This window comes from Columba livia, chromosome 1 (assembly GCF_036013475.1).
Source record: "Columba livia isolate bColLiv1 breed racing homer chromosome 1, bColLiv1.pat.W.v2, whole genome shotgun sequence".
NCBI lineage: Eukaryota > Metazoa > Chordata > Aves > Columbiformes > Columbidae > Columba > Columba livia.
Window position 1 is genome coordinate 97,637,834 of NC_088602.1, and position 285,999 is coordinate 97,923,832.

Below are 285,999 nucleotides of genomic sequence, written 5' to 3' on the forward strand. Positions count from 1 at the left end.
TCACCAACATCTTAACAAAAAAATTTGTTTTATTGCAGCACAATTAAGGTGCATTATGTTCACTTTATGTTTTATTTTGATATTTACATTTTAGACTTATCTATTATTGTTATTATTGATAATAATAATAGAGATATGTCAAAATGATATCAAGCTCCAGTGAAGCATTTTTGTAAGTCTGAAGTGAACCACTGATTTTAAACTATCTCAGTCTCTCACAAAATCAAGGATTACAGATTTCAGAGCCTTGGACTTTCCCATGAGGTGGATCTCAGGTGGGAAATCATCTGTGTGCTGGAAAGCTTTTAAATACATGCTTAATTCTATGTCCAGGAGAGGGAGAGTTGGAGCATCTAGTTAAGTGCTGCGATTATTTGAAGGCTCAAACAGGTGTGTAAAATGAATTGTGAAGGAAGCTCAGCTCCTGAGAAAAGTGGGACAGATCCATTTCAAGCTGCTGTGCAGCTGCCTGGGGTCCCTGTACATCTACTGGGAGAGGAGAAGACAGTTCATCAGGTTGAAACCTCTGTGAGAGAGTGAGATGAATTGTGCCCAGGAGGTTCCCAACTGTTTTCTAAATTTCACACAAAAAAGCCCATGCAGGAGGGAAATCTGCCAGGTAGTACATCACCTATGTATAAAAATAGGTCTTAGGAAATTTTACAGGCACATAATTTCAGATGGCATGTTTCCTTTCATTGGTACCATTTGAAGATACTGCCTTTGCAGTCACAAACACATGAAATCAATCCAGCATTCGCTGTTTTCAAGAGATCTGGTTGTAGAAGTGCATTTAAGGAGATCTATCCTCTGTCTTTCTGTGAATAGCTTTTTAGTGTGTCACCAATTACTGAAAATAAAATACAAGGTGTATTCTTCAGAGTTTCAGTATAACTACCAATGAGCTGCTTCTTTTGATTTTGTACCTACCTTATTGTCCTCAATCTATTATATTAAGGATGACACTGGAGTTGGAGATGGCTAGAAGAATAGCCATGTCTATGTCCCCTTCCCTCTCCATTGGGCTGGTGAGCACATATAGAAATCCTGGAGTACAGTTGCTTGCAGGCTTGTGACTCTCTCCTTTTTAGGCTAAACCAGCAGATTTTACTCTCCCTCTTTCTCCAGGTTGCTGTGGGAGTGTAACTGATGCGTCTCATTAGAGTCTGAGATTGTGTGAGTAATCCTATTGTTTCTGTCGTTCTGTGTAAAGCGTGTATAATCACCCTGCTTCCTCATGATGGTATGAGTAACCTCATTTTATGACAGGCTTTTTCCATGTTCCCTATCTTTTGCTCTTTAACTTGTGATTCTACTTCTGCAACTTTGGATTGATTCAGGTGAGGGAGGAGGCTGGCATGTGGGAAGAAGGAGGGATGCAAAGGCAGAACAAAAGCACTTTTCGTTTCCTCACCTGTAACCCTTAAGGTTCACTTTGACTGGGATCAGAGATCAGACGATAAACTGGAGGAAACTACACAGACAAAGTTCATGTGGCGCAGACCACGTTGCTGCAGAAACCAAAGTCTCAGTGCTGCTGCAGTGGGAGAGTTCAGGATTGTCTTCTGCTGCGTCCCTGGGCTGCACAGGCCTCAGAGGAGCCCAGGCAAGAGAATTTGCACCCTTTTTCCTGGGCAAGTCTGACATGACTCTTCTTTGGAGACTAAGAGGGTGCAAGGAACTTATGCACGGGCCTTGCAGACGATAGACTCTGGCAGGATGCCTGTGGGAGCACAAAGGGAGAGAAGAAAGAGCCCCGCACCTGGCAGTCACTCCTCCTGCAGGGAGGTGAGAAACACTCTTCATTCCCTGCTGCCTCCGGCTGATTCTCCCTAGGCTGGGGGTGGCACGGGAGGTGACCTGAACTACTGTCATGCAGCTTGATCTTTCCTGCTTCATGTGAGAGCACAGGAGAAGGCAGAGCAGCAGTGGTGTTTCTTAGAGCTCCTTCCGAATGCGACCACAGCAGCACCCACCTTGCAGGATGTGAGTGCTGGGGGGTTGGCAGGGTGCCCGGTCCTGTTCCTGGCAGGTGGAAGCAGTTGCTTGGTGAAAATGTCACCATCCTAGGGGCCCGACCTGTGTTAGCTCTGCCAGTGCTGCCCCTGTTGCTGGAGCCAAACCACCGAGATGGGAAACCTGGGGCCAAGAAATCAAGTGTAGGCAACGTCTTTAGTTTGTTTACGCTGAGTTTGCTACCTATAATAGATGAATCACAGGGTAATAAGTTACCCTCTTAAGAGGGTATACAAATCCAGCCACTGGGTGAGCATTATTGCTGTTTCCTGGCTAATTCTGGTTTCAGTAGTGATAATCCATCTGCCTGAGTCCTTTCCTTGTCCTCAGCTACTGAGCAAAACTGCTCTGCTCAGTCCAACATCTTCCATCATTTGTCATACAGATGTTTTTCTTTTGAAGTTCTTTTCAGGTGTCAGTGAAGGAGGGTCTGAAAAACAAAAACTTGGACTGGCTTGGGGCACAAGGATAGCATAGATCTTTACTATTGCCTAGAAGTTACCGGAAAGCAGTGAACATGTATTTAACTTCATTATTTGAGATGATACATTTGTTTTCCTCTTGCTGCATATGTCCTTTTCTTACAGCTACTCAGTATTCAGTAATGCCAGCACATCCAGCACATTGTACTGCTTTTCTCAGTGTGTTCCTTTGTTCAGGTCCCACAGTCAGAGAAACACTCATATTGGGTTCTATAGTCACATGTATTTTGTAATATCCCCCTGCCAGTTGTTTCCACCAGTATTGCATCTGTCTCTGCTGCAGCATTTTGCCGCAGGAGATGGGCAAGGTTGTTCAGAACATTTCCCAAATGCTCAATAAGGCTTTTTCTTTCTGCAATTTAAGGTTTGTTGTATTTCCTGGGGATGAGACAGTTTATGGTTTCTCGGAAGTGCAGGAGAAGCAGGCACACACAAGTCTAAGGGAGAAAGGAGGTTAAACATCAGCCACTGGATTGATGGATTGGTTTACTTTACTTCCTTCATAATAAGTGGACATAAAATCTTACATCTTGCACTTTGACTTTTTGGCAACATCAAATACAGACCAACACAGAAACAACAGGAACATATACCAAGAGTCAGTCCCATAAAATAAACATTTTTACCTTGCTGCCACAAAACCCTAATCCCCATATTGTTAAAATATTTATTTATCTTCTTTTGGCCATACAAGCTCAGCCCACTTGATAAATGGTCCATTTCTTTTTAGTGTCTACTGTCTCTCTGGTAACATTTTTATTTGCAGGATGAGAGGGGAGGAAGTCCACTGGTGACTTTACTGCTGCTAATCATTTTATGCAAAAATTTCCTCAGATGGTGTAGTGATGGCTATCTGGGCATCTTTTCTTCTGTAGTATCCAGCATGGAAGGGTCTTGATCCTTGTTACCTGTACAGTAGATACTGATCATTAGCAACATATCAGTACTTAGTTGATCTTAAATGAATGTTGTTGCCGCTGGCTGGACAACAGCGTAAATGGCAGGAAAAGCATACCCTGGGCAAGTATTGATTGCTGTTTCAAGATACTGCCAGAAATGAGATCCACAGTAACTACACTAAAACATTACAGTATAAGCTGGTGAGACACCATGTTCTGAAATGTTTTCAACCTTGTCAAGAACATTATTGATCATTTATAGCCAAGGGGACTTGATTTCCTAAGTGTTCTCTTTACAGTTTCTGGCTTGCCCACAAGCACGCTAAACTGAGTATGCTTTGCCTAGAAAACTGAGTGGTCTCTGGTCTGCCTTGCCCTTGAACTGAAACCACCTTCTGAGAGTTTTCCTCAGCCCTGACATTGTCAGCAGAGAACGGAGCTGTGTTGGAACCTGAGGGGAATATTAGATCATGGAAATTAACTAAGTGGAAGGAGTTAATCTAATTCCTTCATTCCTAGATTGGTATTTAAAGTCGTAACAAATTAGGAGGACTATCTAGTGCAGGAAAACAAAACAAAAAACAAACAAACAAAAACCCCAAACCAAACCAAAACCAAACAACCAACCAAACTATACCCAAAACAAAGCCCTAGGAAAAAAAGGAGTAGTTCCTGATTCATGATGTCTTTGCTCTACGTTCTGATGTGTCCCTACTGATGTGATTTGAATATACACCATGTATTTTTCAGAACGTGCTCTCCACTGTCTTACATGGAGCTGTGGGTTACTGATGCCACTGGAATGTGTTAGAAAATAGTTTTTAAATTCCTCATAAAAAGGATTGTGCTGGATATGGTCATGGGCTGATGAGATGATCCAGAAGAGGTGCTGATGATCTGTGATTTTGCTATTTTGGGAACATATATCCTAGGAGCAGCGTTGATTGAAAGAGCTGTAAAAAACAGAGCTATTATTTTAATTGTTAATGAAAGATGATATAAGACATTCATTGCAAACTGAGGCTTGTGAACACATTGGTCATGTAACAGTTCTCATGCACTGGCACTGGCTGCAGCATTAGAGCATCCCTGAGTCTGAGGATGGATTGGGGCAGGTCCCCAGCTGCCCTCAGACAAATGGAGGAATGGATGGATGCCAGACCTCTCTACGTTTTCTCTATAGGTTTTATGTGGCCCAGCAGAGTGTTCCAGAAAGAGCAGGTCCTTCACCACTCATGTAGTAAATGCTAATGGGCTTGTTGCTGAAATTTTTAGGTTTTCTGTGTGCAGTTGTAAGTATCCCATTTATCTAACAGCTGTTCTATTGTTCTTTATGACCGCTGACTTGAATGAGTTACCAGGAGCTGTTTTCAGAAGGGGCTCTTTGCCGCTTGTGGCTGTTTTTATCTGTGCTCTTGTGTCCCTCAAAAAGAGCTGGGCTTTAAAAAGGTGGGACTCAGCACAATTGTGCCATGTAATTTTTTATTCTTTCTTGTTGAGAGCCTAGGGCATTACCTGAACACAATTATGAAATGGGGCCCTACTGTGGTTAGCCCTGTACACATATAAGCTGAAGGGTAGTCCTCTTAGAAATGGAACAGTACAATCAGAAATACCAGCTAGACACAACAAAATGAATGCGGAAAAACAAGATAATATTGTAGTCATCAGCAAATCAGTTAGTTTGCAACTGTCACAACTGAAAGCACGGCATTTCTAGTTCGCAAAAGGCTCCTTAAAAAACAAACATAGACTTTCAGTGTATTTATGAGTCAATCAGAAAAAAAAAAAAAAAAGTTTTGAAGTTGTGAACCAACTGAAAAATTATTGCAGAATGACTGAAATAGAGTACTAGCAAACCTGGACTTGCATTTCATGATCCCTGCTGCTGAAGAACAGGTCTTTCTCTGTGGCTGGTGGTTGTGCTCCCAGTCTTGTCCTTCCCTGACAGCACATTTCTGCAGACTAATTCATGGTGGGACTGAGAATGTGCTGAACCTCAGCTCCCTCTGCTCCCATGGGAAAGCACGTGGCCAGCCAAAGAGACCTCATTAAAATAAATGTTTCAGAAATTTCCAAGATCTGTACCGCAGAGCTTGAGCTCAGTTAGATTAAGAGCTTCAGGACCTTCAGTTTGGCTCCATGGATGACCATCTCCAAGCAGCACATCTTGAAAGCACTGAGGAGGTTCCTTGGATCATGTGAGCACAGGAATCCCTGAAGAAGTGCCAAGAGTCCGGTTGGGGTCCATGGGAACCATGTCTTCAGTCACCCAAAGTTCACTGAGTATACACTATCTGGGCGTTCAATTAATCTCCCAGTGTTGATGAAGTTTTCCTCTAGGAAAACCCTGATGATCTCTATTCATAACATGCAAGTGTCTAACCCCTGTCAGGTATCTGACAGACCTTTTGCCTGAAAAATGCGTTTGATTTTTGGGAGGCTTTGAAAGAGCAGTACTGATCCTGCTTTCTATATTTTCATGAGAGCTCCATTAAGACTTAAGGGCCACCTTTGATGAGAGAGGTATGGTGACTGAGGGAGAATTATATTGTTGGGTCGAGAAGAGGGGTTGATGTGAGCATCAGCAGCTATAGGCCACAGACATTATGAGAAGCCTTTTCAAGATCCTGCCATTCACTAAAGATCTGTGACCTGCTACACAGATTGTGGAATTTGTTCTTTTTCTCTTAGCTTGGAAGGAAATAATTATGGGTCTGACTATTAATGTCAGCTCAGAGGTTTCTATTAACTACCATGGTCTTTGAGTCCACTCATATTTGAAATGTTTCATTATCTCTGTGCAAGAAGGTGGTAGCTGTCCAGGAGTGATTGTATTGTCTCTCTTGTCACTGTTTTCCTTTGCCAAACTCCAACAAAGAAAAAGGTTTTAATGCCCAAGTCAGCAATGAGGGGGGAAAAAATCATTAAAAAAAAATCAATTTCTTCTGCTATTTATGGCAAAACCTAATGAGTGACACCTGAGCAGTCAAGATGTCACACTTTTCCCAATCTTGACTATATGCTTCAGAAGACTGAGTTTAACCTGGTGCTCACAAGCACACGTATTGTCTGCTTATTTTCTGAAGCTGTATTTTGGTTTGTTGCCTCTGTGTTCCAGCTGCAAAAGCCTTAGAAATAGAATATTCTTCCTCATTAGCATGAGTTCACATGTTTGTTTGGGAATTTTTTCAGTCATATCTGGGAGTTAATCCCCCAGACTCCCATATTAGGTCTATGTACCAGCACACCAGTTCCTCATGAACAATTTGAAGCAACATAGAACTGCTCCAACATTCAGCCGGGGATGTTGGAAAATGAAGATGTAATTTAGCAGCTCTTCCTGAGGTGCCACATTTCTTTTTTGAAATAGGAATAAAAGCTTTGCTATCACTCAACAAAGGATGGGCTGGTGCCTGCCCTGCTGAGGACAGCTTCTGAGACACAGCAGGTCAGTGGTTTCTAGGCCAAGGGAAGGCTGAAGCAGAGAGACAGCCCCCACTGGTCCACATAGATATCTCCAAGCAGAGCACTACTAATTATTTTCCAAGTAACAAGCTGAACCAGGCATGCAACAAATTTTGTATGGTCAGCTACGTAGCCTCATAATGAGTATTTAACCTTGGGGAAAAAAGCACGCAAGAAGGTGATGTGTGTGTGTTGGGAGGGGAGGTAATTTTTTGTATGCCAAGAAATACGGTGTTTGGAAATTACTTTGATCTACATGTTTTTTTAGAGTTAGAGGAAGGATGCATGTTGTTTGGGTGAAGGAAAGTCTGCAATTTTGGGGTGCTGTTCTGAAAATTTTAAAATGATATTATTAGTGCAGGGATTCTCTAACTGCCTACCCACAAGACTTAAGCATACTTTTTGTCCTACTTAGCCATGTATAGGTTTTCAAGCGGAATGGCTGCTTTCAGGAGCCTGGTGACACCAAGATTCTAGGCTGGCTATCCTTTTCAGTTCATACATGTGGAGCATTTCAGTCAAGGACTATACTGTGAAAACAATAACATTTTAAAATTAGATTCATCACTAAGAGCATATAATTTGTGTTATGACAAAAAATGGTTTCAGATAAAATTTAGCAAGTGGCATCTGTGTCATTGCCAGCTGCAACTTCATCTTGTCTGTGTCTTGGTTGGGGACTTCCCTTTCAATTGCTGCTGTCTTTGAAATAGCTGGGACTCAGCTCCAGATATCTTAACCTTCTGTCTTCTGCTTACTTTAATGCTGCCCAGTTCTTCTGGATTCCCTACTCTCCTTATTAATTGGACACTGAAAAGATAACAAAATATTTCAAAAGACTGCCATGTCTGTGGAATCCAGCATACTGAATATTTTGCCTGGAATGTCAAGTAAGATTAATTATTCTGATAATAGCAGGTTTGATCCATTCATCACATACAGTAAAAAGACACTGTTTACATTTGGACTGAGTTTTTCTGGGCCTTGAGAGGCACAAATTGCAGACCCGGCATTTAGAGGGCATTTGTGCCTTTAAAAGAGAACATTTCCCTATTACCTTCTCCTGCTTCTTGGGCCAAATTCTTGCTGCAGGGCTGGCTGTTACCATGGAGGTAGGAGGCAGCCCTGTGGAGGGTTGTGTAGGTATGAATATTTGGCAGAGCACTTGAATTTTAGGTAGATGGTATAATTAATCCATCATTCAACACAGACACACGCACAAAGTTTTGTGGTGGCGTTTTGGGGTTTTTTTGGTGTTTTTTTTTTCTCTGATTGCCTTAGTTCCTGCTTTCCTACAGTGAGGTTGTCAAGATCTGTTGCATGACGATTGAAAGCTAATTTGAGGTCAGAAAGTGAGTCAAAATCAATTCTTGATTTTTGTCACCTGTGAGCTACAGCCAAAGGGTCTGATTTGGGAAGAGGGTGAGTGGCCGCACTGGTGTGCTGCCCTCACTGGTGGTTCCAGCTGTCAGCACCTTCTGGACCAGCTCCTAAATTTCTGTGCTTCCTCTGAACTGATGAAACTCAGGGGCAGGATCCTTTCAGCTTAAACCCCTCATGTTTCAGAATTTCTTCTATTTTGATACAGGGAAAGGAAAAGAAATTTGATCTCTGGAGTGCAGCCTCATTAAAAGAAGGTGGGTAACCGGCTGGCTATGCAACCAGCTCATCTTGGCTCCTGCATTTGTAACCAAAACACCTCAACTTTCCGGATGTCTCTAAATAGATTGCTTTCAGTGAGAGCAGTACACAGACATTATAAAACCTGCAATTACTTTTACTGTATGTCCATAAAATATAGATCTGTTAAAGTCTGGGTGCAGAATACACCGGCATCCTACACTTCCGACCAGCACAGATGAGAGTCTATTATGGATGATGAAAACAAGGTACTAGAAAATCCATTAGAGCTATTTGTTGCCACTTGGAATGATAGTCCCTGTAACCACATTAAATCAAAGCATCTCTGGGACTTCATTACAAATTTCTTATATCAATACTGTACACTGATGTAAATAATAGCGTAACAAAATCAAGGAGGAGAAATTACATTGCATTGTATGATTTAGGGATTTGTGATCGATTATTTAGCATTTATATCAGAGAAGCACTTAATGTTTTCCATTGAGGAGGGAGGGTGTAGTGCTAGGTACCGTGTACACATTGAGTGAAAGAAAATCACTGTTCCAGAGTGCTTCGACCATCCAAATTGCATTAAGGACATATGAGTGTAAAATGAGAGAGTAAAAGCGATTAAACTCCTCTCTAGATACCGTCACCCTGGGATTGAAACTATACTCATATCCAGCAAGAGAGTGGAAAGAAGCGTCTGCTTTTGAACTCTAGGAAACAGCAAAAAAAGAGGCCAACAGAAACCTGCGGTCACTGTGTGTAACGCGGCACACAGCTCTTTCCCCTTACTCTTCAAAGCCCCCCCTTTTCTCACATGCCATCTACAAACAGAAACAAGACTGGCTGGTATCTCTTCTGGAAATAACGAGGCTGGCCAAGAGTGGCTCACGAAGAGAAGCAAGAACAGCCTGTTTTTGTGGTAATGAATGGAACAAGATTGTCGTCGTGGTTTAGACAAGGGTCTGGAGGGAAAACTAGCCTTGTTCTTCCTGATCCGTCAGGAGGTTTGTATTTGAGTTTGCAGGCTGTATGAGCTCAAAACATAAAAAGGAGATATGAATCAAACATGCCAGTAAAGTTCAGTGAAAGTAATATGAACCCAAAACAATGATTTTTTTTCCCCCACAGCTCTGTTTGCAGTATGCAATTATCATGAGCTGGTTGGCAGTCCTGCAATAATTAGGCACAACAGCATGAGTTAGGAATGTATCATCAATCTTAGCTTACAATTTCATTGCTTTTGTTGGTTTATGCTAACCTCATCATACTTAAATAGTGGTATGCATCTTTTGGAAAAATGCTCAAGATTAAAAAGCCCACCTGAAAATAAACTATAGTGGATCTCTCCATTTCTAGGTTAAATAGGTAATTTGCATTTTAGAAATCTAAGATTCATACAACACTTGTTGACATAGATGAGCAGTTATATCTGTGTTATAAGTCATTGATTTCAAAACAATTTTAAACAATAAATCTGAACCCCAAACTTATAAAATGTTACATTTGCAGGGAGTGTCTGTGTGGGTGCAGTTCAGATAATGAGGGCAGAGACTGTAAGTACCTAAAGAATGTTAAAATCCAGGTTTCACTCAAGGTGGCTTTGCAAATCTCAGCCTGTTTATTCAAAGTATTCACCTCCACATGTTTGTCCCTGTGAAACAGATGTGTCAGGGAAACAGGTTCCAGTCCTGAAGGCTGCTATTGCTATAATGAAGACAGATTTTCAAGAGTTTTCATTCAGGATGCATGTGGTGGAGAATGGAGTGACACTCTGGTCTTCTGTGGACCTTGAATGGCAGAGCACAGTTTGTCTCTGTCTCCCTTAGAGCAAAAGCCCTGGAGCCCTTCCCCAGGCTCTGGGCAGCTGGATTTGATGCATCCCAGCACTCCTCCCTGGGCAGGACCCAAGTCTTAGTAAAAGCAGCAACGCTTGTTCCTGACCCTGATCCACAGTCGTGCTGTCAGCCACGTGAGCTGGTTGGCCCCAAGACAACCTGCAGCAGCTGATCCTCTACTCTTCTTTGGGGCTGAAAGTCTGGATTTGTTGTACCATCTTCATCCTTTAAAAGGAGGAGCCTCATAACAAACAAAAAGAAGGAGCCTCCTAACAAACAAAAAGAAGGAGCCTCCTAACAAACAGAGGCTTAGGGGCAGTTGCTCTTCCTTTTTTGATCCTTAATCAGTCCAGTCATGGAGAAGAGCTAAATAGAGTCTGTGCACATTGCTGGCATATATGTGGAAAGTGGGGAACCCTACAAGTACGTGTTAGAGCAGTATTGCCCCTTTTTCTCTTCCGCTTCACCATGGAGTTGTACAGGAATTGTGGATTTATCAATTATTTACCAGAAAGCTACAGATTAGATAAACACACAGCCTCCTTGGTCCCACTAGCCTGTGACTAGGGGCTCTCTGAACTGCTTGTCTGCACGCCATGTAACAGAGATGAAAGGCAGGAAAGCTTCCTATCCTCGCACTGTTGGTGTGATACAACCGATGTCCGTGTCTGTAGTGTCCCTGAGAAGAAAACTTTTGAGGTTTAGCTGAAACTCCTGAGAACATCCTTGAACATGACTTCTGAACACATCAAAGTTACAGCTTTTACATGTATACATGTTCCCGTATACATATGTATGTATATATAAAAATAATTTTTAAAAAAAGTCCCCTTCAACTTTCATTCCTGGAAAGGAGAATATTTTCATTAGGTTTAACAGGAAAGTAGAATCAAGTCCCAGTTCAGGAAAGCACTTCAATCTGAGCTTCGAGGAGGTGACTTGTCCCAGAGACTTCAATTAGGAATGTCAGCAAAAGCTTTGCTGACTAAGAACTTCCATAGCTCAGCTAGTGTGGAGGGCAGCATCCAAGCTGGATGCGATAGGATGTTGACCTCTCTTGAGAACCCCATACAGCAGCCAACCATCTGCAAAACATGCAGAGTAATCATAATAATTCACTTGGCAGCCTCTTTCAGAGAGGAAAGGGAAAAGAAAGAGTAGAAAAATAAAAAGAAATTAATCTTAGATAGTGTTAAAATACTCCCGTGATTATTGCCTTCTCATTTTTTTTTAGTTTGGGGCTATATATTAGAACATTTCTACTCTTAACACCAAATGTTGTAACAAGGTCCTCAGGGCTAATGAGTGGTAAGAGGGGAAAAAGAAAACCTGTTGTGCTAGTTTGGTTTTCTACCCCATCAACAAAGGTAAATCTCAGTCCTTAAGAGGAAGCATGTTTTAGGGGTAGTTAGCATTATTTACTCGTTGCCACAAATAGCTTTCATATCTCATTGTAGGGATAGCCAACCTCCCTGACTCCATGAGCAACATACCAAAATCTTCATATGCCCGACAACCTGTTGTCCCAGAATTTATATGAATCCTCTAACTGGGGAAGGTAAAAATATTAGCGTAAGGTCATGTCTGTCTTCTTTCCAGTTAGCTTTACTAAAGGTTTTTGGTTGGTTTCTATGGAGAAAAAGGAAGGGAAAGCAGGTTCTCTTTTTTTTTTTTTTTCTCTTTCCTTTCTTAAGCACTGATAATGTGTTTTGCACAGATACTTCTATACCTGATGCACTGAACTCTTCCACTCCTCTGGAAGCATTTGGTAATGGTAGTCATAGTTTTGCTGAATGGTTGCCTCTGGTTAGTGACTTCTGAGTAACAAGCAGCATGATCAGGCCAGAATTGTTTTACGTGGAAGATCTGTTTACACAGGAGAGGTCGGAAGGTGGTGGTGGAGTCCACATACACTGCTGAGCCTGTGTGAGTCCACAAAGCTGACTTTAAAGTAAAGGCATGCTTTAGCAGTTTCAGTTCTGAAATATATGGCATCTACAAATGCAGGAAGGGAAAATAAAATTACAATATTTTTCACATACCACCCCTTAAACACTTTGTGAGCCCCCTAGTGGTACTCAATGCCTGGAAGCCTCTAGGAGCCAGCTGCAGCCAGGTAGCCCTTTTGTCCATCGTGTCAGTACCAAGACTGTTCTTCAGGGTTCAGCGTGCACACCTCCTTGTTTCACATTACTATTAAAATCACAGAGATGAGAAGCTTATTTATGCCTACCCGTGATAAAACATCTTTCAGAAGGTAAGGAGGAACTTGCTGAAACATCTTTCCCTCTTTAGTCCTCCCTGTGCAAGTTTAGTTCATCTGCCAGAAGTGCCTGCTCCTCGGTGGGTGTCCTGGAGCTTTCCAGCTCCCACCTCGCAGCAGCCATCACATTCCTGTGGCATCATTCCAACCTGTAGGTGCACATGCTGTGCTTCTGCAGAGGTGACATTATAACGAGCCTCTGCTTTGCCATCTCTGTGGGGTGGAAGCCGTGCCTGCCTGCCTGGTGTATGGTGCTGCTGGTGGCCAGTTTGTTAGGCAGGGCCATGCGAGGGCTCTGGTCTGACAAAAGTCATAGAATCATAGAGTGTCCCAAGTTGGAAGGGACCCACAAGGATCACTGAGTCCAACTCCTGTCCCTGCAGTCCAACTCTTGTCCCTGCCAAGGTGTGTGGCTCCTATATCCCAGGCAGCTGTGGTGGACAACTAGGGCACCATCATGCCTACCATGACAGCTACAGGTCTGGTTTTTGGCATCCCATGCTGTCTGGGGTTTGCCAAAGCAGTGTGGTAAGTATACAGCGCTGCAAGCAAGAATTCACCAGAGGAGAATAATTTGGCTGGAAAAACCTAAACTCATTTCTAAAAGAGCTCAGCTATGGGATTTCTGTCCACTGAAAAGCATCACTCCGCTTTTATTCTAAATACAGTTCGGAGTGCTCCTTTATTTTTCAGAATTGACTCAGAAAGACTACAGGAGGTCACCAATTAGTGAAATAAACCTCTAATCCTCCGTGCAGTGCCTGCTATAGGACTGCTGTTTAACAGCCTTCTTGCTAATCAATTCTCTTCAGTCAGCTAAATGCCATAGATGCTATGTAAATAAATGCAAGTTTAAGAGTTTTTTCAGTGAGCAGCTACAGCTATGTTCCTTCTACTCCACCATAAAATCAGCATGCATGTTAACAGAGATCTACTCCACCTTGTACAAATGACTTTTCTTGTTCATTTAATTGCTACAGCTTGAGAAAAACAGAAGAGGGGAATAGCAATAAACTGCCTGTTCTTGAGCAACGTTTTAAAAATCTGATACCTCAATGGAAACCCAGGCATAGAACAAAGATAGATATTTTAGATTCCACAGTTCAGGTTGTTATTTTACTTCCACACTTTATAGCTTCTTTACTACAACCCAGTATCCTTTAACATAGAGATGAATGTATTATCTCAAAGAGAAGAAGACAACATCAGGATGATGAAATTACTTGCTCTGAATTAACCAGTGAAACTTGAAATAAAGCACAGGTCTTGTGTGCTTATGGCACTGAGCAGCCATTATAAACAAAGTAAATAAGATGATGATGTATCCTGCAGGTTTCACTGAGTTGTTCACATAACATTCTCTGTCTTCATGCTGATCTTGAATAAATAAAACATTTTGTTTGAATGTCTATCATTTAAGAATGATCCAAAGTCCCACTGTCTTGCCTGTGTAGGGAAATGTAACCTTTTCTCTTTTTCTTTTTTTTCTTTTTTTTTTTTCTTTTCAGTGTGGGTTTTGTTTATAATTTCTGATGACGTTATGTGATGCATATCATGGGTGACTTCAAACACTCATTTTTTTTACAGATAAATTACATTAATTATACAAATTCTTTCTGTATAATGGACACATTAATCTAGTAATGTCATATACATTAATAGTAACTAATTTCCACATATATTATCAATATTTTAGCATGTAGAACATGTGATAAGCTTTTCACTGATTAAAATAGTGAGACAGCTGAGGTAAACTATACTGACAAACCATATGCATCTGAAGTAGAACTGTTGAAACCTAAGAATTTCATGAAGTAGAAACAAACATACCACGTTTTTTACTCTCCAAATGATACCAATTTAGGGGCCGCTGCTCATTTCCTCCTATGCACACATACACAGAAAATTTTCAGCATTTTATTAAGTATAGAGAATTTAACCTATTGACATACCGCACATGCAAAGCAATCCTGAAATCTTTCCCAGGCAGTAAAATGATTTCAGAATATGTTTATAACAGGCAAGATTGCTTAAAGAGGAATCTTTCTGAATCCAGTAACAGAAAAAGGTGGTAGCTGTCCCTGCAAATTCAGCCTGGTGCGAACTGAGGGACAGAAGACCGATTATGCAAAAAAATATAATTGAACAGAACTCAGTGAATCCTGGTGAAATTCCATGACAGCAAAATATAACAATTTACTTGGAGAATATTAAGAAATTTGTTTTGTTTTGTTTTTAAAGTTCATTTCAATTTTATTTTTAGTATGAGAATCTCAGAAATTTGAGCTTGGGTTTTCGTAACTTATCAACATGCTATTCATTTAGAAAAACATTGGGGTTTTTTCCCTACCTTGCATTGGACTGAAAAAATACATTATTAATACAAACCAGCTTTATAATATGTAGCATAATTTCCTGCCAACAGTGTCTACTGTTACTAGGGCTAGTGGTTTGTCACAATAAATCATACAAGTTGTCATGGGGAAAGTGCAAGGCAAGCATCATGAGTGCATGGTAAATAACATGGATCGTTTTATCTGAATACAGAACAATTTTGTTAACTATTTATCTTTAATTCAGTGGCAGCAATAGCACAGGACTATTATTGCTCCCTCTCAGTTTCTGCTGCCCTGCCTGTGCAGAGGGAATGGAGCATGTAGTCTGATGGGGTTGTGGGCTCCTGCCTGTCGTCCATAGACTCCTGAGCTCACAGATGACTTCTGTGGGGGCTGCCAGGAGGCGAGCCAGGTGGGCAAGCCCGTGCTCAGTGGAGTGGAGCTCATCCCACCCGCCTTCAGCCCTCTGCTGGAAAACTGTAGGGATCTTTGATGAGACAAGCTGAAAATCATTGCTATGATAGATTTTTCACAAAGGCTGCCCTGTCCCTGTAGAAAGTAATGTCTCTGGTCTCTCTCTCTCTCTCTGATCACAGCTGAGATGTAGGCATCCTCAGTCACTCACCCACAGAAGTCCATCTCCTTCCACTGATTAGAGGATCAGCCCTGGTGGATGAACTTCCAGGAGATAAAATTTGCCTCTGTGAATATTGGCTCCTGTTAAGCTCAACTCTATCCAAACCAGAGGCATCACAGAACCATCAGGGATGCCTTTACATTAAAAGCAGTTCTGTCAAGCCACCGCCCACCTTCCACTGACAAGGCAGGTCCTACTCCCTCTCTCCTGCCCCCTTTCCCCAGCTGCAGGTGCCCTCCTCCCTCCTCACATTGGCTGTGGCAGTTGTGTGGCCTCAGGGTGAGTCGGCTCAGTTGACAGGTTGACATATCTAGCAGTAAACTGTTCTTTAACTTGCATATTTATTTATGTACAGGGTTAGATTTCCACTGGGTCAATTCTCTGAATTGATTTCCCTCAGGGTTATCTGATTGCTAGAGTCATCCCAAGGGGAATGGGTTGGGAGACTGTGGCTTGGGGGAGGAGGGAAGATGAGGAGGGGGACCTCCTCCCTCTTTCTTGGCAGGACTCCGTGAGATCTGAAGTCATAACTAGAAGATGAAGCTCGATGGCAGGTTAAGCCATTGGGGCTGCCCTGCCTTCTTCCTGGCTACTGCTATTCACTCCTGCCGTGTCCTCATCCCAGCTCTGGGGCTCAGCTGCAGGGGCAGTGAGCCAGCTGCAGGAGCTGACTTTGCAGAAAGCCCAATGCTTCCCTGCAGTCTTTGTTTTCAGCTGCATTGGCAGAACTGCATTTCCCTACTTGCTGCATATACAGGCAAGAGCCCACCCACCCTGTTGGCAGGGAGCAAGCAGGGTAGGAACATGGGACCCTGGCAGATGGATAGGATGCAGATTGGCTTGAGCTACTTTGGAAGTGCCTCTGTGATATCCAGAGGAAACCATGAGCTCTAGCTGTGAGACTGCATCCTTGAGAGTCCCCCTGGAAGCTTTCACTGTGTCTCTCTTCCCATATCATTCTCCTCTTAGGAAACAAAAGTCATCTTATGGCAAGAGCTGTGAATTGATTTTTAAATACATGAAGCCAGCTGAAAACAAAATGTATGTGACAGCTATCACTAAACTGCAGCTTTAACAGTGATGGCAGCCTAGATGTCGAAACAGTGCTGAAAAAGTCAGATGCACTGCTGCGGCAGCTGTCAAAACCTGACATGATGGCAGGTATCCTTCCTCTGTGTACACACATGCATCCCAGAAGCCAGAACTGTCTTTCTGCATCTGGCTTATAAAAGCTTACTTCTTATGCTACAGATATCAGTTCAGTTTTGTTTTCTTCTGTATGATGAACAAATGTGATCATTCTGTTTTGGTAAGCCACAGCTGTGAGATACCTCTGACAGGGAATCTGCAAAACCAAATTCCCCGGCCTGATGAATATTCTCAAAACTAAGCAAATTCAGACTTCTGTACACGGAAGATTGCACAGGCTTTCACAAGATGTAAGGGACTGTCAAAAGAGAACAGCAAATTCAGTTAAAAACAAAAATCACCTATGAGAACAGCTGTAACAGTAACTAAAAGTACCTAAAAAGAACAGAGGGCAACTATGTCTTCCTGAGATACAAAGCATTAGCTGTTACAGGCCTGTTTTATCACTGTATTATACCGGTTTTATGCTGGTGTAAAAACAGAATGATAGAGCTGTGCTGAATATCACTAAGTATGCATCCCTTTGGTTCTGTAATACACTCTCACAGGCATTAAAACAGCTAATAATTGAGCAAATAAAAGAAAAACCTACTAAAAATGAAATGGTAAAAATGTCATGTGCACAGAAAGACAATCATTATGCTCTTTGATCAATGCAGTTTTACTGTAATGATCCAGCCTGAGGAACAACAGAAATTTATTGAAAATCTAATTTTTAGTAAGAAAAAGACCTCTTGCAAAGTAGCATTAAAATGTCTTTGATAAGTAACTAAACCAGGCTGAAAGTTTCTTAAATACCCTGAAGTTACTTGATCACCTTACCATGTTATTTAATGCTTGCAGCTCTTCAAACCTTGATCTGTTTTTAATGAGTTTGTTGTACAGTACTTTATTGGTTTAGGACACCCTTAGATTCACAGTAACTTACTCACAGAATAACATTCCGTTTAAGAGAAACAAATGTGTGACCCTCTCTGTAACAGAAGCACATTCTAAGTGGACATTAAGCCACATGTTGAAAAATGTATATGCTCCTCAAGGCATATGTTTCATGTTGTGAGAATTCATATTTCTTTAAAATTACACATGAGGCTCTCTCAAGTGCAAAAGGTGTTAGGAAGCACACTTGGAAATACTGTGAAGTTCTGGAAATGCCAAGAAATCCAATTTCTAAACATGTTTATTTGAACAAAATATGTCAATATGCAGAGTGATTGCTGGGCAAGAGCAATGCAGGAAAAGAACTTGCAAAAAGGGGGCCAGCATGGCTGGGATTAGCATATTGTGAGAAAAGTACACCTTGCATGGTAGCAGGACATTCAAATAATGCAGTAACAAATGGCTCCATTTAATTACATTTATGATCGGTTACTTTTAGCTATTTAAAATATCACAAATGTATTGCTTATGTGATTGTTTCAAATAAATACTTGGTTGCATTCAGTCAGTAATAATCAGCAGCAATGTTACTTTTACAGTAAATGTACATGAAGTTTATGAGTAACTACACAGTGGGACACAAAGTTATCTATTTGGCATTTCCAAGTTTTATGAGTTTCCTCCAGAAGAAACTTCTGAGAAGCCTGTTTACCCATGTAGATATCTATATACACTCATTTACTGTAAGTGAAAGCAGGTTTGTGTCATCTGTTACATTTATTTTGATTGACTATAGATTGTTCGCCCTTTGATTGCTGCTAATGTTCTGTTGAGCCATTTGTTTTCCTGCAGAGTTAATGGTACTAAAGGAAAAGGTATTGCCTTCTTTTTAGGCTAAATTAATTTTTAAAGTGTTTTTATTTAAAGGGGAAAAAACCCCAGACAAACTGATTGCCCGTTCTCTCACCTGTGTACTTTAGGAATGTGCACAAACACCTGGAAAATGAGGCTTATTACAGATTCAGGGAGAATAATTTTGTGAGGTGCCCTCCATTAAATTATTGGCAACAGATCACTTGTCCCTCAGGACACACAACACTTGCATTTCTACTTGGAAAATCTAGAAGGAAGCTGGTCTAAATTTATCTACTATTTATCCTGAAAAGTTTTAATAAAGGCTTAATTATGAAGGGGTTTCCAAGTAATGAATTGTGGCTGGTGAAGGTATCCCAGCACAGGGAAAATAATTGTTCTGCTGCATATTTCAGAATCTTGGAGATTAGGAATGTGGCCGGTGGAATTTATGAAAAGAAGTGTAAATAAATACATCAAGATGTGATCATTCAGATATTGTTTCTCATAATTGCTCTTTCTCCTCCTTTTGCCTTATTCTCCGCAGTTGCACAAACCTGACTAAGTTTTGCAAAAGTGGGGTGGGCTGATAGCTGGCACAGGGACCCAGGGGCTGGCTGCTGGCTCACCCAAAATCAGGACGGGCTGGTCCCACTGCGATGCACTCAAAGGGTTCCAGCCTTCCTTAAGAACCCTTCAAATATACCTTCTCAAGAGAAAGAAAAAAGATGAAGGCTTGGGGTTTTCGTTGTCAGTGTTAACCAAAGAAAGATACTGTACCTGCTGCAGGTGAGGGCTTTGCCACCTTGCAGACCTGCTCTGGCGGTGATCGTCCTTCCTTTGCTTTCTGTAGAGGACCTTGTTGATAATAGACTTTTCTCCACCTGAAAAATTGAAGCAGTTTTGCTATTTGTCTTTCCCACTGGAGTTTTTCAATGGCAGGTGTGCTACAGCAGCCTGGGAGAGCTTGAAGAGTCCACTGTTCTCACACCAGAGAGACAGAGGAAGGTGCGTGGGCTTGAAAAGCCTTTCAAGAGACTCTTGAACTTGAACTTGGTTGCCTTTGTGCCTGTTTTGAGTGAAAGCGAAGAGCTGATCAGTCCTAATGAAAATGACATTGCAGCAAAGAGAACTTAAATCCTAAGCATGTTTTGCTTCAAGACAATGCAGACTTCCCCATTTGGTCACTGGTCTGTCTTTCTATTTCAGTGCTACTGTAGGAATGTAAATTAAGACTAACAAGGAAAAATATGGCTGCTCTTCCTAAGTAGATGCTTAGTTATGGCCATCAGGGGTAAATTTTAATTATGATTGAGGGAATTGAATACTAACGTTTTTTTCTTTTGTTTCAGACTGTAATTATCTTGTTTTATACCTTTATGGTCAGTGCTTGTTTTCACAGATAGATTTTGTGCAGTTCCTTATACCACATTTAAAAATAATCTGAAATGACTAGCACCATGATTAAGACTGAAACTGGGAACAGCTCTTCCTAATAACTGGAGATATGATGAGCAATTGTAATTTATTTTGGCTTTTTATGTCTCCATGAGTTTTACAAAAAGCAAACAAACAAAACAGGTCAACAATCCTGTACTTCTGTTTTGCCAAACTTGTGCCATCCACTCCTGGACTCTGTGAGCTGTGTCCACCCTATGGGAAAACTGTGGGCTGAGCACATCTGTCTATCAGGTGTTGCTGCATCCCTCCAGAGCACAACATGGACATGAACTGCACTGCATCTCATCCACCTTGCCACTCCTCCCTCTGTGCCACATCCTCAAGCAGTGTCCAGACACAAGAAAAACACCTACACGTATATGGGAATAAAGTGATGCCTTTCCTTCAAGTGGGGCCAAGTTCTTTCTTTTATTCCTCTTTTCCTCACATAAGGAGAAAAGCTTGCAAGGTAAATGAATGCAGCTTTTAAAACAAGCCATTTAAAGCAAGGCTGAGAGGTGCAAACAAGCTGAACTGACTTCCACAGAAACAAAAGGGAAGAGAGATCTGTCCAAGGGGAAAAGCAGCCCTGTGTTTCTGCTCAGCAGCTCACAAGGATGTGATGACTGAGCTGGCAAAATCAGAGGACCCAGTGGATGGGAACCCGCACTGCTAAGCGTGTTGTGGGGCTACAAGAAGGCATCACAGAGATGCTTCATCCCAAATCCTCCTCCCAAAGCATGTCTGCTGAGAAAGGGTCCATTGGAACCTGTCTCATTGCAAGATACTGTGGAAGTACTTTAAGCAATTAAAAAATTTTGTCAGTTTTTTTCAAGGCTAAGCATTTGGATTTGGGGGGAGTTGCAAGCTTGCTTTTTTAGATGTAATTGTGTAAAAAACAGATGTTTCACATTTCAACCAGTTATTGTGAACCTTGAGGTCTTGTGCTGCACTCAGACACATCTTAATGCTTAGAGGTTTGGGACCATCTGGTAGACCATCCATACGCTGTCACACTGTCCTTTCAGTAATTACTCAGACATAAAAAAACCCCTCACTTTCATGATTTTTCTTTTAATTTAGTTGACATTAGTACTAGCATACAAATAAAACTCATAAATTTATTAGATATATGAATGTATCAGTAATACCAGTGTTGAATGACTAAGTAAGATAAGAATGTTTTTTTTCTCCTCCCCTGCATTTCCATGGAATAAGAAACTGGTAATATGCCTGAAAACCCTCTTTTAAAATGTTGTTTCACAATCACTGACTAGAAAGATGAGAACATTTCCTGAAATGTTGTGGTTTGAATAAAGTCACAGTAAAGATCAAATGGAAAAGTTGCACTGTGTACCAGGTGAGATATATGAGTCTTTCAACCACTAAATTTGCTCTTTTGTCATTTTGAATATTTACTGGCAAAATAACAAAATTAAGATATCTCTACTTATTTTTTTATGCACATATCTGTATTTATATACGTAGACATATATAGTAAGTACCAAGATTTTGTTTTTTTCCCATGCAACTGCAAAAACGAAGTTACTTCAGAAAATTAAGCAGTAGTAAAATGTTGTTCTTGAAAGACAAGAAAGCATGAATAAATATTAGATTTAGAACAACAAAAGTTCACCTGGAAAATCGTGCCACTACGGCAAGTGCTAACTATTGTTCCTTACTGAAGTGTGGCTGGATAGTCACCTACAGCTATGGCACTGTGGTAGATGTCTTTGAATACTATTGATGTCTGCATGCTAATGGCTGTGTGCTTTTCTTAAAATTGTTAACTGAAATATATAGGAAAGTAAATTCAATAAAACAAAATGAATAACAAGAGTGCCAGTCCAAATAGTGCATTGAAAGCCATAGAACTACAATGTGTTGTCTGGCTTATAGTGTATCTGAAGTTCATCTGAAAGTTGGAAGGGGCTGCAGGAAGTCATCTAATACACCTAAGAGATAACAATGCAAATCAGTTTTCGTGGCAGTTAAGGTATGTGTGGTGAAAACAGAGGTAGATGCATGTTCAGATTAATGAGTTACACTAGGTATGATAGGTGCTGAAATACCAAGAATTGATTGCCAAATTTGTTGCTATTCACATTCTGGGCAAATGTTTGGGAATATGAGAAAAGTCATTAACATCCGTTCTCTAAACGCATACCAGTGTAATGATTAGCAAAACATCTGAAAACATACTATGCAGCTCTCTGCAGAACTGGCTGCTGACATGACCCAATAATTTTGTCTCACATTTTGTCTTAACATTTTGTCCTATTTTGTCTTTTGCCTCCTGGTCTCCTAGCATGACATTTTTTGTCCTAACCTGTGATGTTGGAGACTAAAATGAAATATATGACGAAGCCTTCATTTCTCTGGGTTTGTAGGAATATTGACTTGCTGAGAGTTAATCACACATCACGTAGGCATTTTGAATGGTCATTTTAACCCTGCAGCACTGTGGCATGTACCAAAGAAAACTGCAAAGATCAATGTTATTCACAATGTTTGTTTATGGCAAAAACCTATGCTTATAATTTATCCTAGCTCACTTCTGAAATCTGGTGTTGTCATGTAAAGCCAAACAGAGATGTTGTTATGATGATGATTATTAGCGTTATTATTGACGTTGTTTATAAATGAAAGCCTGTTTAGGAGAACAGTTACATGAATGCTTTAGTCCTATGGAACAGAAAGGACTGCTGAGCTACCCCTGTTTGTTTAAATGTTATTCTAAATAGAGATGAACCTGAACATACGTTTAAGTGCTTCACTGAACTGAAGCCTACTAGAGATATGGAAAGTCTCATTTTCTTCATGGGATGAACCTTTGTTCATTCTAGCTAGACCATGCAGGCATAAATCATGCTGAACAGCCAAAGAAGTATCTCCCTACATAAATTCCTGGATTGCTTAAACTTAACACCTAATTACAGAGCTGGTGAACCTAGATACACCGAAGGCGGTTTGAAAGGCTGCCTGAAACATCATGGGTTGAGACGCCTTTGTTGGGAGCATTGTGCTGTGATGTGTAATGTGGGTAGATTCCTGTGGGATGTTGACAGTTTATGGGACATGCACGTAGGAGGAACTGGGTTATGAAGACCAGGATTTTAGGGGTTTTTTCTCCCTTTCATTGTACTGTTGTGGGCTTGGGGATTTTTGGGGGGTTTGGTTTTTTTTGTTCACTTTTTAAGGTAGGGGGAAGGAAGAGTTTCTGGCTTTGGAAAGATTTGGTGAATGCACGCATGCAGCATGTCATGAGTCACTTTTTTCTGAAGTTTTGATACTATACCAGTCCTTCTATCCCAAAAGGATGCTGGTCGATGGTCTTGAAAGCTCTAATGTTCCTTTTTTGCTCATGGCATTTATATGGAGTGATAATCACTTGATAAGCCATGGATTTATGTAATAAATTAATTAGCTCTGCAGTGTTTCGTCTACTCTCTGCCTGCCAGTCTGTCTCTACTGGGACTTGTTCAGTTTTTTTCCAAACAGTTACAAACAACTCTGAGTATTATCACTTCCTTTTAAATCATTTGTCGGGAAAATGTTTTCTCCTCTCCACACTAGAAGTGGATTTTCTTCTCGCCAAGAAAATTCTGACCCAAGGTGTGGGGCTGGCACTATTTGAATCTGCATCAGCAGTGGGTTCTCCACGTGTAAACATGCAGAGTTTAAATTTCACTGGCTTACAGCAGTGAAAGGATAGGGCCAAAAGCTTTGCCATTGGAAAAGGGCAAATCTTACCTTCATGAACATCTTCTGACTCTTGCATCTGGTATCAACAGGGCATGAGATATCACATTTGAAGGAGCAAAGCCATTAGTTATAGAAAAACTATTTTCATGCCACCCTTCCTCTTGTACTTTCTTTTTCCTCTGCTGACTGCTGGAATTGGCACATGATACCAGACCAGAATCTGTTTAGTCCAAAGATGGTGTCTATAACTTATTGAAAAATATTCCTTAAACTTAATGAATTTGCATATTCTAATTTTCTTTACAAGTGTTCAGTCCATTTTAATCCTGCTAGAACAAAGAGTTCCAGAGAGTAATTTTGCATTTATGCTGTGTGAAAAAAATGCACTCTTTTATGACTCCTTATCAGGTAATGTTTCTACTTCTTGCATAAGAGAAATGTTGAATAGGGACACAGGATATTTCATGTGTATTAGTCTCATCATATGGCAACCTCTAATATATTCCATATTCCTTCCTATTTTGTCTTTAAATGGGCCTAATCCTTTTTATCTTTTAATATTGAAAATTCTTCATTCCTCTACTTATTTTAATTTTTTTTTTAATCTGAAAGCCCTCTGTTATTTTATTATCTCCTATAAAACACTGACCAAAACTGAATGCAGTATCCCAGTTGGCAGTGTATTATTCATTTACCTACCACATTATGCTGTTTGTAATGTCTTTTCCACCCTGTTTCTTATGCCTCATGATACATCATTTGCCCTTTTTTTTCGTTTTGCACAGACAACATACACTACAGAAGCTTGCCTGCAGAGATGTTGTCAGGAGTGATCCAGACCTTTTTCAAAGTGTCACAGTTTGTAAGTCAATAAAGTGTCTGTGACTCACCGAACACTTCTGCTAGTGATTGCTGCTTTTTATTTATCAGTATGTACTGGGCTGCCATTCTCCTGGCCTTGTTAGAGTCCTCTCCATGTTTTTCCTCAACTTTGGCTAATACTTTATATAAAGATGTGTGTCTGTGTTCTGCAGATGCTCCCACATAAACATACAGGCCTGTCTTGGGTTCATTGCCATCAACAGCCCTGCTAGAAGACGTGGGACATCCCACCTCTGTTTCTGCCAGGCCATCTATGTTGTTTGTCCTTACTTTGCATTTCACGCCTCCATGCTGTGCCCCAGTTGTGAGCACAGAGCTGTTACCGGAGCTCATGCAGGCATATCTGAGCTGCCTTTGAACTTGTTAGCTCAGGTGAAGCTGGCAGCAATGGGTAGTGTGGGAGGCAGCAAGCCCTCCTGGTTTGCACGGCCTCCCTGAGGTAGCTGTGATGATCTCGGTGCTGATACACATACCCTTCTGCAGTTCGGGAACTACGCTAGCAAAAAATTACTTGCGTGAAGTGCCTCAGCTTTCAGCTGCACATCAGAGAGCAACTTGTTCATAGCCTTCGTAACTCAGCCACGAGGAGGGTTTCACCAGCACACCAGGCTGTCCTGTGTATTAAACTACCTTTCTGGAAAAAGAGAAGAAAGAAAAAAAAATAAAAGAAGGGGGGAAAAAAGGGCACTTTTTGACAGTTCTAGTGCATTGTATCTACTGAGATAACTCCACCAGTTTCAGTTTTTTATAGGTCTCCACCTAACAAAACTAAGCAGTTGCTTAGTATTAAGTGGGATTTTTCCTATGCTCAAATGCAAATGCGTACTCCTATGCTGTACTCAGAGGAAAAATGTCTGTTGAAGTACTTTGCTGAAGAAATAGGGTACTTCATGGGATCTAAGCCTTTACACTTGAATTTATAAAAAGCTCCTTTTGTAGCATGCAGAGCAGGTACATGTTCCATGGTCCTGTGCTATGAAGGCTGCTTACTGATAGCTGAAAATGTTGGTTGCACTATCTCTGTAAACTCAGACCAAAAGAACATTCAGATTAAGCATTAATTTGAGCAAGATTAAGAGGAAGGGAGAGAACATGTGCCCAGTTACTCACCAGAGGTACACACGTATGCACAAAGTAAATCCCCAACCTGTTATAGTAATGCACTTAGTTACTGGAAATGCAATATTAGCTTACTTTCATGAGCAAGGATGAAAGAACTTTTTTAACCTTTGTACAGCATTTTCCACCCACACAGACAAGTGACATCAGATGCTTCGTATAGGTAAAAAACAAGTCAGCATTTGGGAGACTCCCGAACAAGAGACAGAGATACCTCCCTACCATTAAGATTGTTCACTTAGCTAGCTACATGCTTAGGCTGGGTCACTTGAAACTTCTTGTTAGTTATTTCTGAATCCTAATTACTTCAATGCAGAAAGAGAACCCTTCAGCCCTGTGCACAAAGCACTGGACGAAAACACTTGCTAGAAGTTATTTTATGTTTGCATATGCAGTACAAAGTAAGGCTTTTGCATTGAAATTGGAGAATATCTTACCAATATGCTGCTGATAGAATTATTTGCGCTGAACAGGGATTTTCACAAGGTCAGTCATTAGCTGACCTTTGAGTAAGAGCATAAAGCCTTGGAACAGGAGTTTAAATGATCCTCACTGACACAGCCAGGTGAGACACAGGCTGGAAGTGTCTAACTCTGTGCAACTCCTGGGTGGATTTTGGACCACTTCGGTGTCACCTAAAAATACTGCAGGATTTCTGAAGTTCAAGGTATCTAATCTTTGCAGACCATCTCCACACTAATATTTCAAAACAGGTTGGGGCTTAGTTCCTGCGTGTCCCAGCATACGACAAGGAAGGATTTGGTTTTAATTGACATTTTTGACCTATGTGAACACACTTATTCCTCTTTCCTCCCTCCTTCTTACCCCTGCGCCCCCCCCCCCCAAAGTGTTTGAGAAATAAACTTTGAAGTCCTGGGAGAAGTAGCATGTCTTTGTGAAGGGAGAAGGCGGGGGTGGCGAAGGTGGCGGAAGGAGTTCAGTTTGTCAACATGACAGCCAGGAAACAAGTTATTTATAACGCTTGTGGTGGAGAGGGGGCCAGCCCACATGTTTTTAAAAAGAGTTTAACTAATCGCGTGGTGCAGCTATAATAATTCTGTTATTTGTAAATACATTTCACTTGCAGTCTTGGTGGACAGAGGGGGACTGAGAAGAGGGCCGTAACAGGTCTGGCTCAACACATCTACTTCAGGTTGCTGCCCCCATGCCGCTGCCCAGCTCCCTCTGGGCTTCAGCGATGCTCCTGAAAAGGACTTTGCTGTCCCTAGAGAAAGCACGAGAGGAGGCACACAGGAACCGACGCTTTCTCAGAATTCAAAAATCTCTTATTTAGAACACAGCTCTGATGATGCACAGCCTAAATTTTGAACGAGTTCTTAAACCACAGAATATCTCCTTTTCAGCTGTGTTTCATGACTTTATCAAAGAGGAAGTTAACTGTGAGAGGCATATGACCATGAGACTATACTTGGCTGGACTGGCATCAAAAGGAGTGAATTTTGGACATGCAAAGATTTTTAAAATCACTGTTTCAGTACAGTCACATTTAGATTTTATTTTTTTCTTCAGTGTAGGGCATATAGTGAGTTATTCTTGTGGACTGAACAATACTCTAAGTCCCATGATGTATGCATGACGCAGACTTGACACTGCTGCTACATTCCTTCAGTTCAACAGCCATGTGAAAGCTGCATTATCCTGAGCTAAAAAAGGTCAAAAAATAGCTTTATCTTGTGAAAGCCTGTAATTCAATACTTGACCATGCAAACTTAAATCACATGTGTGTGCATCAATATGTATGCATACATGTATGGATGCACATGAACACATGAACCGATATAGATACACACCAGTATTGTGTTAGTCAATATAGCTATATTTTAGTTCCATTTTCTTATAGAAAAAAAATAAACAAGTCATTTTTTCTTCCTTGAAGAACAGTTAAAGACCTAAACACATGGCATAGCAGATTAAATCTTGAGGAATATGCAAGCATGTGTACCTTATTTTTATACTTGGGAAAGTCAATAGAAAATAATATTTTAATGATTAAAAATATATTAAAATCTATACTGAGGTCTAGCTTGTTGAAGAAAAGTCAGGAAGAGAAGTCACAAGAGGTATTGCTGCAGCAACTTCCCTGACTTACATTAGTTTAGTGGTTAGAAGACTAAAATTACTTAAGGGCATGACCCACCCTTCTTGCTCCAAGAGTTCTCCTGCTGGGATCCTGCTGATCTCTGGCAGCGCAGTAGTTGTAGGTCCAGGGCGGGAAATGCTGAGTAGTGTGGGGTAAAATTTCTGGCTGAAATTCCAGCCCTATTGAGGTTGGCAGGTGTTTTACAACAGGCTGCAATGGAGATTTCTCTTTCTCCAGAAGAGAATCTAGGAACCAGAATTAATACCCAGATACAGAACTGTGGAAGTTTTATACTTTTTAGTATCAAGGACCTGCTCCTGGTCCAGAAGATCACAGGATGAACCAGGAAAGGAAATGACGGAATAGTATGCAGTGGCTATATTACTGATTTCCTTGTGTTCCAGAATGGTAGGACATTAGGATCAGTGGCAATTTAAGTGTATCTTGCTGGCAAGATTTACCAGAGCTTTCCTACACCTGAGATAGAAAGAATACATTTGACAACTTTTGCTCTCATTAGAACAAAAGAAAGCAAAGCAAACCAGAAGACATCCAAGAGAAAACTTGGAAAGCTACATTTTGAAAGCAAAAACTTCTAAAAGGAACAAACATTTGGAAAAGGTCTTTTAGAATACAAACGCTTATGTACCCTAAAATGCAGGACACACTGTGCTCTTCCAGTACTGCATAAAATGATGGAAATTACTGCACCCTTAGCATCATTGTGAGGTGTCTTAGTTCATAGGTAGCAGAACATGACACTGGTATGGCACTAACACAAGCACTTACTTAAAAGTTACAATTCATATCCAGTCTGTAAAGTCTCACAAATAGGAAAAGATTAAATGGAATTCTCATTAGATTAATGTGTATATGAAAATAGATATTCTAGCCAGCAACTCTGTTTCACTTCTCAGGCCAATTAGACAGAACAGAAATCTATTTAGGGATGCATGGACAGAGAAATTATATCTCCATTTTAGTAATAATAAGGGATTTCACAAACTTTGGTTTCTTTTTTATTGTATTTATTTATATTCCTGGATAGAGACAATGAATCAGCAAAAGCTGCCCTGGCCCTACAAAATATAAAGACCAGCTCTAGTAAATTGTGCTGGTGTCTGAGCTCATCATTCCTCATGGGACAGTTTATTAATCAGATCATAGTGTAGCTCTTCCCAGTGGATCACAAATAATGTTTTCTCTGGGAAGTGCAGGAGGTTTCTACATCTTAACACTCTCCCACATTTATATCAGTCTAATCTCCATGCTGTGTCCTTGTGTTAGCTAAAATAAGTGATAGCAAGCAACATCTTCTGGGTCTCCCAACTGTGATATTGGGCTGATATTTTCTTCAGGAATAAATCAGGCAATCAAATGCCAGCACTTCCCTCCAGTGCAGTGGCAATAACACATCTTTATACTCTCGATGTTGGATTGTAATTTCTTGGGATTTTACCTGTGTTTTGAACCATGATCAACAAATGATAAACTGCTATAATCTGCAGATACTATCAATCTAACATGTTAGAATACCTATGGATAATTATTTTAATTGATTGCAAACTATTTTACAGGACTTATTTTCTCTAAATTTATTTTTTCAGTGATACATAATGACCTTAAGCTGGGAAAAATGTTTAAACTGACAAGTGAACTAATTGAGACAAATGTCCTAAAACCATGGTCTCTTTTCTAGGAGAGGAAATGCTATAGTAAGACTGGCAGTGGGTTAAACTTCGGAAGATTTGCAGAACTTATTTATACTGAAAGCCCATGATATCTTTAACAGCATTAGTCAGTCCATTGCAAGCTAGTATGTTCTGATTCTCTGTACCTTTCATGGACTTTTAGTAGAACTGGATCAAAGATTCTAGTGAGAGCAGTTTCAGTATCAGTGATCCATACAAGAAGCTGTGTGCTAGCATTGATCAGGCTGTGATGCAAGTGTTGTGAAATTGGAATATTTGTTTCGAAAAGGTACAGAACCTGAAGCTGGAAAGTCCCAGCTACTTTTTTGGTTAAAAAACTATTTCTAGCACTAAAGCACTAACTTTTTTTTTTTTTTTCCTGTACAAAACATGGGCTTGACTTATTAACGGAAAATTATAATTAGCCTCAAATTCATATTTTCTCATTTAGATATTTGTAGGGCAGAGGTGGCATTTAATCAGGAAAGGAAGCGAAAAGAGATTTCATTCTCAACCTACCAAGCTGTAGTGTTGCCCGGCTGCCCTGCAGAAATCTCTCATGTCTCCCATGCACCAGGCAGCAGCAAATGAGCCCATTAAGTAGTTCTTCCTGCTCGGATGACCAGCTGGATAACAGTTAATCTTGACATTTTAAACAGAACCGACAATTTGACAATAATTTATATAGCTGTGGGAGAGTTCATTATGTCAGGGGACTGCATCTACAATGCACAATGGAAATGAATCTAGGAAGGATTTTAATAAAGAGGAGCTATGCTGTGTGAAGGGACAACATGGAGGATCAAATGGAGTGGGGGGCATGAAGACTGCCTTTGTACAAATATGAACATATGAAAAGAGATTGTGGATGGAATGGAATTTCACCAGAGAAGGGGACTCCCCATGTGCAGGCACTATGGACTAAGCTACTCTATCAGACTTGGATTTTGCCATCAGAACTGGATTTTGCCAAAGTGCAGCACAGTGTGAGGAAGTTTCAGGCTGAGCTGTTGTACAGAGAAGCAACTCAGGAGGCCAACTTAACTAAGAGTATTAGACACCTAGAAAGAGCACACATTATAGTTTTGGTGGGTTTTTGTGGTTTTGTTTGTTTGGGGTTTTTTTTGTTGGTTGGTTGGTTGTTTTGGTTTTGTTTGCCTTTGGGTTTTTTGTGTGTTGGTTTTTGTTGTTCTTGTTTTGTTTTGGGGTTTTTGTGGTTGACGGGGTATTTGTTTGTTGCTGTTTTGTTTGTTTTGTGTTTGGTTGGTTTTTGGTGTTTTGTTTTGTTTTGTTTTTTTTTCATTAAATGACTCCTAGAAGGTAAATTGTCTGTTCAAGATAATCTCTCAACATAGATTTCAACCGTGCTGTGCTGGCATCCTCAGAAAGTCCTTGCCTAGGTGTTGGTTGATTGTTACTATTAAAAAGGTGGGTACCCAGTGATGGGCTGCAGGACACAGGTTAAAGCTGTAACTCAAAACCATATAGCAATGTATATTAGGCTATTGAGCAAGCTATACAGTACCCTGGTGTTGCGTGACTGAGCCTAAGGAGAGATGTATGCAAACTAAACATGCAGGTAGAGTCCTTAGAAGGCAAAGAGCACATTAAACCACATCAAGGTATCTGTGAGCTACTTCTAAAAGGTTAAAAAACAGCTTGCTTAAAGAGAGGTGACAATGATAAGAGAGACAGATAATGTAATTGGATAAAAATAATTTTACTTCCAGAATGCTCTTTTGAACTGCTCACTATAACTTCACAGAAAGTTATTTGCAATTTCAGGCTGCATTTAGCAAAGTTGCAATTGAAACAAAAAAAAGGAGAGCAGATATAATCCCATATGTCTACTAAGTAAATAGTACTAGCTGGCAAGAGGAAAATATGACTGGGCCAGCAGTGTTACTAGCTTTTGATCTTTTGGAAAAACTTAAAATGAATAAAATCAGAGGGAGGGTGTGAAAGGTGTCTGACAGTGTGTTACTGAATGAGGGAGCGGGTGGGTTTTGGTAGCTTTTGTTTTTAAATTGTATTAATAAAATCGTTGCAAGCATGATTCACGTGGCATCAATCTCCTTCCTGAGCTAAAAGGAAGAAGGAGAGCCAGTCCCACCTGCAGCTTGTCGTCTCCCATTGCAGCTGTCAGGTTTGGTAGGACACAGGGTTGCAGTCCCATGCGAGACACTGAAGATGAGACTCTTGGAGGCATCACAACAGCCTGGATTCAAAACAGGAGGTAAGATTCAGCATCCCACTGTACCAGAGCTGTGCTTGCAACAGGCATCTCTTAAAGAGCATGGGCCTCCCCAAACTGAAATGGATCCCAGGTGATGGCAGGGACGTGCTCCTGGTGAGTGGCCCTTCAGGGCACCATTGAGACCTGCCATGGTCTCAATGGCAGAGACCTCTCTACCCCAGATGTTGTTCTCCCAAAGCAGGCAGATCAGATGGTCATGGTCCCCTGTGGCTCCTCAGAAACAATCTCCCCATTTCAGATCAGACAGGACTATGCTTTAATTAGATACAGTAGTATTGTTTGAAAAACCCTGCAACATATTGGCCATGGCTGATGTTAAGAGAAACTAGAGAATTAGGAGACAGGATCTCACATAAGGCTTTTTTTTATTGCTTCCTATGCAACCCAGTGCCTTCAGAAAGTAGCTGTGCTGTTTGTTTATTATTATTAGCTTTTTTTAGATTCACTGCATCCTACCTGAGAGTGCCCCCTTTTTCCATTTCTGGTTTGACACCATTATTTGTACAGAAGTACAATATACTGTAGAAATTATTATAAAGTAAATTATTACAGGATAAATTATTAACATTTCTTATATATTATTTTAATAAATAATAACCCATTGTTAAAAAAATATTAAAGTTGAATACTTTTGTAGCTGACTGTAGGGGTAGCAAGCAATTTTAGCAGCCATGAAATGTTTACATTTGTGATATCTATAGGAAAACTAAGGATTTTTTTAAATACAAAATAAGCAATACCTTGATTCAGATAGTTTTGAGGTGAAGATCTGCAGCAGTTCCAGCAACTGGTTGACACGGCATCTACCCACCACAGCAGATGAAACAATTTCTTTTTATAAACGTAAAAAAGCTATAGAGATGTATGATATTTGTTTGTTGTGCAATTAAATAGCTAATGTTGACGTTTCAATTATCATCATTAGCCTTCAACCTGAACACCCTACTGAGATGAATGGGATCAGCCTACAATCACACAGAGAGCCCTTGCCTTAGGGTGTCTGAAGAGTTGGGCATAATTGCACATGCTGGGCTCCTGTTCAGCTAATGTATGGAAGGTTGCTTCCATCACCACATAAGGCAGAGTCTGAAATATTATTAAAATGGTGGTTTAGTTTCCAGTACAATTCCATTTTTCCCCACTGCTAACAATTAAAAAAAAAATTCAGGTGCTGAGAGCTTTGATGACCAGTTGTATTCACCACATTTCTTCAGATGAGACCCATGTCCCCGTGTTGTCAATCTCTCCCCACTTTCACTAGAAACTTTCTCCTCCCTGCTCCTCCTGTACCACCTGTTCCCAAACCTTCCACGTCTTGTTTTACATCTGCAACACCAGAACTTGGTTGTACTTCAGAGCTCCATCTGAGGATCAGCTGCTGGCTCCGATACAGAACCTGGTACATCTGCTGAGTGGAGCAAGTCTGTGACAGACACGCAGCCAGGAACATGCATCTCCTGCAGGATGCTTATCTGGGTCCTGCAGAAGAGCCAGTGGGAAGGTGGCACATGCAAAGTGGAGCTGACAGATTTATAAAGAGGCACAGCTGACACCAGTAATGTAAATGTCCAGTTGGATTACCCAAAACATCTCAAAGGTTTCATCAGGAAAAGGCAAGAAACACTGGTTTCAAGAACAGAAAATTTAGAGCAGTTTTATCCTGTATGGTGAGATGATTCAGTCAGGAAAGCAGATGCAAAACTGCAGATTTTATAAGGTACATCACATTTATGCATCATATCTGAATCTACCAGTTGGCTCACACAGAGTTCAAGGTTTCTTCCCATCTATGAAGGTACCATCCATACAAGAAACAGATGGTGGACTAACACACCAAAATGTGCCCGAGCCTGCAGGCAAACCAGTGCAGGTGACTCATTGTGGCGGCAAACCATCCTCATTCAGGGTGCCTACCACTTTTCTTCATCTTCTACCTTCTCTCTGCCTTTTTTTCCTAGTTCCCCTCCTGAGGAGATGGGACAAACACAGTCTGACTACATTTTATGTGCATTTTAACAGTGCAGGACTGGGCCATTTGGGAGATTTTGCCACGTGACCATTGCAGCCAGCTATTTATTATGTGAAGTGAGCAATGCAGATGGTCTATTGCTGGGTGAAGAGATGACCAGTGGCTCCACACAAACCACTTGGGTTCTAGGTAACCTCCTAGGCACCAGCTCAAAGCCAACTACAGATGAAGAGCATGGCCAATACTCACAATACCCCAGTGCATACCTTGTCCCAGCTCTTGATCCTGGAGAACAGGGAATTGATTTTAGCACAGAATTACACTACAAGTGTTGCATTGGCAAGTTTGCCAGTGTGGAGTATCATATCCTAAGTGGCAGTAATGCTTTTCTTTTCCCTCTCTCTTTACCTTACAAGTATTTTTCTCATTTTACAGTCTGGCAAAATTGATGCAGAGATAGTTTAGGTGACTTATACACAGTAAGTCATCAAGAGTGTATCAGTCAAAATATAGACTAAGTTGTCTGAATCCCTTTAAAAACAGCTTTTGTCTCATATTTTGGCCTGACTTAGCATCATCTGACATCCCAAAGTTTTGAGTGTGTAATGTCTTAAACAATGCATGACAGTGCTTGCGTGACATTTGCCAGACCCCTTAAAACAAGTTCTGACCAACTTTTAATTTCTTTGTCCTCTCATTAAATACAATCATGTCTATATTTTGCATATTGTTATATTTGAACTCAGGTATCTTTAATGAAATATTAAATAAATGACAAGGAGGAGGATTTTTTTGTATTATTATAAGCAGTAAAAACAAAGCAAATTACTAAATGATTATTCAATTCCTCTGTTTAAATGCCTATAGAAAATAAGGTAAATAAAAATATATTTGACAGTGAATATGTCCAGTGGGAACACTTCCTTGTGTTTTACTTTATAGTGGCTAAACATTAAGTTAATCCTTTAACTTGAATTTAATGTATTAAAGCAATAACCATCAAGGCACAAGGCATTTCCTGGGAATTAATGACTGACTGGGAGAGTTGATGAGCCAATGTGAGGCTGAGGGCCATTAACCTTGGCTAGTCATTCATTTGCCCAAAAATTCCCTGTGCTGAAGTTGTCCGTGCTTTTTTATTATCTCCTTATATACTAGGTATATATTACAAACATTTTCCCTTCTGTTCAAGCAATTTCTAAAAAGATACCATAGGAAGGAGACATTCAGGTAATAACACTGTTTCCCTTGTCTTTCCTGATAATTTATTTTTTTTTTTAAAGGATGGCAAAATTAGAAAAGAAACCAAAAACATTTTAGAAACAAAATATTAATTCCCTAAATTCACACTGCAAGGATTTTTTGAGAACTCTAGTACAGTCTCGGACAGGGAGTGATGCAGACTGACAGCTTCTGCAGTCAGTGCAGCCCAGATGGGCTGCAGTGGAGCTGTTGGCAGCAACGTGGATCATCATTTCTTCCAGAGGTTCCACAAAGTCATGCCTCTGATGTCCCCTGCCTTGACACTTCTCACCCCTGTTCATTGCTGATATCTCACTTTTCCACATTTCCCCAGGAGCAGCAGATACCAAGACCTCTCCAAATTAATTTTAACACTTGGAACAGAAATTGTTGATGCAAAATCACCATTTGTCAGTCACCAGCAGGTAGAGGGAAATGATCTTTTGCCTCTACTCAGCACTGGTGAAGCCACATCTGGAGTGCTGGGTCCATTTCTGGGCTCCTCAGCACAAGAGAGACACGGACATACTGGAGAGACTCCATCAAAAGGGCCACAAGGATGTTTAAGGGACTGGAGCATCCTTCCTATGAGCAAAGACTGGGTCTGCTTGGCCTGGAGATGAGAATGCTCAAGGGGAATCTCATAAATGTATATAAATAGCTGAAGGGAAGAGAACAGAGCCAGTGTCTTTTTGGTGGTGCTCAGTGACGAGACCAGAGGCAATGAGCACAAACTGAAACACAGGAGGTTCCACCAGAACACCAAACTGACTGAGCACTGGTACAGGTTGACCAGAGAGGCTGCAGAGTCTACATCCTTGGAGATATTCAAAAGCTGTCTGGAGGTGGTCCTGCTTGAGCAGGGGAGTTGGACAACACGACCTCCAAAGGTCCCTTCTCAAAAACCTCAACAATCCTGTGACTTTGGGAAAATCAAGAGGTTTGACCACAGAAAAGTTTTTTGTTCTCTGGGATCCTCAGGAAACGTTGTTGACTAAAAGCTCAGTTTCCATCATATTCTAGTCAAAGGACCTGCACGGTGACAGACTCATGGAATCAGATCCTAAGCTATCCCAGGGAGTTTAAAACCAAAACCGAAAGTTGTGATCTTCTATTTTGACATGATACTATGTTTCTGTTTATGAGGCCTGACAGGTCATCTTTGTGCATTATTAGTTGTTATTAATAAAGCTCATTGCAGTAATATCTCAGGGCCATTGGGGAATGGCACCCTATTGTGTCGAAGGAACAGAACAAGCTTCTAGACATTCCTATGGTGTTCACAATGTTTTCCTACGCTGGTTGAAACAGTAAATAGACAATTCATAGCAATTCTTAGGAACAGAAATAGTGATGGCACTCTGTCCAGCTTTCATTTTTTGCCCTTGATGGTATTGATTTAACCTTTATGAAAATTAATCTCCAGAGAAGAATAGAGCCTGAAGATTTTACTTTTAGGACTTGCAATTTCCAAGAGCAATTGCAAGTTGTTGCTCTTTCTGTTTTTTGGGGGGGTTTGTGTATGTGGTTTTTTTTCTTTGTTTGTTGGGATTTTGGGTTAGTTTGTTTTTGTGGATCGATTTTCTTATTTGATAAAGTGGTTACTAGTTTACGCCTTGTAACTTGGACAATCTGTTTTCAGGAGTCATTCATTCATCTTAAAATTGGCAATAAAATGTTCCATCTCCTACTGTAGCTTGTTTAAAAATCAGTCATTGCTAGTAACAAATGAAAACTCAGCATGTGGAAGTGTTGGAAAAGGATGGATGTTGAACCCTGTGTAAGTAATTTGAGCATATGAGTCCATGATTAATTTAGGTTGTAAAATAATTTCAACCCTGTATTAGACCTGGAGGTGACATTACGCACTTCACATAAGGAATACCCCCATATTAACATATTTAAGGTATAACCCTCAGCATGCAGAAGAAAAAAAAATACATGATTAAGGAAGGACCACTCTTATATCTGAAGCCCAGCTTCTGCTTTGGTAGCATTAGTACATGGTTTTCCATCACAGTGTTGATTTTCATAATGATTGCAGCCCTCACTAGCAAGCAAGAAAATGAAATAATTAAATCCCAGTTTGACCTGATCAGAAGCAAAATAGGAGATGTCACCTCTCTTTTTGCCCTGTTCTGACTGCAAATAGGAAAGAGGAACTCTAAAGAGGATCCTAAACCAAAAGCACCGATACAGGCATTCATCAGACCCCGGGGAAGTTGTGACCCAAGTCACAATTTGAACTTTGTGGCTGATGCTTCCTGCTTGAATGGGCTAAATTAAAATCTAAACCCCAGCAAATGAGGTTGAATTGGCATAGAGGAAAAGACAATTCAGATATATGCTGTGTTGCCTCAAACAGTAGCACATTGTCTTGTATGAAACTATCAAAAAACTCTATCAGTGTCTTTTGGCAAAACACCATGTATTTGACAAAACTGTTTCCACAAACCAAAACAATTGCCAGTGAGGAGGCTGTATTTTATCATTTGAGATGCCACCCCAGCTGTTAGAGTTCTATTAGATTGTCTTGGCTTGGTGTTTGATATTTATTCTTATCATTTAAGAGCATCAGATACCCATATCTTGGAAGATGTCTATTGAATGGTGATAAGTATTTGGTAGTCATACAACAAGTGATATCACTGCACTGGAGTTAACTCAATTTCACAACCTGCAAACTCAGAGCATTATCACAGAAAGAGCTGGAGTTTTATTTATATCAAACCTACCCATGATTAAGTTTGGCACTTCCTTACACAAAATTTGGGATTTCTCTAGTGCTGTCTGTCCAAGATGTTCTACAATTCTTCCCTAGGCAGTTAACTATGTTATATCCCACTTATTGCTGTTATAAAATAATAGCTTTATAAATGTATATATTGCATGGAAAGTTAGAGGCACAGTCCTTAGAAATAAATTTTAAGAAAATATTCCAAAGGCTTACAAAGAGATCCAAACTGTTGGAAGACAATCAGTCCATGAATTGCAGTGTTATGAGCTGTAATGATTGCAGAGAGCAGTAAGAGGGGCTCTGTGACTTCTCTTCCACCTAGCTATGGAGTTGCTAAAGAAGCATAACCAGGCAGAAAGAGGTGTTTACAGAGAATTGCAGTAACTCCTTAACATGGCAGCCATTTGCTTAAGCAATTAAGAAGTTATATTGATCTGCACAGCAGTTTTCAGAAATACTTGCCAGTTTTATTGCCACTGCTTTCAATAAACAATGGTGTCTCTAACTAGACGTGGTCCGGGGAAATGGTTGCATTAGGAAATAGATTAGTATATGCAGAGACAAATATGACATCAACTGTTGATGTGGACAAAAATGAATATATTTCCAAGGGAGTTATGTAGTCATGTTCATCTAATTTGTAAATTCCTACTTAGCTATGATTAAAAGCAGATTAAAAAAAAATAATCTAATGATTTTGTGGTTTGCTGCAACTGAGCTCTTCTATTTCAACCTGATAAATATATTTTTAAAAAAACCCCAAACAACTGTATTGGAACATACATGTAAACTGTATTGCTTTTTCGCTTCCTCTTACAGATGGTTCCAGCAAAACCTGCATATTTTTCAGTGAAAAAAAAAAAAAAAGGTGACTTGAGATCTACTGAAATCCACTGAAGGAAGAGCATGGTAAGGGCTTCAGGAGACCTATGGTGAAGACCATTCTAAGAAATAATATTGATTCCACTACATGTGTTTAATTTACAAGCTGCACTGATCATTAATCTGTTACACAGACTGCAAAGGAAACACTTTTAAATGACAGCAGACGAAATAGAAGAGTTTTATTAAATGACTGTGTTTCCATGGAATTGACACTCTAGCCTTACTTTGCCCAAGATGGATGGTTGCTAGCATGATCACATTAATTGTGAAGAGACCAGAAATAGTCGGTAATGAAGAAACTGATATGAAGGAAAAATCTCTCTTTTTCTTGAACTGATAATTGTAGAGTTTGTATGTCCAAAACAATGAGTTTGGAAAAATTGTAACAAAATCAAATTGAAACAGCCAATGTCACTAAAGCCTAGTTTCTCAAAACATTGCCCAGGTTTCTTTAACATTTCATTACTGAACATAACTCTCAGATATACTCTTCCAAAGAAGGAGAAAAAGACTTTAGAAGGTCCTATTAATAGAAGGATGATAATTTAACCTGGGAGGAAAGATGTAATGTGAGGATATTGGTTGTTGTTATAGGCAACTGTTGTTAATTGCCAGAGATTTAAGACAAAGCAGATTCTTCGAGGGAGAATTTGTTCTAGAGGAACTGATCAGCTGCTGCCTCCTGGGGCTTCTAACTCTGGCTGGAGCCACAGGCTTTGTGATGTCATTTGCTCAGACATTGTATATGCGATTATAACACCTTCTTGTCTGGCCACACTTCTCCCATTACCACCTTCCTACTGCTGGCTCATTTCCTTCGTTCTTCTGAATCCTATGTCAACGAACTTAATCTCTTCTCCACTTCTGCAGTTCTCTGGGGTGACTTTCAGTACTTACTGACAAAATAATGTCTTTAGATGTTAATACTAAATTAACAGTTCTAACTAGAGCATAATTTTTGCTCAACCGCCATAGCCCTCCCCATTTTTCTTATGCCTCTGTTGTCTATTTGGAAATGTTGCAGAGCTTTCACAAAAGTTCGAGTTACTGAAGTACCCTCATTACACTGTGTTATTTTCACTATACATAGCAAATTGAAGCAAGAAGGGTGCCTGAAATTGGGATAACTTTCCAGCTGATAACAATATATTTTGCAATGCATAGTTCACAAGGGCCGTTTAACACAGATTTCTCATTAGCATAATAGTCTTGCATGTTAAATGTTTTATATGACATTTCCACAGCTACTATGGGCAATAAATAAAATGGCTTTTCTATAAGAAAATATTTTCTTGGTAAATGTGCTTATGAAAGTGTTTTAACTCCTTACTACTGCTCAGAACCATCGTGTGCTATCGTGATTTTGTCTTCGATTGTGCATCTTCATCTGTGAACATCAAAGAGCCCACACTGCTATTCTTCCTCAACCAGCTGTTGGCTTTATTATGCCAAATTCTGGTTTCCGTAGCATAGACTGAAGTAATTATTTTCATTATAAATGGATCAAAAATTGCTTTGTCACCTGACAGACTCTTTGAGGGGATTTTGCATAAAGAGAAAAAACCCATACTTTTCCCAGAAGTAGTTTCTAGAAACTACCTTGACACAAAGTGAAAGCTCTGTGCCAATCATTCAGACTTGTTTAGCCGAAAAACAGAAGTACAGTCCAGGCTGGACAGTGGAGAAAACAACATTTAAGGTGGTGCCCTGCACAGCCAGTCTTCTTAGAGTGGTAAGAGCATTTGGGTTGCAACTGAAATAAAGAGCTGGTCTAGAAAAATGCTAGAGCAGAAAACCTTTTACTTGGTCTGGTCTCGGATGAGGTAGAACATGGTGTGGTAGATTAAACCCAAGGACACAAGAGGGTGCTTAACAAGTTCTGGTGAAGGAAAGTGAGAGATGATTTACCATCACATAAAGTAAATGGATGGTGCATTGAGGTACATCAGTAGGAGTACTGAGTCACAGCTCATCATCTGGAAACCTGGAAATTTTCAGTACTAGAGTAACCCAGCAGTTGCTGTATGTATTCTGGGAGTAATGGGAAAATGACAAGTAATGCTTTTTGGAGCATATTATAAAATAAGTGGGTTTTATCTTCTGGGTGTTTCCATCCTATAAGTTTTCCTGTCAGATTTAGGAGAACAATATTTCACTTGGCGTTCAGTTTGTCTCTGAATCACTGTAACAATGAAAGTTATTATTCCAAACTTCAATTGCTGAGGAAAAAAAGGCAGAGCTGTTTGGGAGGTGGGTGGGAAAGAAGAGAAGGGGGGGATAGGAAGAAAGTCTGTGCATGATCAATCTAATTTTCTGCATCTCACAAACTTAAGGCAAATATGATAACATTTGATTAATATTCATTGTGAAGTGATCGAACGCTTGTTTTCTTGGTTTGAAAATCAGAGTAAAGAGAACTTTTCTTCTGTGATGGGCTAGATTTACAAGCAGCTTTCTGTAAGACCTGAAATGAGTGATGACTTTTTTTTTAAAGGGAACAGCCTATGCAGTGGACATGCTTCAGTGAAAAAGACAAGAACCTTCAGCTTGAATTTAATACATTTGTAACAGTTATAAGAAAAACACCTGCAGACAAAACAATATGTTTATGGAGGATTTAGGGGAAAATAACAGAATTCTTCTAGATTGGAGATATGTCAGTGTGGTCTCTACTGCTGATGTGCTGTTTGAAGAGACACAAAATTCAGTTGAGAAGGCAAAACTGAAAAACTATCATATTTTTTTAATATTCTCATGTATTATAAGCTCAAAGAGAAAAAGGATAAATATTCAATCTAGAGATAAAATACTCAATCTAGAGATAAAATATTATTTATTACTTATTAGATGTAAAAGCTTGTGCTAGATGTTTAACTATTGCCTTCGTAAGCAGAGTTATGGCACCCAAATGTTCACATTGTCTTCTGAATTATTACACCAGTGTGCCACTAGGTTGTTAGGTTTTGGAGTGAAAGACCAGAACCGTTTTCTTGGTTGGAGTCAAGTCAAAACGCTTTTTCTAAAAGCCTGCATCAATTTTTATCCTCATTTCTACAGGTTTATTTGCACTTTTTTGGTGAAAGTTTTGCTTGATTTTGATCTTTCTACATTAAGAATAGCTTGCAGATGTGCTTATATATAATTAATGTTTATTAATTTTGTGAAATTAAATTGTTTAAACTTGTTCCAGATAAGTACCTGCCCACGTTGCTATTAAAAATTTGTGTTACACTTGCTACTTTTACTACATACAGACTTCTGGTTTATTACTCATTAAATATTCAGATAGTCTGGTGTCTCGCTTATGAGACACAAGAAGAGGAACTGAAAATAGCCTTAATTCTGCAGAAGACTAGACAAAGGCAAGTGAATTTATTTTTGTAGCTTACTTCTTAATATCACTAGACTGCAACGTGATATCATGGTTTGTAACATGACTGCATGGCTTACCTTGAAAAAGCTGGGTCCCAAAATATGGAATTAGAATAAAGCATTTGGGAAAGGCAAAGATTTTCTTCGCCAAAGTGGAATCTGTTGCTGTGAAAAGAATGAATGTAATGGATTTTTCTTATACAGATTTGAAAACGGCATCAGCCAGTGTGATTGCATCAATGCATTCAACTCCCCCCAACCCTGGACTACTGGATCATGCTAGCGTATTCTTTTCATGTCAATATCGCAGTGAATGAAAAAGATACAAACCCGATAATCTAAATACATAGTTTGTTTCCAAAATGCAAACACATCAGGCAAAGGCCAGAGAACAAGAGAACTATTAGCGAGGGATAGGCTGTTCTTCCATTAGTGCGGGAGCTAGGACAGCATGTGCAACCCAAAGTTCACTGCAATTTTATTAAAATATGGACATTTTTCCCAACACTTCACTTTCATGCATTTGCCTGCTGCTTTTGCAAAATTTGTAAGCATTGCAAAACAAATTTTTCAGAGCTGACCACCTCTGGCTAGGTCATCTTTCACCACCGGTTCTGAGAGAGCCATCAAGAACTGGCCTTCCAGCATATTCCTGAACATGGAAATTATTTGTAGCGGGCCAAGACTACGCGTTTATTTTGATATCAGCGAAAGGAGCCACCAGGAGCTCCTGAAGTCCCTTGCAGACGCCTCTCTGCTGTGGGGGGAGGTGGGCATCTCCGGCACTCGCGGGCCGTTTCATCACAGGTGGGAGAGGGCCCCGGTTTCGCACCGCAGCTCACGCCGGCCACCACGGGGGAGCCGCCGCTGTCGCCCCGAGGCGGGGCGGGCTCCTGCCGCCTCCGTTCCCCCGCCGCTCAGCGCGGCCCCCGGACTTGCCCAGCCCGCGCCCGCCGCCGATTTCGGCGGGAGCCGCAGAGCCCCTCGCTGCCGGAGGCCGCGCCGCTCCCTCCCGCCCGGGGCCGCTGCGGTGAGGGGGGACGGGGCGCTGCCGATGCACGCGTGGGCGGTGCGTGGGCGGGCGGTTGCGTGGGCCGCGGCGGCGGCGGCGGCGGGGCGCGGACAGGTGGGCTGGCCCGGGGCGGGCGGGCGGTGCGAGCGAGCGAGCGTGTGGGAGCGCGGCGGCGGGGGCGGGCCGGCCGTGGGTAGGCAGCGGCGCGGCTGCCGAGCGGCGCTGCCCCCCGCACAGCAGCGGCGGCGGCGGGAGCCCCGGCCCCGCGATAAAAAGAGAAGGGGCCGGGAGGCGCGCGCTGCGCGTTTGCTGGAGCGCTTTGCGGCGGCTCCTCCAGAAACGTGCCGGGGAGGGAGAGAGCCGGAGAAAGAGCGGGAGGTTGTGCCGAGCGACGAGCTGCCGCCCTCCCGCAGGAATCCCGGGCGGGCGGTGCGGCGGCACCAGGACGCGCGGCTCCCCCTGGCTGCGCGGCGGCGGCGGGAAGGAGGCAGGGAGCAGCGCTGCTGAGGAAGACTCGCCGGCACCGCTTCATCCTGCGGCACCGGCCGGCGGGGTGAGGAGCCCGGAGAGCGCAGGTGAGTGGGCAGCGTCCGCTCTCCGCAGCGGCGGCGGCGGCGCCGAACCCTCGCGTTTAGCGGTGACCCCCTGCAGCCGGCACCATCCCGGCGGGAGGCACCTCGCCCGCGGCTCCGTGTGTGTGGCTGGGGTGAGGGGCGTCGCGGTGAGGGGCTTCGTGAGGCTGTGGGGTGGTGGGCTTGAGGGGTTTCGTGGGATTGAGGGATGGCCGCTGCGGGGGCCGGTGAGGTCGGGGGTGCAGGCGTGCAGGACCGTGGGGTGTCGCGGTGGCGGGTGCCCATGGACGCCGCTAGTGGGGCGGCGCCCAGCATACACCTGGGCGGCCGCAGTCGGGCAGGGAGGGTGGCGGGGTCCCCGGGAGGGTCGCTGAGGCTGTGGGTGCCTTCCCGTCCGGGGGTGGCCGGAGGCGGCGGTGCCGTGGCAGGGCGAGAGGTTTACCTGGACGTGTGCTCGGGGGTGCAGGCAGCCTCACACGCGCTTGGGCTTTTATTTATTATTATTTGTTATAGTGTGTGTGGGTTTTTTTGTTTGTTTGTTTGGTTTTTCTCAAGAGCAGCTTGTTCTTGGAAAATCGCGTTTAATTTCGGTTTCTATTCCGGTTTGAGATTTCTGGTGGAGGCTGCGATTGCTGTTGACGTAGGGTGGTGCAGGGGTACAGGTACATGGGCAGCTGTAGGCATCAGAGTGTGGTGAAGCGAGTTAGTTTATGTCCCTTAATGACTTAAGAGCGTTTTTCCAGATAGAGACATAGTGAGGAGCTTTCGGGCAGCTGCTTCCAGGGAAGGTATGAGCAATTGCTAACTGGAAGAACGCGGAGTTGTAAGCACCCGTAAAAGCCAGTGGTCCCCCAGAGCCTGCACTCCACAACTTTGTTATTTGGTGAAAGCCCTTTTTTGAAGACCAGAAGCTTTGCTTTTTCCAGAAAGGCTGCTTGAATTTTCTATTTTATCATATTTTCAGGAAAGGATTAATGTGAGGGCTCTGGGTGCTGTGTGTTTAGGTCATAATTTGTTGTAAATGGTTAATTTGGCAGAATCTGTGGCATATGTGCAGTAAGCCTGGAATAAACTGAGTGGTTTTCATGGCATAGAGATGTTCAAGATCACTTTTAGTTCTACGAGATGGTCTTCCAAATGCTAGCATTTTTGTGTATGTGCATTTCTTTACAACCTATATAAGGTAACTAAGCTGAGTATGGAAATTGTGTTTCAATAAAGCTATGTTCATTTTTCAGATGGAAGTATAAACCAAATTAGTTATTGTATGTACCAAGTTGTTAAGTGTGGATGTTGTTAGTATTCCCACTTCAGAAGTCACCTTGCTCTGTCAAGGTTGTGGTGTGTCTACCAGGCAACTAGGATAACATAGAAATTTATAAAACCCGTACCTGTCTTGGAGAGTTTTAAGTGTTCTCCTGGGTTAAACTGAGTTGGCACTGGGGTTTTTCTTCCTTCCTGAAACTTACTAAAGAGAAAATTACAAGTAACTCAGTTTGAGTATCTTAACACATCTTTAGAAAGGGGAATACTTTGGAATGGTTGTATAGAAAAACAAGTGAGGTGAAACATTGTGGTAATGGGATTTGCAGCATAAAATATGGTTAATTTCTCTTGTATGACTACAGGTGGCAGTGTAGAAGCCAAGAACAAAAATTGGCAGAAATTGTATTCTGTGTTTGAGAAAATGAAGAGTGTACTCATGACTAAGCACAGGAACCTGGAAAACCACAGGTATGTGAAGTGATTCATACAGCTGCCTATGGTGCTCCCAGTATTTACTGTATTCTAATGTTTCTGGCTCAATAGGTATTTTTGGACCAATTATCACTTAATGTATTCACAGTAAGAGCCTAATCAAAATGTTATGGAAAAATATATATTTCATTACTAAAAGGAGCAAAAATACTTTGAAGGCACTATGCAAGGAGAGGTGGGATATTACCACTTTTTATGGTTTATTTTAACTATAAAGAACCAGAGCACTAAGTTGCATGAAGATTTTTTTTTTTCCTTTAAATAAATACATTTCATATTGATAAACCTAGCAGCAGTTATAGACCTGAATATGCTTGAGATGGAGAAACTTTAGATACAATAGAAAGATTTGCATGTCTGGATGTTCTGGATGTTTTATCAGTACTATTTTTGTGAGCACTGAAGAACTGATAGCATGAGAAGAATTACAGAGATGTAATTAAGAAGGTGTCCAGTGGTGATGCGTATGTGTTGTTAAGGGTTAAATCTTGTAATATTTTTTTAAAGTTTTACAATGCTGTTATATATTAAAAGAAAAACTTGAAAATAAGCAGTATGTAATAAGAGCTTATGCTACTGAATTACCTTAGTAATTAATTTTTCTCATTAATTTAGCAACATTAGAGGGAGGCAAAGCTTTTCTTCTGTGTTTGCATCAGTGTGCATAGGTTGTAGAAATTAGTCTGTGGGTCTGCGTTCCAGGATTCCTGGGAAGCCATGAAGGATGGGACAAACTCAGAGATGGAGCCTGAGGATTTTTTTAGAACTGATGAGTGGGAAGTTATCCTGGTAAGAAGTGTCAAAGTCCAACTATCGCTATGTTTGTTCATGGATTTATACTTTTGCATTTGGTTGTTCTTAGTCTAGCCTAAGAAGGCATTTTGTCTAAACCTTTAAATTGCTTCTGAGTTTATGTAGTTATATCACAAATGCCCACAGATGACCAAGCTGCCTTGTGTTGGCTCCCCTGCAGTAACTGGCATTGGGCACAGTTTTAGTTATCCCCAGCTGCAAGGTAGGTTGCAGACAGAATGATTTATCCCACTGTCAGAATGGGCTAAGGGTGTACATCCCATTAGGTATGAGTAAACAGCTGTCACCAATAAGCTATTAAGTTGTAGTATCTTGGAATCTTGAGATTCTGAAATCCAAATCAAAATGATTTTTTTCTACCCACTGTTTAAAAATAAATTCAGGAAATTATACTTCAGGTATAGCTTTGGGCACAGGAGCTGCAAGTTCTCTGTAAAGAAGCTGTATCTCTGTTAGTGAACAGTTAGACCCTGATCTGAGTGGGGCTTTTGGGTACCATTATATGCTTTCAAAATGTGCCTTTGACAGAGTACCCTGAAGAGCTATGGCAGTTCTTAACTTCAATTAAAAATAAAAGAAGTGAATAAATCTAGATTTGTTCTTCAGGGGAGAGGTCTTCTAACCATCTTTGCCTGGCCATCATGTTATCACTTGTCACCTGTTACTTCTGAGTGGGGACCCACTCATGTGCAGCTGGTGAGAAAAAAGCATCAGCATTAATTTCTGTACAGCCCTGTAGTTTTTTCTTATTGAACAAGAGTTATCAAAGCTATTAATTTAGGTTTTTTAAAGTCAATTGAACTGTTTATGTAGTATGGATCAGCATATGCTTATGGCTTTGTTGAACATTGTTGAGGTCATTAGTTGCTGCTAACACATTTAGAAGAGAAAATGAAAATGTCATTTGTCATTGGTACAAAATTTTAACGGGGTCTTCCATTACATCAAGTGTTCAAAATATTAAATAAAAGAAAACTGGTAACTAAGCAGTGTGATGCTCAAGAGTTCAATTTCCAGACACTTCTCAGTGCTAATTATGAAGTATTGACATAAATGAATGAAACTACTTGTTAAAGTGCCTTTTGCAGTGTATAGCAGTTATGTGTTCACAAGATGATTCATAACATTCAGCAATTTGTGATGAGTTTCCCTGCCATTACTGGAGATTACTAAGTATCAAATGTATTTGCACTACACTGGGTTACTTTAAATTAGATTTGATTGTGGAAAGGGAAGGAGAACCATCTTCTATTAACTGAAAAATCAGGCCTGTTTTATGAATCAGTTAGTCAGTATTGAATTTCTCTCTACTGTATATTACAATTTATCCTTTACAATAAAATACAAATGTTTCATCATCATTGCTATAAATACAGGAGTGTGTGGGAAACTCTCAAGACTTCTTTTGTGTTGAAAGTTATGTACATTATAACTAATAAAATATAGCAGACTTTCTGTAACTGAAGGTGGAATTCATAGTAAGAAATCTAATTTTGGAATCTAAATGTGTAAGGTCCCATTTTCAATCAGCAGACCTTAATTGTATAGAGTGCTATTTGATTTGATGCAGGATGTATTTGTAAGTACCACTCCCATTAACAGTGCAACGGATGCTGCATCTTAGAAAACTGTATTGTGCTTCTGCTTTGAACTGGAAGTTGTGGCTGGTTGTGTGTTCTGTTGTCTTAAGAAAACTGTGTTTAAGGGCTTGCACAATCAGTCATTCCACGCCATCATGACGATGGCCGTAATCTGTTAGATTATGAAGCATGATTGCCTGGCAGTTATTGGAAATGTCTGTTAATGATACCAGGGTTTTCCACAAGAAAAACTTTCCCACTCCTTAGTACTTGTGTAGGATTGTCTTCAAAATGGTTTGTGGGCACTGGGAGAATGTACTGGGCCCATGGGTTAATGATGCTGCATGGAAGACAGAGAAATTACTTTATAATATCTGTTTATTTTGTGAAATAACAGGTACCAGCCAGTCCGGTATGAAAGGCAGGTTTTTAGAAAATCAGCAGACTGTCTTTCAAGAGGATGAGGATGGTCTGAATCAAAGTCTCTGGATAGGGAGGCACAAAGTGAAAATTTCAGGTGGAATACTCTGAGCATAAGCATAAAACACAAGGAATGTGTCTGAGGCCATTTAGCTTGGACACTCTGGCTTCTCAGGCTGGAAGTTGATACCAGATCTCCAGTTGGAAGAGAATAGCATTTCCTTAATCTCAATAGTATTAATACAGCTGTTAAACCAAGGGGATAGCTATGATACTGCAAGATGCCCATTGTAGATTACTATAACTGAGGTAAACTCTTGTGAATGTCTCAACGTACTAACCATATGTGTAAAGAAAGTATACTGAGTTAGCAAATGCGTAAAGTAAACCTCCAGGCATGTGGTCCCACTGCTGTCTTTGGGCATGCTGCTACTGGGCTTCTACAAGAAGTCCTAATGCAGGAGAACATGAAAACTGTATAGGAGAAATGATCCTGAAATTACATTCTGTATGTAAGACCTTGCTCTTGGATGGTGACTCCATAGGATACTTAGAGCAAAAGGATACTGGTGACAGTATCCTTTTGCTCTAAGAATGCCATTGCATGGTGTCAATTCTAGATGACAGAGGACATCGTGGAGTCCACTTGACCAAATGGAGGGCTACTAACTGGATTTATGATGCAAGAAGGGAGAACCTTCCAACTACATGCCAAGATGTCTTAGAACAAAAGGAGTCTAGACTATCTTTTGATGCTGGAAAAGATGGTGAAGTGCTGGTGGCACAGAAAGGCTACCAAGATAGTGCTGGTAGCAACATCTGAGTTGCTAGGTAGAAGGTTAAAGACCTCTGCATCCTCAGTCTCCACTGTAATCTCAATAGCTTACATGAGGATAAGCAGAAAGGACACACAGGTCAAGATGACACAGCCTCTGGGGCTGAAATCCTTAACATTGCTGTACTTAGCACAGAAGTTGATGAAAGTCATTTAGAAAACAGTGAAGAGCTGCTGGAATAAGTTAGATCCAATTTAAACAGGAGCGCAGAAGAGCAGGCAGTCAGACCAAAATAGAAATGTTTCCATGCAAATACTAGAAGACTAGAAGATAAGATGGAAGGACTGAATGCCTAGTTCTAAAGTTATTGGCAGTATAGGTCTACTATAAAGAACATAGCTAGCAGGACACTTTGAGGATTTCTGTGAAAAGCCTGGTAAGAAGAACAGTTGAAAGAGTAAAATGCTTGCATTCATTGTGGAGAGACTCAGAACGAATGCATGTCCTCTAATAAGTGCTTCTCTGAACCTTTAAAAAAGATTTTTTTTAAAAAAAAAAAAGCAATTACCATGGTTGAGCAGGCTGTAAGGAACATGAAGATATCCTTCAAAAACTTATGCCCAAGAAAATAAAGGCAAAAATCAGGCAATTTAAACATAAAATATACAGTAAAACAAATAAAAGTCTGGTATGTGACTTATAAAAGGCAGAGAAGTTTGTCATAACTACTCTTTCAAAAACATCAGAAACAGGAGAGCTATTGGGTCAATAGGTAACTAAGATCTAAAAAAGCTCAAATAGGACTGTGCTGTAGCTGAAAGAGTATGAGATACTCATGTTCATGGTGCAGGAGCTCCCAAAGAAAACCTCTTCTCTCTGGGGAGAGAAACACAAGGTCCTTTTGAGGCACCTGTTCCAAATCAAAGTGCTGTTGGGACTTATTTTTATCATCTTGTTCTTAAAAAAAAAAAAGTATTTACAGCAAATTCCCATCTCTAGATGTGCCCAAGACCTCTAGAAGATCTCTTGCAATAAAATTGCTGAACTGTTAAGGGTGATGTTTAACAGCACAATACTACTGTGGTAGCAGTGAAGTTAAGGGTGCCAAAGGTGATGCCAGTTTTTAAAAAGGTTTCCAGAAAGCCTATAGCAAAGAACAGGGCAGATATGACTGGTGTTTCTGCCAGCTGATTTCCTGGTAAATATGGTGAAAACTAATGGCGATCATGGACAAATTTGATATACCAGGAAAGAGTCAGAACAGCCTCACAGGTCTGGTACAGTTCTTTGAAGGCGCTGTTGAAGTTGTGAGTAAGTGTGGTCTAGCTGATGCAGTATGCTTAGGTTTCAGAAAGTCTTTTGGGAACTACTCATCAAAGGTGCTGAGCAAAATGAAACTGCTCTGACATAAGAGGAAAGTTCTCTCCTAGACTGTTGGTTAAAAGATGGGGTAGGAATAAATGACCTGTTTTCGCAGAGGGGACAGAGGTCATTGGTGGAGTTGCTCATATGGATCTGTGCCAGTTTTAACACTAGTCAGCCTATAAATTGGTGGTCTGGAAGAGTGAGTGTAGAGTGATTCTAAGTTAACGAGTGTAGCAAAAAATGAAAGCTAATCATGAAGAGCCAAAGAGGGATCTCGTGATGCTTAGTAACTGGGGATGAAGCTTGCTGCTGATATTCCAAGTAATGCATGCAAGGGAGAACAGTCCTGCTGTTACTGTGAACTATTAGCACCAAAAGAAGTGGTGTTGCAGAGACCTTACTGTGGTAAGTTCAAGCATTGGTTGAATCTTTAGGACCAGTTAAAAACCCAAAATGCTAGAGAAGAATAGCCAACAGAACAGAAGTCTGTTATGCCAGTCTGTAAGCCACCTGTGCTTTTGTCTTGACCTCTGGGTACAGTTCTGATCCCTATATTTAAAGGAAGCATGAGGGGGGGAAAAAAAAGGAGACATAATAGAAGTAGAAATAGGTGGCAATAATGATAAGGCCCAATTAAGTAGATTAGGAATCTTCCGCCTGGCAAAGAAATAGCTAAAGATGAAAATGATAAAAATCTATGTAGGAGTGTAATAGAAAAAATGAGCAGGGAATGCTCATTAACTGTCTCTTGTAGTATAAGACCCAGAGGGGATCAAATAAAATTATCAAGCGACAGATTGAGAACAAGTAAGAGGCTGTATTTTTTTTTTTCTCATAATGCATAGTTTAACTGTGAGACACTGTATATACTAGGAGTTTATCTGGCTTTGGGCTTTCAGTGCAAAAGCATCTCCTCTTGATTAGAAGAACGCAAAGGCCAGTTCTTGAAGGCTGGGGAGGAACCCTGAGGTACATCCCTGCAAGTTTTCCCTGTCCTAGTGCTCTTTTCTTCAGACCTTGGCTCTCGGCCTTTGCTGAAGGCATCATATGGGGGATACGTGCATCTTTGGTCTGACAGAATATGGTTATTAATATGTAAAATGAAGACAAATTGCAGTCCCCTAAAGAAAATGCTGACCATATGCCACTCCAGATGCATTACAGAATTATTGGTGAAGAAAATGTGTTGAGAAGGACATTTTTTTTTTTCTTGGGCCTAATAATTTACCAATGAAGAAAAATAAATCAATTTGGTTTTGAAGACTGTACAAGTTCTCATTGTACCACATTGAATGTGAAGTTTAGTACCTATAAAAGGGTGTTGAGATTCTTTGTTCTGTGGTGTCACGATTCAGCTTTACTTCTGTGCTTGCTCAAAGCAAGTTGAGCATTTGTTATTCCTTGCAGTTTATCTTCAGATTAAAAACCTAAATGCAAAAATAAACTGGAAAAGTTAGGGACAGGCTTACCCATGTAATGAAATGTTACCTGTATAATAAAATGAAAAATACAGTTTTTTGAGTCTTGCACATGGAAGATGAAATCTCTTTTTGTATAAATATAGTGAGATTACACCTAGGTTCTTTCCCTATCCAAACATACAAGGACTAAAGCTATGTTAGGCTTGGTCTGGTAAGGACTTTGAGGAAAAAAGATTATTAAGAATAAAGGATGACTTGACCATTAGGTGTGAAAACAGCATTTGAATTTTAAAAGCACGTAGAAGTTACGGAACAAGAATTATGCAGTCATCCAAACCAGTTAACAAACTGAATGAAAGAAGAGCGTCCCAGTGCCAGGGCTTATAAGCTGGTGTGAGTACAACAGCTGTGAGGTACAGAACCAGCACAAACATGGCACTGCCCCCTGTGAGGAGATAAAAGGGCTAGATGTTGGGGTGTCCACTAGGTTAGTTCTAACGGAGGAAAATTAGTCGTCTAGGGTTCCTGTGGTAACAGTAACAATAAATCAGCTTATCCGATAGGTGACACAGAGCACCCCAAGCCAGTTCCTGCTCTGAATTACCCTCTAGAGGAGGCTTTTTCTGTCCATGCTGGTGCAGATGGACTAGGGACACAAAGACAACTGGCCTCCCTAGGTCAAAGTTGGCCTTTGAACATACCCATTCTATATGTTACCATCAGACCTGATTTTCCTAGATGTTTTAGTAGGTCACTCTTTCTTTCCAGTGGTACTAGGATAAAAATACACTGCAAGACAATACTAGCTAAACCCATTTTAAAGGTTTCATGTTGAAGTGCCTGTTTTATACTTAAAGTTCAGATTGTCCCTCAAAGTTTTCTGTACTTGCCTGACAAAGCCAAGAGCTATATTAAAAATAAGTTTAAAATACTTTTTTGTTTAAGAAAAAAACCTGTAAAATCAAAGATTTTTCTGAAATAAAACATACAAAAAGAGATCAAATGGAGGTTTTTAAATTATGAAGATTAGGCAATAGAGCCTGTTTGAAAGATGGGGTTAATTATGTACCCCACCAAGCACCCCCAAAACACACTTCTTTCTCAAGAATGGGAGAAGAATCAGTCTTCTCATTAGCTCAGTTATTTTTTATGATGTCCTTGAATGATCTTTAGATTTCTCCTATTTGTTCAACAAAAGCAAAACATAGTTCTAAGATTTTTTTTTTCGTTTATATTTTCAATAATGGAATACGATACCAAAGAAAAAGTGTAAGCAAAATCTTGTTTTCATCTTTGTTTGGCACTTAGTGTAGTTAGGTAATGAAGCTGAACCACTGGCAGTGCTGATCCAAAATGGTCAGCAGAGACTATGGTAAGTTTTAGTTTTATTTTTCTAAAAGTAATTTGGTACCAGGTGCCATGGATCAGAAGTTCACTAGTAATGTAATCCAAGGCTTAGACTTTCACATCAGTTTAAAACTATACTATAAACTATAATGCATAGTTTTGAATAGGTGAGAGAATGCACCAGCCAAGCACACTTTTCAAGCAATAGTTTTTCTAGTGTTATATCAGGAAGGGTACACTTATATCTATAGGTTTTGTTTTTTTTTTTTTGAAACTCAGTTACACTTTTCTAATACAAAATCCTCTGAGAAGACAGGTTGTGTATTTCAGTGTTATGAAACTTATACATATGTACCTTTTTTTTCCTTTTTAGTATCAGCTAAACTTAGTGTATTTCTCATTTTTTTAGGGGGAGGGTGACTGGATCTGTCATTATTCTCTAATGCCTTACAAATAGTTGATCATACTTGGTAGTTTTTATCTGGATGGTTCCTGGTGTTCCTGATAATTCAGGTAGTCGTGTACTCTATAATGAAAATAATAATTTTGAAGTCAAAACGAAAGTCACGTGCTGTCCTTGACTCAGATTTCAGTTATATGAAGTTTGTGTTGCTCACAAATAAAGCTGAAACCTTCAATAAAATGGAAGGCAGAGCCCAAAACAAAAAAGCTTATCAGATCTCTGCTGAGCCCAGTGGCTGGAGACAGATGTACTTCTGACATCACCTCCTACAGCCTTGCATCCTGCTGGTTCCTGGGAATGTAAAGAATTTGTGAGTCCTCTCATTTAGGCGACTTAAACTGTTGCAGATTGCTGCTTCTCCTTTCAGATACACTACCTATTTTTGTTTCTCTGCTTTTTATTTGCTTCTGTGTGATTTTACCTTTGATCATTTCCCAATTGCACAAATGTTATAGTCGGCTGTTGTGGGTTTTTTTTGTTTTTTTTTTTTGTTTGTTTATTTTCTGTTGTTGGTTTTTTGTTGTGTTTTTTTTTTTCCTTTGTGTGTGTGTGTGAGTTTTGTTTTGTTTAATTTTGACTATCTCAGTGTTTCCTGAAACTTGTAAAGATCACCTCTCTTTACTCTGTGAGCAAATAACTTCTAATTGGAATGGATATTTAACAGGATATTAAAGATGCAGACGTAACAGTGGAATCCCCATTGACCCAAATCTGATAATTTTGTGCTTTTAAAGAAGTTTTTATTTCTCTTGTTCAGTCAGAACAAGCTGAGCACCCTAAGTGGTAGTGTGCTGCATCAGTTTTCTGATGAGAAATGCCTTCTGAGGGTTACTCTGTTTAACACATTTTACCTCACCAGATAAACATGAATAGATCAATTACAGAGACCAAGCCGGTACTGGCAACTTTTTAAACCATGTTATTTCAAATGCTCGTTGATGGGGGCATTTGCATGTTGAGTTAGGAACTTGAAAAGTTGTAAGCTCCTCTTGAGTGTGGTGAAGATGCTTTTGAACATGGGTGTTCTGTTGAATGATTTCTGGTCTCTGAGACTGTACCATAAATAGCTCATAAGCTCTGTTGTACACTGGGTTCAATCTAAAGTATTCCGGCAACAAGGTTGTTGGAAAAAGCCAAAGACCAAAGAATCTTTCTGTTTTTTCCACCTTAGTGCCAGTCATGGCTTCACTTGCTTTAACTTTCTGTGGTCCAGTTCTTTGGGGCAGTTTCTGAGTGAAAGGCAAGGCTGCTTGCTGCACAGAGCTGCTCACCTGAGGGTGAGGTTAGTGACTTTAGAGATGCAGGACTGGACTGTGATTGTGCTGTAGACACAAGGTTGTCCTCTGTGGGAAGTTCTTGATCTACCTACCATCTTTCCCTTCAGACCATTTGGAAAGAGACCTGCCCATCTGCTGAAACGATGAGCACAGGGACCTGACTTTGAGAGATGATTTCGAGTTCTGGATGGCAGGTGAAGGTAAAGCACTCGCCTACAGCACAGGGTCCAGGCTAAGGTAGGATTTAAGATCAGTGTCTACACTTGATTAGGCCTGGGTTGTTTCCAGCTTTGGCTAGGCACTCTGGATTGTCCTTCTGAGACCTACCTCTTCCCACTGCCTAGGTTAGGAGCCCATCTATCTACTGCAGGGCTCTGGCTTCTGCTTTGGGGGCCAGTCTGCTATTGTCTAGGAGCTTCTATCAGAGCCTTTTATTTTATCTGGTGTTCGGATCAGCGTCAACAAGGTGGGATTTCAAGGAGCTGCAGCATCCAGAGACAGTAGCTGTTCTGGGGCAAAATATTTCCTCAGCCTTTTCATCAGATTTATGTTTCTTTATTTTTAACTGCTGAACATGGCCAGTAATACTCTGTGCTGTGTCCAGCTCAAACTTGACATCTGCCGAACACTGTCTGAATGATCTTGTGTAAATCCTTGTCCATTGCTGCCTCCACTGCATCAGTCTTCTTGTTTTCTTTTTTAAAATTTCATCAGTACAGATTATGACTTGTAGGTGGCAACTGAGGGTGGAAACACTTAGAACAGAACTGTGACCTGCCTTTCTGTTTGAACCTGGTCTACATGTGGATGTTACAAAAGGAAAAATGACTAGCTAGGTGTAATTGTGTGAAATTTAACTTAATTTTATTTTTTTAGGTACTGGGCAGTTCAGGGGAGAGCATTTGGTAAAATCAGGGATGTGTTTCAAATTTCTGCCAAATGTCACTTTTTAGCTTGACATTTAGAGTCCAACATGCAGAAGTTGTGAGGCTTTTGGGAAGTGGTATGATATAAAAAATGAAGTTTTAGAAATAAAAACATGTAGCTTTTATCTAAAGCATAGGTATTAAGTACCTTGGTGGGCAGTGATACTTGGGCAAGAATTTTGATGCTAGCACTAGAGGTTAAGTAGTGTAGTGGGAAAGAGAAATGTGTGCCTAGATTTCATGTCCATCACGTTCTTTACATCTAATGAAATCAGAGGTGGTGACAAAAACTTATCAAAAGGCCTAGGGAATAAAAACCAAAGGGACAAGGTAGCCCAGGCAAAAGGCATGATGCCTGAATACCTAAACAGATAATATTAACAAGGTCTATTTAACAGTCATTTTGTCAAATGAACCTTTTTACAATTCCTTTTTTTTTTTAATCTGAATTTTGGTTGCTGCCTGCTTGCTGAGGTGTTTGTTTGGTGTGTGTTATTTGATTTTTTTTGTGTGTGTGTTGTTTTTTTTCCTGACATTCTTCAGTGATCATGCTCTGTCAAAATACGTCCATCTAATTATCCATATTTGAATTGGGAAATATTTGATTCAGAAAATGCTATAGATCTTCAATCCCCTGATTTATTATTTTATACAGCAGTGTATCAGAACTGATAAAAAGTTTTGTCTCTCAGTCAAACGTTTCTTAAAGAGCACAGGACTTTCCTTGAGTGGCGGTTGTGTTGGTTATGTGATGAAAGAAATGCTGCTGTCTTATTATTAAAGTTCATAGTTGTTTTTGTTGCCTGCTCTAGTTGTCTCAAATGTTCTTTTACACTTTCTGTCACCAGCCTGTATTACTCTAAGACCCTTACAAGGAAGCTTCTCTTATTTTAAAAAGCTGCTTACACAGTTACCATTTAGAGTCACTTAAGTTTTCCACCACATTTACTGATAAAGGCATTTGACTTGTATGATGCCTTGAAAATCTAGCACTTTCCTTCTTTTCCAAGGCAGAGTCCTTTACTGTATTTTTTGACACTGAATGTTAATCTCCTTCAAACTAGTTTTACTGAAATGTTCATTATTATCATCTTTTTTCTCCCACTCTGATAAACCCATTTTCTGTTCCCACTTTGTCAGACTAGACTTCTTCCCTTCTTTTAGGCAGTGTTATTTTCTGCTGGCGTATTAGTCGAAGGGCATTAGCTTTGACTTTGGGGCATTCACAAAGTCTGTCTTTGGTCTAGTGGGAGTACTGACTGTGTTTCCTCCCTGGCTAATGGAAAACAATTGGGGTTTCTAGGGCAATTCTGGGTTTCCAAGTTAGGCTTTTTTTTTCTCCTGAATTGACCTCCAGAGAAAGCCACAGCTTTTGGAGATGGTGCCAGCTGAAGTGTCCCTTCTGCTGCTGTTGCAGCGCTGCAAGTGGAGGGCAAAGGTTCCTTTCTGATTCCTACAGCTGTAGCAAGGCTGGTGCTGATGGCCACTGGTGGGGAACTAGGTGTCCATACCCATGGTAGCTGGATGTGTCTGGAGGGGAGAAATAAGATGAATGGTTGAGAATTACACCTTTTTGTTAGGTTATAGGGCCTGGGTGTTTATACTGCCTTAAACTGTGTGCACTTGATACAAAATATACCCTACAAGCATTTCAGTACTTGTGTTGTGTTTCTGGTTTTAGTGACTGCTGGATATTAGAGAATCCAAATAGTTTAGCTGGGATTTTCTCAGGGTGCCTCACATATAACTGGACTGCAAACAGTTAGTGGCTAGTGTCGTTGGCTTCATAATATGGAAATGACTTTTTATCATAGTTGTAAAAAAATTGTCCTGTTTTGCCATGTAGAAAACTTTATTTCTATCATACCTGAATCAAACAGACTTCTGAAGCTGGTAGGTGGCTAAAATATTATGTGGTGCTCTTACCAACCAGTCACTGAATTGATTTTTAACTTAAGAAATTTAGTTCTTGTAGTGTGTCTCCATCTTTGTTCTTGTTCTGGAAAAAGCTGAGACTTCTGTGGAACCAAGGCTGCCTTGGAGACCGCAGAGGCCTCCTCCTTATCCCTGTGTGTGGGGTTGCGCAACGTCTGCTTCCAGGCTGTTATTAAATCAATAATGATTGTTTGCTGCTATGGATATACATGATGCTTCACAATGCATAGGTTTGGAGACCTAAAGAAAAAAATGGTGTCTCTGCTTTGAAATGCATTTTTTAGAATAAAAAAGATACTACAGAAGAGATGAAGCCTTTGCTGTTTGCTGTTTTTCTTTCTCTTAAGTCATTATTTTCTCTTTCCCATTATATTAGTGTATTAGTCTAACTAATCTCATTCAGAAGGTTTACTTCAAATGTATATACTTGTGTATTTTAAAGACAAATGCCAAACTCATATTTGTAAGAATGTAATATTTCTGTTATTTGTATCTCTTGTAATTACTGTAGAAATTACTGTTAAAACTTGAACGATAGATTAACATCATTGCATTTCTCTTTTTTTAATGTGAGTGGATTTACTATTTGCAGTTCTTGACCTTGCTATTAATCTACAGATTTTTTTTTTCCATATTTCTACATGTGTTTTCATTTTCTATGTTAATTTTTCTGCATATATTGAAAGGGGATTGAGGGTGGCAGAAGTACACAAAGATGTGCAGAGAAGCATGGCCTTGTGAGGCATATAATTAAATTGTTTATTTGATGTTAATAATTTGCTTAATACTATACCTAAAGTCTAAGTTTGGAAGAAGAATGTGGGGAATTCTTTTAGACAGTGACACAAGAGTAGGAAAGAATGTTAACAGACAGTGATTAATTACTTCATTGCAAAAGGGGAGCTTTTTGTATCTCAGTTTGAAATGAGTTGCCATATGTTGAGAAGGCAGAGACTGGCAGAAGACTTTCCTGTCTTACTAAGCTGTCAGATCAGGAAATAACTAAATTTACCATGGGGAGTTTACCTAACTAACCACAACCTTTTACTAATATGTTCACTTTGTCCTCACATACAAATTTTGAAATAAAAGTGCCAGTACTCATGTGTCACTGATGGGAAGTAAAAGGCAATATTTTGGTCATAATTGGTAGGAGGCGAGACTGACATTCACATGCGTTTTCCCCAATTACAGAATGAGCACAAAATATTTCATAGAAATTCGATAATTTCTTAAAATTTCTGTCATGCTTACCTGGCATTTGGAAATGCTTGGGCTTTTTGCTCTCATAATGCTTAGTCTTTAAAAGTGGTTTTCTTTAAATAGAAAATGAGTTATTTGTTTAAAATGGTAAATATTTTCTTTAGATTTCAGTCCTCAGCTTTAGCATAGCCCTGAGAATCTAACAAGATTCAAGGCCACAAAGATCCTTATGCTATTTTTTAAAACCTACTGGCATGCCAAAGGACGCAGACAGCAATGTGCTCAGTGATGATTCTGCTGTGCTCAATATCTTGCAAAAACGTAAGAGGATGACACAGAATCTATGGCTTGGCCTGGTGCTTTGTTCGAACATATTATTCTCATTGCTAATTTATAGACTTATCCTTAAGTTCCACTTGAAGACACTTCATTTTTATTCTTTAAATCACTTGGGGCTTTTTGTATTTCTTCTTCATTTTTAACACCTCCTGCATTATGGTTCAGATGTCTGTTTATTGTAGAATTCATCTCACCATACGTAGAAAAAGCAAGATTGGCAAGCCTGTTTCTGTTAGGTGTCTAGGGATTGCCCAAAGCCTTTTTTGCCGTAACACTGTCTGCAAGGCACACATTAAGTGCTTTCTTCAGTAATCTAACACCTCCATGGAAGTAGCCGCTGTCCAGGTTATGGTCTCAAGTTTCAGAGATGCACCAGCTTTCTGTGTTCTTAGGAGTATGACCTTGCATTTGCATTACAGCTTACCTTCACTGTGTGTTATTTGTGTATGCAGCTGGAAATGTGGGGAAGCACTAGGCCTGATTGGAGATAAGTATGCTTATATATCTGAGTATCTGAGTCTTACAGCACTCCTTTAGAACTGATTCTACTGTATGAGCCTTAAGAGTAAAAAAACAGTTCTAAACTGTGTCTTCTCTAAACCCTTGAATGTTGTAATTATTTAAAAACTAGTCACCTACATGTATGCTTACTCACACTTAATATTGTGCTTTGCAGTTAAGTTGAACTGTACTTTCCTCTTACACAGGGAAAAGACTATAAAATTTTACTTTTTATTTCTACAAACTCAAGGAGCTCTTGGGAATTCCCCTGTTCACACCTTGCCCCTTTGCAATCTGTTTCCATCTTTCTGTTAAGTTAGATTATTATTATTTTCTTTTCTAAACTAGAGGACACCCATACTGGCTGTTGTCATTTTCTTCCTTCTGTGACCTTGACCACCCACAGTTACATGGCTGGGGTGCCTTTGTTAGACGGTACAGGTTCTAGCCTGACTGCTTGACTGCAAAAGCAGGTTTATCTGGAGACTGTGAAGGGATGAGAGCTGCTGCGCTTGGCATTTAGGCCCCATTTTGCCTGATGACTTGCTGTTGTCTGTCTCCTGACTGGGGGGGGGTGAGAGTTAAAATGCCTGTTTGACATTTCATGCCTTCTGTTCATATCTGGTATATAACTTATGTTTTGGGATGCTGCCTTATGAAGTGACTCCATGGTGTACAACACCTTGGGCTAAGCCAAGGTTATGTTCTGTATTTATAGAACCACTTTCTGGAGCATTTCAAAACCTTCTCAGGGCTGCTTACAGGTCAGATAACTCTATTCTAATGTTCTGGTTTATTGAAATGACTTTAGAAATGTAATGTCATCTTAAATTAAAGCAGGCATTCATCTCTTCCACAGGTCCTTCACCTCCTGGTTGATCTTGGCAGATCTTTCTACCCATGTCTGATAGTCTGTAACTAATCTCGGGCAGACTAAACCAGGCCTTCCAAAGCTTCACCTCTTGTATAAGTAGTCTAATATGTTCCCCTGTCTCTGTGTCATGGATGATGGCAATGGTAGGTGAATAGCTACCAGTGCCTCTTAACTGTGCAATGTCCTAGAAGTCCTAGCAGAGCAGCCTGACAAACTTGGGAGGAGATGCAAAGAGCATTTCTACCCTTATGTCGTGATAGGAGATGTTGCCTTTTGCATGAATAGTTTTGGAACTGTTGATCTGTTTCAGACAACTGACAAGTCAGGGTCATTACAAAGCTGTCCAGCTCCCCCTGCACATGTGCTTTTTGTCGACTTAAACCCTTTTTTAACCTCTTATGTTTTGAAATAATGATCAGCTTTGTCAGTCAATAAGTATTCCTGGTGTGTGGTGAATCCCCATAACAAGTTACACTCCTATAAACAGGACTGTAGAGCTTCAGCCTTAAGATATTTTTTATACAAAAACATATTCTGTATTCCTGTCTAGTATAAACTAGACTAGGGCTGTTTAACTGCTGAAGTCTATATGTGGCTTGACAGGACTGTCTGTGTAATCCTCTTTCCCAAAGGCTTCTTCAATCTAGACCATGGATTTGGAGACAGCAGCCCGTTACTGCCACTGTTTTCCCTGCAGCCTCTCTGTTGTCACTCTACATATTGTTCCACAGGAGACACTATGCCTGCATATGTGTTGTCACAACTGGCATAAAACACAACTTGTGTGGGTCCCTTCCTTGTCTATGTGTGAGTTGTTGCTGGGGATAACTGAGGCTGCTTATAAACAGTGTGAATTTTCTAAGCAATAATGACCCATTCCTTGCAGTCATCTCTTCTTTCCAGAGGGCAGATGAGGATTCAAACTGTGGTGTGAATCTGCTTCTTGGCCTTTTGACTAAGATCAAGTCTAGTGTAGTATGTTCAGGAAGTCTGCCTCAAGGCAGCATCCAGGATTTGCACAAACTGTGTTGTGCTCATGTGAGTTTGTGCTGCTAAGATGTTCAGAGCCCACACATGCAAATGAAAGGTGATGATGTTGGGGTCTCACAAGATGTACACGAGGTTGGGGCAGGAGGCATAGTGTCATGATGTTTGGTACTGCTATGCCATTTCACGTCTTTGAGTGTGGAGCAGAGTTTTGAGAGGCTGGTGGTATTGTCTGTTCTCCTCAGCTGGTCCAGGTTGTCAGGTGGCCATGAACACCAGTTCTTGAGGAAATGTTAGAAACTGGAGAATCAAATTATGATGGGAATACTGGAACTCCATTACTGTCCCTCTAGGCTATCAAATTGCTTACCCTAGAAAACCATTTTTTGGGTGGGTGGGGGAATTCAGAAACCACTCACACCCTGCATTTGTGCTTTTTTTCTTTTTTTTTTCCCTCCTTTGGAGAAAAGGAGCAGAGTTACTAAGCAAGAAACTGACATCCTCATTGGGTGCTGGGAAGGGACAAAAACAAATGCACAGCAGCTGTCCCTTGTGCTTGGCGTGTTCAGGTGAAATGGACCAGAGTGACATAAAACAAGGCAGAAGGTCTTCTCTGGTGTGGCTTGGGACTGCAATATAATGTCATGGTATAGTGGATCTTCCTCTTTTATGGTATAGTTTATTGGTGTCTATGCAGAAGACTGGGTCACATGCAAATGAAAAGGAGCAGTTATGTTTCTCCACAACCAAAGGACATGTGGATTGCCTAGCTGTAGGTAAACTCAATTTCTAGAGAAGAGGGTAGCAGGAAGAGATAATAATGAACTATGGAGTGAGATGTCAACTGGTAATATCATACATCTGGTAAAAACAGGTGCAGGAGATTCCTAAATCATCTGGGTGATAACTTCTTGGTACAGGTACTAAGGGAACCAACCAGAAAAGGTGCCTTCCTAGATTTGCTGCTCACTAACAGTGAGGGTCTTGCAGGCAAAGTGGTGATTGGTGGCTGTCTCAGCCAGGTTCAAAATCTATGCTAACAGGAGGAAAACTGCCAGCAAGACCTCAGCTCTGGATATGAGGAGAGCAAATTTCAGGTTGCTCAGAGAACTACTTATTTAGGCTCCCTGGGAAATAGCTGAGGGAAGTGCTGAGGTCCATCAGTGCTGGTCACTTTTTAAGTACCACCTCCTTTGCTTTTAAGCACAGGAACAGGCAGTTCCAAAATGTTCAAAGTCAAGCAGGTGAGGCAGAAAGCTGGCTTGGATGGGTAGGGATCTTCTTCTTGAACTACGTCAAAAAAAGTATTAGCATACGGTCAGTTGAAGCAATTTAAAGTGTCATAGGAGGACTAGAGAGATGCAGCTCACCACTGTAGGGAGGAAGTTTGTGTGGCCAAAGATCAATTAGAGTTGAAGCTGGACAGTACTGTGAGAGATAATAAAAAGGGCTTTTTAAAATATATTAATGGCAAAAGGCAAACCAGAAATAACATTGGCCCACTACTTGGTGAGGATGGTCACCACATAAACAGGGACATAGACAAAACAAATGCTTTCTTTACCTTGGTCTTCAACACTGAAGATGGGCTTTGGGACCCCCATAGCCCTGGGCTAGAGAACCATGGCTGTGAGAATGATAAACTCCCAATCAATCCCAAACTTGTGTGGGATTTGCTGCTCCAGCTAGACCCCTGTAAGTTGATGGGGCCTGATGAGATTCATCCAAGGGTACTTAAAGCGATGGCTAATGTCATAGCAAAACGTGTCTCTGATTTTTCAATGCTTCTGGAATCTGGAAAGGTCCCAGTTGACTGGGAGCTGGCAAATGTTGTCCCAATCTTCAAGAAGAGTAACAAGGAGAAGGGTTTAGAGGGGAAGCCATATGAGGAGTGGCTAAAGTCACTGGGTTTGTTCAGACTGGAGGAGGCTGAGGGGAGATCTCATGACGGCCACAGCTTCCTCACAAGGGGAAAAGGAGGGGCAGGTGCTGAGCTCTTCTCTCTGGTGACCAGTGACAGAACCCAAGGGAATGTCAGGAAGATGTGTCAGGGGAGGTTTAGGTTGGACATGAGGAAAAAAGGCTCCCCAGGGAGATGTCACGGCCCCAAGCCTGACAGTGTTCAAGAAGAGACTGGACAATGCCCTCAGACACATGGTGTGGACTGTGGGGTTGTCCTGTGCAGGGATAGGAGTTGGACTCAATGATCCTTGTGGGTCCCTTCCAACTCAGAACATTCTGTGATCAACTCTTGCAATGTTAAATTGACTTCAAAATAAAAGATGTGCTAGAATTGAGTTATGTTACTTTGAGGTTTTGAGTGTTAAGTATGTAGCATACTAGAACTCAAAACTAAAAATGGAGTGAGGGTGTGATAGCTCAGACATGGTTGTGACAGGTGAGGTCTGTCTACAGACTATTCAGGCCTCTGAATGCAGAAAACCAGTTGAAGAGTGTTGAATGGGTTGCTACAGGTAAAATTCTGTATACTTACTTATTTAAAAATAGCTAACATGTTGATATTTTTCTAGAAAAATGAAGTGTTTGTTTCAGAGCTAAATGTTTACATTCATAGAAGGGGAGAATCATACTTGTATACATTATGAAAAATAGGGGAACAATGTAGATCTGGACTGCTATTCCCAATAGATGTTTTGTTTTGTTTTTTTTTTTTTTTTTTTTGTGTTCCCTAGTACATGCTAAAAATATGTTCAATATCTTAACATCTGCATTGTTATGAAAAATGGCATGTCTTTGTTTTGGTTTCAGCTGTGTCTTTCTTGCATTACATTTTGTTCCATGTGCTCTCTTCAGTTGGGATGTGAAGTCATTTTCTTTTGTCAGCTGCAGACCTAATTGCCCTGAGTCCAGGACTGTACTGTGCAGTACTTGAATAAGTTATTTCTTTTGTTCTGCCTCAAAAAAACCCCAATCTTTATGGTGGGGAATATGGAGTTATTTAATTGTGAAATATCTTCTGTTTGGCAGAGAGGGGCAGTAAATAGGGTAAAAATAAAGGGAACTAAGCCTCTTTAAATGTAGAAAAATGGAAATTGAAGAAAGACTGAGTATGTGGGTGTATTTTGCATACTACTGTGTCTTAGCATCTCTAATCCTAAGTGCACCAGCATGTCCCATTGATTTCAAGTGGAGGATGGAATGCACATGAGGTAGACCCTCTCCTGGTTATACATGCCCTTAGAAGGCTCCTGAGCACTGTGCAGCAGGGGAAGATGAGCGAGTGAAGGTTGGTTGCAGTTCTGATTCACGTGTAAAACAGAAGAAGAAAACCAGCCAAGAAATAGGACCGGACTTGCTGGAAACATAAGAGAAGGAAACACCAAGGCAATTTGGTAATGACGACAACATGGCAGTAGGTGAGGGACAGCCATGGGGAAAGTCATTAGCTGTTGGATGCTGCTGGTTCCCAGCACACTATGTGGAACACAAGATTCCTGGGTTCTTCTTTCTCTCCTGCTCTGGGGCACTGCCAGAGCTGATACCCACACACTGATTTTTGGTTTCTTGATTGACTCAAGCAACAAAGCTGAGTGTTAATGTTCTAATGCTTTCTCTCAGGTGTGCAGTTGTCAATAGGTTGCCACAAAAAGGAATCAAAGAGGAATTTGACTGCCTGGGTTGTTGTTTTTTTGTTTTTTTTTTTTTTTTTTTTTTTTCCTAAAGTTGAAGAAACTCTACATGTACAGAATGCACTTTAAAAGGCATGTTAAGGGGGCAAAGCCAGGCATCCAAATGAAATGAAATTGAGGTTGCGTGTGTTTCTTTAGTTCTGCATTCTTGGATGTATGAGTTGGTGCAAAATCTTCTAATGAATGGTAAGTATTGTGATTTTTTTTTTTTCCAGAAGAGACATACCTGTGACAAAATGATAGTGTTTATGGGATGAGTTGGGAATATGTAGTAGATGAGGTGATCACAGATATTCATGAGATGGTTTGCTTGTACAAAGCTATAGCAGACACTTGGCTGCCATTGGCAGCCTCCTCATCGCAGGGGCTCCTGCCAGATGCTCAACCTGCAGCTCAACTCTTCTGGTCAACAGCACCTGTGGCAACAACAACTTCTGGGGCTTACCTATGTTTAGTGCCCTCCCTTAGTAGATCCCTAGAGGTGTAGGAGGTTTCCTTCTTTTGTGCACTTGCAGTGAGCCAGCAGTGTGACAGCAGGTCCTGGCTTCCTACAAGCTTCCCGTGTGCTTTAAAGGAGGTGCTGGCCTGTGTGGGCAGCCTTCATTTATCATTTTGAAGTAGCCAGCATCCTGCTAATGGTGCATGTGGTATACTTTGGGAACATATCATCTCTGAATTTCTTCTTGTCACAAGAGCAGGAAAGTGTAAGTGATATAGGGCATTGGACAAGGACAGAGGAGGATCTCATGGCTAAGACATCAGATGGTATGAGAGTGTGCTGAATTCTGGCACTGCTGCCTGTGCTACAGAGTTCCTGTGTGAAGCTGTCATTTTGGGGCCAACTGCTCAAATTCTAGTGCATGTCTTGTTTTCTGGATTTCTAAATCAACTGCAGGAGATGCGTGGTCACTCAAAGCCAATTTTAGATGACTTGATGTGAGGAATGCAATAAAAGGCACAACCTCAAGTAAGGAATGATAGGCAGTGAGACTTAACTACTGAATATGTTATGTGATACTGGAAGAATTGGACAGCCTGGGGCCTGGAATGGTCTAGTTTCAGGCCAAACACAGGTTACTGAGATTCCGCCCCCCCCCGCCCAATCACTTGCCTCCCCCCCAATTTTTATATTCCTCAGAGTGCGATGTGCTTAAATAGAAATGATTGAAACCAAAAAGGCAATAGATGTGTCACTTAATCTATAGCTCTTTTCTATATTAAGTTAGTTTTAAATAGCATTAAAGGCTCAGTTTAGCAAAGCACTTCAGTAAGGCATCTAACTGCATATTTGAATTGAGGCCAGGATTGATAAACTTGGATACTGTGTCATAATACATTCTAATAGGAACACTGCATCCACAATGGTTAATGTGTACATCCCAAACAGGGCTGTATCTTCCTTCTGCTGAGGTTCGGGGTTGGAAGTTTCAAAGCTGGTTTATTTGTGGGTTTGGTTCACATGTTTCTAGTAAGAATGGGATACAAAGGAATTTTTTTTTGACATAATAGATTTATAAGCAACGAATAATGACTGATTTTCCTAAATACCTGCTGTCCATCGCAGAGGTCACTCTCATTTTGATTCCTTTAGCACTACTTTATTTTTTGCAGTGATTATTGAATCATTTGCTGCCCCTGTACAAGATTTATTAATAGTTACAGCAGATTTTCTGAAAGAGCGTTCTGAGTCTTCAGCAAACTGGAAAGGAAAAAAACATTGTTTAAGTAAAGTAGCATTAAACCAATACTGATTCTCAGTTTATGGGGCAGCATTTAAATTGTGCCTGAAAGCTCACTGTGATGAGGCCTTTACAATTACAACTAAAAGAGTATTTGCTAGTTTTAAAAAATGCAAAAAGATGAAAGCTAAGACTTTCATAGCTTCCAAAAGATAGACCTCTGGGCAGTTGTCCTCTTGAAAGAAGAGATAAATATTAAAGGCCTCTAAAAGACATTAATGAAGAACAAGACAGGGAAAATCCATGCAAGGGATAAAGAGTGTAACTAAGGACATATCTATAAAAAAGGCACAAGATGTATCTAAAATATTAACAACATTTTTGAAGTCTTACTAAAGTCATGTCAAACTGAACTATCATAAACAGAAACCAAATTAGAAGAAACATTGTTTTCACCTGACTTTCCAGTGGAAAAATGCTGACTTATTTTTTTCAATTCCTGCAAAATTTTCAGAGTTATTTCTTGTGGCTGGGTGAAGAGCACCTTGGCCAGAAGTTATTATTTAAAAATACTGTAAATCCTTCATAAAGGTATAGGAAGTAAGTGTATTTCCCTTAGCTTTGTGGATTGAGTTATCATTTCAAAATTTAAAATTGGTGTCAGTGACTCTATTCTCTTTAAGTCTCTCTGTAAATCAAATGAAGAGTGAACAAAATGCCACACGTTTCTTAATGAGGATCACAGAATCACAGAATCGACTGGGTTGGAAAAGACCTCAGAGATCATCGAGTCCAACCCTTGGTCCAACTCTAGTCCGTTTACTAGATCAGGGCACTAAGTGCCATGTCCAATCTCAGTTTAAAAACCTCCAGGGACGGCGAGTCCACCACCTCCCTGGGCAGGCCATTCCAACGCCTGACCACTCTCTCTGTAAAGAATTTCTTTCTAATATCCAGCCTAAATTTCCCCTGGTAGAGTTTAAGCCCATGCCCCCTTGTCCTATTGCTAACTGCCTGGGAAAAGGGACCAATCCCCACCTGTCTATAACTTCCCTTCAGGTAGTTATAGAGAGTGATGAGGTCACCTCTAAGCCTTCTCTTCTCTAGACTAAACAACCCCAGCTCCCTCAGCCTCTCCCCATAGGTCTTTTGTTCAAGTCCCTTCACCAGTCGTGTTGCCCTTCTCTGGACCTGCTCCAGCACTTCAATGGTGACTTCTAGAAAATAGTGTCTTTAGGATATGAGAAAATGTAATCGAACTGTGTTCATTCAAAAAAATAGCTTTTTATAGCAAGGAAGAGTATGTTTGATTATTTTAGAATAAAATGTGGTTGCATTTGTTGTTAGTAGGCCGATTAAGTTGATACACTCAGAAAATCCTTGATGTGATAAAATGGCATTTCCCACTGTTTCCTCTTAAAACTAAACATAGTAATGTTTGCTTTTGTGATGCATTTGATGAACATATTAAAAAAAAAAGATATTATTTGAATTAGAAATTAATAAATCTTTTACATTATTTGATTATGGAAAAAAAGGAAGTTGTCTCTTTTTTCACTTACAGTTTGGTTTTGCAGTGGTTATTGGATCGTTCAAGGATTCTGTCTGGAAATCCTCCCACAAATAAAGCATAACAGCCAATAAAGTAAAGTAGTATTTTACTGTACAGTGGTAGGGCACTTTTCTACTCTGCTAGTTATAACAGTCTTAATTTTGAGGCTCTCTGGGGATGAAATTACAGTTTCTTTTGTGTACTCCTGTTAATCTTTTAGTGATCATAGCTAAATAATGGGAAACACTAATTTCAAATGTTTATCTTTTTTTAAAGCAACCTAAGTAAATTTTATGAAGATTACTTGTAAATTTATGTCTCTGCTAGCAAAGTACCAAAACAGCACAGTGTAACTTTCTTTTGTCTTTTTTGTAGATGTTATCATAAAAGTAATTATATAACTTTTTCCTTTTGTTTTCCAAATCTAGACTTTTGTTTTATTTTCTGTATACATACAGACCTAACTCCTTTTTTAAGAAAATAAAACAAAAACCAAGCAAACAAAACCAGGCAACAGTGATACAAAGATTTATTTTATTATTTTATTATTTTATTTTTTCATCAGGAATGTGATCCTGTATTGCCATATTGGTCCATCTGGCTAGAGTATATTCCTCTAGTGTGTTGCCCCAACTGGCTCATAGTTCTGGAGGAATCACATATGCATGGATAGGTGATGCATCCATAAATTAGAGTATGCTTCAACCCCACAACATTTAAAACAGTGTGGAAGAGTAATCTCTTGTCTTCCCTCTCCTTCCTGGAGTAATCAACCTATAAAAATTATTTTTTACCATTGTTTTCTTTTGTAGCATTTCTGACTCAAAAAATAAAAAACAACTAGGGAGCTGATATTTGCTTAGTGAGTAAACTTTCATTTTTATTTTCCCCAGCTCTTGAAAATGTATTAGGATATTTGCATATTTGTTTGATACATATATCTGATATGTTTTTTATATATGTGTGTGTGTTTATGTATATATTAAAAAAAAAAATGGAGTGTGTGTATACATGTATGATACCTATCCAATTTCCTCTGGTTGTTTCTATTATCATGACTGAGACAAAATGGTTTTTCTTCAATGGTAATATCTCTCTGTAGGTGATTTGTAAATGTAGCTGTCCTGTGTATCTAATTCCTCTTCTGGAACTACTCCTAGAGAGAACATATTAAGGGACTATCAGTGAACAAATAAAGAGTGGGGATAAAAGTTTGACACGGAAGTCATTAGCAAAAGCCCTATTGACTCTATTGGGGTGAGAATGTGTGGGGAGAGGATGCACAGTAATATATGGTCATATTAAATCACTGTTGCCCCCAAATGTCCTTTGTGCTGCTTCACCATGATTCACTGACTGTACCCTACTATTCAGCTTATGAAAAATAATTCAATTAGTAGCAAAATTCACATAAATCTCAAAGTATACTAATGCTTTTGCTGTGATTATTATTCAGCAAGTTAAAACACTATTAAATGTTCAACACAATCAACCTCTGTTAGTTTTAAGTGTTTATTTTTTAGGATCTTGTTCCGTCATGTGCTATTACTTTTTTGGAAAAGAAAAAACATTGCAGTTATAGATTCTACAGTAAAGTAGCAATTGAGAAAAGTATTGATAGTCAGCTCAGACTTGAGAAACTTAATGGCATTACATGATGAAGAGTAGTGAAGTATTGTAAGGAATCTGGGGCTGTTTGACTTGGACTTGCTGTACTTCTGGTACAAGTAACTCCTTCTACAAATAACTATGCATGTAAATCATGCTACTGTTGCTGCTTACGTGTGTAGCATTAACAAGTTACACACAGAATCATAGAATTGTTTTGGTTGGAAGAGACCCTCAAGATCATTGACTCCAACCATAACCCACCTGTAGCATTAAGCCATGTCCCTAAGAACCTCATCTACACATCTTTTAAACCACTTCAGGGATAGTGACTCCACAACTTCGCTAGGCAGCCTGTTCCAGTGCCTGACAACTCTTTCTGTGAAGAATTTTTTCCTAATATCCAATCTAAACCTGACTAAGATCAGGTCTCTGTAGCATAGTCATCGAATCCTTTGGTGTGTACTTTGACTTCTATGAGCTGTGGCAGTGCTTAATGTCAAAATTGAAGCATACAACTTGGGTCTTACAGAATCGGTGCTGTGTTTCTAAACCTAAAGTTTAACTGGTCGAGCACAGAAGATATAGCTGGTGTGCTTCTACATGACCTCTGTTAAAAATGGTTTGAAGTGTGACCCCAAGGTTTTGTTGTGAGTTCAGTAAATAGTAGAGATGTTACGAAGCTGCTGGTTGCTTTTTAACTAAGGAGAGATTGATGCATTGCTCTGTAGAAAATTATAAAACTAGAAGATAGCATCTAGAATATCAATGTCTAGTATTTATGATACTAGAATATCACACACAGTGGTGTTATGATTTTAAATATTCAGTTTATTCAGAAGATAGGTATTGTTTGGAAAATGTAAAGCTGTGTACTCAGTAGTTTACAGACACACTAGTTTTGCCAAGAGTTGCCAAGAAGTTGATAGTTTGGACCAAGGTTTGTTGCAGTTGCTATGTGCAAAAGCCTAGAACAAGCCAGCGGGAAATAATACCAGGGTGGGAAAGTATTGCTATGGTTACAGAGTATTTTCTTTAAAGGAGAAGTGGATAACACAGCAAGAATCATTGAAACTTACGTGATATTGTATTATACAAAAAGCAGAAAGACTGAAAGATAATAACTGTCTTGTGCTCTTAATGGCATTTTGTTACTTTCCAGCAAAGAGGGATTTAATTAAAGTAGGAATAATTTGTGAAAGCTTTGTTAGAAAAGTATACTTAGCTTTTATTTTTTGAAGTGGAATGCCAGCACAATATCTTTCATATTTTGGCTCTGTCTCTTTGTTTTTAAAACAAAAAGATTTTTTTTTCTCAAGTGGATTAAGAGTTCTTCTAAAAATCAAGTGTAATTACACACAAATAATTCAATACATATAAACTTTTAAGTCAATTTTTCAGTACATTAAAAACTGTAAAATAGCTGCATTTTTCAAAAATACATGTAGTTACAAAATACAATTAAGATTGTAATAAATAAAAGCTTGCTTTAAGTGATGCTGTAAATCTGAACTGTAAAATTCATCTGAGAAACATACTTTTTTACTTGCAGACATCCTCTAGGATTCAGTTGTAAACACCTCTGGCTTGATCCTGCAAATTGGGAAGTAAATACAGTACGGAAGTACAGCTCAGAGATTGCATTTTGATATTTGGGAAGATCCTTTCTTCCTCCTCGCCATGTTTATCAAGAGGCATGGTGTGAAGCATCCATATGGCGTGGGCTGGACTATACTCAGCTCACCCTGCCCCACCAGCTGTTTGGAAATGCTCTGCTGGGAATGGTGGGGCTGGAAACCAAGGAACCCTGTGGGAGGGACAGGACAAATTTCTGCTCTAGGACCAGGAAAAGCAAAACCATTAAGTGGCCTTTTTTTTTTTTTTTTTTTTCCATGGCTAATGTGCTAGGTTTGTCTGTTGCTCTTTAATAGCCATGCCTCTGAAAGCAGTATTGCTTGGCTACACTTTGAGGCCCATTGCTGTAGTTCACTTGAGTCTGGTTGATGGAACCAGACATACAAGACAAAACTCCTGAGCTGCATAACTGTCTGGAAGGTCTACACCTGACCCTAGTTAATGTGCCAGTTTCATTTTTCGTCAGTGCCAGGGAGCATGGAGCAGAATTCATCGTGCTGGGGAGGGTACAGGATGGCAAGAAGTGAGGACAGACAACATCTCTGCTCACAGGACCTTGCTCCCCTTTGGAGCACAAATCCACAACACCACATAAATTGTTTGTCACATCTCTGGCTTGGGCATGTTCTGCTGAAGGTAAGAAAGGGGAGGATTTAAGTGATCAGGTGAAATACGTTCAACTATTTATGACTGTTTTCCATAGTTTTATTGCTGTTTTGCTGGTACTGTAAGGTAAGCATTTTTAGTTTGGAGACGAGGCACTGCCTTTTACTTTACTCTTGACAAGTATACACAGACATGAAAAAAAATTGCTGTATCTAGTAGTGCAGACCCTGGCCATTTCAACTGAGATCAAAGAACCTCTTTAGATAATCTGATAGCTTTGCCAGATAAATCCTGACTTCTGTGCAATGGACACTAAGATGCACTGTGAAGTACAAATTGGGGAAAGAATGGTCCTGATAGGGACCAAAGTATACAGGGGATGGAGTTCATCTGTGTAAGAACACTGAGACAAGAGCCTTGATGAGAGAAGACCTGAGACTGGGGAGGAGCAAGGGAACTGAGATCAACTGAGAAAATGTAGATTGGCCACTTGGGCAGAAAAATAGGATGTTTAAGGAAGAAGTCTGAAGAGGGAGACGGGAACTGGGATGTAGAAACCTGATGGACTCGAAACGGGGCTGAAATGAAGAACTGGAGACAATGGAAAAGCATAACAGTGATGAGAGCAAGTGGCTTGGAAGCTTAAGAGTGAATGAAGAACAATTCTTGTAAGGAAAAAAAGCGTCTAAAAGTAGAAGATATCAAGGCTGAGGAAATGGGTCAAAAATTGTGTGTGCCTCAGGTAGACCCAAAGATTTCTGAGCATGGCCTACCATCTCTTCTTATTTGTAAGATGTTATTTGTAGTTGACACACTGTCAAAATAAGGGCTTACATGGAAGAGAGCATCTTACTGCTTTGGTTACTTCCTCCATTAGCTAAATTGTAGAAGTCTATAGTGTGGATCCAACCATTCCACACTGTGGTCAGGCCACTTTCCTATGAAAGTGTTTGTTCTTCATTTTTTTCCCCTAGGACCTTAAAAATATACTGAATAAAAATAACCTTGTGCTAAAAAATACCTAAAGTCAGTATTAGTGTTGGCAATGCTGTCTTAGCTCACTGTAATTCTGATTGTTTAGTCATGACAGAGGATCTAATTACACATTCATATAATGCTTATGCCAAGAGGCGGCTTCTTCCACTTACTACTTCAGGTGAGTTTGCATGGGGATGCATCAAATTTGACCCTGGAAGATGTGTGATGAACAAGAGAAGTTTGCAAAGAATTACTTAAGGAACTGGGTCCTGCCCTGGGACTCTCTTTGTGTCTCTGTCATAGAGGTCTGAGAGATGTCTTTCACCTCTGAAAAGCTGGTTTTCCTACTCAGTTATGCCATTTTCAGAGCATCTGCCTATGTGTGATTGTTGGCAGTGCTGAGCAGTCTTTTCTTTCAGCGAGGTCAGTGGAAGCTGTATTTTGAAGGTCTTTGACTCCTGGCTTGAGACAACTTAGGTGTGATTGACCTGTAGCCAAGAGCCATTGGAATGTCTTGCTTTGGTGATGGCTGAGGTGGTTTTGAAGCAGTTGCTGAACCATTGCAGTTTACAGCTCAGCTTATAGTCTACTGGGTACCATTTCTCTTTTCTTTTTTGCTGTAGCTTAAATTGGATTACCACAGTCAGTGGTACTTCAAGCTTTATTCTTTTTACTCCTTGGTTCCTCAGGGGTGAAATGAAGATAATTCTTGTTCCTTTTTTCATAGGGAGATGGTGCTTATAAATATTATGGAAGTAATTTTCACAGTGTACATACAGTGGTGATAAGCCCATAAAGAAATTTGTGTACTTCTTTTGAAAGCTGGAATTGAATAGGATGCAGCAGGAAAGTCTATAGCTAGGGAGTGAATGGCAGAGTAAATTGAAAATACAGTTTTGCTCATTGACCAAACAGCTAGTGATCTTGTGCACTGCATGAGATGAACCTGTACAAGAAAAATAACCCTAGGTTTTGAACAATAGCTGGAGACTATCATCACAGAATCATAGAATGGTTTGGGTTGGAAGAGACTTTACAAATCACCTAGTTCCAGCCACCCTGCCATAGGCAGGGGCACCTTCCACTAGATCAGGTTGTTCAAAGCCCCATCCAATCTGGCCTTGAACACTTTCAGGGATGGGGCATCCACACCTTCTCTGGGCACCCTGTTCCAGTGCCTCACTACCCTCCTGGTGCAGAATTTATTCCTTACATATAATCTAAATCTACCCTCTTTCTATTTAAAGCCATTACCTCTTGTCCTATCACTACATGCTCTTGTAAAAGAGCCCTCTCCAGCTTTCTTGTCGGTCCCATTTAGGTACTGGAAAGCTGCTGTAAGGTCTCTTCTCCAAGCCGAACAACTCCAGCTATCTCAGCCTGTCTTCTTAGGAGACGTGCTGCAGTCCTCTCATCATCGTCATGGCCCTCCTCTGGACTTGCTCCAACAGGTCCCTGTCATTCTTATGTTTGGGGCCCCAGAGCTGAACGCAGTACTTCAGGTGGGGTCTCACGAGAGTGGAATAGAGGGGGAGAATCACCTCTCTCAACCTGCTGGTCATGTTTCTTTTGATGCGGCGCAGGATATAGCTGGCTTTTTGGGCTGCAAGCGCACGTTGCCAGCTTGTGTTGAGCTTCCATCAACCAGCACCTCCAAGTCTTTCTCCATAGGGCTGCTCTCAATCTGTTCTCTGCCCAGCCTGTACTGGAGCTTGAGATTGTCCTGACCCATGTGCAGGATCTTGCACTTGGCCTTGTTGAACTTTGTGAGGTTCACACAGGCTCACCTCTCAAGCCTGTCATGTCAAGGTCTCTCTGGATGGCATCCCTTCCCTCTAGTGTGTTGGCTGCACCACACAACTTGATGTTGTTGGTAAACTTGCTGAGGGTGCGCTCAATCCCACTGTCCATATTGCCAACAAAGATATTAAACAGCTTCAGTCCCAATACTGTCCTGTGAGGAACATGACTTATCACTGGTCTCTACTTAGACATTGAGCCATTGACTGCAACTCTTTGAGTGTGACCATCCAGCCAGTTTCTTATCTGGTGAGTGCTGCATCTGTCAAATCCACATCTCTCCAATTTAGAGAGAAGGATGCAATGTGCAACAGTGTCAAATGCTTTGCACAAGTCCAGGTAGGTGGCATCAGATACTCTTAAGGCATTATTTGCCCTTAGTGTCCTTATTTTCCGTGTGCCTTACTGCAGTTTGCAGGAGGATCTGCTCCATGATCTTGCCGAGCAGAGGTGAGACTGACTGGCCTGTAGGTGCCCAGGTCTTCCTTTTTTCCCTTTTTAAAAATTGGAGTTATGTTTCCCCCTTTCCAGTCAGTGGGAACTTCACCAGACTGCCACAGCTTCTCAAATATTATGGCTAGTGGCTTAGCAACCTCATCTGACAGCTCCCTCTGGACCTGCAGATGCATGTCATCAGGTCCCATGGACTTGGTGTGTGCACACATAAAGGAAGATAGACTTTAGGCTGCACACGTGTCCTTCAGTCTGATTCCATCTGTGTTTTGAGGGCTCAACTTCACACTAAGATAGCGTTTTCGTGCATCGTAAATTTTTAGAAATACAAGTATTTTACAGACCTGTATGCCTTTAAACATTGTTAATATTTCCATAAAAAAGATTAAGTAACTTGGAATACTAATTCAGTGATAAAGTTTACCTGATACAGCTTACTAAAAAGAGTTCTTAAAAGCTGGTCAGTGGGCCAGTCCACATGCTCCTGCATCTGGCTACCAACCAAAAGGACATATTTAGAAAGTAATTGAGATAATCTCTGTAGAAATCATGGGTTTCACTCCTGTTGTTAGGTGCAATGAAAGCCTAGAATAAGCAAACCTTACATTTGGTAGGACTGAAAACTCATCTTACTTCTCTCTGTCCTGTTCTTCCACTATACCCTTGCTTGGAAGCTAGCTTTTATTCTGTTTGCCAAGGTCCCCCCCCTTTCTTTTGTTTTCCTGTGATCCTCAAATTTAACAGGACTTAATTTAACTAGTGACATGCTATTGAAAAAGTTAGGCTTCTAGCCATAAAACCTGTGAATAAGGTATTAGAATTTTAATTAATACTTCACTTTAATAGAGGATAAGTTTTTGAAATAACCTGTTGAAACTTTCTGCAGGGAAAAAACATTAATGGCAGTTTCTCAAAGACCAGAGAACTTCAAATCTCATATTTTTCTAGAAAATACAACATTTTTTTATATTATGTAACATCCTTAACTGCTTATTAATTATAGCATTGAATAGCTGTAACACAGCTTGGTCTACCAAGTCGAGAGACTAGGGTGCTTGATTGCTGGTCTTCAGTCTGTGTTTATGCTGGTAGATTTTTGATGTCCTGAATAATCCTGGTGAGATAACACTGAACAAGAACAGTAGATAGGGAACCCTTTAAATCCTCTACCTTCTACTGGGAATCAGTGAAGGACTTTTCATTTGGGGTATAATCATTGCTTGACATTTCGTAATAAGATACTAGTGTGCTGAAAATTATGGAGCAAATGTTTCTACAGACAAATACATGGCAAATATTCTTCCTGGTTTTGTATACATAGAACAAATTCACTTGCGTAGGAACAGCCCAGGTAGGAGACAGATATTTTTGTCTTCCCATTTGTGTGCGTACATGCAGCAAAATGAGGTTCTTCACAGGCATGTGAAGGGAAGGATTACTGCAGTAAGGAGGAAATTGATTGCAAATTAGAGTCAACAAATTCTTCCCTATTGGTCCTGATTTCTATGTTCTCCAGACTGTTTTGTTGTTGATTAACAGCACCGAGGACTGAGTGCTGCTTTACACACGTTTTACTCGACTTCTTGAACCATGTGCATGAACAGAAGTCACGTTATCATTTGGGTGGGTTTTGGTTGCTTGCACGTCATTGACTAGTGCTCCTGGAGGTACTGCATCATGTCCCAGGCCTTTGCACGGGGCCTATAGGTCTGGTGCAGATCTTGAGCCCTTTGGAGGACTGGCTGCAGGAGGTTGAAGGAGACACAGCACCAGAGGCCTGGACTGAAGGAACTGAATCGCACACATAATATCTGAAGAGAATTCATTGTTACCTTTTTTTAACCAGTGAAGTTGTTTTGTAGCTACCTAGCCCATTTGGCAGTAGATTGTCTGATAACAAGACCCGAAAGAAAACATTTCCTAGTCTCCTTAGCTTCCCATGCCAGTTTGACATTTCAGAGACTGCAATGGAATACTACTATTTCATCAAACTCAAAGAGACTGCTCTAGCTGGTTCTGTTCTGTTTAAAAGTACCATAAGAATATCCTACAAACAAATACCTGAACAACTTTGCTACTTTTAATTATATAAATGTTTGACATATTTTTTCCTTAAGTTCTCAATTCTAAGCCTGAAAAACTGTGGAAGTAAGAGTCAGACAATGTCAAGGTGACAAAAATGAACTGTCAAAAATTTTACCTCTTCTGCTCCAGGGAATAACTTTAGTATTTGATAGAGAGAGGGGAGAGAGTAATGAGCCTGAGGGATTCCTTGTCAACGAGGGAAGGAAAGTAAAACCTCTTTCATACAAGTCCAGCCTGTAGCTAAAAGTAGAAATAATGGTGTTAATGAAAGCAGTGTGCAGCTTTGTCAAAGCAGGCAACTTTTTATAACTTCTTGAAAGACCTGGGCAACTAAAGGACCTGCGTGGGCAAGTACCACATCCTGCACCTGGGGAGGAACGACCCTGTGCACCAGTACATGCTGGGGGCTGACCAGCTGGAAAGCAGCTTTGCAGAAAAGGCCCAGGGGTCCTGGTGGACACCAAGTTGAACATGAGCCAGCAATGTCCTCTTGCTACAAAAAAGGCAAAAGGTATCTCGGGCTGCATTAGGAGGAGTGCTACCAGCAGGTGGAGGGAGTTCATCCCCTCTACTCTGCACTGGTGAGGTCACACCTAAATTGCTGTGTCCACTTCTGGGCTCCCTAGTAGAAGAGAGACATGGAGCTGCCTAGAGAGTTGAGTGAAGGGCCACAAAGGTGGTGAAGGGACTGTGAGCATCTCTCCTGGGAGCAAAGTCTGAGAAAGCTGGAGGAGTGGGGGTGAATCTTATCAATGTATATAAATACCTCAAGGGAGGGTGCAAAGAGGACAGAGTCAGGCTCTTTTCAGTGGTGCCCAGTGATAGGACCAGAGGCAATGGACACAAACTGAAACAAAATGAGGTTCTTATCAAGAAACACATTTTCAGTGTTGGGGATGACCAAGCACTGGCACAGGTTGCCCAGGGAGGTTGCAGAGTCTCTGTCCTTGGAGATTTTCAGAAGCTATCTGGGCATAGTCCTGGGCAACTGGCTCTAGGTGGCCTTGTTTGGGCAGGAGGGTTGGACCATATGACATCCAGAGGTCCCTTCCAACCTCAACCATTCTGTGATCTTGTAGTTGTGGTGAGAAACCTCCTCTACTATATTTCTTACAATAAAGAAAGCGGAAATATCATTCTGCTGCCCTTCACTACTGTTGTGTCTGCTTGTTTATTTAGTCCCCAAAATGCCCTCTGAAAGTTATTGTTATTTTAATGTTTAAAAGTTATTATTTAAAAACCATAGTTAATCGTTCTACTGTCTCTCTGTGGTACTGAAAGGTTTGTGGTAAGTATTTGTGCTGCAGTTCACAGTCTACATTGTTCTTATTCTTACTGATACAAATAAACAACAGCTAGTATGACAAAACACCATTGCTTTGTAGAACATTAAGTCTACTCAATTTATAGACTCTTAGAAAACAAATATGCTTGGAGGCAAAACAAATATCAAAACTCTAAGCATATCTACGCTCCTATCTATACATTTGTACATGTTGGCTAACCAAACTGTTAGGCAAACTGTGATCAGATGGATTATTCTTGGATAGTTAAAAAGTTCTTTTCCCTCTGATTTCTTTAAATTTTTCTTTTTAATTTGATTGTTGCCTTACCGTTACTTTGATGTGTATTTATATATAATTCCACTCATTCTTACTTAGGGCGTATTGTAGTTTCAAGACAGGCGTGTGTACTGAACAATGTCCCAATCTAATAGTTACTACCATACCAAAGTCTGCTTTGGTACAAAACTACTTCTCTCCCTATCTAGCTTTCCTTGCCTAAGTATCAAAATGCTGATTAAGCTGCCCGCACTTGGAAATTTTTTCCTGCTCATTAAGACTTTTTGCTACCTTTATTTTTTTTACCTATCTCCAAGTAGTTTCTCTTTTGACACTGTTTTTTTCTGAAATAATTTGGTTCTATTTATTCTCCAGAACACCTCTGTTTAGGTAGTGACTCAGTAGTCTGGATACCATGGTGGAGGTTGCTAATTCGGTGGACATACTCATGCTAGTTTACATCAACAGAATTTTTCCTCTATGTTGATTCAAGACAGCTATTTTGAAGAAGATAGACTTTGAAATGTTCATAACATTTCTTCTTTCTTTTACTGCCTTTTTAGAGTGCATTTTTTTTATTTTTAAGTGAACTCTCAAGCTATCTTTGGAAGAGTTTTCTTAAGTTTTTTTTGTTTTTTCCTACTCTTTCTTCTTGCTACAAGTTATCAAACCATTAATGGTCATATGTGCTGAAATAGTCTATTAGTTACAGTAAACCTGCTTGCTGTGAGTTGGGCTATATTAATTATATCTAACAGCCAAGTGTGAGGTTTTTTTATATTTGTGTTATAGTTCAGATCTCCTCCAAGTTCCTTGGGGACTGCAAACTAAAAATATGTTTAAGTGTACAGATTGTTCTAGTCACTAAAGGGCATTTCCTTATTCCTGTAAGGACTTGCTGTGGGAGCAGCTCTGAGTTGACTGAAGGGCAAATTTTTGGCAGAACAAACATCTTCCATCTAATACCAGCTCAGGAGAGCATCTTTCTCTGCTATATGCTATTGGAATAAAAAAAAAAAAAAAGTTCTTTTGAGAATTGGAAGTTTGAAACAATCAGGTAAGTGGCTACCAAAGCTCTGCAGACAAGCTGACTGGTTTAAAAATAAAAAGCCCAGGAGCATCAGTAAGTTGACCAGTGACAGTGTCTGGTCTTACAAAATTACACTGAATTTTATCTTTCTATCCATAATGTTCTACCCTGGGGACATGTTTTTGCATCTCGGTATTTACAGGCTTGCTACCACATAATCAGTGAACTTGTTGCAATGAGAATGTTGGAATAAGAAATGCATTTGAGTTCATCCCAAGAGTGCAAGACAGTAGGGCACCTAAAAGGGATCTACATATGTAAAAGTGTTTAGGACAGCTTTTGCTCAGCATTATACAATGCTATCCCTTTGGCCAAATGAGTTAGAGATACAATTTATTGAATTTTGCCGTTTTAAAAACTAGATGTTGCTTGAAATGAAATTGGAGAACTCTATTGATGCTGGCGTTCCAAAATTTTAATGTCTTGAAATGTTTGAAAATGTATGTTATAAATAAATCTCTTGTCATGCACAGTATGTGCTCTTCCTGTAGCAATGAAACACAGACGGATGTACTTTGCTATTCTAACCTGAATTGTGTTAAAAATGTTATTCAAAACCTAAGTTCATAAATCATTCTGGTGTAAAGTTTGGTTAGTGGATCACATTGTTTCCCTATACCTGCAGAAAATACCTGTGCAGCACGGTTCATTTTATTAGGTTAAAACTTGCAGGACTATTGAACCTTGTGCTGTTTATTAGTATAAAGCAAGGAGGTTAGTCTTTTTGTTGAGCACAGGACTTGTAACCAGGGGATGAAGCTCTGTTCTTGCCTCAGTCTCCAAACCTTCCTGTATGACCTGGAGAAAATAATTTAGTCTTCTTGAGGCCTTATGTTCTGCACTTATGAACAGGAGAAAAGTTCTGCAAGTACAGGCTAAAAAGGCTTTTTAATTCCTGAACGTTGTCACGATGCTTTGGGATCCTGAAAAGGAAGGTACCAGGTAAAGGGAAAGGACAGATCACTACGTTCCTCCTTTTCAAGATTCAAAGGTGCAATTTGGAAAAGCTTCTTGAAGTTTGAAGTCCTGTTTCCCTAATATATCCTGCATCAAACATAAACGCTTTTATTTCTCTCTGGCTCACTTTTCAGCTTTCATTTCTTACTCCTCAGGAGAATCTCCTGAAACTGGTCCATGTGTTTCTGCTAATTACTGCTGTCTGCCATTTTAGAAAAACGAGGAAGAATTAAGTAGTTAGAGGAACCGGGCAATAAAAGGGGTCGCTTTTGGACAATTCATGAAGTAGCTGGTGCCTTTTAATGGTAGGGTACTCCCTCTGCTCATGAATTATTCATTTTAGTGCTTTTGTTATAATGGCGACAGTGTTCAGTCTCTGAGGCAGTTCTGCATAGCCTTCCTCAGTTGAAATATCGCACAACAGCAGCTACCATTTGTTTTATAAACTAATGCATCTAAGTCAATAACATTGAGTAAATGTATTTTCACAATCAAGAAAACAAGAAAAGGGCTGAATAACAGTATTATAATTAAGAGGGTCTGTTTTTGCTGAAGGTTCAGTTTGTTTACTTTTGTGGGAACTATTCAGGGAAATAATTTAAAATAAATATTTTTACAGATTATTGTGTTTAGCATTAGATGCAAATTATATCTATAATGAAAACAGACATTAGTGTCTCTGCTCTGGATAGTATTGTTCAATAAAAGGCAGTTTAAAAACACTCATTGCACATAAACACATCAAGCTTTTCTTAAAACCAACATTTAAAGGTCTCTTTGAAAGGGTTTTTTAAGACGAAGCATAACGTATCCGCATAACCCACACAGAAAATGTATCTGAGCCATGTGCGTACAGAAATAAAAGTTTCTTTTTGGTATCTAGTATCAGTCTTTCGTTAAAGCATGGACTTTCCTAAAGAGAAATTCCAGTGCAGGCGGTTACGGGTTCTCCCCTCACGGCCTCCCCCCCACCTCCCAACACTTTTGTGACACTGACCGAAGACCCGCAGGGTGCATTGGGGACAGTCCCCACGCAGAGTGGGGAATTCGGGGCTGGGGAGTCTGCAGAGAGAAGCATGTGTTCCAGCACAGCGCGCTCCTTCTCTCTGATGTGATTTTAAAAGATGTGTTTTCTCCTAAGCCATATATGTACTCCTAAAATGCCTTCGAGCTATAGATAAGTGTGCGTGAGGAACGTAAGCCGGGAGCAGATAGATGAGCAATTAGGTCATTTGGATTAGGACGGAGGGATTTTTTGCACTGAACTCTCTTCTCATTCCTTGCTGATCAGATTCTCTGCATACACGGAGGGTTGAAACTGCGTAAGTAAAGAAAACTCCATAGATGGATATAGTTGCAGAACTATAAGGAGCATTGAAGAAAAGTTTGAATTGAAACTATATGTGGTTTCGGGGAATCTGAATCATGCAGTATTACTTTCGCTTTTTCTAGGCTTGTATTTCCTATGAACAAACCATCCGGGAGATAGAAGTTCTGATTTAGATAATGTCTTGCAGTCTTTGGAACAACACATTCTGCTGGAGGGGGAGTCCCTTCGGCAAAGGTTGTGCTCTGTGAGCAGAAAGCTTTCCCCGCTGCCCACCTTCACGTTGTTTCTGCCGGGAATGTCAACTTTGGGCCTTTTCCTGCAAATTTTTCTGATATTTAGGTGGCTGCCCCACGTAAAATGGAAGCACCGATAGGAACCCCTCCTTTCCTTTTTCCTGTAGCTCTGCTCAGACCATTCTCTGTTAGCATGGTAGTGGTACAAAGTGTGTGGTCTTTCAGCTCTGAGTAATGCATTTTGTGCTGTGTGACTGAAAATGCCTCGTAGTCTGCCAGGGCTGACTGAGGGTTGTGGAATGTGGTGCCTTTTCTCTGATTCTCTATGAAATTTTTTTCCCCTCCTTTTTTTTTTTTTTTTTTTTTTTTTTTTTTTTCTTTCAGTAGAAATGTGTAGGCAGCTTGTTGAGAAACCTCAAGATGCAGGGGAAATGCTTGTACGTTGTGGAATGCGGCTTCCCCTGGGAGACCCCGGCCGGGCGGGCAGTGAATGAGCAAAGTGGAAGAATGAGAAAGGGAGGAGGCTGTAGGCAGGGACAGATAGGAAAGAGTGAGAGAGGAGGAAGGAAGGAGGTGGAAACAGAGGGGCCCATTTCCCTTTTTCTGAAGCAATGACAGCTGGTTCTGTCCTGCCTCACATGACAAAGTGCTTTGGAGAGGAGTATTTAAGCTGGATGCCAGTGAGCAAGGGTGGTCAGCTGATTTTATTTTATTTCTTTTTCCAGGCTTTAGTCAGGTGATCGCTGGTGACTAGTCAGCCCACCAAGAAGGGACTTCAGCACACAGGTAAGAGAGAATCTGTGTACTCTGACATGCAACTGGTGGGGACAGGGGGAGGTAAACAGTCCTAACATTGTTTGAATAGTTTTTAAAAAAGTGCTCCTGACTTGCTTGGGTGTGTAACACTGTGACTGTCTCTTTCAGTGCTGCTACTTTTGCTATTCACTCTTGTTTTCACTCTTTTTTTTAAAATCTGTCTTTAATTAGGAGCTTTAATGGGAAAAAAAAAATCAATTGTGTGTTGCTAAATATAGTCCTGGTTATTGCATGAATGTTGCATTCTGTTACTTTTTGAATAAAATAACTTTCCATAATGCAAGTGTGTCAAATTCATATTTAGAGGGGAATTCCCAAATACTTAAACTATGAGTCATAAAAAGTTAAAGTACCAGTACAACAGTTCACGACAAAAACTCTGTTTAGCCTTGGGTAGCTGCTTTTGTATGTGTTGGTAGTTAAATATGTCTTTAAAAACCCAGAGATGTGCAAATGCTGAAGTGTTTGTAACTCTGTTGGCCAGAACACAAAACATACGTAGCGGAGGCTAAACAGATGACTGGGAAGGAGAATTGTTCAAGCGCTCTCGGTTTCATGCATCTTTTCTTTCATTGTTTGTATCTAAGAATCTGGTGAAAGAGTCTTCTCACGTGCTGATGGTGCTTCAAAGGGCTCTGACTCCCTAATTCCTTTTGTACGATGTCTTAGAAAACAAAGTTAAAACAGTCATGCGTACAAGTACTGTAAGTGAAAAATTACAAAATAAAAATACCAAGTGAGTGTGACAGGTAATGGTGGTTTTCAGATGGTTGTGTGTCCAGTTATTGTGCCACCCTCCGTTCTCTTTAAATATAACTATGTAATGTGTTCATCCTTACCCGTTACTTCTCTTTACTAAAAGATCTCAGATACTCTCTGAAATTCTGAATGACTCATACTGAAAGATGTGTTCAAGAGATTTTAAGATTAAAAAGACAGGCAAGTGTTCCCGGCTCCCACCTGTAGCTCTGAAAAATTCCTTGTGGTCTAGGGTTGAAGAGACTTTATTTTGAAAAGCTGTCATACAAATGTCCATATTTTACATCTAACCTTACTCCTGACTACTATTTTGCAGTATTTAGAGAAAAACTATTTAAGACATACTTTTTCTTTTCTATCAGTTTATGCAGTGTTTCATAAGATGCTGGCGCTGTACAGAAGAGGGATAATGAAGCATGACTTTCTAATTACTTTTAATTTTGTGATGTTTCTCTTTTCTCATTGTTAAAAACGTCTCTGCTCGTGACAGGCTGGCTGTGAGATGTTGGTATTGTCTTATAACAACAGCCAATGCTTAGATGCTCAGATGAACTTCCCTTCCAGGGAAGGAGACCCTGGAATAGGGTAGTGGCATATATGGAGGACTGTCCCTGTTGACCTCAGTGGACCTTTATCACACACAAACCTGAGGGAACACCCACCTTTGGGTGACAGACTGGGAAGATAATTGCAAGAAGCATCAAAGAGGTTGATAGTGGTAATAGTGTATTTGCAAAAAGGCACAATAGCTGGGAAGTCGTTCTTGTACTAGATCATGGTGCAGAGAGTGTTTTAGGTTTCAAGTAGTCTCTGAAAATAGTTCTCTACTAAAGGATTTTGAGACATTTTTTTCCCTTTTTGTAAGATGGGAGGAGAAGAGGTTTCATGAGGTGAGGAAAGATTAGCGAAGGGAAACCATGTCAGGCAATAATGACTGGCTAGCAGAGATCGCTCTGAAGAAAGTGATGTGCTTGCCATGATGCCATGAGGGCCAGCAACGAGGCACTTGCTCTTCAGTGCACTCTGTCTGAGAACTGGGAACTGCATAGGCTTGGGGCTCTGCAGAAATCAGGTATCAAGTCTGAACGTACCCCAAGTTCCTGTAAGCCGTTCCACATTGGCTCTGTCTTAAGCAAAGTGATCTTTTGTGAATGGATGCAAATCTTCTGACATTTTTGTGCAGTTGTCCTTAGGGGAATTCCTGGCAGGTGGGCTTGTCCCAGGCTCAGTGCTGTAGAAATGCTCTCGGTGCACACATGTAAACCACACAGTTCATATTCTCACACATAGGCGCTACTGTGGCATGAGAGGGGATCAGACATGTGAAACTGGAATGGGTAAATATAATACTAATATAAAACTACTTCAGAGAATACTGATTTCTTTTCTTTTTTTAAAAAAAAATGTAGCTAAAACTGGGTAGTCATTGTAGACTGTTCTTTCTTATTTTCTTTTTTCTTTTTTTTTTTTAATCTGTGGGTTTTCTTGATTGTGAGCACTAACATCTTTAAATTTCTAGCAAGGCAGACTGTCTAGTTCAAATATGTCTCAAAGACAGGAAATATTTTAATTTAAGGTATATTTCTGCCTTTTCATATGTGTTTTTAAATATGTTTGCATCTGGAGAGAAGGATTTGTTTGAAATATTACATGTGCAGTTCCTAGATTTCCACTTATTGATGTAAGAGCATCTCTTTCAAATAACTTCTGACTTGTGATCACTTTAGGTCATGTTTATTTAACCTTGGCATTGCCTAATGATCATGATTGCCTTGCAGCTAAGTAGGAAAAAATAAATAACTTGCCTGCAAATGAGGAACTGATCCTGTGTATATGGCATTATAAAGGATAACATCTGCAGTATTTAATTTTCCTTAGAGTAGTGGAAGAAGAATTAAGAGTTCAACAGCTGTACTGAGTAAACTTTCAAGAACATGAGCTTTTAACACCTTTAAATATAGAGATACTTACTCTTGTAAATAAAACCAGTTTAAGAATCTTGAGAAGAATCTTAAGAAAGAGTAGCTGAATCACGTTGTTTTAATGAAATATTTATTTTAAGGAAGTGTTTTACTATACATTTTCTCATCTCTTTTTTTTTATTAACTTTGGAGAGTGAAGACCACAGATTTTTAGGTTTTATTTTTTATTACTAGATAAAGGACAGACCCTGCTGTTAGTCATTTTAGTAAGATCTCTATACATTTATATCAGGGCTTCATTTGACACCAAGTCACCACTTAAGTATATATCCCACTTCTATTTCAGTTGGATGGTGTTTTAGTTGTTTAAAACCAAAACTCTTTCCTAGTTATGAGCAGAGTTACAGGCGCAGACATCAGAAATCTGGAGTAGGATTTTCCAGTTCTGAGGAACGTAGACTTTTCTGGTACTATTCATATGACTCTCTTAAGGCTTCGGTTGCATACTAAAACCCCCAAAACCACGTGAAATTTTACTATCGCCAAGCAAAAAATCCGTCTTGTGCCTTTAAGATCCTCTTAGACCTATTATGTGATAGATTTTTGTGCTGGTTGAATTTTAAAATAGTCGGAAGGGTCTTTATTACTGCAAACCCCGCAGCGCAATCACCTCCTGTCCCGAACGGCCCCCGCAGCGGTCGCCCTGTGTAGGGGAGGCGCCACCTGGCGGGCGGACGGCGGTACTGCACTGACAAGGCCACGCCTCCCCATTAGGCCCCGCCCCCTAGGTCACCCCCCGCCCCCCCGGCCAGCAACTTCCCACAGTCGGTGGCTTTACCACTGGAGACCCATGTGCTGGGCTTCGTGCCCTTTTTTTTTTAAATTTTTTTTTTTTTTTTATTTAACATTACTTTTGGGTTTTCTTCAACATTCCTCTAGTTTCTCACTTTCATAGAATCACAGAATCACAGAATGTTAGGGATTGGACGGGACCTCGAAAGATCATCCAGTCCAATCCCCCTGCCAGAGCAGGAACACCTAGATGAGGTTACACAGGAATGTGTCCAAGCGGGTTTTGAATGTCTCCAGAGAAGGAGACTCCACAACCCCCCTGGGCAGCCTGTTCCAGTGCTCTGTCACCCTCACTGAGAAGAAGTTTCTTCTCAAATTTAAATGGAACCTCCTGTGTTTCAGTTTATACCCAGTGCCCCTCGTCTTATCATTGGTTGTCACCGAGAAAAGCCTGGCTCCAACCTCATGACACTCACCTTTTACATATTCATAAACATTAATAAGGTCACCCCTCAGTCTCCTCTTCTCCAAGCTAAAGACACCTGGCTCCCTCAGCCTTTCCTCATAAAGGAGATGCTCCACTCCCTTAATCATCTTCGTGGCTCTGCGCTGGACTCTGTCAAGCAGTTCTCTGTCCTTCCTGAACTTTCCCCCGATACTTTATACCTGTTTTGTGTATTAATCCAGATTACATGATGCAATATACTGCAAGTGGCGATTGTTGCAAAGTCATCCTAACAAAAAATCCACCTCAATGAAAACTTGTGTTTTTCCAAAACAGTGAGAGAAGACTCTTTAAGAAGTCTCTACATTTAGTGAAATGTGACATGACTGCTAGCAAACCAAACTTAGTCTTAATGCAATAGCACACCAGCAGAATAATTCTTAATATGGCTGGATAACTGGGAAATGCTGTTTGTAAACTTACCAGAATCTGCTGGACTATAACAAAATGTTAGAAATACCTAAAGCTTCCTAAATCAAGTGTTTTGTGTTAGTATTCAACATCAATATATGTGAGCTGTTTCCCAAATCAATTTTGCTATCCATCTTAGCAGTTGAGAAGGGAAAAAAAAGTCTTATGACTATATGCGTTGATAGAAGTAATAAGCTTCTAAAATAGTCATGAGCTCTGACAGATAATCACTCTTTCTGATGAATGATTATTCAGAAGTGAAAGTCCTGCCACAACACGCTTATATTTCAATTGAATGCTGTCATTGCAGCACATGTGCTAAACCTCAGTTACATGGACTGAATATCCAGTAAGTTCACCATGTGAAAAGAATAGGCAAAAAACTATGTTTGATATTAAAACGCCTCGGTACTTTTAGAGCATCCTAAGAATAAAGTGGCTGCTCTTTAAAAGGTAAGAGCTAGCTGTAGGGAACTGCTTGCATGGGACTTGTCACTGGCAGCTTGCCATTTTTTCCCCCTGCCACCACATGTACCACTTTGACCAGCGATGGCAGATTGCACTTGGTGGAGGCTGATAAGAAGGATTTTTCTGAGCCTGAACACAGAAGGTGCCATAATAAGCATCATAAATGTCCCATATTATAAAATCACTAAAGACGATGAAGTATGAAGAGAGTTAGTAAAGGATGCTAATGATGTGCAAAATTATTGGGTGAAATCGGAGCTCAGAACTTGCTCATGGAAAGCAAAATAAGACTAACATGAAGAAAGAAGTGCTGCAATTTAAATAAAGCAAGTTGGATCTTGATAAGGTTTTCTTTTTCCCCGCTCATTCAGATCATAACTAGCTTTACGGCAAACCATCTTTCCTGAGGAATTTATTTATGTGCACTTTTTTTTTTAAAGTAGCATTATGATTTGTCATTTTTAAGACAGGAATATGGGTAAGCCCCAAAATGGTGACTTGCAACTGAGGTTGGCAATTATTTACAACTTAACAAGAGTTAATCAGAAAATCCACATTAGGGATGCTTTCCCAAGGGCTGTATTCCAAGCTCTGTAGTATTACTGTATATTCTGAAGCTCATATTTAGTTTGATACTCAATCAAAATTCATACCAACAGAAACAACATATTATGACAAGTTAATATAGTTTGTACTGTGCAGTGCCACTGCTCAAGATGTTGTTTACCTAAGGGTTTTTTTCCTTAAAAACAGAGGCCTGTTTTTATTGTACATCTTCTGTCATAGTAGCAGAAGCTCAAGACCTACTTTTCCAAATGTTTTCTCCTTGTTTATGTAATTAATAAATATGAGTGTGCACTGCATTACAGAAAAGTTTTAATCCCCTAACCTCTACATTTCATGCATGATACAAATTAATTGCTCTTTTCCAAATAAGACTGCCCACTGCTTAGGAGTTACTGGGTAGGAATTGTGGCTCTTCAGAGCGGGTAAATCTAAATCTACAGGAAGTTTGCTCGTGAGGAGAGGCCAGGTCTGAAGTAGGGCAATAAAACTTGCAAATAGGCAGTTATGGGTTTAGTTGTATTTGAATCCATGCATGCTCAAACTGTACATTTGGTTCTGAGCAATGGCTATCTGGGATCTCTTGTTGACCATCTCGTATGAAAAAATTACAGAAGTGTGTATTTTTCCAAAGAATATTGAAGAAATTCATTTCAGTGATACACTAAATTTAAAAGGTCTCCTACAGGATGAATTATTCACTGAGTGCTGCTGTGAGAACTCTGAAGATGTAACAGAAAGAGCTTTTGCTATAGCCAAGCCACCTCCTCACTGAATTCTTCCTTTGAAGAAAGACGAGCCATAGGGTTAAAGCTTTTTTGCTGAACATTCTGCACTGTGGGTAGGTGCCCCGCAAACCATTGTGTGATATGGGGCATACATTACGTGCTAAAGCTGAATATTCTCCTTAATTGAAGGCAAAGGTCTTTTCAGAACATCTCATGGGTCTCCGGGAAATGCTCTGTGTAGATACTGATGTAAAGGTTTTCTGAGAATAGAGGTGGGAATCACCCCAAAAAACCTATCTGCCTGGGAAAAGTGTTTAGCCCAGCAAGTTAACACGGGAATTTACCGGTTGGGGGCGGTGGTTCTTGCGCGCTTTGGGGTTTATTCGGTTTTGGTCTGTTCTGCGGAAGGCTTTTAACGCCGGCCCTTGCCGTGTACCAAGCCCACAGGAAGGGAACTTCCACGCTGCCCCCGCGAGTCCCCTGCCAGCGGGGCGGCCGGGCCGAGGCCGGAGCCGGACGGGGTTCTGGCGGGGGCCTGGCGGGGCAGCGCGGCCCGGGCGGGGCGGCCCCTGACAGGATGGCGGGGGCAGCGGGGCGGAGGCCGCGGTCCGAAGGGCAGCGCGGGTTTCCTCCCGCCGCCCCGGGCGGGGGGCTGGCGGGGCCGGGCGGGCTGCGCGGGGTGTGTGTGGGGTGCGTGGGCAGCGGCGGCGGTGACACGGCGGTGGGTGGGGATTACAGCATTTCATCGGCTTTTCCTCCGACACCTTTTAAAGATACAGCCCACGACGCTCCTCGGGGATTGGTGCCAAGCGCTGCTGGAGTCATCTCGCAGCCGAACTCGAACTTGATAGCTCGCCTCGCTGCGAAAATAGGAGTCGTTCTGGGGAAAAATCTAAAGTTTCTCCGCGTTAATCCGCCACCCCCCCAGCTCTCGTGCAGGAGCAGAGCATTTCTTTGGTCAAATCTTTTTGATTGCCCGTTAACCTCATACAAATTAATGTCAAAGTACTTTCTGGAAGCAGAGCCTTGTAAGTAACGTCTTGGGGTAAGAATTGTTCTCTTTAGTCTTGGCCAAGGTGGAAAAAGATGGTTTTCTTTGCCTTTTGATTTTCTTAGCTCTTCTTCTGTCTTGTTGCAGCTCTGAATGTATTCTATGTTCAGTATTTCTGCAAGCATTTGGCTCAAAAGTGGTGAGCAGCTTGTTACTGGTGCCTGTTTCCCTCTGAAGCACACAGGATTTTTTTAATTTAAAGGAATAACAAGAATTTGCCTCTATCTAATAGAAAACATTTCCATTTTTAAGGTTCTTCTTTCAGTTGTGAAAGTGCAAAATAATATTAATTGCCTATTCTTCACTCTTTTTGTTCTGTAAAAAGCTTAGAAGCTGTTATAGATTAAGTACTTGTCAGTTTATTCAGTGCTAGTACTGCTTGGGTTTGAGAAAATACAGGCATAGAATGGGTTACAGTACTGAGGTTATTTTGTTTTTCCTTTTTATTAGGCTTATTCTTCAAGTAATGATGTCCAGTTAGTCAGCTACTGGGTGGACAGGCTGGATAGATTCCAACTTAATAAATGTTAATGCACATTATGACCAGCCTTGAGTAATAACGGATGACAGTATAACTTTCAATCAGAGAGGATGCCTGAGCCATTCTAGTACAACTCTGTTATGTACTTTTGGGAAGGACATGTGCATTTCTCAAAAATAGGAAAGCATCTGATAAATGCACAAAAGGTGCTGGGGGAATGCAGGGTTTGTTTCTTGTTTGGTTGCGTTTTTTGTTGTTTTTAGTGTTTTTTCCAAAGAAAACAACAGGCAAAGTCTTAAGAGGTAGCTTCTCCTAATTTAGTACCTCAATATGTATGATACCCTACCTTCATTTTGAGATTTTTTTGTCTTTCTGCTTCTGAAAAACTGACCCTTAGTCTTCAGCCATTTTGTAACCATTACCTTATTAAAAAATTGAGCCCTGCTGTGGATCTTAAAGTAGAAAAAGAAAAATGAAGCGGTTGTGGATTGATGTTTACAAAACTGAACGAGGCAGCAGCAGCCCTCTAATCTTGTAGCTGTTGACTTAGTACAAGTGATACTTGTCATATGTCCCTATAAGTGTGAGCTGACATTTGTTTATTCCTTGCTAATTTAAGCACAAGTATTGCCTCATAAAATTGTTTAATCCTTATTGGAAAAATATAGGCACTTAATCAACCAATGGTGAGGATGAGAATTCATCTGCTCTTTATTTTTTAATATAATTATTTAACACGTACATCTGACATTTGGAAACTTCAACTGAAATTAGTCTCTTAAATGTGTTTGTCACTAAGATTTAAATGGGCTCCAGTATATTTGTTTCATGTAGTGGAGGAGGAGGGGAAATAACATTTGAAAGTTATCACCGCTTGCCTGGAAGTATACAAATGCTACCATATGTCTGGAGGTTTTATGTAATTTGTTAAGATGAGAAAATAACCTAATCATTCATACTTTAAATAAAACAAAAAAACAATAAAATAATCTAAAAATGAAGTATTATTTTTCTGAGAACACGATTGTGCAGTCCATTCAGTGCCTGAGAGGTAAGAGTGATCGTCATTGGTTCTAGGCATAGTATTGCAAAATAGCAATACATCAGGTATTTTTAAGCTACTGTGTGAACAGGAATACTTTAATAGACCAGCACCACTTGTCTTTCAGAGCTGACTGAGCAGTCATATTTTAAAATAAGTTTGTTATAGTATATTTTTAATGCAACCTGCTTCCGAGAACCTTTATTTGTGGAGGCGTGTAAGTGGTTAGCTGTCCTGGGCTTGAATGCAGGACAGTCAGAGCTTGCAGGAAATCAAAGATTCCTGGGCATGGGGTATATGTACTCCTGCCAAACTTGGCTGCATCTGTGTCACGGGAGGACCACTGCAGGGCAGGAATGTGAAAGCAGAACTCTCAGTCTACCTAAATGTGCAACCTTTCTTTATGTGCAGGTTTGGAATCTGTAGCTGGTATGCCCTTTGTGGCCACCGGTGTGGGTGAGGACCAAGTGTTGATACTGCCCATGCAGTGACGCCTGGAGTTGGCTTTGGGGTGGGTTTAACGCAAGGATTTATGAAAGACTGTGATTTGGGCGTTGGGGGCAGGGATTGTTCAATAACAACTGATGATGTCCTTAATGTGAAGCAAAGAAGATAGGCTGGTTGCTCTTAGTCTGCTTTTGAATGGTTTAGTCACTGTTTGTATGCGTTTTCCCCGTGGAGGTCTGTGAATGAGATCTTTAGACAGGTGAGCAAACAGGGAGTTTAAAGAGCTTTGATGAGAAGTTACTAAGGTGGTGCTTTTGGAAGTACAGGCCACACAGATGCTTAAGAGATTGTACAGAGTTCCCAGTGGCTTAAGGAATTATTCACTTTTGTCAGTCTAATTGCAGTGACGGTTGTGCCATGACTCCCCTTAAAAAGGGGATGGGTGCGTAAGAGAAAAGAAAAATCAGAGGTAAAGAAGCAGAGAGGTCATCCTGGCAAACCTGTTACTCCTGGAGTGTTTTTTTTTTTTTTTACTTTTTGTCTTTAGTTGCTTCTCTGCTGTTCGTGCTCTCTCCTACATGCACACACATTCCATGCTGGTCTCTTCAGCTACAGGTTGATAGGATTTCCATAGGAGTGTTTCAGAATTTTCTTGTGCATGGGGGAGTGATAATGAGACAAGGGATGTTATCTTCTAGTGCCATATTTGCCAAATCTCTTCCTAAGAAAATCAGTAAGCAAGGACCTATCCAACCCAGCCTTCCTTACAGCAGTGATTGCAGAGTGGAGAGCATAAGCCTCTGCTCTTTCTCCAAGCCCTTCCTAGCCAGATCTCCAGAAGATTTTCCTTAGGACAAGATAGATGGTTTAGTGCAGAAAATGGAGTATTGCTGGAGTGCTTTTTGTTTGGAAGTGAAGATTTCTGTTGGGTTTTTCCACATGTGTGAGGAATAGCTCTTCAAGATGTCGTTTTTAGCCATAGTCGTGTGTCGTAGCAGTCAAGATATAAAATGGAGAGGTGTGCACAGAGCTGGCTGTTCAGGCAGATAACAGTATGCCATTATTATGCCTGGTTAAGCACGTGATGGCTGGGCAGGTCTAAGTCACCAGCCCTGGTTTTGATTCTTGGTTGGTAGTGTCTGCAGAGGGGTCTGGGCTGCTTACAGAAGTGAAGAACAATGGATTGGGAAGCTAAGCATGTCAGCTCTGTGCCAGAGGAGGCTGGTTGGGAGTTCTCCAAGCCGGGCTCCCCGCATTTTGTTGGGCAACTTCTTGCAGGAATGATTATGCTGGCTCTTTGGAAGACTCATGTGACACATAGGTGTTGCAGGGGGCAGTAATATAGATCAGGTTCTGCTTCACTGCCCTGTGAGATATGTCTTGGCATTTTTGGTCATCGTTCTTCAGGGACAGTTGGTGATGTCCAGACTGCCTCTGGGGCACCCTTTGAGGAGAAACCAGTTGGATCCTTGACTTTCCATCTGTCTTCCAGTTGGGGCACTCTCAAAATGTCTCTGATTGTGTATAGTCAAGGAATTCAGCCTTGACAGAGCTGCTGGGACCGTGTTAACAGGGCAGTGAAAACACGCTGTGACTGTTGTTAGTGAACTGGTCATAGCGAACAACACTCTGCCATCCTGCTGTTGCTCTTTAGTGCAATCTGTGCACGATCCGAAATATGCTGTTGGATAGGTGAACTGATGTGTAGCTGTGGGGGAGCTATAACCCTGCAAATTCTGCATGCAGAAGGGGGATTCCCTTCTGAATTCCCTATCTGGTGAGGCCTGTACAGGCGGCAAGAGCACTGGTCTCCAGACTTGAATATACCTCTGTTCTCCAAGGGGCTTCAGAATTACTTCCTACAGTAAGTAGAAGGATGATTGAAGAAATAGACAGGAAACCTGCTGTTATTTTTGATGTGATGTGAAGCTCTTTCTCACCAGATTTTGGCAAGTGAGAACACTGTGTAAATCTGGAAATGAAATTTATTTAAATTGTCCTAAATAAAACCAACATGCTTGTCAATAATAACATTTTGATCTAGCATCCAATGCTGAGCCAAATTGGAAATTTATCTTTTAGGAAGAAGTCTTATATAAGTGACTTTCCCTTATTACTCTTCTTTTTCAGTGTGAAAATCTTTTGAATTCTAGCTTTTATGAGAAGTTTAAAATACATTTTGTATCCATGCACTCCACACAAAAGCACTGGTGTGTTGTCCAAGTCATACAGAGATTGGTCATCCCAATGAAGTAACTACGAGATACCCGTACATTTCACGTGACTCCAGATATGGGGGAATTCCATGTTGGCCAAACAATACAGCATTTCTTAAACTTTGGGGCAAGGGAATTTTGTAAGGTATTTTTTATTTTTCCTTCACTAACAGAGCTTGATTTGTCTGAACTTTAATAGTTGGGACGGAAAAGGGCAACTGGATAAATCTTGTTTTTCAGTTTAGAGAACTTATACAGAATTACTGCCTGTAAATTTTAAGTGATGTTTAGATTGTTAAAGAACAAAGTGATTAAATTACTTGATTTGAATCCTCTGAAGTTTTTCTAAAGATCTGAGTGTTGTTTGGTTTCAGTACGCTTGCTGTAGTGTGTTGGTTATGGCTTTTCATAAACAAAATAATACAAACATTATCTTTATTACTCACAGTGCTGCTGCATAGTTGCGGTTTAGGTTTTGCCAACTATTTGCAATGTATAGCCACAGACTCTCTCTGGGTGGCATAAATAAAAACAAAGTCTTTCTGTTCCTATCAGGACTTGTTTTTTCAATTAGGCACATTAGTGTATCATTAGGTAGAGAGGTAAGAGTACGCCTCTGTGTGTGACTCTTCTCTAGTCTGAAGTGGCAAAAAACCACATCAGAATAGATTTACATGCATCCTATTAGCTGTAAGCACCCACAAGATGATTAATGCTCTACAAGAGAGACAGACAAGACCGTCTCAGCCCCAAGAGGCTTGCAGTCTAACACTGATAAGACTTGTCTTGTAATTTACGAGGTGTAAAATTAATTTTGTGTTTATTGGTATTGTGACCCTCCTCTGCATGTAATTCTGGGGTACAGAAGCCATTGTATGCATGTGAAGTAGCCTGCAGTGGCTTCATGAGTCCCTGCAAATCAAACACCTCCTGTTAGCTGTTCATAAGGTGCAAGATGAGAGTCACCTCTCTTCCATTTTAAGACCTCTCCTGGAACATGCCTTAAAACAATTTTCAAATAACAGGTTTCAGGGATCATGAGCTAATTTAAATGCTCACATGTGCATCCATTCCTAAATCATAAAAAAAAAAAAAAAAAATCATAGTCCTGAACTGCCTTTTAAGGTTAACAGGACAGGAAAAAAATTTGCAGAGGGCAAGTAATAGTGTATACCCAGAGCTGTACAGTGCCTATGAGTTTTGAAGGAAAAAACCCCTATATTTTATTATTGGTGGTGTGCTATGTTCTTTACAACTGCAATTTCCTCACGGTCGTTCACCCCCTGCCCTCCCAGCCTTCCTGTAGTTTTCCTTCATGGGACCGGAGAAACAAAATATATAATCATGGAGAAGTATTTGTACTTGATTTTTGATCATGTTCCCATCCCGTGCTTCAAATTGTGTTTGCAAGTGTTGGCGTTTTCAAATGGAATTTCCCATCCGTTTTTCTTGAACCATTTCAGCAATTTTAGAAATGAACAGGATATGTGACTTTTTTGAAAGCAAAACAGAACTTCAGTTTTTCAATAACTACTTTCAGAAATATCTCCTAAGCCATTGAAGTAAATAAGTATTAGCAATATATGTACTAATTTAAAGCCATTGAGTTTACAGGAAGTTTTGTACCAAAACCTGTGGTGTTTAGATATGTCTCTAATGATTTTGCTAAGTACAGAAGTATTTTTTTTTCTGTACGTGGATAAAAATTACACTCTACCTTTAATCTGTTTTTTTAGCCCAAGTGGCTAGGTAGCAGGCTCCCCTTTGAATTTGACACAGAGACGGTTGAGAAGAGCAGGTAGCAAAGATACTTTCTAACAACTAGTTTAAAATCTCATAGCTAAAAGATACAAAATTATATTTTATATAATAATAATGTTACTCAAAACGTGATTTGTATCTGAGACTGGTGTGTGAGAGCTTTCTGCTTAGTGGCTGGGAATGTTACTGCTCTGAGCTATATTGACGTGGAGTGATTTTTTTGCCAAAGAAAATTGTTGTTTTCCTTTCTGAAGCTACCTGTCTAACACCTGCAAGAAATGGCAGCTATTTGCTATGGAAAGCTGGGAATTAAGTTTATCAAGCAGCGTTTATCTTCTGGAAGACAGTTAAGTCCTGCTAAGCTCTGCCGTTTTATGCCAAAATAAGGAGCCAGGAGCATTTGAGGAGTTTGGTTTATGCACAGTAGCTGAGAAATAACCAGAAACGTAAAAGAAATCCGCCTGTGGTAATCTATACTGTTGCATTATAAATAACTATGACCACTGATGAAGCACAGATAATGGTAAAGAGGCTGGTTTGTAAGAAATATTCACCATCTTCTCTGGCTAACTTCTGAGAACTTGCATTTTATTTGTTTATTGGACCTTATTCTTCATTGCAAGTAAAAGCTATAATTAGGCAATATCAGAGATTTTTGTCTTGGGGAGCGTGGAGGAGAATTGACCTTGCTTGAGATTGTGAATATAAAGAAAATTTTTTTCATATGCTTATTATACCACCACGTCAGTAAGTAGTCTCAAAATACTGGTGACTACTGAGTGGTTGTGCTTTCTTTGCTGGAGAGTTTCTATTGCTATGTTTTGAGGGACTTTGAAAGTTTGTTGCAGAGTTTCTATTGCTGTATCTTACGGAGTGACTCCAGTGGATGCTATTGTCTTAACAGATCTTGAGTCCTGGGTGTTTTATTGAGAAGTGGTCTTCTGAGTTATTTTGTTAGTTCTTGCATATGTCCTGCATGTAAGACCATGAGATGCTTTTAAGGCTGTGATAATCCACATGAGCTATGCCTCTCACTGAGCACTGATAAGTTGGCTGGGCTTTCCTACTCCCTGGTAACTGACTGAGGCTTGGGTGAAACTGGGTACCAAGTGATACTGGAAGGGAGGGACAACTTACATAAGACAGCAAGAAAGTTGTCTGGCCAGCAAACCTGATGTTTGCCACTGTCAGAGGGGGCCTTCCAGCAGGAGAGTCAAGGGAATTCTTACGTGCTGTTGGCCATGAAGCTCTTTGACTACCTGTGTGTCCCTGGCTCTCTAAAGTGCCCATTTAGTTCTGATTTTGAAGTGACAGATTGACTTCTTGAAGAACACTAGGAGACGTCAACAGGAATGAAGCCGGTATGCACATTGGCATGAACATCAGTGGGGTGGCATCAGCTGGCAGCAGGTAGGAACCCCAGCCACCGCTTCTGCAGGAGTTTGTGTCCTTCAGGCGGTTTAAGAGCTGGGTGAGGGTTAGACCTCACTCCAGAGAGGCTGTTGGCTTCCTGTTCACAGACCAGTTTGAATGGGGATTGTAAAACACGCGTGTACACACACGTTATTCCTCTCAGGGCTTGGCTGAGGTTACCCAAAAGATCTTCCATTTTCATCCTTCCCCCACATACCCCACTGGAAAGTCACAGCAGCTGTGGAGGTCTCTGCAGAAGTTTTCTGGCTGTCTGAGAATCACAGCTTTAAGTCTCGTTGGTTCAGCTGGCTTCCCAAACACACTGTATAACAGTCCTTTCTACAGAGCTTTTTGCTGGGCACGTGCAAGAGAATTACTATGGGAAAGATCTGGAGTTGTTTAGGGGGAGGAATTGATTCCAAATGATGTCTTGCTGAAGCTTTGTTGTGTTTTTCAGACAATGAATTAAATATCATTTTATCCGTACTAGGAACTTGGAAGCAAAGACTCTTTACATTTTTAGCTATGAAAATCGGTGGTTTCTTACCCAGTACAAAAACCCCTATGTCCTTGGTTGTATTTCTAACTAATATTTAATAATACATGGTTTTGTTTTCAAGCGTCTATGTTGGCCTCCTTAGAAAGAGGTTTTGTGTTCTGAGCCCTTTACAGTTTTCCCAGTATCACATACTTACATTCAAAATTCAAAAGTGAAAAAAACCCCTGTGTGAAACACACACTTTTCCACAACTTTCTCTCACTCTTACAGGAAAAGACAAAGGGATATTGAGTATTTTGCATTTTTCATTAAATGAGTTGTCTTTATTAGAATACCTAATAAGGCATCTGTGCTAAAGTGATAAAGCATGTATTCCATGGACTTTCATCCTCACGCTAGCCCTGACTCATCAGAATTACATGTGGTCTAGTATCTACTTTTCATTATTAGCAGCAATTGTTTTGCTGCTGGAGCAAAAGGACATCTAACAGATTAAGCAAGATTTTGTTGAAAGATGCTAATATTTTCCTGTCACAATAGGAAAAAGTAAAAGGAAGAGGAAAGTAATTGAAAGGTTTTAATTCCTGAGAATTTTTTAAATGGATTATATTGATTAACAAAATTGCTACATTTCATGGCAGAAACTTTTTAGAAGAAGGCAGCAATTGTAATTAATTTTTAGTCTGTGCCACATATTTGATGATAGCTCTGATTCATGCTATTATATTCTCTCTTCCTTCACCCACAGCAAAACAAATTTAATTTGATTCATACCCTTAAGAAAAAAAAAAAAAACACGCAAAATTACTCACATGGTTATGATTCAGCTCTTGGCATAAAACCCTGTCCTCCTCCATCCTCCCCCTCTCCCACCCAAACCACCCCCACCCTCACCCACTATATATTTATGTCACCGTAGCCTGAAAAAGTTGAGTAGCTCTTTAAAAACAGGGCAAATGAAATCCCTCTTCAAGCTGCCCTATTGCTTATGTTGATACGAGTCTAATAAGACTTCCTTTTCGCAAGTGCTATGGAGGCAGCAACAGTGCTCTGTTTTTCATGTTACTTTAACAGACAACAGTACTGTATTGATCTTGAGACGTGCTTTCTTTTAGCAGTTTAGCAATGCAATGGCAAGCGATGCTAAAATTGCTCAAATACTCGTATTCAGGAGTCTGCCTTTCCAAAAAAAAAGAAAAATATTTTTGAGGAAACTGTATATAGGGATTCTTGTTGAAATGGAATACTGGAAGAGCTTACCTTAATACTATTTTTGTCTTTTTCTTAATTAGCTTTAATGATCTAGACCTTAACAAGCCTTTCCCCAAGAAGAGATAGAAGCTGCACTGCTTTCATTACACAAATGTATAGCAGTGTGTCCTGTTTCCTACAGCTTGTGTTGGGTACCTCTTTTTACAGGTGATGGCAATCTTCTGTCTTCACCTACTGCTGGAAGTACAAATGTTATGGTTCTGCTCACCATTGTATCTGACGAGCTGTGTTCAGCCTTCAGCTCTTAGGAACCACAGCTCAAGTTCGGTCATCAGACACTAGAAGCATTCAAAGGAGATGTTTTATACGTGAAAAAGAAATGTTTACAGAGATCTGATATGTAGAGGTGATGCAGTCCAACAAACCCAGTGGAAATTAGAAGCGGCTCAGTGCCTCTGAAAGCTGGCACGTGTATTTATGTATATAACACTGAGCACAGAAAGCTTCATGCATGCTGGTGCTATGAATCAGTCACAGTAAGTACCGCAACTTGCATGAGTTGGTGGGAAAGTGTATTTTTAGCCAAGCACGCTAGTGCAGCCCTTCCACTCTTACTAAAAGAGACAAGTAGGTGATACCTTAAGGGTAGATATCGAAGGGGATTAAAAAAAAACAACCCACCACATTCTCAGAGCTTAGATCACTTGTTTACCCAGAAAATCATAACTTACTCACTTTCTAGTTAAATGATGCATGTTTCATTAGCTCTGTGCTTACAAGCTTTACTTTTCCAATAAATGTGTGAGATATCCCAAGGAAAGGAAAGGGGGATCTGTAGGGGAGAAAAGAGAAAATTCTTTTTATTTCCTCGTCTCCTTAACATCCTCTGCTTTTCTATAGGTAACTGTGGATCTATACACACATGTCCATGGTGTATGACTGTGTACCCAAGTTCACACATCCCAGTGATGCTATGTGCTTCCTTGTGGGCTGGGCTCACCCCCTCCGGCAGAGGAGAGTCTTCAGTGCAATTAGCATTAAGGGTGGTGTCAGCTTACTATGGAGCTCACTCCCTCCTGGGGCTCTGAAACCTCAACTGGATCAGGCTTTCTTGCCTTTGTCGTCACCTGGATGTCCCCTGGTCCAACACCAATGATGAGCATCTTAAAAGTAATCAGGCAGCTCACCCCTCGTGTTTGGACCAAGACACAAAGGTGAGAAAGTCAAAAGGGAAAAACAGGGAAACTTCCCTATTGGGAGAGGAGAGTTGCTGAGTATGGCAGGAAACAGGCTCTGCTGGAACAATAAAGAAAAACTGGTCTCCTGAGGAAATAGTCAACAGAGAAGAATGTAGGAGAATATGTGGGTGCTTTTGTCTGTGAGGGTGCATGGAGTAGGATGAAGAGAACGGTGCCTTCCCTCTCACAGTCCTCGTTCTCTGCCTTCCTGCTCTAATTGGGTTTCTGTGTTCAAATGAAGCACCCCTCTCCCAGAAAGTACAACAGACAGAATCCAGCTGAATTTCAGTCATATTTGCGTAGCCAAGTTGCTGAAATTAGACCATCACTGCCAGCACTTCAGTGATGTACCTTTCTGTGTTCCTTCTCTACAGTTGGACAAAAGTCTCAGCCTCTGACCCTAATCCCTCTAACAAAACCTGAAATGCATCACCATAAAATATACTGACTTTACAAAAAAAGTCTTTCTCAACCATGAGATCAATGAAAGCACGCCTAACCCGATTAGCCACTGGCTGCTATAATTTTTGAATGTTATGTTTTAGCCACATAGAAGGGGGGCAGAGATCATCCAGCTGGGCACCAGGTTGGAGTGAGATGCACAGATTGCTCCAGAGTATGCGGCATGGGACAGGGAGCCAGGAGCGTCTTAGGTACAACTCAGTTCCTGGTGGAAACTTCTGTGATGTTGGTCAAGACATTTTAAGTATTCCTGGCCTCTCTTTTCTCATTTTCTAAAGGAGACTGAAGTCTACCATTTCACAGGGATATTACGAGGATTTACCTTAAAATGTACTTCTGAAGTATTTATAATGGTTAATCAGGTTTTCCATTATGGAGTACTTAGGTTATTTGGCTGACTTCAGCCACACAAACTCACACAAATGCTATACATAGAATACTTTGGAATATTTTGCATTTGGCTCATCTGAGTCACGGTTTCCATCCAAAAAGAACCGTAAAATAATTTGATTGTTTTAATCTAAATTATTTTTATGAAGAACCTCATAATAAATGCTTTGAGAAGAACTCAGAGATGAAGCGTGTTAAAATAATTAGGCTTAAATATCTCATCAGAGTTGAAAGCAGATATGACTGCTGTCTACCAACAAGCTGCAGAATGGCAGACGGAGGGCATTTGTGGTATAGCATGAGAAAAGGAAAAGAACTGTTTTAGCAAAGAGAGGACAATGGTGATCATTTGATGGTCTGCCAACAGCTGGCCCTGAATATGTTTAGGGTGGAAATTTTGGAAAAAAGTTCTGAGCCGTCATAAGCAACTTCTGCAGCAACCTTCCAATTGCAGGCACTGAGGACAAGCTGCAGCTTTTTTTTCAAGATGGAGATATGGTTATGTTAAAAAAAGTCATCAAGGAGGTGTTCGCTGGCTTGCTTTCCAGTCCCTAATTTCTTCTGCTACACCTGTTGTCCTAGGTCTCTTCAATTCTATTATCTATCATTAAACTTCCAGTAGGAGTGGGCAGTTCATCTCCCATTTTTTATGTTAATAGAAAACCCATGGCCATTTTGAGAGAGATTTATTCACTGTCCATCAAGAAGATGGAGGTGTAACTCTTCCTAAACTAATCTGATTCTTACTTAAAATCACTTCCCACCTAACACTCATGACAGGAATAAAGATTAACATTTTGAAGTATTCTGATATCTTTGTTCTAATCAAATCACTTTAATCAGAGATTAAAAATATCACATAAAGGTTAAAACATATGACCATTTTCTTAAAAAAAAATGCAATAGATGAAAAACTGATACTGATTTTATATGCACACAGTGCGAGTGTGAATTTTTTATTAGGTCATCTGCCTTTAATTAAACATAACATTTTTTGTTATGCTATTCTAGGATAGGATGTTTTTGTCATTTTATGGTTTCATTGGGCTATGGAATATTCCAAACAATTTGAAAATGTGGTTAGATTAGTTTTCCCTTGGGTTTGACCTCAGTAAACTTATCTTGCGGTAAAAGTAGATTTCTTTGTCCTTATTGCATTTATTACCTCAAGACAGTTGTCGTGTATTGTATTAATATAACGTGAAAAGGAGGAAGGGTGAATTGGGTGTTTTCTGTTCTGTTGGGGTTTTTTTCCGCTACCCCCGAGACCAGCTTTGAGTCATTCCTCCAAGAGGTCCCACTCCCCGTTGCTAAAGAGGTCTGTTGTTCTGTGAACAGGAGGGTGGGGGAGAGGTGATTTGAGTCATCTCAACTGGTTTGTCCTGGCATATGTTTCCTGCCCATAAATTGGGATTGGCAAGGCTTGTCAGTGGCAGGCAGCCTCACCGTTGTTCCGGTTATGCCTCGGATGGCATTTGCTGTGCCCCTCTGATGTTTCTGATTATATGTGTTTCTTTAGGGTAGGGAAATAGAGATGAAGCACAGCTCAGTGGCACATCTCAGGCAGGCGCTGAAGGTGCTCAGAGGTGTTGGCCTGTGTTCCTTGAGGGTTTGTAGGCAAGTGAGGCTTTCAGTGTTGCTTTTATGTGAGGGTCTGTTTCTTAGATACTATTCACCTCTTCTCGCAGCAATTCCTCAAAATAAAAATGTAAAGCATTAGTTAGAATGGGTGCGTTTTTCTCACGAGAGTCTCTTCTGGCACGGAGAGCCGGTATTTGCTAATTGTTCAGCGCCTTTTAATAATTCCCTTTTTTATTGACTCGTGCGATCACTGCACGCAGAAGTTTTTCGGAGCTGTGCCGGCACACCGGTCACCACCAGCCTTTGCTTTGCAAGCCATTCCCAGCTTATGCTTGAAAATAAATATATATTTATACACATGTAACAAACAGGGCTTCCTTCCGCGGTGTGGCGGGAGGTGCTGGTTTTCGCTTTCCCCCCACCGTCCAGCGCCTTGGCAGGGGGAAGCGAGCGAGGCGATGGCTGTGTAAACCCAACCTCGGGGGCGAGGATTAGCGTAATGTGCGCCAGACATTCCTCCCGCGGAGATGCTGGCCGCTGCTGAATGCGGCCGTGTCTGTGTGAGGCGAGGGAGTTTCCTGCTTTAAATCACCAGCAGGCTCCGGCTGGGCGTTCCCGCTCCCGCTCGCTGCCCTTTTTTTTTTTATTTTTTTATTTTTTTTTTCCTTCCCCCTCAATGAGTGTCCTTTGTGTAACCCCGCTAATTCAGAAAAATTCTCCGCGGTAATTGGAACTGCCCCGTCACGTGGCTGCCGCCCGCCGATTGGCCGCCCTTAATTGGCGGGTCGCTATAAGAACGGCGTGCGGCGGCGGCGGGCGCGCAGCTCGGCTTCCAGTCCGGCTCTGGGCGGCCCCGCTCCTGCGGTTGCCGGGGTGGGCACTGTCGGGGGCCGCGGGGCTCTCATCGGCGACCGCCCCCACTCGCCCTCATTGGGGGTCGCCCCTCGGCAGGGCTCGGGGCGCACGGGAGCTGCCTGTCATCAGGAGGCGCCGCTCGGATGGGCTCGGCACGGGTGAGTGAGGAGCGGCGGCGGCGGCTTCGCCCGCTCGGGAGGATCGCCCGGCCCACATTCGGGTGGCCGGGGCGGCGTGAGCGGGTTCTGTACGGCGGTTAACCGCGCCGGTGGGAAGCGAGCGCACCTGGGCGGGCGGGGGGAGGTTGTGGGGAGTGCCGGGGGTCTGCCAGCTCTCCCCCCTTGTCTTCTCTCTTCGCGGAGGGGGAAGTTTCTCAGACGCTTCTCGGAACCTTGTCTGGATGCGAGTAACTCCAGCACGTGTGGCTGCGACTTCCTTGTCGTGGTGAACTTCTTTCTCCTTCCCGAGAAGGTGTGAGGGTGGCTGGCGGTGCTCAGGTGTGAGTTGTGATGAGTGGAGTGTCTCCCGTGTGCAGAGGTTGGGGTTTCTGCCGGAGGGGAAGGCTGGGGCGACAGGCTGTGCTGAGCTTGCTTTGCTATTGTTTTTCATGTGCGGGGACTGAAGTGACTTTAAATCACTAACTAGGCACATTTCGTGGCAAAATCGCTTGCTTTCTGCATGGTAAAGCTAGATGTAACTTCCGACGTGCCTGTTTCTTAAATTCCTAACTATTTAGAAAAAAAAGTAACATAGTTCAGAGATTACTCTCTCCAAGGTTGAAATGTAATGAGATATATATATATATGAGTATTCAGAGTATTGTTTTTATTGGACTCCTTAATGTAGTGTGATCCTAGAAACTGTAAAGAAAATTAGTTACAGTGTGGATGCATATAAAATGTTTATTTCAATTATATTTAAATCTGGTACGTTAATTGTTACTGTGCAAACTGCCTGCAAGTCAGATGGGAAACAGTACTGCCTGTAATGTATTTTAGATCTTGCATAATGGTCAATAAAGAGTGGGTATGTTATGTGGAAATGGTAACTTATGTTTCAAATCTGCTGTTAACTTTGTGAGTTTTATTTTTACTTTCTTTTTGAGCTGTAACTTCTTTAAGATGCATGTAGAAAGCACTTTGGTTACAGGTTAAAAGGTGTCATTCAGAGTATGCTCATCTCAGTTGGTTTTGATGCATAAAATACTCATTTTCTTATTTGTAAGTCTTTTGCTTTTGTCTGTCTTAATTCCCCATATGAAGATTTTTCCAAAAGAGGGAAAAAAAAAAACCCAACACTAACTAGTGTTGAGATTACATTTCTGTTATGAAGCTTGTCTTAATTGTTCAAAGGCCTTTCTCTCTTTCCTAATACAATTTTCGGAAGCTCTTTGAACAATGCTGTATATAAAAATAGAGCTCAAGGCTGTTGTGTAGCTAAATTTATTGTAAAAACGAGTAGGAAATGTCTAATAAGAGAAGCAATAAAAAGAATAGATTTTGAGATAAGCATGGCTTCTAGAGGCGATATGCCTTTGCAAATCGGGAAGAGTGTAACCCAACTTCTGCTATCGGCATCTCCTTCTTTGCTCAGGTGTGGCTGGACACCACCTGAAGAAAGTGCTGTTTTCAGGCTTGAGCAAACCGCTGTGAGGTCCTGCAATTGTGGTGGGGCTGGGGAGCAGCTCCTTGCAGCTGGGTACGTTTTTACTTATAGATTTACCAATTAAAATTCCAGAGGAAGAATTCATAAGGTTAGCATTCTTGCCAGAGGTCCCCTGCTCCCTTCCCCCCACTCTACCAAAAATAAAAAGCACATACTACTCTGCTTTAATAGTGAAAGCTCGAAAAAATGTAACTGCAGTTGATTTGTTGTCTGTTAATAAAATGATCAGCCACCTCCCACTGGGTTTCTCTCACCTGTTTTGAAATACTTGTATGAGGTGAAGGCTGACTGATTTTAGCGTAAACTGAAATTTCAGGAATTAAATAAACATGTTCCAGTCTAATTCTGTTTAGATCATGTCTGTTACTTGTATTTTGATTTGTGTCATACTGTTGACTGTTCCAGTTTATTCATTAAAAAAAAACCCTTGCGTTTTGTAGTATGTGATCTCACGCAAAACCACACTTTATGCTCATTCTGTTAGTATGTTTTTGCTGTCTGATTTTTGTGAGCATATGTAATGAAATTCTAAAAAGAAAACACTTGGAATTACAAAATGCTGGGAGGAGAAAAAAATCTGAAATTAAAACTACCACAAGTAAAGTTTGCTATGTATCATGATGACTGTTTTTATTAATTATTGCAAATGGTCATGCTTGATGACTGATGTAGAGAAGAGCAGACATGAGAAATGCATATAACCAGGGATTTTGTTGATTATGGTTGGTTTTTTTTATGGTGACAGTTGTAGTTTGTGTCAGCTGGCAACTCTGCTGAAAGGGTTACATGGCTGGTTCACTTCTGTCCTTGGTTTATTCAGTCATTTAGTAGCCCTTCAGTGGTGGATGGATTCTGTAAAACATTTGGATTGTGTGAATAGCAAGACAGCATGTGCATGTGGAGATGCTTGCCTGTGTGATATTACAGTGCTGAACAGCGTTACCTGGAATTGTCAGATACCAGCAGATTCTGGACTCCTTATTAATTATGATATTCTCAGACAACGTGCTGGTGCATGTTGCACTTCTCTCTTGTTTCACACATACACATGCTGACCTCCTGGATACAGATAGCTTTTTATGACCAGACCAGTTTTTGAGTGAGGGAGATTAGAAATCATTATAGCAGCTGCAGTGACGTATGGAAACTTCGAATGCATGGTGCATGCCCCCCACCCCATAGCATCTTGAACTGGTTAGATTACACGGGTAATTTCAGTGTCTGATTTTTTTTTTTTCCGCTAAAACGTGACAGTGAGGGAATTGCTTTTGATAGTACTATGGTTTGCCACCTCTTGGAAGTCTCCCCTCTCCCCCCAAATTTTTTGGGGCTGGCTGTTTTATGTCTAGATAGCCTTAATTTAAGGAAAGATTTTAATAGGCAAGGATACTTGTTTCAAATCTTTGAAGATAGGTTAAGCTTTATTATATAGTAAAGGGAGGAAGGAGTTGCCCCTTAAGTTAACTTGTCTTAACTGCAGTTCTCTGACCAGAGCAAGATTTTTTTCCCCTTTCATATTCTAACTGTGCTGAGGCTTGAAAACTGGATTCTTTATCTGTAAGCCATTCTATATAAATGTAGAAACACTTTGTTCTCCCATCTGTAACTTTAGTACTGGAGGTAGTTCTTCTGCACCTATCCCTGTTAGAAATGCAGTGTAATAGGACTGAAATACTTTTCCCAGGGGGTGATCAGGCTATTATGTCTGACTTGATTTGTTCCTACAAATTACTTATCACAGCAAGAGCTGAAAAGTTGAACTTGTGTTACTTGTTTCTTTAGGATTTGTAAGAAAGGGGAAACACCTTTAAAAATATATCCCTAAGAGATATGGCAAGTGTATAAGCTTGTGGTAGGTTGATATTACCTTAAATACCTTATTGAATATTCTCAGCACCAAAAAAAAAAGTTAAAATCTAAGCTACTGGATGGGCAAACTGAGGTGGGGTGTGTATCTAAATGCTTGTCTCCGACACACATGATAAATGTAATTATAGTGGCTTCATTCAAAATGCCAAAACATCATCATCAACTCATTTCTGTGAATATCTTGTATTGCTCATAAAGCTGATGAGAAGTAAAGATTTAAATCAAGCGATTTACTGGTACGCAGAGCAGTATCTTAGAAGTTCAACAGTCACAGGACAGAAAATCATCTTTTATGGCTCAGATGAAGCAAAGTTTAAGAATGAATTGACTCAAGAAACCTTTGTGGAGTTACTGTGTGGCTTTGAAGCTGATGATGAGAGTGATGACCTACAAATAGAAGGTGTGAAAATGAAAGAACTCTGTGGCACATATAGAGGTTCTCTGGACTGTCATCCTGACCCCAGAGGGTTGGGCTAACTGTTTTTAAGCAAATCCTGGTGACTATATTTCTGACCTGTTCCTGAAGATACCTGACGTGGGCATATTGTGCGATTCTATGCAGGAAAGCTTGCCTTCTGAACAATAAAGATATTGCCTAACCTAACTATTCCTAGCGATGAGTTTGAACTACAACTATTTGCCCAAGAAGAACAGTTTATGCCTCCTTTTCAAGCTGGTATGCTTGTGCACTATTTTATGTCCCCTCAGTCAGGGACAATTGGGTCATTTTGCCTGAATAGAGCTCGGGGAAGGTGGGACTGGGTATGGTTTGTGGAAGAGCACTGTGATCTCCTAGAAATTAGTCTGTTTCTAGAGAGTCTGATTTGTTTTTAAAGATGAGAATTTTAGTCTTTGACTGTAGTATACAACAGCTGCATAACACACATCTAAGTTCAGGGAAGAAGCTGTGTAGCTGTTTTTTTAAAAAATACTGTATTGACACAGCTCATACTGTGTATTAAAAGATGAAGTATTGAACCAGGGAAAATGATGATCTGACAGAATTATTGCTTAGAAACACTGAGCAGGCAGTATTTTTCTGAAGTAGAAATTCTCACCTCCTTTTTGTATATCCCTGTTCAGAATCCTACCTACTCCTATCGTGTGTTTTATTTCTCTCTGAGCACAGGCGTGGCTGATCTCTTCTAATGCTCACTCAAGAAATAAGTTTTCTAGTCCATAGTAGTACTGTTGCAGGTTTTTGTTATATTGCTGATCAAATTCAGAAGCCATGCTTTTTACCCTAGTGTCTCATGTGCGTCACTGCAAGTATTTTTGCATGACATCCACCCATGCCAATGTCTTATTAGTGCATGTATCCATGTTGATAATTTCTTGGTCTTTGTAGATGAGGGAGAGAAAAGAAATCTTTAATTCTGAATGGATGGATGTTCATGTGTCACAACAGTATATGCTTGCTTTTAGTACCAGACAGGGATGCATCTCTCCCAGTGAATCTGCAGATTTGAGTTATTCTCCACATAATGTGAAGTAAAAGTCAACAGCTTGAAAAGAATTATGTTTGCCTTCTAATGGTCATTCTAAACTACATCTTTGTAATAACTGTGCCAGACTTTCTGCAAACTTTTGCATTTTTTTTCTTGCCCGTTGGCTTGTGCTACTGAAGTCATGCTCTGTAGTTATTATGTGATGCCACTTATCTGTTCCATAATCATCTTGAACCAGATGTTTCACTTTTCTTCACTGTCAGAAATATCTGCTATAAATAGGTGCATAGTACTGTGCATTTTTTTTTTTTGCTGTGTTGGTCATGGTGAAACTGCATGTTTAAATTGATGCTCATTTTAAGAGCAACATCTGGTTTAAATTTTGCAGCCAGCTGCTCACACCTTAAGGAAAACATCAGGGCTGGATGACTTGTGAATAATTAAATATTTGTATTTTACTAATCTTTAGCTGCACTTGCTTAACAAGTGTGTGGTTGGGCAATAAGCGTGAAATGGTTTCTATTAGCAACTGTTGCCTATATCTTCACTGAAAATACTGGGAGTAGTTGTGTTTTTGAGGGGCCTGTTTTTCTTTTTTTTTTTTTTTTTAATTTGTTTTGGGGGGGAACAAGTGAAACAAACCATTGAAAATATTTTTTTAAAACCAGACTTGTATTTTCATAATGTTTGAACACGATCTTATTTTAAATTTCAGGCTTAGTTAAAAGCTATGTTGTTGTGATAACAAAGGTTCAGCATTCAGAGGTGTGCTTCACAGAATAGAATTCAAATTCTTTGAATGGAAGATGATCATATTAATATGAATATATGATAACATTTCTGGTTTTGTCTAGAAAGGGATATATTTCCCAGTATCCATCGGCAGGCACAAAGGGGAAGTTGGTGTGCTAGCAAGTTGTCAACAAAAGGGATGGGGGAAAAAAAATCAAGAGTATCATGGGATGGAATACTTGGCCATCTTGGTCATTCAGGAAGCATCTAAAGAAACTGAAGTAATGTAGGATTTGGTCTCTTTTGAGCTATTCCAAGCAAATCTTGCAAGTTGGAAAAATTCCCACCAAATACACTAGTTAGTAAGATAACAGCTTTTGCATGGAGGTCCTCGTATAGCATTGACAAACACTGAACTCCTCAAACCTATGTCCTTAGTTAAGCTTATGAATGAATTCATATGTGAGAGGTGTGATATGCAAATACACGTAATTAGTGGCTACATTTATAATACCACTAATCACTTATCAGTGCATAATTCTTTCTAAATCAGTTGAATGTCTCTTCAGAAGCTTGAGGGTATTTCCTTAGGTGCTTGATAAAGGAAATACTGACTTTTCAACAAGTAAATTAAAATAACAGTGTTCTGCTGGATGCTGTTTGTGCTTTGAATATGTGTGCTAGTATTAATCAGTTTGCACTGTGGTTAGTAATGAGCCTCAAAAATTAAGTCTGCACTTGACATAGTCCCTAGTGAATAAAAAAAAAACAACCCTGAGATTGTTGTTGGTAATTGGCACTTTCAATTTATCTCTGACAATAGCAACACCAGCCTTCTTCAGGATGCCAGCTCCCTAAATAGGCAGATATTTTATTGTATGAAATGACAGGCGGGTGAAGTGTCTGCTGGGGTTGGGGGGGGGGGCAACAGCCGAAGTCAGTGTGCTGTGGTTGCAGCTGAGCTGGAGCCCTGGCTGGGAGAGCTCTACCCCTCTGCTGAAATTCCTCAGGGAAGGAAGGAGTGGACGGGAGGCCTCCCTCCCCACAAGCAGCTGTGGAATGAGAATGAAATCCAATGTTTATTCTTTCTACCGGAAACTATAGGAAATGTAGCACTCATGTAAGTTGCATAATAGTATTTGCAGTTGTGATAGGGAGAGCCCGAGTAGGGCGCGAGGAGAGCCTGCTGTTAGAAACCCTGATGCTCCCAGAGAAGAAAAACTGCAGTGTGGGCTGCAAAAGGGTTGAATTGCTTTATCAGGGAGCTGCCCTGGTTCTTTAAGGGAATCTTTTTTTCTGGTTTGTGACGTTTGGTCAGTATGTGCCAGTTAAAGCATTCTGGGGGAGGAACTGTTAGTGCAAGCAGAGAGGATGTGCCCTGTGGCTGGGGTGAGGAACTGGAAGTGGCCGATTTGTTTCCACTCTGCTGCTGCTCTGCTGCCTAGTGAAGGCAATCTTGTGGTGGAAGTTGTCTGTGATTTTTTTTTTTTTGGGTCTCGTGAGTTACTAGAGTGCTACTAGTTGTCCTCTCTCATCCACTGTTATCAGCTCCAGGAGCCTGGCTTTGCTTTGTGCTGCTTGGGTGTCTTGACAGGTTGAAATGACTGATGATACCCAAGCTCTACATCTTCACATACAGGACATGCAAGTGCTAGCCTTGGTCAAACAGGTGCAATATGAGCATGACTCTTAATATTAACGCTGCTTTAGCTGGGCGATCCCCTGCCTCTCTGGAACTGCTTAGAAACTGCTAGTTGAGGAATATCAAATGGGTCCCATTAAGACCTTCTGTAATACAGCAGCTGGAGAAGGCAAAAATACCACTTTCAGAAGACCTAACTACTTTCTCACAACTGGTTTATGGCTGTGGGAAGAATGAACCTCTGGTTCTTTGTCTGAAATCTATGTGTAATTTTAGTGAAAGTACACTGATGTCAGGCTGATGCTCAAAGTTGGAACCTCCTTCCTGGTTTTCTTCAGCTGTTTTCAGTAGGCAGAAAGATGGGGACGAATGCTTTACTTATGAATGGGAAAGTCGTGTCTTCTAGCAGTTACAATAGTAATAGCACCAAGGCTACTGTAGAAGATACCTTTGTGTAATGAAAACTGAAATGTACAACATCTTTCTTATACCATGAAAGAAACCTCTTATGACTGTTATCCTATTTAGATGTTTCTTGGAAATGATGTATTTCAGTAACAATGTTATATAGCAAAAATTCCTCTGAAAAAGATATGTGGATCGTATAGTAGAAAATTAGTACAGAAGGTGGCATTACATTTGAATAAGAAACCTTTAATTGCCTCTTAACTGTGAGGTACCATGGTGTGTCTTGCTCTCCTGTTAGGTACAGAACACGTCTGTTAGATTATCTGCTTGGGTAGAGAGTCAAAAAGCTGTATTGACAAGCTAAGTGCTGTATTTTCCCCAGGAGTTTCTGCCCGAAGAGTTGCATGTTGTAGCCAGAACACCCCTCGATAATGTGTGACTTCAGTGATTATGACTGGTTTGGTTTGGGTACGTTCAATATACTTCAGCTGCCTGATAAATTGGCCTGCTGGAACTCTCTAACTTCTTGGCTGGCGTTAAGAGCATGTAATTCTGTGGTGAAGGAGCAGCATGCAGTTCAATACCACATAAGTACACATCAATTAAAAAGTGCCTAGATATGGGCAGGGAAGCTTAGTCAAATATTCCTTTGGGGGGCGGGGAGGGAACTAAGCATGTCTGTTGTAGATAAAGCTGTTTTTTTTGTGACAGTCTGGAGAGCCAAAACATTTGGGAAAACCATTCCTGGGATGTCAGGTTAACCTTCTTTTTTGTGGGTTGCATTCAGAAGCCTGGTTAGACACGAACAGTGAAGGTGCTAGAGGCTATTCTGAGAAGCATAGTTCTGTAGGCAGACCACAGGTGTTTTCTTCCTGGAATCCAGCATTTACCTTCCCTTTTTTTTTTTTTTTTGGTGCAGAGTTGCTTCTTTGGCATCTTGTGTTTGTAAATACAATTTTTATGGAATTTAGGAGATAGTCTTATGCTTTGGGGATGTGTTGAGAATCAAAAATTGTTTAAAGAACTTGCTTAGCAGACACCTTGATTTAAAAACAACACACCCACTTGATTGTGATGCTATTCAGGGAAATGATTCAGTGCAGTTTCGGTGGGTTTAAACAATGGCTTAGTGGCACACCTATTATGTAGAAAGCTGACTTTCAAATAGGATGCCTGTTTTCTGCAACTCTATACATAGCTAACAGCCACAAGGCAATACTTGGTAGTTGGTATACACGTCCTGTACAGAGCATGCTTCATTGAATACTATTTTCCCATGTGCTGAAGGTTACCAGGTGAACTGGAAATATTGGAATGATTTGTTGGATCCTTCAGGTTTTGCTTTCAGAGCTGCTTTATCTTGCAGTAAAACATAACTAGGAGTGTAGTCGATTCACACATAGTATGTGCAGTCAAGTCTGAAATGGTACACTTAGATTTTTTTTTTTTTCTCACTCTACACACAGGTTGTAATAGCACGCTAGCTCATTTATCTGTATCTCTTTGTTCATGGCCAGTTTGAGTTGCATATAGTAAAATACATTGTGGAGAGCTTATGGTCTTGAGCTCAGCTCATAGTCTTCAGTTTTGTGCTTAAATTTGTGTTCAGAAATAGTAGAGCTGACAGTGAGTGGCAGCCTGCAGTGATGAAGCTGTGCTCACAACACACCTTTACATAGAGCACTGACACCTCGCTATAAAATCCCTAGCTGAAGTCCCTCATACAGTGTGAATTTTGACTGCTTTACCCCTGCCTGTGTGCATGTCAGGCACACATCTGAGAGTGACTGTGCTGTGGATGGGTACTGTACAAATGACTCAGTTCCTGTTCCTTCGGCTGAAGCTTCGTTAGGAGTTCTCAAAAAAGTATTTCAGAATGTGGATGTGGTCAACATAGTCATTTTCCAGGCATCTTAAAGGAAACCCACATCAACTGTGAAAGTGAACTTTGAACTCTTCTGTCCTGCCACCAACAGAACTTGGGCAGTGCTGGATGGGAATGCTTGTTTGCTTCAGCCCAGATCTTCTCTTGCCACTGTGTACTTCTTGCCCTTGAGATTAACTGCCCAGTTATTTTTCAGGAGAATTTCCAGTGATGCATCTGTGTATGACTGATTCACTACTCTGCTGGTGGGACATCAACTAGACAGGTAGTTAGAAACAGCTTCTGACAAATTTAGGCCCCATTTAGTTGTTCAGCACACTTAAGTAATACTGAAAGTAGTTAAACTCACTAGAACATGTAGTGTTATTTCCCAGTTACTATGGCAAATTGTGGTACAAAACACTTTACTTGTACTGTACCTCCTAGGATTTAATATATAGCCTTATTTGAGTAAGTTCTCTTGAAGGCATCAATTATTAAAAGAGGGTCTGTTTTGAGGTGTCAGATGGATTACTTTTACTGAAAATGTTTATCTTGTACTCTGAATCTTTGCCTGTTTAGAATGGCTTATTTTTAAGCAACTTTACCATAGTCTTCATGACTTATGCAGTGGATTTTTTTTGTACATATACCAGTTGTGATTATGTATACATTATGCAAGCCATGAATATACCAGGATCTAGTCTTTGAATGGTGTTATCTTCAAATGACTCTTTTAATACACTTCCTCTAGTTTAATGATATGTGCAACTGTGCCATCTAATTGTTATCTTGTGCTGATGTTTGTATTCATATAGTGCTCTGGATTTCCCTGTTGGTTACCCAGCGATGCTGCATGAGGCGTTCTGCCAACAAAGGGGAGATGTTTCCCCGGAGAGCCTTTAGAATGCTATTCCAGTGGGATGGTGAAGCAAGTCTCCAAATGGCAGCATACGCTGCATTTAGAAGAAAAATGCTACTGTGCAGATGACAGGGAAAATGTTTTGAGCATGTGTTGGAAAATATAACTCTCAGGTCTCTTACCTGGAAACCTGTGCATTCCGTACAGAGTGAACCATGCTGTTTAGGTATAAAGCAATTAGAGTGGAAAAGCTGTGTTATCCGTAACTCTAGAAGTTGTAAATGAGTGGCTCTGTGTTCAGCCTTCCTTACGGTTTTTGACAGCAATAAGGAATTGTTTTGTGCCTTACTTCACATGTTAACAGTGGTAGCAGTGAGTCTCTTACAAGCAGAGAGAGAAAAGGAGGTAAGACTTGATCTGAAGGAGATCATGACATTTCGCGGACGTATGATGGGAAGTCAAGAGTGCCTGCCGTCCTTGATGCCTATCGGAAGTGTTCATGTCCATGTTTTTGTTTGGGCATCCCCCCTCGCCTTTAGAAAAGGGTGAGGATTAATGAGACTGGCAATTTGATAGTGGTTTCTGTATTACTGCTCTGCATTGCAAAATATCAGGTGTATCTAGACTTTACCAAATGGTTTATCAGGACAAATCAACTTGATGTTTTTAAAATATGCTTTCATAATAGTTAGAATTTTAAACTACTATTATACTACACAGACATCTTTCTTTTTTCTTCTTCATCTGATATTAAGAATGAAAGTATGCAGTGTGAGATCTGAATTTATTGTGGCCACGTTTAAGTTTTCTTAATGTCATCTTGACCTGTAGTAGGAATCTAGTTCTAAAGGTTTTGCCTCAAAGATTAAATTTAATTGCAATGATGGATCTGACACATTTCTGACTGTTGTGCAGTTTATTCTGCAGTGAATGTAACTTTCCATCTTAAGGTAACCTTGCTTTTAGACAAACTACTGTGAATGAGTATAGAACACTTTGTCACTTCTGTGCTTGTTACAGAGATTGCTGCTGATTTTTCTTTTAAAAACAACTTGTGTACTGACATACTTGTGTCACTATGTCTTGCAGCTGTAGAGAGCTGGAGACCACTGAACTCATTAAACCATCTCTGTTCTAAAGTGCAATCTTCATTCACAATACTGATATGAATGTGAAATGGTTGGTCTGTATCCTCTGCTTGCTAATTCAAACTTACTGTTGCTTTTGAGTTTTTTGTTTGTGGAATGTTTATAGCATTCAGATGCTCAGTAAGTGTTTGGTGGATTGTCCTTGCATCCTGCTTGGATGCTTGGTCTTTAAAACTTTACCTTTTGAGTATACTTTACCATCATTTCTTCATGATGTATCTTTTGTAATGAAAAAACCCTTTTGGGTAGAAAGTTACTGAGCTAGATTAGACATGATTCCAAAAGGCTTTCTTATGAAACGTAATGTGGATAATGCAGCTGCTTGAATATTCCCAGAGGAGTACCTAGGACTTGCTCATGCTCTGCAATGGTATTCTTAGAAGTAAGGATAGGTAATATTTGCATTTAAGATAGTGTCCTATTAAGGAGCTGAATTTAACAGTGACTGAGTGGGCACTGCAGTAAATCAAACTGCATGAAATAGGTTGGTTATAGCCTATGTTTATATAACAGCCTGTAGTCACAGTTTGGTTTGAGGTTGTTTGGTTTTTAAGTATGTGCTGGGAACTGGGGATAATGGCTTCTCAGCAGAGTTCTCCCCTTGGAGACCAAAATCCTCTCTGTGTTTACCATTGGCACTTCATGCATCCTTGAGGTTGAGCTTATCTGGACCAGGTCAGGAGTCCTCATGAGAAGCTGCAGTTAAGTAAGATCTGCTCTTGTAATGCAGTGTTTGTAGCAAGCTTCTCAAATTGCAGAATGAGTTTAATCACTGTCCACTACTACACACTGTAGTAATGGAGTGTTAATCTCCAAGTTTTGATATCAAATGTTCCTTAATATATTATTCAAAACTGAGACTGCCCTGGGATTGGCATAGTCTACTGTTTTGTCATAACTTGAATCTGTACAACATTAAATATTACTGGTATTTTATACTATTTGGGATTTCCCTTCAAGAATCCTTTTTCAAACTCACTGGTATGCTAGTCTTTATTCTTTTCTCTGTATTGTGAATTCCTGTCACCATAGTCTCTGCCTGCCCTGAAAAATTGCCTTCCTCATTCTAAGATGAAGGACAATAATGCTTCCCATTTGTCTGTTGTGGATATGTTTTTGAATCTCAGTGTTCCTGAGATTTTTGAGGTATCTCATCCCAATGAACTGGATACTCAAGTGAACTAGTTCTTGGTTCTTTCCAGTTCCAATTTATACATCAACAGTCTTTGGCTGATTTTTATCCTTGTCTTGGAGATAGTCTAAAAACAGTTCACGTTATAGAAAATCTAGAAGATAATCTTGGCAAGGTTCTGAGTGGGTAAAACAGCCTGGAGATTGTATCTACTGTGGGAGAATATGCTTCTCCAGCTGTTGCTTCCTCTGTTCTGTTTCATGGTAGTTACATCACCTGCACAAAATATTTCTTCAAGTTCACTCTTCTCTTCTAGGTTCTGTATTAGCCCTTTTTGAGAAAGGGATAAAGTAAAAGCTAAATCCTCGTACTATGATGTGGTCACATACTTTTTGACCTATTAAGTTTGTGGCTTTATGGTTTTTCTTCAGTATCCTATTTGTCTCTCTCTTCTAGTATTAAGTTGCTAAACTATGCCAAAGTCCTCTTTGTATGTTATAAGTAGCCTTTATCAGCAGTAGCAGTATTGTCAGCATCTCTTGTATCCTTGAGACTTACCCCAGATTTTTGTGCCCTTTTACCTTATTGTGGCGTTTTCTAAAAACTTACTGATTAGCAGTCAGTACATGTAGTGTGCTTCTACACTGATGGGTGCAGCCACTTGTTTTACCTAACTCTTCATTTTCTGTATGATCTCAAGCATGAGTGGTAGGCCTGGCTTTGATTCGCATGTGTTGCTCAAATGTTGATAGCCTTATTAAATGGCTCAGATGATGGCTTGTGTTGGGGCATCAAACTCATTTTTCACTGGGGGCCACAGCGGCCTCATGGTTGCCTTCAAAGGGCCAAATGTAATTTTAAGACTGTGTAAATGTAACTTCTCCTACATGAGCTGTGGGATAAACTTCTACATTTCCTACTTTTCCTACAGTCCTAAAATTACATTTGACCCTTTGAAGGTAACTGTGAGGCTGATGTGGCCCCCGGTGAAAATGAGTTTGACACCCCTGGCCTATGTAGTATGGTCCCAGATCCAAATAGGTCTTTCTGCTTAAATGCTTAAAGAATGTAAAATAGTAGTGATATCCCTCTCTCTTCCCCTGGCAGTGCACTTGTTTGTTCATGTTTACCTAATCTCATCACCTCAGTGCAAGTGTATATGTATCTGTATATTTATGTGGGGAGGGGGCAGAGGATCTTCATGTAAGTGGTTGTTTAAGACATACACAATGTTCTTGTTTCCCTGTGGATCCTCTGTTCTCTGTGTGTTTTAAAACTTCATTGCTGGTTAACTTGGAAAGCTAGATCTGTGTGACTTTTCCCACAGCATGCTTGGGAGTACAAATTTAGAGCAAGGAAATGTAGTATCTTCAAAAGCATTTATCAGCTTTGATGCCACCGTGTCCCTTACACATCACTGTTTGATTTCTCTGAAGTCAAATACAGAATATTGCTTATCTAGAGCTGGGTGTATTGGTGTTTGTAACCAGCATGTGACTTGCTGGTGTGTATTACTTCATGCACATTTAATATCGGTAAATATTAGCCCTGATTCTGTAGAGCAGATGTGTATTTTTGGGAAGTTTCTTACTATGTTGTACCTGTTGCTCTTCTGCTGGGCCTATTTCTCATCACCATTTCTGGTTTAAAGGAAGCAAAATCATGTGAGCTGTGGGATAAACATATGCGTTTAGGTCTCTCTGACATAGTAGCATGCTGTTTTCATGTGATAATCTTCAGGCAAGATAAAATGTATCCCTGGCTTTCAGATTTCTCTTGTAAAGAATTCTTAACCCTTTAAGAATTGCGGTCCTTATTTTTGTTACTGTGAGGTGCTTCATTTTCTAAATAATTTGGAGAACACTTAACTACAATACCAGTTCTGGTTTAATTTCAAATTTTCTGAAGACCTTAACTTCCAGATTATAGTACAGATACCGTTATGTTTAGATCTCCAGGCTTCTGTGGGCATTAATATTCCCTAATGACTTTTTTTAGGTATCCACCTTATTACTGTCTTTTTGTTGAAGTTGTAGATTCTGCATTTTCTTAATCTATATTTGGATGATGTAACACTCAGACCTTCCTAATGTATTGTGTAACTTGGCCTTTGTTTCAAGAGTAGTGCTGGCTGCTGTATAACAGGTGTGACATTTTGGGTGGACTTGTTCTTTTTGTTGGATGCTCCTAGCATTTACCAGGGGGAGGAAGGTGGCTGTTATCTTACTGCATGTCTCGGAGGGTGAAAGCAAGTCCCTCTGAGTCATAAGGCAAAACAAAGCCCAAACCATGCCTATAGTCCAGGTTCCCCATCACACAGGCTTACAACTAATTAGTCATTATATCTTTTTCCCAGCTAACTCAGGTCTGCTTGCAGGGGGCAGAGTTCCCTGTAGAATAATAGGATGATCAGACACAGTTTAAGTTCTCAGCATAAATGTAGTTAACTTCATATTGCACTTAGTTGGGAGTGGGGGGTGTTTACCTTCCCCAGCCGAGTTTTTCACAGGAAGGAAGTTAGGGCAGGGTGGGGAAAACGGGACAGTAAATGAATTTATATTCACCACCCTCCTATTGCTTATTATGGTGTGATACAGGACTAGGTGGCTTTGTAGCATTTCCATAATTAAATAATCAAATGCCATATGTTGGAAAGTTCAAGTAACACATGAACACTGTTTTCTTCTGGAGTACTAACTGCAGTTGGAAGAGTAGCTTTGAAGTAGATCCTTGAAGACTATACAGAAGGATCACACTGTCAGTGCTGGGAATTGCTGTTAGGAATTGTTGCCACTTGACTTGTTATCCTGCTTTTGTACCAAACTTGTCTCATCCCTGTCATGCTTTCACTTATTCACTAGGTTGCCATTTCACATTGATACTTTCTTTCCCCAATATTCTCTGCACATAGGTATCCAGCATAAATAAATGACCATGCTGGTAAAGATGAGGGCCCCTGTTTTCCACACAGATTGGGTACTGTGCATGGTATCTTGGAATTGAATTGTGTACGAGAGACATAGTAGACCTTTGAGAGCCTGACCATCAAAGATTATGTGCTGTAGGGGTACTGAGATGCTTGTTTAAATTCAGCAAGCATCAGAATTTGGTAGCATTTAGTCTTAAAATCTCAGCTGAATCATGTGCACTAAAAATATACTATTTTGTGCTTAACTCATTTAGTTTCTACTTATGTCTCAGTTGGATTGCTAGTCAAACTGGTAATATTTGGTGTACTGGGTGTGTGCTGTTGCAAGGTGCATGCATGCTGTTTAGAAAATGAAAATTAAGCTAGCTGAAGATGTAATAAAGTTCTTTGCTTGTTGAATCTTAGCATCTCTATTACAACAATGTTGATGTGCTGTGAGCACCAACTACTTGCCTCTTAAATGGCTGGGTGGGCTTCTTTCTTACGTGTGCCACACCCTGATGTATGTCCATAATACCAATGTGCAGTAAGTCTGGCAAACCTATTGCACAGGGGATGCTTACTCATGGGCTGTGGCTTGTGCCATTTTGTAGGTCTGGGTTAAAGAGAGGGACTTAGGGGCATGCAGGTTAATGGGAGAGAGAAGAGAGTTCATTTTCCCTTCCCAACTTTTTTCCACTTCGGCAATCTGCTGCACTATAACCCTGCCTGAGGCTTAGAAACGCTGGTTTTGTGTCCACACAAGCAAATCTAGCTGCAGGTGTTTGTCATATGGTAAGTGTGCAGAAAGCTACTTCACGTGTATCTTAAAAAGAACTGAACTGGAATCCTCTGGCAAGGTGTTTGCTTAACACTGTGGACCTAAACAGAAACTTCATTGCCACTGTTTGCTGTCTTCATATAAAATTGCCTCACTGCTCATAAAACTGTGATTTGGTGAATAAGCTAATTCAGTTTCTCGTATTACCATCCAGTGGACGGTTAAAACACACTAGGCTATAGGCACTTAGTATAATAATAGCTGACAACTGAATACTACTTGCTTGAAGGACAGCATAGTCCTGATGCGGACGTTATAGAAAGGAAGATCGTTACTTTTTAGCATACAGAAACCTACAGCTTAGGAACTTTAATTCATGCTTATACTATTTTATGGAAGCTTTGTGCTATTTTTCAATAGCACAGATATTCAACAGCTCAGATAGTCATTCCATTAACTTCAGTGGACAGTTTGCTTAACTCTATAACTAACTCAGAGTTATGTAGACATTAATAATATGTTTATCTGTGGAGTTTTTTGCATGCTAGAAAAAGTAATTGTTTGCAGCATCTTTTATGGGTTTTTACAGTTAAGCCTCTTTATTTGTATCAAATCTTTCAAAGACTGCATCTGTGAAGTCAGCTCAAAAATAGTCCTGGTTAAAGGTAGCTGCGTTTGCATTTATCAGCAATTAAGTTTTGAAAACAAGCTACTTATTTGGCCTCTGAGAATGCAAATGGCTTTGCCTTTAGGAAGTTGTTTTAGAAAGTTGTGCCAACTCTATACCTCCCTGGGCTTGCTTATACTAGTGTGCTCTGGCAGAGCAATTTAAAAAATGTCTTGGGCAGGATTTTAATAAATCTATTTAGCCCAATCAGAAGCTTCACTTAATGGAGCAATATATAAATAGTTGCGGAGAGTCAAGTGACCATCAGCTGGTCTGAAGGGGTTTGACCACCCCAGTCACAGGGTCTGAGGTATGCGGGAGCTGGGATCGCCGAAAACACGCTTTGCTGCAGAGATATCCCGGCTCTGGCGTAATTACGTAACTGCAGAGGAATTCATGGCCGTAAGAATGTGTTTTAATTAGACACCTGTATTTAATGTTGGTTTCACCTTCTGTATCACTACTGTGGGCTTTTCCAAAAAGAAAAAAGGTTACTGCCTCAGTTAACTTTCCCATTTCATTAAGTAGTGCATATTGCAACAGAGAGCTGAACTCCACAATTACACATGTCCTTTATAAAGTGTATGCCTGCTTGGTTGAAACAATGCACTGATCTGTTTTACTGAATTCAGACCTTAAGACATAATGGCTCTTTGCCTAAGTTCATATTAGGTAATAAGAAGTTCTTGGCATGCTTGGTAAATACTGGAATTTCATTGTATTGTGCATTAAGCATGGAGAAATATTTCTTCAATTGCAGTGCCAGTGAACTGAAATACAAGTGTTTTGGCTGTCCCTGGTGATGGCTTTATTAAACCTCGGTGGAACTGTCAGCTCTGAACTTGCAGAGATGCTGGCTTGCTTTCTGTTTGGGAAGTTACTGAAGCCAACAGCCAGGTAATGACTTCTTTATTGAAAGCATCCCCCTGCCCCAGTTGTAAGTATCACAATATGGATTCTAAGCAAACTGGTGGGATGGCACCTATTTCTTTTTGTTTGTTTCCCTTGACACCTGTGGCAGTGCTGTCCAGAACTTAAAGATTTCACCAAATTCGTAACTTAATTACAAGATCCATTGTTCAAATCCAAGTAATTGGCATTCTTCCTTCCCTGCCTTCCTTGCTTTTTATACTGAATAGTTTATCCCCCTTTTCATTACAGACTTTTATGTTTGTCAGTGCCATCCCTATCCTTATAATGTATTAGCCTATGATGTGAGACTCTTGCCACAGCAAAGCTGTCTGGCTCAGACCTGTTCTGTTTTCTGTCGATTCAACAGCTGGACCTTTGATTAAAAAATTGAGTTATTGGCTTTATTCAAACTGGAAAAAATACAGTAGTGTATATATATCGGGTACCTTTCTTGCCTTGATTGATCTACTTAAAGAACATTCAATCATACTGAATATGTCTTGATTCAGCAAGTAAAGGGTAGGTGTCTGTTAGGAGGTGATTCACAAGTACTATAGTCACCTGCCTCTGTTATTTGATGCACAGCACACACCCTGTGGGGGGGTGTTCTCATTTTCACTTGATCTTATGGTGGACTCAGCTACCTCTTAGATTTTTGGGGAATAAGCCTTCATATTAGTACAGTTCACCGGTGTCAAAAGCTTCACTTGTCTGTATTATCGATGACAGAGTATAAGTTTTTCTTTTCTAGTAACTTGGTATTTCTTCCTTTCATGAAGCAGTAAGTATCCTGTCTGCATAAATATCTAAACCAGGCATTGCTTAACTGGGTTTGAGGATCCAGGCTTTTGGTACTGCTTGAGACTTCAAGTTATGTGCATGTGAAGCAAGTCCACTGTATTATGACAGAGCTCCCTCCTGCATCTCTGAGGTGTTCACAGACCACCTCCCTTTCTTTTCCTGCAAGAGTCCTGAACTTGAAATGAACCCTGTGTCTTCTGGGGGAGTGGGGTGTTTTTGCTTGTTTGTATGTTTAGTTTTTTGGTTTTGTTTGGGGTTTTTTTGTGGGTGCATGTGTGTACCTTGCTGCCTCAGTGGTCTGCAGGTGGTTAAGTGATGCTGCTTGGTGGCTGCCCCTCAACATAGCCTGCCCTGGAGGGAGGTGGTGTCTGGGTCCAAGGCTCTACTCCTCCCCTTGCTTGCTCCTATAGTGGTTGCAAGGGGCCTGGCTAAAATTTGAAAATGACCTAGTTGATAATGTTAATAAATCAAAATGGTTTTGTTAGATAAAAAATACTAATTTAAAAGTATCACTTGTAACACCAAGGGTCTTGCAAAGCTTCTGTCTGAGCCTCTTGGCCTCTCATTGAAGACACAGGGATGGTGCTTTCTCCAGCTCATTCCAGAGCTTGCTTGAGGGTAGGAGGGGAGATACTCCCACTGCCTGCAAGCCAACAGTGCCTGTGGTGGAGGAGCTTTGTCCCCATATGGGGCAGGGTAGGATGAACCTTCCCTGCTGCTGGGCTGTAACTGGGAGGGAAGTGCTGCTTGCTCCGAGGTTGTGAAAGGCCAACTCCAGGCTGGAGCGTGGTGCCAATACAGAAGAGGACTATATTGGGTTGTCTTGAGGAGGACTGAAGCCAGGGAAGTGTAAAAGCCTATAAAAGGAGGGAGAGTGGGACAAGTTGCAGTAAATGAATAGTGAATTCTCCAGCAGAGAAATACCAGTATTATTTCTTGAGCTTCAGTGCTGTTGCTCTCATGCCTCAGTGTTATGTACTTATTTCTGGCAAACTACTGTCAGTTGTGCAAGCTTCAGAGGTTAGCACAGGTACTGCATAGGGATTAAATAATGTTGATCCATGCTTAATAAATGCTGTTTGTGAAACTGTATTGTGGTGAAGTTCAGCAGGGCATGCATGCACCTCTTGTGCTTCTCTTATAATGGGAGTGTAATAGGAACCACGCTTTTTCCAGAAGCATTTGATAGCAAGCTGTTCCAGTTATTTCCTTTCCAATAGACTAGTCTTTAGCCACTGATATTATTGCTATAATCTAGTCGAAGGTTAGTGGTGAAACTGCTCTAAAAATGATTAAACAAAAATACTCTTATAGTTGATCATGATTCTGTGTTTAAAAAAAAATTAAAATTTGTCGGGTCACTGACAGTGTTAAAATAGTCTATCATTGAAGTTGAAAGTCTTGCTGGTTCCCAAATAATGTTTTATTTAAACAAAAACTTGAAATATTTAATGAACAGTTCTAACTTAATAGCCACTTTTTGTTTGTCTTTACTGAGACAGACTTATTTCTTGCAATGTAAAATCTTAATGCTTACTCAGAGACTTCAAGGAGTTACCCAGAGTATATTTCACTCACCATTGGAAGGCCAAGCTAAGCATGTATCCACTGGGATATTTCTCAGATGTGCTGCACTATGCTATAACAGTTCCTGAGCTGATAGAGAGGAGCCAGGATTCCCTCACTTGACACCAGAGATTAAAGGATTTGAAATCACCGTGAAGGGAGCTTTTATGTGAAGACTCTAGATGCTGCGCTGATTTCTATTAGAAGTTAACTCTAAGCAGTTCCCCTCCTTCTCTCTACTAGATTATGTAGGAATTGTACTTTTTCTCACTGCAATGTGGGATATATTTCCCCATTTCAGGATTACTTCTATGCATTTAAGCTTGCTTTTATTTACTTGAATGCCCTTCCTGACAGTGTAACAGCTTTTTTTTTTTTTTTTAATAATTCACAGCTTCTTGTACAATACTGTTTGAGGATTAAGGAGAAACTTAAGGTGACTTTGGTTCTGCTATTATTCTACTTTGCATTTGTGAGCATTTTTTATCTGCGTTTGGGAACAGGTCTTTACTAATACACAGGGATGAAACAGGTTATTTCAAAATAAAGATGTAGGAATGCTGCGTGCTTGTTAATTATAAAACATAATGACTGCATACATGAGGTGACTGTTCTGGCAACACACTTTCCTGTTTACTGTCTACAAGAAATCTGTGTAATACCAACTGTAGAAGATTCTTTAAGAAGGCTTATCTTCAGAACTGCTGCATATGCTGATTTCTTTTTTTCTAATTGTTTCTGCAGATCCTGTTGGATTAATGCTGTGGATCGGCCAACATGGAACCTGTAGTTGCTCATCAATCGCTCAGTAGTCAGTGTAGATCCTGTCTTTACAATCAGCAGCTACATCTGGCTACTGGGTCTCTGATGACAACTCGTATCTTCTATCTAGACTTCTTGTTGGATTTTTATCTTCTCTCATGGGTGCAGAGCAAGTTCACGGTACTAACAAGCTGACAGCTGAGGTGTGGCCCTAAATAAAGGATTTTATATGTGTTGGATCTAATTCACACTGGGAATCAGATTAAATACCTGGATGCTGTGTATTGGAAAGCAATAGTCTTTTCTGTAGCCTAATCTTGGGGCTTGTAGTAGTCAAAACTGATGGGAATGATATTTAGCAAGTTTGAGCTAAGATAGTTGGACTTCGCTATTGTCAATGAAGAAACTTTAACCTCTCCTGCAAACGATGGGTTTTGAAACGGGCATCTTGGCAGATCATGTGACTACTGCGCATTAGGGGAGGAAACCTACTGTGAAGTGTGATGTGCACAGCTGGCTTTTGTCGAATGCATAGGAAGACTGTCCAGGTTTGGGGCATGAACCTGGCATACAATGTAGATTTCTGTGTTTGTTAAGCAACAGCTACATTGTCTGCTGGGTTTCCAGCTGCCTGGAAATACAAAGTGGAGGGGTATCTACATTTTTTTTTTTTTGGTCAAGTTACCTGCCTTGTATCTCTGAGGAAGACACTGCAATTGAGGTCTAATTGCTGCCTCCCCCTCTGTTCTCGTGCAAGGGATCCAGCTGTTGTCAACTAGAGCTGGAAGCCAGGCTAGATCTGAAACTAGTTAGTAAATAAAAAGTTCATGGGATTGAAGTGTTCAGACACCTGAGCATGGGTAGCTCTTGAGCAGAAGCTGATGCCTGCTGCCTGCATAGCCATTAGTTTGCCTTGGTAACACTGTTTTGTTCCTTTTGACTTCAGATGGAGAACTATATATGTGTGTGCTGTAGAGTTATTGTTTTAGGAGAAGGGAATAGTGGGGAGCTATTTATAGGTCTGACTGTTTTGTTTTTTTTTTAAAACACATGCTGCACTTAGTGGGGCTTATACACAGTGCCTAGAAATAGAGGAGGAATAAGAGGATCTTTTGAGAGCTGATACCAACAGGATCTCTTGCTTCTTGAGTAGCATCAAAACTTCATTTGTGCACTGTATCCAGCCACTCAGTGGCAAAACAGGCGGTTTCAATTTGAGAAGATTAGGCCTAGAATAGTGGGGTCCCTTCAGACCTGGACTGCAGTCATAGTAGTAAATGGGGAAGCTTGCACAGCATGTCTGTACTGTTAACCCTTTGTTAGCAAACTCCATACCGTTTCCACTTTCACCATGGAAACTGGGAGAGTTGTGGTGGCTACTCAAAGAGTGAAGGAACATATGAATTGGCCAAGATTTAAGCTTTTGTCTGTGGGACTGTACAGGGGTTGTTTTAGATCAACAGGCATCCAGAACTCTTCCTATTGAAGAGCAATACTTCAGGAGGCAGAAGGGTTCCTAAGTGAGTGCTACTGTTAAAATTTGTGCTTTTGTTAAAAAAAAAAAAAAATAAAACTTCTAATGCAAAGAACGGTGTGTCTTTTCCTGTTTACTGTATCAAACAAGTCTTCTAGGACCTAGGGAATACAAAGCTGGTCAATACAATGTCTAGTGTAGACAACCCCTTAATACTTGCATCAGCCTGACTGTACTCAAGAAATATGCGTTCATTTACATGTTTCTACATTAGGTAAAAATGGACAGACAATTGCCTATAGCCAATAGTTGGCACAAATAATAACTCCCTCTTGAAATAACTGTGGATTGTCTATATAGCTTTGAAAGCTGATTGTTAAGTTTGAACAAGTTTGGTTTTTGCTTTAACATGCTGTTTACCTCAATGCCAGTGTGTTGACATCTAGGTCTCTGACTTTGCAAAATTATTAAAGAATTAAACACAGTTGAGTCTTTATTCTTAAATTAACTGGCACTTTCTCAGTGCTGTTACTGGTGTTTCTTGCCATATAACCTCCTTGGTCTTGACCATCACATGCACAGTAGTCCTAAAAATGGCAATGTGTTACTCTCTGCCATGTTTGTCTTGTTTAGCTTCAACAGTATGAAAATATCAGTTTTTTTAGCATTGCTTTGTTTCAGTGTTTAGTTGTTCAACTCAGCTTTAAGGATTCAGTTCAGAATAAGGTACTTCTACCACAAATGTTTATACAGCAAGCACCATAAAGCAATTCAAAAGCAGATCAACCTTATGTTTTAATATCAAGCCCCTCTCCTATTCAATTTCACTTCCTCTCTGTGTTTCAGTTAAACTTACGATGTTGAAATCCCCTTTGTGGGCAGGTATTTCTGGTTCCTCTTATTTTTCTGTCATGCTACTTGCTTTTGTATACAGACACCTTTAAAAAAAAAAAAAACTTCTCTGTTACGTTATTCAGAGATTCTTGCTTTATTTTCAGTGTCTGGTGTAGCTAATGGAAGCATATAAGTGTTTATTCCTCCTACTGTGTTACTTGTGGTTTGCTTCTTTGTTCCTTCTCTTCTATATGGATTTCAGTGAAACTGGCATAAATAAATGTCTATCCCTTTTTCTCCCCTTGTGAGGGTACCATTACTATTCCTGATTAAACTGCTGCTGATAGCGTTCTGAAGTCCTCATTCAGCTCCAGTGGAAGAAACTGGATCCTGTGACACACTGGTTTCCATGTATCCAACTTTAGTGGGGTCGTCAGAGTTTCCTGACAGTAACCTTGGCCATCTTGCTGTGATGCTCAAGAGTGTGAGGACTCACTGGGGTGCGTGTTCTTTTCTCAGAAGGGAAAGTGAGATGAAGGCCCTTGCCTGACCAGAGCTCTCCCTCCCATCACAGCATCTCTGAAGCCAGGTCAAGGCAGTAAGTTTTGAGAACACAACTGCTAAATTACTCAACTATATCCCTTCTCCAAAAGGCTAAGCTTAGATTTTGGCATTCAGAATTTTTTTCTTTCCTGTACAATTCACTAGGCAAATAGTAGGAGCTAAGACCACAGTGGTAGTTTGATCTGTTTGGATTAAGACTGGAGAAGATCACAGTGCTTTCACAATTTTGTGGGAGTTTTTTTTCGTGGTGGTAGTGCGTTTCAGTTGACATGATGCCTTCTCACACTGATGCGTTTTCCAGTCCTCTGACTCTTTTAAAATTCACCTGAATGTCTATTTAAATCTTGATACCAGGAAGAACAATATTTTTACTTTCTGGCTCCAGATAACTACTAGGAAAGCCTCACCGCCTACTATATTCTGTGAAGAATACCTCTGAACTCTGAGCTGTGTTTTCTTGGCTGTGTTTGTGCTTTCTGTGCAAATCAAGACTGAAAGAACCAAAAGGATGCTTCTAATCTGACCCTGATGCACTTGCGGCATGTGTTGTCGTATCAGTACACAACAGTGACAAATACATTCTGTAAGTTTCTTACCTCCAGGCTTTTTTTTTTAAGTTTCTAAAACTGCAGTAATGTTTAAAACCTGAGGTGGTGAGGCAACTAAAAAACAAAGCCCTGCTTGAAATAGAACAGAATAGTGAATAGGTTGCTTCAATTGCCCAAAAGTGTGAATAGGTACTCTAAATGGGAGAGCTCCATCCATTGGGCAGATGGCTTGTAATTTAGCTGTGGAAACCTTCTGTAAGGTGGACCTCCCTCACTGTCCTGAGTAAATGAGTAGACCATGTCTTGTGCACAGCTCCTTTTTGGGGCTGTTTGGTTGATGAGGCTGTGGCTGTCTTCCCAGCTCTGCGCTGCACAAAGGAATTCCTTGAGCTACCTATGGAATGTGAGGGCAGAAGGAAGGTGCTGAGTGAGGGACTTGGAGCAGTCTTTTTAGAAACCTTCCAGCAGGCACCTTTTCTTTCCCTTAGCATGAGCAAACAGTTTTCTGAAGGTGTAAACGCACCTGGGACTTCTCACTAGAAGTACCCTCTGAACAATATCCTTTGGTGTCTGACTTGAAGGCTATTGGTGGGCTTGTCCAGTTTTACTCTGTAAATACACCTATGAGTTTGGCACCTGAAGTGGTGTTTCAGGCAAGATGGACTGGCCTGGGACCTCTGTATTGTATCTCTCTGGACATTTCATGTAGGGCTGTAACACAACTCTTGTAGCATAGAAGTGCTTTCTATGCAATGCTGCAGCACTGGTGGAGTCTGTCTGTCCTGGGGTTGTTTGTACTGTGACATGTTGGGTTTTTTATTTTTTTTAACAATAAACTGGAAGACTACCCTTGGTTGTGGGTGTTTGCAAAAGAAAGCTCCACTAAAGCAGTGTTGAGCTTAAGTGGTCCTGTGGCTAGACAGCTGCTTGTAAAAGCGCCAAACCAAAATTGTAAAAAGCCTTGAGATGCAGCTTAACATTGGCGTTTTTCTCCTGCTGTGTCACTTACAGCTTCTGGTGGTAGCTCGAAGACGATGCTGAATTGTTAGATGAGAAGACTGCTCATGTTTTTAAGGAAGTGCCACACCATTGCTTGGCTGGCATGATAGTTGCTGTCTATGTTACGTATATAACAGCAGCAGGTTTTAGTCTGAAGGCTTTAAGGAACAGTTGCTACTCCTACACATTAACAAACTTCATCCTTTGAAGTTGGTAATTTTTCTTGCTACTTTTAAAGTTTTGTTCTGTAGGTTGTTGCTAAGTAACACCCGCACATACTCTATCTCCCTTCCATGTGCTCTGAATGCCAGTCTTCCATGCAAAACACCTTTCCAAAATTAGTGTCTGTCAAGCTCCTGAAAGGTAGTGATGCTGTGATTCAAGTCAATCATGTTGCCTTCTGTAGGTGTTAATTCTCCCATCAAAAGACACTTGCAGAATCACTAATATGGTGAATCTCTGATTCTTTTTAGCTGCAAGAAAACAGTACCTTCTGAAACACGTGCTAATTCCAGAAAGAGAAGTAAATTGTAGGGGGCACACTTACAATACCAATTTGTTCATCATGGTCATAATATTAATAGATCTCTTTAAAGCTTTGTTTTGTATAACAGTAAGAGTTCTGGTAAGAGCTGGGCTGAATGATTAGGTAGGTAGTTTTCCTGTGTCTCAGGGCTGGCAAACCAATACCTGGGTGGGTATGCACTGAAGTTTTTAGTGAGGGACAAGCATTGAAAATATGTGAGGGGAAGTGTTATCAAAGAATATAGGGAACTTCCCCATTCATTTAGTCTGCTTTATCTCATAGAAGGAAGGTTCTATACCTTCACTTCTCCCACCTCTAGTAATTCCGTATACTCTTCCGCTAGACATATGTGCTATATTGAGTATTTTTCTTCCTTTGTTCACCTGTATTTGTTCCCCGGTTGTTTGTATAGCCTGGGCAGGTGAGCTGTGCCTGTTTTGAGAAGAGTATGAGCAGCTGAACAGGGCATCATGTATACTGAGACCAGGAGCTGCTTCCTTCCCTGTTTCCCAGTTAACTTGGGCAATACACATGCAAAGGAGTCTGTCAGACTTGCACAGAGAACTCTGGATAATTGTTGTCTCTCCAAAATAGCCACACATAAAAGGCATTAAAACCCCAGCAGCACAGCCAAGAACAGCTCATCTTTGTAGCTGCAGCCTTTCCAATTAGCAGAAAATGAATGAAAGTAAAAGTAAACAAGCCTGCCACTGCCTCTTGTCTACTTATATAAGCCTGGACAACTGCTGCAAAGCATGGTGGTGTGGTTTGTCATGGTTACTACAGAACTGATTCATGAGCTGTAGGATTAGGAATTGCAACAACCCTTCCTGATGTCTACCTCTACTTAGAGCTAGATAGATAAAGATGTGAAAGTAAGTTGTGCCTCTTGTAATGGCCTATCTGTGTGCTTTGCAGAAGGTTCTTGATCCTTTCTGTCATTCAGTACATTCTGGGTCTGACAGCTTCCCAAGAGCTGTGACTTTGCTGCTGACAGGTGTTTAGCTGCTCTCAGCTATTGGTACAGCTTCCTCACAAGGGGAGGAGGAGGGGCAGGGGCTGAGCTCTTCTCTCTGGTGACCAATGAGAGAACCCAATGGAATGTCAGGAAGATGTGCCAGGGAAAGTTCAGGTTGGACATTAGGAAAAGGTTCTTCCCCCAGAGGGTGGTGCAGCACTGGAACAGGCTCCCCAGGGAGGTGTCACAGCCCCAAGCCTGACAGTGTTTAAGAAGAGACTGGACAAGCCCTCAGACACATGGTGTGAACTGTGGGGTTGTCCTGTGCAGGGACAGGAGTTGGACTCGATGATCCTTGTGGTCCCTTGAAACTCAGGATATTCTGTGATACAGCTGCCAACATTTTGGGTACTCTTTTGTGCAGAGTTCACTCCCTTGCTAAATAGAGCTATCAGCTTTTGTTCTATAGCACATGAAGTTGTTAGACTAAACCAGCATAGGCATTTAATCACACTTGGTTAACTGCCTGTGGCTTACCTGGAACAATAAGAGAAATATAACTGAAGCCCTATATGTGACAGCAACATGGAAGCGGCTGGAGCAACAAAGGATGTTCATTGCATACCGTGTATCATTCACCATGCACTGTGTATCCTGCTGGTCTTGTTATCAGTCCCCTGAAACTTTTATGCCACTCAAAAGCTAGTGGTGCTCCATATTTTTCCTTCAGCTACAGTGGACATAGATGAAAATAAGGATTTTGCTTTGTAGTTAGAGGGTATTTCAGAAGCAAAATTTTCATAGAGGCCTTTCACCTTAAGTGAACTCTGTGGTAATTTAGAAAGACATGGATTTACATGGTGGAATAGGCTGCCAAGCTTCTGGGTTTCTTTGTATTTAATAGTGTTATGAAAAACAAAACCCTTATAGTGGCCAAAGTCCCTTCAGTTCTCCCCTAACAAGGACAGTGTGATTTAATGTTTCTCTTGGAGTCAAGCTTTTGCTGTCTTGCAGGACCACAAAAGAAACTTGCTGTCCAGAATACATGTTCTAAATGTTGGGGATCTTCATTTGCCCTGTAGTGTCCCTGTTTTGCAGATGAAGAGTGGAGGCACAGTGAAATTAAAGGCCAGCCTTTCCCCTCTGACCCCTGCCCAAGGGAAAATCAGGTTTGAATGGAAGTCTCTGAAATGCTTCATCTCTCGAGTTGCTTCTCAGCCCTGAGAGAAGGAACGCATTTCTACAAAACCTGCAGAGAACTGAAATTGAGTTTGTTGTCTGTGTTTAAGAGAAGTTGGAAGGTGGAGGAGAGGATCTGAGTTTTGGAAGTTTTTGGATGCTGATCAGAAGAGAGAGTTCTTGCCTTTACTGCCATAGCCCACAAAAATTGGAATCTAACCCAAGGAAGTGGGGGACCCACATTTATTGCCTGCAGATTGCCCTGACCCCCAGGTTTTAGACTGCTTGGCAGTAATATTGCTATGCTGCAAAGAAATGGAAGTTCATACATCCAAAGAGTAGAACCACAACTATGATGTGGTGGTGAAAACATACATGACTGAAATAGAGGGTAGCTTGATGTAGAAGACCTGGCTCCTGAGAGTGCTAGGCATGTTGTCTTAAAGAGCAATTGGATGCATCAGCCCTAGGAGCAGGATTGTTGTGATGATGCTTTGTTTCTCAAGGACCTCCTCCTAACAGTATGTTTTGTTTTCACTGCTGTTGAAGGACAAGATGAGCTTGGTCCAGTGTTAGTAATGAGGGCACAGGACTGGAATCTATCTTTCTTTTTGCTTCCTCATGGTCCTCTGAACTTTGCTACTCTCTGCCCCAGAACAACTGAAGTAGGAGTATGACCACCCCCCAAAATCTGGGAGGTACTAGAGACTGAAAATTCTTCAGGTTTTAAGTGAACTAAAAGAACAAGAACAGTAATTTTATTGGTTTCTTCTGCATTATGGAGTCTCAAAAATGTATTATAAAGTTTTGAGTTCAGCAGATAATGCCGCAGGATGTTATTAAACATAGCTGATGCTTCAGCTTCCCGTAACTGTGATCCCAGGAATTCTTGTTGGTGTTTAATGGGGTCTGTGGTACAAAGGTGAGCACCTATATAGGTATTCATGATGTGCAGTACTACCAGAACAAGAACATAAACTCCCTCAGAAAGTGATTTAACCACAGATAGACTTCCTTGAATGCTGTGTTGACATTAATTGTTTATCTGTTCAGACTAGTCATATTTGGAAACACTGTTCTATTCTGACATATGACTTTTCCCAGGAGCAGCAAGACTCACAACGAAGATTTCACAATAAAGAAAATTCTGTTCTTTGTGGGAATGTTATAGTGAAGCCATGACAACTCATTTGGCACATGATTGTTTTGTTTTCAGCAAGGATTTTCCCTCCTCCCTGCCACCACTACACATTTTTTGTGTTTCCATGCATCGGGGTTTTGTTTGGTGGATTTTTGTTTTTTTTTCAGGAGGGTGGGGGTGAATCACTTTAAGCTTAGCCTCTTGGCTATCCCCTTAGAAACTATGCAATAGGTATCAAAAACCTGAATCCAGATTTGTGTGTTTTGCTGTCACCACCAGCGGTGGAGTTGCTCCCAATTTAGGACCATGTGAACAAGTTCAGCATCAGGCCCCCAGGAGCTGCTGAGCTGGTGCTGTGCTGAAGTTACACATCCCACTCCAGGTGAAGGGGGGGTCATGGTGTGAAATATGGAGACGTGACACAAGCATATAGGCAGTAGCTTAAATACGAGGTAGTGATTCCAAACATGCATGACTGGAAAGGTTGATGTATCTGCAGTCACTAGTGAGGCCGGTGAAGATCAGACACCAGGACCATTCTGTGGCTCAGCGCTGATGGCATGTTAGTGCAGGGTCTATTCTGAAGTCAGTGGTACTTCTGCAGGTTGCAGTTCACATGTCTGATTTTTCTGGACTTAACTGCAGTGCATTCTTTTGAAGTGGAAATTATTTTTACCTTCTTACACCAGTTCCTTTTCTAAGGTACCAAGCTAATTAACCAGATGACAGTAAGTTATACTACGGATGGCAGTCTAACTGCAAAAAAAGCCTAATGACTTTTCAGTTACCTTCCCTGGAGTTGAAGTGGATATTTTGAGCAGTATAACACATATGGTGAAATCTAGTCTTCACTATAGTTCTTGGAAATCTTCTCAATGATCACAGTTTGTACCCACCTAAAATTCCTAAGCTGCAAAGAGGGTGGCATTCTCCTGCTTCAGTGTTTGCTGCCCCATCCAAATATTCTCACTGCATCTTGGAGCTGGAGAAGCACGAGTTTCTACTTTCAAAGAAGAAAGGAGAGAGGCGGGAGACTTTCAGAGATGTGATTGTGAGGATAGAAAATAAAACCAGGGTGGCATTGCCAACACCTCCAAAGCATTTCTGAAAAAGCTGGTAGGCCAGCCTTAGTCTGAATATTTTTGCTGCATGTCACTGAAACTATGGTTCAGGTTATGTTGCTGTTACTATTATAAACTCTAGGAAGTGGGTATTTATAAGTGCAGTCAATGTTGCCTCTGAGCAAAAAAAATGGCCTTAAAAGGGAGTTGTCCCAACAGCAAGAATGATTATTTAAAGAAAAAGAAAATACTGAATTTTTGCTGTTCAGAGAAAGAAAAAGGAAGGAAAAGCGGGGTGGAAAATTAAAGCGTGGCCCACACACAAACATTGTTTTTCTTTTGTGACCTTAATCCAAAAGTTACTATTCAGTAGACTCAGTGATAACTTGTGATGGAAAATTACCTTTTTTTGCGTTCTTAATTAACTGGTTTTGTTTAATTAGAAAAAAATACAGTAGCACATCAGCAGAAATGCATTGTCACTGATAGCATTGTAGTATTCTACTGCTCATGGTCACTGAAGTCAAGAGCAGGCTCTTAATATTTCATTTGCACCTCTATTTTGTTCAGTAGTACCCTAATGCCTTGCTACTGCACAAGAGAGAGATGGTTGTGAGTACATTCAAGGGATCTCCCCAGCCCCCCGCTCTGGGGGAGAGGGGTGCTGGATCATAGCTGGGGTGGAAGGCAAGAAGGAGGTGGGCATGGAGAGACCTGGGACTGTAGGACCCCACCAAGACAGGTGCCTCCAAAAAAAGGCAACCACTAAGTAAGGTTTACGAAGTTTTAACATTGGCATAGAATACAATATAATCCATAACAGGGACTTGAGTTCACTTAAACCCTGCTTCAGACCTGGTTTTAATTAACATCATTCATAAATCACATGCTTTCCAGACATCTCCAGTTTCCATGACATCTATTTCTCTACTTTCAGGTCTGATGCTTTCTGCCCATTCTAATCTTTCTCTTGTTCCTTCCTCACACAGGGCTACTCTTGAGGAACTTATTGTCATGAGACAGAAAGCGAAGCTGCTGCTGGGATTTCTCATTCATGACTGGAATTTCTCTTTCCCTCCCCAGCTGCTGTTTATAGCAAGATACTGGCACTTTCTGTCTGCTTCTCCTGGGTTCCTTGATAGATTAGTTGCTTTCAGAAGAATCAAGTGCAGTGCTCCAGTTGTGTGGGTGTGCACATATTTATCCATCCAGCTATCACTAATGCACATGTACTGTGTGACAGGATGAAGCTGAGGAACATCTGCCCAGATAGCTAGCACTCGTGTCCTGTGTAGTATGTGCCTTAAAACAGTGTCACCTGTAGTCCTCTTAACAGAAGATCCTTTCTAAAGTGAAACTTCCAAAAACAAACAAAAAAACATGTTTCGAGCCCTTGGAATTGTAAAGCATGAACAAGCAATTTTTCCTTCTGCAATGTGAAACAAAAAAAAAACCACCTTCAAACTATAACAACATTTTAAAATGGATTGAGAGGCAGGGGGAGGCAAAGAAATGAGACAAGATTTTTACAAACATCACCATAACATTGAAGCGTTGTGTTGAGGCCATTTGTACAGCACAGCATGGAACACATCCTGGCCTCCTTGTGGCTGCAATTACAAACCAGTCCCTCACATGCTGCCTCCTGCCATTTCAGATTGTGTTTGCATCCACGTTGCTTAGGTTGTGTTTACCAGCAAAACTTTTTTTCCTCAGAAAAGAGGAAAGCAATAGCAGCCTGTACTTGCTAAGGTACTCAGAGTGTTCTGCAGGGCCAGCTCTAACACTGTGCCAAAGCTATGGCAGGCTCTCTTGTCTCAGCCTTATTGTGGCCTTGTTGTGCTGTGGCTGCAGTTCACCTTGCAGGGTGGTTCTAGCAGACAGGAGAAAAACTGAAATGCACCCAGGGTTACATAGCTGACCTAGGTAAACTACTGCTGTTAAAGCTAATTCGATGCAGCATTTCCCTGTGCCAACTTTGTGTCACAGTGCTACCTGGCTAGAGAGTAATGCTGCAGCTGGAGTTTTTAGGTCAACCTGAAGGAGCAAGAGCAAGCCTTTGTGCCTGTGCATTGAGGTTTCTGTTTAGGTTGATTTAAGTTTTATATATTCTGTTTTTGGTTTGTGCTAGTCTGCTCATCACAACATCATATTTGTTGTTCCCCAAAGCTGTGGGAGTAAGTATTGGGAAGCCGAAGGATATCACTGAACAGAGAAAAAGTCATAGGTGAGAAATATAGAACTCTGAAAAGATCTTCTCCACTGAGTATTCAAAGTGGGGCCACTAAGGTGGAGAGTTTGGGTGAGGAATTTCCTGTAGTAACTCACAAGGGGTGAAGCTAGAACTGCTACATCAGTTTTTCTCCTTTATGATCAATTGTGATGTAAATGCTGATGGCTGCTTAACAGGCAAAACAAAGTAGGGAAATGATGAGTCATATGTACTCATAGCTTGTCTGACCAAGTAATGTGCAAGTCAAGTTTGATTTAAGTGCGGCAGAACTTTCCCCCAAGGATTGCGCTCACAAGGCAGGACCGCAGGAGGCTGATGAGGGCTTTGGATCAGCATCTGCGGACCGCCCCCCCACTCCCAAGTAGACAATTTTCATGACTGTCCAGGTTCAGCATCGATTGTCGTAAAGATACTGAAATTCACCTGACAGTAACCTTCACTGGAGCATGTTGAGAAACACGGCAGGGGGAACATTTTCTACTGCTCTTCAAGGGCACGATCATATTTCTCCTGATGTGGGAGAATATATCCTCCCTAGGGAGAGAAAGCACCTACAGCTCTCTGGCAGATGGGAAGAACTGGCTGGCTGCCCTTCCCATCTGAGAGGTTTATAGAAGATTCGGTTTCCCCACTGTCACGCTAAGGTACCCCAGGAAGCTTTCTGCTCCAGTGACTGCAGTTCAGGTGGCAAAAGCACCTTTAACATTTGCCTTTCAAAGCATCATCTAAATTATTTATCTTTGGATTATCTTATGTGCTATTGCAAGACTTTTTTTGTTTAATTCCTTTAGTAAAAGGATTCTCTTTCGCAGCAAAGTACTTTCTCCACAAAAGGAAGGATATCCATGCTGGCAGTTAGACAGCACTTGTTAGGAAGTTGATAACACAATTCCCAGTGACTTCAGCACACCCAGGAATGAAACCCAAAGTGCATGTAAATCACTGCAGGTATCTGTAAGTGCAGCAGCATGAACTTAAACTGTAATGTTCACAGCAAGCATACCCAGCTGTAGCTCAGAAATATTGTCCTTTGCCTGCAGCTGTTCTGAAGGCTGATGTGAGGCCTGGTCCAAGCTGCCTACTCTCAGCTGCTGGGATGTTATTGAAACAGGTGTATGGGAAACAAGTCATGGTTGTTCAAACCAGCCAGAAACTGGGGGAAACCAATTCCAGAAACCAAGGTGCTATGTGTGTATATAGCAAAGGCACAATCCTTTGAAACTGTGCAGTGTAAAAGATACAGTTAGAAATGTACTGCAAAGGGAACCAGAACATCATTTTGCAGTTTTGAAAACTACTGTTTGAATAAGCAATCCAGTTCCCAATTCAGAACTAAAATAGCCTTCCTGTTAGTGCAGCAGTCTGTCACAGTTGGCAACGAAAGTTTTCCCTTTCGGTTGACTCTAGGTTTAAGTAATAATAAGACTATGACTAAAGTGCAGTTTGTCTTCACAAAAGGCCTTTTTTTGCACATGCTTTATTAAATGGCTGCCCCGTCATTTCAACATTGTACATTTAGATGCTTTTTTAAATGCACCTAATATGAGGTGCCATTTGAAACGTGAGTACATTTTCTACCTAAGTTTAGGTAAATATATCTTGGGCATCTGCTCTCACTCCCAGAAAATCACTTCGTACTTAATCACTTGGCTAATAAAGATTAAAGGTCTGATTCAGACTTTTCTTACAACCGGTGACATAAATCAGTAGGAGCATTACTGACTACAGGCTTTTATTTACTTCCGATTATATTACTAATTCAAACTTTAATATTACTTAAAGAAAGCAGATGCCAGGCAAAGCAGTGGGAAATGTCCTATTATTCAGTTAATAGGGCTTCAGCGAGCTGGTCAAAGGCTGCTGCTCCTGGAATAACTTAGAAAAAGGTGATTGAGGAACCTGGGGAAGTTTGAGTGGACTCAGTGTCACTGAGCAAGTGTGTCCAGTCAAGCAGCGTCAGCCAGCAAAGCGCTGGGGCACACGAGTGGCAGGGAGGAACTCTGAACCACATCTGGAGATTTCTGCAAACGTGCTTTTCAAGAGACACGGCTGCAGTGTCCACTGTGGTGCAAGAGGTGGGGTTTGAAAGGAGCAGGAATGATCAAAAGTGCAGCTCATCCCAAGGTGAACCAGGAGCAGCGCAGCAAGGAATCTCAGCCATCAGCCTTCACATGTCTGAAATAGAAAGTTCTTAGGAAAAATTGCAGAGGTCAATGTCCAAGCAATCTTGATGTATGAATTGCTTATGAAAGAAACTCATTCTTTTGCTGAATTCAGCCAGACTTGAGAAAGAATCCATCAGATTTGGAATGAGCTGTTGGATTGATTAAACACAAATGTAATTAGCTCTTTCTCTTTTGCTTGATGCTTATCATTGAAAATGATGAGGAAGCAGGAGAGAGCTCTACTGAAATACTACTGTATTACACTTAAGAAAAATGCATGTTTGTTCTGTTTATAGACTGTTCCATAGCTGTAATCTTGAGTAACCAATAAGGAACTTTACCATCAGCAAAGCTAAATAAGAACAACCTAGTCATTGTGTCTTAGCAGTTTGCTTATTGCTGTAAAAACACAAAATGCTTGTATTTATTTATAAAGAATGTAGAGTGCACTATGGGCTCCTGTGACTAAAGGAGCTGTCCTCCAGTGTAATTTAAACTTCCTTGCTCATTCATAACCACAACCACAAGGTTAAACTGACCTTCTCTGTTCTTCTGAGTTTCATCCCTGAAAAATGCACTGAACTCCCACCCCTGCCAAAACTAAGGATTTTCCTTTCACATCAGTTTTAAGGCGAATACAGAACCCTGTCCCAGGTATGTGACTAAGTCTTAGTCATGTAAATAGAAGTTTCATCTTGAAAAAGCCAATATGTGTCCTTCCTTCTTTCAGCAAATGACAGATTTCTCTCTTGAAAACTATGTCCTAGTGGTAGGAAAATTAACGTATCAGCCTCAATCCTTCTTGGTGGCACTGTAAACACCTGAACCAAAAGAGTGAAAAGCTTGAAGAAAATGTGTTGTTCTCAGCCCATGACAACAGAGAAGCAAAACGTTGCATGAGGTGTCAGAGCAGGCCTCGTGAAGGGAGTCAAGAGCTCCAAAGAGAAGGATCTGTCCTCTCTGCTTCTGGAGAGTCTGGGATCTTCACCATGCTCTCCCCCGGGAAATACCAATTCAGGAGAATCTGACCCAGTGCAGAATTTTTGACTGTGACAGGCAGTAAAGAAAGTTGCTTAGAGAAGCTCAGAGAATGAGATTTTAAATTTCGGATTTGGCAAACGCTGCTCTGATTTCTTACTCTTGAAACAATGTGCTCTGGGACGAGCATTAGAGGTTCACTAGTAAATCAGTCCAGTGGCATCTAATTCCCAAATAACAGGATTGAGTTGCAATTGAAAGTTAGGTACTGATGGATACTAAGCCCTGATTAGACGTCATATATATGCATGTATACATGCATATATATCCTTAGAGAAGAAGCTACTGCACTGGCTGCACTGACACATCTCATCTAATGGCTGTCATACAGAAAGGGGAAACATACCCGTGACAAACCACCACATATTAGTTATTTTCAGGCCCCATGATGTAATACGTTTTTTCCAAGCACTATTGCATTAAGTTTCTCTTTCTTGAGTTTCTTTTTCCTCTAGAAGAAAAAGAAACTTAGCAAGTCCTGCAAAGCACAGTTAATCAATGACTGGACTGTGTCCAACTTACTCAAGTACGTGAGAATGCATGGGAGAAATGGATTGATTATTAAAAAGTCAAGCCTTATAGGAAGTCAAGGAAAAATATCAGCAGCTATTTTAGATGTTTTTCTTACTCTCAGTTTTTTAACCAGATTGTTTAAAGGCACGTTAAACCAAGTGTGAAATGTATTTATCACTTCCATTACACGACCGGTTTTGTGTCAATAGGAAATTCACTGTTTCAGGGACAATATCTTAATTTTTTTTTAGAATAATCTACAGCAAAAGCAGAATCCATCACTGTTGAAGGTGGTGAAGAAGTTTTTAAAAAATTGAGAAGGAAACCTGAAATGCCAAATACCTATATTAGCACACTCTAGTCTATGACTTACAATTAAGACATCTGAATGTAAATGGTCATGACATGGTCTTGAAATATTTCTAAGCACTCTGTGTCCTTAGAAGATAATGCATATATGTTACTCAGTGTAGGAGAGCACAAAAGGTGTTCAGAGCACCCGCCTTACCCTCCCTGTGTTGCTAGGCTTGCTCTCTTAATGTAAGCTATATGATTGTTTTTCATTCATTGTGTTTCTGATACCAATTTCATAGCTAAAGCAATTAAGGCTACACCAGGTGGGACAGCAGGGACCATTTAAAAAACATAGTCTAGCTATGGGTGATGCAATAGGCCAATTTATCAGCTTCTGCCTTAGTATCAAAGGGAACAGATAAGGCAGAAGACAAATAATGGTCCTGCATCTTCACTTCTCAGCTGTGAGCTCACAGCTCAATTTTTGTCTACATTTAGAGAATCCAGCTCCTCTTGGCAATTTCGCATTCTTGTTTCATCCCATACCCTGCCTGTGAAGGTTTTACTGGGCTGTGCACTAGCATGGCCGCCTTAGTTTGAGCTCTTACAGCTGCCCCGAGTGGCAAGAGCATCAAGATGAGGCCATGCAGGCTTCAGAACACACTGCCACCAGGGTACAGGGATGAGAACTTGCGTTTTTATTGTGAACAGTGTATGTAAAGCTCACACTAGTACATCTTCACTGCTGCTGTTACCAGTGCTATCTAGCAGAGAAGTGCTATAGTTTCATTTTACTACGTAGGCAGATTCTTTCCACATCTCCCTCCCACTGGACCCTCCATAGCGCAGTAGGGTTTTGTCACATTCTAACATATTTTCCTCCCCATCCTTATGCTTCTCTTCGAAAACTCTCATCACAGGGAGTGCTGAAGCTTAGTGTGACACCATCTGTTTAGCAAACCCAGCCTGGTTTCCAATAGCCCACCTGAAACACGTGGTTACTCCCAGCCTTTCCTTCTGCTAGAGCGCTGGCCGAGCAAGCCACCTTGCTTCTTGTTGGTGTCAGCAGCCACAGCCTCCCTGAGCACATCACTGGGGAGAAAGTCTTGTTACACCACCAACATTTGCAGAGTTTCTGTCAACTTCAACAGAGCTAAGATTTCACCCAGGATATCCCTGCTTTCCCCATGAAGTACTGCATAAGCACACATGTAACCCCAAGGTGGGCAACAGGAGTGGTTAGTCCAGGACAACTCTGTGGGCACACCAGCTTTCTCCAGCCAAGCCAGACTGCACGCATTACACTGTTGTAGCCAAGTGTTGTGTAGCGTAATCTAGGACAGCAACAGCAGAGCAAATCTTGCGGATGAGCATCTGGATGTCACCCTCCCATTAATGGGACGGGGATAGGAGATGAGGGCTATGCAGCTGCTACAACAACATGTGCCCCAGGAAGCCTGCAATGCATAGAGTAGTGCTGACTGAGCGCTTGGGTTCTTCAGGTATTCAGCGCACACAGCGTAAAATAAACCCAAGGGACATATAATGTGGCCTTTGCTAGGAAATGAAAGGAGAAGATCAAGAAAAATAAAAACCCCATATGCTAAATATCTTCTACAGATTCCCCCACAGCCTGGTAAAGTGCGCTGCCAAACTGACCCACCAACTGCACAGTGCACCAAATCATTCTGAAAAGTGACTGCTCCTTTTTTAGGACCAAATTTCCTTCTTTCCTCTTGATGCTTTGTTGTTGGCTCCATCTTTTGCCTTCATACACCATGAAAAGCAAGCAGGAAAAAATAAATCTAAAGGAAAAATTAATAGCATGTTCTGCTAATTAGCAAGTGTTGCTGAGAGTGTTAGCCCCACATCGGAACCGCTGACCCATTTGGGTATATTTTCAAGCACTCTTTCCTTTTTGGCGTTGGCTTGTTCTGTAGCTTCAGCTTAAGCAGTCGCCTTAAAACCTTCATTTTTAAAGCATGCATTGCACTCACCCATCTGGCAACTTTATGTTGTATAATACAAGGGAGTGCACAGTATGTGGCATAAATTACAGACAAGAAGAATGCAATGGCACAGCATGTAGGGTAAATTAAAGCAAGCATTCTTCATGGCCAATAGCAGAGAAGGACAGAACAATTTTGCACCATAAATACAGGAAAAACATGTGTTTTCAAATGAGAATGTATTAATATATACATGTGTATATATATGCCCTCAGAGGCAGGCAGCCTGTTCCTAATGGCAGCAGCAACTGTGCAAGACCACATAAAGGAATCAAGAAACAGGATAATGCTAGATAACAAGAGGTAACAGATTGCAATAGCAGGACAAAGAAAGAAACCAAATGCTGAGATGGAGCAAGCCCCAGTGGACTTCTAAAAACAAGTGCAAATTGAAAATAAAAGGAGCAGAAAGTACACACAGATCTGAAGGTAGAAAACATTCTGGTCATTTTTTGTGGTATGAATGTATGTAATGCACACTTCTTGTTAGCAACACAGTTCACAACATCAAATGGTTCATAAATGATATCTACTTGCCATGGCCTGGTGAACTCAGTGTGGCCCTGGGAGTCTTGAGTTTCTGCTCTGAAGATCCAAAATGCTGACCATCCTGTGCCACTCTTCAGCCCCTGTACCATCAGCATATGCACCTGTAGAGGAGAAGGAGTAGGACAATTTGGGTTCCTGAACAAACTCTGCTTGCTAGCACACACTAGAGCATTTACTCTGAGTGTGACATGTTCACTTCTGGGTATCCTACTTGTTGTTGTAGGCAAGGACCTGATCCTGGCTGCAGGATCCTCCCTAGAGTGCTTTGTTGTCACCAGGAGGTTAGGACCAGTGAGGCTGACAGCACCCCAGAGCAAGGGGCATGGTGCAGAGAGCAATGTGGTGGCATGGAGCTGTGACACTGCTGTCTTCTGCTCAGCACTGAGCTTGTAGAGATGGGACAGGTGCAGCCTCCCCACATGTGAGCTTCCACAGCAGCTTACACTGACCTGTGGCAGGACTGGTGCTCTTCCACTGTCCCACCATGGCCCAATCTTGTGCCAGCATTGGTGCTTATATTGCGGCACTGTGAGTCACTTCAGGGAGTTGACCCTGCTAAACTAACCTCACCAAAAGAAGATGAGCAATTTCAGATCGATCCTACTCTTCTCCTTGCCAGGATGCAGTTACTCAAGCCATGAGCCAGTTGAAGCCACCAAACAGATAATCAGAGGTCTGGATTGGAGGTGTGGGACCATGGGAATTTCAGTTTACATGAAGTTAGGCTACCATGGAATGGTATTCTGGCTCTGTTTTCCTTTCCCACCCTGAGTTGTTTTTGTCAATTGAGAGTATGTTTTTCTCAAGGCAGGGAGTGTTTCCCATTATGTGTTTGTGCATTGCCTAGCAAGTTGGAACCCTGATCTGAGGTGGAAACTTGAGGCCCCACCATAGTACAAATAATAAATGTAACACAGTGAAGAACAGATGCATTCACATATGGTGTATTATAATTCAGACAAATAAAAATTCGTATGTTGTATGTTAAAATCATTCTATATGTGCCACAGTTAGCATAAAAACTGAAAACAAAAGCAAAACCGTGAAGAGTCAAGGCATCTAAGAGTAGATACCCTACTTCTGCATCCACAAACACAGACTCCTCTGTGCCCAGTCCTTCTGTGCCAAGGAAATCACCATGCAGCTGTGTCCTGTAACTCTAGTGTTTCCCTGGTTGTGCTGTCATTCTTTTGTAACATTAATTTCAGAATTCCTTTCCAGCTTAAGCAGGCATCTCCCCAGCCAGCCCGCCCCTCAACTGCACATACGCACTTATGGAACTGTACATAAAATGTCTACAACTTCTTCATTTCGCGTATCTCCTGAAGATCACACCATTTTTCTGTTTTCAAGAATATGGTGCCTAATGGCAGTGTCATCCTAGGGCAATCTCAGTTTCATTCCCACAGTACTAGGGGTTGGCATCATTGTGACAGAGGGTATTTTTTCCTATACTGTGCTGGCACTGGTAAAAATAGCAACAACAGCTATTTGCAGAAAGGAAAGTTATTTGTGGCGATCTCTGGAATATAGTTATTATTTAACTCTTTTGGAAGAGGAATCTTCAGATGAAAGAAAGAATGACTTCTTAGAGAGTTATAGCTACATGGGAATTCTAAGCTGAATGGTGTAAGTCAGAATCCCATGGGCTGACAAAGGTGGAAAAAATTCTTAAACCATGCCTTCAGTGATTTCTTAAAAAAACACACTAATTACTACATTGGTATGTCAATTTTCAGAAAATTAATTCTGTACATAAAAAGTAAATGCTGTACATTTTGGAAGGTTGCTTTATATGCTTCAAAAATAATTAAGTTGTTTAATTCCTGTTTTAAGCACCAAAGTCACAAGCTTTGCCTCCGTGATAATTAACATTCAAAAACAGAGACTTAGCAAGGCTGCCTTTCAACATGATGATGCATTACAGGAATATAAATTTACACGTACAAACTGGACACACCAAACCCAGCATTTCTGACTTTGTTTTACTAAGGTTTACCAGTTTGCACCCTTACACTAATCAATGAAGCACTAAGAAAAAAAGCAGTTTGGATTATTGCCAGAAGTACATCACAGGGAAGAATAAATCAAGGCACTAGTGCCCTATGCCAAGCATTCATTAGTAACTAAAGTTGAACTGAACCTTTTTACAAGCAAGAAAAATAGGTAATCCTGGAAATCGTTTTACTAGCAGCTCTTTATCCCACTCTTCCTTTCCTTGGCAACTAGAGGAAAACAGTCTAAGCAATGCATTTGGCACCAAAGTTCTTATGTAGTTTCCACTTTATTAATGGGTTTTAATAATGTGCTGAAAATAATATGTATAGATAAGATAGTGCCAAGCAAAAGTCATTCACTCCCCCCCAGCTGTTGCCCAGAAGCAGTACATTTATTTAACAGATATTTGTGATTGGCTGCTCTAGACACAAGAATTAATGTTTCTACATCAGTCTCAGCTATCTGCTTGAGAAATCCATTCTAGCACTTAGATGTCACACAGTGATGGTACAGAGGATCACAAGTAGTACTTTGACTTAAGTGTTGGTGCTAACAACTTAACAAGAAGATAAAGCTGAAAAACATCTAGTATTTCTTCATTCAAACCAGAGCAGTTCTTGCCAATACAGTGAAAATCTGTGGGATTAAGTAGCTGAAGAATAGAGCCAGACACTCTCTAGCCAATGTATGAACTCAAAAGTTTATTTAGGTTGGTGGAGCAGTGCCAGTTTACAACAGCTAAGGATCTGATCCCCCCATTTTTTTCCTTTTAAAACAGTCAGAATTAACCAAGATAAACACTTCAGGCCTAAGCTACTGGTTGCCTGAGGAAATATTTTGAAAGGATTCTTGCCCAAAATGCGAATATTTCAAAAACTATCTTCTGGGCACACATTTGATATATTATTAGAATTGCTGAACATCCTATACAATATCAGCATATCCTGGATCCTGTACGAAAAATCGTGTACCCTGCAACTTTCTGGTACTTTTGCAACAACGCTCACTTTTCCACTAAAGCAGTTAGCATGCGCTATTGGAAGTGCTACCATGCTATGCTAGGTTTATTTTTCCTGGATGCTAACCCATAAAACCTGGCAATTTGACCTCAGTGAAGGACCACAAGCTCACCAAAGCCTGCAGTCTATCTGAGCCTTAGTTCTGCTTAATGTGGGGAACACCCTGGTCAGCACCTTGTGTCTCTGAGGTCTCCACCAGCACGATGCAAGTACAAATGACCGTGAATAGCTCACTGAAGGCCAGCAGAAATCAATCTTCTTGCTTCAGAGGCATTTCTTATGGAGAGTAGGCTTGACTGGGCCTGGCCAATGCCACCTTCTCCCTCTGTCTCCCCACAGTGAATAATGAGATGGATTAGTGAGAGGACAGGGTGGGAAGAAAGCAGCTCATACCCTGCTCTGCAAATCCCTGGCTCAGCTACTTTTCCCATGTTGTAGAACATAGTGGGACAATTGATGTACAGTCATGGGGAACACCAAAACATATGTGCTTCTGAGATATGGCTCCTGACTGAGGTCCCTGCTTTCCTCTTCAGCAACATATAAGAGCATGGTGGGTGCTGGTGGTGCTCTTTTATGCTGCTTAGTTCCTCCAGAAACATACATCAGCTCTTGCCTCTCTGCACAACTCCGTTCTCTTTTTGTCATGTCTCTCTGCACTGCTGTTTGGCTGTCCTTACTCTTGCAGTGAAGACTATCACCACCTACTTGTCACTCCCTTCTCTGATTTTCTCACAACCATCTTTCTACAGTGAGAAGAATGTGGTGTCTCATGGGCTCCAGCTCCCATCAACTGGCTTTATTCTTTATAAATTCTACTTCTCTAATGATCTTAGCTTCCTGCTCTAATCCTCAAGGCCTTTCATTAGGCTCATTAGACTCAGCATTAATCACCATGAAAAAAAGCGACAACAAAACTTTGTCCATCCCTCTTCTTCCATTTGCAAAGGGTCAGTAGAGTTGCTCAGTGCTTGGGATCTGGTTCACTTGGTGAACTCCTAGTGAGTCACCAGGAGTACATACCACAACCCTCTGAAGGCATCTTAGCCACATGTTGACCTGCTTCAGCCCTTCATAGCTGGTGGGGTCTCACAGGACTGCAGCAGCTGAGTCCACAGTCAAGGAGCTGGCAGCACAGTGATAATTAAGAGGAGCCGTGGTTTAACAGGGTCTTTTTCCTGGAGGCTTCTTGGCTGGAAGCAGCTGGCTGGGCACTGAGCAACCCTGCTGCCCCAGGGTTTGCACTTCATTTTACATCTGTGTGTTTGCAAGGGCAGAGTCTGCGTGTCTGGGAGCAGAGGAGCAAAGAGCCCGAACACATGTGTGTGGAGGACGCGGGAGGAGAAGGGGGTGTGTACGAGGAGGAGTTGTTTAAAAAAAGAGTCCATAACCCTGGTCATGTGTTCTGTAGGAGAAGAGGGAGACCAGCTTGTTCACTAGAAGTGCTAGAAAAGTTTTGTGATTTTGATTTTGACAGTTTTTCTGAAGATAGCTCACTGCTTCTTGAGCAGTTGACAGAGTTAACTGAGTTATTTCTTTTCCAGGGTAGCTCTTTGAGAAAAGTCCTTCTGTGAATTTTTATGGTATTTTTCTACTCGCTGTGGTATTCACAGATGTTAAGGGAGGTGGGAGCGAACAGGCCCTCTAAATCCATAATCACTGTGTGTGCAGTTATATTAATGAATGTCACCATTGATAAATACTGTATGTTACATAACCAACCAAACATTACCCAAACACAGAGCATTTTTATATGACCCATCAGAGCTATAAGGAGACATTTTGGTACTGGGAGTATGTCCTCCATTCCCCACTCCAGCCTCCACTTTCCCAGCTCCAAAGCTACTTCTGGCCACCACTGCTGCCTGCAGGTCCTCATCTTGGGTTGTAACCGCAGGGACAAGAGCTGGTACTGGTCTGTTGTGTTTTCCCACATTCAAAGTGCCCCTTTCACCCCGCTGTGCCTCTCCTGTCCATACAAGCCTTGCAGCCTCTTGTAAACTGAGTCTTCCCTCTCCTGGAAATGTGTCCTTGGTCTTGTGTGGCAGCCCATCCAACTTGAACAAGTTCGTTTTGCTTGTGCTTATTGTGTGACAGAAGACATCTGAAGTATCTTCCAAAGATGAACAATCAGCCTCTCCCACTGCAGTCGAGGGGAGATTTGCCAACAGCTGCACAAAAATTGGGCTCAAACCCTCATCTGAAAGACAGATGAATAAAAAATGCAACAGACACTGCTGCTGAAAATAGCTAATTTCTAATTCCCACAGCTCTCTCTTTGTGGTTTAAAATAAGCCTTTCTGCATTAAGACTACAGTTTTCAAACCAACAAAATTGAAGAAACAAATGTTCTTTCTGAGTGTTGTTTCAATTACATTTCCATGAGTGTACACACTTTTGATGTGTGAATGTTCCTGTTAGATTCATATTACTTTGGTTTGGACACCGTCAATGAGGCATATGCTGTACAGTGGCAGTGGGATTAGACCTTTCATTTTTACATCTGAGGGACCAAAGGAAGTGAGTCAGCAAATTGGCAAAGTTCTGTCTGATTGCAAAAGTGCTGAGCATTACCAGTCCTTGGGATTCAATACCTATCCCCATGCCTTGCAGCTCCAGATCAGTCTGCTAAACATTCATAGTCTCAGGGTCGTGAATAAGCAGATAACTTTTACTATGTATGGCTACTTCAGCACAGGGCTTTTTGCATGGCCCATATATGCATTTTAGGGACTGGCTGTTCGTAATTATTAAGGATATTTATTACTTCCATAATTACATTAGCTGCTGCCCAGAAGTATTACATTTCTACAACAGATTAATGTTACTAGCGGTCTTTGAGTTACAATGGACAGCACAGAGATTGTCCTGGCCACAGAGAAGCTTGTGGGGGAAATCAGAAGATGATGACTTGGAGGAATAGGATTCGGGGTAACCTTTCAAGATGAAGCAAATCATCATCTTCTCAGAGTAGAACTTGACTCATTTTTGAGAAGGACTCCATGTTTGCACTGTCTGTGACTGATATCAATGGCTCAGGAGTTTTCTGCCACTTCTGTGTTCCCTGACTTCTACCTCAGATGTGCCGTAAGCCTACTTTTTGCATCAGGGAACCTAAAATGGGCTAAAATGGACTAAGCATTTATTTCACTTCTTTTCTACGAGCAGCAAGTGCAAACCATGTTGAAAAAATAAAATGCCAATACAGAAATAATACCGTTTCTCAGGGACAATGTAAAGAGCAGGAATACAAACTTAAGTCTCAACAGCAATGAGTATTCCAAAATTACTCTTGAAAAGGTGTGTTTCATCTAGATATAATGCACGAAAAGTTACAGATTTTAGTTTTATTTACTCCTCTCCCCTGTCAAGTACACACTGCTTTGCTGACTATAGAATATGGCTCAGTAAGGAAGGTAACTTTGCTCTGAGGAAGTCATGGTAATTGTCCCTGTGTTTCCGTTCAATGACTCTCCAGTTTTGGACATCCAACTCCTCACATTATATTATGGCTAAATGACACTGAAAATCTATTCCTATGGGATTTTGCTATGGATTTGGGCTGGAGGTCGATTTCAGCCCAGGAATGCCCATAGCCTGGCAACTAGTAATGGCTAGACAGCCTGTGCACCTGGGGATTTCACCCACCCTGGCTCTGAGGGAGTTAAAAATGCAAATACAAAGAAACAAAAAGAGCCGCCTAAAATTTTATTTCCAGTGCAAGTCATCATTTACCATATGGTAAGGTATTTATCCCAACTACATGTTGTTCAGTAAATCATAGGGTTTTGCAGGGGGTGAGGGGGAAGGGAGGGGGTTGTTGTTTTGGTTTTGAAGTTCTGTGCAGCGAATTGTGTCTGTAGATTGTTGTCATCGCAATGGCTGTGAACCAGTCTGCTGTGTAAGTCTGATTGGAACAAGCCACCAGAAGCTCTGCCCATTTTCCTCCACCTCCCCACACCCTTGCTGTGCGGGTGGCGAACACGATCATCCTTCAACATTGGGCTGGATGCTGGGACCTTTCGTGCACAGCACCGCCCTACTTGATCTGCAAGAAGACAAGACCTGTCAAACCAGGCACAGGAAAGAAAGACAGACAGCTAATACTAGCATTTTCAACTTTGTTACTACTTTCAGTGGTGAAATGCAAGTTCCCCTTGCAACAGTTAGGCAACTCAAGTGACCAGAAAGGCAACCATCCAATATACACCCACTGGCCACCTCTATGGGCCTTTATGTTGTTGTTTGTCATTTATTTCTGCTGCTGGTACTAATTTTCAGTTTGTCATCCTTTGACTCACATAAATTCTTCCTCTTGAAAAAGGATGCATCTCCTTGCCGACCACGGAAAACATGTGGCATGCAATTCAATCCTTTCCTGATAGCACCGGAGACGAGGAGAGGGCAAGTTAGAACACCATGATGAGGAAGTTCTGTCATTTCCAGAAGGAAGCATGATTCACCCTGCGGAGCATTTTTGGGAGCCTGAATCAGAGCTGTCGAGGAAGTCAGTTCTTGGACAGTTTAATGTTTAGCTTAACTATGACTTTACCGGTGAAATGTGTGGCTCTCCCCACAGCCAGTGGGTATGGCAAGGTCAGGTTACGTGCCACTGAGGAGCAGGCAAGAGGATTGCCAAGGAAGTGGCTTTCAAATATTTCAGATAAAGTGAGAAGTGCCCCAGAAAATCCGTCTTTAAATGTCATTGCAAAGCAGAGTCCTCCTAAAACAGATTTAAGGGAGAAATATTTTCTCACACTTTTCCCAAGTACAGAGCAGGCAGTAGGAGGGACCCACAAGGCTGGCCATAAGGAGCCTGCAAAGGGAGGGCCACGCAGTGAGCTGCAGCTGGGCTCCCTCCCAAAAGGTCTGGAATTAGCGCAGTAGCGGAGAGATGGCTTCATTAGTCATGGCACAGACCTGCTAAGTGAAGCTATCCACAGAAAGAATGAGTTACGTGTTAGCTGCCAACAGGCTGTAGGAGCAATTCAAGTTGTTGTTTTTAATCGCCTATTGTACCCTAAAAGGATCACGATTTGATTAATGTAGTGCCCCCCCTCCACCCACAACACACACCCCCTCATACACAGATGCCATATTGCAGGAAACAAGATGAGACTAGAGTGTCTTCTGCTCTTTTGCCTCCCCACCTTCCTTTCTCCCCCACAGGAAAGACAAAGACTTATTGGCAAAGTGCTATATGTCTGGGAAGGATCCTCAATTCAGGAACACGACATATTCTTGGTCTACCACAGGTCTGAAGTGCTGTTCGCTTTGGAACAGGCAGCCAACAGCGCCTTTTCTGCCCAAGCATAGTGTAATAAAGTGGAGGGGAAGAGGAAAATCTATGTTATCATATGCGATGATCAGCAGGCTGTTGATTTGTTTGTGTCTCCAGGGGCACGTGTGTATCACTGGGGTCAAGCAGAGGGAACAGCTATTAAGATATTTACTGTACAGAAGTATATACAAGCACCCAAAGCATAGTGCTGGAGGGCAATGTTTACGGCCCGTACATTTAAACAGATAGAAACCATCCTTCATATTCACTCTTCGCACTCTGCTGCACAGGGATTCCAATATCTGGCCTCATGGATAAGGAAAGACTGAGAATTGGGGAGAGGCAGAGTTCCTATAGGATGTAAGAGCAGAATGGGATACACAGAGCGTGCCTACGCATCCCTTGAAGACGTCACTCGATCTGGGAGCCAAAAGGTAAGGGAGTGGGTTTGCTGACTATGACACACAGTGGGAGGAGATCTGAGACACAAAGGAGTCATGGGTGTGAACCAGGAAACGAGCCTGTGCCCACCCAGCTTTTTTGTTTGCTTGAGGAGGATGTAAAATATGCTTACACCAGTTGTGCTCCAGCTCCAGTGCTAATTGTTAACAATAAAAGGTCACCAGAAAACAATTGCTGGGAACCAGAATTACACAAGGGGCCCGGGTAATGTGATCACTCCTTCGCGGGAGAATGCCATCCCGCCGGGGAGCGGGGTACGGGGCAATCCTCGGCAGTGACTCACCGGGTCAGGCGAGGAAGGGAGGTGCGCGCTTGTGTCAGTCAAACCTCCCCCTGCCAGTTCCCCGCTCCCAGATGGACACGCATGCACCAGGCAGTCTCTTTCAATATTGTTTAGTCCTTATTTTAAGGAGTTTAAACGTAAGGTGAAGTGGTTTTCTTTCCCCTGTTACCCTGGCAGGAAAATATTTGCTTTGACTTCCCTTCCTACAGCAGAATTGGGGCTTTTGGGGGGAAGTGTTGTTAGGTTTGCATGGTGGGAATAAGGACTGATGTCTGGGGGAGGGCTGGGGTGAACTGGAAGGCTGCTAGCACAGCCCAAGGGAAAAAGAGGGAGGCACCTCTCAAAGTATCTTACTCCGTTGCAAAATACATCCTTACTTTGTGGGTGTGAGTTCATCTGTGTGAGCATCAGTAACACTAGCAAGGGCTGAAAATTCCTGCCAACATGTCAAGTAAGTACTTTGGCAACCCATCCCATGCCAGCTCTCTGCTGTTGTGGCTCTCTGGTGTACTTGAATATGTCTAGTTGTGTGATCAGCACACCATGGGCTGCTCTCTGGCCATCTTGCGACTTGAACTTTCAGGACTGAGCAAAATTGAAGGATGTTTGAACCAATGAGAGATGCTTTTAAGCCGTGTTCATGCTGAGGAATAGCCTGACTGTCAAACCAGGGCTGACTCCAGGCCATTCAGCAGTCAGTAGAAGGTACAGCTACAAAAATGTTAACCTTGTATGGAGGTGGAGGCATTCTGGAGCACCCTGTGACTAAGGAGCCTGACACCCTACCTGCTCTGCCTCCACTCCAGGTCCACCCAAGTGCAACTGTTCCTAGATGGTCCAAAGGCAGTTTTTAACCTTTTTCTTTACCTTGCCCCACCCTCACCTGAAGTCCTGGACCCTGAGCTTTCTGTAGCTGCATCCCTCCAGAACACCACAACTTACTCTGCTGCCCTCCCAAAAAACTCCCCTCAGCCACCACAAACCCCCTTTCAACCATTCATATCCAACTTCTGCAACCCGGCTTTCCAGCCAGAGGGAGAGAGCATGGATTATGAGACAGATACATGTGAAAAGCAGTCATTAGGGGACAGTGCACAACTGTTTTCCCTTCCTCTGGGGACTGCACATGCAAAATACCCCTGTGCAATTTTTAAGCTGTTCTCTTTGGTGATGGGCTCAAGTCTGGTAAAAAAAGGCCACTGACAACAAACAGTTTCTTAAAAACTTCATCAACTCTAGAGAAAGTGCTAAGGATGCAATGCTTTGCAAAGAAAGGAATAGTTGACCAAGTAGTTGTTCCGTAGATGTTCAGTATAGATACAGTTCTCAAGAAAGCCACAAAATTAGCATGCAGTATAGCAAGATGGGGGGTAATAAGATCTCAAGTAGCTGAAGGACACTGTGAGAGAGGTTAGATGATTAATGTGAGGATAACTTGCTGAATTCTCAATATTTCCCACATGCAGTTCTCTCATGTGAAGGATTTTGCTCTCTGCAGACAAGGAGAGCTCAATGAGTGCCAAGGTGCATCATCTTGTTCTGTGTGGCCAGGAGGAGCAAAAAGGGGAAGCTGAATTGTCTGGCTGAGATTAAACAAAGATTAGTTTGGGGCCAGGTTCTCAATGAAACACCATAACTCTAAAAAGTGTAGGCAAGAGGCCTATAGTTCCCTTCAAAGAGATGCCATGCATGTGCTAGAGACTGCTGAAGCATGTCTGGGGTCATGTGGATGCTGCATGCAGGGCATACAGTTTGGGGGCTTGGTGTGACCAGTACCAGTGCTAGAAAAGTAATTCAAGATCCAGAAGAATCTATGCAACACTGACCTTTTGACTCTCCATGGATCTGGCTCCATTTGGTTCAGTTTGGTCACAGCACATAAGAAAGATGCAAATAATCTGGGGAGCGTCCAGAGCATTTTAGGAGTTGCTACAGCTACAGCAGACGTCAGCTGTGGGGGGAAAGACTGGACAAACTGTATTTGCTTGCTATAAAGAAAAGGAAATGGAGGAGATAGTGAAAATGTCTTTAAATATCTGAAGTGTTACTGCAAATAGCAGCCAGGTTAGTCTGTGTTAGCATGTGGTGAGCTCAAGAGGTAGATGGACACTTAAGATGGAATAGGTAATATTCTTGTTAGACACCAAAGAAAAGGAAAACAACCTGTGTGACAATAAGACTATAAAACCCTGTAATGGATTGTGTAGAGAAATTCTGGAGTCTCCAGCACTGAATGCCTTTAAGAGCAGGAAAAGAGCAGCCAGGAAGGGCAAGGACATAGCTGATGATACCATGGATAACCTCCCAAGTTCCTTCCAGGTAGTACGCAAGTTCTACAATGAAGAAGAAAAAAGTGTTTTCCAAGTTGTTGCTCGTTCTTTTCCATTTCCGCACGTGTCACTTTTTCTTTCAGCTACATTAAAATGCTCATAATCATTCCTCTGTTAACATATGACTGTACAGTAAAACTGGTGAGTTAGGAAAGAGTAGATCTTGTGAAAACAGAGGATGTGAAAAATCTGTACTTTTAATATGATGACCAAATCCTACTTTTTCACAGAGCAGGTCTGATTTTGTTCATTTGCTCTTAGCAAACAGAATTAATGGTTACTGTCTTCTACAAAATAGAGCTTCCATTACTGAAAAAAAAAATATTTTAGGGCACTCAGTGCTCAGCCTCTGAAGTTTAAAGCTGTGTGAGGAGTTTTACATTTTGAAATACTTACTTTCGGGTGAACTATAAAGATGAGTCTTAAAGCCCGGATTTCTGAATCAATAAAAATGCTCAAATGTCTTTGTCAGCAGGGTAGTGAAATGAAAACTAAAATGCCACTAAACAAAAGATAAAATCTTGGATGAAATGCCCTAGCCTTTACTGGCATTTCTGAGAATTGCTGCCACTGAATATAGAGATATGCGCAAAAAGTGAGTCCTGCCACTGTGTCTTACCAATGTGTACACTGAGTGAAAAGGGCCCTAAATGGGCCAGTTAAGGTACTGCAGTGTTTGCTGTATGCTCTGAGGCTTTTGGCACATACTTTTGATAAGAGGATCTTTATGACAGTAAGTGTAGATACTTATTGTTATACTTAAGGTTGAATTCCAGCTTCTCTCCTAAATCCTACCTCCTTTTCCTCTCTGCTACATTTTTAGCTCCTCAAGACTTTTGGAATAAATTCCTTTTGTGATTACAATTGTCACGTTCGCTGTTATCATGTCTGTGGTAAAAAAAATCCACATCAGATTGAATAACCTTTTTCCTTTTCTAATTAGTTGGAGATCCAATAGCTGTAATTTGAAATGCACCCTGGCATAGCTCAGAACTAACAAACTAGATACCACAGCGGGATCTGAAAGAGATCTGTGAAACAAATTCAGGCCTCAGACAACAACTGGATCCGTAAGGGTCCACTACCCACATCACCTTTTACAGGCTCAAGGTCCATGGCTGCCATAGAGTTCTTAGTGAATAATCTAAAACTAGAAGAAAAAACCTCCACAGTTCAGAATGTTAAAAGCACTGATGTCCTGGAAAGTGTTAATGCGACTGTGCATTTGTAATCTCACACTCTCTTGTCCCAAGAGGGGCATGTGCATTTGTGTGTTTTGGTGAGCCTTAAGTTTGATCCAAATAAATTATACCCCATTCTGATGGTGTTCATAGATCCTGCAGTCTCAGATACCTTAATGCCAGAGGATTCAACGGACAAGCTGTTTGAAGCATGATGATTAAACATGGCTTGAAATCACAATAGGGAAAGGTACACCTGTTACGATTTGGCTTTTCAGTTGTTTGGTTTGGGTTTTTTTTTGTTGCTATGAGTAGGTAGTACGGTCTATGCTCACCAAAAGTAGGCCTGGTCTTCAAGCACTGTGACTGAAGAAAAGCCCTTTCAGTACCTGCAGAGCAGGACTTTCAGCCAAGGTCGGGAGTCCTCTGCATGGCAGAGGTGTCAGTGAGGACTTCACTGCCAGGTCTATGCAAAACCAGGCTCCATTTAGAAAAAAAAATCATTCCGAGAATGTGAAGCTTTCTGATATCATACAGAGCCTGAAATATAGCCCTGATTTTCCAAGGGAGAGGATTTGAGGAGCCTGAAGGAAAAGAAAATGCTAGCTTGGTAGCAACCGTGGTCTATATCATAAGCAGTTATTGTAACATGTCTTTGCTAGGAAGGGGGGTTTAGGGATTGCAAACTTTATCCTATGTGTGTAGGCATCTATATCTCAGTGTTACCTGTAAGTGGAAAGCAGCCTAAGCAAATTCCCTACCTCAGGGCATAGCTTGCCAAGCGTACTGCCTGCCCCATCACATGTGCAAATCTTCATCATCAAACAAGAACTTTCTCTGGCTGGAAAGCAGTAGCTTGTAATGCAAAGCATGCCAGCGTATGTCAGCAGTATTACTCCCTTGGCACTGCTCCTCCCTGTTAATTGTAGAGTAGAAAACATTCTTCTTCAGGCTTTTCCTCTAACTACCCCAGTGCGAGAGCCAGAAACCGTGGACATTTGTGTGGAGGGAATTTGGCAGCTGAAATGCATGGAAGCCTGGCTCTGGCATGAGCATTTCCAAGAGCAGCATCTGGACCCCTGCTTAACTTCCTGACTGATCTCCTGCCTCAGACAGGAGGCAAACCACCATAAGTGCACCAAACAGAAGGAGGAGGGCTGGGCAGAGGCTTGGACATTTCTTATGGTTTTAAAAATAGCAGAGCAAATCCAAAGCACATTGGCAGACCGCATGTAACTTCAAAACTCAACTGGAAAGTGCCTCGTCCTGATGATTGTCTTGCAGATTATTCGCTGGGTTGATTTTCTGCCTGTCCCAGCAGCAAAGCCACAGCTGCAACCTCGCTTACACAAACGGGTGAATTCGGAGCTCAAACTCGAGTGCGTTTCTGGTGCAGAGTGAGCAGCTTCTTGGCTCAGTTTACAGGGGCATCTGTGTCAGAACTACTGTGATGTTTGCAAAGTCTGTCAGCAATTTGGTTGTGTGGGACGGTAGTTTTGTATGTGTCATTTTCCTTGTTCCTCCATTCAAAAAAACTTCATACTGGCTTTCCAAAACAAAACAAAAAGAAAAAATGTCCTGTTTAGGCTACCTCTCAGCTGTGCATATCTGTGCATACATACATGTGGGCATATGTGCACATATATGTATATAGTCTTTCAGTGGTGAATGGGAGTTTAGCCTGTGCTGGTTCAGGCTGCGGATAACTACAAAGTTATTAGGTTCCTCTTTCACCCAAACAAATCGAGCTTTCTGACTATTTGACTTGTTCACCGGTAGGGGTTTAAACTAAAACAGTTTAACATTGCTACCTGTCCATTGACTTACCTAGAGATAGATAGTTCTATGTAGAAAGAGAAGCCAAAACACTGAAGCAGAGAGTCCAAAGTAGGTGGCAGCATGTTATTCCAGTATCCCGTTCCTGAACAGGGCTTGTGTGTCCTAATCCATGCAAGGTCTTCACCACCACAGTGTCTGAGCACTCATGCATGAAAATGTGACAAGGCTTCTGCAGCTTCTCTGGGACCAGGGTCAATCACCTTTCCTGCACACCAACACCCCATACATACACAGGTGAAAACTTAGAAACTGTGTAAACATCATGTAGCACACTCTTCATATAAAAAACACCCACTTTGTTGATTCACTGTTTCTCTTTTCATCACAGGGAAGACTGACATTTTCTGAATAATAAGTGCAAAGTATTTTGCAAGTGGGAAATAAATGGCATGAGAAAAAAACTCCTGGTTGAACAACTGATTTCTCTTGTCCTTCTGCTGCTCTTTAGTTCCATTACTATTTTTACCCGGTCATCATAGTATAAAGGTAAGGAGAAGAACAGAATAATAACAAAAAACAAATGCTGTTATCCTGTTATCCAAGAAGTTCTTTGCATCCAGAGACGACTCAGCACAAGCCTAAACAAAGTTGATTTCCTGCCATGACAACGTAGCAAGGAGGTGTGCAAGAGGAGGAAAATGATCTTTTTTACAAAGAGAACCTTGTCAGAGACAATTTTATTACCAGACATAAATGCAGGGAGTTAAAAACTTTTTTTAAAAAAAATGGTCAGGTGCAGGGTAGAAGGATGAAGTCAAGACTTAAAAGCATTCCTCCAAAATGTGGCAAAGAGATTCTGAATTCTGATCATGGCTGGAACATCAGCAGGTGATTAATTCATCTGCAGCATGGAAAGAAGACTTTTTAACACTGTCCATACATAGGACATGCTACTGCTTACAGGAAACACTGGCATACTTCAATCACTTGGCAATTCTCATCAGGCCAGGAAGGTACTTTAGTCATGCTCTTATTAACAAAGTTTTTTGATACTTCTGCTTTGCAGTTAGCACCGAAGCCTTTGTGTCTTAGAGAGATACTCATAAGTGACATGCAAAGAGTGAGAGTGTAGTATCTTAAATTCTATTCCAGGTTTGTCTGATAAGTGGGCGGCAACAGTTAGAGGCCAATTTGTGCTTTTTCATCATGCTGTCTAGACATATTTGCAAGCACTACTTTGTCTTAAAGAGGAAAGGATATATCATATATTACACAATAATAGGTTATTTTTACTTGTAATGCATTGAGAGGCTGTTTTCAATCAGAAACCATTTGATATGAGGGTACGTTCTGGACAATAAATGGAAAAAGTGGAACATATCCTTTTTTTCTTTTTTTTCACACAGCAGACAATACCCATACTTTCCATACAGTCAGGAAATGGCTTGGGTTTATATATAGCGGTACAGTATATTTTATATGCATGCATAATGTCTTGATTTATTTAAAAACTATCACTGTATAATTGGTTGAAGCTGCAAAATTGATGTATACCTACGTAAATACTTTAGTAAAGCCCAGAAAAGACACCTCTGGAAACTTTAACAGAGATTCCTTGCCCTCAGACACTGAAGAACCGACATGCATGGTGCAAGGGTCATGTGCCATTCGGCAGTCGCTCAGAGCCACCAAATCTGCTCCATTTGGCATCTGTGTGTCATAACTGATGGTCCTACTTTGCTCCTGCAAGATCTTCTCTCAAAGGTGTGTCTTCTTACATCCTCTTCATCTCACCACTCCTAACTGGGTACCAGTTCTTTGTACTTACTGGCACTGCAGCCAGCAGGGCTGGGTCCAGGGCCAAATTTGTCTTAGGGCTGCGGGTGTCCCTGGTCCCATTCCCCCTGGCTACCTGGCACTTCTTTTGGTGGTGAGGCTGTCCACTGTCCTCTGTCCTGGGATTTAGAGAAGGTGCCCTGCATTTCTTAGGAGAGGGGCATCTCCATAGCAGAACAGTCTTCTGCAGGGCCACATACTGTCCACGGACACCCTTTCCCAAGTGGAGTGACACATAAAATCATTTTCATGGGAGGGTGATAGTTCCCAGGCAGCAGCTTTTACTTTGTTTTTTTTTTTTCTTTCTAACCTGTCTTTCCCTCTCTGCACCTGCAGTTTCCTGAGGACACAGAGGTTGCCACAGTGGTGAGCTGCTCCTGGCTCGCTGAAGCCCAGGCCACATAAGCAGTTAAAGAACCTCTGATTTACCAGGACTGTTCTGCAGTTTAACAGAGCTAAGTTACTTTCTGACTACAGCTTCTTGCAGAAGATATTTGGATTGTTTTAAGATCATTTGCCACTAGGCTGAGAGACTGGGGGTTAGGAAGTCTAGGAGTTGCGTGTTTAAACCTATGTTCATTTGAAATTGGATGAATTCCTGCTCACCAGACTATGATTCACAGTCAGGCATTATGGTCAGATTATTTAATACATTAGCAAAAGTGAATTTGATGGACACAGTCACCAGCTGGACTGTGATCTGATAAGGCTGTCTCAGAGAAAACACAGTACTAGGCCAGAACAAATGTGTTTGTTTCTTTCAGGCACTGTAAACAGATCCGTGTTTATTCCAAAGAGCTTTTATTTTTTTATGCTACCAATATATAATCTTTCACTTGACTTAATATGTGTTGGATTTTGTTTGTTTGCTTGTTTTTACATATGCTAAGAAGCTTAATGGATTCCTCACCCTTGTCATTAACTTCATGCAGATAACAAACTTCTCCAGTGTTTCTTTTTATATTTCTCAAGCATCGTATGGCCTTCTTGCTCTTCTGAATACATTTTTTCCCCAACTGTTTTTTAAAGGAGGAAAGAAAAAGTACAGAGACAGTACTAGGCTACTTCCGATTCCAACCATTAATGGCCATGGTAGGCAAAGATTCACAAATCCTGTTAGACATAAGAAAATGAATCCCTCTCTCTCTACCATCAAGCTGTGGTGTAAGGACTGGAATACTCTCTAAGCCATAAAAGCTGAACCTGGAGTGAGGAGAACTCCAGCCGTCACCTTACATATTTCATTTGTTACAGGACATCTGTGTGCATCATCAGGGATCTCAGGAAAATATTACGCATCTGCCTTTTATCTCTGTCTAGTCTAGCTGGAGCGTGGGTAGCAGAACAGAAAGAAACAGGTTCCTAACTTCAGTCTGATGATAAAAGATACTGGTAACCTAATAGAAGCAAATGTTTTGTATTGATTAATAACACAGGGCTATAACCCACTGAATCTGCTGTGCACTGAGCACAGTTTAGAAAACAAATAATGAGTTCCTTCCTTCCTAATAAGCTCTTGATTACTTGTTGAAGTGGAATGTGAGAGTAGAAAGTAAAGCTCAGGTATCAAAAAGAAGCGGTGATGATGGGTTGAGGGGGGTCACTTGTGAAAACAGTGGAAATCAAATCAATTAGGCCTGTCAGCTGGAAAACATCATGGGGAATTAACACTTGTTTGTCTGGAATCCTGCAGCCTGAACAAAAGTGCATGAAAAATGTATTCAGGTAACAAAGAAAGTGCTGTATGAAAAACGTGGTTTAACTAAAGGGAACAAAAAAAAGTGTTATGTAAGACTTGCATCCACTGACAAATGGAATAAGTAAACAGGATAAAATTTTTAAAACAGAAACATGCTTTTAATGTTCAGAAGAAAATGCATCTGCACAGCAACAATGGACAGAGGTGAAGGTACCACCTCCGTCAACTTGAGGGCTCATAAAGAGCAGAACCTGACAGGGCGCTTTTGAAAATGGTGCGATTTTGCCTGCTTGACGTGAAACTGAAATTACAGCTAGTGGCATAAGTTGAAAAGGTATGCCAAGAATCCAGGGAATATTTGGATCATGGGGCTACAAAAGAGGGAAACCTTGAGGGTAGAGGAATTCAGGAGTCTTTGGATCTCAACCTCATTTCTGGTTTATTTTGTTTTCTCTCACTTCAAGGTTGACCTATAGTGAAAGGCCCTTCCCTCTACTACAAGAGACTTATTTTTTTCATATCACACTCCAGGAGAGCAAAGATGGTGCCAGGGCAGCTACAGCCATAGCTTCTACTGGATCAGTGCCTGACTGAGGGAAGCAGGAATTCAGGACTGCCATCTCCAAGGACTCTGACTCAACTCGTTAAAACTTGTACACAAATATTATGTGGTGAGATGCACTGGCCCCAGTCCCCTGTGCCCCCCTGACTCTGGCAGGCACCAGGCAGTGTCCCCCAGCCCCTGTCCCTGGGGCTGCCAGAGAGGCAACCGCCCCAGGAGCAAGGCAAGGATGCTCTCCTGCATCAACCCGGGCTATGCAGAGCACAGACCACATTGCCAAAGCCAGGGGCTCGAGATTACCTGCACACAAATCCAAGCCCCAGGTGGCCAGGTAGGCTGATGTCTTGGGTCCTTTTTATCACTGATTAATCTGTGCTGGTTCTACTGAAAGACCCCAAAGACCCAAGAAATATTGTAGGAATAAGCAATAGGATCAAAATGTTTCAACACCTTTCACTTACACTAAAATAGATGGGGCTAATGAATTACTTCTTTATCTTTTAAATTTGTGTGTATCATTACTGATTTGTAAGTGCTGTTTTTTGATGTGAAGTAACTGAGATAACACACAAAGTCTGACTGGATTCCAGAATAACAAAAGCAATTGTTCTTCCCCTGTTCTTGTGGTTTATATACTGACTATGTGTACACATTCTTGGCAGACGCCACAGTTTTTACAGTGCACAATTTTTAGTGCAATTAGAAAAAGAAACAATTTCAAGTGACAGAAATAAATTAAAGGAATGGCTTGAAGGTACAAACACAAATGGCTTAGTACTTTTCATTCAGAGGGAAGTACCTCAGGAAAAATATTTCTTCCAACTGTCTAGCAGCTTTTGAATCACTCTGTCCAGTGTTTTAAGTGTCTTGGCCATCTCTAGCTGTAGTTTGAATTATTTTATTTTTATAACTGTGTATAAATGTGGGGTTTTTTTTTGGCTATACCTGTGTGAAACAATAGAAGAGAGAAGTGTTGCTTCCAGGCATCATGAAACCCTGGTCACCTCTGCTTTCCTGTGTTTTATTTTACAGTGAAGCTGGCATACTAAGTCAACCAACTAACACATTTCAATGCAAGTAAAATATAACAAAGCGGGGGTTAATTTGTGACCCTTAACATATCAGTGGTAGAGAAGGTGTGGAAAGCTATTTGGAGTTCTCCTGCTCACCCTTGTTCACACATGCATGTTTCCTTAAGGAAGTGGTGATTACACCTTGTTGTTGGCACTGCAAAGCTTAGTAAATCTTTACATTTTCACTATGGAAGAAGTGAATTTCCTTTTACTTCTGTGGGCAGCCAGCCAGTGGAAGGTGATGGGAAATACATGACATCCTGTTCTGCCTACCTTTCATCTTTCCTGTTCACAGACACATTTTGAGCCTGACATGCAGGTGTAATTAAAAACAGGTTGGTGCCGTGCACAGCTCAGCAGATGCACACAAAATTAGTACCTGCTGTGAATCCAAGTACATTGGCTTTTATGAAACAGCCAGGCATTTGCAAATTGTCTCCTGTAACTGCAATAATACCCACATAAGAACAAAATGGATCATGTGGCTTTCACTAACACAGATCGGCTCAATGCCTAATACTTATCTCAGTAGTGCTCAAAGTAATGTGATGCTAACTATTCATGCTGATGTTTTTCAAAGAAGTTAATAATTTTGCACGGGTACATTTCATACTTAAAAAAAAAAAATACTCTTTTCCTACATTTCCTGGGCACGTTGCTCACGTGGGCAGCAATGCAAGCATCTGCCTTCTCCAGCTGGCCACTGCTGTCCCCAGGGGCAAGGGCTGGAAAGGGCTGGTGAGCTGGCTGTCCTCCTATTGCCATGGTCTTTAAAAGATGTCTCTGAGGAGGATGCAGCTCTTCAGCCCACTCACTGGAGGCACATACTTGGCATGCCTGAGGCCGCTGCCAGACCTTCTCTTCCCTAAGGGAGCCAAAATCGGAGAGAAAGGTGCAAGCAGGAGGTGCTTGCTCTTCAAGCTACCTTGTCCTGCCCTGCTGTGAGCAATGAGAGACTATTGCCAGGAGGGGATTCTAGGTGGGGACACACGCCAGAAGTGGCAGAGAACAGAGGCTGGTGCCATAAAATTTCATGGCAGCAGAGCTTTCAACTGCAGTACTTCACATACATGCCAGGCTGGCTCCTCCCTGGCAACTGGTACCAAGGAAAACACAGTTAAAAAAAGATCCACCTCTTGTCATCTGCCTCACCAGCAGTTCAGGCAGGTTTTGTTGCTTTCAACATTGGGGCAATGTTAGCTACTAAAATTCTCTCTGCTTTAGTTTAGTGATCCCAGACCATGGGTAGGAGCAGTCATTCACCTCAGACGAGCGTAGCATCGTAAATCTGTTCAGCTGCACATTTTAGCTCCGTGGTGTCAGACAGGTATAATTAGAGCTCCAGAGTCCAAGTGTCACCACACTAGTCTTACAGCAGTGTGACTGCCCACGCTTTACATGAGTCATCTGGTGGGAGAGGAGAGTTAGGCCCAACATGTCTGGGCTGAAGCAATGATTTAATCAAACTGCTCCTTCCAGCTCTGACAAGTGTCTTTTAGTGCTTCATGGTGTTTAGTTTGAAGTTGCCAGTTGGAATTTTTCACACCTGTGGTTTATTTAAGCCCTTATTCTGCTGTAGCTCTTACATTTAAGACAATAAATGTGTCCTGTAGATTTGTGAAGTACTAGATGGGGGAGACATTTATGTGCAGGTGATGAGAATAAATGAATGATACATGCAATGCTGCACTTGCTATTACTTTCCAAATACAGACAACCGCTGTCCATGACCTCCCAACTCAGAAAACTGCTGTGAAATGCTGTGAGGGGAACCTGGCTGTCCTCAAAGTATTCATGCAAATGACATTTTCATACCATATATAAACATTCCTAAGAATGATCATATGGGCTGATTGTGTTCATCAGGAACATGTAAAAGGAATTACTTCAATTTAATGCCGTCACACCCGAGATCAAAATCTACTTAGCAGAGAGGAAATTGGAAAATATTTACAAAACAAAAATTCCAAAAATAAGTAGGAAGACCCCACTGAAAAAAAAAAGAAAAGGGCAGGAAATGCAAGAAGATCAGACTGTAGGAATACAGTGTCATACTTGAAAAGTGGAGTTACAAAGTAACCCAAAATCATTTCAGACAAGAGAGAAGGTACAGTGGGTTTATCAACAGGTTTATCTACAGGTAAGCAGAAAAGGAAATTTTTTAAGCATTAGAAATTATTGGAGCTTTGTTAATCATTCATTTTCGAAAACCCTGGCTTCCTCCAGAAGTTTAAAGTTAACCGAAGAATAAGCAATTGTATCTATTTGAATTACCTTGCTTCAGACACGGTAGAGCTCCCATTGTCAAGGGCAGCAAGAGCCTAACATGCCCGACTTCTGTTGTCAGATGTTACAATTCAAAATAATTATTAAAAAAAAAAAAAAAAAAAAGAAGAAGAAGAAGAAGAACATATTCTATAGTATCTTATTATAGCATCTTTTAAGGTATTTTATTCAGAACAGCTGTGGTTCCGACCCCTTTCCATCAGCGTCCCACTGATCTCACTTGCACTATCAAGAGAAATGTTTTTTAGATGCATGTGGTCGGACCTTGCATTTAAACAGGCTTTAATCTCCATGGCCAGAGATACCATGAATAATTGAAATACCAGAGAATAAATAGTTTCACTAACCATGTTTTGCCTTAAATAATCAGAGCATCTGGTAGATCCACATACATTTAATTAATTTGCTGTTTGTTTGCTCCGTTGCATAACTAACTATTTAATTTCATTGCCCTCTGGATTTACTCACTAATTAATTATCCCTTGCTAATTCATCCATCGAATGCTTGTGCCTCATCTTGCTTTTCTAGCCACCATATTTACCTTCTGTGTTATTGTATCAACCCTCTACCCTTTCCAGCATCTTCTCAATTTTCATTCCTCTTTCTTCCCTTCCTCTGATGTCATACACTTGCCTGGTTCAGCAATGGGACAGCCTGGCCTCTGTCAGGGCATCACAGTCACCCCAAGATGCAGGGGACACACCAGAGCACCTCATTTGGGTGGTGGAGAGAGTAGGGACCTCGCTGACAGGGCAGAAGCTACTTGAGGTGTAACAGTCCCCGGAGACAGCACCGTACCTGGTTATTAAAGCAGACATAGCTGGACTGGGGAGACACGATTTAGGACAAATACAACCTGCAGTTGTTTGAAATAGGAAGGATTTGATGACGTAGGGACTTGCTACCCTGAAGACAGAAACTGTTCGCTGGCTGATGTCTTAAACCTACTGTCAACATTTTGTGGCATCCTGCAGGTCTCCAAAAACAATGGTTTATGAACAATGTAGGCAAAAATGTTCTAGGAAATTAGATCTTATGTGTACACCCAAACATTTACAGTCTTAAATAAATAACTAATTCCTAGAATACAGATTTTTTATTTCCTCTTAGCTGAGGATGGGTGTACTCCTTGTCCTATCTGGGCTCACTTAATTCTCCGAGAAGTCTTTAAAGCTACTTCCACTAAGCATTTTTGATTTATATTTTCTACAAGCTGCTTTTGTGAACTTGCACTGTCTGCTGCAGGCTGTTCAGCCAGCAAGGTTTAGGAGTGCGATGGTGACTCTGAATTCAATCTTCTAATGTTAGACTCTCATTATCTAAGTATAGCTGATACGTTTTATTTCTGTGAAAGCTTGTTTGGATTTCTGTCTGCTCCGTTCTCTTCTGGTTTAGATTTCTTGTCTGAATGCTGTCCAGAATCCGGTGCTTATGCTACCATTCACCATATCGCTTTTTGCTAATTGCTCCCATATTTGGGGGAGTCACGTGTGCCAAATTGCTGAATTGTGACTGCGCTTTCAGGCAGCTACTAGCACCTCCCCAAAGAGGCAATTAAACCTCCAAACAGTGCAAGGGCAGGAAAATTGCCTGTGAGAGGCTCTGGGGGTCATCCGGCACTCCTTAAAAAAATCATTTTTTCTAAAAGAGGGAACATTTTCTCCGTGAAATTTTTGCCTTTCTTTCAGCAGATTGAAAGGCTGTTTCAGAGGATCGTTACTTGAGATGACGAGGCAATGTTTACTTTGACTGATGACACCAGAGCAGCAGCTCTGCACTGCCGTTGGTTCGGTGAAGTACTGAAGCAGGCTCTTCACCTCATGCATGTGAAGAATGCCACTGACTTTGGCAGGGCTGAGAATGCCTTTGGTGATAAGTGTGTAACCGCATGTCTTGATGAATTAAGCAATTTTCCTTGAGGTTGCTCTTACAGGTGGGTATCACTCTTGGAAAGGGGGCTTAAGCAACTAGGTCACAGAGGCTCTGAAACACAGAGCAAAGTGGGGCCCAGTTACTTGCTAAAATCTAGTCCTAATCATGGACCCTGCTTTGACAGAATAGAGCTTTTTGTTCCTATTACCAAATAAAAGGAACAAAATCCCTTTAGTTCAATATTCTAGGTAACAACAGGTGAACGTAGAGGGCTAAGGCAGATTATATTTCTGGAAACACAAAGAATCTCCTGTGACTGAAGAACCATCATTAAAAGTAGTAAGAATGTTATTTTCAAAATTAGATCAAACCACTGGGTCACACAGGAATTCATTTGGCTTATATATAACAGAGGAAGTGATGGGAAGAAAGGATAAAAAGCTTTCTGCCCTGTGCTTGTGAGAGTCACAGAATGACTCCATGTCCAGTCCCGCATGTCCTTGGTGGTCTGGGGAAAGCAGCTCTGAGGCCCAGAGCACCCAGGCTGGTTTGTGCTTCCCTTTACCCTCTGGAGGAGCCTCTGGCTATGGAGGGAGCCTAGGCAGGGACATGCACATCCGCCTTGAATGTCCACTGAAAGCATCTCCATATGAAGCTTCGCTCACGTTACACCTGGACACATGTTTTTGGACACATGTCTTCCATTTGAAAACCAGAAGGCTGAAAAATGCTTCTGGGTCTTTGGAGCAGGGAGGGGAGGGAAGGGTCAGAGGATGCAGCTTTTCCAGCATCAGAATCCTTGAACCAGTCCTGTAGCAGGTCAAGTATCTCTTTCTTTCTCAAGAGCTCATTTTTATGCTGTGTTATATTTACCCAGGCACCTTCCTACACACAGGGAGCAGCTTAGGCCTGGCAGCAGCTGCACCTAAGACAAATTGTTTGGTGCTGGCTAAAGAGCACAATAAAACCCCAACAGCTCTTGGTACTCTAGCTTGCACCTTGCCAAAGTAAGTGTGCCCCTTCACCCCGGAGGTGGGACTGGCAATAGAAAATCTTCCCATAAAGATGAAGAAAACCTTCTGGAAAAAGGGGAAAGGACATTTTTCAGCCAAAGTATTCCACTTCTCTGTTTTTAAAACTGATAAGAGGGAGGATGGGATGAGCACCTAGTGACTGACAGGAAAGTTGAGGCACTTTAGAGGTCAGGTCGTCCCACAACAGGAGAAATGCCCCTGCTTGCCAGGCATCAGCCAGCAGGTGCAGGCTGTCCCTAGGTGTTCCCGCTCAGTGGGCCACCAAAATCTCTGAAGAGGAGGCCAGGCTGGAGTGGATGAAGTGAAGACATGCAGGTCATGCCAGCAAGACCAATCTACCCCAGACCATCCAGGGAGCCATTGCCTGAGCGCAGACCTGGGGTGGTGTGGAGGGAGGGTAGTTGTACCCAAGGTCTGTGCATCACTCTTGAAGGGCTAAAAATAATATCTTTTACAGATTCATCTCAAGTTTGCCAAATACTTGAGATGCTTCTTTGTCTCTGGGACCGGTTTGCCGGTGACACCCAACCAAGAGGAGCAGGAATGCTCACACCCCCCTGCTCCAAAATGGAGGCTCCGCAGTGCTTCTGCAGGGAGCTGCCACCACCACAGCCAAACCCTTTCGCCTTTGCCGGCCCCATAGAGGAAATGTTGAGGAGCAAGGAACAAGCGTGGATTTGTCTGGTTCAGTGGCTTTGAAACAGCACCTGGCAACGTAGCACAGAGACAGACACGAGCCTTCAAAAAAAGTTGGCTCTGGCCCACGGCGAGCGCCGAACCCAGCCGGGCAGGGGGAATCAGGCGCTGGGTAGTTTCCTGAATGAAGGTTTCTGGCGCAAGGGGAACCTGCCTGGAAAGAGTTCTGTTTTAAATCGCTTAAAGATATATTTGCTGGGGGAAATAATTCCGGAGAGTGTTGTCACCAGCCCCTCCATGGTGGGAAGCCTGTCATGCAGGCAGAAGGTGATGCTGTGCATTGTTCCTCCCTGGTTTCAGACAGATTTCTTCCCTAGCTCGTTGCCCTGACTCTTCCCTGTCCCCCGGTCATCCGTCCAGTGTCTGGCTGGCTTTTCCCTGCCTCTCCCTGACAACCTCTTCCTCTTCTGCTACTCTGCACCAGCAAATCAAGGCAGGTGAATTTCTGAACTTTTTGGGAGAAAATGGCCACTGGCACCATGCCAGGGACCTCCCTCACCTCTGGCTGCACTCAATCCCCTTCGAGTCTCTGGTGGTGGCGGTGGGGGGAGCAGCCAAGTGAAATGCTTCAAGCTGTGAGACATTTTCTGTTTGCGTTGCAGGCCAAACCTCTTGGATTTGGACCAGAATGGCCACTTTTTGTGGAGGCAGATATATCTGCAGAGAGAAGGAAAGCAGCGTCACACTGTTTTCCCAGGGAAAACAATAATGCAAGGTAATGCTCTTTCTGCTGCACGCTGTCCTGCTTGACGGGAGTGACAGCTGGGAAACATGGTATTGCCCTGCACATAGGGAGCAGCTCTTGGGTGCAAAAAGTCACCTATGTACGAATGCCACGCTACTTCAGATTTTCCTTTCAGGAGGCAGATTACTCAGAAGGAAGTAGCAAGACAAGCCTGGTGTCATGTGGAATAGCTGAAATTCCTCAAGTTCCTTTTTTTCAGGATTTCAAGCTGTGAAAGACACATGATCTCCACTGCTCCAGCCTGTAACTGAGGATTTTCCTCAACAAAGATGAATAGGTAGCTGTACAATTTTGTTTTATTTTTTTTTTTTTTCCTATGTCTGCCAAAAGCCATAGTAGATTCTGAGTTAAATCGTTATTAGGGCCTGCATTTGGAAGCAGTAACCTCAAATGGGGTTTGTCAGAAGGAATATATTACTCCTTACCCTCAGGAACTGATCTGGCCTATGATCACTTTTAGAGAAAGAGACAATTAATTCAAATTCTGTTTCCCTTTCTGCCATTCATGTTGTCATATCACCTCTTGAGACTAGGGGATGAGCTCGCATGGCCTCAAACCCCTTCTTGCTGTATTAGGTCTCAGCCAGAAGCCAGTAACAATCTATATGTGTAAATCTCTCTTGTAAGTCTGTAGCAGAAACTGCTGTCCATTTTCATGTTGATAGGTAATGAAGTTTAAGTACTGAACAGCTTCACACTGAGATTTGCTGATTCAACAAAAGTAGATGAGATGTGGAAAGGAGAAGTTTTATTCCTTGCTACATCAGTGATTTGATTATTGTCCAGCCCACTCCATCAGAGGGCACCTAGTTAACTGAAGAGGCATAGTCATCTTGGGAAAGAAGAGGGCTGTCAATAATCTGTGGAATTCAGGTGTTGAAAATGCCTCTTGAAGTCAGAGATCACCAAGCCTTTGGGGAGGTGGTAAGAAGATTTGAAACTGAAAAAGAGAAACACTGTAGGAGACACCAGAGGAACACAGTGTAAATAGAAATTAGCATGTTTTACCAAGAAGCCCCTATGACTTTCATCTCCTTGAAAGAAAAGTAACCGTAATTTTCTTTCGTTTGTCTGACATCCATGGCTTTATAAACCTTTGCAATTCTTGTTATCCATTCCAGATTTTTTTCAAGTAACTATCTTTACTGAACTTAAGATCAGAGTTAGTTTCCAGTTAATTTCCAGATAATTAGATAACAAAGGCATTTCAAGTCACACCCCTCCCCCTTGCTTTGAAAAAGCCTCTTGGAGGGCAGCGACACGTCGCTGCCCACCAGGCGCTGGAAGGTGAAGTGCTTGTGAGGCAGGTGAGCACCACCCACACGGTGCTGCAGCAGCGACTGGGGCTGCTTGTGCAGTGGGGCTCAGAGGTTCTGTCACTCCTCGCTGTTAGACCTCTCACTTGCTGCTGGTGACACAGACTGGGGTGTGGCAGGGCAAGTAGACTGGACACAACTAGCTCTTGTAGGTGAGTTTGTCCGGGGTTACATTTGTTTTCTTGTCCCCAATTTAGCTAAGGGTAGCAATGGTTTCTAGAAAAAGGAAAGCTGTTGCTGCCGTTAATACAAAGAGTGTGTCTACACAGACACTACCTGCCAAGAAGGATGCAGCCACCCAGGCTTCTGGCTGCGCAGAGTGTCTGTGCCTGGCATTAGTATCCGAGAATGGTATGGGAGACACCTGTGTACGATGTGACCAGGTGAATGACTTACTGTGCCTAGTGGCAGAGCTTAAGGAAGAGGTGGAGAGACTAAGGAGCATTAGGGAGAGTGAAAAAGAAATAGACTGGTGGGGTCAGGCTCTTTTGACTCCTAAGGGTGTGCAACAGGAGATGGCAAAGCCTTGTCCCTCCTGCCATAAGGCGGATACAGCAGATCTAATTAATGAGGGGGAATGGAAACAGGTCCCTGATCGGAGAGGTAAAAGAACCCTCTCTCGAACCCCATCACCACCCTTGGTGCCCCTAACAAATAGATATGAGGCCCTGGACCCTGAAAATCAGGCAGAGGATAGCCAAGAAGATCCACCTGGAGAGCCCTCTGGATGGACCTCATCAACAAAAAGAATCGTAACTGCAGCTGTAAGAGGAAAAAAAAAAAGAAGAGTGGTAGTAGTTGGCGACTCTCTTCTGAGGGGAACAGAGGGCCCTATATGTCGCCCAGACCCATCCCACAGGGAGGTCTGCTGCCTTCCTGGGGCCAGGGTGAGGGACATTAATAGAAGACTTCCGGAGCTAATTCAGCCCTCAGACTACTATCCCCTGTTAGTAGTCCAAGCTGGCAGCGAGGACATCAACAGAAGAAGTATCAAGATAATTAAGAAGGACTTTAAAGCACTGGGTCAGTCAGTTCATGGGACGGGAGCACAAGTGATATTTGCCTCAGTTCCTGTGCTAGCTGGGATGGATGAGGAACTAAATAAAGAGAGGAGCAGAAAAGCCCATCTCATCAACAGGTGGCTTAAGGATTGGTGTCACCGTCAAAATTTTGGGTTTTTTGACCATGGGCCAAGCTTCGTGGTACCCAGTCTCCTCAAATCAGATGGGCTTCATCCTTCTAGGGGGAGCAAGAGGACTATAGCCCATAAGTTGGCAGGGCTGATCAGGAGGGCTTTAAACTAGGTTTGAAGGGGGAAGGGATTGAAACTGGGCTCTCCAAAAATCAGCCTACGGATGGAAAGCCCAAATTAAGAGGGAAATCAGCAGCCCACTTGAAGTGCATGTACACTAATGCACGCAGTATGGGCAACAAACAAGAGGAGCTGGAAGCCATCGTGCAGCAGGAAAGCTATGACATAATTGCCATCACAGAAACATGGTGGGATGACTCATATGACTGGAGTGCTGCTATGTGTGGCTACAAGCTCTTCAGAAAAGATAGGCAGGGTAGGAGAGGTGGAGGGGTGGCTTTATATGTTAGAGAGTCACTCGACTCTGTTAAACTTGAGGTCAGCAGTGACAAGGTTGAGTGCCTGTGGACCAGAGTCAGGGGGAAGTCCAACAAGGCTGACATCCTCGTGGGTGTCTGTTACAGACCACCCAACCAGGACGATGAAGGAGATGAATTATTCTACAAGCAGCTGGCAGATGTCTCAAAATCGACGGCCCTTGTTCTTGTGGGTGACTTTAACCTGCCAGATATCTGCTGGGAGCTCAATACTGCACAGAAGAGGCAGTCTAGGAAGTTCCTAGAGTGTATAGAGGACAATTTCCTTCATCAGCTGGTAAATGAGCCCACCAGGGGCAAGACCCCGCTAGACCTACTGTTTACAAACAGAGAAGGGCTGGTGGGAGATGTGGTGGTTGGAGGCCGCCTGGGGCATAGCGACCATGAAATAATAGAATTTTCAATACTCAGAGATGCAGGGAGAACCATTAACAAAACCTCTACGCTGGACTTCCGGAGGGCAGATTTTTGCCTATTCAGAAGTCTAGTTCAGAGCATACCCTGGGAAACAATGCTTAAAAACAAGGGGGCCCAGGAGGGTTGGACATTCTTCAAGCAGGTGGTTTTGAGTGCACAGGAACAGGCTATACCAGTGTGCCGAAAGGCTAGCCGGCGGGGAAGACAACCGGCTTGGCTAAACAGGGAGATTTTGAATGAAATCAGAAATAAAAAGAGACTTTACCGACTGTGGAAAAAAGGGCTGGCTACTTATGAAGAATTTATGGAAATAGCTAGATCATGCAGAAAAAAGATCAGGGAAACAAAAGTGCAATTTGAAGTTAACTTGGCCAATTCTGTCAGGGATAATAAAAAGTCCTTCTTCAAATATGTTAATAACAAAAGGAGGGGCAAGGAAAACCTCCATTCTCTGTTGGACTATGAAGGAAATATAGTTAACAAAGATGAGGAGAAAGCTGAGGTACTTAATACCTACTTTGCCTCAGTTTTTACCAGTAATACAGGTGGCCCTCAGGACAACTCATCTCTGGAGGTGGTTGGCAGAGATAGGAAGCCAAATAGGCCCCTTGTATTCCAGGAGGACATAGTTGGTGATTTACTGAGCCATCTGGATCCTCACAAGTCTATGGGACCAGATGGGATCCATCCTAGGGTGATGAGGGAGCTAGCAGAAGAACTTGCCAAGCCGCTCTCCATCATCTTCCAACAGTCCTGGCTCACTGGGGAGGTCCCATATGATTGGAAATTGGCCAACGTTACCCCAGTCCACAAAAAGGGCTGCAGAGCTGACCCTGGCAACTACAGGCCTGTCAGCCTGACCTCGGTGCCTGGCAGGGTTATGGAGCAGATCATCCTGAATGGAATCACACAGCACCTTCAGGATGGACAAGCGATCAGACCCAGCCAGCATGGGTTTAGGAGGGGCAGGTCCTGTCTGACCAACCTGATCTCCTTCTATGATCAGGTGACTCACCTGGTGGATGAGGGGAAAGCTGTGGATGTGGTCTATCTGGACTTCAGCAAGGCCTTTGACACTGTCTCCCATAATATACTCTTGCAAAAGCTGGTAGCCCATGGCTTGGACAAGTGTACTCTACGCTGGGTTAAGAACTGGCTGGAGGGCCGGGCCCAGAGAGTGCTGGTGAATGGGGCTGCATCCAGCTGGCGGCCAGTCACTAGTGGTGTTCCCCAGGGGTCAGTGTTGGGTCCAGTCCTGTTTAACATCTTTATTGATGATTTAGACGAGGGGATTGAGACCATCATCAGCAAATTTGCTGATGACACCAAGTTGGGAGGGAGTGTCGACCTGCTGGAAGGCAGGAGGGCTCTGCAGAGGGATCTGGATAGACTGGAAAAATGGGCTGATTCCAATGGGATGAAGTTCAATAAGGCCAAATGCCGGGTGCTGCACTTTGGTCACAACAACCCCCTGCAGCGCTACAGGCTGGGCGCAGAGTGGCTGGAGAGCAGTCAGACAGAAAGGGACCTGGGGGTACTAATTGACAGGAAGCTCAACATGAGCCAACAGTGTGCCCAGGTGGCCAAGAAGGCCAACGGTATCCTGTCCTGTATCAAAAACAGCGTGGTCAGCAGGACAAGGGAAGTGATCCTTCCCCTGTACTCTGCATTGGTGAGGCCACACCTGGAGTATTGTGTTCAGTTCTGGGCCCCTCAGTTCAGGAAAGACATTGAAGTGCTGGAGCGGGTCCAGAGAAGAGCAACACGACTGGTGAAGGGACTTGAACATAAGACCTATGAGGAGAGGCTGAGGGAGCTGGGGTTGTTTAGTCTAGAGAAGAGGAGGCTTAGAGGTGACCTCATCACTCTCTATAACTACCTGAAGGGAAGTTATAGCCAGGTGGGGATTGGCCTCTTCTCCCAGGCAGTTAGCAATAGGACAAGGGGGCATGGGCTTAAACTCTACCAGGGGAAATTTAGGCTGGATATTAGGAAGAAATTCTTTACAGAGAGAGTGATCAGGCATTGGAATGGCCTGCCCAGGGAGGTAGTGGACTCGCCGTCCCTGGAGGTTTTTAAACTGAGATTGGACATGGCACTTAGTGCCATGATCTAGTAAACGGACTAGAGTTGGACCAAGGGTTGGACTCGATGATCTCTGAGGTCTCTTCCAACCCAGTCGATTCTGTGATTCTGTGATTCTGTGAATCCTTCTCACCCATACAAAGAATCAACACCCCTGTGAGTTTTTCCACAGTATCCAAGGTCTCCACTTTGTATGCCTCTGCTTCCCAGGTGAGCTTGAGAGCTGATAGTGCAGGAACGACTCCATGCTAACACACAAAGACCACAGGACAGTAAGGAATATGCCTATATCTACAGAAAGTTTGCCATGGATTTCACTCAGGGCCAGGATTTTACCCATGGCCCTGAGTCAAGCTCTTGTCTGGCTTGTGGACTGAGTGCTTTTGGAGCACGTTTGCCCAGCATGAATGACCAGCTCAGCCAGAGCGACTGCCTGGGAATGCAGGCTGAGCTGCTTGCCCTTGTAAAAATAGAACAGGTGAAAGAAAAAGGTGCTGTGATGCTAACACAGCTTATTTCACTTTTACCCATAGCTTTGAATGCAGCCAATTACTGCTAGCGAAAAGTAACCATCAACCTTCATTCGACTGTTTTTTCCTTCTAATGCAGATATCTAACAGCTCTGTGTTATTGCCTTAATTTTGGAGATGAGAAAGCCGAACAGAGAAGGAATGTCACTTGTTCCTGATGACACAGCCATTGTCAGACCCATGAGGGGGGCTCTGGAATGCCTCACTCTTAGTCTCGTTCTCATTCCTCTGGGTTACAAAAATGTGACAGATACAGTACATGCTCTGTTCTTACACTCTGCATAGCAAAATCAGACAATTAGGAAGACTCTTTGAACATGAAAACTGAGACTGAATAATCCAGACATGTATTTTCTGCTGTTTTCTTTATCTTTTAATGAGAAAAGTGTTTATTCAAACTCAGATAAATCCTGTCTTTCTGCCACCAGGTAAAATCTGATACGGTTTCCTCAATTCTTCTCTGAAAAGGTTTTTTTTTTTTCTCAGCTTGTATTACATGGGATAACAGTAGAATTACCATCACATAATGTTAGTCTAAGAATACATGTACCGTTATTATTATCAAATAGAGATAAGTGTGCGTTGCCAAGTAAAAAGAAAGCTGTGAAATATAATGCTGTGTACAAGTATTTTTTTCATGATCTTCCAGAACGTGAAGGATAGACATGGGCTGCAAGATATTCAGTTCTGATGGATAAATGCAACCATAGTTTCCATAGCTATGCAAGGTTTTCTATAGCACCCATCACCATGGTATCTAAGCATCTGTTGCTGCTGCTGCACACTTTTGTCTATGGTGTACTGAAGAGAATTAACTGAAATAAATAAATGGAAGGTCCTTGAGCCTGGCCATTCATAGCGTGGAGTGAGTTGGGCCAAGTTCACTTTTCAAAAGAGATTGTTTGTGTGTTTTTCTTTTCACAGCTCCCCGGTCACTAAGCTTCTTGTTTTGGTAACACATCATAGTAAGGGCATCTCTCGTGCTGTGGTTCCATGGCTCAGCCAGTGCCCCTTCCACAGGTCTGGGCACACAGCTGTTCGGGACATGACCACTGGACACAACTGAAATCACAAACACAATCCTAAGCTATGCACCAAGCCAATCTGCTCCATTCAATCTCCCTGGCTTCTTGTCCTGGTTTTGTTAAAAACAAGTTTCTTTTTCAGTGAATTTTGCCTGTCAGCTAAAGCCTCCATATTAACTGCATTTTCCTGGAGAACCAGACACATGTTCTGGTAAACCTAGCAATGGAATGCAAAATTATTGATAAGCACGGATGGACATCTCGCGAGAGGGGCGACGAGAAACAAGTGACCAAGAAACTGACCAACTGTGTATAACATTCCGTTCATGTGAATACTTCATATAAAAGTGGGAGATCATGAGGATCTTGTCCCTTTTCCCTTCTGCTTATGGCCGACATTAGGAGAGGACCTTGCTAGTTGTCCCTGCGAACTGAGGCCTAGTGAGAGACTGAATCCAGCTCTGGTTGGCTGCAGAGTCCAGTCCAGGACTTCGGGTGCTGGCTCTGCAGTTGCTGAGATCTTCAAGATTGGTTTTGTATATTTTGTATTATTTTCTCTGTTCCTATTAGTAGCATTAGTAAAACATCTTTAATTTTTTCCAACTCTCTTCTCTCTGTCCTTGTTTCCCTCCTGATCACCTGTCCTGAGTGGGAAGAGGGGGAGAGGGAGGGGCAAAAAGGGGGAAGTGGGAGGGAGAGGGGGTTAACATCTGCCAGGGTTTTATTGTCACCCCGCAATCTTAACCCTCAACACTTCTTCAGGACCTGTGGATCCCAAGATCCTGCCCACTTCTTTTGCTATATGCCAGTCAAGTTTTCTGGCAGAAAGTGGTCATGAGAAGACAATTCTTCTTCTGAAAGGATGACCATTCTGCTTAAAGGGAGGCAACCCTCACTATCCTTGGACATGCCGGAGCAATGTAATGCCGATGATGTATTTGTAAAGTGGTAAAGGAAAGTGTCAAAGCTCAGGCAGACCCACTATGCAAAGCCACTGGAAATGCACAGATACAATTTTGTGTCTGGCATCAGTTTTAGAGGCTTTTCTTTTCTGGTCTTTCTAGCTGCAGACCTCTAACACAATTGTCACACTTTCATCCTGCCTGTACTACAGGAAGCCTATATCTTGGGAACTCTGTTTTCCCTATGCAGTTGAGATTCTTCTTTGGAGATTTATTCAGATTTTCCTTTTGTCCAGAAGATTTCCTTCTACCTTTAATCAAGGAGGTTTATTATTGGTCTTCCTTTTACTGGACCATTGTTTGTCCTCTCCATTTTGACAACACAAATATTTCTTGGGATGGTCCGATGCAGTTTTTATTGGCTCAAATGTGAAATAATTGGTGTGCTATCTCATCCTTGGCTATACTCTGTGATGATGCAGATGCTTTCTGCACTTGGAAAGCAGAATCTGAACTCGGAGCAAAATCTTCCTATAATGGAATCCGTATGTTGTATAAGAACATGTACATTGATAACCCTACTTTATGAATTCCTATAAAGAGAATCATGGGTGTAAGCTTATAACTCATATTTGCCTAAGAGCAGATGCAAGAGTAACAGGGCCTGAAGTAACGTGGTCCACAGGTTTTCCACTAAGAGAGATTTAATACACCTCTGTGTGAAGACGGCAGGATCAGCTCTTGAGAGGCATACAGCCATGTTCGTACATCACTGTCCTTGTATATCACTGGGACTGAGGTAGAAAGCCCTTCTTCAGGTCACAATTTCGCAGATGCTTTCAGACTACACAGACCAGCACTGCCGCTAAGGAAGCAGTCCCACCATCCCTCAGCGCCTCTTCCTTCCCCCACACCCTCCTTTTGCCTGAGCTGGCATAAACATTTGCACTAAAGCATTCAGAAAAGTGACAAAATCAACACTATTTAATACAGACACTTCATTTTAAACCTGCCTGGTGCCCCGCTCCAGTTCATGGCGCGACATTTGTGCTTAAGGAAGGAGATAGCATTAGGCAAAAAACTCACAGCTGGGACTGGAAAACATCACTTCTCCTGACAGAAGCCCTGGCTAACTCCTGGTTTAAGGGAATGGTGAATTTGTGGCATTAAAGAAGGGCTAACTAGCTTGTGAGTGCTGAAACACGTAGGGTACTGACCCCACTAATTGCTGAGCCAGCTGCCACAGAACCTGCCTTGAGTCCCAGTTCTCCAGCCTTTTCAACCGTGGCTCGCAAATCAGCTGCAGGACTTCAAGAGACGGTTCCTGAACCAGCCCTTTCAGACGGACGTCCATTTTAGTGGAGGGAAATTACAGCTGCCATTTGTAGTATCAAGTTTTTTATCTGACCTATTTTCTCTAGTTTTCTCAGCACATCATCACTGGTTAAATAAAGCCTCATTAGGAGAGCTGGCCCCTTTTTCTGATTGCAATGGTCCGTTTTGTATTCATGGGTTCTTTTACTGTCTTCTGCAGTTCCTAAAAAAATCTGGCTGAATTTGGGGTAGGGAAGGGAAACCTGAAATGCTCCCTTTTAGTCTTCCCTACCAAATATTGTAAAAAATCGGATTCTAAAACTTCATGTAAACTCAAATGTTTCGAGAAAAGCCTGAAGCCTCTACTCACAGTGGGGTGGGTGGATGTCCTGCAAGAGCAGCAATTACTGTACAATAAACCAGTCAACATGTCTTGTGTAATTAACATGAGTCTTTATTGTAGGAATATCTATCGTCCTGACAGATCAGGCCAAGAAAGCCATCCTTCCCTACACACACGCACACACATATATGTAAGCAGACCTTGAGGGCTAAGAGGATGTACCAAAATAGAACCCCCAAGGTCCAGCTGAAATCACGCTCCCTTTGCTTTCACGGAGTACCCACCACAAAGCTGGAGATAGCTGGTTTTGTGGGCCAAATGGAAAGGGGACCCAAGAAACAAATTCTCTTCCCCACCCTCTTCCTGCCTCACCCAGGGCCAGAGACCGAGCGGTTGCACCGGCCCCGAGCTGTGAGCTGTGAGGCTGCTGCCCATGTCCAACCTCCCCCTGCCCCACTTCAGCCCTTGCAGAAAGAACTGTTGACAGCAGCAACGTCCTCTCCAGACATGTACATAGTACTCACATCCCCTGGTTCACTGATGAGAGGAGGCAGACTCCATATTTGCCACTTGAAATCTCACTTGAAACTTGAAAAGAAAATGAGTGGGAGAGTGAGAGAGACAGTATTACAAACTGGCATTTAAATTTGTCAGTTAAATCTGCAAAGATTCCCTACCTTGGATTTTTGCTGTATCACTCCCTAGTTATGTCCTTTCAATACCTCTGTCCTGCTTCCTTCCACAGATTTTGCAACAGCCTCGTGTATGCATGCTGCTTTGCAGAGCACCACAGATAATTTTCTGGGTTTTAGTAGCTTTCTGAAAACACACGGAGCTGGGCTCCTTCACTTCAGCCCTCTTAAAGTTTAATAGGGTGTCTATTGTAAAGTTAACTTTCTCCTTCATTTGCTCAAACAGGGAATATTTCCTTTGAATAGCAGGCATGTTCTGTTAGAAAAATCCCTTTGGGAAAATATGAAGCTTTGAGAAACGGTCTGTCCTCCCTCAAAGAGGTCCCTTCTGAACATGGACAACTTCTACTGCTATTTAACTATCAATAAAACCCCCCTGCCATACAAGCATCTGCTGAAGTACTAAGCTCTGCAGCAATCCATAACTTCCAGTGAAATGTAAGCAATTAACCTGATTTTAATGTTACGCAGGTATGTTACCAACAGTCATCTGTAATTCTTTAACATTCTTCTCAGTGTAAATCACCTCAGAGGCAGGGCAGTCCCTTTTCTAAGGAATTTCAACAAATGGTGAGTTAAAAAACAAAGAGCAGAGAAATAACTTTTAAAAGAAAAATATACTTGAAGGTTAATCACAAAAACATGAAAGAAAAAAAAAAGAGAAAATAACGAGGCAAAAGCTTTCGTTTTAGGTTAATTCAATGTGTAAAATGACTTGGTAATGTGGCTGCCCAAAAGAAAGACTCCAAAGAAAATCTTTATGGAATATATTTAAACTAACTAAATTGCTTAAGATTGCACATGATTAACTAAATACTTCGTCAGATTCAAGTTTTGAAACACATTTTTACATTTGAACCCAAATGCTCAAATGTTTCAGTTACTCAGAGACCACAGAGGTGCATGGGATGCAAGAGGGTGCTGTCTGAGAGGAGGAGACAAAAGCTTCCCTTTCACTTACTTTCCAAATCCAAAATTCAGGCTTCTGCATTTAGGATGAAAACATGGAAAACATTCTCCTACAAGTTTTAGCTCTCCTGTATATGATGCCACCAATGTACTTGTTTGCAACAGCAGCACATGAATTCCCAACACATGCACCAGTCCTCTACCATTGAAGCCATCCCTGAGGACCTCTCTGTAACGGGAATGGAGTAGGACAAGCTCTGTTTTCCGTGTCACCCTGGCAACCGCTTTCCCCTCCGTCTGGATGTGACATCAAAGAGACGTTCCTGCCACCTTTCAGGTTTAACATGAGCCTTACAGCTACTGGGGAGGTCTCACAGCCCTGGTCTTGGAGACTGGAGAATATCTTTCTTCACACCCCCCTTTTGAAACTGTTGAGTATTTGGCTTTCACACAAAGAAAACCAAGAAAATGCAGCCTAATTATACTTAAAAAAAATCAGCAATCAACGGGATTAAGTTAGTTTTTTGTGATTTTTATCTCTGGATACTGGGACACCCGAGGTCAGCACTGCTGCCCACAATTTAGCCTGGAAGTTCAAATTTGTATTTCTGCAGCTGGTAAGTGAAAAAGACTTTCCATGTATTTTATTGGAGCATCTATAAGGAAGTCATATTGTCTAACCAGCACAAATATCCAGGGTAGTGGGATGGGAGTTTAACCTTACACTCCTCCCCACACCACAGGAAGCTGAGTAGGTTGCCCAGAGCAGAGCCTGCTTGCCCTCCTTGCCCCAGCCAGCCCCGATCACCCCTGCTCCTCCAGCTTTAGACAGCCCACCCGCACCATGCCCCAGCACTGAGCATCCTCAGCCCTCACTTCTCAAACACAAGTGGCAACGGCAGCAATAACTATCATCTCTGCAGGGGAGTGACAAGAAGTGGATTTCCACTGACATTATATTTTATATTTCTTTTATTCTGCTTTATTTTTGCATTACTGATGTTTCTGAAGTCTCAATCTCAGAGTATCCCTTGCTTATAGAGTCACTCAAACTGGAACTTCACATAAGGTCATTCAAAATACCAGAAGAAATCATAGGTCAATCAAAATCAGAAACAACATCTTCACTTGTAACATTTTTCTGTCCAAAGTTGTGGAGAGAGAGGATGATATATGGCCTCTTCCTGAGATAAATACAATAGATGTTCACTGTGCATGTCTTAAAGCACTTCTCACCCAAGCTCCTCACAGTGTTTTGACCTGGTTAAGTATTATAATGCCCATGTTAGACACAGTGAACCTGTGACCCATGGGGCTTCCTACAGTCACATAAATCGTCTAAGATACACTCAAGATTGCAAGAAAGTGCCATATGCCTTCAGTTTTGGCTTTTCCTTCCATTGACTGTTCTTTATTGCATATCAGAAATTAAAAACTAGGGAAAAAAAAAAAAAAAAGATGAAAAATGGGACCATAACTTAGGGAAAGCCATTATTCTCCCAGAACATCAATGAAATGCTCCTGTGGACTCCTCCTGAGTCCACAGCTTCCCATCTGCAACTACTGGCAGAAGAAACCAATGACAATGAGAAGCTTCAAGGAACTAAGCAACACCAGAGGTGAGGAAGCAGTGTGCATGCTTCTTGCTGCCTATTCATGGTGACAGGAGAGAAAAGTTCTTCGTTTCCAGTCCACCATGATCTCTGCCAAAGTTGCCAGTGCCTGGGGAAGGAAAGCTGATAGATACCAAGCTTTCACACACCTACCACCAGACCCTGCTTCCACACACCCACCACCCACCTCCAGATTGCAGAAGCTTCTTTTGCCTGTGCTAAGAGACACACAAAAGTGGGCCAAAAGCTAGATGGGCGGAAGGAGGAGGTCTCAGATACCTGAACGTGACTGGGAGGTGGCAGCCACTGGTGACTGCTGTTGACAGTGAGCAGGTGAGGGATCCTGTGCTGCAAAGTCCTACTTGTGTGTTCCTTGTCTGTGGCAGTGTTTTTGGTCACCAGAATAAGTAAGCCTTGTTGTGCTGATGGATCTAGAGGACCAATTGACATGCAGGCTTTCCATGACCATGGAGGAGCCTCATCTCCCACTAGTCATAAAGACTGAATGCTACACAGGATCAGCTACAAGTGCCATTCTAGTCCAAAACTTCACCTGTATTTGACTCCTGGAAAAAAAAAATCACCTTTTAGAGAATTGATTCACAGGCAGATCATTACAAACTACAAGTCAATAGAATTTGAGTGTAAGAGGAGATTAAAAGGTAGGATTCTCTTGAAATTATATTAAAAGTCCTAAATCCACAAAGAAATTTTGTGTTTAAGATGACATTTAAGATGCATGGAAAAAAAAAATCAACCTTCACTCCAAGCTCATCAGTACAGTTGCTCCAGATTAATGCTGATATAACCAAAATCTGCATCCCACCCACATAAGAAATCTGTAATTAGCAAGTGGGAGATCACACACGGTTCTGTGGAAAATTTATATATATTAAAAAAAAAAAAAAAAAAAAAAAGTCAGCAATGGAACAGAGCTAGTCAATTTCCCGTTCTGGGTTTGTTCCCAATAGTACTTTTGCAAAGTTATGTTTATTTCCTTCTCCAGGCAGATGTTTAGTGCTGGAGGTGGACAATATGTGGAGGGACTGAGGAAGCCCATTTTCTTTCAAGCAGAGGCAGCTGGAAGCAGACACTGATCGGAGAGGATGCTTGTGAAGTGCTGTGGTCCCACTAAATCCACTGAACATCTCACAGCACCAGGATCACACAGAATTTAAAGAAAACAAGAACTGGAAAGACAGAGTAACTAAAAGGTCTATCAGATCTGACACTTGACAAATATGGGAGACAAGTGGAAGAAATGTAAACCATACTTCACTCCATGTCTGTAAGCAATGAGTGATAGTGAAAAAGGACACAGATCTTGCCCCTGACAGTAACTGGGTCTGATGTCTTTGATGTGTTTAACAGTTCCCGGTTTTCTCAGGCAGAGGGGGATAGCTGAAATTCAGCAATCCTGTACTCCCGTCACAATGAAACATGTAGGATGTTTGTAACACATTTGTAACAGGAAGGTACAAAAGTGAAGAAGAGGTTACTGATCTAATAACTAATTTTATAACATGGGATGGAGTGGAGATTGTGAATTAAACATGCAAAATAAACAGCCTTGGGGATGGCCAGGAGAGCCAATGTCTCCTTCAGGAGAGGGCGACCAGCCACGGAGCGAGCAGCCAGGGACACTGCTCTGCTGACAGAACTGCGCTCAAGAAGCCTCAACACCACCACAGCTGTGTGGCTCAGGAACACTCACAGCTCCATGTCAGATGGTCCTCAACACAGCACAGGCTGTTAGTAGGTGTAATGACTGGGCTGGCCATTAGGGTCTCTAACTGCCCGTTTTAAAGCCATATGTATGGTTTGTTATGCATTCAATTTTAGCCAGGGAATAAAAATGAATGGTTGGGAATTTTGCCTGTGAGGGACTTGAATTCAGGAGCCTGAATGGGGTTGCAGAAGCTGGTCAAGCACTCACATGCTTCTTGCATCTCTTTTTCTCTCTGTGGGCTCAGCTCCCCCTTCCTCCTCAGGGAGGGGGTATTGCACATTGCAGTTTGGGAAATGTTGTAGGATAGAAACTGAAAGGTAGGCAAGGAGCTGGAGGCTGTTACAGGGAGTGTTTTAGTTTGACAGGGTAGGAAAAAATGGAGCAATCTGCAGTAGTGGTAAGGGAAAGTTCTGTTCTGTTTGTTTTGTTTTGTTTTTTTACTCTGTGCAACTCTTTTGCTGTTTCATTCAATTCCCAACCTCTCCCTCTCCGGTATTGCTCCATCCCTCCTCAGCCACCCCCTTATGCCTCCCACTCACACGTTCGTTAAGGATTAATTATTTCCTTTACACTCATCCTTGCCAACCCTGGCCTTCCCCTGATGCTCAGAGTTTTCTCCAGCTCCTTCACCTCTGCAAAATCTAGCTTCTGGTCATTCAGAAATCCCCTGTTTGAGAGCAGACAAACCTCTTTTCAACCAGCCAGGACCATTTTTTCTTCCCTTTCCCCAGGGTAAACCACCATCCCAACCTTGGAGCCAAACCCTTCCTTGACCTTGACACCAAGTGTGTTCTGCTGCGTCACCCAGAAAGCCTCACATCTCCACCATCTGTTGCACCTGGGCTCAGAAACCCCTTTTATTTCTTGTGCTGGCCCTGGAAAGCTGAAGGAAGCAGCAGTAGACCCTGTGGTCAGTGTTTATTGGGTCAGTCTGATGTAGCCAGAAGCCGATGTGCTCTCTGCTTGAGCAGCCTGAAGGCTGACGGGGATGCCCTTACCAGGGGGGTGCAGCCAAGCTGCCCCAAAGCAGTGTGGCCAACCAAACTGCCATGCTGGTAGTCCTCCAGCACTGAGCACACTGCAGCTTTCAGGATAACCACCCCCTCAACCCAACGCAGCCCAACTCCAAGAATTTGGATAGCTGCAGTTCTGGCTTAATTGCTGGAGCTTGGTCTATCACCTGTAATCAACAAACTGGAGTGCTACATAAAATACAGCTGGTGTACAGGGCAAGGCTGGAGGCAGGAGAGGGGAAGACATAAATCATGCAGGCACAGAGAGGAAGAGATAATGAGGAAAGTAGGTATTTATAATCTTTTTCCCACACGAGCACACACACCTTACCTGCCACAGGAGTGTCAAACCCTCCTGTCAGCTAGAACTTGGAGTTTCGGGGAGGTGGGATTTTTGTCTGTTTTTTCCCTTTTTAAAGAAAGCATTACTCCGTCTCACTGACTGAAACTTAAGGAGCCTCTTGAGAAAGAAGGAGCCCTTCCGCTGCCACCCAGTATGAATACATTCATTTAAAGACAAAATAAATATGTTTGTCTCTGAAATGACTATGACACTGCTAGCTGGAAGAGCTGTTTGTACTTAAAACGGTATGACTGTGTAAGATGTGAAAGATGTATATACAATGCAGACTAGTAAAGCAGACTCTTTCCTCCTTATTAGGAGCATTTTTTTTCTTTTTTTCTTTTTTTTTTGCCATTCAGAGCCATGCGTCACCAGCAAAGTAGGCATTGATAGCGTTCCTCCTTTGCGTCCCTGAATGCAGGAGGCTGTTTGCCTAAACATGCAAGCACAGAAGCAGGACTTGTGTATTTTGTATAGGAAGCTGCTTTTGTTTGCTTCCAGTAGGATACACAATGTGCTCTCTACAGGGGATCAAGATGTAGGGCTGTACAAACACCACGCAGCAATACCTTACATAACTGGCCCTGGGGGAGAGTTACATGTCATGAGGAGAAACAGTTTTGCCAGGAAAGGTAAAACACAAGAGGTGATGTAGAATTCATGGAAGAAAACAAGAGGCAGGTGGAAAAAAAAAAAAAAAGGAAAAAAACCACCTATCTGTGCAGATTATCACCAGGCAGACTGCTCCGAGGAAAACAGCCATGGAGCTACGGCTGCCGGTTCACAGTCAATTCACTGCTCATTGCAGTGACTGCATCTGTAACCCCTCCCTCGACAGAGAGGATTTGTCCTGTCTGCCCGCACTAGGCCGGTGGGACAGCTTGTCTGACTCTTGCTGTGTCACTTGAGTCCCTTGGGAGAAACCAGCCTCTCCCAAATGGGACTAAAGGAAAGGGATGCTGCAGTGGGACTAGCCCTGGGGTAGGGGAAAAGGCCCACCAGCTGCGTGGCTTGGGGAGAGGGGATTACCATGAGGCTGGTGAGGGGCCTGGGGGTCAGTGGTGTCCCCTGGAACAAGGACTGGGCCAGGAAGGACCAGAGATGGTTGGGGACCTGCTAGTGCAGTCCTACTTGTCCCTGGAAGACTGTCTGGATGGGGGATGAAGACAAAACACAGTGGGCTGCCCCCAGCTGCAGACCTGCATGTACAAAATAACCCTGTAATGGCACGACACAGTCTAAGTTTTGGATCTGGAGAAGCAGACAGGACCCCCACAGACATCTTGGCATGGGAAAGGTAAACCCTGTGGAAAGAGAGAGGGACTGGACAAAAATGTGAAATGGATTTGTAATTTATCGACAGCCTGAAACTCTGCTTGCCAGAAGGTCATTCACAGCTGGGCCTGCTGAGAAATTTGGCCCATGGCAACCATCAGTAACTTTTCTAAACCTGCATGAAGAGAGGACAGTGACAATATCACCACACATCCCAGGGAGTGCCCCAAAATTGCAGATGCTCTGGTCATCCCTGATGCACCAACACCAGCTGCTTCTTTTTTAAGCCATCCAGCTAATATTTATTTCTATCTGGGAGAGTGGGGGATTTCAAGTGACCTCTCAGAAGCCTTGCACACCACACGGAGAGCAGGTACATGAAAACACCCTCCCTGGCACTGTCCATCCAAAAGGAAGAAATTAAAGCTTCCTAAGAAATGAAAACCAGCTCTTCCCTCTCCATCTTCCTGTTAGCGTTGCCTTCAAGGACAATGCCTTTCTATACAGTTGTCTTGGCAATGCAAGACATTGTTGGGAGCTGAAGGTCTTAACCAAGACATCAGTAAGTACCCACGCCAAACAAACTTAACATGCTCTTTGATGAAATACATTATCCCTGCTACTTCAGTGAGGGTCCTTCACCTTCACTGATAGCAAACGTTCACTGACAATCACTGCAAACAGAGTTTCAACAAAAAGATGGAAAAAGTAATATAAGCTGGAAGCAGCAGTGAGCTGTCGTACTGTGTCTGATGTTAAGCAGGGAAATGGGTTTGATTTGTATAGATGTCTTTTGCACTTCAGAAAAGTACTGTAATTGCAGATACCAAACTGAGTAAGAAATAGCAGTTCTGCTGCCAGTGCAGACGAAACAGTCCCCAAAGGCTGTTATTAATAGAAAGGTAGTGGCATTGCCGGCAAGATAAAAAGGTCAGGAATAACTTTTACTATTTCCCAATTAAAAAGAAAAAAAAAAAAGTCATTCTAATCATATTCCAAGATGAAGCAAAAGTGCAAATTAAACTAGCACTATATTTGCACCAGGCTGAGAATGCAAATGCATAACCACTAAATATCTATGGAGCAACGAAGTTTAAAGCAGATGGCTATGTGGGGCTGCAGGTGAGCCGGGCTCCCCGACCAGCTCTGCAGTCCCACTCCAGCCCCAGCTCAGACACTCCATGCCAGCCATGTAGCTGGAAGACAGGACTGCCACTGCCTGGAGCATGGGGTCTGAGACCTGGACCGAAACTGCTGTAACAAGTAGGGGATTTTTAATATTGCTGCTGTTGAAAGCAGAAGAGATTCGCTGAGGGTTCAAGAACAAGTCAGGAAATATTCCAGATCTGTCCGTACTCTTTATCTGTCTGCGAAAAATGCCTATAAGGCTCCAAGCTGCAGAAACTTTAAAAAAAAAAAACAAAAAACCAAACTTAAATTAAAAAATCTCCAAAAATCTGAAGGTGATCTGGGGAATGAAAGAATCCCCTTCCCCAAAAGATACATAACAAAATGTTTTTTAAAAAAATCGACACCACAGAAAAAGAGCATACAACATACCCTATATGGAGAACAGATGTCTAAACAGGATTTCTAGAAGAATTTCCATTAGAGGATGGATTTACAAGAAGTGATTTTGTCTACTCCTTTGCAGTATTTTTTCTCATTTACAACCTTGTAAATAAATGTAAATATAGAACTTACATATCCTCTATCTTTCTCCTAAAACTGTTTATAATAGCACTGAATGAGTCGAAATAATTACTTGAAACCCTAACTTTAGTCAGTTCTATAGAACTTGAATTCAATTTTCAGTCACGAAAGAATGAGAGATTTGATCCTGGATTTTTCACTGTCACATTTACGTTTGCAGGTCAGACACAACCATTAACCACTTTTCAGAAGTACTGAAATCCCTGGGTCTGAAATTATTTGCAGTACTGGTCTAAGTGTTTGCAAAATTGAAGCTTAAAATACTTCTGAAAAAGGATGAATTAGTAACCTGCAAGGAAAAGATATTTGAACTACAACTGCAGAACAATTTTCAAGCGTGCTGTTCTCTGTAGCACGTAACACTTTCTTCTGGCCAACACGAGAAAACACAGCGAGGGTTAAAGTTATTTTTAGAATTCTACCTGAGAATCTTGATAATACAGCATTTTTGTCAGAACCTTGATAAAACGGAGTTCTGTTCTCCTTACCATGTAATTTTAAAAATTTTAGAATGTAACCTCAAGAAATGATGATTTCAGAGATATTTCTTGATTCCTTAGTAGCCTGTAAAACTCTGTAAAACCCAGGCAGATTTGACACTGAACTACTAAGAAAACTTCAAAATGTAAAATATTCTTTAACCTACAAATAAAAATATATAATTATTCTTCCATATTTTTAAAGCACTGCAAATATATTAATAACTTGTTGGAATTACAGATTTATTTCTATCTCCTTCAAGGCAGTAGGGTATGACTGACAGGGAGAAATAAGTGCTTCCTACATTGATACAAAATCTTTGCTCCTAACATCATTGCATGATAAAATGGAAAGCCAATTTATGTAGTTCTATGTTTGAATCATTTATCGCTTCCAATAATATTTAAGAGGCTTTATTCTGGTCTAAACATTTTTTGATGCAATTTAACAGATTACATAAGATGCCAGCACATCTTTAAGGGTCACCTTTCCCTTTGATATAAATCACCACAATTCTCTCATGTAGACTATTCAGTATGAAGAATAAAAAATATTTGTGTAGCTTTTTGAAAAAAAAGAGTGTTTAATTAGCACATTTTTATCTCTAACTATGCAACTGAGAAGGTATAAGCACAATTATTTTAGAAAGAAGTAAAATACCAGATGCTCAGTAAACGTGGTATAATTTATCATAATGTGATTTATCATACACGTTATGGTAGTCTATCATTTCATTATGGAAAAATTTTATCAACATGCATTTGTTACTCAGATTCAAAACAACTCAAAAATTCAAAATGAAATTCAAAATTCTACTTTTGGGGGAAAAAAATCAAATTTTGTAACAGCAAGTGTAGACGTTTTCATACTTTTCCTTTACAAAATTAATACCATATTTGTTTATTTTTTTTGCTTCTCCTCCCCTCCATGCCTAGTAACACTGCCCCTTTTTCATTTATAGAACCACAGAATAGTTTGAGTTGGAACAAACCTTCAAAGGTCATGTGGTCCAACCCCCCTGTCATAAGCAGGGACATCATCAACTAGATCAGGTGGCTCAGAGCCCCGTCCAGCCTGGCCTGGAATGTCTTCAGGGATGGAGTCTCCTTCTCTGGAGACATTCAAAACCCACCTGGACACATTCCTGTGCGATCTGCTCTAGGTGAACCTGCCTTAGCAGGTGGGTTGGACTAGATGATTTCCAGAGGTCCCTTCCAACCCCAATCATTCTGTGATTCTATGGGACATCTACCACCTCTCTGGACAACCTGTTCCAATGTTTCACCATCCCCATAATAAAAAAAAATTGATTCCTTATATATATAGTCTGAACCTACCCTCTTTTAGTTTAAAACCATTACACCTTGTCCTGTCACAACAGACCCTACTAAAAAGTCTGTCTCCACCTTTCTTATAGGCCCCCTCAAAGTACTGAAAGGCCACAATAAGGTCTCCCTGGAGCCTTTTCTTCTCCAGGCTGAACAACCCCAACTCTCTCAGTCTGTCCTCACAGCAGAGCTGTTCCACCCTCTGATCATTTTTGTGGCCTCCTCTGGTCCCAGTCCAACAGGTCCACGTCTTTCCTGTACCTGGGGCTCCAGAGCAGGATGCAGAACCCCAGGTAGGGTCTCAACAGAGCAGAGTAGAAGGGGAGAATCACCTCCCTTGACCTGCTGATCACGCTTCTTTTGATGCAACCCAAGATATGGCTGTCTTTCTGAGCTGCAAGAGCACATTGCTGACTCATGTTGAGCTTCTTATCAGCCAAGACCTCCAAGTCCTTCTCATCAGGGCTGCTCTCAATGCCTTCATCCCGCAACCTGTATTGACACCAGGGGTTGCACCAACCCATGTGCAGGAATTTGCACTTGGCCTTCTTGAACCTCATGGGGTTCACATAGGCTTACATCTTGACGTTGTCCAGGTCCCTACATTCCAGCCTCCAGATAAAAGACAATTAATGTTAAAGCATGCAAATTGCCAACAATCTTAGGTGGTTTTCAGTGTTAAAAATCCTGAATTATGAACACTCTTAAACCCTAGAAATTCCTGATTCAGGAAACGTTCCACACAGGCTGGAAAAAAGAGGCATTTAAGGGAAATGTCTTTTTTCCCCTAGAGTGAAAGGATGTCCATTTTCAGATCCGTGTCTCGTGTTCTTTGATCTGCTCTTTCCTTTTTATTTGAAACAGAAAAAAAGTCTGAATGTAATCTTAAATTGGTTCTGATCAAACTAAGTCATCTATGCAAAGCTGCTTGTGCTTTGACAAGGTCCTTCCCCCATCACAACTATCTGGGAACAGTTCCCAGCCTCTCATGCAAGTTGGGGCAATTCTGCTTTCCTTATGCCAAACAAACACTTCATGAACCACAACTTGATGAGAACTTAAGGATGTATCAAAAACTTCAACAAGTCATATACTTTCAGTACACCAGGCTAAGCAAAAGCATTGCCTCCTTACATGCATTATGTTAGTGCATGGGAGTTAAGGACATCACACTGTGCTTAGCCTTGAGCTGTGAGACTGCCAGAATACAGAAGGAAAGATTAATGGAAAGGATTCCCTTTATACATGTTGGACACACACACACACACGAAGTCTGCAGCTAGTAATCTGATTTTGCACTGCAATTAAATAAAAAATTCAGACAAAGGATGGGGAATTAACAGGTTCCATATATTCATATCAGTCCTGACCTTAAATTTGGGAGCCATGTCTATGCCCTAACAGGGGGTGAAGTCTGCAGTTCAGGTAACCAAACATCTTTATGTATTGCAGGAAAATCTGTTTCTATTAGATGAGAAGCACAGAGAAGTTCCTTATAGCACGTATGCTCCCTGAGGCAGTATTAATCCATACTAATGACTATTATAGAGTTACTATAATTAAAAATATGACTAATAATCCATTAATGGTTATCTTAAGCATCTTATTTTGCATGGATGCCAGTCTCATGCCAGGTACTGTACAACAGATAGCAATCAGGGACATATCTGCTACCTTACTGTAACCTACTCAGCATTGTATCAATCTTTATCATGCTTAAGGAAGTGGCCAACACAAATGTTTCACTACAGCAGCTAACACCATGAGCTATTCCTTTGTTTCGATTGGAAGGTGCTCATCTTTTAGCCCTGAAGCTATTGGTTTCAGATCCCACTAATCTTGGGTGGGAAATACCATATCATGCACCAAGCCTATCCATGTAGATTTTGTTAGAATGCTCAGTTAAAATACATGAAAAAGACCACTCCTGGAAATACAAAAACCTGATTTTCAAATGCTCTTACAAGATTTTAAGCAAACTATTTTAAAATAAGTGTTCTCAAGCACACCAAAACCTCACTTTGCTCTCTTCTCTGTTTTTTGATTTTAAATTGTGGCAAGTTATCAATGATAGTAAGAATTGAGAGAGGTAGGGGAAAAAAAATCCTTTTCTATCTATACACAAATAGTGTAATATTTGTATTGTGTAAAAATTCTGAGAACCAGATGCCTTTCTCCAGTAGCACTGCCAGAACAGTACCGATTTTCTGGTCTCCTCCTGCCTGCACTACTCTTCTCCACCTTCAGTCCTTGCAAGCTGCCCTTACTCCAGTTCAGAAGACAGACAGTAAGATAATTGTATTGATTTCCTTCACTTCTCCATGTTCTTCACCTCACCTTCTTCCTCTACATCCAAATTACTCTCCATACTTCCACAAGGCTTTGCTGTCCTGCTCTGGCCCAGTTACCTAGAGAAGAGGCCAGCAGCAGGGTCAGATCCCTTCTCGCCTCCCACTCCTGTGCCTGATCTGAGAACTTAGAATCTTAGAATCATAGAATCATTTTGGTTGGAAGAGACCCTGAAGATCCTTGAGTCCAACAGTTAACACTGTCACTAAACCATGTTCCCTAAGAAACTCATCTACATGTCTTTTAAACATCTCCAGGGCTGGTGACTCCACCACTTCCCTGGACAGCCTGTTACAACACCTGACAACCCTTTCTGTGAATAATTTTTTCATAATATCCAGTCTAATCCTCCCTAGTATAACTTGAGGCCATTTCCTCTCTTGCTCACTTGCTCGCTTGCTACCTGGGAGAAGAGACCAACATCCTCCACGCTACAGCCTCCTTTCAGGTAGTTGTAGAGAGCGATCAGGTCTCCCCTCAGCCTCCTTTTCTCCAGGCCGAACAGTCCCAGTTCCCTCAGCTGCTCCTCATCAGACTTGTGCTCCAGACCCCTCACCAGCTTCGTTGTCTCCTCTGCGCTCTCTCCAGCACCTCAATGTCTGTCTCATAGTGTTTCCCCCTGCTGATCCTTGCATATAATGAATGCAAAGCTGCCAAAGTCTGTAAACCTAGTTGTTCCTCCTCCAAACGCACCCTTGTCATGGTGGTGATCACCTGGGAGTGCACTGTGCTGTTCTGTGCCTTCCCCTGTTCATACTCTGCTCAGTTTCATCCACCTGTTTCTGACTCTGAGCACTGCTCCTCGTGGGTCACAGCACACTGTGCCTAAGCACATCAGCAGACACATTGTCAACCAAATGAATGACCAAATGTGAATGCTATTGCATTACCTCAGAAATGGCCATTCAGGAGGGCAGCAGCAAGAGGTGCCTAAAAAATGTGTCAGCCTGAAGACCTCCAGCTTTCTTCAGTGTGTGTCTTTCCTGGTATCCTTCACAAAAAAGATAAATGAGGAAGGAGCCATGGGCACCTCTACTTTCCATATTAATCAAAGAGGTCTGGGTTACCTTTTTTTTTCTGCTTATTAATTGTTAATGGGCTCTCATAGTTTCTGTGAAGATTTGGAGCACGTGGCAGAAAACAAAGGTGTCCCACACACAATGGTGCAGCCTTTCCCTTGCTACTGTCTCTGGGACTAAATCTGCCCCTGCACATGCGATGGTGGCAGAAATGGTCTCACCGTCTTTCTTTGCTGTTGATAAGCGGGTTTGGGTTCACACTTCCCTCTTGCTTCTCTTTTTTTGGCATCTGGTGCTACCACACTGAAAATCTCAACAGCATGGAAATCAGGCAGTTTCTCACAGGTTTGCATTTCTCATGAAGCTTTATTCCAACAAGATCCCTTATGTATGCAGAAAATGGATGCTCCTGCTGTTAGGGCTGCAGTTTAAGCCTTCAGAGGTGTGCATGTACTTCTGTGATGCCCCAGGCTTCTCATGTGGCTGAGTGAGTGCAGTATCACCATACATTAGCCCTATATGTATAAGGGAAATGTAAGAGCCTTTCCATACTTCACCCTGGTTCTGGGAGTACAAAATATCCTGACAGACTGGGAGATGCTCTTCTGTCACACCAAGTGCTGTGGAGAGACAGAGCTGAAGGCTTGTCATGGGGACTTGCTGGAAATCTTTCCATGATACAAAATTCTTGCTGGGTGCAGCTAATTTAGTGGTTTCCAAGTGTTACAGACAAACATTTGGGCTTGACAAGCTTTAAATAACCTGGAGAGCACAGGTTTGACAAAAACATGTGTTTTTTATAGTTCTGGAGTGTGGGCTACCAAGCTTTACGTCCCCACACTATTTCTTTCCTGTGAGTGTCAGCAGTGATCCCATGGTCCTGAGTCTCTGGTTCCAAGGGAGCATGAATATAACAAATCTTCCAAACTCCCTGTCTATGGTCATGAAGCCAGATTCTAAACTATTTCTAGATGTGAAGTAAAGCTTGCATTCCCATATAACACAGTTATATATAGAGGTGTATACATATATATCTATATATATACCTATATGTATGCATACACCTTTATCAACTGAGCTATGAAAATATATTGCATGTCCCTACAAGGTTTGGCAGTCAGCAGCTGCCTGGGTGTAAAAATTTATTTTTTAAAGCTTCAGAAGTAGAAAGCAATCCCATCTTTGTTTATTGGAAATAACAATACTTTTATTACAAACTTCAAAATTATTAAAACCTAGCAAAGAAACCTTGAGTCTCCCAAACGTCAGTTATGAGACTCCAAATGCAAAGTGAGTCCTTCAAAAGTTTACTGAAGGTATGCCTGACCTCTGCTTTACCTCCTAGTCCCCTGTTTTCTACCCCTTTTAGATAACAGACTGACATTCCTATTTAGGGCTGAAAGTATAAAGCTGGTCTTTCAACATCACTAGTCTGCATGCTGAATCCTAAGCTTATATTTACTGACCTGGAAAAAAATAAAATCCCCACTGCCTTCTGAATCAGCAATCATTTCAATGCTGTGCAGAACTCACAGAAGTAGATACACAAAATTTAACACCGGCGCAAAGCACATGAGTAGCAATCAGAGTGATGAAGGGCTGGAACAAACAGTTTGACGAACCTGGAAGCTTCGTTGGAAGAATACTGACAGTCCTGCAAGTGGAAAATTCAGAGCTGATTTTTTGGGAGGTTTGTGTAGAGGCTTTTGTTTGTTTTGGATTTCACTACAGAAAAATAAGATGTTTATGCATTTTACCGTCACTTGTGCAAGAATCAGAAATGTAAAGCAGCACACAAAAAACAGTTAAATGCAGCTCGCCATCAGAGCATACGTGCTTTGAGACAGTAAATATATGAAGAAAACTACAAAATCTAAACATCTGATTTTTTGCATCCAGGCACTATGCAGTACTCAGCATGTGGTCTAGAAGCACCTGTATTACTTAGTGGAGAGAGAAACACATTCCTATACAGAAATGTTATGCTCTGAAAGTAGATGAAACTAGATGATCTCTGGGGTATAGGTAAGTCTGTGGACAGAGTTCATCCACAGCAAGATACAGACCTATGACTCAGGCTCCAGGACAAAAAAGGGTTAAGAAAAAATAATGTGAAAAGTAAACACAGGCTTACTAACATGCAAAACTTGAATTTTGTAAACCTTGTAGACCCTGATTAGACCATGCAGTCTCTGAAGTTTTGCTGAGGTTGCATCTGAGTATTAATTTACTCTAACTTTCTATTTTGTGGACATCCTCAGGAAAAAAGGGTGAACAACAGAGGACTGTGGCAATCAGTGAGGTACCACATTAAAAATACAGCAGGGTAGAAAGATGCAATTTTGTGCTAGGCTGCTATTGCATCTAATCATCCCTGAAATGTCTCATTTCTGCCATGAACAAGTCTACCGTATGAGTAAAAGAAGTAGAAAGGAACAAATCATTCTACAAATTCAGTGTGGTTGATGAGGCACCATGAAAATTCCTCATGATTAGTATAAGCAAACAGACATGACATTATGCCAGCAGAAGGATGATGAAATGCTCCATCAGTAGAAAAGAACATGGAAAGTCCATCTGAGAGAAATAGATAGAAAACTGGAATCACCAAGAAATGGGGAACAGAGACAGATGGACCCAAAGGCCCCTTCAGTGGGTTGGTACAAGGCAGGCCTGGTTTGACTCTGGTAGTCCTGTCCACCAGACAAAATTTACAAGTCCTGACTGACTTAGAACAGGGAGGTATCAATTCAAATTTTGCATCCAACGCAAAATAAACCCTCAGTTTACAGATGAAACGTAAGTAATGGGGAACCAAGTCCACCATGTCTACTGTTCCTTTTGCTTCTTCCCATGCCTTCCTGTTAGCCTTGTAAATTAAAAGTTTGAGATGACCTTTGAGTTACCCTTGGGATTACCTGCAACAGGTGAATCTAAACATGGGGAAAAAAAAAAACAAACCAAACAAAAAACCAAAAACCAACCCATGTTCTTGAAAGAACAACCCGGCATGCTGCAGTTCTTTCCTCCAAAATGGAAGCCTGGGCAGATTTTACCCATGCTTGTTAGGAACCCACAGCCTGCCTGAGCACCTCAGCAATGTGGTCAAACCCAGGTGGGTAAGCGGGACCCCACAGGGTGGCTGCTCCTCTTGCTGTGCCCCCAGGCTGGTGTGACAGGGGCTGGGTGGCAGGTGCACCAGGCACCCTGGGGTGCCCCTGGTCTCAGCCTTCCCTCCCCATCATGCAAGGTCAGCCACATTTACACTTGGGGCTGCCTCCACAACATTGCCTTCTGCGCTGCTGTCGTGGTGGTGGGACCAAATGGGGCTGCTGAGACAGCTCAGGTGGCTGAGGGAGCTCCATCTCCCGCCGGGCCCTCTCCCTGGCCCATCTGCACCCATGCAGGCACTTGCTGAAGCGGGTCATCCCGTGCCTCCCTGCTTTGTGGAATGGTTTCTCAGCTTCTGGAGAATGACTGCCTCCTCCGTGCTTTGATTCTCCAACTGCTAGAAGCATCTGGCCTCTGCTAGCTCTCGATGCTAGGAGCTCAGGGAGGTGAACTCATTTTTGAGGATGAGTGTACCCCTCCCTCTCCCCCTCCACAGCTCCCCATTTCTCTCTTCAGCCCACCTCCCCAAAAACCCCCACCCCAAAACGCAATGCTTGCACCCCCTGTCTCTGAAAGGATCACTGTATCTCAACTATAAAAAGGGGGGGAAGAAAAGAAGAAAAAAAAAAGGACTGGTTTCCATGGCAAATTTGCAGGATTTCATCTGAACACAAAAAGAAGAGTTTTAACATTCTTTCCCTGTTTTAGAACATGCTGGATAGCAAATGAAATTGTCTGTTACGTGTTTGCTTCAAGGGTATCGCACTGATTTATGTCCACAGAGACTTTGTCCCATTATTTTCTTATTTTGTTCTTGTAATCAGAAAGTTGCTTATCACTGCCCTGTGAAGAAGATTAACATAATTTAAACTGAGAGCTTTGTACAAAAGCTACTCAGAAGCCTGCAGAGTTTACTAGGAAATAACTGAGTTTCTAGATATTTCTCCCTTCTGAAACTCTCTGTTGAAGCACTGATGGCAATCGTATTATCTGCTGTTGGGTTCTTCCAGGTGGCACTGGACACCCTCGTGGAAATTACCCTTTTATATAATGTTCCACAGCTCTTTTCTATAGTGGCTGCAAATATTTCATTTGCTGGCGTTGTGACCCAAGACACATTCAGTTTACGGATGTAGCAGGACAGACTTCAGTTTCCACTGGAACATCAACAGCGCCACACTGCTTTTGGCTTCAAACACTTATTTTTTGCTTTGTATGAATTCAATCAAATTGATCTGGGAGGAGAGAACCTTTCTGCCTGGCACCAAGATTGCACACTCTCCGGTTTTGCAAGTATAGATATAAACACATCCAAACAAAGACTTCAGATGATCGAAGATTATTAAATAAATGGATCCTTTGTCTTCCTTTTCTTTCAGCTTGATAGCTGTTCTCAAATGTTCTTGATAAATAGCTCCAGTCCCACCCCTTGGCTCCACCTTCTTCTGTGATTCATACAACTTCAGGGGAGATACTAGGCAGTAAATCTTCTAGATATATTTCCAAAAAAGCAGCATCTATGCTGTTAATAAAACCACCTCTATACTTTACTGACACTCACATTCCCTAGCATAGCACACCTTTCCTTGAGGAAAAAAAAAGAAGTGTTTCCCAACAAAAAAAGGAAAAAATGGGGAAAAAAACGGGGAAAAAAACTTTCCGTCTTCATTTCATTTATGGAGGTGAAACAAGGTTTTTGACTTTTGGATTTCACTCGGATTGCTCCTGGAGGGGTATTTTATGTAAAAGCAAAATCAGTGTTGGTTTATTTGTAGACAACTCATTAAACAAAAACCTGTATCCTGAAAAAGGCTAACATGTACAGGTAAAATTGAGTTATATGTGACCTGATGTGTTTAACTGTAAGCACCCCTTCCTTGGCCATATAAGAATATACATGCTTCTGTATGGTACTAACATCAAATATTTTCCTCAAGTCCTGCACCATGTTTACCGATTGTTTGGCCTCAGTACCCTGTGTACATATGTCTGTCTAAAATATAAGCAAATAGCATTAGGGATTTTTGAGGATCCTGACCACACTTGCCTCCACAGAATAACTGCTTACTGTAAACAAAAGATGAAATATATTTCAATATTAGCTAAAAACAATATACATGTGCAGATTTTTTTTTTTGCTCTCCATTACAATTTCTATACAATGTTCCAATGAGAAGCAGACCAAACAAGCAAAATTATGATCTAAGTTTTTGAACCACTTTGCATTCATAAAAAACCTCACACAAACCCAAAACGTTTTGTTTGGACTCTCTTATAATATTTGTCCTAAAATACACTTATGCAAGAACTAAAAAGATCTCTCAAACTTTATACCGAGATCAATGTCTACACTCAAGGGCTGTTTGTTAATTCTGCGGTGGCAGCTTCTAGAGGCTTTGGTGAAAGTCTGGGTACTTTCCACCTGCGGGACTAATTCTGTTTCATTATAAGCTTATAAAGGCCTAAACGTAAGGATCCTCTTGGCACCACCAGAATAGAAACAGTAACAGAAATGGCAGTTCCTTCTCTAAAGTGCCCACAGTTAAAGTTTTGGTTTGTTTTGGTTTGTTTTTTCAAGAAGAAACAATACAATAATCCTAAATGACTAGGTATTATTCTTTTTACAGAGAAACATAGGATTGACTGCTTCTTCTGACTAGTGAATACAAATAAGTATAGCGTAGGCACATGTTTATTTTATTGCAGATAGTTTTGAAATGCTTGTGTAATTATATATATATGTACATTTAATTGATCTATTGTAGTTTTTCAAAAGTTGTAGTAAAAAGCTTAATCGACAGTACTTAAAGGTTCAAAAGTGCATGTTAAAAAGTTCATGTTGAGGTAAAATTTTGCAAAGAACATTTATGAGAGAGGCCTTATTTCTGTTGGGTTGGCTCAAAAGCTGCCCAGAGTCTTTCAAACAGCTTATTCTAAATCTGAGAAATTAAGCCTAAATGGAAGAGATTCTGAGAAGGGTCTCAGGATAAGAAAGGAAAGTGTTTACAACTCATCTTAATCAGGACATAGTAAAACTGGAATCCATCTCTAAATCATTTATCATCACATTTCCACCTCTTAACTTTTTTCCTCATTATTGGCTGATGAAAGGAAAGAGAGAAAGTAATTTGGCATCAACAAAATATTTTGTTACAACAGATATTTTTTCAATACATTCCCTATAGAGAGAAGCTTTTCTTTGGTTATATTGCTTGCAAGTCACAGACAGTAAAATGGAAGACGTAAAGCTTCATTGGACATCACTTATCTGAGGATCCCTTTACATGTTAGTTGGCATATGAACAAATTATTTTTGCAGATTAATCAAATCTGCATTTGTCCTGAGTGTGATGCTAAGTTTGAGTCCCGCTTAGAGACATCCTGATTTTTTCATTTATTTCAGCATGCCCAAATTCACATGATGGCTGTAGAAGGCATTTTTAATCGATGGTAATTGCGTGTCAGCCTCCTAATGAGTCAGATGAGCTCTTGCTTTCCTTCTACATTCCAGTGAATTCATCTGGGTGTGGGAGCCAGGGAAAGCTTGTTAAATATAGAGCCCTGGCACTGAGAGACAAATGCAATGCTGCAGGACCGCTGCTATTTCTTAAGAGTTTGGGCTGGGTGAGGGATGTCCTCATTATCATTTCATATTCTTTCATAACTGTATTTCTAAATCAAATAGCAGAAGTAGAGAGTGCTAAACATACATTAACATAACTTACTTGCTGCTTTCATTTTCACCTTCAGCAATAAAAACATTCTGTATTTGTGTGTGTTTTTTTCAGACAGATGCTACTGCCCATTTTATGGACACTTGCATTAAAGAGGTTAATCTCATTGAAAAGCCTATAAAGCACAAAACTCACAGGAAAAACAGGAAAAATATCTACTCATTAATTACTGAACTGGTTTTGCTGAAATTTTTGCATCAGAGTGCTTCAGTGCAATTGCAGCTCTTTTTCTTGGTGTGTTAAATACAGCTAAGATTCATTGAATACACAAAAATCAGATCTTGAAAATATTCTCCTGGAATATCATCATCTGTCATCTTTGCAAAAAGTACAACTGCACAGTATGTATATACCTTTGTAAGTACTGCTCATCTACAAACACTGCATAATGCACTGATTTCTGGAGGTGATATACAGTGATTTGAATCATGATTCTATAGATCTCCTGACCAATCTCTACCCACCTCCACACACAGAGCACACTCCATATCTCAGAGTAGCTTTGCTTAATTCATCATAAAAATCCAAGTAGATCCGATCCAAAGAGCAGAACATTTTAATTTCTATATTAAAACTCTGTAGAAGCATCCTGGGCAACCTGTGGCCGCTGTTCAAGCCTCTGGACTTCCAGTCTGACATTTACCCAGTTGGAAAGCTGTCTCTGCAAGTGCTATTCGGTAACAGCACTGTCTATTATGTAGCAGAGAATTTAGTTTGGAGATAGGTTTTTGTAGGAAGCAGATTCAAAGAACAGAGAGCACTGCAGTAATGGAACAGACACTTAGGAGTGAGGTCCATGTTCTGTACCAGAAATCTTTATGTCAGGAAACCAATAAATTTGATGTGGAAAATATGTGAAAGTTGTGTTGTGGTCTTCAGCAATAAAGCCTGGCTAGAGCATACTCGCAGTCATGACATGATGAAGAGTATTTCTAGTCCATTTCAAAGACCATGCTCTGGCTAAATTGTTAGGATATAAATAAGATATAAAAAATATTTACCTAATGATTAATATATGCTGGTTAAATAGGCTAGATTCCTGGGCTTCATTTTGTTACTCACTTGGAGAACACGGCAGCAACTGGTATGGGATGTGAATGAAGAAGGCATCTATGTCTTCAAAGGAAAAAGAGCTCAGGGTGTTCTTTTCCTGAGTTTTTAATTATAATTCCTCTTTTCCATGGGGTCACTGCAGTGGCAGGTGATATATAGTGGCTTGCCAGGGGCTCTCCCAATATTTGCTGACAGCAGGGTAGTAGGATGGTGGGAACGTCTCATGTTCTGGTTCAGGCTGTGGTGGGGAGCATCTTCCTCCCACTCTCCTCACAGTTTGGTTTCTCTGCACTGACTTGTCCCCATCTCTTCTCCTCTTTCGTGGCACTTTCTTCCTACACCGCTGCCTTTGCCTATTCAGTCAGTCCTAGCCTACAGTTCAGAATTTCCAACCCCAGTCTCCTCATCCAGCCCATCCTTTCTCTCTTCTTTCTTCTTCTGTTTCCTGTCTCATGTGCAGCCCATTCAAACACACGCGTCACACCCGAGGTCCCAGGTCCCAGATCCCTCCATCTGTCTCCTTGTCTGACCTGTCTCTTTCCTTCCCCCATCACATATTGGCTTCTTCACCTCTTCACGGGATTTATGACCCCGTAAAATAGCTGTATAAACTATTGTACCTACAGCCTGCCGGTAAGGGAAAGGGTGGTCTGGCTGCCCTCTGCTACCTGTATGAAGACCACTCACATGATGCCTTAAAAAAGAAAACTTAGAGTTGTTTCCCAAAGACAAATAACTAAAAATGCTAATGAGTAAGGCCATAACTCCTTCTGCCTGTGTGTAAATGTCATCTCAATGTTCTCCACTTCTTCGCTCCATCAGTTTCCATGGTTGTTCCATGGCTGGACACATGCTGCCACCCCAAAAAGCTCCTGCCTAGTCTGAAGTGTGCAGGGCACCTGCATGAAAGCCCCGCTCATATAAACAGGACCAGAGTGAACACAGTGCACACACAATGGGGTATACAGCATCTCTGGGAATTAGGCCCTGCAGTAGCAGAAGTCCTTGAACCTTGCTCTGTATTATCCAATTTTCTCCCCCCATCACTAGAAATAATGTGCCTTTCAACTCCATGTAGCTTCACATTCCCCTGTATGCTTATTATTCGGTTGTATTTTAAGTGCTTTTCCAGTTTTCCCTCTGCATGTGACCACCCACTTCTCCACCTACAGTCTCTATAATGTGATTTCTATCTACTGTAGCTTATAATGGTTTAAATTATGCTAATTGTATTCAGAGATTAAAGTAAAAATCAGTACAACTATTATTCTGCCCATATACTGTACCAGTGCTGGTAGTTATTCACTTCAGAAATGAACATGGCTAATAAGATAAGAAAATTACACTTGCATACAGCTAGTCAGTTTCATATTTAATTAGTGAGAAAAAATTATTTCCATGGCTTCTTCTTGAAGCAAAATTAACTCTTCTGCCTCTGACTACACTCACTGTCAAAACTCCAGTTCATATCATGTAAAGTGCCCTCCACAAGAGCTTGAGATTTGGTTTCCTAAATCACTTAGGCTGTTTTGGTAAACCTTTTTTTCTTGAAATGCCACAGGCAAACACACCCACACAGCATCACGGGGGACCATCGAGCCATGCCTTAGCAGCATGCACCGGGGGTAGCACACTCCCAACAACCTCGCTTGCTATGAAAGCACGGGAGTTAGTTCCACACACATTTCCTCGTCTAATTTTGTTAATGTGTCATGAACAGACTGGTCTCAAATTTAAGATTAAACTTCTTAAACATTTACTGCAGGAATCAAAAAGTGCTTTCAGAATTTAAGATGGCCATGATATGCTGTCAGAAGAGGCCAACACACTCCCACACTTGCTATAAATAACGAACCAGAACACAAGTACAGGCTAGATTTAACTGAATTCCTTCAATCACTGCAAAGCACACTTTGCTACATGTTGAAGAGATAATGTGTCACAACACATTTTGCATAAAGTGAAGAATCTATCTATGAGAAACACTTGTGTTTCGGATTTCCCACCAGCCAGCATCATTGCAGGGACCCTCTCACTAAAAGTGATCTAAATCTCCATTTCAAGCAAGTGGACACCATTTCATGGAGGCAAATAGGGCCTCAACCATCCACATACAGGTGGGGTTTGCCATGTGGAGCTTAACTCTGGTTGCACACGGATGGACTGAGTGCTCTGAGAGCTCTTGTACTCATCTGGTTTCTCTAACAGAAGTTCACAATATCTTTTTAAACCCTCTGGTTAGTTTTAGATAAAGCCACGGGTGAGGTTGTGGAACCAAGTCTGCTGGAAGAGGGTTGATTTTGTTTGCCCATCACCTTTCAGAATATTCAGGGCTGAGGTTTTCAAAAAGCACTTGTAAACAATGATGAAACCCCTACTGCAAAACCATCATTGTGCCCTGTGTAAGATGGTTCAGGTACAGACTATGTAAAGCCAGGGCACTTCTGAACTTCATGCGTCCTGGGGCTGGGATACTTTTGGAATACTAACTTAGAAAAGTCACTTTGCTTGCCTTAAGTCACTAAAATCTGAATTCTCTTGGTTGCACATTACAGCTTCACCTAACTGTGACTCCAGAGCTTAATCCACCACAAGCGACTCAAATCCAAAGCAGGTTCAGCCATGTCAGTGCAACACGGCTATTCCATTTAGCTTTCCCTTTTAGCAGCATTTTATAGCCATCTCCACATGACCTCTGCTGTAATTGCTACCAAATATGTAGGGCAATGGAAAATCAATCATAACTATTATAGATGCTCTGCCTTTCCTGTTATTGGAATTTCATTCTTTTTTTGTTTGTGTCATGCCTCTTTTTCTGACCCTGCAAAATTTATTTCTTTATCTAACTTTCAATATGTTGATATGCTCACTATGACTTGATGACCTACAGGCTGCACGTCCATACTGCATGTTAAAGACAGCAATTTTAAGTAACTTAAAAATCAGGTACATTTTGAATACAATTCAGTATATATATCTCAAAAAAAAAAAGATGGAGAAGTCATACTGTTCTACACTCCCTTCCCCAACAGTTTCAAACCAATATTTTTAAACACACAGACACACACACACACATACACACACACACACACACACGTGTATGTTGTTATCCTCCATGTCAACAAGAAGACTTATGGGCAAAATTTGCGTTTTATCACCATTGTAAAACCTACAGTGCACTTGCCTAGAACATCAGGAACATCTAATCTGTTAGCACATGCAGAAGAATCTTTTTTGTAATAACAAAATCTGGCTCTCTGCCTGAGATGCTGAATTTCTTTCAAGCTAGCATGGTTGTAGGGTTTTAAACACCTGATTTATAGTTTTTATCATTCTCTTCAGTCCGTTGAAAATGTTTCTGAGCATGTAACTGATGAAACTAAGAATTTGGAATGGCCTGAATTTAAGACATACAGATGTGTTACAGAATCATATTATTTTTATAATAGCTACAATTAATTATCCTGGACCATTGCAATCATTGCAATGGATGATGCTTTGGGGAAAAATGTGTAGTTATGTTTATACAGCAATCCCCAAGTTGCATAGCTGGGGTAGTGCCTTGGCATGAAATTACTCAGGTAAAGGGCAATCTGCTTCAGCACCTTCATCTGCTTAAAGCAATTATTTGTCCTTTCCTTTTCCTCCTGCAGCTTCCAATTTCCATGGTTTCCTGGACCTCCAGAAGTGCTTGGCACCGCCATGCCTTCCACACTCTGCCATGTCCACCTTCCCACAGGGGCCCTTTCCTCTGCCCCACACCCCCAGAGCCATGCCAGGTCTTTGCACCTTTTCCTCCCTCCAGGTGCCCAAGCCCAATGTTAGTCTCTGCTGTTTGCACACAGGAGAGGTAGGCCCACCCTGCTAGGTGTCATGGAGAACATTAGCAAGGCGACCCTTGATCTCAAATAAGACAAAAAGCCAAAAAGCTTCTGCTATATCTGGTGAGGTAGAGCTTGAGAGCATGGCCAGCAAGGGAGCTTAGCAGAGCATTGCACAGCACACCAGCGACAGAGGACATCCTGTCCTGATCGTGAGTTATTACACTCAAGCATGTGTAAATGTCCAGCTCATTAGCAGTCCAATGTAAACTCCCATCCCTTTATAGCCAGCAGCAAAACTCTCCAAATTGCAGAGAGGAATTAGAATTTAACAGAACCACATTAGCACAAGTTACCTTCCCCAAGAACAGCAGTAAAGCAACCAAGCTTTAAAATAGTTATCTCACAAGAGTGACATTATTTCTCCTTTCTGACATGATCTGTTTGACATTGCTCTTCAGGAAAGATCTTCTGTGCTCTCCTAGCGCATCAATAAGTAGCTTCTATAAATCATCCCCAGTAATGATCATGTCGTCCTGACATGGAAACCTTGACATGAAGTGTATGACAATTGTTCTGTTAGCAGGGTAACAGGTTTTGTAGCAGTAGCATCAACTATAGCTCTAAATGAGTGCCAGCCCAGTCATTATTGGGCAAAAAAGGTCGGTGGAAACAGCTATAACTTGCAGTATCCCAGTAAAGTTTGGTTCCATTGGCACTATGGCAGTGCCCATGTTCTAACTTTGCTTTAGCTACTAGGAGTCAGCCAGTCTCTTTAAGTTCTGGACCTCATATTTAATTTTATACATTTAAGTTTCCTTGAATCTCTGACACTGGGTCACTCGATAAGGCATCTGTGTTGCCTTTAAGGAAAAGCATTGAGCTTAAACCCTTTCTCATGAGGAGAAGTCAAATTCTGTATCAGAATTAGCAGTGATTGATAGGCTGTGGTCCAGATATGAGTAACACTCAGTTTTAGGGGAGATCAAGACTGAGGCTCTGAAAGCAGAAGAATCGATTTATTGCTCTACAAAACAAAACACCTCAGTAGATCTCAACTGCTTCAATAAAATGGGTTGTTCCCGGGCTCTTCTCCATCACAATAACCTCGGCTGGGCACTGGGGATCTCACTGCACTCCTCCCACCTTCATTCTGGTCTTTCACACAATGCCGCCACAGACCCTCTGTGTGCCTCCTGGGGACTCTCCATATGCACAGAAAGGAAAGGAAGGATCAGGCTTGGCAGAAGATAGAAGTGAACAGGTTTTTTTTCTGCTGATGAAGCAACAAAACGTCATGGAGCAATTTGTTTTTGCCTGAAGTAATGATTGCGATGTCGCAGAAAAGGCAACTGATGCCAGAAAGTTAATCATCAGACCCTTTGCACACTTGCTTCCCACACTCTGAAACTTTAGTTCTGTGTGTTGGTGCAAGCTCCTCATATTGCATTGCAATCATGCAACCAAATACCCTGAAGTGACTGCTCTGGATTTTACCATTGTTTTTCCTGTGATTTGTCTTAACTGTTGTCAAGGCATTGCCACGTAAATTAAATCCATGCTGGTGGACCACTGCTGAACTGCTCAAATTAAAATAAACTTCAATGTTTTATTTTGTTATCACCCCAAACTATTAATTACAAAGCACATCTAGAGATGCACAAATGGAAAGCAACACAGCCACTTATTGCACAGATTTAAAGAGATTACTTATAAGGATTACATAATTAAACGGTACAGAAATCCTGACTACCACTTAGGAATGGCCTTTTTGGAAAGGACTGGAAACACAGGGAAACCTACAAATCTTGAGTGTTGAAAGCTCAAATACTAATTATTCTTGCTTAATGATATCTCATAGCATGACTCCATGCAGCTGAGGAAATAAATCCCTTACCTCCTTATGCGTCCAAGAATAGCTCCTTCTGCACTCAGCAATTGATGAGAACCTCACCCAAATTTACCTGAGTGCTTTCTAGAGCACTCTGCTTGGAGGATCTCATCTTTCCAGCATTTGTTATGCTTATCTGAACTTTTGTTTAACTCCTTTGCTCTTCTGTGTTTCTCTCTGAAATATTGATTTTGATCAGAGGCCAGAAAGAGGGTAGAGTTTTCCAACACTGGAGCCACGTCAGCTGGGACTGTGAGGATTAAACACATCAAGGGAGAGGGCAGCTGCTTCTCTAGAATCAGCACTTCGCCATCACTGCTGGGAGATTTCATAAATGTTCACAGCCACTAGCTAATTACAGACGCCTGAATCAGCTCCCATTTTGCTTGTCTTTCGCAAGGCCTGTTTGCCTTGTCACAGTTTGGATTTCTTGTTAGAAAACGTCAATAGTCTGAAAGTTAAGGAAGATGTTACAAGCTCCATGAATCCAGATGACTGTGTCATGGAGCTAACTACGTGATGCTGTTCTATGAGACAATTTGGGCAGCGCGGACAGAGCCCAAGCAGCTGGTGAGCACACTCATGGGGTTAAGGTTCAATCACAGCTTCCATGTCTCCTCCCCTCGCTACAACTTCCAGGTTTCAGCTTTATTTCAGAGCCTGATGACCCCAAATAATACATGTTTGGAAAAAGCTTCCAGCTACATTCCTCCTATGCAGCTTCAGATGTCATCCGCAGCAAGGCAAATATACAAATTAATAATGAAAGTGTATCTTATATCCCCTGAGACCAGTTGCTTGGCTTTCTTTAGCAAAGCTTCAGTTCTCTTTTTCAGATACTAAGAAGAGCTGGATTCAGCTGCAAATAACTACTTAGCAGTCAGAGCACAGGGGTAGATGCTGGATTCGTCCTTTGCACTGGTCCCACAGGCTCAGGTTCCTTCCTCCCATGGGACTTCTCAGCAGCGGGGCTGTCATGCACCATGATCAGCAGCTCTCCCTTATGTGCTTCGGATGACACCCGTGCTCTTATCACAACTTCCCAGAGAAAATCAAATGTTTGGATTACTTATTGTGAGAGATCGTGTTTCTTGAGGCACGGAAACGCCACTGGAAAGGAGAGGGTGACACATGTTGAATTCATCTCTGTGCCAGGCTGGACCCAAAAGATAACTTCACTATAAACAGGTTTGAAAGAAGGAGAGTTCATGCATCTGAGATGGTCTCAGGACACTTTGATAGGAACAGATTGTACCTCCCTTTGTAGGTAAAAGTAGGTCAACTGGTATCATCGAAAAAATAAACATTTGGGTGTAGCAATCTTCTTCAGGTGTATGGCATCAATTTCAGTGACATGACTGGGCAAAATTTGATGATTTAGCAGTTCTTCCAGTCTAGGAAACATGTGGCTTCAGTCTTGGTTAATCATATTAAATATGCTATCCAAACTTCTCCCTTGCTTGAGGCAAGACAGGCCTGGAAATCAAGAAATACAATTCTGTTTCTGATAAGGTTTGCCCTTCTATTGTGTTTTCTTCACCTGAGATATATGAAGCATTCATTAAACATCAAATTGCTGATCTTGGCAAGGATTTCCTGAAATACATGAATACCACTCATATTTTTATGCTGGAAGCTGAGGCATGGGTAAGCTATATGGACTGACTACTGTAATTACTAGTAGAATTATTATTAGTAGAATCAGGACATCTACCTTTTTCATTATAGTTATGAAACAAGTTGTTCTTTAATATTTCATCCACAGGCTTCAGGTTTCAGAGAGCAACTTGTGTGGCTCTCACTGAGCTAGATTTAAACTAAATAGTTTAGAAGCAAGCTAGCTGTGTTGGTTTTGAAGCCGGGTTTCCACCCTCTCCCAAATATCCAACATTGAGATGATGGGTTTTCCAGTGGCTGCTGATTTTGCAGCTTCCCAAGTATCTTATTTAAAATCTTACTGTGAGTTGCAGACTATATATCCCAGAGCTTCCCATTTACCAATAGCACCTCCAATAGAGATGCAGCAGCTCTTTTTCAGTAATTAATCACATTTTGTATTCATCCCAGGAGACTCAAAAGAGAACTCAAAGCAATGAGAAACTTTCCCACTACAAGAGAATTTCATCTCAGAGGTGAAACCCTGCAGCTGGCTGGCTAGCAGTCCTTCACAGCATCTAAATTTCACAGCTGTAATTCTCTATTTCCAACAGCAACAATGAAGAGAAGCAACACATGTGAGACTGACATGCCTTTACCACTTCATCTTCCCAAGTTATGATTTTACTGAAGATTTGTAGACCTGGATCTCAAACACTACGGAAACCAAAAAATGCCAAGCCTGTGCAAGCTCACTATGCCATTTCTTTTATTCACAACTTTTGCTGAATTAATTTTCCCCCTGCAGACTTCATACTAGCTGTGTTGGGCCTCCCACAGACCTTTCTGGGGTCCCTTTTTGCCTCCTTCGCCTCCGTGAGCACGGACTCACCAAATGAGGTGAAGCAACAGCAGCCAGTGGCAAGCAATGCATTTTGTCAGCAGAGGACAAGCCACCAGGCTAACACTGGCAGCAGCTATCAGGCAGCTGTGTTGCACACGTTTTAGAAAGACCATGTCCTGCTCCCCATCTGCACCCTGTTTACAGATCCCTGCTGTTTCAGTCTTCTTGAATTCTTGCACTTCCGATTTCTCCAAGTCCTTCACTTTTCAACACAGTGTGTGTGGCAGGGGGAAGAGAGCCTGCATGGCCCATGGGATTTATGCATAGGGTAGAAGTCCCAAAAGCTGCAAACCATTGAGTTGTGTCAGTGTATGGAAGCATAGGAGGAAGACAATGTTTGTTTTCAACTCCTGTCCATGCCTTCAAGTGAAGTTCCTGATGGCACTTACACATAGACTGGTAGGGCTCTCCCCCACATTCCAGGGTTTTGTGGGCAAGTGAGGATGGTGCAGCAGGGGCAGAGGTGCAACTGCAGCCAGAAGGTGAGCACAGCCTTTCACCTTTGTCGTCTTCTTCCTCTTGGTCTCACAGGCATTGCATAGGGTCCAGCAGGCAAACAGGTCTCTGTGGAGAAAGCTTAGCTCAGGGTTCATAGAATCACAATGAACTATATTCATAGAATCACAGAACACCAGGTTGGAAAGGACCTCAACAATCATCTGGTCCAACCTTTCTTGGCAAAAGCACAGTCTAGACAAGATGGCCCAGCACCCCGTCCAGCTGAATCTTAAAAGTGTCCAATGTTGGAGAATCAGGTTGAGCCTGTCCGTGCAGGACTAACTACACAGTAAGCTGCTGAGGCTTTAAAGGAAATGTCCTAGATGGTGAATGAGCTTGCTCAAAAGGGCAACTAGCCAGCACTTTACGATTTTGACAGAGAAAAAGCAGCACAGCACTGACCCAGGGCAAATGGATCTAACTGTGAAGCAAAAGCCAGACTCAAGATGTGTGATGCATAGATAACCTTGCCAGAGCACCTGGACTTAGCGCAGGGTAGTGTCCATCCCTGGGACTCTGCAGTGGCATGGAGCACAACGGCCTGCCATCCCTCCCTGTCAGCATGCCTGGCTGCAGGGGGATGATTTATCAGGATATGTATGTCACTGCCAGCATCCGTGGGGAATCCCAAGCCCAAAAAACCCACAAAATTATTTTATATCTCCGCCTACAGCAATATTGTAGGCTGTAAATTTTGCATGTGGTCAGTGTACTCTTACAGAGTCTGTAGGTGGCTGTCAGCTTCCTAATCCTGGATTTATTGGCTGCAATGAGAGGAGAGAAGAGGCTCTTGTCAGGAACCAAGAGGACAAGCCTATTCTTGGCAGTTGAGAGGATTTTCCTGTTGGTGGTCAGATGTACTGGAGTCCCCACAGGCTCCCATGAATGTCACCCTTCCCAAATGTGAAGATGATCCACTCCTGCTAGCAACCCCTTCACGTTTCAAGTGAAACCCACTGCCCTTAGTTTTTCTTTCCTTTTTCGTACCCACATATTGGATGGTAATTCAGCAGCAGCACCCTCACGGCCACTGATGAAGAGTTCAGGTGGAGTAATTGGCCCAAGCTCTATCACCTTGCAGGGAGGTGATTTCCCAGGGCAGCATCTGACCCCTGAAGCAGAAAAAGACGACTTTGGGAGAAATGGTAGTGATGGCCTACAGCTGCACTCTGCCCAGGGTGAGACATGCTAGGGGCGCCCACCTGCCAGAGGTGAGAAGCCCAAATAAAGGCCTCCGAAGATCCCAACTTCATTTCTAGGACTCCTCTTATCCCCATAAACCCTCATTTTCTAATATAAAGTAGTAGTACATATCACAAAATGATAAGCTGAAGTTGCCAGCATTTTCCTCTGTAGCCAATTGAGAGGCAGAGGGTGATTTTGCTGAAGTGGGACAGCAGACCCAGGGTGAGTCTGTGGCTCTGTTCATTTCAGAGGCACATCTCTACACCTCCAAACTCTCACCTCCTGCAGCATAGAAACAGATCGTAGCATTCATCTGTAGCACCTTCTTTCTGCTGTGGCAGGAATCTAGAGCACCATGGGAAACCAGCAGGTAATGATAGTGCACAAAGGCTGGTTCCAGCTCGTGGCTCTCTGAACTACATCTACTGGTGCCAGGCTGATTTTTTTATTAAATAAATAAGAGTTCCCTCACTCTCCTCCACGCATTTTAGCACTTCTTTCAGAAACAAGAGGACTGTTTGTCTGTTTGTTCCTATGAAAACAAAAAGTACCTTGGTCTGGAGTGCTCTTCTATGTAAGCCAGGCAAGAAAACATTTCAGAAGAAAAGGAAAAGCAAGGAAACCCAAACTGTTTCCTTACACTATGCATGTGCACTCTGCTATCTCAAGACAGTCGAGCTCAATTCAAATGTCTCACATTGTGCAAACATGCGAGCATCTGGCAGAAGTGTGTAGCTTACACATCGCTGGTGTGAGTGAGTGGAACTCATGCATCCAGCAAAGAGCAATAAGTATTATGCCATATAAATAAGTGACAGCTTTGGAAATGAATTCATTTTAAAGGAGCCTGTCAACTTGTAACCTAGCCACTTTGCAAAAAAAAAATAGCATTTCAAAACATTTTCAGGTTGATATCTTCCCTGAATTTTCCCCGTCACTCTTACCATCTCATTTTTGTATCATTCAAATTTGCTCCCTCGTTCTGCTGTGAAGAATCCCCACACACCCCACCCCCACACAAAAAGAGCTACATAGGAAAACTGATCACCTATGCAGATTTACATGATAAGACAAAACAATGAATGTGTCATGATTGAGGAAAAAAATAACAGGAGAAACCAACACAAACATAGCTGGTAAAATAATTGTTTAAAGAACTGGAGAGGGAAGGAGAGGGTGTTAGATGACTTTATCCTTGTAAAACAAGTCTCTAACATACCTGCAATAAAACTGAACCTAATCTGTATAGTGGGACAAGGAACTCCAATCCTGCGAGCTGTGCACAGACTCCTGAACCTATGAAAGTTGTACTATTTTAATTTCATTTCTTTGTTGTCAGTGACTAATGCTACAGTTTAGAGCCACCTTCAATGTGCTATGCCTTGGTGCAGGGAACTGGGTTTTCACAGAGCTGCCTGCAACAGCACTGATTCCAACCAAAAGGGTCTCAAAAGGCTTTTTTACATTTTCCTCTTTGGCTTTATCCAGTGCTAAGAAATGAGTCTGTTTAAGCATAACTCACACCATCTCTTTCAGATCGTCTGTAAAATGTTAATGTAATATGTTCCCATTTAAAGATCCCTTTGCACTGCAAGGGCCCACGTGAAGCAGTCCCTGTAGACAGGAGCGGTGCCCAAATTAATCTAACATGGAAGAAGGAGTAATAAAGAATTTTGCAAAAGGCACACAGAAAATCCATCCAGTGCAAGAGACCCCATTTGCCATGTGGGCAGGCAGCATGATTAGCGATGGGTGACACTGTCCACCCTGGTGCCAGAGAGCTTCTTGGTTCGATTCTACGAACCAGGCAAGACGTGACTCATGCAGTTTGCTTGCAAAGAAGGAGGACCATCTGCTAGTCATGAGCAGATGACAAATTCGCTGCATTGCGTCTTGTCGCTACTTCCAAATTTGTAAGTAAACACATTTTGTAACCTCTCTCAGAATGCTTGAGAGCTTCGATAATGGAAAAGTTGGAATTTATGTAACGCACGGGGGGAAGGGGGAAATTTCTTATTCCGAATGGGGTTCGAAAGCACCCGCTCCAGCGCGGTGCCAGCCCTTGTAAACTCCTGCCCGTGAGGCGAGACGCCGGTTGCGGCGGGGCGGCCGCGCCGGCGGATGCGGAGGGCGGCAGGACGCGGCGCGGCGGGCGGGCGGCGGCGGTGCCTGCGCTCCCCCGGGCGGCCGTCGCTCCGCGCTGCAGCCCCGGCCCGCGCCCGTTGCCGCCTGCCCTCCGCTCTCCCCGCCAGCACCCAGCCCTCCTGCCGGGCTGCACCCCACGGCCGGCCGCCCCGGGCCCCGCACACCTCCGCTAGAAAATGGGAGAACTGTGGTGACCTGCTGCCTCCCGCCCGGCCCCAGGCTGAGCGCCTGCGGCTGCTCCGCGGCGTTTGGTTGGGGTCGGCAGCCCCTCCTCTCTCCAAGTCTTTCTGGTCTTTCGTAGCCAAATGCATTTGTCGGCAGGTCCTAAAACACAGTTTAAGATGTGGCATCCTGCAGTGTCAGTGGCAAAGAAGCTAGGCAGCAGGGAGGCGAGGGTTTGTTTGGGCACGAGCACCTGCGCCAACAGCCTCTGTGGCACAAAGAAGTCAGGCCAAAACATGGGTTCCTACCCTTGCGTTTAATTTAAGCTTGCATATCTAAAGGAATCTAAGGAATTTAAGCATCCATATCTCATGATCTCTCAGCCTAAAGACTGCTAGAAGTAATGCAAAGAGTGACCAGGAAACACTTACTTGGCTTAGCAAGGACGTTGTCCAGACACGGTATCCCTGTGTTTTTGGAAGGACAAGAGCCTATGGCAAGCAGAAAATTGCGTTAATTACAGCTATGGAAGCTGTACACTAAATGCAGATATAAGAAGGCCTAAAATCATAGGACCATCTTCATCTTACATGAGTCCAGCCCTTACAGCTTTTAGACATGATACAGTCTCCATTGAATATAAATATTGTTTTTAAGAGCAGGACTGTCCTTTTCAAGTCATGGTGAATAACTATTTTGCTCTGAGTCTCTGTCATCCAGACCAGATCAACAGGATGGTGAAGGACTAACCCTGAAAAACTGAAAACTGAAACCAGGGAGTAGGGTGCTGATGAACCCTGTGGCTGTGCAATTCACATGTTAGCCAGCCCAAGGAAACCCTCTGTTGTTATTCTGCCTCCTCTGTCCCAACTCCTTGTGTTCCCCAGTGCATTTGCCTAATTTCCTGAATTTGGTAGCTTTCAGCACTTCTGGTTCTGGGTTTCAGCAATGCTGATCTTCAAAATGCTGTAAGACGACGCAAGATGTCTCAGCCTGTCCTCTGTCTCCTCAGTGTTTGTTGACACTCGAGCAAGGGGAACATGGCTGCAAAAGACAGAGGAAGAAAGACAGAGACCAGCAGGAGACCTTTGCAGACCAGCTTGTGAAACCACAAGAAGCCGTGCACAGACCTGAGGAAAGCACCTGAGTCTTTCATTGGACAGGCACCCATGAAGCCATCATCCTCACTTGATGGCCCACTGGCTTCTCCTCCTTGATTGAGTCTTCCTTCTACGGATGCTTTTCTTCACTCATCCCACTTCCCAGCGACTTCTGCATCTGCTTGTCTCTCCTGCTTCTCGCTGTGTCTCCATGCTATCCCTGTGCAGCCTCACATACAAGCACAAATACAAATTCTCCTTCCCGGTCCCTGGTGATGTACAGATCTGCTTCCCTGCTCCACCTATCCCAGTGGAGGCCTGTCCCTCTGACACCACCCAAAAGACGCCTCCCTACCAGCTGAAGCCCAGCCTGGTGGGAACAGAGCTGCTCAGCTGACAGCCCTGGGATGTACTGCATGGCCTCAGTAACGTGCTGCCTGTCCCACAGGCACCCCTAGGAGATATCTTTGGCTCAGACTTCTTCTCACATCCTCAGTGATGTTTTTTTTTTTTCTGAATACCATCTTTATTGGCTCCTTTCAGCTAAAACTCTTGTGCAGGCTTCTGGCATTTCAAATCTCAGCTACTCCCACCTCTTTTTCTTTCTGACCTCAATGAACACTGTCGCATCCAACTTGTACCCAGCTTGAACACTGCTACAAGCAAGCATCCTTTCCTCACGGATGTCTTTGGCTCTGCTGCTTCTGCCTCTGCCTCCCTTCCTCTGCTCTGCCAAGTGCAGCAGAAACCCCTTCCCTCTGCTCCCAGGGTCCCCCAGTGCATCACTCACTAACCAGATATAATTTCTGCCCTCACCTAGCCCTTAATAAGAGCCTTGCCTGCCTACTTGATGGATTTTCAGACAAGCACCTTTGCCCATATGCTCCCACCACTCCTCAGGCATGAGACGGGCACACCACAAACACCTGCACAGCCACTCCCTTGTCTTCTGTCAAAATAGCCTCCTGGATGCTCTCAGAAAATCTTTACTGTGGACTGCCCCTGTGCTGACCTTCTGAATACTGAATACTGCTGTGCCAACATGTCCTTCTGCTTTCCTTTCACTTACTTTGTCATTTCCCATTTTCTGTGCTCCGGTGCTAAGCTCTCTAGCACAGGGCCCATCCTTTTTCCTTAACCATTCAATACTCAGTCTGTTGATGTCCTGGTACTCAATTAAGATTCCTACCAACTATGGTGAGATGAATAGTAAATCATTAGGATTGACTCCCTGGTGCTATACTGTCACTCTAGGCATTCGCTACAGCTCCTGGTAGCAATTTGTATTTAAATTTGCTTCAGCACCTCAGTTCTGAAGGTAAGAAATGTGTGATGCTAGTTACCTCTAATCATTGCTGGCATTAAAAGTACTGGTAGATAACCCATAGAAATAAGTGTCATAACTCCTTGCCCCAGAATGCAGATATTGGTTTCTCTAGTGTTACATTTTTTAACCCATTTTGCTGAAATTTACTGTAGTTATTTAACTTTCATTTTCTTCCAGCTGCTAACCCCTCACCTAGTTCAAATGATTCATCTCCACTGCATTCACTGCCCAGGAATGTTGGCTTTCAACAAACTACAGCAAATAATGTAAAATAAACACGAGTGTGCTTTCATCTCACAACAATCTGGGTTAAGTACATATTTCACACACTGCACCACAGGATATGTTAAATTAAAATCAGAACCACCAGATTTAAAAATCTGATGCCAATTCAAACCATTGCCGAGTTATTTCTGTATTCACTTATATGCAGTAGTGGGCATGAGTAACAGCCATTCCTTTGTTAACCCTAAAATGTGCTATTTGACAACTGTTTTCTCTATTAGTTGAGGAAAAACAAGAATTTTTATTTCAAACTACTCGTAGTAGAAAATACTCTTATACACTGTGGAGTATCCTGATCTTTTTGAACAAATCTGAGAGACTACAGATAGTCATGTCTCCATCTTCCTCTTATTTTAGTGTTCTACATTTTCAAAATTACTTTCAATCACACTGTGAAAAAGCAACCTGGAATGGCTTCCTTGAAATGATAAATGTGTTTTTAACTGTCTGCTGCTTCGTTCTGCCAGAATCAAGCAGTTTTGGTCCTGCATGTATTCATTTTCTAGTCGAAAGATGTAGGGGAGCTACATTTGAACAAAATACTGTAAAAAAACAGGTTGCAGAGACTGGGTTTTGACAGGAAAATATCCACATACTGGGCACGGCTCAGATTTAATGCACTCTTACTCTATATTTCCATAGTGTAACATTTTATGAATCTAGTTTGTTGTTCCAACAACACTAAGATAGGAATCTTGCTTGCTTGTTGATTTATTTTGAAGATATGCAGAATAGGCATTATATTTGCTTTAAACGCAAGACTAGAGATTCTCTAAAATTTAGAAAAGGTGCATTTCAATGCCATGTTGCTATGTTTAGACTTTAGCAGAGTCTAAAATCCGGAAATTAAATTCTAGGGCTAGCAAGAGGAAAAGAGAATTATTGTAGTTCATCTCTCTTCTTTCTTCATGTTATGGTGTGGTTAGACTCTTGCTTTCCCTCTGCAGTGTCTGCTTGAGGAGATAAACAGAGACATTTTGGGGAGTTTTGCTAACATGCTCCTTTGACAGCAAGGCTCCACTCTCCCCGAGTTACTTGGAAGGATCTGTGCTTCTGGGAATGACTGAAGTGTCCTGTGGACAGAAAAAGAAACAATTTCATTTTAATAGGTTAATGGTTCCTGGATCCTGAAGGATCTACCACTTGCCAAAACTTCTGCTTGCTTTTCTTCTTTCAGCTTTCATGCTGCTGTAAAGCTAGACAACATCTTTCCCTGACCAAGGAAAAACATTGACCTTTACTGGTGTTGACAAATACAGCAGAAGACAAATCCAGATACAAATATTTTCATCCATTGCCACAGAAACTCTTTGAGGGCCGTATAGCCCTGTCTGGTCAGCTGAAATGTGAACACAGTTCCTTGGCTGAGAATGGACGGAAAACCTTTCTTGCAGTAATAAAGCAGCACTATGTACAATTCCGCCCAGCACAGGAGGAGAAACATCTCTATTCCCGCAACCCTGCTTTGTTTCTCTTCTACATCAGGTTTTGTATGAGGAGGAAAGCAGTAAAGCATACTCTTAGGACTAGAGATTGGAGGAGGTTGTGGTAAGAAGAGCAGAGGAGTTGGCTTTAAAAGATGTGCAGGTTAGGCCTTTTATTCTAGCTGAGACTTTGAGAGACAACAGAATGTTTGTATTCCCGGAATTAGAACAGCTTTTTTACAGTTCTACTGCTGTAATTTAGGTTTAGAGCTCAGTTCAAAACCCAGTACTACCACAACTGGCATTGGTAAAGAGAATAAGTAAGCTGGTAGTTTTTCCGCCTTTGAAACTAAATATATATATATATATATATGTCAGGATTTTCAAAATTACTGGAAAATTCAACCTAAAGGATTTTCTCAGTTGGCTTCAGCAATCTTTGGATCCAGTCCTTGGAGACAATACTACTTCTAGAGCAAAATGTAATAACAAGGGAGAAGAGCACTGAATCTCATAGACACTGTAGAGCAGAATTAGATCTTACTATGTTCCTGTGGAGGAACTACTTGATTAGAATAGCTTTTCCAGCTTCTTTCAGTGGTCAAAGCCCTTTTTCTCTCAATCTCCAGTTGTGCCCATATTGCATGTTAGGGGAGTGGTAGGGCAGGGTTGTTCTAGGAGATGGGGAGCAGCAGCAGGTACACCATCAGGAGAGGAGAAGGCAGAGTGAGACCCTAATTAGAGTTTTGGTCCAAACACTTCTCTTTTCTACCACTGATTCGTAAATCATCCATAGTATCTCCACAGGCCAGCCCCCTACAGACCTGCATGGAAATCTTCTACAGTAACTTCTTTTCCACTAGAAAAAAATGCTAACTCATTAAAAACAAAGGGTTTTATCTAAGTAGGTTAAATTAAAAGAAAAGAAAAGCGGATTTTTATAGAAAGTATTCCAAGAAGGTCTCACCTGAAATTCCTGGAAGGAAATGTTTCAGTTTTTCAGGTTGAAAAGTTTACCAGGATTTTATCTTTGTTTTATAGTACATGGGAAAAAAAAAAAAAAGTATTTTCAAGGTGGAGTAAGAATGAGACTTTGCATTTTGATCAAAATGAAACATTGAGAGCAGTTCTAGAAGGGTTTTTTTACAGGTGTTTTTTGGAGGTTTAGTTTGGTCTCATAGGAAACTTGGGAGAAAAAATTGAATTCCTTTGCTCCATTTTGAGAAAGAAGAATTCTTCAAACCCATCTCTTCTGCTGTAGACAAAAAAAAAATAAAAATAATATTAAGAAAAAAAAATCCAGCTCTCACCCATCCGTAATACTCAGGAGTCTGTATCTTTTGCAATGGCAGGGCTTGGAGCTGTGCTGTGGGTGCTTGGTGAGAGCACAGCCAAAGAAAAGCACAAGCGCTGTCAGCAAGGGAACAGAAGATTCAGCTCGTGGTTAGGAGTGGGTGAGCCTGAGAATTACCCATGCTCGTCTGAAAATTGGCAGCCTGGTTGGAAAGCATCCAGGATCTCCAAGTGCCCAGAGTTTCCAGGCCAGCCCAGGAAACAGCCTCCTTAACCAGCTCTGGGACACCCGGGAGGCCTTTTTTGGTTAAGTGCAAACCTTTACTCACACGCACATGCCCCACCTTAAGCAGCAATCCAGTCATTCTCAAGGAATGTTTTAAAAATAATTAAATGACTTTACATCATGTTCCAGGAGATTAAATTTTTCTGCCTTGCATTTCTTAAAGCTACCAGCTTACGAGGTAGCACGTCAAAGTAACAAAGGGTCATACGTGGCACTACTTGCTGCCTTTGACAAGGAGGATTAGCCTGGTGCCTTACTACCCCTTTTCTATGCGAAGGAGAGGAAAGAAGAGAACTGCAGAAGTCTTGGCTTAGGCTAGGTAGTGTCCCGTAGGCTCTTTCATACAAGTGCAGGATGCTGCATTTGGGATCACTTTAGCTCCTGTTAGGTTGTGAATGTCTTCCAAACATGTGTTGAACATGAAAAGCATGTCCTCCTCAAGTGAAATTTGGAGATTCCATTCATTCCTCCAGTAGTTGTAGTAACAAATGAATAAACAAACAAAACCAGATAAAAAGTGAGGAAAAGCTCTAAGTAATGGCAGTGTGGTATCACCTGCTGGGATTATGGGGATGTTTTGTTTTTCTTTTCAGCTATTTCACTTTCATGAGACTTATAGATATGTCTATCTGACTATCTATGCTGGAGAAAACAAACAAACAAACAAACAAAACAAAACCAAAACAAAAACCACACAACAATGCATCATCAGCAACAGGCAGAAACAACTGCTAGAAACAGTTCTCAGAATAATGTATAAATGTGTATAAATGCCTCAACCTCACAGTGAGACAGAAAGGACAATAAGTGATGGGGCAGGTCAGCTGGCGTCACCAGAGAGTTGCCTTCAAGGCAGACTTGGCTTGTGCATGGGCAGCATGGCTGCCACTGACCATCCTGCCTGGTCCTTGGGCTCAGCGGTGACTCGGACATCCCTGCACCAGCAGTGGTTGTAGCACTGAGTCCTAGGTCACAGCCCAGCTCCAGCAACGGTGGCAGGGGAATTTTGACACACTTCTCCACGCTTCTCTTTCCCTCCCTGTTTTGCCACTGTTACAAGTAGCCTTTTTTTTTTCTTTTTGTATTGCTTTTCGAGTCAGTTTAACTGTGATTCTTAAGGGAATCTCAACTTTTTTTTTTCCTATTAGGATAATGAAAACTGTAGGTGCCATTGTCGGTCACTGCTCTACATCTCACACTCTGTGTCTCATTCCAGTCCCTGGCACTCCAAACCACACTACAGATGCAGCTCTAATAACCTCTCCTGGGCAGGCTGTTATCCTCCTCGGGTGAAGAAAGGACATGAAGTAGAATGAGTATCTCAGGATAAATGAAAAAAGCTTTTCCAATTTTTTTCTCTCTCTTCTCAAGTGTTTGATAAAAACGTTATCAAGGAGGAAATAGGGACTAAAAGAGAAAATGACAGTCTATGGGCTTTGTGTCAGACTCAGAATATGAAAGATGAGAAAGGAAAGAAAGAGACAAAAGAAAGTGAAGAAAAAATATGAAAATGAATGAAAGAGAGGAAATGGCCAAGATATGAAAAGAAAGTGAGAGACAAAGTGGCGGAGAAAAGAGGGAGAAGAAATTTTGAAGGAAACATGTGAGGCTGCAAAATAGTAGCTGTACATGTCTCTAGTGGAAAATAGTCATTATGGGGCACATATAAGCAAATATGACATTAAAAATTACACAATAGCAGATAAGTAAAGGCTGTGGGTAGGTCTGGATAGTTCTCCTCCAAATAAGGCAGCTGAAAGTCAGTGTTCCCTCATTGCAGCTATTGTGAAGCTAAAGTTCACTTGTACTGAAATGTTTCCTTACTTTGTACCATAGCCTGATAAGTGATTTGTTCCACTGGGAGAAAACCTTTTATCACCACGGCCCATGTGTGTTTTGTTGGCACGGTATCTGAAGTCCAATTATTCAATATACTTTTTCAGCTGGTGGGTATTTGTTTGAATTTTTAACAAAGACAGGGTAAAACGGTGTTTTTGAAAAATTCTGGTTTGCACTTTCTCAGCTCTTCTTTTGCTACTTTTTCTCTCTGTCTACAGCCAAATCCACTCCCTAAAGCACTGAAGCACTGCAGCTCCTAAATCAAAAATCCTCTGATTGTTTGTAATACCCTACTCACCCACAGACATGCAGCTTCTTCCAGTGGCCATTCCCACCACTGCTGTGCTGATGGGCTCAGAACACGCCAAGCACAGTCACATCTGCTTTCATTGAGCAACCACCGCAGGGACTGCGCACGTAGCGAAACCAAGTGCAACTGGTTTTCCCAGCGCCAGTGCAACCACTGTTTGGTGAGAGTTTTGACAACACTGCTGCACTTGTTAAATTCCTCCTCTCCTTGATTTCATATGCTGAATGGTAGCCAAAGCCATAAACTGTGATCTTTCTACCTTGCAAGCATCTTCCAGTCACACAATATTTAATAATAACCAGGTGTTCTGTTACAACTAAAACTACCTGGAAATGGTACAGAACTTTTCTGAAATGTGCCACGTAAACATCATGCTTTTTTTCTTTTTCTTTTTTTTCCTTCCAACTCTGTTTAAACAGTAACTTTCTTTTGCTGCACTTTTTTCTCTTCAGTTCTTGAACAATACAGGCTTTAAGTTAAAAAAAAAAACCAAAAAACTTAATCCTTTCCTTTGCCTATGCAGACATGTGTGCCTTTGTCTTAACTGAAGAACGTCATGACTTTCTAGTATAAAGCTTCTGATGTTTTATGCAATAGTACATTTGACCATTTTAACCAATACTCTTTGTGAGTGAAAAGTACATAGAAGTTAGGTAAAGGTTAGGCATTACATAAACATCATTAATCAAGAGAGGGTGGTAATAACTGCTTGTAAATCACAGACTTGTTAAAAGTTGATGGTGGACTAAGCACCCTACATTCAAAAAATAAACAGGTTTATTTCTTTGTACCCCCCAGCATCCCTTACATTTGATAATGGCTGACACAATCAAAACCATCCCCAAGCTACTGACCACATGTCTTGAGATGTGCCCCTAGGGATTTCCTTGGAGATAAGTTGCAGATCAAGACACTGGAGTGCCACTTGGCTGAAGCTCTGTTAAAAATCAGGCAGAGAATGAAAGTAAGGAGAAAGGAATCATACAGAAAAAAAAAAAAAAAAAAAGTGGTGGCCCTGGGTAGAAACCAGGCCCCAAAAATTCTTTTGGACAGAGAACTTACCGAAAAGTCCAACCATCATTTCCCAACAAGGAAATTAACTTGTTGTTTGTTCCCTCTGGTACAGGAAGAAAAACAACACAAGATAAATAAACAGGATAGCCCCAAATAAATATTTGTCTCTGAATATCAGCGTCAAACCAGCATCCCTCTGGAAACAAACTGGCAAGATCCTGAATGTTGTCTCTTCTGCTAGGACGAGGAAAATACTGCATGCAGCCACTGGACATCACATGGTCTTATCCATACACAACTGGGGAAATGGGCCATTGCAGTGAAGACCTGTCTCTCTGTCATAAGCAAAAATCCCCAGGTCTACCTAAGAAAATGCCCGTGAGAGAGAGTGACATGCCAGTCTCAATTCTCAAGGTGGCATGCCTTGCCCTTTCGCTGAGCAAGTGATATTGCCCTGTTGAGCTGGCTGAAAACCAAAGGGAATTTTGCCATTTGCAACTGTTTACATTTCAAACAAAAAGACTTTCAGATTTCCTGCAAAGCAGAAATTTCATAACTCTGGCGGTTGTGGCACATCTTTGTATCTGCTCGCTGCCCCGTTGCATAACAATCCTTCTTTTTATCCAGTTATTACATTTGAGAGGTATGGAATGTGAAAAGATCTCTTGAATCACTGTTCATGTCCCACTTATACCATATATAACTACATCCTATAAAGATCTTCAAAAACTTGCTCAAATTCCACCTTAGAAAGGTTTTTTGGACAATATGACATAACACAAATATTGACACTGGAGGTCCTGATAACATTCTGGCTGCAAGCTTTGAAGTAACCTTTGAAAGTAGTACAAGAGGGTTATTTTCTGCTGTCAGATGACATGCTATTCTGCAATGACATTTGCTGTCTCTCTGAGTGTGGCACACTGTGATCAAGAAGTGCGTTGCTTGTCTTCTGTTTGCAATCACTTGTAAAGATCTTAAATATCCATGCCACATCAACAGCCATCCCTCCTATTCCCTGCTACGTTGTCATTCATCTCTATGCTCAGCTTAACATTCTTGAGCTAAATTCGAATGCATGGGACAGCATAGTACTTGTTCCAGACACATTCAGTGAATGCTGAGGTAGGATCTTCTAAGCATCTCTGAAATCCCATGCGACATTCTGTTATGATCACTCCACCCAGAAGTTTTATGAAACAATCAAGTTTCAAGGCAAGGAGTTACCATCACAATAATCTACTCTAACCTTCTGCGTAACATCTGCAGTATTTCATCCACTCAATCCCTTAATACCCCTAGGAGAATTACTTTTCCCTCTTATGTGAATGAACTCTCCTGAGTCAAGTATCTTCTGTTTAAACTAAAAATATTCCTTGAGAAAAAAAAAAATAAAAATCCAGCCTTGCTTACATCACCTTTCAGTATCAAATATGTTCTCTTTAAATAAGAGGTAATAAACTATGAGCAAGCCACCTGCTGACTTCATCAGCAAGATAAACAAATGGAGCTTCAACTCTGTGAAGCATATTTTTCCACATATTCAAGGCTTTTTGCACACCCTCTTGAACTCCTTCTGGTTGGCCTCATTCATTTTGAAGAGGATGCCAGAGCAGACGCAGCACTCCAGAAAAGGTCTTGGAGTCTGTCTCAGTCCAGATATCAAAAATATGGGTGCCTATTGCTGAGGCTATCTCAGGAGCCAAACCCCTTGTCTGGAAATCTATAGCGCAAGTTCCTTGTCCTGCCCATGAGAAGCTGCCTTAGGGCCAGGGCAACATGAAACATTTATTTGAACCTGCATGAGGAATCCAGGTAAAAGGCGAAGGTTACAGACCAAAGCTCTGGGGACAGGAACAAGGGAGAGAACCTGCTTTTGAGGTCATTTCTTTCTCACCAGTCCTGACACAGTTACCTGTTTAGGAGATAGTTTTTTATATGCACATTGTCCCGACATTAAGGAGCTGCAGATGAGGGTCAGAGCCCCACTGTGCTGGACATTACAGACCCAAAACCTAAAGCTGCTCCCTGCCCTGTGAACAACAATTTCTTTCTATTTTTTTGCCACAGACCCAGAGTGCTCATAGGGCTTTTGTTTATTGTTTGTCTCACTGTGGTTCAGGGTAAAAAATATAGTAATGATCAACCTAGTTCTTCTGTATTTTTTTACTCAGTGCCTGATTTGTTTTCTTCCAAGACTCTAGTAGTGTTTCCAGTGGTTCAAAGGGCTTGTAAGCTAGGACATCAGAAAGCAGGCAAAGACTTTTTTTTTTTAATATTTTCATTCCTGACCTATAATAAAAAGACGTATACGAATGTTGATGTTATAAGCAAAGCAGGGAGAATCAGGAGCTTTCTACAGATATCAAAAATAATGATTTAGTACTTCATTAGAGTTTATTTTTCTGCCTAATTCTCAGTCACAGCTTTGCTCACCGTGCCTGGCCAGTAAAGGTGTTCAGTAAAGAAACTGGAGCTAAACTCCATAGGAAGCATTTGTGAAATACTTTTATGACAGAGCAGCTTTGTGAGAGCGGGGATTGTGTTCATTGGTTTCACTGTGAAAAGACAATGCTGGGATATGGATGAGGAAAAATTGATACATGCTGTTATTCTTCACTTTATTCTCTGAATAATAAGTGAGATGAATTCAAGGCATGTCATTCAACTCTGAATTTGTTTAGAAAGAGGTCAAGGAATGAAGGAGATGGTATCCCATGTGAGGTTTGAATTGCATGCCGTAAAGAGATGGGGAAGATGTAAGTGAACTTAATTCCTATTTAATATGGTGGATTTTGTTTCAGTTCCTCTCTAGGAATAAAAAAGTTGTCTATACTTATTCAAGAAAAAAAGGCTGTGATAAAAATGATGAAGCAAGAGGTAGAGGCCATAGTGGGAAGACTCTGGATCCTGATGGTTTCTCTTCTCTAGCTGCTCTCACTACTCTGGTTTTTATCCTGTGGAGTCTCAGCTGGCCTCAAATGTGGCTGCTGTTTGCAATTTAGCAAATGGATGGTGCTGTGGCCACAGCACCAGCCCAGCATTCGTGAGAAGCTGATACCATTTCGGGCTATGACACAGACTTTCTTAATAATGTTGAGCAAGTCCAAAGAGAAAGCAGGAAGGTAGTGAGGCAAATTCATTCAGGTCAGTGCTTAAAGAACATTTCCCCTCTTTTCTGGTGACAAGAGTTTTCCCCAAATAACAATTTGGATGATTTTGTTCTTGGTAAAAACAAAATTAAATCCTTAAAGAGGAAAAATAGCTGTTTAGGAAAACAAAAATAAACAAACAAAAAAAAACAACACTGAACATCACACACACACACACCAGTAAGTGTATGTTATTACTGCACTTCAGCAATTAAGCCCATCTGCAATCTGCTCTCTGAATCTTACTCCACTGAGCTAGTGTGGGCACACAGACCCCAAATGAAGGGAAAGAAGAGGTGGCAGAGGAGAAATGGATGAAAAGCTCAGCCAATAAAATCCAAGAACAATGCTGAATAAAATGGGTGAAAAACAGTAAGTGCAAATGTTAAGCATGAAGTGAGAAAAGCCACCCAGTTCATTTTCCTCAGCCCGAAGGGAATGTTTGTTTACCCATTTAAAGTATGAGTACCCAGAAAGTGATATCTCCCCAGAAATTGCTCTGTGCACCAGAAATGGGAAGACCATCTCTCTCAACCCAAACCTTAGGACCATTTCGTCACATTGCAGAGATGCACAGAAGTATCTGCCATCTTCCCAGGCACCAAATAGACCAGAACCTGTGGCTGTTCTCACAGGATTCAGAAATAAGATTGTAATTTTTTCTGTTGTTTACTGGAGGGAAAGATGCTGTGACATTTTAAAGGAGCAAGTGAAAATGTAATGGAATAAAAGATAAGAAAGAGGCTCTGAGTGCTGAATTACTGAAGAATGGAAACAAACAAACAACAAAAAACCCACAACAACAATAAAACCATAAACAGAACAAACAAACAAAAGCCACAAACACACAAAAAACACCTTCTAAACCCATAGTGCTTCCAGCAAGAGGAGAGAGCTACTCAAATGCAAAAAGCACTGGGGAAACAGCAATGGCTTCTAAGGTCTAAACCTCTTCCTCTGTGCTGTACACTGTATGCATTTTTTACGTGTGTGTGAGAGGAAGTGAAAGATCATCTCTACTCTGAAAAGTTAAATTACTAGAGAGCTTTGCAACAGCAGAAGGCAAGTAATATGGGCCTTGTAATCACATAATTGGTAATGGATATTACAGGACATGTTGTCTAAAATTTGCTCCTATTCTTGCAAGTCATTAAGCAAGTCAGAGGAGATGCAGCAGCTCCACCTTTCTTCCATAAGGCAACATTGGCACCTCAAAGGACACGATGGCCATGGAGAACTTGTTTTTCATGGTCATTAAGCACACCTGATGAATGTCAGCACCATTCTTGGTGCCCTGCAGAATACAAAAAATACATAGCACTTGCTAAAAGAAATTTCCTGTAAAGGTCCAACCAATGGGAGGGCTGTGAAATCAGCCCCAAGAATACAGGACTTCTGTTTTCCAAAAATGCCTTCCGAATGTGGAAAAACTAGTCCATTATCAAAAATGACCTAAATCTCAGGATTGTGAATCCTGCTGAAAGTCACCTTAAAAATGTCTCTACAGCTTTTGTTTTTGGAACTGCTGTACCCCAGAACAACTGAAGGCATCCCACCCTGTGGAAATCATACTGAGGGCACTGCAAACTCCTTGAATGTCACTGGATTTAGAAAGCAGATCTTCTAGCCACACAGTGTCCCCAACTTCCTGCTTACAAACTGCTTCAGCGTTGACTCAGTAGGAATAACACCATCCACTGAATCACCCACCCATTTGCAACACCTGCTTCTTCCTCAGCTATTACGCCTTCCCTGGGATGACTCAGTTTAGCTGCTCTGAGCTTGTGAGATGGGAGAAGACCATGCCTTAAGACACACGAGCTGAGGGGTATGCAAGACCCCCTACTAATTACTGGCTTTCTGCAATCTGGGATGCAATAATCCCTTGTCCACTCCCTGTGACTCCACACAGTTGGAGGTTGTTTTGTGACTTTTCCAACCCTGCCTATCTGGAACACTTTCCTGCCGAGACACTGACTCACTTCCTCTTTAGGAAGCTCACCCAAAATCCTTTTCACTTTAGCTTATAAACTATTATTAACTCCATGTGTAAAGCAGAACTTTACTCATCAGTAGAGCTAACTGGGAATTTTCCAGTGATACACACTTTTTTATTGGAAGATGTTGATTTGTTAAAACATAAATCTTTTTTAGAAATACACCAGTTTTGCTTAGGCTTGCATCCAAAGAAAGAGAACAGCTCGGTTTAGCCAGGACACTAATGTTTAGGTCACTGACATAGCAAAACTGGGCTTTTCAGCAAAACAGGGACCTGTATCTGGTTCCCCTATCCTATGCAGTGCCTCAACGGCCATCACCTCTTCAGAAAGAGCAAGTTCATGGCCTCTCACTTATGCTTTTTTTTAAGTGCCAGCCAGTGGTACAAGGACTTGGTCCTGTTAGCTCCTCCATTTAATGTCAGCGCTTAATCACAAGGCGATTGAAATTAAGTTCATTTCAAGAAACTCACCACTTTCTTCAAATGTTAATTTTCCTGAAAATCTTCAAAATGTCTCAGGTTGTTCCCCCAGAGAAGAAGGACGTTTTTAAAATGTTGCAAGTTTTCACAGAACAGGAGAATTTTAAAAGATTCCAGGTCAGTTCTACTTACTGTGTTTACCAACAGTAGTCCCAACAAGCAGGTCGCTCCATTCGCCTCACAAACACACAGGCTGTAGTCAATGTGCAGCATTTTTCTTAGGACTGGTGGGAAATTTCTTTATGATGTACCTCCATCAGAAAAGATACCACATCAGTCAAAGTGTTTTCTCTGAAATGCCTCATATTTATTGAATTTTTGATGAGTGAGGTGATGAGTTTCTGTGGCTGATGGGCACTCCAAATTTGTTACAACAAAGGCACAATTACACATTTGGATTTTGCTACAGATAAAACCTGGTTCATTACCCATCTGTCTATGTTTTTTTCACAGGCTAAAGAAGCAAGACTCAATTGGCAAGTGTGGCTTTTTTTCTTTATTTTCCACCCATGGCGTAGGACGGATGTCTTTTAGAAGATATTGAGATATTTACCTAAGATCAAATTCTGAAATTTAGATATATATTCAGTAGTTAACTCTGCATCTATCTGCCTCTTTGAAAATATGCCTGTGTGCAGTAAGAGCAATGCCTTTATCATCTGAACTATATCCCTATTTTGTATTCCTACAGTATTGCTCAGTAGGAATCATAGGTCTAATGGAAATATTCCCACTCATTTTGGTTTTGTAATCTGTTATTCATCAAGTGTTGAGCTTCTGTTCCTCAGCTTATGCTGGGCGTCTTACAAACTATAGGTTGCTTTCCATCTAGCAGCCACGAATTCCCGGAACACTGCTAACCACTGTGGTCCTACAAGAGCAATCATGTGCTTTCCAGCATGGCTGCAAGCAGCCTTTCTTTTTTTTTTTAAATGAAAGGGTAATACACATCTCTCTGTAAAGCAAAGGCTTTGGTTGCTATTTAGTCTGGAATACTGTACTGCATGAGGACACACTTTTTAATTGTGAGACTCCGTAGTGAGAAAGGCTTCTTTCTTCTAAGAGAACTTAATCATTGAAGAGATCTCATTTCCAGGAAAATCGTTGTCATCTATTTCTAGAAAAGTTATTATTTCAAGAAGATTTAGCCTTGGCCATGTCTGCTATCTGTGTACATGCTGTGAACCCCTGTTTGCTGCTAGAAAAAAAGGACATGGAAGGGAAATGTCTGTGCAAATGAAATTTTCAGCCCAAGAGTGAAGAGTCTCAAAGGGTTTGGACTGCAAAGGAACAGGAAAGAAAAAAATCCAAGCCAATCTGCCTTTTCCACCCCCTCTATTTGTCAGTTGCTCCCCCTCCTTTAGCCTGTCAGATTTCACTCCCATTCTGCTGTATGGGCACCTAAATCTTGCCAGAAATGCTTCACTCACTTAACACCTACCTGCTGGAGCTTAGATTCAGAGAGAGGGAGAAAAAAACAACTTCAAACCCTGGCAATTCTTATAAATCACAGTGTTGCTAATCTTTTTTCAAGAGAGTCAAATGTAAAGTCATGTTCCTTCTTGTGAAAACATTACTAGCCTGTGGGTGTCAACACAGCCTTCTTTTCCAAGAAATCTGTTGCATCCCACAGCAACTCTAGAGAAATTGCACTCTGATGACAGTGAAGAGAGGCTGCTAGAAAAACATCACACACCAGTTCCATACAACAGCAACCTCAACAAGCACTTGTTTTTGTAAGATCAGCTCTCTCTTGTTTCACAAAAAGCAGTGCTGAACTTCACCATGATACATTTTAGGGGTTTGTTTTTACAACATCGTTGTTGCGAATTCTTTCCTCATACCAAAATCACATTTTCAGCTTAGTTATTAATTCCATGCCAAGAGACACTACCCCATTTCTTTACAGCTCTCACAAAGAGTAAGCAACAACTTCAGCCACCTGGCTACTACTTTGGCATGTCCTTCTACACACTGTCTTCTAACAGTGGGACAGTCTCTTCCTCGGAGAGAACATCTCCCCAGCAGCAAGTAGGTGACCTATGGGAGCTGCCCTGTTTTGATGGAGGTCTTGTCCCTTCCTGATGAAAAGACCCTCAAAACCTTGCAGAAATCCATCTACTCATGAGATCTCAGGGAGATCTCATGCTGCTCCCATGCTACTTCCCAGATTAGTATATGGAAGGTGTCCATAGACCACTTGCAGGGAAAGAGCCTTTTCCAGGAAGCGTTTTTACAACTAAATAAAGGAAACAAGAGAAGTTTTATGAAGAGAGGGCAGGGCCTCAGGCAGTCAGTGTCCAATACATTACTGAAAGACAGTACTCATGAAGTACTGTAGTTGCACTTGAAGTCACAGAGAATATGGAACTCTTCTACATTAGAGGTAAATCCCTTGTTTTCAGAGAAGGAAGATTGTTTGAATTCATGTGAATCATGAGGAGCACCATAAGTTGACCCAAGTTACTGCATTAACCAGTCTGAATCATTGGGATTTACAATTTATGGGTGTGCATTTTGTTTTTATGTATTCATTTATTTGAACAGATAGAAAAGTTCATATATCTGTTTGTGTGTGTTGGAGTGGTGTCTAGAGCTCAGACCACAGCTTCGCCTTGGTTGTGTTTCTGTCCAAAATAATGACTCGGCGTGTGACAAGTTCATATGAAGTCATGGGGCTGTCTGAGAATGCTTCACTCTAGACGACACTTAACCTTTCCAATCATCCAGCTTCCCTCTCTGCAGTTGCCCGTCTGCCAGACTGAAATCAAGACACCACCTTCCCAGACTGCCCTGGATAAGCAATAGCACATACCACAGCCTGTGTCTGTCAGCCCATACATGCACACCTCAGGCATGAACAGGCAAAGCTTCATGCCTCACAGCTCTTCACGGGCGAGTTCGCTGGCTGACAGATGTACGTGTCACCATGTGATACTTCATTACAGAAGGGTTCATTAAAAAATAAACAAACTTTGAGCTACCAACAAAAAAAATAATTGTTGAAATGCAACTATTCACACAGACATACGTACGTGCTCAAGAGGACAAGAGAAAGCAACGAGCTAGTTCAGCTTAACACATTGTTCTTCACTTTAACCTCCAAATCAGCAGGAGAAGTGGCCACCTCCTACTTCTAAAGTTCACCCTCTCAGTCCATTACACAGTCGGGAGCTCTGGGGAACTGCTGCTTTAGTGCTGGTTTTGGTAAAATTTCCACGTTTTCTCTCTCCTTGTTTATGATTCCGTCTCTCCCTCCCAGGTTGCAGCCTGCACTCCCAAGACCATGGTAAAATCAGCACAAGAGCTGGCTGTGCAAAGTGGCTAGGCGCAGTGACCCCACCAGGGATCCCACCAGAGTCCCCACCTCACAGCATCAGCCAGTCCCACTCCCTGGTCTTATCTCACCCTGGCTCCCCCTATGACACATCTGTTTCGCAGCCCTCTCCCAAATCTCTTTCTCCTTTGATGATCTAAAAGTCTGGGAACATTTGAAAACTCTCTTCGAAACCCATCGACAACAAAGAAGGAAAAAGGAATAGAAGGAAAAGACACTGGAAAGCAAATGATCCAAAAGACAGAAAAAAAAAGCACATACATGTTTTATAATGATTATTTCATAGATTTGGAAGAAAAAAAATTATTCATTGATTGCTATTAAAAATTTGTAGCAAATTGTGATCCAAATAAGAGCATTAGAAAGGTAGCATCTGTTTTGTTCTGGTTAATTAATCCATTCTGAGAGGTAACAGTCTATACCATGATTTCTTGGCAAGGTAAAGAGGCAGTTCTTGGGTAAATCATAGCTCCACTGACATGACATGGTACCATGATAATTTAGACTACACAAGAGTCTTTTTCAATATTTCAATTCCCTTGTCCGTCATATTACAGTTTGTATTCAGGCCAGTTTTATTTTTATGGTTAGCATCCTCATTGTTCATGATTTACACTGCGATGGAAGCTTGAAGTCACAATCAGGATGTCGGATGCAGAGCATTGGATAATGTGACAACATATGCAATGCTATTCTGAAGAGCTTTCATTCTTACTCTGCTGCTATCTGACATATTCCTACACCTAGTCCATCCAAATAGATTTTCACCAAGTGCTAAAAATGGCTGAGCTTTGGCCAGGAACGCACCATGGAATTACTCACAGTGGCAGGCTAGATGAAGTGTAAGCATCACCAATTCATCCAATTATTTTTCAATAGAAGCTGAGGCCAGAAGCGACTTTGTATGTCATTACTCTTGATATTCCAGACATTCTTGTTTGGAGTTTGGTTCTGCAGAAAGAAATACTAGCCTGTTTCATTGACAGCAGAGGACAAGTAAAAATTAGCACATTTTATGGGACATTAAAAAGTCCATTAGAAAATGATGTTTAGAGAGAGACAACACATTTCATTGTGCAATTCAACTCTTCAACATGTTTCAAAATAAAATATTGATGAAAAGCATGTGACTGTGCTTACCAAACATTATTTTTGAGTCATCTATAAGTTTAGAGAGATTATAAGAGAATAATATTGGAATGTGATGGAGAAAACTAGGGGGGAAGTAGCAGTAGTTTAAATTATGTCTTTTTTGGCTCTGCTCACTGAAGAAGTAAATAATGGCTTACCATAAGTTTAATTTGGGTAGTGATTCACTTCTATGCTTTAGTTCACTTACTGCTCCTGTAAAACTGAACTTCAGCCCAAATCCAAACCATAAATATGGGCACCTCAGGAATTCTGGATTGCTTGAGATCTGAGCCCAGGTCTGAGTTCTACATATAAGACAGGACAAACATCTAAATCCAAATGTCCTCAGATACTACTGCTGTGGTTGTGGGTCCACATATCTTCAGCTGGGGCTTCTCTCGTCTGGAAACACAATTATTATCCAAGGAACAAGGGGAGGACAATCTCTTTAAAAATACTTACAAAATGACAGTTGAACTTAAACTATTTCTTGAACGCATGTGGAATGTGCCTGGAAGAATCTATAAAGAGAAATACCCGTGAATCCAAAATAGCTTTAAATTTTTGTTGTAACTTGTGTTAAATTTCTGGATTATTCAAATTTATGTGAAATTGAGATAAACTTCCAAGATTCAGTCACTTTTAATAGCATGGGATACAGACTTCTGAAACCTGCTGTGAAAGCTGAAGCCTGGGCCAGCTTTTCATCCACAGGCTGAACTTAACATCAGTAAAAGACATCATTCTCTTTTCTCACTTCCTATAAAATTTAAGAAAAAAAAAAAAAAGAAGAAGAAGAAGAAGAAGAAGAAGAAGAAGAAAAAAAAGAGGGGGGTGAGGGCGGTGGAATATGCAGGACAGCTAGAAAAATTGTTTCTGACAAACACACTCCTTTCTCATGCTGGCACTTCCACTTCCATCAGATGCTTTGTTTTATACATTTACCAGCCTGCATGCACATGCCAAGTCTGCATGGGAGATACGCAGTCTCTTGACAAGCAGGACTAGCTTCAGAGGTGACCCAGGAACCTGCTCAGCAGAGTGCTTGCCTGCCACCTGTCAGAGGCTGAGCATGGCTGAATTGGCATCTTAACCCAAACCAAACCACAGCTGCCAACTCCACTCAGGATTTTTCTAACTCCCCGTTCCAAAAAAAAAAACCCTCTCCAGCCAAAATCCCCTCCTGGCCTGCAAATATGTTCAGGCATACACCTCTGTGCTGTAAATGAAATATCTGGTGTATTACAAAACCGCACTGAAGGCGCCAACTGGAACAGAGCAGATCTAGCACTGGGAGAAGGTGTTCGAGCTGTTGAATTTAGTGACTATGCATATGTCACATCCAAAGGAGCATTACACATTTCACTTCAATAGTCGTGTTGGAGGGTATAAATTTATTGCCTGGTCTTTTGACACCCAATAATGGGTATTTTGAGGAGGACTTCTTTAATTGCCTTACATGGAAGACAGCTGTCATCTTGATTGCAAAGGAAAACAAAGTTCTTGTGCCATCCACTGACTTCAAAAATAAGAGATGTAAGGGACTTGAGATGACACATCTAGTTCCAATATCGTAGTTAATGCAGGAAAGCTATGCCCAGACCACATCTTTTCAAGTCCAGGACAAAGGAAGTGGGGACAACTTTGAAATTGTTAATGAACACTAGTCAGAAGGCTGCAAGTTATGGGTGCCTTTGAATGTGTAAAACATTTGTAGAAGGACTGGCATGAACAGTTTAAAATTTGATATTACAATTTTTCTGCTTTCTAGATTTCAGCACTTTTTAAGGGGTCACATTAGCAAAGGGAAAATAAAGTAGAAGGTATTTTGCATGTTTCTTAACAAACCAGGAGAGAGACTGGACCCCTTGTCATCTGGGGCAATGAAAAGATGGCAGCAGGAGATCATAAGTTTTCATTCTTAGAGTCAGTTGGTACTGAGAACTACTCCAGTCAGTGTCAACAGTCTGATTTCTGATCTTTGGTATGTAAGCATTCAGTTTTATTCCAACATAATACATGGAGTATAGACATGAAATAATCATAAATTTCCTCAGAGAGCACTGGAAGAATATCTAGCTGTCCTGAAATGCTATGCTGTGTTTATAAAACACTGTATCAAACATTCACTGGGCAGAATTTAATATTACCATATTTTTCCTCTAGATTTTGCTCTCTGAAGAAATCAGTAAAGAAAAGCAAAAAAGAGGGCTGTGTAATTCCTCAGGAATCATTGGTCTACTGTTTTCCTGTGGGTATGTCTCTCTACACCCAACAGACATCTGTCTGACCTGATATCAAAAATCCTGAGCAATAAAGAAACTACTAAGCTCTTGTTAAACTTAGCACACAATAATCCAAAACAAGTTCATAAATGTGAAGAGCATCTCTAAGGTCCCACAGGCCTGGGAGTACACAACCGTGCAGCAAATTGTGAGAGGCAGAACCTGACCATGTAAGACATGAGGGTCCTTCCTAAGAATTGTTCATACTTGCAGCTGAGCCTTGCAGACAGAAGATGAGAATCTTCTTACTGTGTCCTGAACAGGCAGCACTTCCTCTCTCACATGCCTGAGCATGAAGTAAGAAAAGAGATTTTAAGAGGGGTAGAAAAGGGAATAAAACATCTGCTTGGGAAAGCATAGCCACTATCTGTATGAAGAAATAACAAGCTTCCCTGGACCACCTTTAGCAGGAGTCTGTTCACTTAATTTCACACTTGCCATGTGTGGATGCCTAACAGGTGGATGCTACTTCCACATATCATCCATGTGCATCTTCCCATCTTCCACAAATCAATGTCCAGCAGGCCCTTTGCCCCTCACGTCCACCTTCGCAGTGGTCTGTTCTCCCAGTGCTCAGAGTTCATAGGAACCTTGCATGGGTTCCCCGTTGCTTAGAAGGAAACTCCTCTAACCCAGAAAGTTTTTGGACCCCACTGTAGTCCACTGGGATCTCACTTCTACTGTGATAATTTCCCAATTGGCCTGCAGTTTGCCTGTATGAATTCTCCACATTTGGGCTTTGCCTTCAGTCACCAGCAAGGGGACACTCTTCTCCTTGAAGCTCCTGGCTACATGGCTTACAAAGAGTCTGGGATCTGTCTGGGATTTTTCCTTCATTTGATGGCCAGGCCCTTTGACACCTTAGGTACTGTGCTGTCATCAGTCCCCAAGGCCAAGCCTGCCATGATGTGTTTTACTCAATACCCAATATGGAGAGCCCTTGGTGGAACAGCCGACTCAGGAGAAAGTATTAGTGCTTTTCCACATCCTATGGCAGGCTGCAGGCCCAGCAGGCATTGCCCTATTACTCAGTGAATTTGGGGGCTGCGTTGTTAGGGGACAGCAAGGGACAGCCGCTCCTTAGATGTCAAGGGTTGACCCTGGCTAGATGCCAGGTACCCACCGAAACCACTCTATCACTCTTCCTCCTCAGCTGGACAGGGCAGAGAAATAGAACAAAAGGCCCAAGGACTTTGAGATAAGGATAGTAATTGGAGGAGGTAACAGGCAAAACATGGGCTGAGCAGAGCTAGAGAGGGAAAAGTGGTATGGTTGTGGGGCGTTTCTGTTGTTGCAATTGTGGTGAAGGGACAAGGGGTGGATTGTCTGTAGATTGTCCACTTTCGTTCGGTTGTGTGATGATGTTACTTTGATTTTGGTGTGGGGAATTATTTTTTGTTGGTGTGCATACAGTTTATGATGACTGTGTGATGAATGTGGATTTTAATGGTAATTCTTAAATATGTGATTCACGGAGGCAAGGAGTGGAATGCACTGAATTTACATGGCAACATTTTGGTAGCAGGAGCATACAGGGCAGTTTCTGTAGAAGATGCTTGAAGCTTCTGCTATGTTTGACAGAGCCAATGCCAGCCAGCTCCAAGATGGACCCGCAGCTGGCCAAGGCCAAGCACATCAGCGACCATGGTAATGCTTCTGGGATAACATATTTAAGAAGGGGGGGGGAAAACTGCGCAATTGCAGCTGAAGAGAGGAGTGAGACGATGTGAAGAAACAGCCCTGCAAACACCAAGGTCAGTGAAAAAGGAGGGCAGGAGATGCTCCAGGCACTGGAACAGACATTCCTCTGCAGCTCGTGGTGTAGACCATGGTGAGGCCAGCTGAGCCCTGCAGCCCATGGAGGTCCATAGTGGAGCAGACATCCACCTGCAGCCCATGGAGGACCCCATGCCAGAGCAGGTGGATGCCCAAAGGAGGCTGTGACCCCATGGGAAGCCCATGCTGGAGCACGTTCCCAGCAGGACCTGTGGCCCCATGGAGAGAGAAGCCCACACTGAAGCAGGTTTGCTGGCAGGACCTGTGACTCTGTGGGGGGCCCACACTGGAGCAATCTGTTCCTGAAGGGCTACAACCCAGGGAAAGGACCCACACTGGAGCTGGTCATGAAGAACTGCAGCCCATGGCAAGGACTCTCATTGGAGATGTTCATGGAGAACTGTCTCCTGTGGGAGGGACCCCATGTTGGAGCAGGGGAAGAGTGTGAGGAGTCTTCCCATGTGGAGAAGGGAACATCAGAGACAACTTGTGATGAACTGACTTCAACCTCCCTTCCCCATTCCCCTGCACTGCTGCAAGGGAAGAGGCAGAGAAATTGGGAGTGAAGTTAAGCCCAGGAAGAAGGAAGGGGTGGGGGGAAGGTGTTTCAAGATTTAGTTTTTATTTTCTCATTACCCTTCTCTGATTTGATTGGTAATAAATTAAATTAATTTTCCTTAGGTGAGTCTGTTTTGATCATGAAGGTAGCTGGTGAGTGATCTCTCACTGTTCTTATCTCAACCCACAAGCCTTTCATTTCTCTCCCCTGTCCAGCTGAGGAAGGGAATGATAGAGTAGCTTGGTGGGCCAGGGTCAGCCCACCACACTAGAGAAGGGGAGCCAGGAGCCAAGCCTCCTAACAAGGCATCCATCAACTCCAGGACTCATTGGACTCCCTGTTCCCTGGACAGGCAGAAAAATAACAACAAAAAGAGAAAAGTGTAGCTGCTTTGTGACTGAAGGAACCAAGTTAATTCATGGTAGAATCTGAAGAGTACAAAGAGAGGGTCAAGGGCCATGCAGGCAGGTGTGGGGATGAAGTATGGCATGAGTAGAGGAGGAAGTTGAAGGATGCAAGATGGTGTTCTTAGAAGTGGCAAACTGTAAAATTGGTTCACCTGCTATAGCTGAGCATGTGTTGAGCACACTTTGTGCTTTGTAGCAGGTGAACCCCTGGCTAGCAGCTTTGTGGAAATGGGAACTGCAAGTCCTCCCGTTTACTTCTTGCATAATAGCACGAGATCTCTCCTCTCTGAAGCATCTTTCTGCCTGTAGTTGGATAAAAAGCAGTCCTGCTCTTGTTCTTTCTCTTTTTACCTATGGATGGGAGTAAAGAGCTCTTCACCTCTCAAGCTCCGAATCACTGGGCTTACATTGAATATATCAAACTCCACTTCAAGAAAATGCAAGATATAGGAAGTATTCACAACACTCAAGAAGGATAGATTATCACATCAGACAGTCTTGGCAATATTTATGATTTTCCATGCATTTATACATTTCATGTGGTGCAGCGGATGTACTATACAACCCAGAAAAAGCAAGTTGGCCCAGCTTGGAAACATCTTGTATACTTCAAGGTATTTGCCTAGGCTCATGAAGCTCATTTTCAGTTTTGCTTTAAAATTCTACAGGGACGCAGAACTAACCACACACCAGCTATTCCAGATGAGGCAATGTGGTATTTAAAAGTTTAATATTGTAATCTTAAACCTGTAACTTGGGTCTGCTCACCCTAATATACTTTCCTTGGAGCCATCTTTTATAATCATCTTTAGGAACTGCACATGCACTGTACATGAATCTTGTCCTTAATCTTGTATTTTCTATATAGCTAAAAATAAGTAGTAATTTTACCTGTTTATGCACAATATAAACCCCAAATATGTATTTTTAAAGGCCTGCATCAAAATACCAAAGCAGATGAAAAATACCAACATGTATATAAATCAGATAATGTTTTCAGCTTACTATTTTTTTTTAATGAAACTGTTTTGGTATGAGAGTACAGGTAGAAGTTTAATACTCTTCAGATAGGTTTTATGGTTTTTGATACATGAGTGACAAAACATTCCTTTCAAGAGAATGAAATTAAAAGTATTTTATTTTTCTCCCTTGCACAGCCTCTTTATTCTAGCTGAAGCACATCATGATGAAGAGTAAATGCTTTTATCTGGTTACTTGTCCAAGTTGCAGAGAAATCTGGATCTTATCCCTGCCAGGTGAGTTTCTAGACTCACCAGGGTCAAACTCCCAGCTGATGCAGAGAGCCAGGGACTAATTATGTTGTAGGCATCTGCCGTGCCCTGCCACTTTTACAGAAGAGCAGGTAAGTAACTGCAGGGCTGTGGCACACACATAGCCCTGCTTTCAGCCCCAGATGATTTTCTTTGCAGCTTGCCTAAGGAACTGTCTGTCTCCTGCCCTGTATAGTCTCCCCTCCTCTCCTCTTTTTCCTTCTCTCCCAAGCCCTGATGAAGCACGATGTTTCTGTTCAAAACATGCTCCCATTTTTTGCCCTGTAGCACACTGAGTGCAACACAACTAATTTCCTTGATGCAGTTCAGGAAGAGCATCAAGCTATAGACTTGAAGAGGTCCATATGTATAGTCTGACAAAGAGGAGACTGAATATTGTTTTATTATAAGTACCTCATGTGCTTTAATCAAGCAGAAGCCAAACATTAATCTGAGAGTTAAATCTGCTTTAATCAAGCAGAAGCCAAACATTAATCTGAGAGTTAAATCTGGAAAAATTCAAGTGAGAAATAAGGCATAATGTCTTAAGATAATTATTAATTATTTGCACAAACTATCACATGAAGAGATTAATCCTTTATCTCAAACCCAGGTGCCTTTCTGGAAGACATGCTTTAAACTAATAAAAGATACAGAACTCAGGTTAAGGGTAGCTGGGTGAAATTTTCTACAAGTCAGACTACTAGTTTATTTGGCCTTGTAGTGCATATATCTACTAATGACCTGGTTTAAAACCATATTTCACTTGAATACAAAGGATTCAATGCAGAAAAATATGCTAAAAGATTAAAAAGTCAATCTGTAGTTTGTATCATTCAAAGCTGGTAAGCCACAAGAAAAGATTATAATATTCTCTTCACCATGGAAACACAAATACTCTGAAGAAATCAAAATGTTGGTTGTTTTGTGATAGAAGACAAAATGGGACATGAGGGCTGTGAAGTGAGTCATTTAAAATGAAAAAAAAAAAAAAAGGAAAGAAAAAAGAAAGAGTTGAGGAAATCGGGGTGACTTTGTTACAGACAGCATAAAAAGACCCAAGGACGCAGTTTGTAAAATGCATCTGATAATCGGAATGTGAGGAAGACAACAAAAACCACATTTCTTGGGAAAGATACTGGTAAACCCCACAGACCACACTCAGAAAGCCAGGCATGCAACAGCAAGTCAAGGAGGAAGGTTGTAAGGTAGCATGGTAAGATGGAAGATGAAGAAAAATAAAAACCAAGCTATAGAAAAAGCTGGTTCCATGGTTACTAGATTGAAAAACTATGCCGTTTCACAAACCTGAACTGATTTTAAAAACATTCGTTTCTGTTACAGTGAAAGGACAACAGTGTGAGGCTGTTGGTGACCATTTCAGTGTAGCAATGTTTTCTATTGCTAAGACACAGATGCAGTATTCCTGATGGCCTGAACCTGGCTATCAGTGAGTATTCTATTAGAAATAAATATGTAAACTGACTATTTCCCTGTGGATACAGAAATCAATGTCACAAACTTGAGGGGCTACATACAGAGAAGGACAGCTATAAATTCAGAGCTACTATGTTGGTTTCTGGGAGACCATGGTTCCAGCTTCTGCTCCAGCCTCCATTCCCAGGCATCCCTAAGCAGATGTTTTAATTGGGAAAGACCTATGTGAATTCAGCCTTCTACAGTGCAAACACCTACACATGAGAAAATGATTTGGATGCCCTTTACTGTTGATGGAGAGACGGGCACTGTGGCATGTCTCAGCTTATTTACAAGCCTGAAAAAGGTCAGACATCTTGTGCCCAAGAAGCGCCTCTGTGGCTCTGCTGACCCTAGAGTCTAGATGAGCCATATGAAGTCAGGCAGGATGAATCCTGCATTTAGCCTCCATGCTTCAATTCCTTAGACACATAGCAGTATTTCTGTATCTTGCTGAAATATCTCTAGGATAAGTCCACTAACAGCTGTGGGAATGTTACTGAGCTGTGGACCGGTGAAGTGGGGTGTAGCTGACACCATCAGAGGAAGGAAACCAGAATTAGCAGTTCTCAGAAAGAGATGTATCACTACCTGTTCATTACCCTATATACCTTAAGTCTTTTGGTCTATAAATTATGAAGTTGTACAGTCTCATTTCTCTCCAGCAACTCCAAACTTCCCAAGAAAGCTGATAGCAGTTTGTCTCCAATAGTCCTCAGTTTCCAGTACATTTTTGCTCTCCCTCGATTAATGTTTTTCCTCTTTGAACAGGTTATCTTCACCTTCTTGGATACTGTTTCATTTCTCCCTGCAGTAAATCACAAATAAGTTGGAGTAAGTAAGGCCTGAGGCTCCTTTCACCCTTAGCAGCTTCTGGGAGGGTTTCCCAAAATCAGGGGACACTACACCCTGTCACTGAGGGATAATGGGGATTAGGTAAGTACCTTCTGCCTTGGCTTTTTTTTTTTCCTCCCTCTTTTTTCCTCAAAGTAACCCTGGCAGTTAGCCAATATTGGGTAGCCTGAGGGTTGTTTCCATATGGAAAAGAAGCTGGTGCTGGAGCTGGGTGCTTTGGTGCTTTGTGCAAGGCTGATTATTGATAGAGGATGTCAGGAGCCCCATTTCTCTGAACTCAGCATGGACGGACAATAAGACTCAGTTTCTATTTCAAGACTCTTTTCAACCAACACAGTCCATAACACAAGTTCTCTTTTCCCTTGATATCTGTCTCTCTCTCCACAGCTTCATCTTAACAGCAGATGACGAGTAATTTTTTTATGTGTCCTCATTTTCCATCTTTCTATTTCTTTTGCTGCAGACAGGACATGTACACTTGGCTGGTATTAATTCAGTCCCTAGGTCGTTTTGTTCTCTGTGTTCTCATTCAGGCTACCATTTACATGGGTTTCTTCCATCAGGAACAAAGAGAGCATTAATTTTTCCACTGTTTCACTGACTAGAAGCTGTTAAGCTCAGCAGATTTGAAGTAGAGATGTGACTGCATATGTATCAAAGGCAAAATACGCTGAGGGCCATTCACTCATCAAGATAATAGCACCTCAGCTGTAACTTCCTCAGTTTCTCCACTTGACTTGCTGGCATGTGCAATGACAAGTTTGTTTCCTAATATAGATGAGTTCCAAGCCAAAACCTTCCTGTTCTGAAAGCCGTGTTATAATGGTTTATGTCCGCTTGAGAGGCAACTTTCTAAGGGTACAAATTCAAAAAACGGGAAATAGTTCTCCCAAACATAGAAGGGTATTTGTATGAAAATGCCAAAGTACCTATACAATTCTCTTTCTATTAAAAACAAACAAACAAACAAACAAACAAACAAAACTACTTTATTTTGTCGTTAAATTGCTTGTTCTTGTGTGGTATGGCTAAACTACATCCTAGCTCAGCATTCTGGAAGGCCATCCATAATGGACAGGTGGACACTGAGTAGGCCCTCAGCAACTCATAAGACAATGTGAGACAGGGTACACAGGAAAACATATGCAAAAGCTTCAGTTTCTATCTGAGTTTCTATCAGTTTCTATCTATACTTATTTTCCAGACTGGCTTGCAAGTTGACTGTTTCCTGTCATACTGAGCCTCTGCATTTTGAGGAGCCTCATAAATCAGACCTGTGATAGAGTAGCATATAGAACTGAACTGTCCAAATACCATTTTTTAAAAATCAGGTCATGTGTATGAAAAGAGTGACACAGTAGAAAGAAGAGGAGAGAACAGGGCGGGGAAAATAAAAAGTATGTCTTTCCTTTTCTCATTTAGCCTGAGTAAGAAATTCAGGAGAGGAAGAGGGAGGCAAGAGGAAGACAGAACTAGAACAAAACTATTTCAGGCTCCTTTATGATTGACAGTCTTTATTATTTACATATAAAACCAGACTGGACAAAGCACTAAAAATACACCATATCTTATTGGGAACAATCCTATACCAGCAGGGAAAGTCAGCGGCTGACATAAGTGGCCTTTTTCTATCATTAGCCTCTGTGATTCCGTACCCATTTCATCCACAGCATGTATGCTTCTTACAAGTCTCTCTGTAATAATAGTACCAGAAATACAATCCACTGTAGTGCTCATTCTCTACACTACTGAGGAACAGGCACTTTTTAATGCTTGACATATTGGTATGGGCATTGATGACAGACACCCTGATGCTCCTCTCTATTCTACCAGTTTTATACCAGCATAATTCAAGCAGAAAAAGATGTACAAGCAGAATATCTCATGCAGGTTTTGGGGTAATTTCTACTGACAAGAACAGATGACACATCTTCCTACAAAACTCCTGGAGAAGATGAGCACTATTATCTGCCATTGATGTACACACAACTTACTTATCAGCCACTAAACAACTGCCTTGACTTTTCCACTTTCTGCCAGTTCTCCAGGTCCCGAGTTACCTGTCTTGATTATACTAAAGGTATCTTGTTAGTCTTGCAGCAGAAACTATTTTTACAGGGCAAATTCCCCTGACCTAATACTAATAGGGAATCTTCATTACCAAAAGTATAAGCCCTCTGAAGAGCTTCAGTTAACATCATATTAGTCCCTAAAGCACTCTCTGGGAAAGTAGAAAACCATAGAGGGGGCCTGCTGTAGGTTTTGAACCCTGCGGAGCACTCTAATATCATATCCTGTCTTTCCCTTTTGAGGTCACCACCTAGCAGGAGACTCCAGCTTAAGAATGTGAGTACTCTAACTGAAGATAAAGCACTCAGGAACTCTGTTTAGTCAGGTCTTTTTGTTTCAGGCTCTTCCCACTGACGTTATCTGAAGATAACCTGTGATGTGACTTTCTAGTTTCTCTGTGTTATTAACAAACTGACCTGGCATGGCATGCAGTTCTATGCCAGGCAAGTATTTTCTAGGTTGACATTCATTCAGCTTCTCATTGCAGGCTTGTGGCCTTGCTGTTTGGTGTGACCAGTCCTCAGGGAGAGGGGGACCTTTGGGCTCGGCTGGCCCACATTTCTTATTGCAGATGCTCTTGCAGCACATTGTGAAGTCCAAAGGTCGACCCAAATACAACTGATAGTCTTAAAAACTTTTGTAATTCCAAACCAGCACCCTTTCAGCTCAAAGAAGAGATATGCTCTATGCACAGATTGCCCAAGAGTCCATTTAGCATCTTCCCTCAACTGGAAAAAGATTACTGTTATGTGAGAGTTAGAGTAGGTTGCCCTTAACACATTAATCATGAACTCACTTCAGTTGCTTCTGACCCAGTTGTATCAGTTTAATGAGAGAATAAGAGTACTCCTTGTGAAAGTGTACACTTCCTACTCAAGCTGTCTAGCCTATGATGTTTGACATTCAGCTTGACTGATGATTATTGCAGCGTTACGTGCATGGATGGGTGTATCAAATGCCTGCTGCTTCCTCCACTTGTGTTTCAGATTGCAGGCACCTGTCATGCCACGACTTAACAGTGAGAGCAGCAGCCAAGGCAGCTTGTGCAAAAGTCCTGAAATGCCATGTTTTACAAGCTGAAATATGGTGTGATAACTCCAGGAAGTTGGTTCATACTTTGGATAGGTGAATAAGAGATGAAGCAAGTGCATGGGTAGGAATGAATGAATTATTTAAGCCAACAGTCCAGAAATGCAAAGCAGAGATGTCAGGTATCTGGAAAAAGCTGAACTGGACTGTACTCCTTCACCATCAACAACAATATACGTGTTCTGAATGCTATCAAGTCCTGGATTTTGACACGAAATTTTAGGTCACCACACAAAAAAGAAAATCTCTCCAAATTAATTTTCACCAGCACTTCTGCAATTTAACAACTTACCACTTGCATAATAAAATGAAACTGGGCATACTGCTCTACATTTGGCACTTTGGTTTATTTACATTTTGCATAGGTGCCCAAAGATCATCAGACAGAGATTGATGAGAAATTTACACTATCCTTGAAGGTTCTTAAACTATTAGATTTTCTTGGACAACTGAAGTATTATCACACAAGTGCTGAGAGAGCCACAGGGTTTTTTAATGTTATTTTCTTAGCTAATGAGATTTGTGTATTCCCACTGTATGTGCATTTTTAATTATGTGCAAATATGAGTACTTGGCAATACTTTTCAAACCTGTTCATCAATTTAAAAGAAAAAAAATAACAAGAAGAGGAAAAGAGATGTCAAAAATACAAATTTCAGTGAAATTCATTAAAACAGGCAGAAAAAGACCTAATTAAAATCTACAGGGCAGAAAAGAAAGGACAAGAGGGAGAAAAAGAATGAGAGACTATAAACGTCTAGCTATGGGGATAGCTTCAGTTGCAGTTCATACCTTTGTAAAAATGAAGTTGATCAAACTTAAAACAAAAACCACAGTAAACTAGCCTTCTTTTATCCCAGTGCTTGGGGAGTTACTTGGGGTTTTAGTTTCTTTATGCAATGACATTTTCCTGCATATTATTCCTTACACATACTACTCCGCTACGTATAAAAGGGATTTAAACAATGGGAGGCTGGAATATTTAATGGATAAATTTAGAAGTGAGTGAGGGATTCTGCTGTACCAATTGGACTTTACCATCTTCTTTTCTTTGGCATCTGGAGAAAACTCCATTTAAAAAAGCAGGAAAGCATGACAAAGTAAACCACAATTTTTTCCCTGCTGAGAGCTTCAGACATACAAATGAGTTCTCGCCAGATAGTGAGATTGTATAACTTCCAAACAACTGACTCAAAAAAAAAAAAAAATACAGGCAAGTTGAGATTCCTCTCAGACTCAAAATTGCAGATATTATTTTGCAGAAGTGAGCATTGCGTTTGGATTACAAATGTTTATGCCAAATTTCAGTTTCAAATGCTTTTGCCTGTGTGTATGTGTGAAATTATTAATCCTTGAAAGCAGGGATTCATAATAATGGAGTTATTGACATTTTATTGGCTCTAACATTGCAGATGTGGTACTAAGGACAAGAAATATTCCCACTGTTTGACAAAAGGGGTTCCCAGGAAACACTAGCAGTAACCATTCTTCAAGCAGAAGATGTTTTCTGTCATCTGGTTCTTGACAACTATAAATAAAGGACTTAGTCTGATTTGTATACACTATTTCTACACTGTAAGAGACTGAATGATGTACCACACTGTTTGCAATGAAATCCATACACACAGTGATGAGATTATAAACAAAGTATGTATGCACCACAAATGTTTGTGTTTTAAGCAGTGTTGGGAAGCAGAGGTTCAAAACTGCACTTGTTGGCCTTGGTTAACGCAGAAACTCCATTTCTTGTGCTGTAGCTGAGGTGTTTCAGGGACAAATGTCACAAATACACAGGCAGAGGATTAAACCAGTATTTGTTTGCTAGCATAAAAGAACTGTTATTAAAAGCTATCAAAGTGAAATGCTACCACTTTTTTTTTTTTTTTTTCCTCTGCTATGTCAAACTAAGCTATTTGAAAACAAACATATAGACGATACAGTGCAGTACTTATCCCCAAGCCTGGAAGATGTCTAAATGTAGGACCAGCATTCCCTTGGAGACCAGGGGAGTTGGAGAGCCTCTGCAGGGTATGGTTCTCCTCCTTGAGCTCCCAGCCCAGCTCTGGTCTCCTGTTCCTCTGCAACAGCAATGAGTTGGGACCCCACCAGGAAAGGTTCAGAAGAGATAATCAGTGAAATCTTCATTATTAGGGGAAACAAAAACTTTGGAAATACCTTTACTTCACAATGCAGTGTGATTCAGTGGGCCCTGAACTAGCACTGGTGCAAGTCAGACAGCCCAGCACCCTCCTCAATGGAGAGAACGGCTTAGCCCCATATGGGCAAGGTGCCAAGCTCAAGCTGCTAGATTCTCTCCAGCAGGACTGCAATGATGCAGCTATCCTGCTTCCCATCCAGAGACAGCGGGTCTGCAAGCACCCCTGTATCACTACAGAGCAGTACCTCTGGTGTGCTCATGGTCTCTGGACAGCAAGGGTGCTCTGCACACCCCAAGAACAAGAGTCAATGACATGCTCTGACATGGAGAGCAGAGATCTCCTCTCTCTCCTCTCCTCTCCTCTCCTCTCCTCTCCTCTCCTCTCCTCTCCTCTCCTCTCCTCTCCTCTCCTCTCCTCTCCTCTCCTCTCCTCTCCTCTCCTCTCCTCTCCTCTCCTCTCCTCTCCTCTCCTCTCCTCTCCTCTCCTCTCCTCTCCTCTCCTCTCCTCTCCTCTCCTCTCCTCTCCTCTCCTCTCCTCTCCTCTCCTCTCCTCTCCTCTCCTCTCCTCTCCTCTCCTCTCCTCTCCTCTCCTCTCCTCTCCTCTCCTCTCCTCTCCTCTCCTCTCCTCTCCTCTCCTCTCCTCTCCTCTCCTCTCCTCTCCTCTCCTCTCCTCTCCTCTCCTCTCCTCTCCTCTCCTCTCCTCTCCTCTCCTCTCCTCCCCTCCTCTCCCCTCCCCTCCCCTCCCCTCCCCTCCCCTCCCCTCCCCTCCCCTCCCCTCCCCTCCCCTCCCCTCCCCTCCCCTCCCCTCCCCTCCCCTCCCCTCCCCTCCCCTCCCCTCCCCTCCCCTCCCCTCCCCTCCCCTCCCCTCCCCTCCCCTCCCCTCCCCTCCCCTCCCCTCCCCTCCCCTCCCCTCCCCTCCCCTCCCCTCTCCTCTCCTCCCCTCCCCTCTCCTCTCCTCTCCTCTCCTCTCCTCTCCTCTCCTCTCCTCTCCTCTCCTCTCCTCTCCTCTCCTCTCCTCTCCTCTCCTCTCCTCTCCTCTCCTCTCCTCTCCTCTCCTCTCCTCTCCTCTCCTCTCCTCTCCTCTCCTCTCCTCTCCTCCACTCTCCTCTCCTCTCCTCTCCTCTCCTCTCCTCTCCTCTCCTCTCCTCTCCTCTCCTCTCCTCTCCTCTCCTCTCCTCTCCTCCACTCTCCTCCACTCTCCTCTCCTCCACTCTCCCTCTCCCTCTCCCTTCCCCTCCCCTCCCCTTCCTTTTCTTTAGGTCTGGCCATTTCATAACCACTTAGGAGGAAAATTATAAACATAAGCCAGAAAAACCCTGGAGCTACTGGGCAAACAGGTAAAGAGGGTAGCAATCCAACACTCTGCATTTGAACGTTTCTTTTTCTGTCTTTTTTCTTATTCAAGCTCTTTTTTATATTCTGTGGCCTGTATCAGCATGGGCTGCCTCTTTATCATCTCTGAGTTCCCAGGAAAGCACTTTCCTCTTCCCTTCTTTCTTGCTGTAGGATTACGGCCATTCAGTCACATGGAGTCCATCACCTGTGTGGTTGCAACACGAGACAGAGCAACAGCAGACGGAGAGTGAAAAATAAAAACTGAGAAAGTTGTATCTGCCAATATTCTCATTAATAAATCTGTAATGAGGTTGCATCTTCATAACTGTACCCCAGCACTGGAAGACTATGCACATCTTTAAAAAGCAGATTTAACTCCCTGGTTATTCCCCTCTGAAAACCTGCACTGCAGACTTGCAGCAATTTTTACACAAAGAAAGACCTTCACTGCATCATAGCAGTATCTGTTTGGAAGCAAATGACCACACTGGGAAGCATGAGTTCCCAGGCTATCTAATAACTATATCAGCATGGATGTGTCATTGCTGTTCTCACAATGTATCATAGAGCCTTGCACAAAGTCATGTGAGAGTGAGTGAGAAATCAGCTGAATCTATTCAGAAGGAATGGGACCATTAATACGAACTCTGTGATGAACTGTTTGTAAAGTCATATGCAGGGTTCTCTGTTTAGATGCTTATTATTCAGCCAAGCCCTAGTAAAGCTCAGCTGTCTCCACAGAGCACTATGCAAATAGAAAAACATTTTCCCCATCCTGTCAGTGTAGTCCATAATTTAAGCTGATCATACCTTTCCATTTTTCACAGAACTTTTCCATGATGTGAATAGAGGCAATTAAACTGTTATTAAAATGTGCTAGATGAGGAAACAGAGGCAAGCCGGCCAGAGCTGCTTGGAGATGGAAGCCCCATTGTTCTCTGGCTTCTCCTGAGTCTGCTCAAAGCATGAGAAAGCAAGCAGATAATAACAGATTTCTGCTGAAACAAGGAAAGTATCAGTGAGGGAAGTTCTGCACAGAATTTCAAGCTCACGCAAGGAGGTTTTCTTGGAAAGTAGCTTTCTCTTTGAGAGATATCCAGATAAAACCAGCTTTGGCAGGATATGTGGAGTCTCACCCACCCCATGATGCTGCATTGTATGCAAAAGGAAATTTTAGTCAGCAGAGGGGAGGGTGGAAAAAAGAAGCATCAAGTTGGCTGTTGCTGGAGGAATAAATCCAAAGTGACATGACATACTCCTGCTGCCACAAGCCAACCAGTATTGCTTCTGCCCCATCATCCACCATAGAGCATGGTAAATGCTCTTCCTTTCCCTACTGCCAAGGACTTGTTTGCTAATGGACTGCTGACAGATGGGTAAGAACATTTGTTATAGTTTTGTCCTTTTCTTTATTTCTAAAAAACCAAACCAAACTGGAGGAAAGCAAATGTCACTCCAGTCTTCAAAAAGGGCAAGAAGGAGGACCCGGGTAACTATAGACTGGTCAGCCTCACCTCCATCCCTGGGAAAGTAATGGAACAACTTATCCTGGTGCCATCTCAAGGCCCATCAAGGATAAGAGGGTCCTTAGGGGCAGTCAACATGGCTTCATCAAGGGGAAGTCATGCTTGACAAACCTCATACCCTTTTATGAGGACATAACGAGGTGGATGGGTGATGGCAGAGCAGTGGATGTGGTCTACCTTGACTTCAGTAAAGCATGTGACACAGTCTCCCACAGCATCCTTGCTGCTAAACTGAGGGAGTGTGGTCTGAATGATCAGGTAGTGAGGTGGACTGCGAACTGGCTGAAGGGAAGAAGCCAGAGAGTCATGGTCAATGAGGCAGAGTCCAGTTGGAGGCCTGTATCTAGTCGAGTGCCTCAAGGGTCAGTACTGTGGTCAGTATTATTCAAAATATTCATCAATGATTCGGATGAGGGACTAGAGTGTACTATCAGCAAGTTTGCTGATGACACCAAGCTGGGAGGAGCGGCTGACATGCTAGAAGGCTGTGCTGCCATCCAGCGAGACCTGGACAGGCTGGAGAGTTGGGCGGGGAAAAATTTAATTAACTATAACAAGGGAAAGTGTAGAGTCTTGCATCTGGGCAGAAACAACCCCAGGCTACAGTATAAGTTGGGGAACAACCTATTAGAGAGCAGTGTGGGGGAAAGGGACCTGGGGGTCCTGATAGACAGCAGAATGACCATGAGCCAGCACTGTGCCCTTGTGGCCAGGAAGGCCAATGGCATCCTGGGGTGTATTAGAAGGGGGGTGGTTAGTGGGTCCAGAGAGGTCCTCCTTCCCCTCTACTCCGCCCTGATGAGACCACATCTGGAATATTGTGTCCAGTTCTGGGCCCCTCAGTTCAAGAAGGACAGGGAACTGCTGGAGAGAGTCCAGCGCAGGGCAACAAAGATGATTAAGGGAGTGGAGCATCTCCCTTATGAGGAAAGGCTGAGGGAGCTGGGTCTCTTTAGCTTGCAGAAGAGGAGCCTGAGGGGTGACCTTATTAATGTTTATAAACACATAAAGGATGAGTGTCATGAGGATGGAGCCAGGCTCTTCTCAGTGACAACCAATGGTAGGACAAGGGGTAATGGGTTCAAACTGGAACACAAGACATTCCACTTAAATTTGAGGAGAAACTTCTTTTCAGTGAGGATGCCAGAACACTGGAACAGGCTGCCCAAGGGGGTTGTGGAGTCTCCTGCTCTGGAGACATTCAAAACCCACCTGGACGCCTTCCTGTGTAACCTCATCTAGGTGTTCCTGCTCCGGCAGGGGGATTGGACTAGATGATCTTTCGATGTCCCTTCCAACCCCTAACATTTTGTGATTCTGCAATTCAGTGAAACATCACCAAAAAACCCCAACAAAAACAAACAAACAAAAAAAACCCCACCAACAAACAGCAACAACAACAACAACAAAACACAGCCCTTGGGAAGAAACAAATACCATCTATTCATCCATTCCTCTGTGGTCTAAGGAAATATGGGCACCCCCCTGTTGACTTAAATAGCTGTTTTCAAAGAGAAAACAAAACAAAAACCCACCAAACAATCAGTCAAAACAAACCAACCTACAGTGTCCTGTTAGATGAAATGCAACAATGCAGCGTTAGGCTTTCTTCCGATTTGTGCAAGAAATGCAGTCGTGTAACAGCCTTAGGCACATCAAAGCGATGCTCCACAGCTGCTGCTGATCAACAGTAAACAAGGCCACCACAGTTGTAGGGCGAGGACATAAAATCAATATGCCTCAGGTTTTAGTGAAGGTTTTTTTTTTAGGTTGGAAAGCAAGGCAAATACATGAACAAAGATATAATTGAGCTGGAGAACTGCACAGTGGACACATTTCAATCTTTATTTCTCCCTTTTTTAGTGTCCACAATCACAATGGCTTTTCTTCCTAGGCCTTTCACAGATCTGCCAGAGATGTGCCAGACAGAAATGTATGTGCCCTCATAGGATACTGCATACTCAGAGGCCTTTACCCATCTTCAGTGTGTTGGACTCACTATGCTCACTGTGCAGAACATCTGCATAGGATTCAGATTTCCCAGTTTTGTCTTCTTTTTCTGCTTGGAAACTCTGTCCAGACAGGATCTGAAAAATATGTGTCCATTTGGCCTGAATTTCTAGATGTTTATCAGTCCAGAAGAAATGGTATTTCCAATCAGAAAATGAGACAAGATAAGAAAACACACATGACAGCTGTACCTCTTCCAACACAGACAGACTGGATGCATGCTCCCTGGGAAGACTTTAATCTTTATACCTCTGTTTCAATAACTTCTATTACAAACTGGAGCCCATTGTATCAATTCACCCTTGTTTCAGAAAATCTCAGCCCAACTTTGCTTCTAGGCTGCTGATAATGAACCCTGATTGGCAGCTGACGAAATGGGAGTGTGTTGCCTAACTGGAGGGTCTTGGAGAGCTGAAAAGTAGCTCCATAATCCAGACAGTGGTTAGTATTCAAGTGTGGGGCTTGTCATACATGTGAGGGATGTCTCAGTAGAAAGAAATAGAGACCAACCTTAAATCCAGAGCACAGATCAAAGAAATGTGTGTTTCTGAAGCGTTCTCTGGAAGAGCAAACCACACCGCAAGAGCAGCAGGTATGTTTGTGGTAGAGCAGATGTTTCCTGGGAGCGTGTGTCTATAACTCCGCTCAAGCAGAAAGGTAGTCATACCAATAAGGCAAAAAAAATCCCCTCCCAGAATAAAAGTTCAAAATTAAAATAGAATAGGTGTTGTTTGGGGTTTATTTCCCCCACATTTTCTTGTTCCTTTTTCTCTCATTAGCTACATTAGACCTGTTCAAAGGATTTTTATTATTATTATTCATTCCCTTCCTATCCCTATCATTCTGTGATTCTGTGATTCTGTGATATGTTTCATGAATGCAAAACCATGTGCAAAATGTGCAAGTTAAGGATATACTAGACAGACAAATGGCAGTTGCCAAAGCTGTGAGGAGAAAAGTTTCTAAAAGCTAATAGTTTCATAGTTTCACTTGCACTTTGTTTGCTTGTTATTCTCTGGTATGTAGTAGATTCTGGTAAGAATCCCCAAAACTGATGTTTTTATGGTTTGAAACACTCTGTATGTTATTTATGTCAGAATCAATAGAACAGTTTATATTAAAAATAAAGTGTTGCAGCAGTCAATTGAAACGGCAATTTGTATGCAAGCGGAACTGATCAATCCAATAAAAATGATTGCCAAGCCTCCTGAGCCTTATATAAATTCTTCCAATAAACACATTTTTGATTTTTAAAATATATAGAGAGATACAGCAGCATAGGATTCAAATGGAAAGCAAACCTTTTCTGAATAACTGGGGAAAAGAATTTACACTTTGATTAAAACCTACTTTCATTCAACTATTTATGGAGTATGGATATTTTAGTAAGGACTGATGTGTATTTTTGAATCCTGGATTGTTCACTCAGAACCCATTTGTCCATACAGTTATTTCAGGAGGAAATGTCTAACTCTGGAATAACTTCTTTTCCCAGACTTAAGGAAATAATGCACATCTTTGGGCTTTGTCCTGGTCAGAGAAGGAAGATGAGGGAAAAGTATTTCCTTTCACTCAGCACTCCTTTAACTCATCAGTGCTCAGAGTCAGGCTCAGGCCATACTCAGCCTAACACAGATGTGACTGTAAGAAATTTTACTTCTTATATATCAGAAAGGGGCTGAAATACCAGTCTAAGAACACAACTCTTTCTTGAAGAAAAAAACAAAACAAAACAAAACAAAACCAAAAAAACACAACAAAACCAAAACCACAAACAAAACAAAAATGAAAACCCCAAAACAAACTAACAAACACAAACAAAACCAACAAAACAAACAAACAAACAAAAATACAACCAAAAAAACCCCACCAAAACCAAAACCAAACAAATTTTCTGGAATAGAGACTACAGTGGAAAGCAAAGCGCACAGCTGGTGTTCAGCTCAGTCAGCACTAGTAGAAAAAAATGGAAGGAAGGAGAGGATGCCTCTTTAGATACGGGCGATATAACTCCTCCTTCCTTCTGACTGTGGCACGGGCAATTTTATAATAGGACTCCCCCATTCAAGTTAAATCATGATTGGTTTTGTTCCAGCTTCATAAGTTGGTTTATGACATTATTGGGTACATGGTGATACAGTAAGTGTGACCTTCAATGTGTCATTATCTTTGCATGAAGCGAATGGGCACTTGCCTTGCTGCATCTATGTCAGTAGCTGATCAAAGGCAAAAGCATTGCCATTTGCTATGCATGTGACATCCGTTCTCTCGCTGTAACACTGAGTTGTGTTGCGACAACCTGCTTACACATCATCTCTGGGTAGGTGAGGAATGCTTACCAGAGTGTTCTAAGGTCACAAGATGAAAGAGTCACTTTTATGCCATGGCCCAAGTTTTTTCCTTACACTGAAACATTCAAATAGGTGTCTGCTGGTTTGCCAGTTAGAAGGAAACCTAACTTGCTAATACTTGCTTATAAAGGAAGTCCTCACTCAGGTTTCTCAGACACAGGCAGCGGGTTTGTAAATCATTTCCAGGCTATGATCTGATTCAGTGTCTATGGGATTAATTTTTTAAAATACAATTTCAGTGAATGGACTCTCTTTTCACTCACCTTAAATTTATAAGCTTCTGTGTGAACCTAGATAAAACAGCCTCCTGCTCACTCAGCGAAGACATGTGCCCACCCAAACTCTGTTGCCTGTTGTTGAGAAAGGCAGAGTAGACAGGTTACAGAGCTGGTTGTTGTAGGAGCCATTTCTCCCATCCACTGCCATTCCTCCAGCCTGTGGCAAATCATGACTATTAGCTGTACAATAATTACATCAGTAAGAACAAAACTGTAGAACTGAGGCCTCCCCACGGTGGTCACAAGCCCAGATGACAGAGACAAAACAAGAACTGTTGCCACTAGTCACCATCAGGCAGATTTAGGCTTGCATATTTGTGGGGTACATAAAATGAATGACCTTTGGTGTGATACACACATAGTCACTAGTATACAAAACCTAGTCATTCAGCCTGCTACTTCTCCTACGTTAGCAAGCTGTTTTCATATTCCAGAAAAGAAGTGTTCTTGTGAAGTCGTCCCTCCCAGGCTGCTCTCTTTTCCTGGATTTTAGCTCTTTCAACTTGAGACCAAAATTCCAAATAGCAGCATGAGAAAAGCAGTCATTAGAGACATATTTAATCAACCTCTAACATCTAAACTCACAGGTACAAGGCTAGTCATTCCTGACATCGAGGTTGCCAGTAACATATGGCAGCATGACATAGATTTGTGTGAAACATGAATAAATGAATACCTAAAATGAGTGAACAAGCCCACAGTGAGAAGTAGGTGAGGTAGCCTGGAAGATGAGATCAACCAGTTATCTTTTGACATCGCAGTATCGTTTTTGTGAGCCATTTCTTCACTGAGGAGACACAGAACAAATTCAAACGCCTGCTAGTGACCATCACCAAAGATGGATACGCCTTTACTAAAAGTATTTATTTCCTCCTCTGCTGCTTAGTGATGTATTCCATCAGATCTAAGTCCGCTAGGAGGTCAAGGAGGCTGAATCAGATGTCAGCTTCACAAAACCAGTCTGAAGAAACTCCCTCTGATTTTATCTTCCAAAAGACAGAGTTGTTATCACAAGCCCTCAAAATTCAGCTTGCATGTGCAGTAACTCATGTCAAAGTATTGCCAGTACATGCTTGCTTGATTTCTTATTCTGACTATCCTCAAATTTCCCAGATTTGTCCTGATAATTAATGTTAGTCACATATCTTTCAATGGAATTTTTCCATCAGAAAATTGTGCCTTTGAAAAACTCCAATGTCTGTTTTGTGGCATTTTAAACTGGGGAGAAAAACCCTAAAAGTTTCATTTCAACAGTGTTAATGTCTTTGTTTTGACCTGCAGGTATATTGCAGATTACTGTTCTCATGCTAGTAATAAATTTAAACATCAAATAAAAGCTGCAACTTTATTGAAAGGGATACCCAGTATTTCTGACATAACCTGAAAAGGTATTGTGCCAGTGATTTAAAATTGTAGAGTTTTACCGTGTTTTGGAACGAGAAGAATCACTGGCACAGTACCATGACGTTCCCTAAGGGAATCATCCACATTAACCACAAACACAGATAAAAATTTCTCAAGAGCAATCTCTATACGTTTTGCTGACCACAGAACACAAGGAGGTAAAATGTCATGCATTAGCCCCCTTAATAAACAGTTTCAGATTATTGAAAATACTGAAATAGAAAATTCAGATTTAAAACCCTGGATCTTGGGGAGCTGCAGATGGAGAGTTGAGACCCAGCAGCTACTTTATGTTCCACAGACAGTGCTGACATTACAGTGTAGTCATTTGATGTGACAGGGATCATATGCATTCCCAAAAGCAGCTCCTCAGGCTTACAGTCCTTGAGCAGTCATAAAAATAAGATGTCTCTTGAGACATTTCAAAGATAAGGCTGAAGAGAGAAGGGCCCTGTGGTTTACAGCACTCTTGGATAAATCCAATGTAACCCTCTCCTCCCATGATGCACCAAGACCATTTGTAAAGTATTGGGTTCTGCTCATGACAGCAGACAGAAGTGCTGTGCTAGGGGAGCAAAACAGGAAAAAGTCTTTGCAGCTTTGCCACTTTTCCAGAAAATGGATGTTTTAATGAAAATGCACTCTCAAGAGCATCTTTGTAATCAAATTTGATTTCGGTGTTGGACTTTTTTAACACACATCCCCAACACCTGCACCCCTACCCCACCAGCTTCTGCCCACCAAGCGGATGGCTGCTCAGGGGGCTGCCCTGCAACAGTCTCTGTCAGAAAGATCACAGACACTTTCTTGTAGATTTACACAGCTTTGTCAGTTTGTGCCTTTAGGGCATCTGGTGTTTAGTCACACAGTCCTATGAAGGAAGCCTATTAGGCTTAATTTCTGCCAAGTTTGGTGCAATTAGTAGAGATGCTCCGGTTTTTAACATCTGTGCAAAGCACGTCCTAGTGTGGCGTGTTCTGTCCTTCTTCCCTCCTTTTCCTACCTCCTCTCTGAGATGTCATCCTCCTCCTCCTCCTCCTCCTCTTTGTTCCCTGGCAGCACCAAGACCCAAAGCAGGTGTTAGAGGGAGTCGGCAGTGCCGCATGGCCCTGGGGGAGCTGGGGTCTCAGGGGTGGCCGTGCCATTTGGGTGCTCTGGGCATCACCCTCCCAGCACAGCTCCTTGCAGGAGCAGGGTGCGGCAGGCAGGGCTGAAGCTTTTGATCTGAGATCAGAGGTGGGGAAGGAAGGAGGCTTCACTTCAGTTCCCTTGCCAGCTGGGGTGGTTAATCTTTACCCATACCCACAGCGATAAAAATTGGCATTTACATAACACCGGTGGTTCACCTCGGAAGCACTTTGCTGGCATGGGCGAAGCCAGTCTCAGCCTCAGGTCAGGGGACACCCCTGTCCCTTGAAGGGAAGCTCCTTCCTGCCAGGGTGCAATAAAGAAAGGTCCTCTTCCACTTTTGGGGTGATGGCTCACCCCCTGGTGAGGGGCTTACAAAGAGGATAACACAGTGGTGGGGGTCAGCACCCACCTGCCTGGGTCCTCACCACAAACAAAGACTCCTCTAGCCACAAGGACTAAAAAAGTTTATTTAAAGTGCTCTCAAAACAAATCTTTACCAATTCCCTCCTCTTGTGTTGAATATAAAAGAAGAATCTTGAAGTGTTATTTATTCTGCTATTTTTTGGGAAAAAAAATAAAATCCAAATATTATGTCCTGGCTTCCTTATTTCTGCAGGGTTCCTTGGAGGGCTGGGAAATGTGGGGAGCTGAAGCAGTGCAAGAATCAATCAGCAAAACCCTGAGCAATGGGAACATATTTCATGTAAAATGCTGCTCATGTTAACATCTCTTCAGCACAAATGCCTGTAAGAACACTCAAGGGACAAACTCTCTTTGTAGAAATTTCAATATCGCTGCCTCTTTCTCTGCAGGCAAGAAAGGATTCCTTTGCAAAATGGGAAGGAAAAGTGTGTGACAGTCTGGATATTTCTAAAGCAGAAAAATAAACAGATAGCATTTTAAATGAAGTACTTAAAATATTTACATTGTTTGGAATGTGGTATGTGTGATAAATTAGTAAATACACAGACAATTATCCATCTACATAGAGAACTCTGCCTGTATGTTATACATAGAAGTGTCTATATAGACAGAGGGAGATACACAGTGATATGGAAAACAATGCATTCCACAAGTGTTAGGGGGCAGTGTGGCACATCGGAGGATGCCAGACTAGAAATCACAATACCTGGGATTAAAAACTTGCTCGGGCACCACGTTTTGGCATTATCTTGGGTAAAAAAGTACTTCATTTCTCTGTGTCTCTCTTTCTCCTCTCTATGCTTAAACCATATATCTGAGGACTTTCAGTTACCATGTGTTGGTACAGAGCTTTTCACCGTGGGGATCTCTAGGTGCTGCTACCATAATCCTCAGTGGTTCAATCCAGTTCTCTCTTTGAGGACTGTCTGTAAATCTGGGAATGCAAATGAGAGAAATATATTCTCTTTAGATCTAACAGCTTCCAGATTGCAAGTCTAACAGTTTCAGTTCCCTCAAGTTTACAAAAGACTGTGCTTTGAAATGTCAAATTTTATATACATTTAGATAAAAATCTTATGCCTAGGTAAGATTTAGAAACAAGCAGCATTTGTATCCTTATGGATCACAGGCCTTCCCATTCTGCAACTCTGAACTGAGTAAGCAGAAACTTTTTTAACAAGATCAAAATGAAGAGGTTCCCATGTCAAAACAGAACTGTAAAGATGAGTGGGTTTTGCAGCAGAAAAACAAACAGTCCTGGACAGCAGGCTGATTTAATTGAGGCTGGTTTAAAGAACGCAGCTTTTCCATCATGACAGAAGTCTTTTTGCTTGTGTATCTTTGGAAAATTATTCAGTAGGATTCAACACCAATTATTAGCTAGTTAGTATACTTACTTAATTATCATAGTGGGGAGAGGAGGGTAGGAGTGTAACGGTGCAGCAAGCTTTTACTAAGGGAGCAGCAGGAACCCACCAGGGTCCCCCATCCTCCCTGCTTGACCTGGGCAGGCAGATGAGCTCCAGACTAGCTTTTTGGTGGAAGTGGTCATTTCCACCAGCCTCAACGAGCTGCAAATGGATACAGTGCTCTTCCAATTCTTCCAAAGCGATCCCCACAAGAGTGAGCGTAAGTGAAGTAGTCCTCCACCAGCTGGGCCAGATCTTTTACCTAATCAGGAGCAAGGAAGCACTATGGGGAGGAGGGAAGAGATTGTTATAAATATATTAAAATTTAAGCCCTGGTAATGGTAGGCACATCAAAAGAATTTTAAAGCATGCCTTATAGGTGGGTATATAGAAGATGCTGGGGGATTTTTTTAATGAATTATTTGTGACTACAATGAAAGCAAAGATAATGGAGCTTTTACACAACTGCATGCTGCTTGTTTATTTTCTCTCTCTTAAAGACAGTTATTTGAATTCTAGTGATCTGGCTATGGATTTCGCATTATAACTACTTTATAAATTGCTTTGGATATTTAAATTTTATGCTGTGAAAGACAGCAAAGGTAGAGTAAAATGTGTTTGTTTGCGTGTGTATATGTGTTTTTGATAGGAGAATCAAATGTTTATTATGACTCAGCTGTGATGCTTGTTAGAGCACCCTCGAGTACAAAAAATGTACTGTCTACAGATACGCAGTTCAGATCCAACAACAGGCAATTCATTCTGTGTATTGATTGCTCCTCTGAAAATTTTCTATGAGAAATACATCTTCTCCATAAAACAAAGAAAAAAAAAACCTAGCAATATCTAACTTCAAAATAGAGGTATCACATCCCCAAGTGGAGAATAGCATAGATCAGCTTTTCCAAGATACCTGCAGGGAAGTAAATCATTGTTTCTACTGGACAACTCTACTCTGGTCAAAATGTCATTTGTGTTCACTTTTTGATTTGGTTGAAACATTTGTATTTCTCTTGGAACATCTCCTAATGGATTTTTATTCAGAGTAGCTATCATACCACCAAATAACAAAACCAAAGAAAGAGGTAGCATGTGTCCATCTCTATGCACACATATGTATGCATACATATGTTTTGAAATAGCTGAAAATGCCTTAATGTGACAGGGGGTTAGAGGTTAAGAAAACATACACCAAAGGGTAAACATACTACCTAATTTACTAATACAAAATATATTCATTCTCTAAGGCTGTATATGGTCCTTTATAAAGAAAGAGAGTGCACACATCCAGTATCTTATCCTGTGTTGTGGTAACTCATACTCTAAAGAAAAAAAATCACCCAGAACTCCACCCAAATCTCAGGCTAATTCAGAACAGTCTGCATCCACTTATTAGGTTAAACACACTTCAAACATTTACAGTAGTTCCTTCCTCTTTACAGAGCTCAGACTGGCTCCCTCATCTGCCAGGCTCCTGTCTCTGAGGGCTGGGCAGCTCTTTCATCCTTTGCAGCCCTGAGCGCATCCATCACCCTCCCAAGCTCTGCTGCTGCCACGAGCAGCTCCTGCACCTGCTCACAGAGGTACAACTGAAAGCAGCGCTCACCAGCACAGCTATATAGCACATGAAATGGACTTAAAACACCCAAGGAAGTGTTCATATCTCCATGGGAGCTGAGGAGCCCTGCAGGAAGCCATGTGGCAGCACGGGGGGAAGATCCAATGCACCCCGGACACCTGAGCAGCTTCTCTTCCAGCTCAGGAGAGCACTGAGCCCCAGGCCAGGACCTCCTCCATCAAATTCAAGGTCAGCTTCTCAGCAGCTGAGAAAGAAGGAAGGAGTCAAATACCAGCATGAGAGTGAGAGGGAGCAGACCAGTGCTTTAGAAGGTGGTGACAAGCTTTGGCAAAGAATTAAAGCCTTTTGCCAGAAACTCCCCCATTTGCTGCAGGAGTGCTCCTTCCAGGCCCTGTCTCTCGCTTGCCGGCAAACACACACACTTGTCCTCTCCTCTGCTGGAGGGAGCTCTGCTCAAAGGCAGCTGCGAGGGTGAGACCTTCGTGGCAACTTTGAGCACACCAGCGTGTTGTGGCCAGTCTGTAGTGCACAGAAGGCTGGGCAGTAGGGGTTGGTCACTTGGCCACTAAAGGAAGAGAAGACATTTTCACTGTCATCATCCAAATCAAATACTGGGCTCTGTTTGTTCAGATGTTCTCTCTGCTACTCCCTCTCTTCATTAGCTGCACAGCAGAGCTTGAGCTAGAAGAAAACAAGGCAGCATGAGAGAGAGAAGAAAGTCCTCCTCTTGCTTTTAATCTGCCATTTCAATAACACTTCTCCACCGTCAGCAGCACCATGCTTGGCACAGACACAGATCCCCTGGGCTGCTCCAAACTGCATAATTGCCTAATTGCACTATAGCCTGGGGCAGGTGGAAGAAGCTCCAGAAGTCCTCTGACAGGGAAGGGACTGGCCAGTGCCAGAAGCCAGCACCAGTGTTGAGACGTGGGTGATCTGACCTAATAAGAAGGTTAAGTAGCATGTGAAAGAAAGAACTCACTTATGAAGAGTAGTGTATTAAAAAAAAAAAAAAATTACAAACTTTCTTTTAGATTAACTTCTCTAGCCTCTGACAGTGTTTGTAACAAGCACATCTCAGATGAAGGGGCTCCAGGAGATGTAGTAAGCACATCTGTGATAAATGCTCTGTCTGAAGGGTAGAAGAGACCAATCTGCCATCGCAAAGAGCTCTGATAGAGAAAAAATGTGAGATTTTTCTGAAATATCTGGGAGTAATTCAGTTTTGGGGGGAAAGGGTTGGTAGAGCAAGGGTTCTGTTCCACTTTTATACTTGAATGCAAAAGTTTGCAAGCAATTTTTAATCTATTGGAGCCCCTACTCTAATGCTGTTACCAGTCAAGATCAGCTTGTAGGAGCTGGTCAGAAAAAGAAGGTCAGGTATGTCCCAGCTGTGATAGCTGATTCCCCCAACTGAAGCTGGCATAAGAACTAGGCATTCTGTGCACAGACTTTTGATGGTACACGCAATATGGAAGACCTTCTGACATCAAATTTTAACAGTGGTCTGTCCCAGAGAAGTTTTCCTTCTAATATTTCCTGTGTTCACAATAATGAATTTTTTTAAATCCCCTTGTAACTCTTAAGCTCTCTCCCATTCTTTCAATTTGGGCAAGTGAATAGTTAGGCAAGAGATGTAGGGCAAAGCGCAGTACCTGCCAACAGCACTACAAGCACAGCTGGAGAATCAGTCTCCCACAGTGGAAAAGCTGGTTTTGACCCAACTCTTTCAGCATGAGTGTCTTTGTACCACACAGGGCAAAAAACCACAGTGATTAAATCCTTGCTTAGTGACAAAATAAATGGTTTCATTGTCTTCAGCTCTGTCCCTGAGTTTCTTCTGCAACTTTTCCAATGACCCTCTAACTTGACCTTGTGGAAACCACTTCACCACTCTGTGTCTCCATTCCACTCTCCACACTGTGTTTGGACTGCAAGTTCCAACAGGTAGTGAGGAGCTGAATATATGCACCTGTTAGCCCCCATACGTGCTTGGGAGATGTTAGAGATATCTCACAGGACTGGTTTGGTGGACATGGCTTAGTCTAATTTCTGTTCTCTGTGAACATGGTTAAAACCACTGAATTTTAAGCTCTTATAAGCCTAAAAATGGCTGAAGTTGAGCATCTAGAAATCTGAGCAATTATTTTCCTGTGCATGAAGGAGGACCCAGGGAGCTACAGGTCAGTCAGCCTCACCCCCATCCTTGGGAAGGCAGTGAAGACGCTAATTCTGTACATCATTTCCAGACACATGAAGGACAAGAAAGTCATCAGTAGTCAGCATGGATTCACCAAGGGGAAGGCATGGCTGACCATCTTGAGAAACTTTTATGATTGAATTACTTGCTTAGTAGGTGAGGGGAAAGTGGTGGACACTGTCTGCCTAGACTTCAGTAAGGTGTTTGACACCCTCCCACATAAGATCCTCATAGATAAGCAGATAATGTATGGGCTGGATGAGCAGACAATGAGGTGTATTTAAATGTGTCTGAACAGCCTGGCCCACAGGGTGGTGACCAGTGATACAAAGCCTAAGTGGAGGCCAGTAACTAGCGAAGTACCCCAAGGGTCAGTAGAGCCCAGTCCTGCTCAACATCTTCATTAATGATCTGGATGATGTGGCGGAGTGTACCCTCAGCAAGCTTGCTGATGACACAAAATGGAGGGAGTGGCTGATAAGCCAGAAGTCATGCTGCCATTCACAGGGACCTTGACAGGCTGGAGAAATGGACTGACAGGAACTTCATGAAGTTTGACATGCTGGGGGGCTGCTCATCTGGAAAGCAGCCTGACAGAAAAGGGCCAGGGGTCATAGTGGACAATAAGTGGAACATGAGCCAGCAATGTGCCCTTGCAGCAAAGCAGCTAATGGTATCCTGGGCTGCATTAGACAAAGTATTGCCAGCAGGTGGAGGGACGTGGTTCTTCTGCTCTCCTCAGCACTGTACATATTGGAGAGAGTTCAGCAAACTGTCACAACAAAGACATATAAGGAACTAAAGAATTTCTTCTGTGAGGAAATGAGAGGTTAGACTGTTCAACCTGGAGATAAGAAGGCTCCCAAAGGGAGGGTGCAAAGAGGACAGAGCCAGGCTCTTTACAGTGGTGCGCAGTGACAGGGCTAGAGGCAACGGGCACAAACTGGAACACAGGAGGTTCTATCTGAGCATAAGAAAACACTTTTTCACAGTGGGGGTGACTGAACACTGGCACAGGTTGCCCAGCAAGGTTGTGAATCCTCCATTTTTGGAGGTATTCTGGACATGGTCCTAGACAACCTGCTCTAGGTCACCCTGCTTGAGCAGGAGGTGTTGGACTATCAAGACCATCTCAGGATTTCACAGGCTTCAGTATATGGTGTACTCAAACATTGCTTATCATTCCTACCATTGGCTTCCAGCTGAGAGTGCCAATGTGACACATCCTTTGCAGTAGATAGTTCATCTGATAAAAAGTTGTCATATCATGTTTTGCGCTGCTTAGATCTCCCTTTTGTTGTTTGATATTATAGCTAAGCTGATCTATCAACTAGTGGAGCAGAGAGTGGCACTAGCTGGCCAGAGAGGTGGAGACAGGGGTTGTAAGACTCAGCCATATTCAGCCATAACATCCTATGAAAGACCCAGCTCTGACCAATAGATCTGCTCTTCTTGAATGTCTAGGTACACCTCAGGCTTCTTGGGCTTAGTCTCTTCTTGACCCTGAAAGCAGCAGAGTAGGGTAATAAATCATGGTTCTTCCTAAATGTTAGTGACGCATGACATCAAAATAGGCTGAATGAATGCCTCAGTGAGGCGAATGGGTCACTTCACATGTCATGTCTTCCTTGCTTACCTTCATTTCTTGTTTTTGAGGTTTTCCTTCCCAGTCACAGCACCTGGAGCCCTGTTAGTGTTGTTAAATGAAAATAGAGTTTCCAGAGATTAAGACAGTAGCTCAGCAGAAAGGCACAGCTACATCAAATTGGCACATATAGGCTATTTCCAAAGTCACTTCCAGTAATTTGCAGCTGTTAACACAGCACCTTGATTCAGTCCAGGAAGTACCAATACTAATGCTAGTCCTTGGAAAAAAATAACAAAAGAGATGTGCGATTTACCAGGTCATATTTTCTTCATTTTAAATCACCTGTTTAAATTCACCAGAGCACTGGCAAGCAGCTTTGTGCATTCAAGCCTTTCTACTGAAGGTCAGAATAAATTGATGTATGACTTAAAATACTGAAATTTTAACTTATCAGTTATTATTTTGACTACCATTTTCCATATGCCTACCCTGCTGAGGGAGACTCTTTGTAAGCTTCTGTATCTTGTGTAGAGAAGAAGAGATTAAACTTCCAGGTCCTTTTCTGCTGAGTTGCTTTCCAGCTGGGCAGCCCCCAGTATGTACCAGTGTGTGGGATTGTTCCTCTCCAGATGCAGGACTAGGATTTTTCCTTAGTTGAAGTTCATGAGGTTCCTGTCACCCTATTTCCCCAGCCCGTGGAACTCACCCTGAATGGGAGCACAACCACCTGAGTGTCAACCACGCCTCCCAGTTTTGTATCATCTGCAACCTTGCTGAAGGTACGCTCTGTCCCAGCATCCAATTCATTAATGAAGATGTTAAACTGCAGCGGTGCCGGTGTTGACCCCTTGGGTACACCACTAGTGGCTGGCATCCAGCTGGGCTTTGTGATGCCTATCACAACTCTTTCAGCTGAGCAGTTCAAGCAGTGTTTAGTCTACCACACTGATCATATATCTAGCCTGTACTTCATCAGCTTCTCAATGAAGATATATATGGGAGACAGTGTGGAAAGCTTTACTAAAGCCCAGTCAAGAAATAGAAAATAGCTCTCATCTCATCCACCATGCCAGTCATCATTGCAGGTGGTTATCAGGTTGATCAAACATGACTACTTCATAAATCCATGCTGGCTACTTCTAGTGACCTTCGTATGTCTGGAAATGTTTTCCAAGATTATTTGCTCCCTCACTTGCCCAGGGATGGAGACATGGTGGACTGGCCTGTAGTTCCCTAAATCCTCTTTCTTGTTCTTCTTGAAGATAGGACTGACATTTTCTTTCAGGCATCCCCCATCACCATGACTTTTCAAGGGTAATTAGAGTGACCTTGCTCTATAGAGACATGGGCCAGCTCCCTCAGCACTCATGGAAGAATCCCATGAAGTCCTATGTCTGTGTATGTCTAACCTACCTAAACATCCCTAGCTTGATCCTCCTTCATCAAGGGTAAGTCTTCATTGCTTCAGATCTTCCCGCTGGTCTAAAAGCAAGTCTTACTAGTGAGGACTGATAAGAAGAAGGCATTGAGTACCCGGCCTTTTCCTCAACCCGTCTTTCCTGAGCTCTTCTCCATATCATATCTAGATAGGACTAAAAGAACAGAGGCAGCTAACTGGGTTCAAAATTGACAGGACACATTAATGAAAAAAAATCACCATGAGCTAGCACATACAGGGATGCTTCTCCCTCCCCATCTGAGGAAGGAAGGGGGTCTCAAATTGTCAAAGGTTTTTCGTGGGATACAGCACCATGTGCACGCACTTCCCGAAGCTTACTCTTTGCCCTGTCAATGATGGGGGTTACTGGGCTACATGGATCTGTACAGACAGCTTTCTGCAGGTTCAGACAAATCAGAGTTTGATGCTGAGGCTGTGTGTGCCATTGTCTCTTCTGTTTTTAATGTGTCTCACATAGTCTTCTCCCTGCTAATCTGCCCGATGGAGAAAAAAGTTGTACTCCTCATCTTGAGTACCTACTGATACCCATATCACAGTCTTATAATGAGACTGCAAAAGTTATTAATGTACTTTAACCAGCACTATTGAGATAACTTTCATACAGATGACACTGCATCCATCACAGGTTAAAGCTTGGGGAGGTCTGCCAAACATAACTAAGTAGGTTTAAAGATTAAGAGATCTAAGAATTATGCAGTTTTACTAAACAATGACCGTGGGCCTGTTTACTAATTGTGATTGATCTTGAAGAATGAAGAGGTGTACTGTGATAGACATCATAGAAAGAGACAGTCATCAACACTGAGCACTTAGAGTGTGAGCATTAATAATGGAGAAGAAACATGAAATTTTACTTTTGTTTTTTCTCAGACTGCAAACTGAATCTTGGGTAGATTGCCTGACTTGTTTAAGACCACAGGTCTGTGGCAGAGCGAGGACTAAATCCCAATTTCCTAAATCCCATTCAAGTGTTGCAGTCACAGCACAGTTCTGAAGTGTCCTCTGTTTTCAAAACTATTAATGATTTCCAACACTGGCTTCCTGGGAAACCAACATGAGGCAAGCTGGATAAACCTGGTTTTCAGAAAACAAATGGCTGGGAGGTCTCAATTTGGACATAGAAAGACTGAGTCATATTTGCATTCATAATTGCATTTAAAAACCTTGGACAAAGATATCCTTCTTCTAGAGCTGCAGAATATTTGGCTTCCACTGTATTCAGACTAGGTTTTTTTCTTTTTTTTTGTTTGTCTTCTAGGGCCAACTTAAGAAAAACAAATGATAAAAGTGCTTTGGCTTCACATATTCAGAGTGCTCTTACCACTAGTCTATTATCCATACATGAATACTAAAACAATTGACCATGTTTATTACTAAGGAGAACCTGAAGGCCATGATAAAAACAAGGAAATACAGTATCCCTGACTATGATTGTTAGTTGCCATGGTGATACATTTGGACAGTGAATATACTTAGTCTCTCTTCCCGGCAGCATGTCACAGAGAGAACCACACAGACCTTATTTTGGGCATCATTCACCAAATTTGGTGACTCTTTTGCTTGAGAAGTTTGAGAGGGCTGGACTGCACATGGTGTGTCAGAAAGTATCTATAAACTGGCTTGCTTGGGCTGAAGTCAAGGAGCTGGGACTGACTCAGTTCCCATGCCCAGTTCCTGTGCAACATTAGCTGGACAAGTTGTGCTGCTCTCCATCACCGGTGTTACCTGTCTATTGGAAGAGTGCATCATCTCCTGCTTTCTGTTCACATGGGTACATTCATTCTGCTTTTGGTTCTAGCATCCATGCCCTAAGGAAAAGGAGATTTTAATGTATCAGAATAATAACTATTATAAAGCAATACTATAATAACAGTATGAGATATTTCCCCATATGAATATTCAAAATATTTCATGAAAAGTGAGCAGAGGGCACATGGAAATCTTCATTTTCATTGACCTGTGTGACTGAGACTAGAAACCTAATCTGGTAGCTTCTCATATATGCAGTCAGAAGAAGCAGAACCAAAATGACAAAACGGCTGGTACATCTATGGGCATAAAATAGGCAGTTAGGGATTCAGCTATTTATTTTGTAATGGTTGTTCTGTAGCTTGCATTTGAGCTAAGACTCTCACAGGAGTCTTCAGTCTGTTGCCAATGGGGCCAATATCCAGTTCTTTGCAGCCGTCACATAAGAAAAGAAAAACTTAAGGTAGAAAAACAGAATGAGACACCAATTCTGGGTCCTTGAGAGGCGTATAGGGCAGCTGATCTGAGAGGTACAGCAAGGGCTCTCTGCATGGACTTCTACAAAGGCTCACAGATGGCCATACCCTGAGCCACCTCGTTCACCTGTGGACACACACCCCAGTCAGCTGTGCTTGTCTGAGAAAGTTTCAATCCATCAGCTCTTTATGATGGCCACCTTCTTTCCCCAGCATGAAGGATCACACATGCTCTCTCATCTGCTCCATGTGCAGTGCGGGGGCAAGCTTCTGGCATGGGCAGATGTCCTCACGGCAAGCCAGCAGCAGCAGGGGAGGTGGCTGTGGTGGCAATGGCTGCTCCGCTGCCAGTTATACATCTTCCTCAGGCCTCCCATCTGCAAATCACCTGCGGTCCCACTGGATTTGTGTAAATGCTCTTCCAGATGGTGGTTACAGAGAGTGCAAGTGAGGAGCACCCCAGCAGATCTGAGAGCAAGGAGGGGCACCGGGGCAGCAATAGCAGGGTGCAGGCCATGAATTCACCATTTGTCCCAGCTGCCTGCAGAGCATGTAACTGCAGCCAAAAACACCCAGGGAAGATCTTTTACCCAGCAACATCTTCCACCAGCATGGTCATTTGTTCAGCAAAGGTATCTGCCTGATGCCTTGTGTCACCTCAAACAGCCCAGTTACTGCCCATTGCCTTGCCTGCCACCTAACACTGCTCACCTTCAGTGAGTAAAATCAGGCAGTGATTTAGTGATACTGGATGCAGGCTGGGGCAGATCCTCCTGTCTCTATTCACTGTGAATTGTGCCCTAGGCAGTTACAGTCCCAAGGAAATCAATGGGATGATGAATACTAATGGAAGAACATCTGTCCTTGCCCCAGGAGTGGGAGTTCCTCAGGTCCCTGCCATTGTTAGGCAGTTAGGGGGCCCTCACAGTCCTGTGGAAAGGAAGATTTTGAATATTTACAAGCAGTGTAAAAATTGGCCCCAAAAATCACTTTCTCATCAGTTTCACTAAGCCTTAATTATAATGTAAATTGCAAAATTGGAAGGAATTCAGAGACGAGCAGCAAATACGATTAAGGGGATTAGAGAATTGATTTATGAGGAAAGATTAAGAGACCTCAGAATTATGCAGTTTTACTAAACGATGACCGTGGGCCTGATCTTGCAAACTTTTCCCAAAGATGGCTTTCCACATTGAAGAGGACGCATGCTTTAAAGGACATGGAGGACCATGTCCTCCAGTGAGAAATTCCACAAAACAGTATTCCAAGCTAAGACAGAGGGAAGCATTAGTTTTTGTCTTGCAGCTAGAGAAAGTAAAAATTCTTAGTGTCAAACTCAAAAAGTGATTGCAGTTCTGGGGGGTGTTATACATGCAGGGGGAAAAAAAAGGAAAAAAAAATAATAAGAAAAAAAAAGAGTATTCACATCAGATAGAAATGTAGGGGTATGTGAGGAAATGACCAGCATAACAGGAGCGATAAGGAAGTTATGCTTTTTACTAGGAACACTATTAAATGTCTTTATTTGTAACTTTCTAAAAGAAGACATTTTCAGCCTCTCCCAAAAGTCGACAACCTGAACTGACAAATTGCACCTTTGCATGGGTACTACACAGCTTTTGAATGCTTTTGAGGATGCATTTAAGCTCTAGAAACCATTACGGAGGTGCACAGATCTCACCGGACCAAGTATACAAAACTATTCAAATGACAGAAGAAAGCAACGAGAAAATTGCTGACTGAGCACCGCAAAAGGAAAAGGAGAGATGCAATATCAAGTGTGAAATCGTCCTCTTGCTCCATGGCATGTCTGCCTGCTGGAGTACAGGACTCTGCTGCGGCTGAGCCAGCCTCAGAGCAACATGCTGGTCGTGATGGTCCTGCTCATGGTCCTTTTCCCTTACTGTCTTTAGTACCTGGCTGGGGTCTCATGAAAAGCAGACTTTGGGCGTTAAAGTTACAGAAAGCTACTCTTTATTTCCCGTAGAACTACTGGGGTTTTTTGATAGTTTCTTTCTCCAGACTTCTTTCTCATTGCCGGCTGGGACATGCGTTGGTGCTGGCACAGCGGGAATGATGATGGGACCATAGAGCTGACCTGGAGAAGGCAGAGACTGGCAGCACAGCTCTTTCTGGAAGCAGCTAGCTTGCCTGCCACATCATAAAACTGCCCTAGTTATCCAGTAAGTCCTCTAATGGTAGAACATAGACTTCTGGGACTGAAAGTATTCTCTTGGCTGTCATGCTTTAAAGGTTTTCTCAGTTCCCTGGAGGCAACCAGGCAACCTGTGAGGAACCAAAAGTTTCCATATCTCTGTTCTACTCAGCTTTGTAGCATGGAAAAAAGAAGGTGCAGTATATCACTTACCAAAGCATGCTTTCATTACTATTTTAATAGTCATCACAAAATGAAAGAAATAGGATCTCAGAGCAGGCAATGTGCTGCGCTATCCATATGTAGAGCATCTTCACTGCTTCCTCAGAGGTCATGCTTACCATTTCAGCCTTGTTTTCAGACAAGTGAGGGACAACTCAGCACCTTTGGGTCTCACAAACTTTTATCTCTTTCACAGTCTTTGGTGGAAGTGAATGTGTATGCAATCTAATCTTAATGGACAGCCATAGTGCACATGTGGAGAGGTGCAAGTGTGGACATGGATGCAGTACAGGAGTAGGAAAACAGTGAAAAAACACCAGTCATTCCAGAGGTTTTAAGGGACTGTATCCACCCAACCTGAGTCAAATCAGCATCACTTAGTCTCTGCTCCTTCCCTGTTCAAGCTGTGCATCCCTAGGTCATTCTAAAACTTGCTGTTCTAGATCCCAGTCTCTTGTTATCCCAGGATCACTCTGCATCAGAGCAGGAATAGCGGAAGAAAAAGTGTTGAGGGGAACAGTGAACTGCCAAAGGATCAATTAAAATCAAGGATCGGGGGACATATTTTCTTTTTTTTCTCCTAACAATAATGTACCAAGTGATCAACGAAGTGGAAACTATGCTCTGCAAACTTTCCCTCTAATATCCTTAGATCATCATCATCCTTACAACAACATTCATGCAGAAAATAAAAACTGTCTTGCTTTCATTCCACCAGGGTAAATGGAGCTGGATAACCCTACAAGTTAAATAAATAATTTCATTTAAAATTGAATTTTGGAAAGATTAAAGTCTTTGAGAATATGCCATAACTGGCTATATTTTTTCCTGGAAGAAAAAAAGATGAGGTGGTATTTATTATTATTTTTTTTTCCAAAGTCAAACTGAAATGCTTGATTTCTGAAAAAGCAACCTTCTTTTTGTTATATTTTGGAAATATGAAAATGTTCAACTTTTCTTTTTTTTTTCCTCAATTAAAAATTAATCTACTATAGTTTAAAGCAAAAAAGTTTTTAAAGTGTCAGATGATTCAGAATCAAAAACAATACATGAATTGATCAAAATGTAGTTTAATGGCTTATTCAGTAGAGGGAAAAAAAAAAAAAAAAGCTCAGTCCAAGCCAAATCCCACCCATTTTTTTGCCTGTCTGTCTTTCTCCAAAATCCACCACTCATCAGGCTTTTTTCTTGGGTAGCCAATGTCCCTATTGTGCCAGACTCTGGCTTGGGCAAATAGTTAATACATGACACAGTAGCTCTGCAAAATAGGGTGCAAGTAAATAATGTCTCCAATCCTGGCACAGCAACTGGAAAACCTTGCAGTACTAGTACTAAAACCAAAGCTGGCCCAGAGAGATTTGTCTGCGTGAGTCCATGTTTCAATGGGAGATGATGATAGGAAAGGATGCCGACACGATGTGACATCCTCAGAGGCATCAATTTGTTGCCCTAAGCGGCCACATCACTGTGTTCACAATGGAGAGAAACAGCATGTGAGAGACACAGACACCATTACAAAACCAGAGCTGCCCACCTTGGGACCCACCTGCATGAGCTCTGGAGAAGGCAGTTTCCAGCATGGGACCTTGGTGGTTCAACAGATTCAGGTTCATACCAGCAAGCAGAACAGAAAAAAATGCCCTGCTTTTTCCAATGGCCCTAGAGAAAAAAACAAAACAAACACCACTATCTTTTCCAGAAACCTCACAGCTGCTTGTCTGAAGCAGTTCACAACAGTGAAAGAAGTGGATAAATATGTCATGTAATGCGGCAATACGATTTTTTTAAGGTAGGCATGATTTCACTTAGGCAAGCAATGGTAGGGTGAGTCAGCAGATGATTTCGTAAGAGTGCTCAGCAGCCGGCTCTGATGCAGTGGCTATGAGGGAGATGAGCAAGGCAGGCTGCCTGGTGGGCTGCGTGGGTGCCAGCCATGACCCCAACCTCACATAAGACACAGCCAAGACAGTGAATCTTCAAAGTCAACATGAAGAGATGCAACATCTGAGAAAAACTGCTGGGGGAGGGAAGGCTCTTGAGTCACCATCCGTGGAGGTGTTTAAAAGATGCATAGATTAGGTTCTTAGGGACATGGCTTAGAGGTAAACTTGGCAGTGTTAGGTTGGACTTGATGATCTTGAAGGTCTTTTCCAACCAAAATGATTCTATGATTCTATAATTCTATGAAAGAAGCAAATATGATGGGAGAAAGCCTTTCAGGGTAGGTTCCCAGATGGTCTCTATGCTCCCTCCTATGGCTGCTCCCTCTTGCATCTCCTCTGACTTCCACAAAACATCCTCTTGAAGAGGAGGCGGAAGAGGTGGGAAAGTAGGAAGGCTCTGGGTAGCCTAGGAGCTGCTGCCAGACTTTGCAGCTTCATTTTTGCATAAGCCTGGGTGGAGGAGGACCCCTGCCCCTTCCTTCACAAAACAAGGGTGATTGCCTGCCAGTGCCAGCATTTTGCGACCCACTGCAGAACCCGGGTTGGAGTCAGCTACTTCAGAGCTACACAGGAGCCACAGCAACGCAGCCATGGGCAGCACCCCGGTGGGGTCGAGATGGCCTCTCACCAGCCACATGCAGGATCTCCACCCAGGAGCCTGGTGGAGATGCAGGGAATGGTGCTACGAGATGTGAAAAGTAAAAAGAAAATACTGAAGAGCTCACATGGGGTTGGAGAGAAGCATGTTGTCTCTACAGTACCCAAATGAGGGGGTGTCAGTGTCCCTCCTTGCCTTTGTGGTTGGAGAGGTCAGGGCTTCCTCCCTTTACCCTCATGCTGCATGAGGAGAAAGCAGGAAAAGCCAGAGAGAAGCCGTCAGTGGATTTTGTTACAGGTACCAGCACACGATACTTAAGCAAACCTCAAGAGACTCGCAAGGAAAGAAGACATCCTCCATGTTAGAAAAGGAAGTAGTGAATTAGGGGCAGGGAGCTAGGGAAAAACTGGAAGAAGCTTCAAGAAAGAATGGATTTGTTCACAACATTTGTTTTGTGGAGGTTTCTTTTTCTTTTCTTCAATGCTTTCAAGTAAATTTTGCCTTGTGAACTCCAGTAGGCTCTGAAGTCCAAGTCTGATATTCCTGTTCTACTTGATATTTGCTTTGGTTATTACTGCACAGGTTCACACTCACCATTAAATTACCTTTTTTTTTTTTTTTTCCCAAATTCCTTGCAAGAAATTCATAATCAGCTTCCCTGAAAAACTCTGTAGTTCAAGAGTGCCATCTTGAGGTTCACTATATTTAAGAACTAGCATGTTGACTGAACTACTAGTATTGAGGTTATTATTAGTGAGCTTGAAGACCTAGCATGTTTAAAGTAGTGTGTCAAAAAGGCATGAATATACATATAGAAGGGCGATTTATCTCTGCTGTGTATTATCTGGAGTTAAGAGATCTAGCTAACAGAAATGTCACTCTCTGTCAGGATTTTCAAAAGCAAATAATAATGGTGAGTGCTCTGCTTTGGGATGTTCTATTTGAAATACCTTAGAAGATACCTGGTGTTTGGACTCTGCTCAGTTCCAACCATCTGAAAATCAATGAACTTTCAAAATATTTTAAGCCAGGCACCCAAAATGACTAATTATTATTTTTAAAAATTTTGTTTGTTTGTTTGTTTTGTCTATAAGATACAAGTTTATTTGTATTCTTAATTTAAGTTAAGGTCAGAGGCAAAATAAAACTATGACTTTTAAAAATCTATATGGGGTATATATTGCTTTAGATATTTCCCTGTTTTAAAATAAAGGAGAGTTTTTTGTGCTTTGAGGTACAAGTTTAGGAGGTATTATGAAATCATTTTCCTTCTACAGCATTGTCCAGACACTAGTAATTTATCACTGCAGGAGAGCTAATGAGTGGATTGATATGACAAATCGTGCATAGGTTGAGAATTTACCATTGAAAGTGGCATGTTGCTTTTCATTCTTCCTGCTGCAACTGCCAGGTGGCTTTTGGCTTGGGAAAAGGATGTGTGCCAACACGTTCACAATAAAGTGCATTGAGGATGAGGCGCCACAGGAAACCAGAGACCCTGAAAAATATGCATTGTTAGCACCACAAATAACCTGTGTTTCCTTGTGATGTTTTTCATTTTGGAGCTGAGAAAAAAATTAAATGTTTCTGAAACCACTGCCCATGAGGTATATTCCCCAGTTATCACCACTACCAAAATTGAACAAGTATGCTTCATTCTTTTTTACAAGAATTTTAGATTGTATTAGATGGGAAGTCCTAAAACTAGGAATTTGACTGAAGTCTGGAAGGAAAGCAATCTACCTCTAGCTCCATAATGGTCAATCTAAAGGAAGAAGTCCTGTTTGTTTTCCAGTGCAGCAGCAAACTGCAGCAGAAGGTATTTTTATCCTAAGCATTTAGTACAGCAACAACATCTCACAAAAGAAATCCAGTATCATCTCTGGCCATCTTTAAACTATCAGGGACTGAGTCATGTCCCAGTTTGAAAGGAGGAATGGCTAAGAAACTAATATCCCTTCCACAGCAAAGAAAATAATGAATTTTAATTATTTTTCTTGCTTTGAAGTCCAAAAAGCCTTGCCAATAAATCGCAGCTGTATGTCAGATTTTCTGAAATGGACGGGAGCAGCCCATGGCACCCTACGGACCACGTTTCCCACACAGACCTGCCTCCTGCCAGCCGACCATGGCAGCACTGGGATCACTTGAACTGAAAGAGATTTATGGTGGTCTTGAGGAGTAACGTGCTACTGAGCATGAAAGAAGTGGCAGAGTCTCTCTCTGAGTAAGCAAAAGATCGCTGAGATTGAGCTGTGAGCTGGTTCACTTGGAAACTATTGCTTGGGAATGAGCCAGGCATCTATTTTGGGTCCCTCCATAGGCAGGAGCTGCCTGCAGTTAAGCTGGACTCCTTTCTAGGACAGGCCAAAATGTTACCCTGTGTGTTGGAAGGGCAAAGAGCGGGAATAGTGCAATAGCTAAAAATAAATTTAAATTTAGTTGCCTCTGAGCTCTAGGGACATTGAAATAATTTTAAGCTTGCTACTGTAATTTTTATGATCAATCTGCAGTGACAATTGGGAAACCAATCAAAAGGCTCAAGAAGAGTTGCACAAAAATGAATTCCACAGTCTGAGAGCTACTGAAAGGTTTTGAATATGGAAGTTTCAAAAAGTATTTAGCCAAATATTATCTTTACAATTAACAAATAGGGATGAACTTCGTATATATCTTTGCAAAAAAATCACGTTCTATACTTCGACCTAATCTGTTAATATCCTTTTGAATGTTTCATAAAATTTGCTTTAAACATTGTATTACTAAGTTGTCTTTGATGTTTTTTTGGTTTTGAGTTACTGATGTGTATCATAACATGTCTTACATGGGCTGTAAAAGAAGGACATTTTGTCCTGTTTTGTCTTTACATTGTGTCCTAAATAAAGATTTTTACCTGTGTTAGTATAAAATCTAAATGTTCTGGAAAACTGTAATCTTTGGTGCTTTAAAATTGCTATTGATACTTCTCCTACCAGACCTCTTATTCTATATTTTCATAAGATGGCCCTGGTACTTGCCTTTCATGCTTATGCCTTTCTGTAAACTTGATTTATTAGTATAACTCAAAAATAATTTGTGCTACCTTATAAAATAAATCATATATTTAAAATTTTAAACCTTTTTTCTGCCAGACTTAAAACACTTTATTTCATTAAGAGATGAATAAATAAAAGAGAAAAAATATTTGCATGGCAACTGTACTCAAAAGAACAAAACCTGAGGAATAAGGTCCTTCCCCAAATACAAGGTAACTGGCAAGGACAAAAAGCAAAGGAAAAAAAGAAGGTGCTGGGAGGAGTTCAGAGCGGAGCTTCAACAATTGTGTACTGGAGAGAAATCCAAAATCAGGCAGCAAAGCTGCTGGTCAGAAATTGCAGAATTAGAGGTTTAACGCCACTGTAGGGGAAGGCAGCTCTATAAGTCCTGAGAGAGGAATGATGAACCCTTGCGTCCTGCTTGCCTGTCTGTGGGCCTTGTGGGGTGTCCCCTTCCTCACCAAAGTGTCTTCTCCAGCTTGATGCTCCCCAGCTGAGCCAAATGCTCTCCTCGGCTGTGTGACGGAGGCAGCATCTCGGCACTTGAGTCCTTGGTGGCATCTGCTGGGTACCCAAAGCAAGGTATGCGGGGACCAAGGGCTGCCCAAAGACTGACTGCTGGCAGTGAGCAGGGTGGCATTCCCATCTCACGTTCAAGAATGAGACCACATACGTCAGGAGAAAATCATTTTATTGAAAGGAGGAGAGCAGCTCATCTGTCTTGAGTTAAGCCACTGCTCTAATGATTTGGAATGGTAAATACAGCAACATTCCCTGGATACAGATGTGAGGTAAGAAAACCATTAGCATTTCCATAAGATATTTCTGGAAGGGACACACAAATAATTTTTTAACTCCTTCATGTAAGATAAATATTTCCAGGAGAATTGAAATAGAATCACTTGCTTGAGAGCAAAGTGTTGAAGCTCATGCAATGAGAACAGAATTTAGAAATTAACAATAAAAGGAAACTGCTGTTTAAAAACACTCTGTCCATGCATTGGGAAATACACAGTGCAGCTTCAGTGCTGCCATCAGCAAATGCTAACTGCAGATTCTGAATTGCTGTGTATAACTCTGTGATAAGCTTATGAGCATACTTCTTTGCACTGAGCAAAGAAACTTTAGAGTAGGACCTACAAAAGGAGTAGGACCTACAACAGAAGTAGGACTTTAGGTCCTTGAAAAAAGTATGAAAAAATAAAGCCATGTAGAACCTGCATGCAATCTTCTTACCTTCATGCATTTTTTGATCCAATTGCAAAGCAAGATGCCAAGTTCACTTGCCAACAAGCTGAAGATCTAGAGCTAGAAAAAGCTGGAGTTGAATGTAAGAAAGGAGACTCAGCCAACCTCATGAGCAAATGCATGCTAAAATCACTACAGAGAAAGCACGAGAGTGTGGGGGCACATGCAAAATCTTGCCGTGTGAATGACGGTACATTTAAATACTTCTGTGCTACATTGCAGCTGAAAGGATAGTTGTTCTAGAGTCAATCCTAAAAGCATGTAGACAAATGGGAGCTTGCAAGTGTGCGCAAGATGTGAATTCCTCATGGTGTGAAGAGACATGATGGGAGTTATGCTCACCTACATTAGACATCAGCCAAGCCAGCACTACCCAGTATTCAAAGCCAACAATATAAATTCAACACAGACCAAACTAAAAAGCCTAATTGTAAAGCTGCCAATATAAAGAGAAAAAAATAAATAAATGCGTGTTTCTGTGTGCAACATCAGCTGCCTTGAGGGGATCCAGGGTTTCTAAGTAAAAAAAACAGCTATCCAACCACATCTCCTGCAGCAAGGCAGATGCCTTCACAAGCAGGGCACTTCACACCAAATCATATTGCAACTGAGGACATGGTGATGGGGGTGATGGCCATGAACTAGGGGGCAGAAGGGATAAAACTGTACAGAGAGCTGTGCACGCTGTTTTCCTTTGCTAATTTTTTATTTTATTGCATGGCAAGAGGTTAAGACTACCTGTTAAAAAAGCTGAAGATCCAGTTGGAAGAGAGGCCATAACCAAGATGTCTGTGGCTGCTGGTATTCCTAAAGCAGAGCCATTTAGACTTTTTCAGGAACAGTTCTGACAGTGTTAAAATGATGGGAGGTAGAGGAATTTTGCTGAACTCTTCTTCCATCACTGCTAACATCCATGGGGCTAACAGTAATTGTAGGAAATTAGTGCAGTGAAGCAGCTGCAAACATAGGCACAGCCTCAAGCTATCAAAGTAACTTCTGAGCATTATTTTTCTCTGGAGAGGAATGCCTAGTCTCCCAGGAAACCAAGTTTGGCTACATCCTCCTCTTGTCTTTCATGTAACGTGTCAATACTTATTTATAATTGTATTTTCTTCACGTAGAGTCAAAATACACATTAACTCCTGACTACAGCTTTCTCTTCTTAAAGTCAATGTAAACACAAGTTTCAATTTCCCTTATTTCTGGTTTATTATTAAGATACATCTCCACCACGATGGCTCATATGCTGTCAGTTTTGAACTGAAGAGCACTGGGAAACTTCAAACTTTGAAATTAATTACAGGAATAAAGCCTTCTTTGCATATTTCCTAATTATCCCTTTCTTTGTTAATGCTAAATAATGCCTTTAGCATCTTCATGGAAAAATAAAGTCTCATTGACCCGGTGCTGTGATTATGGTGCTTTCATCTCCCATCTGTGCTGTGAAATCTATAGGCCTTCTATTTCCAATGCAAAAACCTCCACAATTAAAAAGATAAAAAAGCTGTACAGGTACACGATGCAAGACATACACAAAGCAAACTTATCCAGTCGTGGATAAAGGAGGAAAAAAAAAGGTGACATGCCTTGTATTTTGCTATTGTCCCTGTGGTCTCGTCTCACGTACAAATTAGACCTTAAATTAACCTAAAAATTTTGCAGATGCTGAGAAAATTTGCAGACACTAAGAGTCCATTGGTGAGATGTCTGGATGAAGGGTCACATCCCAGTCAAGGGTGAGATTTGGAGCAAAGCAATCATGCTTCTTCTCCGGTCACATCTGCTTTTTGTTAACACCTTGCCTCAGTTGCAGAGGGGACACTCGCAGGGCAAGCTGTCGTGCACATCTACTCTGTCTTGCCCCAAAAACACTGGCATCAAGAAGGAGGAGAGTGAGGAGAGTCCTGGAGGTGAAGGGTCTTGACCGGAGATGGATGATAAGCTGTGACCAGAGCCTGGAGGGAAGGCTGGTTACTCAACCACAGGGACCAGCTCGGGAGTACCCTTGAGTGCCAGTCCCAGCAGGTGGCAGAGGACGAATGCAGTTCAGCCCTTGTGCTCGCCTCAATCCACAGCAGCCCCATGTCCTGCTTGTCCACTACCTCCCTGCTCAACATTAGGTACCATCAGGGCTGAGTGTGATCACCTTTCTACATGTAATTCAGTCACCATTCAACATCACCAGGTGCCTCTGGGAAGAGGTTTTCATGTAGAGCTGGTTTTGGCCAGAGCCCTGGGGAGGAAGAAACTTAGCATTGGTGGCACCCTGCATTACTGATGAGACGATACTCCCTCCTGATGGGAGAGGCCTCTGCTCTGGGAACGGTCACTTTACAGGAAAAGCAGAGGTCAGCCTGTATTTGCTTTGGATGTTTCTAACCCTCCTGCCACACTGTGCTCTGTGTCCTCTGCTGCAGCATCCTGGGGACAGCACTGGGGCAGGGGCAGCAGCATGGTCGGGCAGAGCAGGGTGCATGGGACAGGGCTGTTGTAGAATTGTAGAATCATAGAGTAGTTTGGGTTGGAAGGGACCTTTGAAGCTCACCAAGTCCAACCCTCCTGCAGTGAGCATAGACATCTGTCAGCACGCTCTGGAGTGTCTTGTGCAGGAAGGTTGCTCTGCCAACGTTATGAAACTCACAGAAAAGTGCAGGTGTGTAATTTTTGCTGCAAGGACCTCGTGTCAGACCTTGTTTGTTTCTTTTTTTCCTTTTATTTTTCTTGGTTTTGGCTCCACAACTTGCTGTTCTTGTAGTTTGTTCTCATGATCCCTTGAGTCACGTAATGGTGCTATGAGCTGTTTGCCCAAGAGTTGGCAAAGAGCTCCTGTTTGGCTCCCTGTGTGATTTAACCATTGCAAGTCAAGGAGAATGACATTTATGCGGGTTAGTGACCTGGAGGCCTGGAAGCACTGAAGTGAGGCTGAAGGATGATGAACTGTTGTGTAATGGAGAGTCAAAAAGGTACATTGGAAGTTTAATTACAAACACCTGGGGAGCAGTGGCTCTCTCAGCCTCCCCTTAAATTGTATGAATTTGCGTTCCATTGCTTCCCTGATATTTTTTTTTCACTCCAGCAGAGACTAAAGCTTTTCCAGAGGAAATATTAGTCAAATGCCATTGAGGATTATAGGTAACACAGCACTGGGGTTCCCCCTTCAAGCAGGACCCCAACAGCTCAAAAACAGCTTTGAAGCAATCAGATCACAGCAGCAACAGCAGAAATAAAAGTCTGATAAAACAACCAGAGCAAGTTCTTGAATTTTAAGACATTATGTGCAGAAAAAAAGAAAAAAAAAATAAACACAAAAAACACCCCATGTTTTAAGAGATTCCTTACACAAAAATTCTACTTCTTTTTGCAATTTCTTGAAGGTCTTGATGTTTCTTGGTATTTCTTCAAAGAAGATCAACAGAAACCAGTCAGAAAATGCACTCATTCCTTAGAATACCTAAAATTAACAACTCTGAGGCCCCAGTCCAGGCCTGATCCACTTCTTTAAAATTGGGTTGGCCTGCACTCTTCATTTATTTATTCCCTCAGCAGCCCAAGGGAATATACTTAGTGTGTGAAGTGAAGCACATGCCTTTGCAAGAGCAGATTTTCAGTCACTAAAAGGAAAAATGTAATATTGCAAATGAAGAAATGTCTCATTGGAATTGCATTTATTTCCCCACAAATGCCAGCCAAGATTTTTTTTTTTTTTTTAAACATATACCAACACTTTTGACTTCCAGAGATATGCTGCTACCAAAAAAGGGCCTGCAAGTGACCTGTGATATGATCCATTGTCTTAGGGTGTTTTGGCAGCCAGTTAAAGAGATGCCTGCTTTCCCATCCACATTTTGCTATAAGCAATAGGTTATGGTCAACTCCTTTCATCTTGGTGAAATTTTGCCTTCCTGGATTAGGAAAAAAAAGAAAGCAGGATGTTTGCTGTAAAACAGTGTTAGGAATTCCCCCAGCTAATCCTCCTTTGCTTCTCTCTCCAAACTTAGAGACACAAAGCATTGCTTTTGGAATGGGGGTAGTTTGCATATTGTAACTCTGAGAACAGCGGGGCTCTTTCTGAACTCTTGGAGGCCAAGACAGTCCAAGGAGGCAGTTGCATGGCTGCATTGCAAGGAGGTCTTAGCTTGGACTCTTACAGACTCCTGTGATCATCCAAGCCAAGAGAAAAATGTATTTTATTTACCACATGGATGAGAGTTACACAATGTTCCTAAAGATCAGTAGCTGCCCCATGAATTCACTCTCAACAGAGTTCAACAAGCAGTCAGCAGCTGAAAGAGCCTCTGAAAGTTTTCACTCAGTTGCTGGCTGCCTCCCCTCACCAGCTATCTTCCTGACTGAGGTTAAATAAGGACAAGCCTTTAAAACTCTAGTATTTTAAAACAAGTTACCTTATTTTTTGCTGATTTGGCATCTATTTCCATGGAAACAGAAGCAAGAACTAGAAGCCAGCAGCTGAAGTTGGCTACACTACTGCTCTTGGCTTGTTCTACTTCCATTTCCATGGAAACTGATGTAAGATCAGTGCAAACAAGGCAAAGTTTGCTTTCTTTTTTTTTTTTTTTTTAATTAACTCTTTCTTGATTTTCCACTTCCCGATTCATTTGGTGCCAGAACTGCAGGTATAAAGTCACTGGAAATGCAAGGAAGAGCAGCCCACATGCCTTCATGCATCTATCCATGTGTATGTTTGTGCGTGTGTGTGCACTCCACTTTCTAACAAGGATCTTCAGAGTAGTCACCATTTTTCTTTAAGGATGCTAAAAATCACAAGAAAACAATTAATGTTCTGTGGGAAAGAGCAGCTGGTTATGTCCCCATGTTGACAGGACACCTTTCTGCTACATGTTTGTGGTCTGCTGCAAACAGATATCGAGGATGAAGAAGCACGCTGCACCCTGGTACCCCCTGCCCATGTGTCTCCCAAAGCTGTCCTGTCTGTAAGGGGCTTCACAAACTCAGCTCTGCCACCAGTGCTGGTCTCCAGGGCTTCCCAGCCCGTATAAAGGCTGCTGTGTTGTGTGGCTGTTTCAGAGGTAAAATGGCAAGTGGGAAAGCAGAGGTGGGAGTAGAAAAAGCAGCAGTGGAAGGAAAAAGAAGTGCATGATACAAGAGGGGCTGAAATGCAGGATTGTCACCCATGGAGGTTAAGGACACAAGTAACAAACTGGCCATAGAGCAAAGCAACTTAATGAGAAGAAATGGTACCTTCTTGTTAATTGCTTTCTAGGAGTTTTCTAGAGTACTTCTCTGAAGTCACATGTGGTCCCCATTTTGGCTATGAAACCGTTGAAACTCAGATTTTAACATACTTTTTTTTTTTTTTTTTCTCCTAATATGGCAATGCACTGAAGCACATGTCACAAGCCTTTAAAGGAGCCTGGTAACATCTGCAATTTAAAGTGGAGCAAAAGCATTACAAGCCGTGTTACGGAGTTTGTACATGCTGGGGTTGACCACTGCTCATGGAGCACGAACTATTCAGTATTTCTTTGAGTTCATTACTGAAACTGATCCAAGATTAAGTCATGTTCAGGGGATTGATTCACTTACCCTGCTCCATTAACAGGGATTTTGATGTCTATCCTAGAAAATCTGGATCGAGACATGGAAACCTTGATGTGATAAAGCATTGAATCATGTACCTGAGTCCTCCACAAACCCAAACAAACATAAGTTATGTATATGCCCAACTGTTCCACAGTGTCTGACTCCAGACACCAATGTTTACATGTAGAAAATGCTTTTCAGATTGTAACAATCTGCTTAAACCCAGGGGGCTTTGGAGGAGCGTTCTTCATTCAACTGCTCTTATAAAATGCAAGGAGGAGGCTGGGAGGCTGGTGGGAGAAATTGACTAAAGAGAAGGGAGGTGGCCTAGGTCATACATCTAGTTACCAAAACATCACAATACCAGAAGAGAAGCCAGGGTTTTAAATGAGAGATTTAAAAAATACAAATAAACTGATGGACTACATGTCATGTTTTGATTCATTTCTCTTTCCAATTAATACAGATAAGGCCAGATTTTAAGAACATGCTTATGTTTGCTCTACACAAAACAGGACCAGGTCTTTATCAGCTGTGATGCCACCTGAACAGGAATATAAAAATTTCTTAATGCATGTGTGAAAAATGTCCTCAATATTGTCACCAGCAAATGTCAGTTGCAGAATGCCAAGAACATTTAAGACCATAGGGTTGTATCCTTTGGTACATGGAAAAAAAAAAAGGTCACTGACTCATGTGCACTGGTAGTGTTAAAATTCATATTTGAATTCCCTAGTCCTAGCAAATGATATTGGTCAAGACCATTCCTAAGTTTAGTCAAGACAGTTTTCACATCTTTCTCACATACTACCTGACCTCTCATTGCATCCAGGCATCTGGAAAGATACAGTCGATGAAAAATATGGATTAGCACTCCTACTCAAAAATATTTAACCAGAGATTCCAACCTGATGGACAGAAACCAAATCAGACCAAACAATTGGTATCTAGAAATAAATACATGGTTTGAAAAAGATAGTAGTCTGCCACTGGATCAAACATCTGTCACGTTTTATTCTTTCAGGATATATATTTTAAAATTTTTCCTTTACCAGGTAATTAGGTCAGAAGGAATCTTTTCAAACCCATATTTTAAATGTGTTTCGCTTTGGTCTTGGAAACCAGACTGATATTTTAGCAGCTCCGGTTCATTAGCCAGCCCATTCCAAGAGTGTCTCCCTGCCATACCATTTTTATTGTAGATGGCCCTGTTTTGTCCTGCTTCTGCCTCACAGAGGAATTTGATAGAAAATCTGAAGTTACGACATTGAAAAATCTGCACTATTTTTAATCCTTTAAATTGCTGGGACACAGAATCAATAGCACATATCCAAGAAAAATACTGTGGGTAGGTGTTTCCCTACCAGAAAATTGTATGATGTTGAAATATTTCTTGGTTTCTACAGAAAGAGGATCTTATTTGTTTATTTATTTATTTGTTTGTTTATTTAGCTTGAGGAGGGGTGCTTTGTTTCTTTGGTGAGGTATCGTCAAAGAATATTAAGAAGCACATGCAGTTTCAAATACAGTCACATGGGCTTGGGCTCCACACGAGGAGCTGCTTTGCTGAATGAGAGTTCCAGGAGGACACGTGCTGCTGCTTGTGTTTGCAAAGCCACCACTGATGGAGGACAAGTGCTCCTGGACAAGGAGCTTTTTTCCCTTTCCAGACAGCTCCTTCTTGCCTCTTCCTTGTGTACTTTGTGCAGGGAGTGCCCAGCACACATTGATCTGGTGTGCAGCCAATTTTCTTTTCACTGTCATTTTCTCTTAGGCTCAAGACCCCTCTATCTCACTTTCTGTCTGTGGACACTGAGGCACCGAAATCCAGGATCCTCATGCGCACTATTCGCTGCTTGGCACAATCTCCCACAAATGCTGCAAACAACACAGTAGCTGATAGCATTTGGTGGCCTTTTGTACTGACATTTCAGCCTCTCACAAACTGGAACTGGCCTTATCTGTTGGCCACAGTGCCTGAGGCTTTTCTTCTAGCTGGCTTTTTCTTCTTCCAGCTGCCTAGCAGTTTTCAGAGGCAGAGATTTCTGAACAGCGGGTTTTCTCTTCTGCAGCAGAAGAACATAGTCAGGGAGAGTAAAAAAATACCGCAGACAGGGAACAGCAACTATTTTCTTACATTATTAATAGAGCAGATAATTGATGATTCAGATTAATTATATCCAGACTTACCAAACAATAGGAACTATTTCCCAATGAGGCAAAAAAAATGTCAAATTTTTGTTTGTATTTTAGTCTTTTCATTGATTTGAAATGTAGAAAACTACGTAAAAACAGACACACATCAAATTTTCTCATAGTGAATTGAAGTGCAAACATGCCGTACCAGCTCAGTTGGGGTGTTTGACACCACCCACACCTCAGCAGCCCTTTTTCTGTCTCTATTTGTAGTCTGGGGAGTGGGTTTTCTTTCCTTTCTTGTTTCTCCCCCTCTCCCTTTCTCTTTCATCTTTCAGCAGAAGAAAAAGCAAAACGAATGGGGTGGGGAGAATAAGAGTGTATAACAGAAATTGTCCCATTACAAATCCAACTGGAAGAAAAATTTTCTGTTGCAGATCCCTTCAAAACAGATGTTTCTTTCATAACCATGCAATAAGGAGGAAAACGCACAAAAAGGAAGTGATCGCATCCTCCCAAATGTTATGAGTTTTGTGGCATTCAAAAAGACACATTTTTCATTCTGAAAGAATTGAAAATGTGTCAAGCCTCTCTAGCTGTTAATCCACACATCCAGCCTGAACTGGGATTGAAGTGATAAGCAGCTCGATATCAAGTCCGCACTGGTTACTTGGCAATAGCTTAATGATTATCTTGGATGTGTTTAATGAAAAATACTATTAAGAATAATCATGTTGCACCACACCCTGAGCTGACTTCCACCCTGTCCTGCGAAGCCGCTCTGTGCGGCAGCCAAGCTCTTCTCCAGGCCCTGCAGGCAGTGAGACCCAGGCAGGGCCCACTGAGGAGCTCAGGAAGAGCAGGAACCTCTCCTCTTCCACCAAAAGTTTGATTTTTCCTGAATTTTGTTTCTTTTCTGCATGTGGCAGTGAGATGCAACACCTCCCGAATCCCACTAGGCAATACACTGTTGCTCAGCAACCCCATACTTGCTGAGAGGGCTCTTTTGCAGCAGTAAAACTGACTTGAAGAGAAAAATGAGGTGACGTGACCCCCAAAACCTGCCAAAGCAGCAAGGTCCCCATGAGCAGATGCAGGTCACTAGCAGTGAGGACCCTGGCAGCAACATTGGCTGAGGAGCAGCAGTACTGCACCTTCTGCTCCTCTGCATCTGGTCTGTTCTAAAGCATTTGCTGGCAATTACCCAAATTTAATTAATTAGCTAATTAATAGAAAAGGTCTCCTGCTCTGCAAAGCCATCTCCAGTGTCTTAGATCCAGAGAGCGGAGCTGGCATTGTGTGTGGTTGGGGTGAGGCAGCAAGCAGCACCGATGAGATGGGGAGAGGGCAGCTGCAAGGCCCCACCAGCACGAAACCGTTTCCTGGGGGCAGCCAGAGCTGCTCAGCAGTGGGAAAAGGCAGTGGGGACGAGTGGATTGCACAAGTGGACTGGGTGCAGACCGGGAAGCAGGTTAAATAAACAGTGTATTTCATCCCA

General features: G+C 41.8%; 1 protein-coding gene and 3 long non-coding RNA genes across 4 annotated transcripts; 2 read left to right on the forward strand and 2 right to left on the reverse strand.

Moving 5' to 3' along the window:
- The first annotated feature begins 12,922 nt into the window (after nucleotides 1-12,922).
- Nucleotides 12,923-41,984, forward strand: LOC110358181 (uncharacterized). Its single transcript, XR_010473827.1, has 2 exons — nucleotides 12,923-31,622; nucleotides 38,411-41,984. It is a non-coding gene; the product is annotated as an uncharacterized LOC110358181 (long non-coding RNA).
- A 522-nt stretch (nucleotides 41,985-42,506) lies between these two features.
- On the forward strand, nucleotides 42,507-127,004 carry LOC110358182 (protein SPT2 homolog). Its single transcript, XM_065049407.1, has 4 exons — nucleotides 42,507-42,813; nucleotides 42,884-43,435; nucleotides 45,061-45,166; nucleotides 45,893-127,004. Exons 1-4 carry the CDS (start codon nucleotides 42,507-42,509, stop codon nucleotides 45,909-45,911), a joined length of 984 nt encoding a protein of 327 aa, XP_064905479.1. The 3' UTR covers nucleotides 45,912-127,004.
- A 79,965-nt stretch (nucleotides 127,005-206,969) lies between these two features.
- On the reverse strand, nucleotides 206,970-215,168 carry LOC135579905 (uncharacterized). Its single transcript, XR_010473832.1, has 2 exons — nucleotides 214,193-215,168; nucleotides 206,970-210,335 (listed from the first exon to the last, which is right to left on the reverse strand). It is a non-coding gene; the product is annotated as an uncharacterized LOC135579905 (long non-coding RNA).
- Nucleotides 215,169-217,168: 2,000 nt separating this feature from the next.
- On the reverse strand, nucleotides 217,169-219,362 carry LOC102087509 (uncharacterized). Its single transcript, XR_010473830.1, has 2 exons — nucleotides 218,865-219,362; nucleotides 217,169-217,546 (listed from the first exon to the last, which is right to left on the reverse strand). It is a non-coding gene; the product is annotated as an uncharacterized LOC102087509 (long non-coding RNA).
- Between the last annotated feature and the right edge of the window lie 66,637 nt (nucleotides 219,363-285,999).

Excerpts from the sequence above, each read along its gene's own strand:
- LOC110358182 (XM_065049407.1), top strand. The coding sequence starts at position 42,507 with ATGGAAATTATTTGTAGCGGGCCAAGACTACGCGTTTATTTTGATATC. Across the intron at positions 42,814-42,883 it reads CGCGCCCGCCGCCGATTTCG|GGGGGACGGGGCGCTGCCGA; the intron begins GCGGGAGCCGCA and ends CGCTGCGGTGAG. Across the intron at positions 43,436-45,060 it reads GAGGAGCCCGGAGAGCGCAG|GTGGCAGTGTAGAAGCCAAG; the intron begins GTGAGTGGGCAG and ends GTATGACTACAG.